Source organism: Squalius cephalus (assembly GCF_949319135.1).
Source record: "Squalius cephalus genome assembly, chromosome: 16".
NCBI classification, from domain to species: Eukaryota; Metazoa; Chordata; class Actinopteri; order Cypriniformes; family Leuciscidae; genus Squalius; species Squalius cephalus.
Window position 1 is genome coordinate 23,473,505 of NC_137137.1, and position 231,166 is coordinate 23,704,670.

At 38.0% G+C, this 231,166-nt stretch overlaps 7 protein-coding genes across 28 annotated transcripts in view; 4 read left to right on the forward strand and 3 right to left on the reverse strand.

Moving 5' to 3' along the window:
• The window catches only part of csf1b (colony stimulating factor 1b (macrophage)), a 19,718-nt gene extending 10,679 nt beyond the window's left edge, over positions 1–9,039 (forward strand). For 3 of the 4 annotated variants that reach the window (XM_079896357.1, XM_079896358.1, XM_079896356.1), the window contains 5 exons: positions 4,344–4,530; positions 4,673–4,809; positions 6,880–6,926; positions 7,074–7,114; positions 8,244–9,039. In XM_079896357.1, coding sequence (XP_079752483.1) covers positions 4,344–4,530; positions 4,673–4,809; positions 6,880–6,926; positions 7,074–7,114; positions 8,244–8,296 — 465 coding nt within the window. In that variant the 3' untranslated portion in view covers positions 8,297–9,039. The remainder of the gene's footprint in view (positions 1–4,343; positions 4,531–4,672; positions 4,810–6,879; positions 6,927–7,073; positions 7,115–8,243) is intronic. The other variant, XM_079896359.1, reaches the window with a different exon arrangement.
• Positions 9,040–30,973: 21,934 nt separating this feature from the next.
• rbm39b (RNA binding motif protein 39b) lies at positions 30,974–50,828 on the reverse strand. 16 transcript variants are annotated; one of them, XM_079897049.1, is made up of 18 exons: positions 50,570–50,806; positions 50,337–50,413; positions 50,182–50,238; positions 48,035–48,105; positions 45,327–45,379; positions 45,029–45,223; positions 40,608–40,673; positions 40,329–40,493; positions 38,080–38,197; positions 37,809–37,961; positions 37,583–37,720; positions 37,410–37,475; positions 36,418–36,622; positions 36,205–36,285; positions 33,078–33,192; positions 32,865–32,970; positions 31,828–31,906; positions 30,974–31,724 (listed from the first exon to the last, which is right to left on the reverse strand). In XM_079897049.1, the coding sequence occupies exons 7-18, from the start codon at positions 40,670–40,672 to the stop codon at positions 31,624–31,626; spliced, it is 1,392 nt and encodes a 463-aa protein (XP_079753175.1). In that variant the 5' UTR covers position 40,673; positions 45,029–45,223; positions 45,327–45,379; positions 48,035–48,105; positions 50,182–50,238; positions 50,337–50,413; positions 50,570–50,806; the 3' UTR covers positions 30,974–31,623. The 16 variants fall into 16 exon arrangements, with proteins under 16 accessions (XP_079753175.1, XP_079753181.1, XP_079753178.1 ...); XM_079897055.1 differs by lacking the exon at positions 48,035–48,105 and having other exon boundaries at positions 50,356–50,413; positions 50,570–50,818; XM_079897052.1 differs by lacking the exon at positions 48,035–48,105 and having other exon boundaries at positions 40,329–40,471; positions 50,570–50,811.
• Positions 50,829–53,902: 3,074 nt separating this feature from the next.
• LOC307174178 (solute carrier family 12 member 5-like) lies at positions 53,903–134,501 on the reverse strand. 3 transcript variants are annotated; one of them, XM_079897894.1, is made up of 27 exons: positions 134,224–134,501; positions 92,783–92,883; positions 92,563–92,694; positions 91,539–91,685; positions 89,617–89,671; positions 88,467–88,597; positions 86,887–87,134; positions 86,595–86,806; positions 84,984–85,151; positions 83,832–83,930; positions 83,547–83,604; positions 82,296–82,470; positions 82,091–82,209; positions 76,497–76,595; positions 76,053–76,172; positions 74,620–74,724; positions 74,307–74,475; positions 74,013–74,208; positions 73,037–73,206; positions 69,677–69,808; positions 69,486–69,593; positions 67,854–67,979; positions 67,274–67,461; positions 65,875–65,889; positions 65,589–65,706; positions 56,018–56,338; positions 53,903–54,902 (listed from the first exon to the last, which is right to left on the reverse strand). In XM_079897894.1, exons 1-27 carry the CDS (start codon positions 134,276–134,278, stop codon positions 53,907–53,909), a joined length of 4,563 nt encoding a protein of 1,520 aa, XP_079754020.1. In that variant the 5' UTR covers positions 134,279–134,501; the 3' UTR covers positions 53,903–53,906. The 3 variants fall into 3 exon arrangements, with proteins under 3 accessions (XP_079754020.1, XP_079754019.1, XP_079754018.1); XM_079897893.1 differs by lacking the exons at positions 53,903–54,902; positions 56,018–56,338 and adding an exon at positions 58,652–65,430 and having other exon boundaries at positions 65,573–65,706; positions 134,224–134,496; XM_079897892.1 differs by lacking the exons at positions 53,903–54,902; positions 56,018–56,338 and adding an exon at positions 58,652–65,430 and having other exon boundaries at positions 65,573–65,706; positions 67,274–67,488; positions 134,224–134,496.
• Positions 134,502–179,924: 45,423 nt separating this feature from the next.
• On the reverse strand, positions 179,925–198,693 carry eif2d (eukaryotic translation initiation factor 2D). Its single transcript, XM_079897690.1, has 15 exons — positions 198,442–198,693; positions 197,600–197,790; positions 197,439–197,522; positions 197,278–197,368; positions 195,327–195,434; positions 190,002–190,261; positions 189,802–189,919; positions 188,923–188,968; positions 188,722–188,828; positions 188,364–188,519; positions 188,181–188,270; positions 187,147–187,242; positions 182,608–182,728; positions 180,565–180,739; positions 179,925–180,473 (listed from the first exon to the last, which is right to left on the reverse strand). The coding sequence occupies exons 1-15, from the start codon at positions 198,495–198,497 to the stop codon at positions 180,403–180,405; spliced, it is 1,770 nt and encodes a 589-aa protein (XP_079753816.1). The 5' UTR covers positions 198,498–198,693; the 3' UTR covers positions 179,925–180,402.
• Positions 198,694–199,200: 507 nt separating this feature from the next.
• mapkapk2b (MAPK activated protein kinase 2b) lies at positions 199,201–207,580 on the forward strand. Its single transcript, XM_079897142.1, has 10 exons — positions 199,201–199,458; positions 201,737–201,876; positions 202,772–202,836; positions 202,933–203,012; positions 204,022–204,148; positions 204,225–204,300; positions 206,214–206,338; positions 206,425–206,510; positions 206,713–206,793; positions 207,190–207,580. The coding sequence occupies exons 1-10, from the start codon at positions 199,234–199,236 to the stop codon at positions 207,331–207,333; spliced, it is 1,149 nt and encodes a 382-aa protein (XP_079753268.1). The 5' UTR covers positions 199,201–199,233; the 3' UTR covers positions 207,334–207,580.
• A 2,995-nt stretch (positions 207,581–210,575) lies between these two features.
• On the forward strand, positions 210,576–215,522 carry fmodb (fibromodulin b). Of its 2 annotated transcripts, none has more exons than XM_079897730.1 (4): positions 210,576–211,047; positions 211,232–211,290; positions 213,022–213,996; positions 215,105–215,522. In XM_079897730.1, exons 3-4 carry the CDS (start codon positions 213,060–213,062, stop codon positions 215,254–215,256), a joined length of 1,089 nt encoding a protein of 362 aa, XP_079753856.1. In that variant the 5' UTR covers positions 210,576–211,047; positions 211,232–211,290; positions 213,022–213,059; the 3' UTR covers positions 215,257–215,522. The 2 variants fall into 2 exon arrangements, with proteins under 2 accessions (XP_079753856.1, XP_079753855.1); XM_079897729.1 differs by having other exon boundaries at positions 210,577–211,047; positions 213,044–213,996; positions 215,105–215,521.
• A 5,087-nt stretch (positions 215,523–220,609) lies between these two features.
• Positions 220,610–221,539, forward strand: or90j1 (odorant receptor, family 90, subfamily J, member 1; the record flags this gene model as incomplete). Its single annotated transcript, XM_079897555.1, has 1 exon — positions 220,610–221,539. The coding sequence occupies one exon, from the start codon at positions 220,610–220,612 to the stop codon at positions 221,537–221,539; it is 930 nt and encodes a 309-aa protein (XP_079753681.1).
• Between the last annotated feature and the right edge of the window lie 9,627 nt (positions 221,540–231,166).

The following is a 231,166-nucleotide window of genomic DNA, read 5'->3' on the forward strand; positions in this document are numbered from 1 at the left end:
CTCTTAAAAATAAAGGTTCTTTATTGGCATTGATTGTTCCATTAAGAACCTTTAACATGGAATCTTCCACTGCACAAAAGGTTTATGATAGTGGTAAAAGGTTCTTTGGATTATTAAAATGTTCTTTACAGTACATAAAGTACATCACTGCAAAAAACCCTTTTAGAACCTTTATTTTTATGATGTAGTTAACATATTACACAGCTCTCTGGAATACTCCATTCTGATTGGTTCATCGCTGCATTCAGAGGTCTGATATTTTCTACTACTCGCCATACATCAGTCACCCATCTGGTAACTGAAACCGGCGCTACTTTAAACTGGCATCTCTCACTTCATACAAATGCAACTGGCAGCATCTTGAGTCTCTTATTGATTGGCGTGTAAATTACTCTTTTTTATATATTACTGCGCTACTTAGTTGCTGTTTTCATCTTGCTATGCAAATATCAGCATGGTTGCAAATTTGATATGAAATAGTTATTGAACTGTTGTCTAAAAATCAATAAGTAACTTACAATTTAGGTTCAGATGAAAATAGTTCAAAGCAAAGCCACATTACTTTTTGAAGGAATCAGATGAGTCAATGATTCTATGACCCATTTGTTCCTAAATGAATTAACTGTTTTGAAAGAATCCATTGAATGATTGATTCAATGACTCACTTATTAAGACAGTGACTTGCCACCAACTTGGTTACATGTACAGTATATAAGTAAAATTGTATATTTAAAACAATCTCATAACATTATGTATGCAATTATAATTGCAGTGTAGATACATACATGCCACCTCTGAGTTGCATTAAAGGGTTAGTTCACAAAAAAATGAAAATTCCGTAATTTCCGTCACCCTCATGTCGTTCCAAACCTGTAAGACCTTCGTTCATCTTCGGAACACAAATTAAGATATTTTTGATTAAATCCAAGAGCTTTCTGATCCCTCCATAGACAGCAATGTCCATGTGACTCCAGTGCTTCAAATGTAATGTTATAAAGCTACGAGAATACTTTTTTTGCGAAAAAACAAACAAACAAAAATAACGACTTTATTCAACAATTTCTTCTCTTCTGTGTCAGATCTCCTACTCCATTCCCGTAGTAAACACAGTACAGTACTTCCATTTTCTACGCCAGAATGCCGCTTCACTATTGGCCAATGCTGGTCACGTGAGCACCACGACACACGAGTGTGATGCTGACCCATGAGCCGGCCAATAGTGAGGCGGCGTTCTGACGTAGAACCCGGAAGCACTGCACTGTGTACACTATGTCAACAGCGTAGGAGAATGACGTGGAAGAGATTGTTGAATAAAGCCGTTATTTTGGGGGGGGGGGGGGGGGGGTTTGCGCACAAAAAGTATTCTCGTTGCTTCATAACATTACATTTGAACCACTGGAGTCACATGGACTATTTTATGATGTCTTTACTACCTTTCTGGGCCTTGAAAGTTGCAATGACGTTGCTGTCTATGGAGGGATCAGAAAGCTCTCGGATTTCATAAAAAATATCTTAATTTGTGTTCCGCAGATGAACTAAGGTCTTGCAGGTTTGGAACAACATGAGGGTTAGTAATTAATGACAGAATTTTCATTTTTGGGTGAACTAACCCTTTAATCACTGTCTATTTTCCTTTACTTAACAAATGCTATAAAATAATGATATTGTTCATTGCATTAACAATTGTTAACGTATATAATCTTTGTGTAAAGTGTTATCCACTTTTCACAGCATTTAAAAAGTATGGTTACTGTGCAACTTTTTAACACATGGAATCCAACATTAAAAATCTATTGGTAGGCTGTAGAAATGAACATTTACCAAGCAAGATTAATTAATGATAAAAAAAATTGGGGTTACGCTTTATTTTAAGGTATCCGTGTAACATAGGGTTAGGATTGGGGTTTGGTTTAGGGTTAGTTGCATGTAATTATGCATAATTCATAATTATTACTACTTTAACTACATGTAACGTGTAACAAGGACACTGTGAAAAAAGTATTGTTCACTGGTGGTTCATTTTGCCCATTGCATTAACTAATTTTTCACCATCTTAATGTAAAGTGTTAGACTGCAAGACAGAGAATCTTGAAGGCCTACATTTCAATGGCAGGTTTGCTTGACTTTGGTCTGAACAAATTGGAATTACATAAATCGCAGAAGCATTTCAAGAGTGTTTGTATGTATATGTGAGTTTAGTCTTTTGTGAAACCACAAACAGATTTTAAATACTCAGGGGTCACATTTCAGAAGTAGCAGTCTGGAGTTGGCTATGTTTTCTATATAATGTTGCGATATGAAAGGCTAAAACTGATCCACTCTTTCATGAAATGTATTCAGAGACATCACTCAAGCACAAATTTTGGTCCATATCTTTGATCAAATCTGCACTCCTCATATGTTCTTGTCGTGAGAGCCACAGATCTCCAGTAAAACCCTTAGAAGTCCTATAGTAATGTAAAGATGTCTGAGGATATATTTGTTTCTTCTTATAGAAAGCTAGTTGAGCATTGTTAATTGGTTTACTTACAACCCTGTCACATTTGTAGTCATTTTCATTTATTTAAAAAAATATTTCTTCAAATCCAGCTTGAGAAGTTTTCCATCTGGCAGCTGGTGTCGTATATCATCAGTGCGTGGGAAATGTGGTTTCAAGTACAAAAAGTAAAAAGAAGTCATGCTGTCACTTTGTTATAGTTGTAATGTGAAAAAGGCATCGTTACAGCCTCTGTACCTGCTTTCAACCGATTTTTTTCTTTTATTCCCAATAAGAAGCTTTTAGTGATTTATTGACAATGTCATTACTAACTGAAATTACATGCACACTTGTGTGGCATGAGGCAAAAACTTTTTCAGCACCCTCTTCATCAAAATATAATCTCTCATGGCATGACGCAAAGCATGTGGATTATGGGATCCATTCAAACTACACTTAAGGAAACATTTATCTCTAGCTTTGCTGATGATAAAACTGAAAAACAATTTGAAAAATTTTAAACTTGCGTGAGCTTCTGAGATGCATTTCCAACATTTTATCATAGGGATTCCCACATTCAGATCAAAGGAGGAAAAATATTGAGGCCAATTTATAAACCTGCTACGCACTTTGACAAATTGAACTTCAAACGTTTTTTTTTTTTCATGTTTAAATTCAGTTTTGGTGATCATAAGAGACTTCAAAAAAATTAAAAATAAAAAATCTTTAAAAACAACAACTTTTGAATGGTTGTGTATAATACACACTATATATATATATATATATATATATATATATATATATATATATATATATATATATATATCTTTTTTTTTAGATATTTGTAATAAATATATTATTAATTTAAACTATAATATATATATATATATATATATATATAATTTCTGCTCCTCAAACGAGTCATATCCCTCATGAAAAGGAAGTACAAATTAGCATAGTTTTAAAAAGAGTACTTGTTAGGCTATATTTTAAATAATAAAGTATATACTTATGTGCAAACTGAATGTAATATTTTTAGACACTTAAATGCATGTTAATAGCAATTCAATACAAATGTATTAGTTTCAATCATATTAAAATCAGTTAGCTGAACTTCAGAGTGATTTTTTTGAAACACTTAAGTCTTAAGAACATCTTTATTTGTAATCGCATAATTACTCCTATTGACTGAAATATTTGACTTTGAAATTTTACTGCTGAATGTGCTAAAATATACTTTAATGTAATTTATATTGAAACTATTGTCAAGTATTTCAATAATTGCACATTTGTTAGGATAATGTTTATTTAAACTTTACAGGTAATATGAAATGTCACTTTACATGTGTTTAATTCGGTAGTCAACATATCAAAATAAGAGTGTACCTTAAAGTAGGACAAAAAAATATTTAAACAATGATTTTAATTTGACATGAAGAGTACTTAAGTGTGTTAAAAAACTGTCATGAAAGTGAATACTCTTTATAAGTACACTTAAGTTGCCTTTTTTCATTAATATAATCTGCAAGTATAGTTTTTTTTTAAAGTACATACTTAAGATTTGAAGTTCACTACAAGTGCACGTTCAATTCAAGTAAACACACTTCTTTTTCACAAGGGATGGTCCACATTTATGATACTTTGATGTTACTGTTGTGTTCTTTTTTAAGCTTGAGAGCTTTATGTCCGGCTGAAAAAAAGAGAAAGTCGTGGTTTCAGAACAACATGAGGTTGAGCAGAGTAGATGATGACAGAATTGACATTTTTACGTGAACTATCCCTTTAAGATCCACAATGTTAAATTACACTTGAACCTGATCTCTCAGTATTTATATTTGTTTTTTTCTTTCACTCTGACTCTCTGCAGGAGGACCCTGTAGCATTCGAGAGGCAGTACAATGAGACTCCAGTCCAGGCACTTCAAAGAGTCGAGGAGGTTCTGTCCCTCTACTTGCATCTCATCACATCCACTAACACTCCTGTTAACTGGACCTGCGAGCAAGAGTACAACATCAATGTATCTCCTACTGAGACACCGCTAACCACTAGCACAGGTGATTGCACACACACATACATTTGTCTACATGAAAAAACAAAACAGGTACAGTTCACAAGCTGAAGCTGTTGGCAAGACACACACACACACACACACATCCCTCCAGCAATGATTAAGACCACATGTTTGTCCTTTGAAAGAGTTTGCGGTGGGATTATTCGGGCAAGCTCCTCAGGGGTCCTCCAGTGATAATTTCTACAGACTGGGCTTCATTGTGGTCTCCATCTGTGGAGGATTTCTTTTCCTTCTCACTGCCTACTGCCTTCTAGAGAGAAAGGTATGTCATTTCTTCATAAATGCCATAAGAGCATTTTTATTTGCGTCCAAAGCTTTTATGCACACAATTTGTTATAATATTATAAGTTTCCAAAAGGTCAGACAGGCAAAGTATTGTCCTTCATGATTGTCAGCAGCATTTTATATGGATAAAGTCACTTGTTCTGGTGCTTTTGTTGACGTATTTTGATGACAGGTAGTGACAAACACATTTTCGAGTTATTTCAAAGACTTGGCAAGATTCTGATAGTGCTTCACGATGAAATACCTCCAGCCAGAACAATGTGCTTCACTTCAATCTGGTATTGTTCTGGTATTGTATCGTATATTCTATATAGTATGAATGTCTGTAGGATCATGAATGTAATCCGGATGTACTACATTGGCCATGTTGCCATCATGTGACCAGTGTTGGGTTTAATGCATTGCTAAATAATTAATGAATGTAATTTAATTAATTTTCCCTTGAAAAAGTAAGGTATATCTCTTATTTTTCTGTAATTTAATTACAGTTACTTCTGATGTAATTGTATTAAATACTGTATAAGACTACAGACCAATTCTATGTAAAACAATAGTGGATTAAACATCGAAATAAAGTTTAATGTTAAAATGTATGTTCTGCCTTTAAATACTTTGGTCTTTTATGCAATTTTATATTATTTATTTGAAAGAGCAAAGAGCAGTTTTAAAAGTATTAAAAGAGCAGTTTCTTTTATTGTTCAACTGGTCAAGTTTGATATGGAATTAAGAATGTAATTAGTAATGCCATACTTTTTAGAGAGAGTGATTAATCTAATTATTAGTAATTAGTAGATAGTAATGAATTACTTTTTTACAGTAACTTACCCAGCACTAAATGTTGAGTTGCTTCACTGCCATTAATAAATCCTCTCCCGTGGCCTCATAGGATAGTAAAGTGTCCATCGTATGCGCACTTTCAGTATCTTGCCAGAAGTAGTATGTCATCCGGGTACATTTTGCTTACTCTTTTATGAGTACTGTGATTTTGGACATACTTCTTTACATACTGTTTTTCGCATACTAAAAGTATGTGATTTCAGACACAGCCATAAGTCAGTTATTTAGCATGCTAGAAGGTACTCTAGCAATATATGCTAGTTCTTGCTGTTGAAAAGCAGCACCACATGATGCTATTATCACCTTACTGAAGTTCTCTATAGATTATAGAGGTGTTGCGCCTCAAGTCTGACTGTGAATTATGACTTAAAAGATTTGTATCCTTATCTAAACAAACAATCTTTTCCCACTTTGGAATAGGATCCCTTGTGAAAAAGAAGTGCACTTAATTCTATAGAATGCGTTCTTGTTGTGTACTTCAAATCCTAAAAGTGTATAGGCATATATATATAGGCTATTTAAACTTTGTACTGTATAGATAATGTTAATGAAATAAAAGGCCACTTATGCGTACATAGAAAGTACACTTTAATGACTATGTTTTGTGACAAGTTTTACTTTAAAGTACATTTTAAATCATTATGTTTTAATAATATTTTGTCATGTTGTAATGCACACCAAGTATACACACACTGACTTGTCTGTTAAACATGGTCCCATTAGCCCCAGCTGGTAGATATTGTAACTACACCATCTGGCAGAAAAAGCATTATTCTCCACTGACAGCCATTAAAATGTTACATTGTAATAATAAATAATAATAATATATATATATATTTTTTATTATTATTATATTAGTAGGCTAGATCTTTTGCCAGTGGCCAGTGTTTTGTAGGCATCTTAATAGCATGAAATGGATTTGGAATGGATATTTATCCATGTCAGCTGTCATGCTAAAAATTAAAACTGGAGCCAGAAATAACTTGAAAAAAAAAAAAAAAAAAAAAAACAAGACTGTGAAGGATTTTTCTCACATCTTACATTCATCATCATTAGGTCAGCTAGTAGTACATCGAACCTCACACTTAAACTGTATCTGTTTTTAAAAAGAGTAACAAAAAGCGAGAAGTAAAAAATGAAAAGAGTATTTGTTGAATGTGTAACATCATTCATGCATGTAATTTCATTTGTAATTCTGTTTCCACAACAGAAGCTGCAACGCCAGCTTCACAGAACAAGAATGTCATCGGACTGGGGGTAACTTTGTGTTTTATCTCACCGATTTTTGCTGTACAATGTTTTGATGTTGTCATACACACCGTATATATTTGAATGCTTTGACCTATGACATAATATGTCAAAACTATGCATATAGCAAAGGAATATCAAAATTTCTCTTTACAGATTACAAGTTGTCGAAAACTTTGAAATCCAAGAGGAAGTATGTAAGTATTTGTTTTTTAAGTCCTTGCTTGATTTTGCATCAACGTCAAAATTGACAATAAAAATAAATGAATACCTATATACATCCCCCAATACCTAGAATAGAAATATGATACTTGGTTTGGTATTTGACAAAAGTAATGGACTTTGGGTAATGCTAATGGAATAGTTCACTTAAAAAAAATGAAAATTCTGTCATCATTTACTCACCCTCACATTGTTTCAAACCTGTATGCATTTCTTTCCTCTGCTGAACACAAAAAAATATATTTTGAAGAATGTCGGTAACCAAACAGTTGATGGTCCTTATATACTTCCATAGTATTTTTTGTATATTCAACGGGGCCCATCCACTGTCTGGTTACGAACATTCTTTAAAATATCTTCTTTTGTGTTCAGCAGAAGAAATAAATTCATACAGGTTTTGGAACAACTTGAGGGTGAGTAAATGTTGACAGAATGTTCATACTATTACTTAAATGTACATCATTTCAGATATTATCTTCAGCACACAATCAATTGAGATCAGTAGAGGTCAGATGGCCTTGGAAGGACATAAAACATGTTGAATATGGCATGCAAGTGATAAAAAAGGTCCAAAAAAGAAAAAGAAAATCCTTAGTTGAACATTTTGACATAAACTGGGGAACTGCAGGACGTTCATGAGTGAATGTTCTTGATGAAAAGCTAATAATTAACTAAGTTATTAAAATGTAAAATAAATATAAATAATTTTTAAATGAAAATAATCAACATAAAACACAAAAAGTATTAAATTAAATGTAATTATTGAAGGCGGTACTTGAAATAAATCTTATTGGCTGACAAAAAATAAATAAAAATAAAACGACAAACAAACTTCTAGTCTAGAGAATGAATTATTATAAGAATGATAAACTGATAGACCTACACACACACACACACACACACACACACACACACACACACACACACACACACACACACACACACACACACACACACACACACACACACACACTCATATAAACTGTATACTCAACACTTGTCAAACTACTCAGAACTCTCAGCATTCAGATCGTTAACATTCTGAAAAATAACTATAGTGCAGATGTGCTCATATACTTCCTTCTCCTTTGTCATCTTTTGTAGACCAGACTGACCGACGGAAAGCGCTTGGCTCACACCTCTCCACTGCATTCTAACTGATTCTCGAACGACAGCAACTCTCAGACTCTGAGAAGACAGCAAACAGTACATCACCAGACGGTGTTTCCAACAGCAGCGGAAACAGACTTAAGATATACTTCTGATTAACATTACTAATACATCTTGGGCCTTGTACATATGTAAATGTGCATATTATTACAAACATCTATTTCTGGACTACTGGAAAAGTCAAAGTATTGCATGCTCAGTAATTCTACAGTTACATCAATCCACAAAGCACCTGTAACAACTAGAAAAATCAGTCAATCATAGTTTGTTTCAGTTGTCAGTCTACTATAATGCTGTTATTGTTCATATGTGGGCAGTATCTTACAGTAAAGTTTTCCTTTGTTAATACAGAACTTTTTTTTCATTTCTTTCCATTTCCAGGTTTAAGGGTTGAGCTAAACTTGTGTGCAAACAATTAATAGGCAAAATACTCCAGATAACACTCGCATATCTAACATATTTTCCAAAAAGAGGTCAAAAGGCTATCTCCCCCAGTGACATACTGATATGAAAATGCTGTTTGAGTTGACAACAGCACATTTTACAAAACAGATTTATTTTAAGAGAGCAGTTTTGCTCGTTCATATTTAGATATGCATACTTTTAAAAATAAAAGTTCTTTATTGGAAGGTTCCATTAAGAACCTTTAACATCCATGGAACCTTACCAATTCACAAAAGGTTCTTTATAGTGGAAAAAGGTTCTTTAGATTATTAAAATGTTCTTCACTAAGAAAAAAAAATGGTTCTTTTAAGAGCTGATCACTGAAAAGTTCTTTGGGGGAACCAAAAATAGTTCCTCGCTGCGAACCTTGCTTTTGCAATCTTTATATTATAAGTGCAGCATATGGGAACTTTAATGTGGTTTAGGACAAAGCCACAGAAAGCCAAAATCAATGCAGGATGGCATAATATACTATAAAGGAACAGAAGAAAACATTTCCAGACATGAATGTTTCCGGTCGACCCACTTGAGTGTTTTCATTTGCATTTTGTTTCTGTCTGGAGTGTGTGTCACTGTTTGGCTTAGCATTAAACACTCAAAGGCTTCTTGCGGAATCAAAAACAAGGAAATGTGGTAGAGTTTTTCGGACGTCTGATAATGATTACAACAAGCCAGTCATCCAAGGGAAAAAGGAAGAGCTTTTGTTAAGCAGAAAAACAGGATGTAGCTTCTTGTGAATGAGATTTGAAGGTCTACTCTAAAAATGCTGAGTGGGCATATTCACAGTGTAATGCAGTAGTCCAACACGCTTTACACAGAAAGATTCAAATAAATCGAAACATTCAGGAACATTCAGGAGCTGGAGTAAGTTAACATGCACTGCACTTAAAGGGATGGTTCGGAGTAAAATCAACCTAGGGTCCTTTGCACCATGATCTCGAGCCAAACACCCTACATACACAACATCTTTATGCATCGCTTTCTGCCAGGACTTTTACGTGCTTTTCCCAAACCCCTGAAAGTGACGTCGACGTCCGGGTTAGCAGCAGCATGAGCCGCCAGGCAAGTGTTATTTAAATAAACTCCTGATGTACTTACAAACTTTCCAATGCCTTGTCTTATGATTACAGAACCTATTTGTACTACTGTAGAAGTTTGGTACCATTCTGGGCATTATTAATGGGGTAATTTACGAGATACAGCACAGGATCCATTAGCGCCTGCACTAAGCCGGCTGATTTCTCTAAATAAGCTCTAACTTTAATAATGTTCAACCAAGGGAAAAAAGGCTTCTGGGGGGTGTTTGGCTCGAGGTCATGGTGCAAAGGACCCTAGGTTGATTTTACTCCGAACCATCCCTTTAAGTAAAGATGACAGCGAACAATGAACAGAAAGAGCTGAGGGCTTAAATACACACTAATAATTAACTGAACAAGAAACAGGAGCACACCTCAGGGTACATTTACACGATCCCCGTTCACACGGGTCCGCGAAAACGACTAAAAACGCTGTATTATTCATGCCAGGCCAGTAGTTGGCGATGCCACTTTGTAAAGAAACACTACGCTCTTAGTGTGATTCTGGAGTCAGACCTTAGTTTCAGTGGTAATGTCAAAGCAATAACTAAATCAGCATACTATCATTTCAAAAATATTTAGATGCTTTGTTTCCATACAAGACTTAGAGAAACTTGTTCATGCTTTCATCACCAGCAGGGTGAACTATTGTAATGGACTCCTCTCTGGCCTTCCCAAAAAGACCATAAGACAGTTGCAGCTCATACAGAACGCTGCCGCCAGGATTCTGAGCAGAACCAGAAAATATGAACATATCACACCAGTCCTCAAGTCCTTACACTGGCTCCCAGTTACATTTAGGATTGATTTTAAAGTATTATTACTGGTATATAAATCACTCAATGGCCTAGGACCTCAATACATTGCAGATATGCTCACTGAATATAAACCCAACAGATCACTCAGATCATTAGGATCACATCAGCTAGAAATACCAAGGGTTCACTCAAAGCATGGTGAGTCTGCTATTAGCTATTATGCTGGAACCAGCTTCCAGAAGAGATCAGATGCGCTCCTCCAGTAGTCACATTCAAATCCAGACTCAAAACACATCTGTTTAACTGTGCATTTACTGAATGAGCACTGTGCAACTGTGCGTCTGACTGATCACACTGTATTTTATTTCTGCATCCTCCTTTTGATTCTAAACTCAAATGGCACTGAAAATGAGATAAGAGACAAACATAAATTACTTAATTGGAGAAATTGAGAGATGAAACCATGCTGATGAGCTGGGTCTGTGGTGGAGTAGTGAGTTTGATGTGTCAATTAAACTCGAGGTTCTGTGGGGTGCAGACTGGATCGACTACATTCCTAGAGCTTCCGGACAAATGGGTTTTTTGGGGTGCGGACTGATGGGGCAGTGAACCCAAGGAGTCAGTCCTAGAGCTCCTCCTGTCTGATTTTAGGGAAAAATTAGGTTTATTTGAGACATCAAATAGCTATTTTAGGTGCGTCGAAAGATCACCACAGACACAGTACAATACACATGGGATAATCTCACAGTATAACAAGTAGCTGTATAAAATATGATACACCAGTGTTTTGCCAGTTTATCTCTTTGAATTATTTTTATAACTGTATCCACTGTATGTCCGACTGACTGCACTGTATGCTTCATTTTGATTCTAAACTGAAATCAAATGGCACTGAGAACTGGGTAAGAGAGAAACATAAAGCACTTAATTGAAAGATGCAAAAGAAGATACACCGGTGTTTTGCCAGATGAGAAGTTTATTCTATGTTCTATTCTATGTTATTCTATAAAGAGCAGTGTTGCGGACACCACCTTTTTTTCACTTCATTAGTTTCTTTTGTCCTGCACCTGCCAGAAGGTGGGATGTGCACACAATTACTTTTTTAATTAACTTTATTCTATGTCTCATCTTTTTACTACTTTAATTCATTTTACTCTAATTCATTTTATAACTATGATTTATCTCTTTTAATTCCTTTTATAATAACTGTTTTAATTTCCCTTACTTTTATTTTGTGCTTAATTTCTATGCAAAGTACTTCGAATTGCCAGTGTGTGATATTTTAATTCCTTTCTATATAAAGCATTTTGAATAACTGTTTTAATTTTCCTTGCTTTTATTTTGTGATTATTTTTTTTCCTTTCTATGTAAAACACTTTGAATTGCCATAATGTATGAAATGTGCTGTATAAATAAACTTGCCTTGCCTTAGTTACGTGCATCCTGTCACCATTTAAACTGCCTTGTCAATCATCGTCAGTTAAAATCCTCCACAATCACTTTAATTTAAAGGTGCGTTCACACCATGTCGTAATTACCGTAATTACCAGATTTCAACTTGTTAAAATTTATTAAAATCATGTCAACTTATTAAAATCATGTCGTAATTACAACTTACAAACTTGTTAAAAGCGTTGAGGTCATAATTACAACTTGCAAACTGGGAATTTTCTGAGAGCTCCTACTTGTACCACCTGACACTGTTGCCATAAAAACACAGCAATTCCAGCTCAGAGTAGAATATAATGTATTGTCATCTTGAAATTACAGTAATTACGACATGGCGTGAACGCACCATGGTGCATTCACACCATGTTGAAATTACTGTAATTACGAGATTTGTTTCAGAATATGCAGATTAAATATAATGTGGATAACACTCCACACAGCGACATAGTGTCTGCCCAGATCCAGCCCACATCTGGTACGTGTGGATTTCACATGTACCATATGTGGGCCGGATCTGGGCAGACACTATGTTGCTGTCTGGGACTGAATAAATACCCTTTCGTCAGGTTAGATACTGATTATTAATCACTCAGACCCATTTTTCCTTTTTAAAACTCCTTTGGATTGTCCATTTCAACATAGGCTACTACAATTTGGGACACAATTACTATCTGGGATGGATTTACTAATTGGGATGCAGAATTAAATGATCAGAACAGGAAAAGGGAACACAGGAAAACAATGACAAACAGTCAATGAAAATAAAATTACACTTGACAATTACACAATCACAAAAGTATTGCATTCTCTCGCAAAAGGTTCGCTCACAAAGAACTCAAAAGTTTCGCAGGCGAACAGGGGTATGCAAACATGTTTGCAAGGAAACACAAAGTTTCTCGGAGGAACGCAAACAAATGTGAAAAGCATTGACATACTACCGGTCTCTCATTTCGAAGGCTGCGTCCTGCGGAGGTCGCATTTGTTGGCCACATGCATCGAGGCTGCTTTCAGTAAACTGACCACTACACTCCAAACACAAACAAATTACAGCAATTTATGCTTAGGAACAAGGGTCAATTTTGGTTTATGGTTACTTTTCTGAAATAGGCCTAATCATCTTTTATGACTTATGCGGCCGACAAATGCGACCTCCAGAGGACAGGACAGCCTTTGAAATGATACAGCAGCTTTTGTCCTCCCACCCTTCTCATACTTTTTCTTTTTTTTTTTCTATGATAAAATGTGACAGTAGGCCTATATACTTTAATGTTACAAAAGTCATTGGGGAAAAAAAAAGAACACTGAGAAAAAAGCAGGCAATCATGGTTTATCAACTGTTTTCAATATTTATAATAAGAAACATTGTTTGAAAGGTAGTGTAATTTAAATTTTGAATTTTGTATAACTTAGTTATAATTTAATAATTGAAGGAACTGTAGGGTGATGAATGGTTCAGGTGGAGTGAGGGTTTGGTGAGCAAACAGTCTTGCTCAGAAGACGTCAGATGATATGGAGTGATGAATGAAGCAGGGAGAAGGCAAGGTTTGTTGCAACACCAATGGTATTTTATTTTATCATTCAGGTTGACTTTGGTTCAATGCATTGTCTGTGTGCTACAGAAAGGGATAATGAGATAATACAATTAGTGACAATGGTCAATCAACACAAACTGAACAATTATACAAATGAACAAAGGTGATGTGAGTTTACGAACCACAACTGAACAGTCTTTAAAAAAATTCAAACAAACAATAGGGCATTGGCATTCTTAACTGATCTGATTTCACGCTCCCAGAAGCCACCGAAGTGTGGAGCCCCTGGTGGATTGAATTTAAATGAAACCTGCTGATTGGCCAAGTGTTCCTGAAGCTTGGGTTCCATTGCCTGGAAGCATTTACTCAGTTCTCTGTCCCCAGCATGGAAGTTTGTTCCTTTGTGTTCCACGACGTGATATGAAGCGACGGAGAGCTAGGAGAAAGGCATCAACATCCAAACTTCAGAGCAAGTCAAGATGTAAGCAACGAGTGGTTAAGCACTTAAAGATGATTCCCCTTTGCTTTTCTGTTCTACGGCCCTGGTGGATGACAAAGGGTCCAAAGCAGTCTACACCGGTGGACCAGAATAGTGGTTTGAAAAGACGCAGCCTCGCCGGGGGCAGATCAGCCATCTTCGGCACTTCAGGAGAGGATTTCCATCTGACACTCACTGCAGCTGTGCTGATGTTTACGGATGGCTGGTCTTCCTCCTACGATCCAATACTTGCGTCTCAATTCTCCAAAGACCCTCTCTGGGCCCGGATGCAGCAGGGACTAATCATAGTCTTTAATGATGAGCTGCGTAGTAGGATGCTTCGGGTCTAGAATGCTTCTAGGTCCAGGTCCTGGGATCGATGTAGTCTTCCTCCTACCCTCATCAGCCCCACATCTGGATCCAGTTCAGGAGACGGCTTTGCCTATGGAGAGGTTTCCCTTTCTGCAGAGCGTCAAGTTCTTCAGGGAAACATGACGACTGGGCTTGCTGTAAGATTAAGGTTTCGGCTGCTGCCCCTGTGGAGACTTTGTCGGACTGAGTTCGTGTCTGCTCAGTGGCGGCGAAGAAGTACTCCAGTTTTGATACTGGGAGACGTCTGGCAATGTACTGGTAGCAGCAGAAACATTCAGACACAGAACAGCTTTCTTCAATTCAGTGCTGTCTGCGAGTGGTGATGGGTGGGCAACAGGCCAGCAATTTTCAGGCTTTTGCAGGAAGAGTGGCCCGGTCGTCCAGCAGTTGGGTCGAGCCAAGTCACATAGTTTCTTTCCACGGGTCAGGGCATCCGCTGGGTTGTTTGGACTGTCAACATATCTCCAGTCATCAGTGTCTGTGAGTTCCTGGATTTCTGCGATCCGGGTGCCGACAAAGACCTTGTAGTGGCACTACTCAGATTTCAACCAGGTCAGCACCGTTGTGGAGTGACTCCAAAGGATGGTTTGAGCCAATGACAAGGTAAGTTCAGACCTCAAGGTGGTGGCTAACTAATAGAATAATAGAATAGAACTGGTAAGTCCCGCCCATCCGTAAAACCCCAAGTGGACCTCTAGGTTGAAAAATCGTCAATGCAAGTGAATGTGAGAAAATAATTATTTTCTGGTCCCGTTTGAATTGTGCCATGAATGTGAATATATGTTGTCTGTGAATTTTTTATATAATTTTTCATGTTACGGGTTTGACAGTATATTGTATGATTCTTTGGCTAGCAGTTGTGGAAAAGACATAACGAGAAAGACTACATGTCGCCTATGTGACGTCACCCCATTTTCCCTCCATTTGTCAAATCACGGTGCTAATGCTGCGATAATCTATGGAGACAGATCGAGATGCCTGTGTGTTTTGTACCCAAAATGTCACCATTCAAACCAAATGGGCTGTTCTTTCTTCAGATTCCCGTCTGAAAACAGCGAAGAGTTGTAGTCCACAAAGTGCTCTCACACAAAGTCTAACCGTATCAAACTTCTACCCGCTAAATTGTAGCATTCTTCACACGAAAAATTATATTAAAAATTCACAGAAAACATATGTTCACATTCATGGCAAAATTCAAACGGGACCAGAAAATAATTATTTTCTCACATTCACTTGCATTGATGATTTTTCAACCTAGAGGTCCAGTGGGGTTAGCGGAAGGGGCGGGACTTACCAGCTCTATAAGGCAGCACTCAGCTCGAGTCGGGGTATTGACAATTGTTTCTTCGGTGACACTCTAGAACGGGCCATGATGAAGGCCACATGAATGTGATTTTGGTTGTCATGGACACGCAAGTAAGCCACAGCGCCATAGGCCCGTTCCGCGGCATCACAAGACATGAAGCTCTTGGTATATACCCGACTGGTCCGCACAAGGGGGCACATAACAGCGGGGCAGTCTGATGCTGGGAAGGTCAGACAGTTCATGTTCCCACTTCAGCCACTGATCAGCCAGTTCGGACGGAGTGATGGGGTCATCCCAGCCTTGTTTGGTTTTCCACAAGTCCTGTACCAGTACTTTGACCCGGGTGGTATAAAGTAAGATGTACCCTAATGGGTCATATTGACTGGCAAGAGTGCGGTAGATGAGGCAGAGTGTGGGAATCCTAATAGGAGTCATCTGGTGATTGTATCCCAGGCTATCAGGAAGGCAGCTCCAACGCAAGCCTAAGGTGGATTCTTGAGGATCAACACCCACTTGAGAGAGCCACAAGTCAGTGCTCACAGATCTTGCCTCAGAGGGGAGGTGTTCTACCACACTAGAGTCATTACTCGCCCACTGACGGATTTCGAATCTCCCTTGGGGAAGTGTGGCACGAAGTTTGTCCAGCAGGGCTTTGGCTGTGGCTGAGGTGTTGAAGCTTTGCAGGCAATTGTCAACATAGAAAGCTGAGCACTGAGTTCAACACTTCATGGTCACTCTCTGGGTACTCCATCGCATGACGCTGCAAGGCGTAAATGGCGCAACAAGGACTACAAGTTGTGCCAAAAGGTAACACTTGCCACTCGTAAGTCTTTGGATGAGTTGCCTGAGCCATAGCTCGCCAGAGAAACCAGAGTAATGGCCGGTCAGAAGGGAGTAGGTGAACTTGGTGGAACATAGATTTTATGTCACCACTGATGGCCACACTATGCTCACGAAAACGGAGGAGCACACCAAGAAAAGAGGGACCGAGAAATGGACCAGGAAGAAGGCTACAATTCAAGCTGAGACCATGAAGCTGGAAAGAGCAGTTGAACACCAGTCGTGTTTCCCACTGGCTTGTTTGATAACATGTGGGACTAGCCAAGATTCTAACCCTGGCTGGTTATCTTTGGGATCCACCTCCTTCAAATACTCCATATCAACGAGCTTCTGGATATCCTGGTTGTAGATCGCAATTAGCTCTTGGTCCTTCAGTCTGCGCTCGGTTCCCCGGAGCCATGGCAACAAGGTATGGACTGAGGAGAATAACCTAGGACTGTTGGGTGCTCTGAGCAGTGGGGTAGCATACCGCAAGACCTAACCTACTCCTTTGACGGCAGTCTTAGTCTCAAGCAGTTCCAGGCAATAATGATTCTGTTTAGATCGGGTTAAATCTCCTTACGGTGTGGGAAGGAATCTAGTCTCCACAGTCTCTCCACATTCTCCATCAACTCCGCAGTAGCTGGGCAGGATACACGATCACAAAGAGTGAACAAGGCTTGTGCATCCGAAGGAGATCGAGGTAAGGCATTGGATGGGCCTTGGACAGCCCATCCCAGGGCAGTATGAATGCCAATGGGTCCCCCATAAGGTCCAATGCGGACAGGCTCTGTGGGCACCAACAAGTGGGAATGATCTGAGCCTATTAGGATTAATGGCCGAGCATGGACAAAGTCCGGTAAGGGTAAGCCTCGCAAGTGGGAATATTCCCTCTGCAGGTCATAGGCATGACAATTATGCTCAGCCAAGTTGAGGACTGGGGCAGTAAAGGCATTGGCTATAGGAAACCTAGTCTTCTTCTGGATCACAGGGGAGATATGACATGAGATGTTCTCAGCACTCATGGGAATTACTTCATGACGCATGGTTCTGAGATTGAGGATCTCTTTTGGTCCTTTAAGTTGTAGCTGGGACGCTGCCGAGGTCAGAATGATTGTTCTTTCTGAGCCATCGTCGAGTATGGCATACGTCTGCAGCCTCTGCCGGCCGTTGATTAGTAAGACCTGAACTACCTTCAACATCACACGAGGAGATCGGTTTGGCTGATCGATGTACAGTGTGTCTTCAATGCAGGGTGCACGGACGAGCACATTGATAATGTCTACCGTAGCCGAGTTCTCTGGGCTTTGTGGGTGTGTGGACAGTCGACGTGCAATGCTATACTGCCCTACAAAGGCAAAATGCCGTAACATCATGTTTGGTCAAAAATGAGTTAGTGTAATTTTTGTGGTATTTGAGACCTCCTTTATCATGTGAATAAATATCGTGAGTCAATTTGATTGTTTTAGCGAGTAAATAAAGGGCTATGACAACCGTAACTTCCAAAACCATACGAGAAACCACAGCAGAACGCCGTAACAGCTGTTCCAGCACGCTGAAGTTCAGTTAAGGAGTTCTGACTTTGTTTAGCCTGGCATCAAGAGAGATGTTACGGTGCCGCTGTGATGTTACTGTACTTTGGCTTTGTAATACTATCAAAGTTTGCCGCTCTGTCACCAAACCACGTAACATACACACGACACATCTTTGAAATAAAGTGTAGACTGCCGAGTGCTTGTTTGTATTATTACAGAAACAAAGCAAGGTGAACAAGCCATACTTAGATGGTATGCAAGCTAATAGGTTGTCATAAATGTTATTTTCGTTCAGGGCGATGGTTCAGATCTGTCAATGTCAGTGACAGCCCGGAGCTAGCTAAATTTAATCTTTGTCACGCAAGTTAGCGCTAACGTTGACACTGACACTCGCCTCACAGACGCCGAAAACCAATTATTAAATACACAGGCATCCTACCTTTCCATGCAATCGATATAATCCATAGCAATGCACGTCATCTGCTGTATCCACAACAATCCATACGTGATTGAGCTATATTTCTTGCAGGTGTTCATGTCAGATCTTACACAAATCCATATAGCACTAAGCTAGTGTCACAGGCCGGGGTGGCCTCCCCCACCATGTCTCGCACCACCCCTATTAAGCGTACCACCTTGAGGAGTTACCCAAAGACACCATGAGACCAGACAAGGTAATCAGTATTAAACGTTGTATTTTATTGAATTAAAATAGGCTAAATCCTAAACTAAAAAACACGGGCTGATCCGACTCTCTGCTTCGTCAGGCTGCGTAGGAGGTTCACACAGCGGTTCCTCTTCAGGGAGCCAGAGGTGAGTAATGGAACAGACACTGGTACGGGGTTCACACAGCGATTCCTCTTCGGACAGCCAGAGGTAAGTAATGGAGCAAACACTGGTAAGGAATTCACACAGCGGTTCCTCTTCGGGCAGCCAGAGGTAAGTAATGGAGCAGACACTGGAAAGGGATTCACAAAGCGGTTCCTCTTCGGACAGCCAGATGTAAGTAATGGAACAGACACTGGTAAGGAATTCACACAGCAGTTCCTCTTCGGACAGCCAGAGGCGAGTAGTGGAGCAAACACTGGTACAGGGTTCACACAGCGGTTCCTCTTCGGACAGCCAGAGGTGAGTGATGGAACAGACACTGATACGGGGTTCACACAGCGATTCCTCTTCGGACAGCCAGAGGTAAGTAATGGGGCAGACACTGGTAAGGAATTCACACAGCGGTTCCTCTTTGGGCAGACAGAGGTAAGTAATGGAACAGACACTGGTAAGGAATTCACACAGCAGTTCCTCTTCGGACAGCCGAGGGTAGATAGTCGAGCGAAAGGGCCCTTTCCAACAGGAACAGCTCAGTAGCCTGGTAGCAAATCTTGCCAGGGAATCAAACAACGGTGCATGAGTGCGCAACAAATCCTCTTCACGTCAGACAGTAATCAGGTACTCACGCCAGGGATCCTCTTCAGTGTGAACAGTTCAATAGACAGATAATGCTTCCTCTTCGAGTCAAGGAGTCAAACAGCAATGCATGAATATTCAACAAATCCTCTTCAAATCAAACAGTAATCAGGTACTCACACCAGGGATCCTCTTCAGTGTGAACAGCTCAATAGACAGATGATGCTTCCTCTTCGAGTCAGGAAGTCAAACAGTAAGGCATGAACATTCAACAAATCCTCTTCAACTCGGACAGGATGGAGCTGCAATCCTGTACAGCATACACTCAACACACGCAGTTAAGTTAGTTTCAATTCGGCACTCGAGACCGAGTATGCCAACTGGGGACACGGGCAGACACAAAATTACAATGTCCACACACGTGCATCAATCACTTCAAATGGTCACACGTGTTCACTTCACACTAAGCACTACAACTCACAGTGAATAAGGTCTCCACTCGCGGTCCCAGCCGACTCCCTCCTCTCAATTGACGAAACTGTACATCCAAAACTGTGTGGGAAGTGTACTATGAACAAACAACTGGCATTAGAGACTTCAAACCAGAGTTCAATAAACTCCGGGGCAGTTTCACCAAACTGTTATATACAGCAGGTACTGAAGGCATTAGGTTTCCTATTAAGAATTACAGATGACACTTAACTGCTTGACGAAGTAACATAGATCCACTGCCTCTCCTCCTCTGTTAGTATTATCTCCCTTTATGGATCCGGATCCAGATCCATCAAACCGCTGATTTTAGGCTCCTTCTTCCTAATGTGCAGTCTCTCCCCGCTCTGCGTCTCTCTCTCTCCACACAAACATGTCCTTTTATAATCCCCCTCGCGAATACGCGTCTCTCTTGCGGCTCAATCTCCGCTCGTTACACAGCTGACGCTCATTTCCCCGTTTACTAAGCCCGGCCGGACTGTTTACACAAATCGCTCCCACAGGGAAACAACACTGGGCAAAAATAGTTCCGCTCCACGTCACCCCGTGACACTTGTTATCGCTTAACGTACAAAGTAGGCTAACCTAAATGGTAAAAGTAATTCCAACTTTTTTTCGGTTGATTATCTCAGAATTAAAAAGCAGTAACGTTAATCCAAGTCGAGTTTGTTGACTGCATCTTGAGCAGTTTGGTGGCCCTTAACCCTTTAACTGTCACCACCCCTTTAATTTTTCCATAATTCCATAATTATTTCCATAATTTTCATACAATTTATCAAGTAGACATCCTATTCAGAAGTAGTATGGGTGGATTGGCAGTATTTGATTTGAATTCAACCTCTAATAAACGCATAAAAAGAGCATATATGTGCGTTATAGCTGGCAGCCGCATCACAAATCGAGAATCCATAATATTTTTGTTTATATATATATAAAAAATTCACTTTTTTAAAAAAAATTTTTTGAATTGGTGTTAATTTTTGAACTCTTGGTATGAAAACAAACTGAGCTTTCCACCAATCTTTCATGATTTTTCATGTTTATTGCCATTTCAAAATAAAGGCCTAAACACACCTAATGAATATGAAATATTCTTGTTGCAAATTGATAAATTACTGCTCCTCTGTAATTTATTTTAAAAACATTTGTATTCAATTATAATTAAATTATCTTTATTGTGAAAATATTTATTGTATTTATTCATACTATACATACTGTACTGCAAAGTAACTTATCTGTCATACTGTTTAACTTTGTTAGTGTTGCCGCACTATCCTGATCATTATAGCACTAAATAGGAACAACCAAAGGTCTTCTATATAATTTAAAACACATACCATGATGACTAGACCTTGGTTAGGTGTTCTTACAATGGATGTAAGTATGGGGGACAGCAAGCAAATATTGATTATATGTCAGTTACTGCCTTTTGCCTTTGCACGATTCCTTATTTTTGGCACATGATACAAAGGCAGAGTACAGTAACTGCCAAACAAGGGTCAAAGGTCAATTTTGAGCTCAAGATTTTTTGCATACAAACCTTTCTTCATTATAGCAACTAGTTGTCAAATTTTGGGAGTCCTACCTATAATACTTTTGTCTGGACAAAACAGAAACTTTAAAGTCATTTTTCTCAGTTTCACACTCTAGCGAGTTAAGGTCTTTTGCCTTTGCAGGGCAGTATACAGGATGGTAAGATGCAGCTCGTTGCAGGTGTTGCAAGGCTTTTTGAGGGTGCATTTATCCGGCTTATGGCAGCGGGCACATCTGTAGCAACGATCATTCTTCTCTATCCAAGTTCTCAGTTCTGATGGGCTAAACTCCTTTACTTTTGGACAGGTTCCCAGGAAGTGGTCGTTGTTGTTACAGTATGGACAGAAAGGTTGGAACTTGGGTTTACCAAGGATGGTCATACTTTTTCCACGGCCTCCTTGGACACTAGGCTGGCTTTCCACAGTGGCTGTGTTGCTTCGGTACATAGTGGTAGGCGTCACCTTTCTCCCTTGGCTCTTCTGGACTGGCTTTCGTCTCCATTGAAGCAGGGACTGAGACTTGTTGGGCAATACTCTTGGCCCAGGCTTTCACCTGGAGCCAGGCAGAGAAGTCTTCCAAGGTATATGTTTGTTCTACGCCATCTTTCAGGATGCCATGATTCAAACAGTGCTCAACAAAACTGTCCCGGTAGTGAAGGGGGAGTTTGGTTAGTAGCTTGTCGACATGAGAGCCACACCGCATCTCACTTCCACCTGCACCGTTCACTGATCGCAGCATGCTGATCAATGACTGCACAGAAAGAGTGAAGTCCTGGAATGCATCGCTATCTCCGAATCTGACAGATGGTGAATGAAAGATGCTGGCTATTTCACTTTGAACCAACTGCCGTGGCTGGCCATACTTTGCCTTAAGGGCAGCAAGAGCAGATGTGTAGGGAGTTGAGGCATGCATATAAGACTTTGCTAGCTTGTACACAGTGGGCAGCCTCAAGTGGTCCATTAGAACCTGAAACTTGTATTGTTCAGAGAGGTGAGCATGGATATCTAACAAGTTCTCCAACGCCATATTAAGCAGAACAAAGTCACTTTTCTCTTCCACTCTCAAAATACGGCAGTCTTGGCTTGGGGATGCCAAAAGCAGTGGCTACTAACAGCTCCATGATACTGGCTCCCTCTGATGTCCTTTCAATGGGCTTGAGCAAGGAAAGAGGTGCGGGTATTTTAGGAACTGGATCTGAGGGTCTTTGACTCTTGGCAGGACGAGGTGCAGTCTGCACTAAATGGAGGAACGAAGGAGGTGAGGGAGTTGCCTGCTCTGGACTGGACATCTGAACTGCTGGGTGGCTCCCTTGAACAGGATGGAGAGTCTCAGACTGACTCACAGCATTGACAGGCTGAGGTAAGGATAGGAACAAAGAAGTGGTTGGCTGATTCACTGGAACGGGATCGGAGACAGATGTTTGAGGACCAACAGAGGGAGCTTGCTGCTCTGAGAACAGGTCGACAGGTTCACCTGAATCCAAAACTCTGGAGCTCATTGAAAAAGGAGCCAGCTCCTGAGGTGACAGAGCAGGTGGATGTTCTGTGGTCACTTCTCCAGTGAATGAGATTATTAGCTGAGCCTCTTCCAATTCTTGTTGAACTCTCCGTAGCCGGCGCTGTAGAGTCAGAGATCAGGACATCCTCTCTCGCTCTGTCAAAGCTGCTTGGGCTTGCCTGTCCAACCTCTCTCGCTCTGTCAAAGCTGCTTGTGCTTGCCTGTCCAGTTCTCGAGCCCGGCCATCTAGGGCTTGTTCCTCCTGGATTTGACTTTGGATCTCTTGCAGTTCTCCAAGTTTCCTCCTCTCCTCAATCATGGCTGACTGTAGAGGGGTGAGCTCCACCTGGTGGCTCTTGCGCAAGCTTCGGGAACTTCCACTGCCATAAGTGTAAGTATAAGAGGTGGCCTTCTTCGACTTTGGTAATGACTCCTGCTTAACCCTCTTGCCTCTAGATCTATTAGTTCTCCCCTCTCCCTGTGAGGGTGGAGCTGGTTGTGGAACTGAATGCTCCTCCACCGATTTGGGCTGGACATAATTGTGGGTGATTTCTTCTTCCTCCACTTCTCCCTCCTTGGCTGCGGTCTCCTCTTCCTCCACGTCTCTCTCCTCGACTGCTGTCATGTTATGAGATGGCTTGGCTGTGATGAGGGAGGCTCTTGGGCTTACTAGAGGCTTTCCCCTCAGGAGCCGGGAAGCCATAACAGTCAAGTTGGTGCCTCTCTCGCCTGGATAAGGTGCTACGGGGTTTGACTGGGAGAGCCCATCTTTTCTATCCATACCAATGCCTGCCATGGTATCCCTCACTCACGCTCCGGCTCGAAGGACCATTGAAGGAACTGCAGGGTGATGGGAATGGTTCAGGAGGAGTGAGGGTTTGGTGAGCAAACAGAGTCTCGGTCAGAAGACATCAGATGATATGGAGTGATGAATGAAGCAGGGAGAAGGCAAGGTTTGTTGCAACACCAATGGTATTTTATTTTATCATTCAGGTTGACTTTGGATCAATGCATTGTCTGTGTGCTACAGAAAGGGATAACAGAGAGAATACAATTAGTGACAATGGTCACTCAACACAAACTGAACAATTATACAAATGAACAAAGGAGAGGTGAGTTTACTAATCACAGCTTATTTATTGGCTTTAAAACATAATTCAAACAAACAATCTTCCCACATGGCTCCCACATGACAGAGTGACAGTAAATCATGAAAAAAAGCATACAAATGATAGATTGACTCACGTTAATTCATAAAGACGCACACAGGATGCATCGGAGTGCCGGTAGAGAGGAAGAATGAGCCAAAGTGTTCACAATCAATTTATAGGCAACAGGTGAGGCGGGCGTGGTCAGGTGGCAGATGGCAAAAGTATCCTTGAAAGAACGAAATAGAGTGGAAAGGGAATGGAATGGCAGGAGTCTTTTCAATAATGTTAGTCAAAAGTAATGAAAACCATTTCTATTTTGAAAATATAATAAAAATATAAATATTTTGAAGCTGTATTAAGTGTAAGTGGCATTTGTTTACACATGCAGAATAAAATAGAAATTCTTATCTCCACATGAAGATGATTGGCATTAATGAAAAACACTCTTTTGCCACAAATAAATTAACAAATACAATTTTTTTACAACTTAAGTTTGCATTGTTGGCTTATATTAGCCAACATGTTTCTTGCACCAAAGACAAGAATGAAAAAAATTTGAATTGTTCCAACCAACCTAGTTCTGCAATGCATTCTTTCTTTCCCACACTTTCCTTTTTGTCACTCTTGCCAAGGTCAGCCTTCATCACAGATGTCTGTGAACATCAAAGTCCTTTTTTTTTGATAACCACTTGTGTTTTCCACATTGATTTTTCCTGGAGGAGAGCATTCCTGTTCTGCTAGTCAGTTGCCTTTTCATAAGGGAAAACAGTGTTTGGCTCTCCATTCATGGCTCTCCATTAGGATACTCTGTTATTGACCACTTCTTTAAGCTCCTAGTTTCAAACATGGTATGCCTAATATTTTGGATTTGTTTCCCAAACTGCTCAAGAACAAGCACAGAATGAATGACAAACAGCCAAAATATTCCGTATGCATGCACTTATGCAAATCAGCACAAATGACTAGAAAGAAACTTAGGATGAGTGTCTTTAATGTTATTTCAAAACATTTTTCAGCCAGACAAATATGGTTTTAAATTTTTCAAACACTTACTACTACGCACTTGACCAGCCTAAATCAGACTCACAGCTCCCTCTAAAGGTCTTAAATACGTCAACTCTATAACATTGTTAAACACAAGCTGTTTACACAGCGGTTGAACACAATGCTGTGGACATCTTTTAGTTTGCTCATTAGATTTTTAAACCTAACACCAACGGATTTTGGGGATTTAGGCATTTCCACATTATTTTTTAACGTTAAATGTGCAAGGCTTCTCATCAGCCTGTCACTTGCAATTACTTTAGCTGTAGTAGGCTACAAAAACAGTCAGTTATACTGTTTGATGTTGCTGGTATTGTTATCATATTATTTTAATATTTTAATATCGTAATCATAAACACGCTGGTTTGTAGAGCAAACTTTTGTTATTATTCTAGTTATACCTAATTCAGAAGTCTCGCACATTCTGTTCAAATAGCTTATAAGATGAAGAATTTAATACAATATTTTGTACTAATACCCTTGTGAACTATCTTTTTTAAAAACTGTGCTTGCAGATATATGTTACTGAAATAAAAGGCCACTGAAGTGAGCTTAAAAAGAGTAGCCCATGACTGTTTCTTAAGTAGGCTACTTTTTTAAGGGATATAATAAAAGTTTTATCTTAAAATACATTTTAAAGTCCCCCGGTACTCAATAATTGTATCCCTTAAAACTCATCTTTGATCACCAAAATTACATAGCCTACTTAAACGTTTTTTTCCCCCTTGAAAAACACTTCTTCATGCCTTAAATAGCTTAAATGTAATTTGAATGCACCCTTGCCTCATTTAGTATACGCAGTTATATGAATATGCAAATGAGCCCCGCCTCCACTCACTCACACCAGCTCAGAGATCCACTCGTTGACGATCACACTTTGACCTGATTGGTTACAAGGTAGTTTGTGATGTCAGAAACACCAGCGATTTCAAACAGGTTTTTGAGACTGTCATTGGTTCACTGCAGTTTTAAGGAGAAAATACTCAGCAATGGTGTTGATATATATATATATGTTTTGTTGAGCTTTAAAGAGATACACTTGATGTTGACTAAAGCATCATGTAAAATACTTTATTATAATTTTTAACTGTAGTTTTATTTGATATTGCATTTAAAGTTAATACATTTCAAATGTGCTACTTTGCAACTTCATTATTACAAATGTGTAATTAGAAATTTGGCCTACATTAAATTGACCATGAATGCTTGTTGGCAGAACACAATTTAACCAAATTTTATAAGATAATAGAATTATTAAATTGCATATAAAGATGTACTTAAGTCCTACTTAAGTGGGTCAAAAAGCACTGTAGGTTCAGCTAATTGCACTTAATATAAATTTAAACTAATAAAACATTTTCACTTAACAAACTGATTTAAATGTTTTCGGACACTTAATTGCATGTTATTTGCAATTAAGTATATTCTTTTAAATTGTACTATTTCTGTAATAAGTAGGCCTATTCTTTTTATATGGTAAAGTACTTCTTTTTCATAAGGATATTCACAGGTTTCAATTGAATTGGTTATCTTTTCTTTATTACAGGTCAATGATTTTCTATGAATATCAACAAACTAACAGAATCCACATTCAAGTAACTTAATTAATGTAACTTTTTAAATAAATGCTATTCAAGTGATTTTAAAAGTTAGCCTACAACAAAAATTTAAATCAAATTGTACATTGTAAAACAACTGAATATAACTGGAATATTAACAATTATAATAATAATAATAATACAATTAATACATATAATGTATTATTAGCAATAGTAGTAGCAGTAGTAATAATCTAATTAAAAAAATCATCACATGGATGGAAACCATTTAAGCAAGAAGATTTAGCAATTTCATCAGATTTGGAAAATGAAGTTGCCTCTACTCTCAACAAAAAACTACACAAATAGTTTTTCAGACTGAGATGACGCAGATTGAATGGCAGATCATAAGGTGTGGTCGGAGTTTGATTTACTATCACAGATGGGGAGCGGGATTCCTCAAAGGCAGATACACTGTTCCAAAAACAACCTGGCTGTTTTGTCATGGTCTGCAGGGGTCCTGGACACGTAACAGAAGTCTCACAGAACTCCAGTCTGCTGGTCCACTGAGGGCTGATGTAAAAGCTGAACATTTTGAAGAACATTGTGTCTTCTTTCACTGGATGTTTCTGTAATCTGCATTCAACTCATACTAGGTTATTTTTTTGGGGGGACATCTGAACCTTTTCCTTTGTTGTTTTAGATACTCGCATGACGTTTCTGAATGTTTCTGGTTCAAAAAGAACATATTTTGAGAAATATCTCAATGTTTTTTTTTTTTTTTTTGCTTTGGTTTGGTTACCAACATTTTTCAAAATGTCTTCTTTTATGTTCCACTGAAGAATTAAGAAAGTCATACATGTTTGGATTGGAATGTCTTGAGGGTGTGCAAATTATGACAGCGTTTTAATTTTTGGGTGGACAATCCCTTTAACTTTATAGGAATTATACACCATTATGCATGGTCTGTCTCAATTCTTGATTCTGATTGGCTGAAAGGTTTAAAGCACAGGCATGGCAGCATATTCACACATATACAATATCTGGCTCACACAGAAAAAACAAACAAACAAAAAAACATCGCTACAACTTTTGTTCAGCCAGGACACTTGATATCCCATTTGATATTATGTTGTCTGGGAAAGTTGGAATAATGCCAATGGCTGAGCTGGTTCATCCTGGGATTGGGCAGAAGAGTAGGTTTGGCTTTAACAGCTCAGATTTGTCAGATTTTAACAACCACCTGAGGCAAATTCCCAAGGTTTCAGTGCACCTCAAATAAATCAAATTAACCAGCTTTAAGATATGCAATATTTCATTAAGCCTCAAAGCTCCATTATTGGATTCTGGAATTGATTGACTCATGAGTTGTTGATAGAGGGCTACATTTCTATAATGTTTATATCTGTTGAGATAAGTTGAGATCTAGCAGTTTTATATTAAACTGTTTTCTCTGATTAAGGTTAATATTAAGTTCAAGATGCAATATAAGATAGTAACTCACTGCACCTTCGAAATGACTAAAGGAGTGCGAGTTCATTCAAGAGTATGCAGAGCTCTCATCTAGATTCTAGATAAAGCGTGGCTTCTTTAAAGAAGATAATAGAAAATATTGCATATTTGCTATATAACCTATACTGGAAAAATTTTGATATTAATTTTTGATAGTTTTTAATATCAATGTTTGGAAAAACTATCAATGTTTGATCTTAATATTTAAAAATGTTGAAAATACTAATAGAATAATTTTTTATTTTATTTTTGTCATATAATTTTACACTTCATACGCAATAAATTAATAAATGAACGACAATACCCAGACAGCAACATAGTGTCGGCCCAGATCCAGCCCACGTCTGGTTCGTTTGGATTCCATGTGTACCAGATGTAGGCCGGATCTGGGCCGACACTATGCTGCTGTCTGGGTAGTGCTTTAAAGTTGGTATGATACAGAAGTTATGATAGTCTTTTCTTCCTTATTGTGACGTTTATAGAAGTGAAACTTGTCCATAATTTGGAAATTGATTGGATCATTGTTGTTTGCTATTGCTGTGATGTCATGTGAGTGACAGGTTGTCCCGCCCTCGAGCCAGTGAACACATCATCAGAAAAGAGAAGTCACTTAAAGAGAGAGGGGACTGAGGGGTCTAGGTCTGAGGACAGTTATTTTGATTAAAGATTACGAGGGCACATGAAAAAAACAAAGTAAAAACAAAACAAAAAAAACATAATAATAATAATATGTATTATATATATAATATATATATATATATATATATATAGTAATATGTGCATTGATAAATCGTTTATAATAAATACTGCACTATTACAATAAAAAAGAAAAAGAAAAAAGAAGTGTTGATCTCCTGGTGACTTTAAAAGGATAGCTCACCCAAAACTGAAAATAATGCCATATACCCTCATGTCATTCCAAACCCATATGACTTAGTTTCTTGTTTAGCTTTTCTACAGAAGATGATTTTTTTTATATATATTATGTTGGTAACAAAACAGCTTTGGTGACTACTAATTTCCATTGTATGGAAGAAGAAAAAACAAACAAAAAATATTCCACAGAAGAAAGTAAGTCACATCAGTAAGTTTGGAACATGGGGGTCATTAAAGGTAGGGTAGGCAATTTCAAATGCCTTTGAATGCATTAGATCCCACCCTCCCTTCAGAGCATCTACAAAGCCACTCCTCCTCCAAAACACATGAACACACAGGTCATGCACAGCAGTCTGCAAAGCGTCATTAGAGACAGCGTTATTACCTTATGATTTAAAGCACATAACATAATAATGAATGTAAACAACTTTACAGAGCTCTTACTTGTACCACCTGTACAAGTCTGTTCCATAAAGTGTGCTAAGAAAAGTGGGGATTACAGTCCAAAACCTGACTTGAATTAACCTAACAAATCAGTTGGGGCTGAAGCGGTTCCATAAAGGACAATTTAGGTTTATGCAATCCCACTAGTTTTATTTTTTTTTACCCAGGTTAAATGAGTCAAGATCATTTGATGTGAGTAATTACTGACAGAATTTTCATTTTTGGGTGAACTAACCCTTTAAGCAGCTCTAAAGGTCTTTCATGGATCAAATCGATTCATCATGGCAAACAGCATATACGTTTTGTGCGGTTTAATGCGTTTGAAACATGGTGTGTTCCTCACTGCATAACTTACATTTCACAGGTATCTATAAATGTTAGAAATTTATGCAAAAATATCCATTTTACTGCTAAACTTCACAGTGAACGAGTGCCGGTGCGCGCCAAACGGAGTGCAATAATTCTGACTAAAATATACATTTTGCTAAAATATTTGTTGTTGAACATTAAATGTACCTTATGTAGAATTTTTAACCTTCAAATAAGTATTTTTATGGTAGCAGTAACTGTACTATTGTAATGAGGTAAATCATGTGTATGCTGATATAGGCTAATTACTGAGCTCAGATGAACTTCTGCTTTTAAAATCTTCTTGAGGTGTTAAATTTGCTTTATGGAACCAAATCAACTGACAATGAGTCAGACTAACTGAGAAAAGCCTGGCCTAACTTGTTTAATGGAACAGGCCTCTGACTGCTGCATTTCGATGTTGATAGTGTTGACATAGGACTGCATAAATCTAAGTCTGAGGACAGCTCCGGGTAAAACGTCACTGGTTCCCATCTCTCAATGGGTTACAACATGGCGTGAACGCAGCATAAGCTCATTGTTTTGGTTCAGGAGGAACTGTAAATGTTGCCTGCTGTTTGGCACTATGTGCCTTCAACTCTGGATAACCTCATGGAACACGCTGATGACGTGTGATGTCTACGTGAGCAGGGTGCGAAGAGGTATGGAAATTCATACGTTGGTTGGTAGGAAGGACATCGTGTCATTGCATTCGGACCGGATGCAATGATTGGACAAACATTTTTTTTGGTCCTGAGACTTCTACAGATGTATGTACTTCTATTATTGACTGCTATCAGGATGTGAAGAGAGTTTCAACCAGTATAACAAAGTGTTTATGAAAAAAAAATTGCCTACCCTACCTTTAAGTGATGAGAATTTTATTTTTTTGGTTAACTATCCCTTCTATACTTACTAAAACTTCATTATTCAATTAACCAGATTGTAAAACAACCTAACAGCTCCCTCCAGAGGTGTTCTGCTCTTAATAAAACTGGATCTGGTCTACCAACACATCATAACATCATGAATACAAAGACAAAACTCATTTTTACACAGTGTTGTGAAAGTCATTTAATCGTAGAAGATTTTTAGAAAAATCGATTCTTGATTATGAAAAGTTATAAATTCAACGTCGTTTTAGAAAGCTAAACAGCTTGAGTAGACTCTCTCCAGAAAGAAGAAACAAAAACAATTCAAATTTTTTTGGTAGTCTTTTGTTGCTTAAAAGTGAAACAGAATGAAAAAATGTACTAATAGTTCACAACACAATGTCTGTCTTGAAAAGATGAAGACCAATGAAAACTTTCTTGACTTGACGACCAAACAGCAGAAGAAACCTTCTTTCTATCCTTACAAAAACAAACAAAGAAGGTAAAACACCTTTTAAAAAAAACCCAGAATCTTCAAAACTGGTTTCCAAGAGTCAGGAACTCATCTAGAGAGGGTGACGGTGTTACAGGTTTTCACTTATCAATATACCACTGTACATAAAGCTGAGAGCTGGTCTGAAGTTTGCTTTTGCAATAACAAGACTGAAAATGCAGTCCAACTGTAAAATCTAACTTCATACATTAAGAGGCCCTCAATGACAGGACTGTCTCAGGCCCACAAGCAGTTCATTTGGGAAGGGGTACAGATGCACTGGGGGATCCAGATGAAGCAGGGTCAGTAGGTGGCAGGGGTCCGAGCCGAAGCGACGGGCTGGATCACCGGTTCATGGGCCTCAGGAGCTCTGTGGCTGTGGCGGCATCTGGAAACAGGTTATGGTATGTAGGGAGGGGCACATAGGCAGCTGTGATCATTTTACCTGTAAAAAGGAAAGAGATTGCGATTAATGTCACACACAGCCCATGCAAGCAGTCCTATAAAGAAAAAAACTTGGTAGATGGGAGAAAATGGGATAGGCTTACCTGCAAACCACCGCCCGTGCAGAGCGCTGACAACAGACATTGCGACTGGGATGGTTGGACATTTTACATAAACATTTCCCTGCAAAAGCAAAAGTGAGGATTTGTCATATTGGGAGAATAAAAAAAAATAAAAAAAAGGCTTTGATAATCTTAAACGTAGACCTAAAATGTAAGGGTGTAAACACTTCTGGTTCGCTATCTTTGTGGGGACTCACCATAGACGTAATGGTTTTTATACTGTCCAAACTGTATATTCTGTCCCCTTACACTCAGACTCAGACTTCAAGACTCACCATTGGTAAATATGATCAAAGATGGCTGATTATTTATAGATAAATTGCATTGTTAATCCAAAAATGTGCAAAAATCTAACCTTTCACTGAAGTCAAATAATTGAAATTGGGGAAAAAAAAAATCACAATGAAATGTGCTTTTGTTTTCACATTTTCAATTCTTTTAATTCTTAGATTTTTGGTCTAAGAACTTCTGATTTATAAAGATACATTTATTTAACTTGTCATTTTATTTTAATTTCAGAATTATTATGTGTGTGTGCGCGCATGCGCAAGCATGTTTATAAGCAAAATGCAGTCCCCGTGGGAAGGAAAAAATTTGTAGGACAGAGCCTAAAAGTATTTATACTTTACAATAAAACTAAAGTTTACATTATACAAATCTAATTGATAGATAAAAAAGAAAAGAAAAAAAAGAAACATGATTTCATATGTAAAGCCATAGTTCACTTTCGGGTCAAAACGGACCCGAACGCAAAAGGTGTAGCAATAAAAAAAAAAAAAAAAAAAGTTTAAATTGATAGGTAAATTATCTCTTACATTTTTTATAAAAAAAAAAAAAAAAGAAAGAAAGAAAGCAGTAAGTCTTAACCATCCAGAGTTTAAATTTTGTACTAAAAACAATGGATTTGTATGTACGTCTTCTGGGACAAAATGGACCTGAGTGCATTAAGAGGGTTAAAGCTGCAATTTTAACAGGGGTGTGTAGACTTCTATAGCCACTGTATAAAGGTGATCACTTACTTCAGCTGAGTTCTTGTCGACGTATATGTGAACAACTCCTCCATGTTTTTTGCACTCTTCGATGACATCATCCTGTATCTCCATGTCCCAGCCAGGTTCGTTTTCCCTACAAAGCAACACATCAAGAAGTTTCTTTTAACCATGACTTATCTTATTTGACATCACATACACCAAGGAAAAGGAAGGAACGTTTTAATAATTAGTGCAACTCACATCTGTGGACTGAACATGTTGGAGAGCTGTAAACAATGTGTGGCCAGAGGCTGGGTTGGAAGGTTCATAGCTTGGTTCATCCCGTGATTGGGAAGAAGAGGGGGTGCGGATGAGGCTGTAAGCGGCACAAAAACACAAATAACTGTCACTATCACAGGTAAGCATCATATTGTGGGTGTATATTTTATGCGATTTGTGAAACAGGGCTCTTGAAATAACTGTTACTATCACAAAATTGTACTGTTAGCCTTCTGAAGAACAAATAATTGGTAGGAACAGGACAGCAGGTCAACAAGCTCTGTTCGGATTTGTCAAATCTCCTCCGGAGGCAAATTCTCAAGACCTCAGTGCACTTCAAATTAATCACATCAGACACGTAGGATCATAGGATATGTGACTCAGATCAGATTTTTTTTTTAACAGTGTGAACAGCACAAACCACATGGAATCTGATCTTTTGGATTCTGATTTGGGCCACTTCCAAATGTGGTCCTGAATCAGATACAGGTCTGATGTTTTGCAATGTGACTTCAGTTCGATACTATCTCACAATACGATACTATCGAGATATTGTAAGCCAAAATAAAAAAATATATTTTTATTATTATTAAAATAATATTATAATTTCATCATTATGCAATATACATATAATCCTAAACCATCTAGAACAATTGGAATAATCATACTACTAAAACAATGTGATATGGCAATTTAAAGGGGTCCTATTATGCCCTTTTATGGAGTCTTGATTTTGTTTTTAGGGTGTACTATATGTTTTCATGCTTGATTTTTCAAAAAATGCATTATTTTTCACATAATTACAGCTCTTCTCTCCCCGGTCTGTCTCTTTTCGATGAAGCCCCTCCTTCCGAAATATGAAATGTGCTGTGATTGGTTAGCTGGCCCAGTGTGTTGTGATTGGTACCGCTTAGCACGTGTTCAGGAAAAGATCTGCCCCTTTATCACCACAAGCTCTACTCGGATGTAAATATTATTAACGATGTCAATTTCAAACCAATTTGAGTCTGATTCAAACTGACAATGTTAACAAACAAGAGGATCATGCCGAACGGATTTCATGTATGGACTTTGCAAGCACGGATTTCACAGGACGTTTCAGAGTGGTATGTGTTTTTTTGTTTTGTTTCTGATAGATTATAGATATTATGTTATCCATCATTTATCATATTTGTTGGAAAACTAAGGTAACACGAACAGTAATAAATCACAAAATCATGGATAATTTTCCGAAGGTGTGGTGAACAGTCTTACAAAAGCAAGAGCTTACAAAAGCAACAGTAAACACTACATCAATACTGTAATGTTGGCAACTACTTAAAACTTATAATAATAAGACAAACTTACAAGTTGTGATCCATAAACAACAGATTGTTCCGACAAAATGGGAACGGCTAAGTTTTTCAGGAGAAGCTTTTGTGCGTATAGCGTGTATTGCACTTTGTTCGTCTGCTGTTCTCCGTAAAATGTGCAGCACACAGACAAACTTTGAGTTTATAATGTTCAGGAACAGTGTTTCAAATAAATTAACCCCAAGTTCGTCAGCCTTAGGGCAAACTTTTTTTCCGTGGTAGAAAAAAAGAGACAACACTCTTCATCTTCTCTAATGCATCTCAACCAGGCCTCGCCAACAGTTTTGCTTATTCCGTGGGCAGATATTATTTAAATAAGGAACATTATGACTTCATAAGATCTGGAAAAACGAAAAAAGTTGTAGTCCAAATTGTGTTAAATAAAATCTCCCCCTTTGGAGTGGAGTGCAGACTTTTTTTATGCTCAAACAGCAACATTTCACACTAACTATAGTTGAAAAAGTGAAAAAGCATAATAGGACCCCATTAAATGATGTTTGCACTTTCACTTTGAGTGCCGTTCCAGTACGTGTGCTTCAGATGATCAATGCAATCAATCACAGTGCTAATCGCAAGAAAGCATGTCAAAATGACTATTTCCTAAACTGTAAATGGTTAGTTCATCCAAAAATTTTAATTCTGCATTTTCTCACTTTCATGTAGTTTTCACAAATCACGCTCTCATTTGAACATCCATGTTTACTACAGCATGCACGCTGTTGCAAATCTGCTCATCATATAAAATCATCGTGTCTCTTCAGAAGACTTGGACTTAGATTAGACCACTCAATTGATTAATATTTATGATGCCTTTATGACATTTTATTTTAGATCTTTTAAGTTTTAGAGGAATAGACTTTAAATGGAGGAACAGAAATCTCTCAGGTTTCATAAAACATTTCTTCATTTGTGTTCGGAAGTTAAACGAAAGTTTTGAGTGAATTATGTTATAAATACAATAATAATAATAACTAACTCTATTTCGCGAATCATATGGTTTACATCAATGATATATATCGTCGCATTTCACGTCACTCTACATCGACATTCGTCACAAATCTGCGCTGACTGCAGTCATTTAAAAGATTTTACATACTGATAGTTCTTTGGTCAGTTCAGTGGAGGGACAGTGAAGTGTTCAAACTCATTAGTATTACAGGAACAGCTCTATACAAGCAAAACTATATGAGAAAAGCACTGCTTTCTCTCTCTCTCCTCATTGGCTCCTGCGCACAAATCACCTTATAATTGAACGAATTATAAGGTGATGCTGACTTCACTAACCTCAGTGTTTATTTGCGTATGACAGTGTGCTGCATGCTGTCTTTGTTTTTGTTACTTTTGCTCATGTAGGTCAGATTCACACTCAGAACTGTTTTACTGTATTTCAAAAATGTGAACTACCAAACAAAAACATTGGATCTGAGTAATAAATCAGAATTGAGCACTAAGGCTTGCAGTGTGAAAGTATCCATTATGCAATATTTTAAGTCGCAAAGCCTCATTATGGGATTTTGGAATCTGTCCTGTCTTATATGAATGAGATATAAGTACAATGAGGTTGATGAAGATCTGTGTATCTGTTTTCTCTGATGAAGGTTTATATTAAAGCAAAAGATGCAAAATGACATGGATACACGCTGGTATCGGTCATATAGACCAAATATTGTTTTAGTTTAGATCAAGACATTTACATCAAGATACACAGCCCATTCACTGGATTCTAATATAGGATTATGAAAAAGATTTAAACACACCATTTGCCAGATTTCCAAATGTCACAGAGCCGCTCATCTGTAAGGCATGCTTGGCAGCGGCTGGAATCTGCAGTCCTGTGCCTAAAAACATCCCAGACACATTTCAATGAGTTCACAACAATGCAATATCACTTGGAATAATGAAATGCAAAGTACGCTGAAACAGTCATTGGCACATCTGGGTGACAGTAACACGTAGGGTTCAACCTGTACCTTCTGCGAGTCTTGCCATCAGCTGAAGACGACCCGTCGTGCCCAGGTCAATGCCAGTTCTCTCCAGTTCATCATTGTCCAAGAAAGAGCTGGCCGAGGACGCATCCGAACGCTCTGTAACATGACCCACCTTCATTGGCCGCCCCGCAAGCTCAAAACCATTTAGCTGCTCCAGGGCTTTTTTTGCACATTCTGCATCTGCAAACTGCACAAAAAGACAGCCAATCAGCATGGGAATGGTGAAATAGAACTGTCCTTGTCTTTTTGAAATGAAAGTCAGAACATTTATTAAAATACATTTAAAAAAGCTACAGAAATTGGTCATTCAGAAATGGCCTCACAACTAGGGCTAAACAATTAATTAAAATAACTCCAAAATCTCAATATGATGGTGCAATTGTTAAATCACAAAGGTTGGGATTTAATTAAACAAATATATGCGCTACATATTCATATGCACTGTCTTGGTACATATGCACTGTCTTGCAAAAAGAGAAGAGTTAAGGACCCCCTGAGGTTTTGCAGCCAAAATAAAAGCTTGAACAATTATAGTTTGAAAATAAGGAAATTATAATAGTATTGAAGACACAGTATTGTAATTTACTGTAAAATAAAAATTATATATTATTTTCTCTCAAATTTCTTAAATTTTACAATAGTAATATTTCTTATTTAATAATAATAATAATAATAATAATCATTAAAAAATTGTGCAGCTCACAAACAAGTACAGCAAATCTGGAGATATTTTTTTGCAAACCACTGCAATCATAATTTTATTTAGAAAATTAGAAAAACTGCAATTATATTTTTATATTTATATTTATACTGCTTTCCCCAAATCATGCAGACCTTCTCACAATCATGAAAGACCAATAGGGAAGGACCAGAATTTTCGACTAGTCATCCACTGACTGACTAGTAAGTTAGATAAATAAAATGTAGCATATGGCCCCTTTATCATTAGTAAATTTGTATTTTGATAAACTCACTGATATGAAGCCGTATCCTTTCGACCTGCCCGTCTCACTGTCCATCATTAGCTGGATGCCTTCAATCTGAAATGAAACAAATAACTCAGACTGATTAGCAGATTCACTTACTTTTAGTTTTATCCTAGTTTAACTGCTTATGCATGCAAAACCATTTCAAACGCCAACCACACCTTTCCGAACGGCTCAAAGATGCCCCTGAGCATGTCCTCAGTAATATTGAAGTGCAGGGAGCCCACGTACAGCCGCATGGGCCCTGCACCACCTCTCTGGAGCATGCTGGCCATGGCTGCGGCCCTGTTCTTCTCAGCCTGAAATATGCAAACAATTCAACAAAATGATTCACATGCATTGGATTAGTAATCAGACCGTGGATTTGCATTGTGTTGATGCTCTGACCTGCGAAGCCTGGACTATGATAGGCACTCCCAGAACTCTCTGCCCCGTCAGGCCGATTGCCAGCGGTACTGATGTGGCCTCCACAAACTCAATATAGGCAATGCCCTTTGACCTCCGAGAGTTTCTATCCGAGATCATCCTTACGTCACGGACCTTAAAAGATGGATATAAAAGCTGTCAGGTGTTGTATCTGTCATTTAATATCAGTAAATGGGGAGAGAAATGAACAAAAAAATAGGAACCAAGTGTGCTTTAATATGTGGCATCATACTTTTCCCACTGCAGAGAAGAATTCTTCCAGATCTCTGGGTCTAATTCTGGCAGCGAGCTGCATGCAGAACACTGTACGGGCGTCTCTCTCCTCTGGGCTCAGATTATCTATTGGTTGCCTGTTTAAAGAAACACACAGGTCATCAACCACTGAAACGCAAGTCATTCCCTCTGGAAATAAAGCTTATGACTGCAAATTAATCTCTCATGGATATTCCCATGACACAAGCCATTCTGTAATCATAAATAAAGATCATGGCCATTTGATACAGTTTTTTATGTGCAATATAAACTACTAGGTTTGAATTCATATCTCTTGGCCACAAGATACTGCATAGACATAAAATCATGTTCTGAGTTCTGCATAATTCAACACACAGTTAACCTTATTTTTTGTAATGTCTCTCAATCATCTCTCTTTCTACAGTCTTTCTTCAAATCTCCCTCTTGTTCACTCTCTCTCCTCCACCATCACTGCTGATTGGCTACATGCGTGTTGTGGTGCTCGGTCTGATCCGCTTTCAACAGCGTCTCAGAAATGGCTTATTGCACCTTTAATAAAGATTATTATATTATACTTTTTTCATGTCAGGCCAAATGGACCTTAACATTCTCTATTAAAATAATACTTTGTGTATTTGTGTACTTTTTGACAATTGTGAACAACATTAATGAATTGAATCAATGACACATTTATATAGATCTATATAGCCCTTAATTTTGATATCAAATCAGATTTTATAGTAAATATGATACAAAACTGAGATCAACTCTTTGTGAGTGAATCAAGTTAATAAAGTTAACATAGTATACTATAACGTAATTTAATTATTTTTCTGTCTATGATTTTGAACAGGACAAAAACCTTTTAAAACTTTTTCATGTCAGGCCAAATGGCCTGTAATATACTCTTTTAAAAATATTTTGTTTTGTTCTTTTTATTGATTAGCCTATTTTGAACAACATTAATGCATTTAATCAATGAAACATTAATCTAGAGCTTATAGCAAGATTACAGAGAGCTGTCAACTTGACGTAAAGTATTACTGTGAGACAGAAGGTGAAAGATTAACCTCTAAAACCTTTTAATGTTGAATGTCAGCTCTGTCTGGAGGCTTCCTAAACCTCAGAGATTGTAAACACTGTAAAGACCGTAACGCTGACAGTAACGATTTTACCATATCAATTTGAGCACAAGTCCGATGAGGAAACATCGGAAGAACTATTTATTCAACCCGAACCTCCATCGCAAGGACGACTTGAGCAGGACGTTCCCCAGTGATTCACTACTCAGTTTGACGTACATTATGAGATGTTGCAACTGTAATCCCTCACCATCAGCATTAAGAGTATGTCCATCAACAAATCGATGTGTATATTTTTAATTTATTGCAGTGCACATGCGGGATCAATAAACGGTGCATGTTGGCCCAGCACTAATGTGAATTACTTATTTAACAAACATTTGTAAAACAAATCTTGCTCCATCCTTTATCTTTACTCAAAATTAGTAAGAATGACAGACAATTTGCATTAATAGACATACTTTTAGGTAATAGTGGCACAGAGCTGCTTAGCAGAAGTATTTCAGTAACACCGTAACAACGATTAGCCGGAAACTTACACATTATAAAACACAAAACTATTAGTATTTTGAACACCCGGTAGAAAATATATACATCAATAATTATTCATACTTACAGGTTGTGATTCTGAGGAGCAAGTTAGTCCAAATAAATTGGGTACAGACCCATCTTTCAAGGGCAAGCGTTTTGCGAATCCCACGTTGAACTCAGAGATTTGAGAAGCAGTCTTCAGTGAAATGACATTTGAGGGTGGGTCTAGTTGTTCGCGGGCATTATGCAAATGTATCTTCTAGTGACATAGAACCGTAAAGCAGTAGCATTCTAATGAAAAACGACTCATAAAAGGCGGTTCAGAGTCAATTCTTTCTTTTGGGAGACAATAACTTTGTTTATCATGCACTTTCGACTTAACAACTTTGCAGAACATTTACATTCTCAAACTGCTATATTAGACACTGCATGAAAAGGAATATTTGAAAAACCATAATAGGGACACTTTAAAAATAACTGTTATACCAGTTCAGTTATTCTCATTTTAAGTACACCAAGATGGCTGATTTCACTCTGCCTTATCTAGTGTCATTTAAAATAGCATGGCTATGGAATAACTTGTGGAAATACTTCAATACTTCAGTACTACAGCAGACAGTGATGAGCGTCTCACCTGACGGGGCTTTTGTCCTTCTTAAAAGGGCTTCTGTCCTTCTTAAACGGGCTTCTGTCCTTCTTAAACGGGCTTCTGTCCTTCTTAAACGGGCTTCTGTCCTTCTTAAACGGGCTTCTGTCCTTCTTAAATGGGCTTCTGTCCTTCTTAAATGGGCTTCTGCGACTAGAATCAGAATACTCCATCAGTCTGTGTTTATTACGCATCTGTGTATGATTACTCAAGACATACACAAACATTCAGCACACAACAGCCAACCAGAGTCACAGATGAGATCACCTGTGTTTGGTGAAATGTTGTGGGCCGGTCTTCCCTCCGGGACCACCATTTAATTTCGGCCCCATACTATGACATATAAAACAAGGGTTTTTCTCAGTGTTAAACTAGTCAACTTTCAGCCACTGTGGCCATGCGAGGGCTACTACATACTGGTGCAAGGGGGCAAGTATACATTGAAAACCAAATGCTGTTTTAGCCAAGGAAAAACTATTGGTTAGAGGTAAAAAGTCATTTCACAAAAGAATTTCTTTATAATGATAACCCAAATCAGACCTAACATGAGCTATAAGGCTAATATGTGATTATATTGGTTTTGGTAGAAGACAAGTGTGAGACAAGTTTTATATTCTTTAGAAATCATTTCAAATTCAAATTCAAGGGGGAGAACTACACTATCCACAATCCTGAAAGGAGATCCTCCTTAAATCCACCAATCAGAAGGTGTTTCTCAATGTCAAGGATACTTCCTTGGCAGGACTGGTCCTTCCAAGTCACTTCCTTCAGAGGCTAGGCGAGGCTCCTCTTCAGCATTCTACTGTCTATGGTTTTTCAACGGCTCTGGAACAGGCTAGCAAGTGCACGTCAGTGCGTCATTACGTCGGTGAAAATGAAAAACAGAGCGTTGCTATGAACGCAGTTCTGTTCACTCAGGCATTGCAGGCAATATAATCGTTTTTAAATCAATAAACTAATTTTTAATCATATTGATTATTTGACTGTCAAGTGTGTTTAAACAGTGCAGGTCAATTTGATCCATAACATAATGGATGCAATTATTTTTTTAAAACAAATGTTTGGTAACGTAAATATATTTACATTTGAAAGCATATTGACCCGTTAACGCTCCGACTCCGTTAGTCCGTTAACGTCCAACATTTTGAATTTTTTGAACAAGATAGCAAAGCTGCGCGCATAGGATTGTGGGTGATTTGAGAGCGTGAAGAGCGCGAAGGCTACACATATGCATCCTTTCCTGTATATGGGATATTTTTCGAACGAAGGACTCAGTCCTTGGTGGAATTTCCGAGGATCCTCGACATTGGAACAGTCCTTCGACGGATGTCGATGACGTAGCAACCTCGAAATTCTGGCTTCCGAGGATCCTTCCTTGACATTGAGAAACGCCTAGGGATGACATTGCTGTTACCATGAAAACAGGAACCATGCCATCAGACCAGAGCGATCAGTAAAATTACCATATTTAAAATTGTATATATATGTAGCCTATTTGTTAATATTTTAATATTACCCCCATATACTTTAGAAAATATATGTGGGGAAACATACTTCAGGAACCATGTACACTGAAGAAGTGGGCAATTACTGTTTGCTATTTAAAAGTGTCATGAAACTCCCCGTTTTAGTCTAGTCGTTCACACCTCGGAGTTGAAAAAGTCTCAAAAATGGGCGTGTAAAGCTGTGGAAAAGTGGGAGAGTAGAAGGTGGGAAAAGGGGACACAATCAGATAAAACAACACACCTGCAACACACTTATTATAACACACTTATTATAAAGACACAAAATATAACAAAAAAAAAAATTTAAAAGCGGAGGAACATTTAAAAGGTCTAATAATATTTCTATAACATTTACGAGCACTACAGTCTCTGAACAAACGAGACACGTCAGTTTAACACAGATAGAATAAAGGCATAGTTACTTTTTCGTCCATTCTTCTTTGAATAGAATGGAAATAATTTTCTTATGTGTATTAGAATAATCCATCGTGTTCATGATCAGACGTACGGCTGTATCAGTGTCCTTTTTTGCACATATATTTTATTTGAAGATGGCGTGATTAAATATATGCGCAAAAACGGTGCAGGTTCATGTTTCAAGAACTAGAGTATATGAAATGTGTCCATAAAAACTTGAAGCATGCTTACTCCTGTTCATATGATCTTTGATCCGCATTGCGAGCGTTGTTAAACTCATCGCGGCGTTCCGCGCAGAAACCGCTCTTATGCATGTTGTTTGAATTCTCCGCTGTAATGCGATCTCATGCGTAATACAGTGCGGTGATTGGGTTAAAACAGTTCATTATAGAGATGCACCGATTGATCGGCTGGTGACAGGAATTGGCCGATTTTCACGTGATCGGCCGTGACCGGCGACCGGCCGGTCAGTCTGACAAATGCCGATTTTATGCCGGTCAAATGCACTCGGGCGCCGCATGATTAACATCGCGCAACATCACCATCACACGTGCACACGGAACTCACATGTAGGAAACCTCGTGAATTACACCCGTTCAGAACGAAAGCGTGTATTTTTTTTCGGCGTGCATGTTAATCAATGAGTGCATTCACAACGGGAGCAGGAGCAGCGCGTGAGCGTCAAGCAGGAGCGTCGCGAGCAGTGAAGCGTGTGTTTTGGCGCCGAGTCTATAGAGCTGGTAAGTCTCGCTCCTTCCGCTAACTCCACTGGACCTCTAGGTTGAAAAATCGTCAATGCAAGTGAATGGGAGAAAATAATTATTTTCTGGTCCCGTTTGAATTTTGCCATGAATGTGAAAATATGTTGTCTGTGAATTTTTAATATATTTTTTTGTGTAAAGAATGCTACAATTTAGCTGGTAGAAGTTTGATACGGTTAGACTTTGTGTGAGAGCACTTTGTGGACTACAACTCTTCGCTGCTTTCGACGCGAATCTGAAGAAAGAACAGCCGATTTGGTTTGAATGTTGACATTTGGGTACAAAACACACAGGCATCTCGATCTGTCTCCATAGATTATCGCAGCATTAGCACCGTGATTTGACAAGTGGAGGGAAATGTGTTATGGGGTGACGTCACATAGGCGACATGTAGTCTTTCTCGTCATGTCTTTTCCACAACTGCTAGCCAAAGAATCATACAATATACTGTCAAACTCGTAACATGAAAAATTATATTAAAAATTTACAGACAACATATGTTCACATTCATGGCACAATTCAAACGGGATCAGAAAATAATTATTTTCTCCCATTCACTTGCATTGACGATTTTTCAACCTAGAGGTCCACTTGGGGTTTTACGGATGGGCGGGACTTACCAGCTCTATTTGCTGCACTGCTCACGCTCAATTAAAGGGAAAGCACACTTTTGATGCACAAAATAGCCTAAATAGGATTTCACAAAAAAAAGTGCCCAAAATGCACAGAATTTGCGTGTTTTAACAAGAACTGGAGTAGGCTATGTCAGAAAATTAAACGAAGACTAATATTTATAGAAAATGTACCCATTTAAACTTGTTTTTTTATTATTCAGTTTGTACAAGTGATTGCAATAGGCCTGTGTGTGTGTGCTTTGAGAAATATCTTTATACTGCAAGGCTATATTTATTTAATTTTTTATTTATATATTATTTTATTGCCATTCCCTGTTTTCATACAGACGTTTAGTTTGCTAAATACATATATAAAAAAATGATTGGATATTGAATGTGAAAAGGAAATGGTTCTTCCATAACACTGCACTTTAGATGTGTGTGAATTACCCACACCTGGAGGGAATTTATATAGTTCTATTTTATAGCGTTTATCTGTTCAAAAAAAATATGTACTATGCAAATTGTAAAATGTTCTATATTACAAAAAAGATATAAAATAAATATTTGTGTGTGCTGTAAAGTGGTTAGAAAAAATGAAATCGGAATCGGCTAAAATCGGTATCGGCAGGTCAAACTCAATGAAAAATCGGAATCGGCCCAGAAAATTGCAATTGGTGCATCTCTAGTTCATTATCATGAATAAATGCAGAGAAGCGCTCAGAAACAGTTGACATCAGCTTGTTCGTCCAGCCCCTACTGGAGCCCCGGCAGACAATTCGAACCAGAGTTCAATTGCTCCCTGCCCTTCCCCCACTGGTCTCTGTTCGCATTATTTGGGCCCCAACTACGGACCTGGTACACTTGCATCATGAATCTACAGCCGCTTACCCATGTTACTAGGTAACAGCTATGAAGGAGAAGGTGCCAAAATGGATAGAGTTGCTTGTATGACTTTTGTTATTCTTTTTTTTTTTTAACCTTTGCTTTTGTTTCCAAAGAGTCAACACATAATGACATCTATCTGCCATGAATGTACTGAAAATGTTCAAAAAGAATGCGGGAGACCATTTCTGCTCAAGGCAGGGAGAAATAAGATATACATTCTCTCTGCTTGAAGTGCGTCAGACCCGCTTGTCAGAAACGTGAGTGGTGAGAACACACACAAACACACAGTTATATACATACTTCATTAATAGTGGTTCACTTCCGTGATTTAATACGATTGCAGCCCCTATGATTGCATTCATAGCAGCAGCGAGACCTCCCTTTTTAGGCAGACCCAAGTACGGTTCATGTGTGCGAACCCGAGTTCACATCTTTAAGCATTCACATCCTAAAGAAAAATAAGATAAAGCCTCTTAAATGAAGGAATCAGGGGCTGAACTCACAAGGGGCTTTTGCGTCCACGAAAACGTCCACCACGTTCCTTGCTGCGGGATCGTGAACGCTTGCGCTCTTTGCTCCGTGAACGTCTTCGCTCGCGGCTGCGGCTCTTGCGTTGTTCTCGGCTCTTCTTGCGCCCCCCGCTTCTACTCCTCCGCCGGCCTGGACTCGGACTACGACTGTTGCTGCGTCTTTTCCTACTGGGGAAAAAAACCCCACAATTTCATTAATTCTCATTGTATGTTTTAGATGAAAAGCTTAAAATCAAGAAGAATGAACAGACTACAGAGGGTTTTTGCTTACTTTTTGCCGCGTTCCTCATTATGACCATTGGCGCTAGAGGACTTGCTTTCACCCTGAACAGGATTGATAAAAGAACAACATGAGGATGGAGAGGAAACACTGGAAGTGGAGAGGGGAGGGGGATAAGAGAGAAGACAGGAATGCTACTATTGTTGGCTCCTTCATGATAAATTGCTTGATTTTCCTCATTTTATAACTTTGGAGAAAAGCGTGTGCAAACTGAATATAATCAAATGGTCAGTTCTTAATAATAAGATGTTGGCGGGGATAGTCTTCAACTTTTGAAAACTATCAGTTTAAGTTCAAGGTCTTGACATGTTAGGCTATGTTTTTTTATGGGACCCTTCAGGGCCGTAATATAGGTACCCTGCAATTTTAAGCCTAAGTCTTGCTGTTGTCAAGCTATAGAGATGCTAAAGGGCATTCCAGAGTCGAGGCTGTCAGTCCATGTGATCTTCCCCAGTTAGCGCTGTTGGACTGTGAGAGCTCGATGCCATCTCTGTCTCACAGCTTGTCCTGAAGCAGACAGGGATTTACACGGCTTAGTCATATCGCCTTCCAAAAGACACCGCATCAAAGTCATCCAAAAAGATACAACTTAAAACCCTCATCAAAAGACTTTCAGGGATTTTTCCTGCAATTTGACAGCTATGACAGGCACTTGTTTTTTGTTAATTAGAAAAAAATAAAATATATAAATTATGTTTCTATTTATTTTTAATGATAAATAGAATTTCAGTTTTAAAGGGGTCATGAATTGAGAAATCAAATTTTCCTTGACCTTTTGATATGCAAGATGTCATCGTACTATTAAAACATCCTGTAAGTTTCAGAGCTCAAAACTTCCTCATTAGTCCTTCCTCATTCAGTACAGCTTTGCAAACAGACTTTTATTGTAAGATATGGACCCGACAATAGCCGCGTTTCCATTACAGATTTGCGCAAAACTTTTGCGATATTTTCTAAATGTCAGTAAAAAACTATTGTGAAATGACGCCGTTTCCATTAACCATTGTAATCTCGCGATAAGTCATTCCAAAAATCATGGCAATGGATGTTGGTAGGTTTACGTATATCTCAGCCACCACACCAGCCATTATTTTTAATGGAAGGAGACGTATGCGTATTATCCAAGCATTAATGGCAAGGAACGGCCACGTATGAGGTGTTTCTGGGTGTTTCTCCCTCATATCTGCTTCAAGGTCTTGATGAGTTTTTGTCATTTATGAGTTTAATGAGGAACTCTGTCTCATCTTCTGTCCAAACATAACCGCGCCATCTACGTCAGGTGACCATTTCTATTGCAATTTTGCGAAAAATTCCTTTTTCAAATTGCCTGAAAAAACACCTCATGCGAGTGTAAAAACTCCCATATATCGCAAAATTTACGTGTTTTAATTGGGCGCATTTTCAATTAGTGCACTTTGAAGGCTAATGGAAACGCGGCTAGTAATGCCACAACATGTACAGTAAGTAACTGTTAATTCTAAGTTCTGTTAATAATCTGTTCAGGACTCTTATTTACATCATGTTTGAACTGTTAGTTATGATAAAAGCATTCGTGAGATTGCAGAAATTGAGCTGCAATGACAAGATCACAGCATTCATGCACTCAACAGACATGTCGGCTACAATGCTTATCGCTGCACCCTTTCATGCGACGGGAATAGATCTAAATTTAATGCTAATCAAGTTTACTTTTCATATGCAAAGATGTTAGCCAATCACAGCAGTGGGCATTTACACAGCAGACACGCCCCTTAAAACAGAGCGTTCAAATCAGAGGACTAAAATAAGGGTAGAAAATGGCCTTTTATTTCTAAATTATTAAATTTTTTAAGGTAAAAATCACAGTTATAAAATAATTTTTAAAAATGCAGTTCATGACCCCTTTAAGATAAAGAGATAACTAAAAAGGGCATGCACAAACCAACGATTTTAGAGACCATCACAGGACTGGGCAGAGAGACAGTATTCATATCTATAAACTTCAAGTTCCTTTATAGGAGAATTGGGGTCAGAAATTAGTCCTTTTATTCAGCAAAGATCCATTAAAATGTTCAAAAGTGACAGTAAAGACATTTAGGCTATAATGTTACAAACCATATTTCAAATATTTTTTTAAACATTCTTTTCATTAAAGAATGCTGGAAAAAAGTATTACGTTTCCTGAAAAATATTAAACAGCAAAACTGTTTTTAAAATTGATTACGAATTTAGCATATTTTAATGATTTCTGAAGGATCATGTGACACTGAAGAATAGAGTAACAGCTGCTGTAATTTCAGTTTTGCTGTCGCAGGAATAAATTACGCTTTAAAATATATTAAAATAGAAAACAGTTCATTTGAATGTAATAATATCTCACAATATTACTATTTTTACCGTATTTTTTAATCAAACAATTGCAGCCTTAGTGAGTATAAGGCACTTCTTTCAAAACCTTTTTTTAAATTTAACTTTTAAACGATAGTGTGCATTTTTATGCCACTCCACTAGTTTCACCTTCAACAGATTTTTACTCATAGTGACATTATTGAAAGGTGAATACTGTCTCTGTTCCATGTCACATTATATTTCATCTATTGCCATTCAATCGCCGTTCTGAAACCGAATAGATTTGATGGTGTAAGGTGGCGGTCTATTTGTTTTATTTTTTTACCTAAGGGATCAAAGTACATTTATACATTGCGCAATTACTACCTTACTTTTTTTCACAGTTCACACTGGAATCAAAGATGTATTCAGGGGAGCAGAGGTGAGATATCATTAGGCAAGTCTATAAAGAGAGATAGATGGGCATTTATTTGTAATTCAAGATATGCAACTATACAACATAACTCTTTCTCATACACATTACACAATTTTACACTTCAGTCAGGCACAGACAACACATGTAGGGTTTTCTGAGCAGCCATATGACAACACAAGGAGTTCAGTTCACAGTTTTCACATAAAAATTTTAATTCTGTCATCCACCCATGTTGTTCCAAACCTGAATTACTTTCTTCTGAGACACATAAGACTTTTAAGCTAAAAAATAAATAATGAAAACTCAACATAAAAGGTAACATAAGTAGCTAATAAGACTAGCAAAGGGTTAAAAACTTTGTAAAAATAAATAAAAAAGGTACTTAACTGCTTTAATGAGGTAAAGAACTACACTTCAATGAAGCATTTGTGATGGAGATATAAAACTATATTAAAGATGTTGACGACTAATATATATATATATATATATATATATATATATATATATATATATATATATATATGCATACACAAGCATATCTAGAAAAATATTTAAGTAGTTTTAAGCCATCATTCGCAGTGCTTCATGCTACAGAGCTCTTTTTGGTGTAATTCTATGAATGGAGATTTTTTCAGAATCATGGGAAATGTAGTTTTTCACCAAGAATTCCACATTTCACAATTATTAAAAAAATAATGCAGGCTTATGGTATTAATAAAAGCATATACCACAGAGTGACAAGCTCATAGCAGATCTGTCTTTAATATCAATTTCCCAACGATGATAATAAATAGGATTTTGACTTTCAGAACCCAACTCTTGTACACTATGGGCCTGCTTACACCTGGTCACTTCATGCATTTTCTGATTCTATCAGATCGTGAAAAGACAAGGTGTAAATGCCCTCTGAAACACTTGAGACAGATTTAAATTCGATCACTCAAACCACATCAGGAGGTGGTTTGAGACGCATTCCTAAACAAAACTGGACAAGTGTAAATGCATCTGGTTGTTGGAGTGAAGTGTGTAAATTTTACTCCTCCCAAAATGTCAAAAAAATAAAAGTGTGAGAGCATGTTAGTCACATATGAAAGCACTACAGCAAAATGCATCGCCGCAGATGAGTAGCTGAGTATCTCTTCAGCAAGACAACGCGCAAACTACAGCAAATTAAACATAGTCGTCGCAGATGCTCAACACACAATCTTCATTAAAAGTAGTGAGACTAATTGATCTTACCAGTTCTAATGCTGCTCTCTCTCCTATTGTGGTTTTTGATCTTGCAGATGATAAACAAATAAAAACTTATATCCGTTTCTTGCGTTGACATGAACTCTGTTAAATTTGCATAGAGTGAGGGAATTGAAGATCGTATATATTCGTTTTGCGGAGACACATTTATGTGGCCAAGTGTAATGGTAAAACAGTTTTAACAAATCAGATAGCTATCCGATCAATAAAAATACATGAAGTGACCAGGTGTAAACAGGCCCTATATACTTATTTTTATGCTGTTTTTCATCCTTTTTGAAGCTTGAAAGCTCAGTCCTCTTCCATCGCTCTTAAAGGGATAGTTCAAACTAAAATTAAAATTCTGTCATCATTTACTCACCCTCAATTTGTTACAAACCTGTATGAATTTCGTTCTTCTGTGGGACTCATTTCCAGCCTAGCAGGAATCTGCGCCATCCTGGTGGCGACTGAGGAAATGTTTTTTTTTTCCCAAAAGAAGATATTTTGGGGAAAAAATACTATGGAAGTCATTGGGGTCCTGGGCCTGTTTGGTTACCCATATTCTTCAAAATATCTTCTTTTGTGTTCAGCAATAGAAAGAAATTCATACAGGTCTGGAACAACTTGAGGGTGAGTAAATGATAACAGAATTTTCATTTTTGAGTGAACTATCCTAACCAGAGAAATATTCTTAATTTGTCATTTTGAGTTCCTCATAAGAATGGAATTCATACGGACTGGAACAGCGTGAGGGTGAGTAAAGTATTACAGATTTATTTTTAATATTTTCATTTGGGGTGAATTAATCATTTAAATCCTACAAAAAAAAACAAAAAATATCCGGTAACTTCCGGTCGTCTATCAACCCACCTTCTTATAAGGAGCTTCCAGCATGGCCTCAACATCGAAGTCATCCGCCATTCTGACCTGCCGTAAATGGAAAAAGCAAAATACGTTTACAAACATAACCAACCTCACGAGTCATAGTTTATGTTTCTATTTTAGTACTCTTCGACAAAACAAACCTAAAGAAAACCATCTTACAGTCGAGCTGTGGTGCTGCTGTTCTTTAAATAACACGCTCGATTCTGCAGCAAACGTTCTCGAGACACAACAACAACATTACATAAGCAGCTAATTTAGACGTCACATTCATATCCCGACAGACAGCATACTGTAAATTATGAAATATTTACATTTATATCTGAGCCAAACTCCTAATTAGACCACGTACTGCTTTTTTTGGGCAAAAAATTACCTGGTTTTATTTAGCACTCCGGTTATCGTCGCGACCTCTGCTACGCGCGTGTGAAGTTTGCCACTCAACGCAACTGCAAAACAAACGGTCAGATCCGCCTATAAACAAGCAACACATACACCGAACAATCATTCAAACAAAAAGAAATAACGATGTTTATATCTGTGGATATTTAAGAAGCTCAGTTCTGTTTGTCATGAGGTTTCCCCCCCAACAAGACAACTTCCTGCTTTCCCCAAAATGGACGCTGATAGGGGGCAGGGTTTCCTACCGTTTCGTAATGTAGATAAAAGTCAGGGAAAGGAGAATTTTGAGTTTCTTCTTTTTTGGGTGTAGTTATCGGCCTACTTGCAGAATTTGCGGTGCTTCCGTTTCTTTGAATGCCCTCGTTGATTGATCTGCTCTGTTATTGTACAATTTCCGTGACATGCATTGCAGAAACTAGCGTTTTGTTTATTTAATTATTTTTTAATATTAATTTGATTTTATTATTTAATTTTATTTTTTCATTTGTAATATAAATCAAATATAATATATAAATTAATATTAATGTAAATAGAAATGTAATTATTATTATTATTATTAAATGTCGAAACTGCAACTACCAGTCTGACTCAAACTGCCACGACTGCCCCATATATATATATATATATATATTTACATTTTTCTATTTTTAAAGATATCTATAAAAATAAATATATATTTTAAATTAGTTTAATCCTTATTGGCCAGTTGAAGTTGGGATAAAATATATAATGTACCTTTAAATAATGTTCATTAAATGTTTTTGTTATGTACAGTAGTGACTAAAGCACGCGGAAGAATGCGTGTGCGCGGGTGTGTCTGTGTGTGGGGTTAGTCTGTTTTTATGTTTCAGATTCCATTGGACGAACAGCCTGTCACTCTTCATTATGAAAGATGACAAGCACGGCACATTCTGCAAGTAGCCTATATTATCTATGTATATTATAACTACTAGCCTACACCCGAAAAAATAAGCTCAAAACTCTCCTTTCCTTGACTTTGTGCCATTCCTGTTTAAATACGACCTGGTCGACAGGTTTTTGCTGTTTGATTTTGCGTGCCCATACACCTTGTTAGCTTGAGTTTGTGTTCTTGTTTATTGATTTTGCTAGAGTTATTGTAGGCTATGTGCTGTACTTGACCGAAGCGTTCTTAGTATTGTGGATGTAGAGTGTACAGTTTTGACCAACCTGCGTTTGTGCTGTCTCTCTTCTCAAGTCTCGTCGCATTGTATATTATGTGTAAGACTAGGAAGCAATTAGAGTAGTTTAGTTTGGGGCGTTTTTACGCTGAAGAACTTTTGGGTAACACTTTATTTTACCAGTGTCCTTGTTACATGTTACATGTAGGCTAGTTTCTATAGTAGGCTAATTAGGCATAGCCTACTATAAAATATGCATTATTACATGCAACTAACCCTAAACCAAACCTAATCCTAACCTAAATCTATATTAAGTATGCTACTTGTAGTTAATTGATATTACTCAGTTCCTAAATGTATAATTAGCCTACACTGCAAGGACAAAATAATGTGTAACCGACTCTCCTTTTCTACATTTTCTTTTGATAATTTAGATTAGTTTGATAAAACTAGAGGTGTTTTGTTCGATTTATTCCTTTTGTTTGGTGCCTCTCAGGCTCACCTTCCCACCTTAGTTTGTTGTTGTATTGCTGTCAGTCACAATCAGATAGATAGAAGGGATGACCCCAAGAAATATAATCAACCTGTTAATTTATAACTTTTCATCAAGATAACATTTATCACTTGTAAATGTAATGTACTTCATATTTCACAGTTTTGACCTGTTAACTGTTTAAAGGGTTAGTTCACCCAAAAATGAAAATTCTGTCAGTAATTACTCACACTCATGTTGTTCCAACCCCGTAAGACTTTCGTTCATCTTCGGAACACTAATTAAGATATTTTTGATGAAATCTGAGAGCTGTCTCACTCCTCCATATAGGCTTCTATGTAATTGAAACTTGCTGGCCCAGAAAGTTAGTAAAGACAATGTTTAAAATAGTCCAAGTGACTACACAGCCTCAACCATAAGTTTATCAAGCGATGGGAATACTTTTTGTGCGCAAAAACAACAACAAAAATAACGACTTTATTCAACTATTCATTCTCTTCTGTGTGGGCCTGAGTTCACTTATAGTGCAGCGCAGCGCTTCTGGGTTGTACGTCAGAACATAGGCTCACTATTGGCTGACACTGGTCATGTGTGTGATGCTGGCCAATAGTGAGCCTACGTTCTGACGTACAACCCAGAAGCTCTACGCTGTTACACAATGAGCGAGGTGTTGCTAAATGAGAAATACAGATTCCTAAAGCTGTGCTCATACAAAATACAAAAAAAGCTTGCTAATATAATATTAATGAAGTAAAAGGCCTCTTAAGTGAACTTAAATAGAGTATAAATCCATGACTTTCATTTTCAATTTTCAACACTTAAGTACACTTTTAAAAAGAAAACATAATATTGTCAAATTAAACGTTTGACTTTGAAATACATTTTAAATCATTGATTTAATAATGTTTTGTCATGCTCTGAAGAAGTACACTTATTTTGATGTGTTGACTAACATACAAAAGCACATGTCAAGTTAATATTGTTTTCCATGTACCAACTTGCAATTTGCAAATGTGTAATTAAAAATGTCTAAATACATGACATACAATTTTCAATAGAAATTACATTAAAGTATATTTTCGTTACTGCCCATATGCTTGTCAGTACATTCAGCAATAAACTTAACCATAAACCATATTTAATAGAAGTAATTATGAAATTACAAATAAAAAAATGTGGACCAAAAAGCACTCTAAAGTTAAGCTAACTTTAAACATTAATTTAATTGCACATAACATGCAATTAGGTATCCAACAACATTACATTCAGTTTGCAGTATTTTATTTTAAAGTATATTATTTCCAAAATCAGTACTCTTTTTAAAAGTTATTCAAAGTTTACCTCTTTTTTACAAGGGTAATTTAAAATGTATTAATGGAAAATTAGAAAATGGTATATAGAAATATTTATGATTCATATATATATATATATATATATATATATTATTATTTTATTTTTTTTACAAATACATACATTTAATCAACATTAGGCATAGATTTTGATACACACAGTATATGAACCATATCCCGTCAAATATTAAAATAAGATATTTTAAAAATAAGCTACACAGTACTCGATACTAAAGTCCATAATGTTTTATGGTCTAGTCCAACATTGAGATTAATTCCTCTTATTTAATGGTCTTGTCAAACATCAGTCATTTTCAAGTGCTGCTTTTTTCAGTCAACATCAGCTTTGTTCGCGTCTCTGAGAACACAAGACCATGCATCCTGCGGCCTGTTGACAGAGTTGTAATCTGGAGGAACGTCAAAGAAGAGCTCATCATCAAAACAATTCTCATCACTGGGGGAAGCCAGATACGGTAGTTTGAGAACAACCCCAGTCAGCAAACCGCCCACAGCGGAAACAGCAATGGTCCCGAACAAGGCAGCCACCTGAAAGAGCGCCTGTTCCTGAGCGCTCCGACCCAATCCCGCTTCCAGGTCCGGGATAAACACCCGCAACTCCGCTAGCAGAGGGTCTCCCTCTGGAGGAGCCCGATGAGAGAAGGTTTGGTAGAGACTGGGGCCGTACGTTTCCTTGGTCGCCACCAGGATGCCGCAGATTCCTGCTAGACTGGAAATGAGTCCTGTTAGACCGTGCAGGTTGTGTATGCCACACTGATCCTGCAACCGCAGCCGACGCGCCAGGAACGGGCTTAGGTATTTGTACCCCAGCATGCACGCAATGCATCCCAGGATCCCCAGTACAAAAGCAGCGGCCGGTGAAATCATCATGTCCACCGAGGCCCCAACCGTTACACCACCGGCCAAGGTTACGTTCTGCACGTCGGCCATGCTGATCTTGCCATTCTTGCTGAGCATGCTGGACAGGGCGAAGGCGGTGATTGTGGAGGCACTGAGACCTATGAACGTGTGCAGAACGGCTCGGTGTTGGTCGTCACCCTTGAAGGTCAGCGCTGAGTTGAAAGAGGGCCAGAACACCCAGAGGAACAGGGTTCCCATAACAGATAGCAGATCCGACTGGTAACTCGTCTTCTCTTTTGGGTGTCCCTCGTTTATGCTGGGTCTGTAGAGGACAAAGGTGACACCTAGTCCAAAGTAGCATGCGAAAATGTGGATGAGGATGGAGCCACCAGCGTCGTTGATCTTCAAGTATTTCAGGACGGCCCATTCTGTGACACCAAACACAGGGATCTCGAGCAAGGCCATCACCTATAAACAATACACAGTATGTAGTTTGAAGATGTAAAATATGTAAAAATGACTCATCTTGCTGACATAAATGTACTAACAAAAGTTTGACACAATTGAGCCATCCCAAAACCTAGTGTGCTGCCTACATAGACGGCATTTTAAGGCTTCATGTAGGTTCAATACAAAAAGTTATCATCTTTTAATACAATTTTTTAATAGGATGCATCATTTAAGCAAATTCTAAGGCAGCATCACATGTATCTATTGCGGTGAACGCAATCCCAGAATGCATTGCGCCAAGCTGTGCTGTATATTAGTTTGTATAAAGCACATATTAATGCCTTAATCTGTATGACCTTATTCTACATTCCTAATCCACCCAATACCTAAACATAGCAACTACCTTACTAACTATTAATAAGCCGTAATTAGGAGTTTATTGAGTCATAGTTAATAGTTAGTTAATAGTGAGAATCGGACCCTAATCTAAAGTGTGACCACAAGTCCCAGTAGAATATTTTAGTTTACAATTACTACATTCAGAAATATGTCAAAGACGAATATAAAATGACATAGAGATATACTGTACTTAAGTTGATCAAAACACTAAAGTTAATTGCATTTAATATGATTTTAAAATGCTCCTTTATTTTTTAACATTCAACTAATATAAATTAATCACATTCTGTTCATACATACGTTTATATTTTAAAGTATATTGTTTCCACAATAAGTAGCCTACTTTTTAATAAAGTCTTATAGTGTTCTTCTTTTTCACAAGTGTTGCAACATGTTAACAGTTTATCTCACACAGAGATGCTGCCTATGTAGGGAACTCCCAAAGGATGCTGCTTTAGAAGGAAGATGATTTGGGCAGTAGACAGTGAACTTTGTATAGAAACGATTTAAAGAGTTTTTGATGCATGGCAGATCTTTATCACACACATACAACAGGTGAACGTCTCCTTTTACTTTTTGTGAATGAATATATATATTATAATATAATGAATGTGAATGTTCACCAAATCTTTCCACTGTCTCTTTTTAGTGAAATCAAGTAGTGTTGCAATGGACAATGGAAAATGTTGCAATATCTAATATCAAACCACCTGCTGCAAAAATGATAAACTTACCAGGAGTTGCACAGGGCTCGTCTTTCCCAGCACTGCTCCAAAAGAAATCAGCACAACAGCACAGGCGAACTCAGCATTGATCAGATTCAGCACACCAAGATGAATCTTCCCATCATAGTAAAACTGAAAGAAGCCCTGGACCAGAATGGCCCACTGAATGGTAAATGTGGCGATTAGGAAGTTAAACACCATTCCACCAAAACCATAGCGCCGGAAAAAGGCCAGAAGGCAGCCGAATCCAAGAAATATCATCACCTGAATGTCAGCAAAAAATGGATAGTTCTGATACAATGAATTCTCCATGGGCCGTGTCTGGTTGTTCTGTAAAAGTGCATTAGCTTGATCGTCGTACGTCACAAAGAAAGCATAGAGGACCACAATCAGGACCTCCAATGCAAAAATTAGCACAGGGAGCCGCACACGCAAATTTGTAGACTTATTCTTCATTTTGACTGTAACTGAGCACAGAGCAAGCAGTCCTGCCTCCGTTCTCTTCCAGTGACACTTATTTATTTTATCTACTGTAACTTGATAAGCAGAGTGCTTTCCATTGGTTAAAACATGAAGTTACATCATCCACATGCTGCTTAGGCAAAGGGAAATCCAGCTGCACTTTGTCCTAAGTAATAACCATTATCAGGATTTAATTACTCAGCAGTTTTTAAACTTAAACAAAGGGTATGGTAATTTAAACCATCATATCATAAAAGAGTGAGAGATAGGATGAGAAAGGAAAAAAGAAACTCATTAACATGTTTATTGCAAAGATCAATGGCACAATCAGTGACAAAGCCATGAACCTCACTGCTGAGACTCGGAGTAATGCACTTTCAACAGGGTTTCACATTATTGTTTCCTAATAGTGTTGATAACACAGTACAGAAAGATAAGCTCATTTGCAAAAGTGCCTAATTTGGAAAGCCAGTTTGATGATGAAGTCACAAGAGTGAACGGAAAATGTAATCAGTGTATAAGTGTTTATTTTAAATCTTGTTAAACTTCAAGGAACGTATTGTAGAAGCTTTCGATAGATAGATAGATAGAATTATGCTCTATTTTTGCTGTTGTTCACTGACATTTTCTTCAGCTGTATTTTTTTTATGTGACCTCTATTAGAACAAACAGCACCTCTATGTCTGTATTATTCTGAAGAGTATTATATTCTGTTTATATTATATTCTGATTATATTCTGTGAATGTAAGATGCAAGAAGTCCTTGAGACTATTTATGGGACACACTGATCTAAACATCTTGATCAACGATGGACCCTTTTCAGACTGTGATTACGTGTTTCCATAAGTATTAACGTCATGAATCTAGCAAAGTTTTTTAAATATATTTTCTACTAGGATGACTTCCGCTTCTGGGAAACCAGGAAATCTAAAAAGCATCCGTACATTTCAGCCTTGTTTTGACATTTAGCAGATGCCAACAACTTAGATTGCTTTCAAGGTAAATCCTGCATTCTTTTTCTTTCTTAGAAATTAGTTAATGCATTCCCTGGGAATCGAACCCATGACCTTGGCGAATGCCAAGCTCCAGTGCTTACAGGAACACTCTGAAATTTAGACGAAAGAACTGCAAACACCACAACTGATAAAACTGAACAAAAGTATGTTTTTATTATAGCCGTGCTGCTATGTTTAAGGGGGGAAATGTGTGAAACTGCACATACCTGCCTTTGCTAACAGTTTCAGGCAAACATATTAAATATGTTTTTATCTGGACTTTTTCTATTTGTCTCAACAACATTGTAAAATGTCAAATGAACAAGCACATTGAGGTTACATTTGTTTAACACTTTGCATTCAGGCAGTATCTGTTTATACAGAGTGCAAATAGCCAACCCTGTTGGCAAAGGCTTAGTTTCACTATCATTGATCATATATTTTAACTTTAACACATACTTTACATTTTGTGTGAGTAACACCTATTACAATAACAGCAGATAGAACCCACAGGCCGTTATACAGTCATTTTACCCTTTTATGGCATTCATTTTATTTGAGCAGGTCTTAAAAGAAAGTCAATAAAAGCCTTAAATTTGAAAACTAAATAACTAATGTAAACTAGAAAACTAATGTAAATAACTGTTGTCTTTATTAAAGATGAAAGAGGCTGTCTAATTCATTTAAGAGAAGGTAGAGAAATTTCTCTTTTAATGTCATGACAATGTGGATATTTGCAGCTGAATTGAACTTCCTAATGCTGCGGTATCTTTTATTATTCAACAACACACATACAAAAAATATATTGTGTATTAGGACGTCCTTGAAAATGAGATGATGCATCTCAAGGGGTTTAATGAGATTAATCAGAAAGAATAAAATTTGTTACAAATTTGTTATAAATTGCAACACTGTGACAGAAACGTGATGATAGTAGAAAGGGCCAGTTATTTATATCAAGTCAGTGTCATTTTCATGTTCTTGTATTTGACTATGAAACAGAATAAAGCAAATATTAAAAAATAGAGGAAAAGACACCAAGTGACATTTCATTATTTATTTAAAGTTGAGGACAGTCCCTGTGTTATCCTGAATATTCTGATTTAAATATGTTCATAAATAAAAACATTACATTTCTGTGAAGAAAGTTCTCACTCAAGACTCCACATCACACTGTATAATAGAAGAAACGACCACTGATTTATTTTTTCTCACAAATGAAAACACAATAAATAGTTGTAATAAACGACTTGAACTTTATTGCATTTTGTGCAGACAAGTCTATAAAATGGTCCAGAGAAACCATTATTCATAGAACATAGAAGCTTTTGACAAGATAAAACAATAATTTAAGATATAGTTTAAATATATTTTCATATAACACAATTGAGACACAATGTTCTATTTATTTTTAAAATATTAAACTTGCATGGACACACAAATTAAACAGCTAGGCTAAGATAACTATAATGTGTCATATATTTACAAAAGCAACTGCCACGGTTTAACCTCTCTTTTTCCAATAAAGTGATATGTCACAGAGTCATATACGTAAAGAAACAGAAACACTTCACCCTTTTCCCCGTTACAGTCACGCTCTCCAAACATGCACCGTTTTGACTCCTCGTGAGAACCGAAGCAGAAAACAGAAAACACATCACTAATCAAGATCACTGTCTTTGGATCTACACTGACTACCATACAAAAAAAAAAAAAAAAAAGAAAAGAAAAAAAAACCCCATCAAACTGCCCTCCTATGGAGAAATTCGAAATGTCGGCTGTGTAGAAATGCTCTTGCACACACTGTTGGGAAAGTTTCAGAAGTATCAGAGGATGTACGGTGCCATTAGAAAATCAGAATCAGTGCTTAAAAAATTGGAGGTGAGGTCTGGAGATTTTTCGGTTAAAACACCAACATGCTGAAACGGGTATCAGGAGCACTGAATGAATGATGAAGAACTTCTGCCAATCTAACTGTGCAAATCCCCTTCTGTCTGGTATATCCCAACATGACAGGATATCTCTTTGCATTGATTAACTTGATCAAGTCTGGCTAAATAGCCCATTCTATATGAGTCAGCATTCTCAATATTGCATTTGAACACATTTTCAAACACGCCGCTTCAGCAATCACTCGGAAATAATCATTAGCACCTTCTGAAACACCTGCGATTTCAAATTCAATTCGCTGGTTATCTTATAAGCCCTGTTAATCGACTAGTAAACTGCGTAATAGTATAGATTGCAACAGTGCCCGTCCACTTTTTCAGCGGCGTTGGTTCCAGAAGAATTTTTTTCCCATTCATTTCTCCCATAGGGATTTCAAAAAAAGTCTTCATTAAAACGTTATAAGCCACAAACCAAGCCAACCAGCTATGAGGTGAATCATAATAGTACAAACTTTGATTTGAAGCAAAAAAGTATTTGAAAATTGGACAAAAAAACAAGAATGTGCACTTAACGGCTTCAGTGAGGGAAAGAACTACAATCCCATGAAGCATTGCGAACAGTATAATCAAATAAAAAATGATGGAGAAATTTAAACATTATTAAAAATTTAGATTTTTTTTATATAAACACTATATTTTAAGTTTATTGCAAAATATGCATATATTGAAATACGTGAATATTTTTTTGTGTAGTGAGACGACTCGATTACGTCATTCGTCATTACTTAATCTCTGATTGGTGAAATTTTCTGCACAGGATCATGGGTAATGTAGTTTTTCACCGCGAATTCCGCTGTTAAACATGATTATTTTTAAACTAAGTTGAAATAAAGCGGGCTGATGGCTTCAACAGATATACATGCTATCAATTATCAACCTCGTAGCTCTCAGAAAGGCTGTCTTTAAAAGTTTATCATTAAAAATCTATTTCCCTATGGATAAAATGAATGGAGTTTTTACTTCTGGAACCAGACTGTTGCAATCTATACCATTGTTGCAGGTTAGTTACACGTCAACATTGCATAAAAAACATCATGATTCTTCTATATGCATTCTAAGGGCACATTCACACAGAGCGCTATTTTTCAATGTAAACACGTACTAGACAAACGTCTTGAACCATTGCGCTTGTGTCTCGCGTGTTGTGTCTTGCGCATGAAATGGCATTCTAATAATCATCTCTAGACCTTCCACTTTTTTTGTTCTATTGCCCGGCGTCTTGCGTTTTTATAAAAGAACTCTAAGGGGCCACTCAAACAGAACGAGTTTTTCCATTTCACACCTCTACTTTTCCATTGTTTTTCAACGTAAAGACGGATGTGTTTGACCGTTGCGCTCGTGTCTTTTGCACCATCTCTTGAATGACGCGGCTTTTAAAAAAACAAGTTAAACTTTTCAAAAAACGTGTCTCTAGAACTTGCGTCTTTTTCTGCTCCACTGACCCGCTTCTCGTGTTTTTAACAGCAAAAACGAGTTCTGTGTGAACCGGCCCTAAAGGTGTTTACTTCAGGTTCCCTTCAAAAGTGCTCCAAAGCGAGGACATGAAATAAGAATAAAAATACCAACAAATGAGATTGAATGTAGATATGTGAGAAAGAAACACTAACTTTGAATTTTCACAGTGCTTATTTCTAGTTATGCTTTGGCCAATTTGGGGTGACTTTAGAGTTTACCGTTCCTTTCAAGGGAAGATAAGGAACGATATGCGACACAGAGTTTATGACACTTCTTTATTGTCTTCAGCCTTGGAGAAGGATTAGACGAATCTGATAAAATGATATCGAAAAGCCCTTTGCATCGATGTGAATTCAATTCAGATAGCCTATACTCCATGATGAACGGGACTTCAGACATCATTGTCATCCGCAGAGAAAAACCTCTGTTATCCGACAGCCAATATGGCTTAACCACGACATTGTCCCGGTATGTTTTTCTTTGCATGACTTTAAATAATGTGGAAAGTTCTCATAAAACTGCAAGTCACCCTGGCAGATACGGAAGCTCTGATTTCAATCTATAATACCTATACCGCTATAAACAATTCAGTAGAAAGTCATTTTAGATCCTCAAAGAACTTACTAAACTGTAATTGCATAGGACTCCAAAGAAGCCAAACTCGTCTTGTGTTGTAAATTCTAACGTACGGTACAGCAATGCAAAAGTTGCTTCAGATAAGATTATCATTTTAGAACAGAAGCAATAAACTTGGAAGAATTACGATAGGTATAGCACTTATTACGTACTTTGCAATTTCTGTTTCGGATAAAAAAAAGATCAGTTGAGCATAACTAGAATACTGATAAAGAAAATGTACTTAGCTATAATTCAAATTCTTTTTGCAAACAAGTTAAAGATCACTTCTATGAACTTATAGACCACAATCTTTACACACTACCTTTCTACTACAAGTGTGAACTTTGACATGACAACATGAGGAAAGATGAGGTATGTTTGAATAGTATAAGGACAGACTGGCGGTGACATTGAGTCGTTTTGCCTGTCTTTGAGTTGTAACCCTGTAAAACATTTTTCTTTTATGTCATTAAATTCTTTAACTAATTTTGGGTGTCTGAATGTAAATACACTTTCAATTTAAATGCAAAAAAACATCTATAAATATTGCATTTTTTTCTTTCGTTTTTTTCCCCCCCCTCAGTCTTATGTTTTGGGGGAGCGCAATATATATTTACATTTTAATGAAGGTAGCAGCTGTCACGTTTCTGTTTGTCTTTGGACTTCCTCTATGTTCATTGTGTTCACTCCTCCTTCATTAGTTCATCCCAAGCCTATTTGTTACCATGGTTTCTCTCATTGAGTTCATTTGTCCCAGCTGTGTCTCATTTCCCTCATCTGCTCTGTGTATTTAAGCCCTGTGTTTTGTCCTGTTCAGCGTCTGTCGTCGTTAATGTTAAGCTGGTCGTTCTGTCCTGGTTCTTAATCTCCCGAGCGTTTCTGTAAATTTATTATTAATAAAGTCTGCTGCACAGAAATCCTGTTTCCTCGCTGTTGCAACCAGAAACCTAACAGCAGCAAACTCAGCACAATTTGATTTTAAAGTTTAAAACATACATTTAGTTATTTTCCTTTTTAGGTCTCACAGTTACACAAGACGATAGTTTACTAGTCTATTCAGTAATCGAATATATTTTTTTTCATCATTGCAATTTTACAAAAAAATAAAATAGTTCTTTAGATAAATGTTTTTAATATCTTCTATTACTACCACACATGAACTAAATAATGTGCTCGTGCTCGTGAATTGAACAGTACGCATCAGTCGCTCACAGATGCTGCTTAAATGTAGCAAATTAGTGTCGTCTTTACAAATGTAAAAATAAAGGAAAATGTCAGACATTCATGACAAACATTAGACATGAGTTTAAAATACTATGCAGTTAAAATATGCTTTTGTTCACAAATTTGATTGGGTGAAAAAGGATGATTTCATTAGAATAAAACTGCATCTGGTTTACAAAGTAACTGGTAATGTCAGACACATGATACTGTATGTTATGATGCCGTGACCCAGCACTGTCCTTTTCTATATGAAAATGCAAAGATTGGTTCGTTTTTTGATAAAAATGTTTTTCCTCTCATATGGCACGATTTATATTTTGTGATTTGGCAAGAGATGTACATATACCATGTTTTCCCATGATTACAATCAATCAAAAATTGCTGAATGAATAAATAATTTTCTTTGTAAATAAATATTTGAAATATAAATACTAATCCTTTTCTATTTACATTCCCTTAAGATATATGTAATTCTACTATTAAATGCGATTATTCAGGATTATATCTTTATGGAATATTTGAACTGTATATGGGTTTTCAATTCTGTTTAGACTCTCTCCACAGTATGTACACGTGTGTAACTGAGTAATATATAATTCATGTCTGCTGATGATAATTTTTCATTTCATGGATCAAGTGAACATTTTTGGGAAAGGAACATATCCATCAACCCTCCAATATTATAAAATCTACTCCAGTACAAACACACACACACACACACACACACACACACACACACACACACGCACGCATGGTCCAGCCCTCTCATATCGTACAGTATATGACTCTTAAAAGGCTGATGTAGTCAGAGGACATGCAGATGGTCAAGGGCAAAGCTGATAGTCATTGATCCAGTAGTGCTTACATTAAACACTGGCTCACATTAAACCCTGGTCAAGTCTGTCCTTGGTGTAAAATCACACCTCGGACAATTACGTGGTACACTGGAAGACTTGTTTTCAACAAAGAAAGATTCCACTCTATTTACCCTATGATGAACAATAAAACAATGGGGTGATAGTAAAGGAACAAAAGCCTAAAGGGGCAATCACAATAGATTTTGAGATTCATTCACTTTCATTCATATGCAAACAAACATGAAAGAATGATGATATGTGTATTTTCATCTTTTTTGGTAGTCTTTGAGCTGCCTATTCAAATAGCTATACAATGTTTGACCAATAGAGGTTTTAAAGGGGTCATGACATGATAAATCAAATTTGCCTTGATCTTTGGACATGTAAGAGGTCTTTATTACCATTAAAAGATCCTGCAAATTTCATAGATTAAAATGTCCTCCTCATTATACAAAAAAATAAATAAATAAAACATTTATTTAATTAAGCTCCAAAAACAGCTTGTTCTGATATTGGGATATGTGATGTATTGAATCTGATAGCAGCTGTATCACAAACCGTAAATCAATGAATTCATAACGATTTGTCTATAAATGACGGTTTCAAAACACTAACCTATGTGCAATAGCGAGTGGGAGTTAATACCGTTTCCTATGCAATGACGTGAGCCAATCATAACAGAGTGGTCGTTTACTGACAAGCTTTAAAGGAGCCGCCCCTTAAAAACTGATCATTTCAGACAGAGGGTCAGAATGAGGGTTGAAAATAATAATATATATGTGCAAATATAACTTTATTAACATTATAAGTGAACCTCAAGGAACATATTAAAATAAAATATTTAAAAAATCCATGTCATGACCTCTTTAAATGTAATATTGTGGAGGAATATTTTAGTTCGGGAATCATCTATATAAACTACCATTCAAAAGTTTGGGGTTGGTAATTTTTTTTTTTTTTTAAAGAAATTAATACTTTTATTCAGCAAGGACACCTAAAAGTGAACAAAAGTGACCTTTACATTGATACAAAAATAAATGCTGTTATTTTGAACTATTCATCAAAGAATCCTTTAAGCAGTACAGCTGTTTTCAACATCGATAATAATAAGCAGCAAATCAGCATATTTTTGTTTTGATCAAATAAATGAAGCCTTGGTGAGCACAAGATACTTCTTGCAAAAACATTAAGAAACCTTATCGACCCCAAACTTCTGAATGGAAGTCTAATACAAGTTTAGATGAAAGACACACTTTAAAAGGAGCTGGATGGTTTGTAACGGTCACTGAAAACCTTTCAACATTTAAAATTGACAGTTTTTTTAGGTCCACCCAAAATTTCGCATGCTTAAAATCTAGTGTGACTGTCCCTTAAAATAGTTTTGTAAAGACATATAATATTAAATAAAGTCTAGATGGATCAGAGTATTTGGTTGGGTGTCACTGGAGAACATGGGCTTTTGGAAATGAGTCAGAATATAGTAACAAAGACCAACTCAATAATTTACTGATCTGTGTGTGATGTACTCTGTTGACTTTATGAGGTGAGAATGAAGCCAATAAGAGGAAGATAGAGTGATTGATTGAAGGATAAAACTTAATAACGTGGAAGAAGTGACATCTACTAAGCTGGTGTCTTTTTAGACTATGTAGTGCAAAGTCATCTGATATGTGCTGGGGCGTTATTGCTCATGGTGTAGGTAGGGGTTACTGGGACGTTTCGTTTATGCAGTGAGGGATGAGGAATATTTGGTGGTTGAGCTGAGCCCCTCAAGAGTAGATGGTAATGACCTCACGTCCACCTCCACGCACGAGCAGGACTCTGTTGAGACCTTCAGTCAAGACCTCGAGGAACTCCATGTCTGTGTGTCTGAAGTCAAGCGGCAAACTTTGACATTTACACGAGAGCAGTCCCTGTCATACACAAGCAGGAAGTAACTTCACTGTAAAACAGTTTAAAGTCAGATAGACAGATGATTTTTTTTTTCAAGGAAAAAAGGATACAGTTCTCTTCTCCGGTGCGGTTCCTCGGTGGTCCAGGCATGTTTAGCAGGACTAGTTTAGCTTCTTGCGACTTCTTCACAATGACCTCGTTGAGCCTCTGCGCGTGGTGCATGCGCCTGACATTCGACTGATTCCTGTATAAAACATCACATGAAGAGCATTGCAAAGACTTTTTTGTGCATGTGAGGTTGATACGACTACATTTTTAGTATATGTCTGCTTATCAGAGAGATATGAAGCATACAAGAAATGTGAAGGAATCAAATGAAGTAGCATTAGTGTTATCTTGAAAGTGTACTCACAGGCTCTCCCATTCCCTGAGGCATGAGCAAAGGGAAACAACAGTGAACAACCCAGTGAACAGAGAAATACAGGACCACAGCACAAATTCAACCGCATTGAGAACGTAATTGAACAACCTCAATGACCTTTTTAACCGTAACTACAAAGGTAAGGATGCACCATGATATTCATCGGGCAATAATTGATCAAAAACCATCGGCATGTCGAGTGTCAGCTTGAAAAAGTCAGGTGGAAGCATGTTGGAAGGTTGTTGTATGTGTTAGGTATAAACCATAGTGTTGTGTCTCACTGATTTTTTTTTTTAGCATCAGGCATCAAGAACGACAGTCTAACCATCACTGTTTTTGAAATCTGAAGTGACAAGAGCGAAGCAAATCAAATGCATGCAAATTCTCAAATAATGATGGAAGTGTTTGTGTTTCAAAGTAGAGTTTAACATATTGCTGATGTTTATGGAAGCTTCCCAGCAAGCAAAAGCTGCCATTGCACCGTCTCGGTTAACTATAGACCCAATATAGTCCGGCTATGAGTAAACAACTTCTAGCCAAAATAACCTTGAATTCAGTTACATGTCATTTTTGCCAAAATAACTTGTATGTTCCATCATGTAAGCAAAGTCAACTGCGATTACAAGGTGTGAGGTTTCATTTCTTTGACATGTTCTATGTAACGTCTTTTAAAAGCAAAATTGCTTGCTGGGTTGTTTCCACCACAAAATAAAACATTTTAAAAGATTATTGCAACTTTTTATCTCACAATTGCATCTGTTTACATCTGAATTGAGAAATGAACTTGCAATTACTTGAAATGAATAGCATTGCGAGATATAAACTCACAATTATGACTTTTTTTTTCTCAAAATTGTGAGATATAAAGAGGCAAGTACAAGTTCTAAAGTTCAATTCAGAGGAAAAACTTTTTTTTTTCTCAGAATTGCAAGTTTATATCTTACAATTGTGACTTTATAACTCGCAATTGTGACTTTATAACACACAATTCTGAAAAATAAATAAAAAGTCAGAATTGTGAGATTAAAGGTCACAATTACTTTTTTTTTTTTTTTACTTTTGTAACTCTTTGTGGAGGTTTAAACTGAGTTTTGTCAAATTAAAGTGTCAAAACAATGATCATAGACACATGTTCCAAAAGAAATATCTCAAGTAGCATGGGTCTATAGTTATTATTATTATTAATGAAATCAGAGAAAACCCCAAATCTCTATGCAAAGGTTTGACTAACATCTCACTCTAGTGAGTTCTAGTAACTAATATAATTGTACAATGATTGACTAAATATTTCCTTTTTTATTAAAAACTTTTGATTTGATTTTCGTTTTGATTGATTTATTATAGCTGACACAATATATACTTAGTAGAGACCGTCATTCTCTTGACTCACGGTTTCATGTTGAACATATCCTTTATGCTTTCAGGGTTGGCCACTGCTGGGTTTTTGGCCTTCTCTGTTTCGTCCGTCCAGGTCATCTGCACCTCCTCTCCGGGGCTAATGGCCGCTGGTGTGGGAGCGGTAGGGGAGGTGGGGCTAGTGGGGGTGGGGGTGGCATTTTTGCCCTGAATGAGTTGAACCTGTCGAGGACGGGAGAGACGGACAGACTAAGAGAAAGGTAAAAAGAGTGAGAGGGTAGGCAGGGATAAAACAAAAAGTAAGAAGTGAGAATTGTCGCTTTTCCGGTAACCTTTTTTTCAGAAGGATAAAGAAAAAAGAGAGAGGGGGCGAGAGATGCACTGCCAGGGTGTTAACAGAAGAGAACGATTTTCTAGTAGATAATGACTGAGAGAAGAGGGAGAATGGCAAAAATAGAAAGTGATGAAGAGATGCTATCTTCATGGCTGATAGGTCCGTGTTATCATCTAATCGGCCTGAAGGAAAGGTGTGATTAGCTCAACTGGAAAACAAGCACAAAGTCACACACTTGATGGATAAATGCACAGAGACAAAACTGAGAGACAGCAGCTACCTCCTCCTCGGGTTTCTCTTCGCCACCTCCTGTCACGGACTCCTCAGCGATGCTCCTCTGGGGGTGCAGGTTTGAAGGGTTCTTTCGCCGTATGGAGCCACGGGACACATCTGTGATGCTCTGAATCTGAAGAGACAACAGACAGCGCTGTTAGACCGATTCAAACGGCTAAATATTGATGTCTGTTAGAATAAACCATGTGAAAATTGTAAAACTGTATTGAATGTGCACTTGTAGTGTAATTCAATTCTTAAAAGTGTATTTTTACTTGCAGATATTATATTAATGAAATAAAGGGAGTTTAAGTGTACTTAAAGAGAGTACATTTTTAGTACTGTTTGGTAACACTTTATTTTACATTGTCCTTATTATACGTTACATGTAGTTAACTATAAATTCTGTGTTACATGCAACTAACCCTAAACCAAAACCTCATCCTAATCTAACCCTATAGTAAGTACATGTAGTTAATTATTATTAATCTGTACTTAGGTGTATAATTACACTGTAACGCAGACACCTTAAAATAAAGTGTAACCCTATGTTTTAACAGTTACACTTTTAAAAAGTGCAATGCAATAATGTAATTAAATGTCAAATGTAATAATGCCAAATTAAAAGTTTTACTTTAAAGTACATTTTAAATCATTGTTTTAATAATCTTTTGTCATGCTTTAAAGTACACTTATTGTGATGAGTAAATAAGCAAAAAATGTCACTGTAGACCCCAAAAAAGTGTTTAATTGTATTGAATGTGCACTACTGTACTTCAATTCTTAATTTATTGAAGTATTGTACATCAAATCTTAAAAGTATATTTAATTATATGATATGTATAAACACGGTTTGAAATGAACTTTTTCACCCGCCGGCCAATTTGGCAACTAAATTTTTAAGTTACCGTCCATTCAGGACTTCTACAAGCCAACAAATTTACCAGATTTACTACGTCACATCTTATATATATATATATATATATATATATATATATATGATCCTTTGATCCCTTTCACCAAAAATGTGTTTTAGGTGGACAGATCAATACAGTACAAAGAACATGTAGGAAATAACAAAGCCTTTTTTGATTCTGTTAACCAAATGTTTTTTAATCTTTGCTATTGCGCGCCGTTATTTGTTTGCGCAGTGACAAGTGTGTTCAAGTAAGCCAGATATGTGCAGATTTTGCGCAATACGCTGTATATAATAGATCACGATGACTCACGAGTTGAGTATTTGCGCTAAATTCGCACAGATTTGTCTTACACAAGCTTCCACAGCAAAGTGAGTAAACAGTAACACGTCAAATTGGCTAGTGATTTGACAGCATTACCCACCACAGTTGATTTTTACCTGCGGGTTGGCGGGCGTTAATTTCAAACCCTGTATATATATGTATATACAGTATATATATATATATATATATGTGTGTGTGTGTATATATATGTGTGTGTGTGTGTGTGTGTGTGTGTGTGTGTGTGTAGTACTCTGAAGCTCAGCAAATTTTTTATATCAATTTAAACTATAACATTTTAATTTAATTGCAAGTATGCTAAAGTGTATACTAAATTGCAAGTATGCAAAATTTTTTACTTCTTTTTCACAAGGCTTTAACTTTTGCTTTGACTTGGATACCTCTCTCTCACGCTCGTTCTTGGTAAGATGCATCTCCTTGAGGATTTGCGATCGCTGCTCCATCACCAGGGTCTTTTCGTAAGTGTAGGCAGAAATGTCGCTGTCATGCTTGAATTAAATGAAACAAAAGGTTAGAATGATGGTTTCCAGTATAAACTCATGTGTGTGAAGGAAGCGTGCTTGTTCCTCACCATTTCAACCACCTCAACCTCAGCATCAAAGCGCAGGTGATAGAGGAATGTCATCAGGTCTTTCTTCATCTGAATGCTGTTGTCGTCCATCTGAGCCACAGTGAAGATACGCATCTTGCACTTCCTCCAAACCTACAGTTGAACCACAGTTATTGTCCAGGGGCCGTATTCACAAAGAATTTTAAGGCTAAAAGTAGCTCCTAACTGGCGAATTTAAGAGCAACTCCTAAAAATAATGGGCGTGTCACTCGTAACTTTAGGACTCCTAATTTTTTTGACTAAGAGTAATTCACGAAGCATTTTAGCCCTAAAAGTAGCACCTAAGCCTGGGACAGCTTAAAAGAAGTCGAGAGGACTCCTAACTCACTAAGACCTATTCACAAACCACTTTTTGTGGCATTTCACGTTGCGATGTTTTGAAATGCGTATGCGGCGGCTACAGGAGCTTCCAATCGCGAGGGAACAATTTGGCATTGTAGGCATAACTAGGGATGCAATAACGCCACCAACAACAACCAAAACTAGGCTACTCATTGCATGTAAACTAATTGTAACGTTTCAAATTAAATGTTCTTCTCTTTGCAAATGTAGGCAGAGGCATATAGTGACAGATTAATTCAATAATGTTGCAAAGATATTGCATCAATCCATATGTTTCATTAGGCTACTAGGCTATTTGTTTTGCCTTACTCTTTATTCATTTAGGCTATTTATTCAGTTATTCATCATCTTCCGTCCTTCGCACTACTTGTGTAGCGCACGCATTCTCAGACCTGTCACCTGTCACTCATCATCGTAGGGGAGGTGTTAGGAATCATTCCCGCGTTACAATCATCAGCCAATCAAGGTGGTCACTTCAGTCAAGCTCGTGCATGAGTAATGGCGTCATCCATAGCAACGAAGACTCACTCTTAGTTTAGGAGTTGTCATTTTTCTTTACTAAGAGTAGGTCTGAAAGGCGTTGTGAATAACTTCTAAGAGAAAACTCCTAGCTAAAATCTTTTAGTGCGATTTAGGAGTACTCCTAGTGGTAAGATAAAATGCTTTGTGAATACGGCCCCAGGGCTGTGTTTATCAAAAGCATTTTGAGCTAAGTTGATCGTAGAGACCATTGGTGCTAATGGTTTTACGATTTACGATTACGACGCTTTTGACAAACGCAGCCCAGTATAACAATCGAGTCAATATTTCTCATTCAAAGACATGAACTGAATGTGTTCTCAGTTTCAATCCCTAGTGAGTGGCCTCATAGGCAGCAATTGATTTAACATACTGAAATGAAACCTTAACTGCAACACTTTACATAACTCCATTAATGCCCAACCACTCCACATAAATATAGCACATTATGAGAGACTTGACACAATTCACACAGTGATTTCTATAGTGTTTGACATTGACATATTAAGCTAATAGTTAGAAACTTTGACAAGCACAACAAATATTGTGTGAAATAGTTTGTCTATTAAGATGGAACTGTTTTTATTAATATCCAGGGTGCCCAAGGAGTTCAAAATAATTGTTTTTATTAATAATTTGAATAAAATATAGTGTAACATATTTAAACATTTTTAATTATTTAAATTTAAAAACGTCAATGCCATCTCCATTTTAAATAAAATAAATATGTTGTTAACTAATTTTAATAACTCTGCCCACCATTGCTCATACAATTTATCCTTTAGTGCAAGCATATTATTTCTATTTACACTACCTTTCAAAAGTTTGCGGTCCGTGACATTTTTTAAAGAAAGTTATACTTTAATTCAGCAAGGATACATCAAATTGATCAAAAGTGACAGTAAAGACAAAAAAATTATTAAAATTTATGTTAAAAATGTATGTAAAAAAATCCTAAAAAAATGTTAAGCAGCACAACTGCTTTCAACATTGATAATAAATGTTTCTTGAGCACCAACTCATCATATTAGAATGATTTCTGAAGGATCATGTGACACTGAAGACGGGTTTAATGATGCTTTAAATTCAGCTTTGCCATCACAGAAATAAATTACATTTTAAAAAATATTAAAATATGGACAATTAAAATTTTGATATTTTTGTTAAATATTATGTATAATATTATGTTATTTTAAAATTGTAATAATATTTCACAAAATCCTGTTTTTACTGTATTTTTGATCTAATAAATACAAGAGACTTCTTTTAAAAACATTTAAAAATCTTACCGATCCCAAACTTTTGAATGGTAGTGTATACATTTTGACTGATATTTTTGCAGCACATACAATTTACACTCATGTAAATATCAACTGCCATTAAAAACTGTAATTGTGCTTGTCGAATGGCATTGTGGGATTGCTGTCGGTGTGAAGGATGCATGTAATGCGGCTTTAGATTCTCTCCAACAGATCTTAAAGGTGACCTATTACGTCCTTTTTTACAATATGTAATATAAGTTTCTGGTGTCCCCAGAATATGTCTGTGAAGTTTCAGCTCAAAATACCGCACAGATCATTCATTATAGCATGTCCAATTTGCCCCTACTTGGGTGTGAGTAAAAACACGTCGTCTTGTGTGTACCTTTAAATGCAAATGTTCTGCTGCTCCCCTCCCCCTCTCCAGAAGAGGGTGGAGCCTTTACAGCTGCTGCTTCGAATACTCCAGCAACTACAAAACTGGAGAATCTCACACAGCCAAAATGTCAGAAACTGTCAGTAGCCTTACAGTATATGTTCGAACAGGAGTTGGACACAAATGGAGAGACTCAGGAATAAGTTTAGAATGATGAATTTATGTAGCTGTTGTGGAGTTAACTTTATTTAACTTATCGATTAGCATGTTTCATCATGATCATCTGTAAATTGTTGTACAGGCGCTCATGTGGGAACTTCAGTAGGATGTTGGTATCGACCCATCTTTCAAAATCAACTTTTGTGCAAATCCAGCGCAGCCTTGCTTTCATTCCAGTTAAAAATCTAAGATGGCGCTGCTTTGAATAAGGTCTATAGGGCAGATCGTCACCAGTCATAGGCGGAGCTTGCACCCATTTATGAGGATTATGTGGAGTGGATGGATTTTTACAATTACAAGCTGGTTGTTTACACACACTGTGGACACGTATCAGTGTTCAAACACCATGCAAAAGTGAATTTTGCATAATAGGTCCCGTTTAAATGCAGTATACTGTAATTGCTGCCTTCAATTTCGAAAAGCCTTGGAGTTGGTTGCACGCCTCGGATGCCTAAAATGCTGTTTAGCTAAGCAGAGTTTAGACCAGAGCTGTACGGTTCTTGTCCACAATCAAGCTACTATTATCTACAAACAATAATAAAACATTTGTTCCATCATTGTTCTGAACACTCTGCCAAAATGATCTATGTATGTGTGTTTGTGTACCTTGTGCTGGCGCAGAAGAAAGGGAAGGAGCATGAGCATGCCTCCGTCATGGACAATCCACCACACGTCAATGTAGCCCTCGGTGAAACGCTCTCCATTTGACGGATATGCAGAGATGTTCTTCGGCACCAGCAAAGCCAACTGAGCTGCGGTGGTCTCCCTAACAACCTCTGTGGGGACAAAACAGCAATATAGTCAAACACACTTTTTTGTGTGGTCATACAAACGGCTGCATAAAAAAAAAAAAAAAAAAAAAATTCAAAGGGTGATTTTTCTGATAAAAATTGCAATTGCGATGAAAAATGTGATTTAAAAAAGTTCCAGGTTTGCATCTCTTATTCGTAAGGCAGCACAATTTGACCTTAAATATTTTTAATTCATGAACGTTTTGGAATACAGACCTTAGTTGGTCTCTTTTTAAAGAAAGTTAAACTTTTTAAAGAAACTCTTTTCCTCAGAAGTTAAAGTTCGCCGTCCCAGTGAGGCAGCTCTCTCTTCTGTTTGCTTCGGGTTACTGTTCGACTGGAGACATCCAGTTTGACCTAAGGACCTTTCTCCCAGTGAGCAGCCGAAGGGGCCATTTTACCCATGATTTGCGTGTATGTGTTTGTTTAGATCATTTATGTGTTTGTGATTTAGTTCAATAAAAAATATGTGCACATTCATGTGAGTTTGATTCTGGCCCCTGTTTGTAAATCAACCCCACTTTAACGATGCGATCACAGCTACATGCTAAGAAAAATGGATTTTTTGGTCACGAAAAATCTCCTTTCTGAGAGTTAATAGACAATCAATACCGAGTGTTCGCTGGATGATCAGATTAATTGATTGTGATATTCAGCTATATCAAGTTAATTTTATTAACTGATAAATTATAACAAGTTATTCATATTTCCCTATTGAGCTAATTTGTAACACCACACTGTCCAAACTAACCCACCATATATGACAATCCATGTCTAGACTTTTGTCATACCAATGAAGTTCCTGCAACGGTAGTGCTCTTCAGCTTGTTTCCAGTTCTTGGGGAAGCTGACCAGAACCGCATTGTGGCGGAGGCCACCTAGACCTCCAGCTTGGATCAGATGTGAGGTGGCGTCCCGCAGGTTAGAGGAGATCACTACCTGACTGAATCCCTTCACCTTCTCAATCTCCATCAGCTTCCTTAGGGACTGAGACAAATGGAGGTTATTATATTAGTGCCACGTACGAATTGCTCATTGCCTCGTGTGTGGCTTCAGGAGCCATGTGTGTGAGTGTGATTGCGTACTTGGTCTGCTTTCTGTGCCTGTGGTTGGTTGTTTAAGTAGGTGCCCTCCACACACGCTCCTACGATGGTCAAGCCTTTGCCTGCTTTCAGCTGATTGGTCAGCGACAACAGTCGAGGTTGCTCCACGTTCTGCTCTCCATCCAAACCCATAAGAACAAGAATCTGGGGCCTGGAATATTGATAACATTTTGAATTTTGATGAACATTTTAATTCATTCTCAATATTTTGGAAGAATGCAGTTTGACGTGATATACTGCATGCCATATACTGCATTTGTTGTGTTCACAGGCATATTACTGATCCGCAACTAACCTCCAGTTTTTAGTGTGAGGAGGACCTTGCTCCAGCCTCATCAGAGCATAGCGGGCGGCACTCAGAGATATGCCACGTATCCCATCGCCCCACTCTTTCTCTGCCCTACAAAGACGGAACACACAGTCAATAGGCAATTTAGCGCTTTACAATTTAACCAAATTTAGCCAAAAACAAGGTGGGATTTAGTGTTGGAACTTGAACATTTTATTGTGTTCTATCGATCAGTTCCAAATATTTAAATTTAAATACAAGCACAACATTTGATAAAACATTTTTGTGTGGATCAGGGGCTTTAAACTAGGTACTTAATTTATAACTTTGTAAAATTAGTTAAACATAATATGTTTAACACAACAATTTGATTTTTTTTTTTTATTCTTTTTCTGAGATTACTTCACTTTTTTTTATTATATTGACATCAGTTCTTAAAAAGAAATAAATTAAGGTGGATACATTTAATATTATGAATACATTTTGCTGTCAGCCTAATCAAATTACAGTATTGTTAGTTTAAGGGTCAATATGATTTTTTTTTTTAAATAAATCAATTTTATTTAGCAAGGACACATTAAATTTATCTAAAGTGACAGTAAAGCCATTTATAATATTACAAATTGTTACACTTTCTATTTATCGATTCATCCTAAAATAAATATTTTCACAAATATATTAAGCTGCTTTCAACATTGAAAATAATAAGAAATGTTTATTGAGCATCAAATCAGCATATTAGGATAATTTCTGAAGGATCATGTGACACCAAAGACTGGAGTAATGATGCTGACAATTTAGCTTTGCTATCATAGGATTAAATTACATTTTAAATACAGAAAACAGTAATAATTGCAATAATATTTCATAACATTACTGTTTTACTGTATTTAACATAATCATTAGTTTCTAAAAACAATAATAAATCTTACCAAGCCCAAACTTATAAATGTTAGTGTAAATACTAGATCATATTTTAATAATTCACTTTGGCTTTAGTAAATTATAACAGACAATATAAAATCAAATATCTGAATTCTGGAAACATGTTATCCTTATAATACCATGCTTAATATTTATCTCAAACTGTACTAAAGGGTCTTTATACAATACATGAAAATAAAATTCAAACATTACATGGTAGAACTGATCTTATTTGGAAGGCCAAAGGTTAAAAACACCTGGATTAGGTAAAAATCATTAATCCGTGTCTTCCACTAATAATCATCTAAAACTACAGTATACGTTTACTGTGAATAATTACTCAGCCACATTCGTCAGGCCTTTAAATAAATCCTCTAGCAAAAAGAAAAAAACTGTACAGACAATAATGCATTTTCTGCCAAGAAAGAGATTGATTTAGGTTGTGTAAAAATCATTAGTTTTTTTTCCTTTTTTGTCGAGTCGCTTCCCCCTGAGGCTCATTTAGGTTCGCTTACCCGCAGAATTCGATGTACTTATAGATGCAGCCGGCGATCACCATGGCAATGATGGCGTAGTACCAGGAGCAGAGGAACATCAGGGTAAGACACAAGCTCATGCCCAAGAGTGACAAAGCCCTGGAGAAAGATCATAGTCTATCTCATGCTCATTTGTCCAGTTTGCAATTGCTCAACGTTACATAATTTTGGTGTCAGCTGTGTTTACACTAATTACGATAACTGCCACAGGTGATTATATTCTTAGAGGTGGAAGGACTTAATTATGTGGTGTGATGTCTGTAGCCTTCACTTTAACATTTAACATAAAAGATTACAAAAGACTAGACTTTTAACATTCATCCACTCAAACCAATCATTTTGTATACAAACATACTTTCCGTCACTGATGCAAACCTAAGGGAGCAGGAGTTTGTGTGTGTTTGTACATGTGTAATTATGTACCAGTGGTAGAATTTAAAGCGTGGTCTCCAGTTCGGGGTCCTGAGGAGAGTCTGCAGTGCACAGGCCAGGTTTACAAACATGTAGCACATGAGAAAGAACCTGTGGGGGGAAACAGGGCAAAACTCTATGTACAGTAATATTGAGAAAATACTTCCCCTTGGAAGTTTTTATGCTTTGTTTTGCAGCAAATGAACCACTATTAATTTACTAACGTACTTAAAATATATTTCTGTTTATCAATGGCAAGTAATTTTGTCAAACTGAACATGAACATAAGTTGCGTTGTTTCTGCACCATGCGCAAGTATCTGTTAGTTGTGACTGTTAGTGAGAGCTCTCAGTACTCTTTATAAGAGAGCCCAGTCATTCCATGGATATAATTTGAACAATTTCCATGTGCCAGTGTCTCACAGTAGGAGGCTTGGTCTTGATCCACTGGAGTAAAACACATCTTCTTGCAACTGAAAGAAGATTATGTAATAGTTTTTGCCATGTGTTTGTTAGTGGCATTCCATCTGAGATACCCCCCCCCCCCCCCCCCCCAAATAAAAAATCTATTAATAAAGGGGCACTGCCACACACAATGAGAGTAAGATTCCACCTTTTTACATCAAACATATCGAGTAGAGATTGTAGAGTTTACATGATTTAAAAATTGAGGCCTGTTAAAGATCCTGTATTGATATTTTGTAAATCTGTTGTTACATAAGAACATTTTTTCCAAGAGACTCAGATAATATTTAAAAATAATAATAATTCATTGTTTTCCAATTAAAAATAATATATTTAAAAATATTTAAAAATAACATAATTTTAAAATATGATATACATATTTATTTATCATATTAAATTTAAATATATATTAAAATACTTATATAAAATAATATAATTAAAGATAAGAAAAGAAATGTAATATTTTTAAATAATATACAATATAATAAGTAAAATAAGGTCTGTGGTAAAAAAACCCGTCTCGGTTACATATGGTAACCCTCGCTCCCTGAAGGAGGGAACAGAGACGCCATGCACGTCGAGACCAACGAATAGGAATCTCGCGAGAGACGCCAATCTACTTCGAGTGAAACTAAACGAGTCAATGCATATTGGCGTGCAATCATTTGCAACAGCTGCTCTGCCATGCAGCGCAGGTATTTAATGAGCAGCAGGTGCGATTGTTCTTCAGTAAATGGCCGCAGCAAATGTGGCGACGGGACGTTCCTCTTCAGTCGGTCAGTCGATGCCACGCCGAGACCGACAAATAGGAATCCCTACCAAGGGGCCATAGCTGCTAACCCCATCCAGCACCCTGTGCAAACCTCTTGCCCCTTCTTGCCCGAAAGGATGAAAGGAGAGGGCTTACACAGAGTATACCTGTCACTGTTGTTCCATATTAACCCATACAGTGAGATTATTGGATAACACTGGGAAGCGTGCCCTTTCTGTAAGGAAGGAGAACGCTGCGGAACCCACATTCTTCAGGAGTTATGTGGAGATATACATATGGACTATCCCGAAGGTTGTACTGCATATGAAATACTAGGTGACTTGGCCCAAGTGAAAGACACGGACTTCCGTTTAGGAGCAGCTGTGGAAGAATACACATATGGGATCCCCGCAGGGTCACACATATGGGACCCAGCCTAGACCCGATTCTCAAGGATTCAACGGATAAAGTCCTGGCACCAGACGCTCCGCCACGTCTAGGCCGAGGGTGTTGGAGGACTCAACAGGTTTTTCATACTGGAGTAATAAGGGTGCACAGTAGGGTGCAGCAAGCCAACAGAGTCGGGCCTCTCAGTGCTTCTACCAGTTTAGGGTGAGAACACGGGAGTAGACCGGCTCTACACTAGGCTATATAATCTAGCTAATGTGTTAGCTGTCGCCCAACCCGCAGCTCTACAGATATCTCTTAGAGAGGAGCCACGTTCCAGCGCCCAGGAGGATGCAACGCCTCTCGTGGAGTGAGCATGCAACCTGAGCGGGCAGGTGTGCCTGGTAAGCCAAGGTGATGGTATCCACTATCCAGTGGGCCATCCTCTGCTTGGAGACAGCCTTTCCCTTCTGTTGGCCTTCTGTCGCGAGGAGCATGAGCTCTGGGAACCGGGTCTGGGTGGGCCAATAGGGAGCCACCAGAAGGACCTGCTCCTCGTCCTCCCTGACTTTGCACAAGTCTGTGCAAGTAGGCTCACTGGGGGAAACGCATATTTGCGAGGGCCCCGGGGCCAGCTGTGTGCCAGTGCGTCCGTGCCGAGTGTTCCCTCGGACAGGGAGTAAAACATCTGGCAGTGGGAGGTCTCTGAGGAGGCAAACAGGTCAACCTGAGCCTCCCAAAACTCTCTCCATATCAGTTAAACCACCTGGGGGTGGAGTCGCCATACTCCCTGGAGCACAGCTTGTGAAAGCTCGTCGGCCACATGGTTGAGCACACCAGGGACATACATGGCCCGAAGCGACCTCAGATGCTTCTGACTCCAGAGGAGGAGATGGCGGGCGAGTTGCGACATGCGACGGGAGCGTAGACCACCTTGTCGGTTGATGTATGCAACGGCCGCAGTGTTGTCTGAACGGACCAGCATGTCCCTGCCCTGTAGCGGCCTCTTTAAGTGGCTCAGAGTGAGACGTACTGCTAGCAACTTGAGGCAGTTGATGTGCCAATGCAGTTGGGGCCCGTCCACACCCCTGACACTGCAGGCCCGTTGTACGTGGCACCCCAGCCGGTGGCAGAGGTATCTGTGAACAACACAGCATGCCTGGACACCTGTTCCAAGGACACTCCTGCCTGGTCTCATATGGAGCAGCCCGAGCGGAGTTCTGCTGCCGCTGCCATATGCCCCAGGAGCCTCTGAAAAAATTTCAGTGGGACCGTCGTCCTGCCTTTGAACGTGTTCAAGCAGTTCAGCACCGACTGAGCACGTTCCTCTGTGAGGCGCGCTGTCTGTGCGACCGAATCCAACTCCATACAGAGAAAAGAGATCCTCTTAACATGGGAGAGTTTGCTCTTTTCCCAGTTGACCTGAAGACCCAACAGGCTGAGGTGCCTGAGCACAAGGTCCCTGTGTTCGCATAACTGATCTCTAAAGTGTGCTGGTATGAGCCAGTCGTCAAGATAGTTGAGGATGCAAACGCCCTGTTCTTTCATTGGAACAAGGGCCCCCTCCGTGACTTTCATGAAGACATAGGGAGACAAGGACAGCCCGAAGGGCAGGACCTTGTACTGATATGCTCGACCCTCGAACACAAAGCACAGAAATGACCTGTGTCAAGGAAGAATCGAGACATGAAAGTACACGTCCTTCAGGTCGATCGCTGCAAACCAATCTCGGGGACGGATGCATTCGAAAATGCATTTCTGCATTTGAAAGCATTTTGAACGGTAGCTTGTGAAGGCTCCAATTCATCCGTCCTCTTGGCCGGGACCGGGACGGACGGGGTGGCCTGCCTTGGACTGGCTCCTTGGTGCCGCTTAGGTGGAGGCTGCTGCTGCGAAGCGGGAGCGAGGGCAGTCACAGGAGGACACCCGGTGATGAGTAGACTGAGCAGGATGTGCTTAATCGCCTCAGTCTGCTTCTGTACAGCTGAAAACAACTGGGCGAAGTTCTTGACCGCGTCGCTGAAGAGGCCGGTCTGGGACATGGGGGAGTTAAGGAACCTGACTTTGTCGGTCTCCCTCATGTCGGCCAGACACAGCCTGAGATGACGTTCTTGGACCATCATAGTGGACGATCGCAGTATGTCGGCCACCTTCGAGTTGCCAGCAGTATGTCGCGAACCGCAAGGTCTGAAGTTCTTGGAGAACTTGGGGATCATGACCACCCTCGTGCAGGTCCTTCAGTGCCTTGGCCTGATGAACCTGCAACAATGCCATGGCGTGTATGGCAGAAGCGGCTTCCCCACAGACCTTGTAAGCCTTGCCGGTTAAGTACGACGAGTGCTTACAGGCCCGGGAAGGGAGACGCAGCTCTCCGCGCCAGGTGGAGTTAGGGCACAGTTGCATAGCAACAGCCCGCTCCACTGGAGGGATGTGCTAGTAACCCTTAGCCCGTCTGCCATCAAGGGTGGTGAGGGAGGAGCAGCCACCAGGATGGTTTCTGGCAGTGAAAGGTGCCGTCTATGACCCATTGAGCTCCTCATGCACCTCCGGGAAGAAAGGAACTGGGGTGGGTTGCTGAGAGCCAGCATGGCCCACCCCAAGAAACCAATCATCCAGCCTCGAGGGCTCGAGACACGGTGGAGGGTTCCACACGAGCCCGATCCTGTTGGCGGCCTGGGAAAGCATGGCCATCATCTCATGGTCTGACTTGGGGACTGAATCATCATCCCTGGAGAAGTCTGACCCACCCTCCGATGCAGCGATCGACATCTGATCATCTTGGGGAGCGCCAAAGGATACGGCTGGTATACACCTCGTGGATGGTCCCGCGCGTTCCCTCGGTGGCTCTACAGGTTGCGGAGCGTGGGAGGGATGCGGGTTCCTAGGGGGTTGGTTCCCCGAAGGAAGCGCGCTCACTGTGATCCTCAGGTCACCCGCACTACTGCCCTGAAGTAACCCTCTGAGGAGGGTTAGATTGCGGCAGAGGCGTGGGGACTTTGCAGGAACAAGAGTCTCGACCGTAGCTCCGAGATGGTCATCTTCCCACAATGGGTACACAATCCCGCAATCCCAGGTAACGAACGCATCCAGAAACACACAGGTAGAGTGACATATTTAAAAAGACACGCTCCACCCGTGTAAGCTCTTTCAGGGGACTGCTCTCCTTGGTGCTGAAGCATGCAGGGGAACGGTCGCAGCGAACACAGACAGGGAAGTGTGCAGCCTGTCGTGCGCTGTCTCTCCCTCACGGCGATCTTACCACTGGTAAGAATGGCTTTTCAGCGCTCTTGGCGCACCGTACCAGCTGTAAGAACAGCCTTTTTGTTTTGCTCAGTGACAATCAACACAAACACAAAAAGGCAAAAAAGAGAGAGAGAGAAAAAAGTTGACCCCGCTGCCGCTCTGTATGCCCGTACCAAACGTGAGAGATTCTCCTGGAGAGCTCGCTCGTTTAATATAAACACTCACTGAAGAGAACAGGATCGAAACGCTTGGCTCCGAAGCAAAAAGCTGAAGTGCAATCGCACCTTCTACTCATTATATACCCGCGCTGCATGGCAGAGCAGCTGTTGCAAATTACTGCATGCCAATGTGCATTGGCTCGTTTAGTTTCATTCGAAGTAGATTGACCTCTCTAGCGAGATTCCTATTCGTCGGTCTCGACGTGCCGTCGACTGACCGACTGAAGAGGAACTTGGCGATACTTGAACGTTTTGTTCAACAATGTAAACTGTACACAACATCACGTCATGTTCACCACAGACCGTACTTAAAAACCCTATAATAAAAACCCATAGGAAAATCTCAAGGGAACCACTTCCGGGTTTTGATGTCATCCCTGCAGCACTTTATTGAAGAACAGGCTTTTGGAAAATAGGCTATTCAGCATAGTGAAGAAGTTTTATTACAGCAGTAAATGAGTGGAAACTGTTTATTGCTGTTGTTTCTCTGGGAATCATAAAGAATGAGGAGCACTGTGTGCATTTGGGTAGTTGCTTGCTTACATTGACAGAATGGGTGCAACCGAATCCAGGGAGGCGATGATAATGCCAATCTCACAGATGCAGCCCGTCAGGAGGAGAGCCCATGTAGGTTCACCGTTAGCTTTGCCATGGCCAAACACCTGTAAAATGAAGAAATGCCACTTATGATCAAGTATGGAAGCATCAACAGAGAGATAATCAGAGATTGGCAAACATATACATGTACCCTGAGGAAAGGAATGATGCCATCGCGGGAGATAGCTTGAAGGAGGCGGGGCGCTCCTGTCAAACTCTGAAGCCCCGCCCCACAGGTGGAGAAGAAGGAGCCAAACACAATGACCCAGGGCGAGGGCCATGCCAGGGTGCCAATAACCAAGTTACCGTCCACGCCTTCCCCAAATCTGCGTTTAGAACAGTGTTGATATTGTTAACTAATAGCGTTCAATAAATTCTCGTTAATTGAAATAAGGCTTCAGCCTTTTCACTATGCTGAATAGCCTATAATATACAAAGATTAGATTAAAAACTTAAAAAGCCTAAAAAAAAATGTATTAGAAATGCAACCTTGGCAATTAACTAAAATAAAATAAAGTTTAAGTTGAAATACTAAAATTGATGAAACTAAAAATGAAATTAAATACATTAAAGCTAAACAGAAATATTTAAACAAATGACTAATGAACATGGCAAAAGCACATAACAAAATTCAAAAGTGTTTAAATCCAAAATTGTAATAAATACTAGAGTAGTATAAAAACAATAAAATAAAATAAAATAACACTAGTTTATAAATGAAATGCGTTTTATTTTTATGTGGAAGTTATTTTAATTAAATTGATCTGAACTGCACTGACTGAAATCAAAGTTTTAATAAAATTGGAGGCTATACTGAATCTAAAGTAAATCAAAAGTAGAACCAGGTAGTTTTTTATAACTAAAAGTAATATCTTAAAAAAATAACACTTAAAATGAAATATAAAACATTTTAAACTTATTTTACTTCAGCTAGTTTTTTCAGCATGGACCCTTTTCACAGACTGATGATGCGTTTTAATAGCTATCAACATCGCAAATCCTGCAAAGTGTATATATATATATATATATATATATATATATATATATATATATATATATATAAATATAAATATATATATATATATATATATATTTATTTATTTATTTATTTATTTATTTTTTAATGTATGTACATTTATAACACTATACTTTGAATTATATTACCTTTGCATCAAATTACAAGAAACTAGTTCTTATTATTAACTAGTCTGAGAAACCTGGAAATGCAAAAAGGGTCAATTATGTTTAGTTGTCTTTTGTCTTTCCCATGTGTTTGTTTCTTGTGTCTCAAGAAATTAAAATTAAAACGAAGACAGAAAAAAATCTAATTTAAAAATTAACAAAACTATAATAGTATGTGTCAGTGATAATAAAATAACACTGACTAGAACTACAGACTCACTTGTCCCTCAAAACGACTCCATCAACACAGGCTCCGAACAGAATCACACTAGACATGTCTGCGAGAGCAAAAATTCAGGAGTATGACACAAAGCAGCAAAAAGGCGTTCATACTATATTAGCTATTTTACCACAGATGAAAAATATCAAGTCTTTTCATTTTATTATTGTCGTTTCCTGGATATCAAATTACACTGTATTTTGTATATTTCAAGATGTGCAGTTCTGCACTGTGTCATTTATTTAAGCAAAGCTGGAGCGGTTTTGCCTTTGGAGTAAAGGATACAGATGATGGAGGTGGTTGTGATGGCCAGGATGGTCCCAACAGGGATGGACTTCTGAGCATCCTGCAGGTCACCAGAACGGTTGGAACCAGCCATGATGCCTGTGACATACACACAAACATTATGTCAGAAAACACTGGGTCTGTTTGTGGATCAGGTTTTGCCTAGACTGAAAAGAACAAATGTCATAAGAACAAAAACGCAGCAAATTTGCTTTCACTGTTTTACTGAATAAAAAAAATCTTGTTTTTAATTGTTAGTCATTTAATTTGAATTAATTTTTAATTTAATCTTTCTTTATCCACTGAAAACTGATTTTAAGTAATAATCAAAAATAAAAATAAATCATAAGTCAGATTAAAATTGATGTGTCTATACATGTATGTAAAGTATACACAGAAAAAAAAGTAAACTAGACATTTCTATTACAGTTTTTTTCAACTGCTTACACACATTTTCAAAACTTTGCATCTTTTTTTTTTTTTTTTCAAAACTTTACACACAAATCCAAGAATTGCACACACAAAATGCAAAATGCCTCACATCTTACGTTGCAAACACCTTTGCCATAATATTATATTTTTGGATATATCATATACACAGTTATTCAAAACCTAAAGCTCTTCTTTCATGAGCTCCTATGTACATTTCCGTACAAGATTGAAAGTAATTGGCAGAGAGATGTTGAAAATTTCTCGGTAAACAGGGAAGCAATATTGAAACCTAACTATTTATTTTTTTACTGTAAGCATTTGTGGTTGTGAATACAGTTTTACACAGTCTGAAAAACCTATAACTTGACCGTTGTCCTATTTATAAGCCTATTTTAAAGCCATGATTGGTTGGTGTTAAGCAAAACAATGAGTGTTTGTACATGTGAGGAATTAGTGTGAAGCACTGATGAATTAAAGTCAATATACTTCCTGTTAGATTTTTGTGTTACATAGAGTTGAGGTTTGCAAAAAGTGTTTTATGAAATTGAAAACTGAGTCGAAGGCCAATAATTAGTGTATGGTTTTGCAGATTTGGTGTGTGGTTCTGATGTTTGAGTTCAGGTTTCAGAAATTGTGTGACAAGTAAGGATTTTTTGTGTAAGCAGTTGAAAAAAACTGTAATAATAATTCCCCTAGTAGTTATGGAACTGTTGTACTGACCTGTGACAGAGGGGAAGTAGATGCCGACCAGCAGGGTGAAGAAGCTGGTGATGTCAGCGAGGACATATCGGTTAGTGTTGGTTAGTGGGGCCTCAGGGTCGAGTACGGCAGCTATACCCCGTTTCTCTATAAATGTATTTTTCTCAGCAAATATGCTGAAAAGGTTTTCTGTGAAGAAGAATTTTAAAAACAAAATTACATTAAATACAGAATCAGTACATTTTTTGAACATTAAAGCTCAACAATAACATTACTAGTATACTCAAGCATTTCAAATATTCAAATGGAGTTCGAAATTTGTAAAATAGTATGGACATTTTTTCAACATCATTATTTTAAGTTCATTTTATATATGCAAATGTTTATGTCAAGAGTTTATGATTGGATAATTATTGCCATGATTACTATGTTTCTAGCATGTTATGTTTGGAAACAGTTCTTTTAATCCTAATTGATGGAGTGTGTAGCTTTTCATTTCTTAAACAATCATGTAGGAAGACAAGATCTTGATGCGCCTCTTGATGGAAGTAAATGTTGTGATGTTATTTCCATCAAGAGGTGCATCAAGTTTTGTTCAAGCTCTTGTTTTACAATACAAGTCAAGCACTCTGTAAAGTCTCCTCCAGGACATCCCAAAGACTTTCAATGAATTTCAGGTCTGGACTCAAAGGTGCCAATTCATGTGTGAAAATGATTCTTCATGCTCCCTCACAACCATTCTTTCACAGTTTGAGCCTGATGAATCTTGACATTGTCATAATGGAATATGGTCATGATGTGTCTTCCTACATGGTTGTTTAAGAACTGAAAAGCTACACACATCAATTAGGGTTAGAAGAACTCTTCACAAACATTTAACATGCTAGAAACATATAATAACTGCAATAATGAAACTCCAATCATAGACTCATTTGCATTTGCCTATTTAAATATTTTGGCCGGGCAGTGTGTTTGTGTATTTAATTTGCTTCTATGTTGAAACAATTTTGATTAAACCTTCAAAGTATGAGGAAAATATTTAAATTTTTAAATATGAGGGAAGAACAAAACACTATATAGAGTGTTATTTATATAATAATAATATATAATATTATATAATATAATATAATATAATAATAATACAAAATTATTTGCCAAAAAAAGGCCAACTACAGCTGCAGGTTTTATTTTACTATGCAAAAAAGAAAAATGCATAGAAAAACAAAAAGCTCACAGGAAAATTGACTCCAAGCGGAACAACTACACAATATGCTTACATAATCTTTTAAAATCTTTTGTCAAAATGCTAACAAAGACAATAATTATACACTGTTGTCTCTACACTACAAAAATACACTATTGTTCAAAATTTTGTCTCGTATGCTAACCAAGGCCGCATTTATTCAATCAAAAATACTATAAATAGAGTACAGTAAATAATACATTAAGATTGTGAAATATTACAATTTAAAATTATTGTCATGCTTAATATTTTTTTTTGTGGAAACCTTTAAATAAAAGAAAGTTCAAAAGAACATAATTTAATTGAAAAAGTATTAAAGTATTATTTATTTGAAATAGTAAAAGTACAGTGATGAATATATAAGTATCAATGTCTGTAAGTCTCCTAACCTGCCAGGATGCCACTGGTGACTCCAGGGATTCCCTGGATCTGGCTAACGTTGTTGTTGGTGAAGTAATCATCGCAGGTGGCGTTCAGGAACTCTGAGTCACAGAAGGCTCTCCAAAGCTTGGTGGTGACCGTGGCATTTCCCTGCTCTATGGTCTTGGCACAAATGTCAAAGCTCTTCGACACAAGAGTTCGGTTCCCGAGCACACACACCCTATACAGGATAAGGTCTGTATGATTATGGACGCTCTGTGCCCTAAAGGAACATTCTGAATCCCAAAAAGTTCTACTTACGGAAAGTCAGGTGGATCAAAAGATGTCTTGATGACCCCGGCGTAGACAGCGAGAATGGAGAGAATGACGCAGGCGAGGAACACAAGGGCCAACTTGTTGACGTACTTCACACCAACAAAGACAACTAAAGACATCAAGGAGAGCACGATGGTACCGTACACACGCATGTTATTCAACAACGCTGCCTCGGCCTCTGCTCCCTCCAGACCCTCCATCTTGAAAATGGCAGCTGCTGGCACAATGTAGATCTACAAAAAAATCAATAATATTTTTAAGATTTTATAATAATATTTTTAAGATATTTTTATTTAGTACTGCCCTTCAGTAGCCAAATATGATATTTACATGTTTCACAGAAGACAAAAGTTTAAATTTACCCCAGTCATCAAAATCGAAAAGTTTTTGCTGTTAACTCCCCAGCTGTTAATGCATGCGTCCCTTAAATGGTTAGTTCACCCAAAAATGAAAATGATCCCATATCCCCTCAATCCATCCTAGGTGTATTTGACTTTCTTCTTTCAGCCAAACACAATCAGAGTTTTGTTAAAAAAATATCCTGGCTCTTCCAAGCTTTACAATGGGAGTGAATAGTAACTGAAGTAATGCGTTTTTGTAAGAAAAATTTCCATCGATTTTTACTTCATAAACTATAATCACTGGCTTCCGGTAACGGCCGTACGCAAGTCTAGTTCCAGCAGAAGAGTGACCTCTGACCTAACGCATGACGTAGGAAGTAGGAGTAACGTAAGCTTAGGTGAGAGTACATGCATCTCGCGGTTCAAACAAACAGGACTGGGCAACAAACTCAAGCTCCTTCGACATTTCTCTTTAAAAATTCTCGTTTTAGACCTCTAATTCATGACCGGTGTTTTGTTTTGCTCTGCGCTTCTGAGTTCATAAATACATTATGCGTCAGGTCAGAGGTCAAAAGTCACTCTAGACTGGTGTACGGCAGTTACAGGAAGCCAGTGATTATAGTCTATAAAGTTATAAATATTAATATTTTTCTTACGAAAACGCATCGTTTCGGTTCAGAAGACCTTTATTAACCCACTGGAGCCGTATGAATTACTTTTATGATGGATGGATGCACTTTTTGGGCTTCAAAAACTCAGGCTTTCAAACTCTGATTGTGTTTGGCTGAAAGAAGAAAGTCATATACACCTAGGATGGCTTGAAGGTGAGTACATTATGGGATAACTTTCATTTTTGGGTGAACTCACCCTTTAATTATCCTCAGTGCAGTGTATGAATCTTAAAAAAATAAAGTCACTGTTTGCAATGGTTCAAATATGCAGAAGATTCTAGAAAAACAAAGAATGTGCAGAGTAGGACCTGGAAGATTCTTTCAGTGGACATATTATATTCAGTATAAATTAAAATACATTTTGTAAAAATCATCATAAATCTAAGAAAATAGATGCTCAATAATGTAATTATTCCTACAGTTTGGACCCTTGCCTGCTGAGCTTGTCAGCTATGCTTGCAATGTTTGTATCGATAAATTTTGCTTGAATTAGTTTGAATTGAATTAGTTTGACACTGAATGTCAGATTAAGCGAAAACCAATGAAATTGTACCAGTAGGATTTCGATGCATCCCAGGATGTACATGGCTCCTGCAAAAGTGGTCCCCAGGTAGAAACATATACCAACGGCCCCGCCAAACTCCGGCCCCAGTGAACGAGAAATCATGTAGTATGAACCTCCAGCTACAAGCACACAAACAAACGTACCATTAAGCATATACATCTAAAGAGTTAAATAGAACAGCATTTCACACTAATAGCTAATAGTAGCTTTCTTTCCATCCAATGTTGTGAATTTTACTTTGTTTTGTTGTTACTTTTAATTGTAATATTGCATAAAACATTTGCGAATCCAGCACCGTTTCCATCCCATGTATCCAAGAGAACACAATCGTCACTTCCTGGGAAACCGGCGCCAAATATCTGTACTAAAAATGGAAGTTGCTGCAATCAGGAAAGGGACTGTGCCTCTTTTTTCGTACATCATAAATGACTTGCGCCTCAGAGTGTGCAGACGAACACTGTATAAACACTGTAAAGTTATCTTGCATTCGGAGGCAGATGCCTGGTGTTTGGGAAAGCAATTGTGTGAGACAGTTCTGGGATGTAATCAAGTCATTTTGATGATAGACTTTAGCTCAGGCTTTTCAGAATGACCAAACCAATATTTGAGATGCTGTGCTATGAAATTGGTCCACTGGTTAGTCCAGTTATCCAATCACATTCTCAGTTGGGGCGAAGTCATCTGAGTATTTTGTTGTGCATGGAGTGATTTATTCGGAAAATGTGTTTCCATCTTCTTATTGGATAAAAAAATGAGCAACTTCAATTGAGCACACATGCTTTTTATGCACATTTTGTATTAGTTATGTGGATTTTGGAATTTCCATTCAACTTTTTTTTTTTTTGTGATATCCCAAAATTCACATAACAATAAGTGGATTGAGACATAGCTACTATTATCATACTTTTTTCTTCTTGAAATGACATTCAAGAATTCCATGACACAGGCTACTGTTATTTCAAATAAATAGAGACATACAAGCATCCACACAAACGAACACACAGTTATGAGCCTGGAGCTGATCTCAGCACAGTTGGGAGCTGTACTGTGCACTGTAGCTAACTGCCCATGAAGAACAACAGGACAGCCGTCCTCTGGGCATCTGCACGCATACACAAACACTGTGAATTCTGCTCACCTGGCACAACTCCATTGGTGGCAATAGCACTCATTGAGATCGCAGTCAGCATAGTCTGTAAATAAAGTAAATAAAGATCAATACAATGGGGACAATGAGTGACAGAGACAAGAGGCCCCCACTAAGTCCCCCAGTGACTTGTGAAAGAAAAATTTATTTATTAGAAAATAAACATTGGGAGGTTATGCAGTTGAGTGGGATTTTTACTGGTTTAGCAAATTCATCGGTTGTAGGGGAAAAGAGGGAAAATTATTTTGCCCCTGGCCCCATGAATTGAAGTAACACCCCTGCATAAAGACATGAATTCTGTAATTATGTTATACCATTAACAATACACCATTTTTGGGATGGTAATTAAAAACTTAACAATGAGGTTTCATTGTTAACATTAGTTAACTACATTATTTAACACGAGCTAACAATGAACATTGAACAATACTTCTACAGCATTTAATAATCTTTGTTTTTACATGTCTCTCTGAACTGCTTGATTCTGATTGGTCATTTGTAACATTCCAAGGTCAGTTATTTCCCAATAATGACCGTCGTCAATCGCAATCGACCAATAATGACCACTTATCCGGTAATTTGAGGTCGGCACTTCTTTCATGTCTCTGGTTTCATACCACGGACATGCTGTCTGTCTCATTTCATTCAAACATTCAATAAAAACTGAAGACTTCAGAATTAATAGCAGGCCTACAAAAATATATTGTTGAAGTGTTTGTCTTGCTGCTAGAGCGATTGTTTTGTACACAGTAATAGACTATAATATAATAAACAGGTATGATTTTAAAACAGTTAATTATCAAATCAATTTTTAATGTCCCCTTCATTATTTATGGGTTGGAAAGCTGTGTAACAAGTGATTTGACTGTACATTATGCTATCTTGTTTGAACTTGTTCGTTCATTGAAATAGAAAACTTTTTTAACAATGTAAATATCTTTACTGTCACTTTCGATCAATTTAATGCATCCTTGCTGAATAAAAGCATTAATTTCTTTCAAACTTTTAAACAGAAATGTGCTTGAGCACATTTTACACTCATGTAACCTGCATGATATTTGATGCACTCAAATTCTAAAATAGGAAGCTAGAGTATTATTTATTTGAAAGCACTCAGTATTCATATACTGCCAGCGTAGCCAAGACTGAAACAATCCTTGTGAATTTGACTAGTGAGTGTAGGTTGACAGAATTTATTCTGCGAGTTTGAGTGTATCTGGGGTTTGGCAGGGTCAAAAGGGTCATTTAGGGGATTTATGGTGGTAGAATCTGAAGAGACAGCTTTCAGCTTTTTTATATCAAACAATATTAAAGCAGATATGACAGGAGGGGAAAGAGCTCAGAGTGGGACAGCACTGCACATTCACTTACATAATACTGCACAAACTCACTCTGAAAGAAAATACCGCAGCAAATATTCACCAATATGTGACACGAGCATGCACAGAACACATGCAAACACGCAGGCCACCAGAATCACCAGCAGCTTGTGCTTAACTGGCAGCTCTGAAATCAAACACCACATGTAAGCATTTACATTTATGTTCTTGGCAGAAATTCCATCTGACGCTCCCGTACCGACTTACCAAAGTGACTTACAACAAAGTGATTGTATAACTGTAAGCAATCTTCAGTTAAAGATGCAGAGGGGTAAAAGGAAACCTTAAGCTCTCGAGGGGGAGTCTCTGGGGGGTCATGCTGCATAATGGTGATAAAAAATTCTTCTTTCGAGGTTTGAAGAGACCTTTCTGTTGGTGTAAATGCTATAAAGTGCATTCAGATATGAATGATGGAAAGGCTATTTGTGTAGTATTAGTGTTGGAGCTTGTGTAACTGGTGTAACAGACCCCCCCCCCCCCCACACACACACACACGGCCCCTGCAGTGTCTGTGTATGTGCGTCTGAGACTGACCGTGGAGCAACACATGAAGACGATGACGAAGGTTCCCAGGACGCCTCCAACGCCCACCAGCCAGGTCATCCTGAGGAAAAGGATCACCCCCAGGATGTTCTGCATACATGGCAGGTAAACGCCCATTATCGTGCCCATACGTGGAGCCTGTCAATCAAACAATAAAAAAAAATCATTAATCAGGACACCATGTAAATCTATTAACTGGTACATGATGCTCAGTATAATTCACAGATGGCATAATTAAAAGGCCATTTTATCTGCTTGTCAATCAACATCCACCAAATCAATGGTTAAGTACCGTCCATTAACATACACAAGAAGTCTTATGCCATGGTCCTTGAGTGTGAATTACCTGCTTCTGTGCAGCATCTGTCTACAAACAGTGAAGCTGCAAGTTTCAAAAACGGTGCTGAGAAATTGAATGTAGAGATTCTGTAGGGAAGCTATTTTGCAGGGCAGCGTTGATAAGTTTCTGTTCTCCTGGATGGTTCTCTCTCTCTCTGTGTGTGTGTGTGTGTGTGTGTGTGTGTGTGTGCTTCAACGAAAGCAGGGCATTAATATAGATCAGTGATTAAACTTACTGGAACTAACTGTGCATTAAACGATTTTAATGCACATCTTCCAGCGAATCAGAATCAAGTATTCAGACAGACCATGGTATAAAGGGCTTTGTACAATACAGATTGTTTCAAAGCTGCTTTAAAGCATTAAACAGAAAAATAACAGAATCATTGATGCAACTTTCATCAAATATTAACAAATTATGCCGCAAAGCAGCTCTAAAAAGACAATATTGTCATTATTCAGCTCAGGTCTGTTCAGTGTTGATTCAGTTCAGTTTAATAACAGTGTTGATGTTGCAAAGTCAATTATGAAACAAATTCGATTCAGTGATAAAGCAGCTCTACAGAAGACACTAGTGTTATCATCCAGCTCAATTCAGTTCAAGTTTGTACTCATCCAAAAGAAGGTTCGGTAGTGATTTGGCAGTGTGTAGAGATAATGGAAGAGTTTTTGTCACCTGCACAGTTTTCTTGCGCGCCTCCTCATTGTTTTCTGCCTCCTCATGCTCTTTACTGCCCTGTGTCAGGTTTGAGTAGTTGGCAAGGCTGCTCAGCACAGAAGATACTATAGGACTAGTGTCCATCTCCTCCTACAAAACACACACATACAAACAAGGGTAAGCCTACATTCATACTGTATGTAACCCTTTGAAACACTCATTAGCAGTGCTGCACTACCTCAAACAGAGCCATGTTTTTCCCATCATACTGCTGGCTTTTCTCTACGTCACTGGTGCTGCTGTTGATAAAGGGGCTGCTCTCCTTGGATGTTGCATCTCCTGTGAACATACATGAATTAAACATTGCTGTTTATCTGAGATAGAGTATATTAACAGAGGGCCCAAAAAGTATTGGACACTTAAAAATATAAAAAAATATATATAAAATTGTACGCAACCAATCAAAATTTTGGAGTTAGTAAGAATTTGTTTTGTTTTTTTAAGAAATTAATACTTTTATTCAGCAAGGATGCATTAATTTGGTCAAAAGTGACATTAAAGACATTTAAAATGTTACAAATGTTTGAAATTTCTGTCCACCAAGAATCCTGAAAAAAAAAACCTTATCATGGTTTCCACAAAAATATTAAGCAACACAACTGTTTACAACATTGATAATAATAATAAATTATTGTTGAGCACCAAATTAGCATATTATAATTATTTGTGACACTGAAGACTGGAGTAATTCAGCTTTTCTAAAAATTCAGCTTTTCCGTCACAGGAAAATGTTAAAATGTTAAACATGTTAAAATATATCTTACAATAAATAACTAGTTAGACTAGTTATTTTAGATTTTTACAATATTTCACAATATTAATGTTTTTACTGTATTTTAATCAAATAAATGCAGCCTTGGTGAGCACAAGAGACATTTAAAAAAATCTTACAGACCCCAAACTTATGAACAGTAGTATACATCAGATAACAAAATACTAAACAAATTGCATTTATTTTAAAATATTTTTTTAAGCAAAAAAAAAAAAAAAAAAGTTTGTTAGGTTTCAAATAAATATAAAAATGTTATTTATATGTATAAAATTACAGTATGCATTGTATTCATCAAAATCAACATCAAGTAAAAACAACCCATTTGCAATATGTCAGCATTGCTCCCATATAAGATCAACGTCATCGCATTAGCATATAATACTAAAGAACGATGTTGTACTGGTATTATCAGATTTAAAACATAAGCATATTCAGTTAAAAATGTTCATTTCTCTGTAAGAGTGCTTTGTCTCACAGAATTTGCAGAATGCTTTTTCACATCTCACACAAACTAAGTGCTGTGTACAGTACAATCATTCCAGTCGTTACAACTTCATGTCCATCTGAGAGAAAAGAACAGGAATGGGGTGGATTGATACAACTGTTAAGAAAAACAGCAGCGCATCAACATGCAGCACTCCTTGAGTATCAGTGTGTGTGTGTGTGTGTGTGTATGTGTGGGTGAGGAATTCCAGGATTTCTACATACTCTTCCATAGCAACAACCCGGTTCTGAGCCTATTTTTACACTACCGCTTTCAGCCGCACATCCTTTATCACAGGAACCCTTGATCGGTTTATTCTGAAGTAGCGCAACATACACCCTCACAGGTTCAGAACGATGCTCTTGTGTCCTATAAATACGTCACGGTTTTTAATTGTGTGAATTTCTAAATTGTAGTGCGTATTGTAATGTCACCTTCCCTGCCTTCTCTAACATAATTATATGTGGGAGAATGTTCATTAAATGGCCAAGGGAATCCTGCCTCTTAGCTTGCCCGGTTTAATCTGATGTATTAGTTTAATTAATCATGCTTCCTGCTTCATACATTTTAATTTTCACAGCATTTGCCTGCTTATTGACCTGCGACCCTATGACCTTTAAACACACAATTCATCACCTTGTAATTTCATCTGTCACTGCTGAATCAATACGCCACCAAGCCTTATGCTTTGACAGAATGCCAGGTTTATATAGTATATACAGATATATAGCACTTTAATCTGAAGCCAAAATAAAAGTTAATTATTTCATTTAAGGATCCTTGGGTCTCACAACGCTTTAATCATCGTACTTTTTGGTTTATCAGTTGGTTACTTGTGCATTTGTTCCTATGTGACTGTAGTGTGTTTTCTCTCTAATCTTGGCTGAAACTCCTACTTCTGGCTCTCTTGACACACACCATCCCACAACCCCAGCAGACTCACACTGTAATAAGGAATAATGAGAAAAAGATTGGGTTTACAGATTGAGATAGATCCTAATCATTGACATCTCGTGTGCTGTGTGGTAAAATTTATAACAGAAGCACTTGGTTCATTGTTACAATCCCCAGAAGAGACCCTGAGCATCTCTGTGCCTATTACAGATATCAAAGAGGGGATTGTATACTGAGGGGGTCTGCTGATTCTGCCCTGCTGTCTATTTGAATGGCTCCGGTTTTGCAATGTTGCAGAACCAAGAGTAGGACAAAAGACAGTAGCCGATGCTTGTACTTTTCTTATAGCTATTCTTTCCACTGCCTTCTTTATTCTTGAGCTCTGTCCACTTAAATACACACCAGCTCTCTTTTCTGAGACATGGGCTATTCTAGAGAAACACAATTTACTTATATTCCAATATCATATGTAATTTGATTATATTTCAGCAATAACACACGCTATATCTACCCCCAAATAACAGCCGCAGTGATTTTCAGACCAAGATCATGATTACGATACAGCTTTGATACAACAGTTCAATTAACAATAAGTTAATATTGTACATTGTGTATATATTGCCATATATATTGTCTTACTTTGTCTATATCTTTGCTCGTGCAGCGAAAATATTTGCAAACAAATGTACAGCGGAACCGCAAAATGTCTGTATATTTCCTGAATGAATTTTAAACAAAAAAATTGAGTGAATGATTCAATGACTCCCTCATAAATGGTTTTGTTCAGTGTTATTTTACGAAACGCTTAAGCAAATTATTCAAATGACTTACCCATAAAGACAGTCATTTGTCATCACCTATTGGCGTAACTTACAAAGTCACTGAAAAATCCCCTTCACTACAAAGAGTCTGTCTGGAAGGTGTTTAAAGATCAGGGCTATAGGGGTGTGCGATATATAGCGTCTACTATATCATAATTATTGTTTTAACGATGTGCAAGCTGACATTAACGAGTATCAAAAGTGCTGTTTCCCCCCAAATATCATTGAGCATGTTTACATGCACGTTCTCAACCCGATTATTCTTAATAAGCCGACAATGCATGGTGTCATATAAACGCGTTAACCTGTTTTCCTGTAATCGGAATAAGGTCATAAACGGCTTAAACATAAATTGACTGGCACAGCTAAAATTTTGTCCTTCACCCTAATTTTACCTGGCATGTAACGTCTCTAAGCTGCTTTCTGTCGGCTTATTGAACTGCGCATGTGAGATATGTGAAAGAAAAGCGTCCTTAATTGTCGGTTTAAGCGCATGCAGAAAGAGTTAGTGTTTCGCGGCAAGCTAGAAATATTTTGCAAACTGACAATTTCTTGACCCAAGAAATTATAAAAATGTGTTCTTATCAAAATACTGCATCTGTGACTGCAAGAGTGGATAATATATGAGTCTATAAGTTTCCCGCTGAGATGTAGCAAAACTCTTTGGTTTTTAATGCTTTATTTAACATCATTACCGACATAACAAAGGGAATAAATCAGATACATGAATGAATTTTCTGGTTCTGCTCAGAATCCTGGCAGCAGCGTTCTGTATGAGCTGCAACTGTCTTATGGTCTTTTTGGGAAGGCCAGTGAGGAGTCCATTACAGTAATCCACCATGCTGGTGATGAAAGCATGAACAAGTTTCTCTAAGTCTTGACTGGAAACAAAGCATCTAATTCTTGCAATATTGCTGATTTAGTTATTGCTTTGACATGACTACTGAAACTAAGGTCTGACTGCAGAATCACACCGAGATTCCTGACTTGATTTTTAGTTGTTTGACCCAAGGTATGCGTTCACCTTGAGAACTTCATCTTTGTTTCCAAACGCAATGACTTCAGTTTTGTCTTTGTTTAACTGAAGAAAGTTTTGGCACATCCAACTGTTGACTTCATCAATGCATTGGCACAGGGAGTCAATGGGGCTGTAATCGTTAGGTGAAAGGGCTAAGTAGAGCTGTGTGTCGTCTGCATAGCTGTGGTAAGCAATTTGGTTCTTTTTCATTATTTGCCTCATTGGGAGCATATACAGGTTGAACAGGAGTGGCGTGAGAATTGAGCCTTGAGGGACTCCGCATGTCATGGATGTTCACTCAAACTTATGGTCTCCTATACTCACATAATAACCTCTCCCTCCTAAGTATGACCTGGACCATTTTAGGACTATCCCAGAAAGCCCAACCCAGTTTTACAGCCTGTCAAGAAGTATGTTGTTGACAGGCTGGAAACACAATGCGTTAACACTTTGAGTTTCAATTTAGACACAATATTGTCTATTTTTGCTTTATTTTGTCCACGAAAATCAGCAGAACTGTTTTTCAGAACTACATTTTAAACGAATAAGTTTAATGAATGTCTGAATGAATCAGCTGTTTAAATGAATTGTTTGAATTAATGACTCAAATGATTAAGCTTCTTTTTTACTTCTTTTTTAGTTACATGGCATTATTTGTGTAAATGATGTGTAATTACATTCAATGTTCCTTTAAAGGTGTCATCAATATCAAAATTGTGCCCCATAACGCCATGTTGCTGCAGGCAATCTGTTCCTAGATAAGTCAACTTTTAGGAAAAAAGCATCAATTAAATGATAAATTAGTAAAAGTGTAAAAGTGATATTGTTAATAGCAAATCTAGGTTAAATTATTAGTGCCACAGTCATGCTTCAAACCAAACAGTCACACTTACATATCAGCATGATGATTAGCATGTGAGTCAGTAAAAGCATAAAGCAGATCAAGGAAAGAAAATCATGTCAACGCTATGCATATTATATATAGATAGGCCATCAAAGACTATAAATGCAAATTAATGGTGAGCAAAATGTGTAGGCTGAGTAAAGCTTTTCTGAATGCAACATGAGCCTGATGTTCTTATCTCATGCAGTTTAGCTTAGCACCCCTTGTGAAAAAATATTTAGCATTGTTTTAAAAAAAGAGTACATAATATACTTTTAAAATATAAAATACATATATTTACTTTTATTACATAACATATATTTTTCAAATTATATTTGACTTTATATTACCTTTCCAAAAGTAGGCCTATTTAAGTACTTAAATGTGTTAAGAATCAGTCGTAACAGAGTACACCATTTAATGGGCTTTTATATCATTAATATCATCTGAAAATGATAGTTTTAAAAAAATATACTTTTAAGAATTGAAGTACACATTCAGTACTTCTTTTTTCATAGGGACTAGTTACTGACTAGTTGTTTGCTGCATTTACAATGCTAGCAATTAGACTTTTTACAAGTTTATCAAAATACACTGTCTATTTTAAATTTCCTGATCATAATGTCTGACTTCCACAGTTTGGCTCTTGTTCAGTGAAATCAAAACAGCACTGCACTCGTTCCCTCTAAGCACCTTTGCCTTTCTATAATCCACAGTTTTAAAATCTGCTTTTCAAAGCCCATTTCAGCCCATGACATGAAAATAATCTGCTTTTTAATTTTTAATGTTTTGCCTTTCCCTTTCTCTTTTCATTTTCATTTGTGTGGCCAGGTTGCATCACATTTAGTATTTTCCATGTCAGAACCACAATTCATGACTGATTTATGGTGTGTATCCACGTGCTGACAACGTACACTTTAGCATACTTTTTTTAAAAAGTACTTCAAAAGATGAATGTAATAACCTTTATGTTTTCTAACATTGTATGCTATTTACAATTAAATGATAATGTTTTATAATGTTTTTATTTATATATTTATATATTTATTTATATATAATGTTTCATTTAAATGTATATTAAATGCAAACTTAAGTGTGCTTTTTGGCCCACTTAAGTAGGACTTAAGTACATCTTTAATTTGATAATTTCTTCTATTGTCTTTGCAATGTGATTAAAGCGCACTTTTAAAAAGTACTGACAAGCCTTTACAGAATGTTAAACTTATATATACTTTGTAATTTCATTTGAAACTTGTTTCATGCATTTGTAAATATATTTGTATACATTTGTATTGATGAAGTTGCAATATTTCAAATATTAATGTAATATTGAATAACACACTACAGTTAAAATAAGTACTTTAAATCTGCTTTAGTATGTTAATCAACAAACCAAAATAAGTGTACTTTTTTAAAGCATGACAAAGGATTAAAACAATGATTTAAAAATCACTTTAAAGTAAAACAATTTGACATTATTATTAAATGCTTTTTTAATTGTGTAATTTTAATTTAATTTTGTTCTTAAGTGTGTTAAGAAACAGTCATGAAAGTGTACTCTCTACACCTAGATGGCCTTTTATTTCAGTAATATTATATTATCTGCAAGTAAAGGTTTTTGAAATATACGTCTAAGATTTTAAGTACACTACAAGTGCACAATCAATACAATTAAGCAGACTTCTTTTCACCAGGGAGTGTTATCCCAATTGTGGAAACATGCAGAATTCCAGAAATTCTGATAAACCCATGTCTAGAAGTGGGCAAAATGTGGGTCTATGTGGAGCATACACACCAGACCATTAAGCTGAAATGAGTTTAGCCGACGACTAGTGATTCAAGACATTTCAGGTCCAGCCCTTCAAAGGTCTTTATGATCTGAAAGCATATATTTTACCAGGGTCCTGGTGCATGTCATCTTTGTCAGTTCCAGAACTGAAGCACCTTTATCTAACTGAAGGAGAGAGAGCAGGTGTTTGAGAACCCGCAGAACTGGTTAGCTCGTGTCCCGTGTTCCCTGAGGCTGATTATATCAGGCTCTGCCACTGTGTGGAGCTTCCTCAATTCCCTGCACAACTGATCAGTAGAGATAGCAAGCCTGAGACTGAGGAAGTGGGATGGAGGCTTCAGTGTCCTAAATGCATAGAAGGTTTGTGGTGGGCTGAGTAAGGGGCAACCAAAAAACAAATTTGACAAAAAATAAATGCTTTCCTTTAATACTGTACATGGCTGCTGGCCAGTGTGCAGTCGGTCATGGTTTTCATCCCACTCCACACCTCCTTCATGTTGTTCTGACTAAGTTTTCAATCACGCTTTACTGTTATCATTTCTTCCCTTCCTCAAGTACCATTTTCATGTCTTGCTGCATCCTCTTTGTTCCCTTTTTGTCATCAGACCTTCTTTATGCTCACCGGGTCCTTCATATCTTAAGTGATTCATGTTTTGTTGTGGGGGAAACAGCACTATACACACACAAGTACCTCAGTGTCACTCACTTATGACTCACAGAACATGTCTTATTTGGTTTACTTCAAGTACTCCTGTAAAGCTTCCTCTATTTCTGCTTTGGCCAGGTGGTAAAAGAAACCTGTTATATGGTCAATTTGCATTATGCTCCACCCAGAGGTCCTATAAAAGTGTTCTAGAACTACCATTGTCAACTATAATAATGAGATGTGTTTTATGTGTTTGGTTGATTAGAATTAATCATTGAATATGATGATTCCTTCTTCTACTGTGTCTGTTCTACATTCACATTTACAGTCCAATTCCAAATCAGTGTTATTAACATTAACAACTCAAATGAAGTAAATGGAAACATTTTTTTGATACATGGAATATTATAAAACTTTTGAAAACTTGCCAAAAAGAGAATTTGAGGGGATTTTATTTATATAAATATTAAACTGAAATTAGAGCTCTCTGAAAAAAACAAACAAAACAAAACAAAAAAACCCCCCTAAACTAAATTTGAACTACTAGTTACTACACTGAGGAAAACTAAACTTTATAACCTTTAGTTCTTTTGGGTGTCCGGTGTTGTCTTTGAGTTAAAGAGTTACATTTGAGTTTTTCTTTGTTTTTTGTTCTTGGATTATCTTTTTCTTGGTTATTTAAATAAAATTGCTTCAACTCATCCTTGACTAACCCGTTACAGAAGTACAACTCATTCTCCTCACCCAGAATAAACGCTCCCTCGAGGACCACATCAGCGTGTTTATCAGCCTAGCAAACCAGGTACATTTTCCAGGTGATTCCCTAAAATCTTTCATTGTCACTGGACTGAATGAACCACTGAATTCCCAGGCTCCGCCTCCCTCACTGGTTCTGCCCCCTCGCTGGTTCTGCCCAGTTTCCTTTCCTTGGCCCTCTGGCACAACCACAGCCTCCTGGCCAGTCAGTTCAACTGTAGTCATCTGAATGGAAACTTTACAATCCTGACCCTCTGGCTCCACATCAGCTCTTTGAGGCCATGACTCTGTCTCGTCCCTTCGACCCATTGACTCCGCTGTGGCTCCCTCCGGCATCGCTGGGGTCTTTACATCTGTCAGCTGCTGGCGCCTTATGTATCAGTAGAAGGCAGCCTCTTCCCTCACTGTCACCATTAACTCTGTTACTCACAGACTTCATTTCCCAGTACTCTCAGCTTATTATTAGTTTATCTGTTGCAGCTGTGTCTTGTTTCATCTGATCATTACCCCTGTCTATTTCTATGCCATTTGCCTTGCATTCGTTATGAAGTCTTGTTTGTTTTGGTTTGCGTTCTCTTTCAGAATTCCTGAGCAGGTCCTATGTTCCTTATGTTTATCTCTGCCTGAGTCTTGGATTCATTGTACCTGTTAGCCCTCCGTGGATTGTATGTGTGTTCGTACTGATTACATGTGCTTGAGCCTCTGCCTGGTATGAACTATGACTTTGGATTACATTTGTCATTAAACTGCATTTGGATGCTGTCTTACCACCAAATGATAACAGGCCCCTTGTCCTTTTGAGTCTGCCTTGATGTCACCCTGGCTACACCACAGACTTCCAGTCGTGCCGCTATACCTGGACCCTCTAATCCTTCGGCTCCACCGGGATTCTCAATCCCTCCATTTCTGCCATCAACCTTCATCCCTCCGGCCCAGCCTTGGTCTTCCAAGCTCCCAGCTCCACATCGGTCCTCAGTTCCTCTGGTTCATATTGACTCACCGGTCCAGCGGTGGCAACCTGGTTCTCCAGCCTTTCAGCTCGACCTTAGTTTCCACCCTCCCTGCCTCTTTCTCCCTGGCTTTCCCATGATTGCATCGCCTAAGGCTCCATCGTGGGTCTCCATCTCTCTGGCTCTGTCAGGGCTTTCCACCCCACAAGTTCCGCCGTGGACTGTGAACTGGCTGTTCCTCCTCTTGGGGGTCCTAGTCCTCTTTCCTATCCCCTGATATCCATCGCCACCTCCTCCCTCCACTTTGTTGTTTTGTTCTTGCACCACGTGGGAGAGGGCTTATATTGAAATGTAGCTTGTTGTGTTGTCTCTGGTTTCTCTTTTCTCTGTTTTTCTCCATTTCCTGATTTGTTTCTATAGTTATGGATAAGTTGTGTCTTGTTTAGTTTGTCATTTTGGGTGTTGTCTTTGTGCTAAAGAGCCATTACATTTCTATTTCTCCTTGTTGGATTGATATTTTGTTCTTGGATTATCTTATTGGTTATTTAAATAAAATGGCTGCAGGTTTGATCCACACTTCAACTCTTTCTTCACTGCAACGTTACAAATTGAGCTATTGAACACCAAAATTAATATAAAAAATATGACCCAGAATCACCAGATAAATCTTACTAGCTGAACATAAAAACAAAACAAAAAACAATCAGCTCCTTAGAGGTCATTTTCATTACTACCTTTCTTATACATTCTCTATTTTCCATAATGCCAACCTTATCCAGTCTCTTGAAAATAAATCAATTACATTGTATCCCTTTTGGGTCATGGCCAAATAATGAACTGATATTTGTCTACTGAAAGAGGGATTGTATTTCAGAAACCTATTTATTATGTTTTATAAACAACACTCTACTCTTTCTGTATTTTATGCCAGCAGTGTTAAATTATATCCCTTTTTAATCATGATGGCACTCAGTGCAAATCAGCTTTCCCACAGGACAGAAGCCTTAGTCTAGTATATGCAGAGAGTGAAACAGCAAGTACTGCTTGCCCTGATAACCCAGAATTTGCTGTGTCTCTCAAATTATCCTCCACTTTCAATCCGAAGAGCCAATCATCAAATCACTGGGTGTCAGATGTATTAGAATCAAGATTTCTTTAAACCTCTGGCAAAGCATTTTTGACAAGCATATTCTACTGTGGTACATCATCATATTGTATGATTTGTATTCTCAAAGCACAAAAACAACTATCAAACCTTTGATACAACTCATATCAAGGGTTTGATCACCGTTTTTAATTTGAGAAGTCAATAGAAGCTATTTATCTTATCTGAGAATTTTCGAAGAACTCTCCAAAGCGGGAAGAACAATGATTAAAGACACACATTTCCTTGGCCAATGCATTCCCTTTGAATCGAACCCATGTCCTTTTGATTATCAGCACTGCGCTCTACTAGTTGTGCTATACAGGAACAAGTGATTTAGCCTGAGTTTTATCAGATCTAGACATAAAGTGGGGGTAGAACATAGGGACAGCATCAGGGTCAATCCTGAAACAGACAGAGTCAAAGAGAATAACCCAAAAAGGATTAAGCCCCAGATTTCCTGTTTGTTATGCGAATGTCTTTTCACTGAAATATTAGGTCACATCCACTGAGTCTTGCGTAAAGACAGAACAAAGAGAAAAGGATAAGGAGAAAAGAAACCAACGACTGGTACAAAAGATATTGCTGTTAATTAAATACCTGCTGATCCTCAGATTCAGAAGCTCTGATGATAAAAGACAGTTAAGTCCTGATATATTAAAAGTGGAATCACATGATGTCTGCTCATAAGCTGCAATGAGACCTGAAAACTTGGCTTCATTTTAGAGAAAACTGACAAGAGAAGGAATGAAGGAAGACAGAGAAATAGAGACATTATAAGAGAAAACCTTGAGGCATGTCACCTCTCCTTCACAGTTCTCAAGTGTATTTAATACAGCAGAAATTAACCTAGACTTGGAAAAGTTACGTTTCTGTTTTGGTGTGCATCTTTCAAATGCATTTTCTCTCGGTAGTTGGACTGAAGCATTTATCCTCAAGCCAAAAGTGCTGATTCACTAAGCTGCCATTGGTGACAAAGAAAGTAATACCATGCCAACTGGCTTAATCTAAACAAACTTTATGGCAGAAGGCTTCAGTGTTGACAAACCATAACGGTCTGAATTCACGACCACAGAATTTGACATATGGTGGAAATTTGATTGAGAAGCTCTTCTGAGTGAGCAGACCAGCAGCCATTTATCTATTGTCATAAGCTCTTCTGTATATGCTGTGAATGTCTTGACGTAGCTCTACATTAGTGTTTCAGAGCCAAGACCTGAGTCTCACATAGCCAGACATTTTACTAGTGTGGTGGCTCTCAAACCACCTCAAAAACAAATTTTTGTTTTAAAAACAAAACAAAAATGATGTAAAACCTGGGGGAATCTGGGGCAATCATTTGCCAGACTAATTTGCCAATTGTTCTAACGTTGCACAATTAATCATACTGCGTTTATTTTGGCTAACAAGTGGCTAAATGGGACTAGAGAGATTGTTGGGGATATTAAATGGCACCAGCTGAACAGGTAAATTCATCAACTCACTAGTCCACTTTCACAGCGTCTTTGTGTTTATAATCACGCTCTTGCAAACTATTACAGCTCAAACTTTTAGGGAATTTTTTTTTTTTTTAACAAAGACAGAAATAGTTGTCGGAAGTTTACAGAATTTACAAAATTACAGACAAACACAACCTGACTAAACTCATAACATATAAAAACAGTTGTACTTTTCACAATTTATTGAAGACATTGGGTCAGTGGCTCGATTTCGCCCCAGCCCCCACAGAGGTCTGTGCATGCCACTGCATTGGGTGATCATTGGCAGGGCAGGCTGAAATAAGGTTTTCCTGTTATAAAGCCAAATCAGATGCTGTGGCATAACCTAAAGAGGACTGTGCTATCAAGACAACCCAAAAATATTGATAAACCAAAACAAGTTTGTGTGGAGGGATGTCCATATTTACGAGTCTTATAAGAAGCTACAGGAAACATTTGGCGGAGATTTTGTTGCTAAAGGAGGATCTGCAATTCAAGGGTTTACTTACTTTCTCCACCCTACACAGATAAATACGCAACTTGAAAAGTACAATTGTTTGTGTTAGTTTAGTCATAATTATGCTTGTCTATTGTGAGTTCAAGTAAGGTTTAAGAAATCAATACAAAAAAAATATATTTATATATGCTCTTTTATTCTATTATACTTGTCTGCTTGCAGCGTGCTATTAAACTCAGGGTCAAAAGGCTCTGCGCAATAAAGGCAAGCACTGTTCTGTGTCTAAATCTCTAGCCATTCACAGTCTTTGCCCTCAAATCCTTTGTGTGGTGAGTGTGAACATTACTGACATAAACCTTCATGTTCCCCAGGAGAGCGCACCACCAATTCAGTGACTCACGGCTTACATGACTGTCCAGACCACAAGTCAGTAGAGCAGAGAGGACCACAGTTGTGTGTCTGAGTCTGTAGATAGACCATAGCCAAAGGCAGTGCTGCAGATGCAGCGTGTGTGGCGTTCTGCAGATATCCTTCAGCAGTGCCATTATAATGAATGTGATTGCTAAACAGTGTTTATCTTTTGTATATTCTTTGACTCTACTGTTAGAATCTGTCTCTCTGTCTCTCCTCGGTCTTATATGCGCCCCGTCAAGCGCAGCAGTCATTCTGTTCTACATCACTCACCGATCAAATAAGGCTTTGGCAGGACAAAAATTTGCTTTGGCGGCCGCCAAAAAATAATTCAATGCAGGAAAACCCCTGCATAATTGACTGTGTTTATGAGGATATTCACCGAGACGGGCATTCTGACTTAATTTTGAATTCTTGTGTCCGCTCAAGCTCAGAAATAAGAGAAAGAGCACTGGACTTTGTGTCTGCCCGGCTCTGTGTGCGCACACAGAAAACAGTGCGCATGTTCCAGTCTTCTTGCACTTGATGTTTAAACTGACAGGACTTAAAAACAAAGGTGCAAATGATAAACTTTCACTCTATGATGGTTAAACTTTGCAATTAATCCGCAAATCACAAGCGTTATGGGCCGGGGAGCAGCTGGCCTGTACGGATCATGAATATGGATCAACTACGATATCTATTCTTGATGTGACTATCGTGGATGCGCACATCACGATAGCAATGCTAAAACGATACATTGTGCAGCCCTACTACACATACATACATACATCACTGTAATAAACTAGAGAATATTGCAGACACAGCAGAATCATTGAAAAAATCTGAAATGTATTGATGAAATAATCAAATCAGTTGAAGGAAATTTTTAGCTACAAGAAAGAAAGAAAGAAAGAAAGAAAGAAAGAAAGAAAGAAAGAAAGAAAAAGAAAGACTACAGTAAATGTAAAATGTCAGCTGGAGTGTTCCTCACTGCACTTCTGTTTCCATCAACTCTATCTTCTGGATTTGACCACAGGTTCTCATCCACATCATGATGAATGTTTTCATTAGCTAAACATCTTGGAGAGAATCTTTTGGCCTGACCCCGTGATGCCATATCATGCGTTATCCATGGCCTGGAGAAGAGTGACTCTTTCGTGAGGGTGCCTATCATTCACCTTCCACCTCCATCCGGAGAAAAATTCCTGAATCGGATTTAGGAAAGGGGAGTATGGGGGTAAATATAGGGTGGCAAATTGAGGATGGGCCCAAAACCATGCTTGCGCCATTGAGCATGGTGAAGTTGAAGATTATCCCAGACCATTACATAGGTCACACCATCAGCTCTACAGATCTGATTGGTCTGGTTCTTTCTGCCTCTTTTCTGATTGGACTGGTTACAAGGAGAGCTGCATTATATGACTCAAACGAGGTCTGCGTCCTTCCACACCATCTTCCGGTATAGCCATGCTCATGGTGATACTGGCTCCACGTTGTCCAGGTACTCGGATGGTCACTCCTCCTTGCCTTGGCCAGCTTTGACCACTCCTTGTCCTCCACCTCCCACTGCTGGCTCCATGTTATTGGTATGTTGAGTGGGATAACACTCATCCAACTATATACGTGTACCACAATGTGAAATCAATCACCAGTAATGAACTGGCAGTAACTTGTTAAAACCAGCAAAGCAATTATAAAAGCATTCTTGCATACAGCAATGTCAAATCTGAAAATGTGGTTTGTGAAAGTGGTTAATGGGACCATTGAAACTGTGTCTGATAAAGAATGATGAGTACAGTAAGTATTACATCCATAGATAATGTAGTCCAACTGGTCATGTTTTGTGGTAATTGGTGTCATTTGATCTCGTTATCCAGAAACTCATGATCTAAACATGGAATATTGTTCATCAGTTTCTATTAAAAAAATATCTATGCATCAAGAGTAATGCAACAGTTATTTATCATTTTGAGCAGTTGTATCAGATGATAGTTAGATCAATGTAATTAAATTAATATTTGTAATTACACATTTATAATGATGAAGTTGCAATATAGTACTTTTAAAATATATTTACTTTAAATGATACATCAAATAACACACTACAGTTAAAATTATAATCAAGTACTTTGCATCTGCTTTAGTATGTTATCACTCATCAAACTCTTCACTCATGCTCTACTGGGTGGTTGCCCTGCATCCTAATAAACAAACTCCAGCTGGTCCAAAATGCAGCAGCTAGAGTTCTTACTAGAACCAGGAAGTATGACAACATTAGCCTGGTTCTGTCAATACTGCATTGGCTCCCTATTAAATATTGCACAGCCTGTAGTGAATGTAAAAGACATAATTCACCTTTGTTATTAAGTGTAGTTCTGTACACTGTTTTTCTGCATAACTGTTCAGGGATCGCGGTCCCTTTAAGATGTTGGGAAGGCGTGATGACGTAGGACGCGCGGCAGCGCTTTTCTTCCGTGGTTTTGTTTACCTTGAAAAATAAACGACACACGCATTCGTGTGCTCAAAGTGAGAAGTTGTCTCTTGCAAATTACTGCAATTTCCACACTGGTGACCCCGACATTAGTCTGCTGGACGTATCCAGAGACACGACGCGATCATGACCGCGAACGCTGTCACCCTCAAACTCCCCGAATTCTGGGAATCGTCAGCATCTGCATGGTTCGCCCAGACTGAAGCGCAGTTCGCGCTGCGTGAGATCACCGCGGATACGACTAAATATTACTACGTTGTGTCTGCTCTCGGAAATTCAACAGCATCCAGGGTGGTTAGCCTTCTTACAAATCCTCCCGAAAATGAGAAGTATACAGCACTTAAAACCCACCTGTTGAAAACGTTTGAACTGTCGGACACTGAGAGAGCCAGCAGGCTTTTCTCACTTCAAGGACTGGGTGACAGCAAACCGTCCGAGCTCATGGACCGTATGCTGGATCTTTTGGGCGAACACAGACCTGACTTTCTTTTCATCCAGCTTTTCCTGCGTCAGCTGCCTTCCCAAGTGAGAGCTGCATTAGCCAACACCACAATCACTGACTGTCGTAAACTAGCTGAAGAGGCTGATAAATTTTTCCTGGCGAGTCAGGGACATTGTGCGGCCGCGTTTTCCCCTGCACATATCTCTTCAGTGACACAGGACGACTCCACTGTTATTGCTGCGACTACTTCTCGTCGGCAGCAGTTTTCTGGCACCCAACAGCTCTCTGGATTGTGTTTCTATCATGCAAAGTTTGGAACCAAGGCCAACAAATGCCGTCCACCATGCAGTTTCAGTGTTTCGGGAAATGCCAGGGCCGGCGCTCAGTAGTGGCCATGAGTGTCGGCCGAGTAGGCAGGCTGCTTTTCATCCACGATAGCATCTCCGGTCGCCGTTTTCTGTGCGACACGGGAGCACAAAGGAGCGTTCTGCCTGCATCCCGTTTGGACATGGTGACCGACAGCCACGGCCCCCCTATGGAAGCTGCCAACGGTAGCCCCATCCGCACATATGGAACAAGGTATGTCGAACTGTGCTTCGGAGGACAGCAGTTCGGTTGGGACTTTGTTACTGCAAAGGTTGCCGTTCCCCTCCTCGGCGCCGATTTTTTGTGTGCACATGGACTGTTGGTAGATGTTAAGAACCGCCGTCTGATTGATGCTGTCACGTTTTGTTCTTATACGTGCACGCTCAGTGAGGCTGACCCCATCCGACTGTCTAACATGCTCTCAGCTTCCGATGACTTCCACCGTCTACTGGCCAGTTTCCCAGCCCTCACTCAGCCCACTTTCTCTGCATCTACTGTGAAGCATGGTGTGGAGCACCATCTTGCCACTGCTGGTCCACCCGTTTACGCCCGCGCTCGGCGCCTCGACCCGACCAAGCTTGCCGTTGCAAAGGCTGAGTTTGCAAACATGGAACGCCTGGGCATAATACGCCGATCCGACAGCCCATGGGCATCACCCCTCCACATTGTCCCCAAACCTGGCGGCGGCTGGCGCCCGTGTGGCGACTACCGGCGGCTTAATGAGGCAACGGCACCTGATCGATACCCAGTCCCGAACATACAAGATTTTTCAGCACACCTGGCTGGCAAGGTAATTTTTTCCAAGGTGGACCTCGTCCGGGGATATCATCAGGTGCCGGTACACCCACGGGACATTCCCAAAACAGCAGTAATCACGCCGTTTGGTCTGTTTGAGTTCCTACGCATGCCGTTCGGCCTTAAAAACGCCGCCCAGTCTTTCCAGCGCCTCATGGACTCTGTTTTGCGGGACCTGCCTTTCCTTTTTGTGTACTTGGATGACATCCTGGTAGCAAGCACGTCCAAGTCTCAGCACCTGGTGCACCTCCAAACCCTTTTTGAGCGGCTTAGCCACCATGGACTAATTGTCAACCCCGCCAAGTGCCAGTTTGGTCTCTCCACCATCGACTTCCTAGGACACAGAGTCACTAAGGACGGGGCAGTTCCTCTCCCATCAAAGGTGGAGGCAGTCATGCAGTTCCCACGCCCACCCACTGTCAAATCCCTGCAGGAGTTCCTCGGCATGGTAAATTTTTATCACCGCTTCATCCCTCGAGCCGCTCAGCTCATGGGGCCTTTGCACGAGGCCCTGAAGGGTAAACCCAAACACGCTGTGGACTGGACTGAGAGCAGAGTCAAGGCTTTTGATGCCACTAAAACAGCACTAGCGAACGCCACCATGCTGGCGCATCCTTCTGCGACAGCCCCCATTGCCATCACCTCGGACGCCTCGGATTACGCTGTCGGCGCTGTTTACGAGCAGTGGGTGGGCGGGGCCTGGCAGCCGCTGGCTTTCTTTAGCCGTCAGCTGCGCCCTTGTGAGCGGAAGTACAGCACTTTCGACCGGGAGCTGCTGGGTCTCTACCTCGCCATTAGACACTTTCGTTCCCTGCTAGAAGGCCGACACTTCACTGCTTTTGTGGACCACAAGCCGCTGACTTTTGCCATGGCCAAGGTGGCTGAGCCGTGGTCTGCCCGCCAGCAACGGCATCTGTCTTACATTTCCGAGTTCACCACGGACTTGCAGCACGTTGCCGGTAAGAGCAACCACGTGGCGGACTGCCTATCACGGGCCGTGGCAGGGGCAGTCCATCTTGGTTTAGATTACAACCACATGGCCGCGACTCAGACCACAGACCCAGACGTGCAACATCTGAAAAACTCTACCACTGGACTGCAGATTGAGAACGTGGTTTTTGCCGATGCCGGCACAACACTCCTGTGTGACATCTCCACAGGTAGTCCTCGGCCAATCGTTCCCTCAGGGTTGAGACGACAAGTGTTTGATGCCATCCACGGTCTCTCCCACCCAGGTGCGAAAGCTTCACAGAGACTTGTTGCAGCTAAATTTGTTTGGCACGGCCTCAAGAAGGACGTTAGGGACTGGGCTAACACCTGTGTTGAGTGCCAACGGGCCAAAGTACACCGCCACACTAAAGCCCCATTAGAATCATTCCCGGTTCCTGAGAGGCGTTTTGACCACGTAAACGTGGACCTGGTTGGTCCTCTGCCCTGCTCTCAAGGTTTCACATATTTGTTAACCATGGTTGACAGGACCACCCGCTGGCCTGAGGCTGTGCCACTGACATCTGTGACGTCTGTCGAGATGACACGGGCATTTATTGGCACCTGGATTGCCCGTTTTGGTACCCCTTCGGACATTTCCTCTGACCGAGGTGCGCAATTCACGTCTGAGCTTTGGGACGCTGTCGCACAGAGCCTCAGAGTGAAACTCCACCGCACGACTGCATATCACCCGCAGGCTAACGGACTCTGTGAACGTTTTCATAGGTCGATGAAGGCTTCCCTGCGTGCCAGCCTCAAAGACAGCAACTGGGTCGACAAGCTCCCGTGGGTGATGCTGGGCATCAGGACTGCACCAAAGGAGGACCTTCAGTCCTCATCCGCGGAACTTGTTTACGGACAGCCGCTGCGAGTGCCAGGGGATTTTGTCCCTAACACCACCGTTCCCTGGTCTGCTTCTCTCCAGCGGTCTACTCTACTGGATAATGCAAGGCTTTTTGCACCCATCCCCACTTCCCGTCACAGCCTCCCTCAGTCACATATCCCCGCAGGACTTCAAACAGCCGACTATGTTTTCATTCGCCACGATGCCCACAGGGGACCACTACGCCCACCCTACGAGGGCCCATTCCGGGTTCTGGAGGCAGGGGACAAACACTTTGTGGTGGACAGGGGTGGCAAACCGGAGCGACTCTCCATCGACCGCCTTAAACCGGCTCATTTGGACGTGGCTAGGCCCATTGACCTGGCCCAGCCCCCACGACGCGGACGGCCTCCTGCTCTGCCCCCACCCTGTGCTCCCATCCCACTCAAGCCTCCCACACTCCATGCCCCTCACCCGCGTAATGACGTTACACCGGCTGCATTGGGGTCTCCTCGACCTTCGGTAAAGCGCAGTCGTTGTGGCCGGTTGATACGCCCACCTCCACGTTGACTGTTTGGTTTTTCTGTTATGGTGAATTCTGGGGGGACGTGTGTAGTGAATGTAAAAGACATAATTCACCTTTGTTATTAAGTGTAGTTCTGTACACTGTTTTTCTGCATAACTGTTCAGGGATCGCGGTCCCTTTAAGATGTTGGGAAGGCGTGATGACGTAGGACGCGCGGCAGCGCTTTTCTTCCGTGGTTTTGTTTACCTTGAAAAATAAACGACACACGCATTCGTGTGCTCAAAGTGAGAAGTTGTCTCTTGCAAATTACTGCAATTTCCACAAGCCTACATTTTAAAATATCGCTAATTACTTATAAAGTACTTAATGGTTTAGCTCCTCAGTACCTGAGCGAGCTTTCAACGCATTATATTCCTTCACGTCTATTGCGGTCTCAAAATTCTGGCCAGTTGATAATATCTAGAATATCAAAATCGACTGCAGGCGGTAGATCCTTTTCCTGTTTAGCACCCAAACTCTGGAACAGTCTTCCAAGCGTTGTTCGGGAGGCAGACACACTCTGTCAGTTTAAATCTAGATTAAAAACATCTCTTTAACCTAGCATACACTTAACACACTATCACATTTCTTTGACTAAGTCCCCCTGTAGTTAATAACTGTATCCCTTAAAACTCATATTTGATCACCAAAATTACAAAAGTAATCACAAAATCACAAAAGTGTTTTCCTTGGAAAAAAAATAATTCATGCCTTAAAATAGCTTGAATGTAACTCTACACACTTGCCTTATTTAGTATATTAATATGAATATGCAAATTAGCCCTGCCTCTACTCACTCACGCCAGCTCAGAGATCCACTCGTTGACTATCACACGCTGATGTGATTGATTACAAGGTAGTTTGTGACATCAGAAACACCAGCGATTTCAAATACCGTTTTTGAGACTGTCTTTGGTTCACTGCAGTTTTAAGGACAAAATACTCAGCAATGTTGTTCACATGAATAATTTGTCTTAAACCATATTAAAAACACGACATAGACATATAAACAACATTAAAAACTTGATTTTCACCACAGGGGGACTTTAAATTAAAATCTGCTAAAGGATTGTAAGGCTGCATAAAGTAGGTCAACCATGCAGAACTGGGAATCTGATGTATTTTTTACATCGTTAGAATGGCATCTACGCTAATACCTGTACCTAGACATGACCACAGCACAGCTCTGAATATCAGCAGAGACCATGTCAACTAGACAATCCCTTGTGAATACCTTGTCAACACGACAGCCATCGACACAGATCCTCAGCAAAGACCACGAGAACCAGACAAGAGCTCTGCACAGACCCTGATGGCCAGCTTTGTCTCCACACAGATGAATCCGATTTTCAAGCAAAAGTAACTGGATGAAATATTTTGAATGATACTAGTCCACAATCTGTTTTCTGACTTGTGATGCAGACCTGAATAAACCACAGCATTGTCCGTTTCATTGGCCAGAGGAGAACTGACCCCTCGACTGAGCCTGGTTTTTTTCTCCATTCTGTCAACTGATGGAGTTTGGGTTTCTTGCCACTGTCACCTCTGACTTGCTTAGTTGTTACACTTAATATTCAACAATATTATTGATCTGAATGAACTGACACTATAGTATGAGAACTGAACTGAGCTGGACGATGACATCCCTGTTTTCTGCAGAGCTGCTTTATAGCCAAATTGAACTAATTTAATAATTGATGATGATCTTTATAACTGAATCAACACTGAACTGACTTCAGCTGAACAATGACACTTTTTTTCTTTTTAAAGCTGCGTTACAGCCAAACTGAACTGTTTGCAACACTGAATCATTATTTTCCTCTTGATCACTGTAAAGCTGCTTTGAAACAATCTGTATTGTATAAACGCTATAATAAGATAAAGGCAAAAAAGAGCACTTTAATCACAAGGATACGGCTCACTGCAGATTTACAGTATTTACAGCACAATGTTCCTGTCTGACTATAGTTCTATAAGACTCACTACAAATAAAATGAAGTTTCAGATATGGTACAGCAATAGCACAATTCGATGTGATAATTAAATGACACTAAGTAAGTAGCAGATTGCTTAAAACACCAGCAAAGGGATAGATAAGCACAGGTTGTGTCTCTCACATGGTAGATTTATCACAAAATGGACAGTTTACACTAGCTTTCAAAGGCTTTACTACAGGTGTGGCTCACTAGGATAATCCCACATGCAGCCACATACAGAGTGGGTGACCATGGCATGCCAGATATTGCATTAATTTCAGGAAATAGGCCACCTGAACGTACGCACACATGCACAAAGGCACGCTCAGAAACAGCCACAGCTGTCAGATTAATTTCTGCAGATATTTTCCGCCCAGGGTACTGACACACAAAGTGGCGCATAGCTGCAAAGGTGCTGCTGTTGGCCTGAGTAACATCTCCCTCCCTCCTTTTCTCTGTCTTCATCTTCCTCCCACTCTTGCTCCCTGTCGCATGCTCTTTGATGAAATCCCCCAGCTGTCTCGCTCCTCTCACACTGCAGTCTGCCAGCCACGTATCCTCTTCAGTTGTTGAAACGCACCTTTCATAGACACTCCTTATCTGAACAGATTCATGGCCTTATAAAAAGTCCCTGCTGTACTGAAGTGATGTGAATACTGTAAGACATCAGTGCTGTGACGCAGCAATTTTTTAACACTAACAGCAGAGAATGGTTCAATGTCGAATCTGGATGCTGAACATTCTTTAATGTCTTGGTTCATCGGTCCCAAGACTTGCATGGACTTAGAGATGACACAGCATGGGAGTAAAGGGGGAACAGTCATTCTGAATTAAATCAACGGTTGCCAAAGGACAAGTAAAGCGTTGCCAGGGAACAGGTTGCTTAGTAACAACAAAGAGTTGACTGGTATTCAGCGTCTTAATCACAACATACCTCCACTAGCCTGTCAAACCGCGTCCTTTAGCACAGGAAGGTTAAACATGAGAACATTTATTTGCAATAAATTACCGCTTAAAGGGGTTGTATGATATTGCTTTTGTCGCATTAGATTTCGTATTTCGTATGGTGGCTTGCACATTAAAGTCATTGAAGACATAGAAGTAGAAACAGAGCCTAAAGGTAAAATATGAAATATTATCAGTTTTATCAATACTCTATGTTTAAGGCTTCTATATGTACACTTTTACTGTTCAAAAGTTTGTGGTCGGTATGGTTTTTAAATGTCTTTTTTGCTCACCAAGGCTGCATTTATACAGCAAAAACAGTAATATTGTGAAATATTATATTCATTTTAAATAACTGTTTCCTATTTTAATGTATTATTAAAATGTATTTATTCCGGTGATAACAAACTTGATTTTTCAGCATCATTATTCCAGTCTTCAGTGAAACACGATCAGGGCCGGAGTGGGGCCACTTTTCAGCCCGGGAGTTTCAGTCCCAAGACCCGCCCACTTTTTCCATGGTGGAATTCCAAATTAGCACTTTTTCCAAATTGGATAAATGAAGCAACAGTTCAGCTCTTACTATTGTGTAGTTTGTATTAATACCATGGTTCAACAAATAATGTAAAGGTTAAATAATAATTCACTTAGACTTTATAAGAAGCAATTGCGACTTTATTTCACATAATTCTGACTTTATATCTTGCAATTCTGACTTTATAACACGCAATTGCGACTTTATTTCACGCAATTGCGACTTTATTTCACGCAATTGCGACTTTATTTCACGCAATTCTGACTTTATATCTCGCAATTCTGACTTTATTTCTCGCAATTCTGACTTTATAACACGCAATTGCGACTTTATTTCACGCAATTCTGACTTTATATCTCGCAATTCTGACTTTATTTCTCAGAATTGGGAGATATAAAGTCAGAATTGCGTGTAAACTGGCAATTGTGAGATAAAAAGTCGCAATTATCTTTTAAAATGCTTTATTCTGTGGCGGAAACAAGCTTCCATACCTCCTGGCCTCTTCCTCCCATCCATCCTCCCTGACGCGTACCGTTACGGTAGGGCCGGCCCAGCTATCGGTAGGCGCCGGCGGTGCCGCGGCCGCGGTATACCTGAGAAAACGTTTTGGAAAAGACGGGCTATGGACCCAACCAACTCTATGGGAGGGGAAGGGAGAACTCCCTCACATGGTACAACCCATGCAGAGGCTGCGCGCTGCGGTGTCAGAATGCGGAACGTGTGTAGCCTACTGTAACTAACGTGACAAATGTGAAAAAACAAAAAAACAAAACAAATCCTCGACCGGCCCAAAAGTGAAGCGGCCCACCGGGAATTCTCCCGATTACCCACCCCGGGCCTGAACACGATCCTTCAGAAATCATTCTAATATGCTAATTTGCTCCTCAAGAAACATTTCTTATTATTATCAATGTTGAAAACAGTTGTCCTCCTTAATATTTTTGAGGAAACCGAGATACATTTCTTCAGGATAAATCTCTTTCTTTGATCCTCCCCCACTGCGATGGTCGAACCTCCCATAAATATCTAGAAATTAACTGGTATTTTATTCTTCTGGTGTCTCTGAATAATCTATCCTACATATTATTACTTCATCGTGACTAGGTGGGCCAAGTTGCTGAATACTGAATGGAATTGATATGCAGATGTGGGCAGTCAAAAGTTAAAGAAAGATCCTGTGCTCCACAGCTCCATTTAAACTTAAAATGTCATATGATTGTGCATTTGGAGATACTCAAGGAAAGCCATCCTAGTGCTGGGTATCTCAAGGGCAGGGACTGATATTGTACAAGCAAACTTTAAATCAAATCAAAGTCTCTACAGATCTGATATACAGCTATTGACACCCACGGACAGCTATTAATACAATAAGCCAGGCTGAGAGTCTCTCTCCCTCTCTCTCTCTCCACAGGGTCACTCTTAGTGTGGATCAGATTTAATCTCCCATAATGGCTCGTCTGGCACTGACATCTCATTCTCTTGCAGTCCATTCCACCACCTCTCATATCCTACACACTGTACATTCCATTCTATTCTATTCTATTCTATTCTATTCTATTCTATTCTATTCTATTCTATTCTATTCTATTCTATTCTATTCTATTCTATTTTCCAAATGACAAATTACACCACACCACAGAGGTAGCATAAAAGGTAGTTCATACAGCATCAGTTCTATAAATTGTAATAATTTAGTCAACAGCTTTATGTGAAGAATAGACTGAAATTCAAGAGTCAGATCTTTTCAAATAATCATTTGATCCAGTTCATAAAACCGAGCAGAATGATTCATTGATCAATCAAATTTATTCTGAGTTAGGTTCAGCTCATTGATTCAATGATCTGACCCAAAACGTTCTTTAGAGTCATATCTTTTCAATTAATCATTTGATCCAGTTTGTAAAACCGAGCTGAATGATTCATTGATGAATCCATTTGATTCTGGGTTGGGTTCAGCTCATTGATTCAATGGTCTGAATAAAAACATTCTTTTGAGTCAGATCTTTTCAATTAATCATTTGATACAGTTCGTAAAACCGAACTGAATGACTTATTGATGAATCTCTCTGATTCTGAGTTGGGTTCAGCTCACTGACTCAATGATCCAGTCACAATGGTTAGCTGCCCAGCTGAGAACATTATCAGCAGCTTAGCATCACACAGAATTTCATTTGTTGTAATTTTTCTAAATGTTTTTAGAATGTTCACGTTATTAACCATTTTGTGAACAATTTAACAGACATATCTATCAATTTTTTTCTCAAAGCTGTATTTATTAAGCTTTCATGAACACTTTCACAACTAACGATGGGTGCCGTCTCAATCAGCTCCCAAGTTCAGTAGTCAGGTCACTGATAAGTGAGTCGGCCATTTTAAGGCCTGTCTCAATCGCAAAATCCTTCCAGTGCACTGGAATTTTTGCTCCCTAAAAGAAATCCCACAATGCACCTGATAGAGATAAATCAAACAGTACTGCAAAAACTATGGGAGCATCGATGCTAACTTTGCTTCCTTACCGGAAATTTCGTCACTTTTCTGAAGCGCAAAGAATAAAAAAAACAATTCAATAAATATAATGACATGTGATAGAAGATTTAAAAAGACAAACCTTTTTTTTTATATGTCAGCATAAACACATCGCTAGACAGGTAGTGAACACGTCTAGGTAACATTTCTAATTATTATTCGTCTGAAATGTTGTAAGGATATGTAACAGAACAATGTATTTAAACAGAATACAAAATAATATCAAAAAGATATAGGTCCTGCCTGTTGTTGATTAATACCAGCCGTGACGTTCTACAATGTTGTACGTTGACATTGTACGTATTCATGTCGCCGGAAATTGAGTGATCGCTGTCCCAATTTGTGTCGTGAGCCAGGGTCCTTACCAGCGCCGGATTCGTGTACACGAGCTCGGGAGCAAGGGAGCTGATTGAGACGCACCCGATGTATGTCACTTGTCTATAACAACATACTTAATGCACAAAAACAGAAGCAAAACAAAAGGGTCGATATGACATTTAGTGTAATAACACAAACCAACATTGAGTTAATACAATGTACTATGGGAGTACAAGTTAGCAATACAACACAATCAATATTAACAATACATATGTGCAGTAAAGTAGGGTTAGCATAGTGCATATTAAAATATACCCAGATCAAGCATTTTGATCTTCCTCTATTATACTGTCAACATCCCCATGTTCAATAAATAAACAGAAGGAGCGATAGACTCTCTTAAATTTGACTTTTTTACCCTTAAAAATGGGCTATCTTTTCCATTGCAATACATGAAGATGTTGCTCTTAACCATCAAGTTATATTAAGCCTTTCTGTCTTATTTCCAATAGATAGCAATGAGCCTTCGGAGTGTAAAATCCACATGACTATAAATACTTAAATATTCCATTCGTGGTGAACAGCATTTTCCAGGGCTCATTATGGTCGGGTCCCTCTCTGTCCATAAAAGTGGACAAAGGTTTACTACATTTTGATTGGATCTTGGTGGACTAAAACAAACAAACTGCCCAACACCATCAGAAAAAGATGGACACCTCTTAGAGGGCAAGAAGAAGACCTCTAGTACCAAGCCCAGGAAGGACAGAACTTCTCATTGATCCACATGCAGTTTCTGCCCTTCACCCATCTAGAGACTAATTCCTAAGGTTTTGGCCTGTGACTGCCATACAAGTTCCTCAGGGCCTCCCAGATACAGCCTTAGTGGGTGAAACAAAGAGAGATCACAATGATCCATCCAAATCTATTCATAATGTTTGCAACTTTAAAACCGATGTAAACTACAGATATCCATTTCATACTTATTCAGAAAAACAAGCATTCTCAGTGAAAGCTATTTGTAGTGCAACATCTTACACAAAATTCAGCTGTTAATGTACAAATGAATGAATGCATGACAGTTCAATCTTTTCCTGTCTTGTTTGGACTTTGGACTCTATTTTTTTTTTAGAATATTGCCAAAGGTATTCTGGTGGTGGGCTGCGCTTGAACACACAGCACAGACTACATCCGACTGCAAACTAGCATGTACGTTCAGCGCCTGCCTGTAAGGAATTAACTGTCTATATCAGCAGGTATCAAGTCTACATTCGTCATTCAAAGGGAGAAACCGAAACAAGAATATACACAGATATACAAAATGTGTACAAAGCAGCGCTTGCTTACCATTTTGAATATTTATAGTTTTCATAGTTATGAAAATATTATTCTTTTTTCGCTTTAATTCTCGTGCACTGACTCGTTCGCTAAACTGAACATCCAATCAGAGTTGCCACTCTCATCAACGGCCATGATGCTAATTCAACATGCTGAATCGTGTGGAACATACCGCAAAAACTAGCCTGGCAGATGCTCGCCGACAGCCCAACGTTAAGTAACTTCTGCACTTCAGGGCCTCATCTGTGTGTTTCAGATTTTAGGACCCTTTTGGTGCTCCAGGAGATCAGCATCCAACAGAGCTTCTTGTTCAAGACTGTTGAAATGGATTCCGGCTCCCCACTGCACTGTTACCCAGCACAACCAGTGGAAAACGTCTCCGCCATTGCTCATGCTCACTCAACCACGTGGAATGTAAATATCACTTAACCAAACCTCTTTCCAGAGACCTTGGCACTGTTGTATATTATCAGTGTATGATTTTCTAATTTACATTAGATTACATTTATACATTTACATTTATAGCAATCATTTAGAAGTTGTGTTTGTTATTCTTGTTTATCTTTTAATAAAATGTATTTTATTACACTTGTGTCTTCCTTGTGATGATAACACAGTAAGAGGCTAGTAAACACCAATCGCACCAATCTTTCAGATAAATCAGCTGAGCAACTCCAGTTTACATTAATTCTAAATGATTGAACAGCCCCGCCTGGGAGTGTTCTCATACTGCCAAGGTGAAAGTCATTGACTGGTGCCCAGAATTAAGAAGGGGGGAAGTGGTCATCTGATGTACTGTACTCATAATCATACGTTAAGTGACGTGTGTCCAAAAATTACAACGTCAGCGGTGACGTGAGTACCAATCACTACATAAATGGCATTCCTGCGTGGCCAAATTAAAATAATTTAATTTTTAAACATTTTTTTATTTAAAACTCAGGATAGTGGTAAACTCACCGAGACCAAGTGCCATATCATATTACTGATTTCTTTCCAAAACTCTTTTATTTTCTCACACTCCCACATATATAAATTAATGTATCTTTTGCACTGTTATGTATCTGGTATGCTGCTATTAATTCTATTTCATTTTACTGGAGTTACATAAGTACACAAAAGCCAAAAGTACTGTAACAGTTTTAGTCTACTGTTAACTGTCTGTGTTTGGGCCTTTGCATATATTTTCTCCCATATTTCCTTCTCTATCTCCGATCCCAGGTCTTGTTTTCACATGGCTAATCTGAATGTACAGGACTCCTAAGAACCTAATAATAGCATGAATGTGGCAAGATATGTGACCTTCATCTTGACTTCATTTAGACATTTCTCCAGATTAGTTGGTTCTGGCTCTGTCAGTCCTCGTCCCCGAGCATATCTATCATTTTTGAAGTTTTTGACCTTGTAATTTTTTTAAATAAAAAATGTCACAATCTTTCATTGAAATGACATTGCTCTAGTATTCTTCTCCAATCATTTTGACTGCATAAACCCTACCCTATTCTTACAATATAAAAGCATTCAAATCTTCCTCCATCCAAGTCTACATCCTTCTTTTCACTTCTGTTTCGCTCGGATGTATGTCACAATAAGAAATAAAGGATCTGACGCTTCTTCCATTACATTACAAATTTAGATGTAACTTAAAAATTGGAATTTGCAATGCAAGTGTGCAAAAGTCATATGAACAACTTATGGTATTTTTATGATACATTATGTGATTTTTATGTCCATGTTGAACGTACTCGGTTACTAACGTAACCCTGAGAGTAACGGTTCCCTGAGAGTAAGGGAACGAGTATTGCGTAGCTATGGAATGGGTGTGGCTTCTGGCTATATAAGCGGGCCATTTCGCCATAGGAATCAGGTTTAAATCGACTGAAGCGACAGCACCTGTACCAACCCTAATAGCACGGCAGGGTACGCATTACTCGTTCCCTTACTCTCAGGTAACCAAGGTTACGTTAGTAACCGAGTACGTTCTCTTTCAAGAACGGTCTCTCGTATTGCGTAGCTATACGCTATGGGAACCCATTTAAAAAAGCCGTGCTATCAGCTTAACACTTCGCCCTTAACTATAGCTTGGAACACCTGGAGGACCGGACGTGGCCGACGTGGGTTCGCTCGTCTCAGTTCGCTCAGGCATCCTCTGGCCCCGCCGTTTCTTCCTCCGTGGTTCGAGGAGGGCGGGAAATGGAAGAGCGAGCGCAGCATGGAGATCGACATACTCTCACAGTGAGAGCAGCCGCCTTTGCCGTGTGCAGCATCCGCTGAGCTGCTTGCTGCAGGTCGCTCATTCCACTGCTGGGGCTCATTGACGGCAAAAGCTTCTTAGCAGGAGAAAACAGAGAAGTGAAGAGTTCGCTGAAGGAGATTAAATCTGATTCCTATGGAGGAATGGGCCGCTTATATAGCCAGAGGCCACACCCATTCTGGCAGGCTTCGGCACGCGCAAGGCGCGAAGCACCATGATTGGTACACGCGCGTCAGCCACTTCACCATAAGTTCGTGCAGTTCCCGCAGCACAGCCAATGAGCGCGCTAGTCAGCTCTGCTCTGTGCTCGCTGTGCAGCTGCACTGCGTTTTAAAATAAAGGCTTCAGTATTCTCGAGAAAAAGAGTTTTCCCATAGCGAATAGCTACGAAATACGAGAGACCGTTCTCGAAAGGGAACTATCCCTTTATATAAGCTTATATTAAAAATTAAATCATAGACAAGTTCCTCATTCATTAAAATTGCAGATTAAATCTGCATTATGTTAAAATCCAAATGCAAAAGTGAATATGTAATCTCATGCCTATGGTAAAACTAACATTTCTGATGATTAATTGATGTACAGCATAGTATAATGTAATTCCAGCAGTGAGCTGGAGTTGGCCTACCTATCTCTATAGGCCTATTGTTGAGGGGTTCTTTCGGGAAGGCATCTCTGACCTCTACCATCCATACACCTGCACACATGCACACATCTATCTAGAGAGTTCCCTAAAGTTTAAGCTCCCTGTATAAACCCCCAGGAGAGTCACTCTTATAGTAAGATTTTTTTTGTTTCTTAAGATCCTTAATTGCACATACAAGCAATCTACGTACACATTATCAAAACTTATCTAAGCTTTTTTTTGTTGTTGTTGTTGTTAAATTGGACACATGACTGCATGAAACGGTTGGAATGAAATTAACTCTTGGTTCCAATTCAATAAATAAGCAAACAGTCACAGTGTTGATGCCATTCAGCTCTGCAAACAGATCTCTATCTTTCTCTCTACAGTACATGCAGTCTGACCTACATAGTGGAGAACTACTGCCTGATGGTGCATGCAGCTGCCACAAGAATCCACACACACACACACACACACACACACACACACACACACACACACACACACACACACACACACACACACACACACACACACACACACACACACACACACACACACACAATCAGATATGCATGTAATGCACCAGACATAATGTGTATTCATGCTTAAAATCCACATGATTCATTCAACTTTTTCATCACTACTGTGATTCCTTCAAACATAAAATAATTCGCATGGAGTCACCTGATATATAGAGGCTGTATGACAGGTGACTCCATGCAGAATGCAACTGTTTTCAGCATTGATAATAATATTAATAATAATATTAAATGTTACCAAATCCGCATATTATAATGATTTCTGAAGGATCATGTGACACTGAAGACTGGAGTAATGACGCTGAAAATTCAGCTTTGCCATCACAGGAATAAATTACATTTTAAAATATATTACAATAGGAATAGTTATTTTAAATCGCTAATGTTTTTTTTTTACTGTATTTTTGATCTAATAAATGTAGTCTTGGGAAGCATAGAATACTTTTGAAAAATCTTAGCGACCCCAAACTTTACAGTTATAACCAGAATACTTGAAGAATGTTCCTAAAAAATGTCAACTTAAGTAATAGGGCTGAGAGAAGTCCAAAGAGACGAACTGCATGAGAACCCATGTGCAGCTTTGTTCAAAAACGTGAACAAAATAAACAAGGACTTGGCTTGACATGACGACTTGACTTAAACATGAACATAAAACAATAACACCAATGGCGGTTACAGGGAACAAAGCATGGACTACATATGGACTAATGACTAACAAGAAACACCTGTGAACTATTAAACAATGAACCAATGAAAATGTTACACATATAACGAGGGAAACAATCAGAACATTACACAAGAGACTGAAGCACAAGACATAGGCTGAATCCCATAGGCCCCCCTATACCCTCAAATAGGGCGCTATTTGAGGGGACAGCCATTTGTAGTGGTGTCCGAAACGATAGTGGACGTTATTGAGTGCACTCATTCAATCCCACATTGCACTGTCCGAATTCACTCACTCCTTTTTATTAACTCCTTCAAGTGAACAGTATTAGTGATTAACGTAGGGAACAGTGAATAAGGGTTTAGGGGGCGATTTCGGATTCAGACATAATCACATGAGGGCGAGGAAGTCACATGACAAGAAACCGGAAACAAAACTTTCAAAATAAAAGACATGAAACATGAACATAAAACAAACCCAAAACTAAACGTGACACAACCATACAGACACAAATAAATTTCAATCATCTTGGCGGCCGAAAAAACGAAAAAGAGGCATCACACGCACATCTGAGAGCTTTGTGCCAATAGATGAACTTTTTTCCCTTTAAATCTTTGTATATAATTTATTTAATCAAGAGGTCACAAGTCAACCAACCCACTAAGAAAAGTCCCTGTGTTCCCTACAGCCAGTTCATCCCTGCATGCTACACAAATGACCCTTTTTTAAGAGATGGTTGTACTGACATTAAAGCGTTCTAAGGTCAGACTGGTCTAAGACAGACCTGCATACTGCTACTTAAAAGGCCAGCTTACAGAGATCAGCGCCCATTCACGGAATTCCAGTCAGCAGCGCGGCTATTAAAGGTTCGTCCCACAGAGTAGGAGAGTAGGACAAAGTGTTAAGAGCCAATACTGGCAGACTTTACCAGACTTCAAGGGCACATGGTGTGAAGACAGTCCTGTAGAAAGAGGGTCATGCTTTTGGACAAAACACATACAGAGCTTCTTTTCACACATGGGATGGGACATCATATGTCACTATGTTGCGGATTAACATGTCGACTGCCTCGAACCCCGCAGGCAAAGCTCTGCTTCGAAATCTGTTGTGTCTGTGAACACGTGCCATGTCATAAATCATCTTGCCCTTGGAGGTCATGTTGTCTCTATCAATACAGCCATTTATATGCAACACGCAAAGCTGTGGAAAAGGTCACTAAAGATGACTGAAGATAAAACTTCCATGCAATGTTAATGCTGACTGCAAAAATTAAGTACTAATTACATTTTTATTGTGTGAAATCTAGCATGATTTTTGCTGATTAGAGCAATATAAATGGCAAGGTAAAAAAAAAAACAAAAAAAACAATGACAGTGCAACGATTTTACTGTTAGCTAAATGGGAATAAATGAAACGTTTGAATAAAAATCATTACCTAAACATGCCCATATACAAACACCCATACAAGACAATATTGAGAAATAATTGGCAAAAATGTGCAATACTCCATTGCATGGATAAGCATGCACCTACATACCCACATACATGCAGAAAAAATCACTGAAATGTGTGTAAGGTGTCAGACTATCATTTTCTCATACACCAAATCTATGAAATTCATAAAATTGTTTCACAAAGGAATGAAACATGGAAATCCATCAATTCTACAGCAACAAAAGACCTGCTCAGCTAACTCCCTTATTTAAAGAGGATAAGAGAGTACAGGGCAATGTGGACCAATGCAAATGGAGAACAGAAATGAGAGAGACATGCATAAAACCAGCTGAGGGATTTAGTACAGTTCCAGATGAGAGAAGGAGATCCTCATCCTACTGTGAAAGGAGAGCAAAAGGGAGGAAAAGAATTGGCGATTAAGAAAAAGAAATGGAGAAAGCACACTGTGCACTCGGGGTGAAACTGACTCATCCAGCACTCACAGGGACAGCATGTACAATTTCTTCATTTCCATCTCTACTCTTGTTCTCAGCAGTGTATGGACAAATGTGTCGCTTCCATAGATGTGTAGAACTACACTGAATATCAGAAGTTTTAATGCCCAAAAGTTGCTGTATAGTCCTGATCTAAGGTGCGATCACATTTGCAACATTTCTAGAGAAATGTTGCATGCAAAAAGGTCAATTTTCAATGGTGTAGTGATTTATGAAACACTGCACACAGAAGTCACTTTCAAACCAAGCAGTTTTCTGTTGATCAACGCAGCGGATTCATCTGACCAACTTGAACCCGATGTGAAATTTGCATTGGGAAATCTTTCGCACTTACACATAATTCCCATTCACAAGGATCCCTATTGAAATGACTGGATTTTGCCTGCAACGATTCGGCGAACAAATGCAAGACATGTAAAATATGTAAAAACAATTAATAGTTTATACAACAGTTCAATATGGAAAGAAGTTAATATTGAGTGACGTGCATTTTAGACACAATATTTAGTTACTTATTTGCTCTGCAAACCTAAATAGCTCTAAACAAAACCACTGCTGGAACTTTAGTTTTAATGAATGATTCAACGACTCATTAAAACCTGTTTAATTCCTGAATGAACCAGCATTTTTTATGAATCACTTTAGACAGTTATTCAATGACTCGCTCATTTCGTTCATGAAAGCATAAGTGTTTCTGAACGAATCAGTTGAGTGAATGATAGTTTCTGAATGCATCAGCGTTTGTGAATGAATAGGTTGAAATAATGACTCACTCATAAAGGCAATCGCTTGTCGCCACCTATTGGCCTAACAATGTAACCTGCAGAAAGTGTCACTGGAAACAGTGAAACACACTTAATGGATGAAAGGGTCCATTGCAGGGTTCACAGAAAAATCTGCATCACTAATGCACAAACTGAAAGTCTGTCTGGAATGAGCAAAAACAGACAAACAGATGATACAAACAGTGAAAAGTCCCAGTGCTGTTGGGCTGTTACATCAGCACTCTTGGAACGCTGCTCAATCAGATTCAAGGACCAGAACTGCAGACCTATGTATCTGAGTAACCAGAAAACAGAAAAGACAGAACAGAACTAAGAATTCAAAGAACCATCATCACCTTTATGAGCAACACAATGTGCCCCACAATGTGCACCTCTCTCTCTCTTTAATATTCATTGCAGTTATGCAAGACTAATTTCATTATTTTTTCAATGCCACTGCGTTCTCTGATTTGGCACTTCAGACTGAAACTTAATCAATTCTTAACTCACCGCAGGAAGGTGACAATAAACAGAGCAAACACGCAAACCTCACTGGAGCCGAGACATTTCCTCCAACCGTCAGAAGTCCCAGACAGACTTCATTCTTCTCAATTCAGTGGACACAAACAAAGAGACTGAGGGTATAGTTGTGCATGTTTGCTTGTCTTCATGAGCTTAAAAACATTCTACAACCTGCAGTCACACAATGCAGAGATGTGCATGTCAGTGTCACAAACTATTGGGCATCACTGTAGTGAGTGTTCATGCGTAACCAGCAAGTCAAATAGGGAGAGTATGTGCTGCCAACTCTCTATGATATGTTCACAACTTCACACAGTCAGTGTTTGGGAATGACAAACATATTTAGAAATAGGTGTGACTCTTCAGAAATGTAAATATGCTGCTGCTACCTGAATCGGCATACAAAAAAACCTGTAGCAGATCTAGACAGGTGGAGCTAGTGGAGGGTTTCTGAGGAACTACAGGACCAACTTAAAAATATTATATCACTATATGAGTACATTTATTTCACACAAACGATACGTATCACAATATTTTTATTTTTGGTTTAAATAAGGTTTGTATGAAATCAAAATTGTTTATACCAATTTCAATATCACAATAAAAAATCTCAAGCTTACTGAAGACAAGTAAACAGTCAGTGATAAAATAAGAGCAATTAAACTAATTTTAAGCAATATGACAAAAAACTATTATAGAACAATGACAAATTAAATTGACCTACCTGTAAAAATTAAAGCAAAAGAGATAAGAAACACTACATAAACTGTATAAAGTAATCAAATGTACAAAAAACAAAACAATGCATAGTCTTCACTGTGTAAATTAAAGGTGAACTAAGTAACTTTTTTTACCTTAACTGAACAGCTTCGGAGTCATTGGAATGGTTATATTACTTATTTCGGGTTGAATGGTGGTCGTTTCGCACCCCCCTGGTGCCCGTGAGCGGAAAATACGCACTTGCAACTTTGAACCGGCGAGCCGCCGGCCGCCGCGTCAGGAAGTCTCGCGTGATATCAGGTCTCGCGATGTAAACAATTGCTTTACGGCCAAAAGAAATCTGCTAAAATGCTGTCATTATTGCGCTCCCTCACGCTGTCCGAACCCGAATGAAGAAGACGTTTTAAAGACTATCCCATCTGCTTTGATGTCGTTGATCTATAGCCTCTGGTGTCTGAGAATCACCAACGAGTTTTTACAACAGTGTTGTCAAATATCTATTCCGAAGCTGTGGGGGGAGCTCTAGAGAGAAACCTGCGAGCAAAAAGCGAGAATACAGCGAAGAAATCCCGAAGCTACTGAGTGCTGCTTTAAATAAACATTTATTCTAATTAAAGTTACAAAGGTGATTCAGTCAAGAGCAGATAGAGATTTTCTTTCTTTTGTTGTTTGATTAACATTACTGACAAAGACTGCAGAAGGTATATTAGGCTGCTGTCACTTTCAAGGCCGAATGCACGGATCCAATATACTAATACACGTGTTTTCTTTCTCAACTACTTAGACTCACTTATGACACAACCGACTGTGTTTATGAGGATACTCGCAAAGACGGCTATTTTGACACACAAGTGTGCTTATTTGACCGTTCAAACGCAATAAGGCGCAAAAAAACTTGAGTAGCTGCTTCATGTGCATGAGCTTCAGGTGTGTTCAGGTGCGCTCATAAACAGTCTCTTAAACAGTGTACATATACCAAAATTAGTTCCCTTCCACAGCTTCTTGCACTTAAACGGTTTAAAATGACTTGTTTTTAAACCGCAAGGCTTAAAAATTTATTCAAATGATAAGCTTTTGTGACAGCACAGCTTGGCAATGTCATAACCATCATAGAGATGATAATCCAAAATCTACCGGTTGACACATTTCTATTGGTTTATTGTGGGTACCGGTATATTGCCCACCCCTAACTGAACCTGACTATTTCAATGTTGAGCAAGCAATCTCATTGGCTGCGCAATCAGCAGAGGCCAATCAGTGTGTGTCATGTAGGAAATAATGTGATTGTTAGCAGACTTCATGGTGACTTTTGTATACAGTATGTTAAAAATCATAATTTGAGCCCAGCTCCCTTTGCATACTGAACAAAAATTACTATAATTTAACTATAAACTATAATTTGATACTATAATATAATAAACTATAATTCGATATACTGTAACTACCACTGCTGGTGCCCCTCTTTATAACCAAACAGTGTAAACACTGTTTAACCAACATGTGATTATCCTTCTGACAACTTGTGCATCGCATGAAGTCTCAATAGTTTCTCATCTCTCTTCAGACTGTTATCCTTGCTCTTTTCTTATGTCTCACCTAACAACCTCTGCCCTCCCCTCTGTTCTCACCATAAAATGGCTTCCCAGGCACCTGCCAGAGACAGCTGGCCATGACAACTTAACAAAACCATCCATCAAGGGCAAACACATCAGCAGGATTACAGGAGGGCATATGAAAATCCTTTATGTGGCATTAGGGAAATATTCTTATATAATGCATGGTCTTTTGCAGTGACATAATACTCACTACACTGCCACAATTACATAAGAAATACATCCCCCTGACCCTAAAACACATGAAATACACACCTACCCCAGGAATTATTTTTGCAATGGATTACTAGCTGACTACCTATGCTGCCTATGTGAAGTATTATTACACAAATTATATACTGTATGGACTCACAGTAACACTTCATTTTACAGTGTCCGTGTTACATATGTTACATGTACTTGCCATAGTAATAACAATAAATGATGCATAATTACATGCAACTAACCCTCAAGCAAATCCTAATCCTACCCTAACCCTATTGTAAGTACATGTAGTTGCTTAATATTACTCAGTATTTAAATTATATTAAATTTAGTATAATTCAATTTAAATATAATTACACTGTAACAATGACACCTTAAAATAAAGTGTAACCTAAATATTCTATATATTAGTTCTAAATATAAAAAACAGCAGAGCCCACATCACAACTATAACAATAACGGCACACTGGCACAGAGAAATATTATCGTTAAAGGCCTGTTCACACCAACAATGATAACTATAAAGATAACTATAACGATAACTATATTAGTGGTCACACCAGCGGAATATATTGTTCTTTTTATTCTAAGCATGCTTGTCTGTTGCTTTAAATGCTCAAGCTCATGATAGCAGGATGGATTCTGATTGGCTGTCATTGTTTTAATCATTCATTACCTGAATAAAATCGCTTTGAAAGTAACTCCAACTATATCGTTTCTCTGTGCCGTTATCATTATAGCTGAAAAATGCATAAAAAATGCAAACGAGTTACAATAAGCTGCTATAATAGACAGTAGTCACTATAAATACAACTGAAACTTTCAAATGACATATACATAACCTGATGTTCTTAAAAGATAAACTGCAACCAATAATCACAACAGTCTACTTGTCCAGGAACGCTATAGCTCAGAGCTAAGCCAGATATTTTTGTTAATAATCATCCGACACAGTCTCGGCATGGATCCTGTCCAAGCAATAAGCTGACAAGAAATACATTTTTGTTGCTTGTCTTTTTGTTTCTTGTCATGATTGTGGCAGCTTGTGTATCAGGCATACTCACACTACACGTTTAAGATGCTGTGAGTTGATTGGCTGAGAGGTGTTGCTGTTGTTGACACATGACGTATTGATTAAAACATTACATCAAACAGATCCTCTAACCGTGCGTTCTACTGTATCTTTATCCAAGCAATGCTGCAGTTATGATTAACCAGCAGTAAAGTGTAAAAATATTTATTAGCCTCTGTGTCTTACGAAGGAGAGTCATAAATATATCTGAGATTTGACATGCCTGTTGACAATCCTGAATATACTTTATGAGGTAACATTGAATGGTGCACTTTATAATATGGTTTATGTAAAAGAGGAGGATTACGACTTTATGAGTACTGTATGTTTTGACATAACTTACAGCTTCTGGCAGCTCCTTTTTTTTTCAAAGAAAGAGTGTGTCATGGTATTATTATTGTGATGGCTGTGTATGCCTGCACAGAAGTGTTTTGTAAGGTAACCTAAAAATGCATTTAAATTGGTTTAATTCAAGTCAAAATACATTCTACATGACTGAATCAACCTGAATGCATACTGTAGGTTACACCAAGGTTAGTTTTTCTCTATGAATCCCCTCCATTCGAAAAGCACAATGTGCTCTGATTGGTCAACCACTTTAAGCATGTTTCGGAAATGTCACGCCCCCTACCATAAATGCGAGTTTCAGCACACTACTAACACAACTTTCCCAGGTATTTCCCCTTCTTTTCCAGTGTATGCCTTGTGTTGGAATTCTTTAAATGGGGGATTTTGTGTATGTACATTCCCGGAAGAAAACTCAAGACTGCAATCGAGGCATTTTAGAGAGGTCAGAAACAGTGCTTACTGATATAGAGAATGACTCCATTTTTCATCCTTTAAACAGCAACATTACACAAGTTGAAAATTTTTAAAAAGCAGAATAGGTCCTCTTTAAGAACAAATAGTTCCCTCTTGTTCTGTTAGTGTGTGGCTGGTTTTTGAGGACAGCTAGTCCTCTAGATGTTACTAATTTAGGGTAGCCCTGTTATGTTTTAATGTCTTCATGTGTCTGCAGCTGTTAAAACAGGTCTGAGCCATCTGGCCTGATGTTCACTTGACCTGAGACTTCACCACAAGGACAAGCAGCCATCACTGTACTCTTTTTTTGCATATTGTTTCCATCTTTCTGTGCTCTACTTTTTACATTGCTCATGATAACCAACATGCAGTATATAAAATTAAGCCGCCCATCTTTAATTAATAACAGTGATATTTTTTGTGTAATAACACCTCTTGGACCATAATCTTTAACGCTGTTCATAATCATAGATTTGAGCTGTGAGGTGTTTGGGTCTTCATGTAGTGCCACTGAAGACAATCAACAATCAATTTCCTTCTGCCTTGAATCCAATTTCTTAACTAATCTAGTCCAGCCTTCTTCCTTGCTAACAAATGCCAAAGATCAGCAGTGTCATAATGCAATTAGAAATCTCAAACCGCATTATCCACTGAGTGAAAACACCTAGGGTCCGGTGTGTCAGGCTACTCTATGAGTGATGTAACTGCACTGTCATTATAATGCACATTATTCAGCAAGAGAAGTCAGCATGGGTGTTAACTGACACATCATTACACAAAAAATGACATTCCCTCCACTGAAAGTTCAGCTGACAAGTCTTTGAATTTTAAGATTTGAGATGCTGTCAAATAATGATAGTATAGAGAAAATAACATATTTACAGCCAACCATTTTCTATGTCTATATAATTGCAAAAAATGACTTCAAAGTCGATCTTTGTTGCTTTCTGATGTATAGCTTTTCAAAGAAAAATATATTCTCCAATATTTTAAGTGGTTTAAAGATAATTAAACTAATAAAAAAAAAAATTCTGGGTAGAAAACTGTTTGACTGATTGGAATCAGATAAGATGATTAGACAGGATAATTATAAGTAACATGATTGAGAAATTGCATGCAAAGCATGTGTAAACAGTATAATACATACTATTTTTGCATACTCTTGGAAATATTGTGATTTTGTTTTATGAAACTTATAACATTAAAATAAAACATTTAGGCTGTAAAAAGGTTGAATAATTGTTATTTCTTTCTTTCTTTCTTACGCATGCTAATATAGTGAATTCCATTTTAAACAACAATGTGTCAATTAAGTGGTACTTGGGCCTCACAGATGGGGATGTAGGGGTACTTAAGACAAATTTGGGAAACATTGTTCTAATATGTTTTATATTAATTTATTTTAATGTAACGATTTTAATTTAATCATTTAAAAATATTTAATTTTTTTTTTTTGGGGGGGGGGGGGGGTAAATATAAGAGAGTTGTCTCTGCTTTGTATTCCCCCAAAATGAGAATGATAGAACAAGACTGTTTTAGCTGGTGAGCTACCAAGCATGAATTTTATGACCAAATAGGCATTAGCACCACTGCAGTACTGTCCCTACCCCCTGATGGGAGGAAGAGAGAGAGAAAATTCAGGGCAGCATTGGACTTTGAAGGAAGCGAGGCAGAGAGAGAGAGAGAGAGAGAGAGAGAGAGAGAGAGAGAGAGAGAGAGAGAGAGAGAGACCCTTTGAAAAGAAGCAAAAGCTATAATGCAGCAGTCTGCAGCCAGTTCCACTCATGTCTACACAAAACAGATCAGTCCGTCATCGACAGAGGGCCCAGAATGAGTGTGCATTCACAATGCATGCAATCACAGACTGTTTCAGAACCACGGAGAGCTCCACTTATTCTACCAGCTCAATCAGAATCAATCTCAGCACCACGGACAGCGTCTCTGCTAGAACCACTGCAATCCGATCATGACACTTGTACTACAGTGCATTTAATAAGGGAGCTGTTCACTTAATTGCCTCAAAAGATTCAATTTGTAACATTTCAGTGCATAACACATGCACAAAATGTTTCGTCACTCATAATGAGTGCAGCTTCTGCTGTACTGCAGGGGGTTGATAAGAACGCATGCGAGAGGAGGTCAGGTACAAGCTAATTTAATTCCTCTCTCACAGGCTGCAGCTCTACCTGTCGGTACGAAGCTCTTTTAGAAACTGAGAAATCTTGCATCTCAGACCCTCTTTCACTTTTTAAGAGGTTAACGACATGAAATGCACCAAAGGTCTGCTTTTGTTAAGACGCTACAATCATTTCAATTATTCTCGAGGATCTAAGACACAGGGATCCAAATTCACTGCCTGTTGAAATGAAATAAGATTAAGCAACAGACAAAGAAGACAGACACTGCAAAAAAAAAAAAAAAAAAAAAAAACCTGGAATGGAATTGAGGTAGAAATGGAAAAAAGGTTCTGGTAAATTTCTGCCAGGACCATTTGTTAAAATGCAATGTAACATTCAAAATAGACACCTGTTAAAACAAAATTCTTCATATTAACACAGTAGATTAGGCCTATTTCTACAGACTTTTTTTAAGAGTGCAAGGAGGTGACAACACTAGACCATACACACACACACATACACACACACACACAAAACACATACACACACACACACACACACACACACAAACACTGCACAAACACTCTGTACTACCTCAGACAGACACAGAAAGCATTATCATTCTCCTCACAGCAACCTTGCAGCACGAGCCTTTGCCAAAGCTGCATACACACCAACAGACACACACACGCATGCACACACACACACACACACACACACACACACACACACACACACACACACACACACACACACACACACACACACACACACACACACACACACACACACACACACACACACACAAGAATTCCCAACCATATCGTTCCTTTAAAGCTTTCCTCTCTTCTTTTTCTTTACACACACACACACACACACACACACACACACACACACACACACACACACACACACACACACACACACACATACACACCACACAAGCAACATTGATTATGATAGTACAAAAATATTTGCACTCCTATACTGACATCTTGTTTCTCCCACACACACTCACAAGCAGCTGTCATTGGTGCATGATTGGTCTATATTACACACACACACACAAATACTACAGCTTGAACTGGTACCATAACCAGTGACCGGTAAAAAGGCACATTTGCTCATCATCTGCACACAGACGCACACACGCTCCCAATTGCAGGATCAGACCACTCACCCTGACTGTTGGGTCCCCCATCGCCCTCTTCGCATTCAGTGAGGTTGTTGAGCATTTTGGAAGATCGAGCACAGATCCCCTGCTAATGCTAACACTGCTGCTGTGTCCACCAGCCTCTCTCACACACACACACACACGGATGGAGGAGAAGGCTAGTGGTTCTCTGCCTCTCTCCTCTCAAGAAAGCAAGCAGTGCTGTGCTTCAGCAGACTGGAGTCCTCTCTTGCTGTTTGCTGCCTTGCGTATTACCTCTCTCTCTCTCTCTCTCTCTCTCTCTCTCTCTCTCTCTCTAGGAGGAGGGGTTGGGGGACAGAGCTGCAGGGACGTAAATGATGGAATGCTTAAGAGCAATTTTTTTTCTCTCAAACACTCACACACACACACACTGCATGTCGTCTCTCTGCTTTTCTCTCCGCTATACATCCACAGGCTGCCTTTGCCTCACCATTATAACAATGCAGTGATCAGGATTTGCCTTTGTTTACCTTTACCATGCTTTCTTTTTCAATTTCTATGACATCACCATGTCAAACTGTTATGAACAAATGTTCATATCAGAAATACTGTAAGTGAAATCAAAAAAGGTTGCATGTGGTCTACTAGCTTTAAAGCTCAGGTGTTTTTTTCCCTTGGGAATTCACTACCCAAAAGATCTGTAATAAATCTGCATTTTAACCATTTATAGGAAAATTTTAACTTTTTTTTTTAGGAAAATGTAAGTAGTGTTTGTCTGTTGTGTAATGGCTGGTTGCTAGGTCATTGCTAATGTGCAGAGTGAGTTTAAACATGTTGATGTGTGGTTGCTAGGATGTTTTGAGTGGTTGTAAAGGTGTCACTATACAGTTGATAGTCTTGGTTGCTAATTTGCAAGTCCACTGCAAGTCCAGTTTGCAAGTCTGAAAACTACAGATATTTCTATTGTTGCCCTTCCTTGCTGTAACACAGCTTGTTGCTAGCATATGATTTGTTTTAGATGGTGTTCTGTAGCAAGCAAATAAGCTAGAAAATAAATAAATAAATAAATAAATAAATTTGGTAACCAGCTACACCAGCTGCAAACCAACACTAACAAGTATGAAGCCTGTGTCACAGGTTGTGCTGTGTAAATGTACATGAACACGAAGATGAAGATAGTAGGCAGTCTTTTAATAAATCCACAGGTAAATCCATATACGGAGAACAGCAAAGCAACACAACAATACAATAGATGACAACTGAACTGAAACAGAACCAAACTTATAAACAGGTAATAATGGTAGTGATTGATGAGTGAACGAGATGATGATGAAACACAAAGAGTCCAAACAAACGTGATTGTGACAGCCTGGAAGTACAAGTCTAAGTATAAGTCTGATAACAATTTACAAAAAGGTTTCTGAACATTGGGTAGTGCTGACATGAAATAGTTACATTTAAATATATATATATATATATATATATATATATATATATATAATTTAAAATGTTTATAATTATAATAAATTATTTAAAACATGTTGAGGTTTATGCTAATTTCCACATACACTAATCATATTTAAAAATTTTCAGTTGTATAAATTATGTTATTGTACAATGATAGGAATGAGCATGACTCAACTATTGTAACAGTTATGTTCTATGTCTGGACTCTTATGTTGTTTTTCTTTTGGTTCCCATGTTTCCTTCCTGTGTTTAGTTCCTGTTCCATTTGTTCCCATTGCTAGTTAGTTTGGTTACGGATTGGTTGCCTTCTTGATTGCCTTATTTTACCTTCGTCTTTGAAACTGCTGCAATTTAGATCCTCTGCTCCTCTTCCCTTACCTGCACTGTGACAGAATACAGGACCACGCATGGATCTAGCAGCAGCCTTCATAGCCCTCGCCCGAGAACGCCCGCCACAGACCCAGAGCTAATGTCTATGCCTGGCTAGGACCCAGAGCGACAGCCCACTGCAGACCCAAAGAAAGCCAAGTCTGACCAGGTGTGTGAGCCAGTATGTTCAACCCTGAGGGAGTGCTGGTGGAGTTGGACATCGTGGAGCAGAGTTCCATTCATCCTCCTAGCCCTGAAATTAATTTCTAACCATGTAAACTCCTGGATTCCCTGATCCTAGTGTTCATGCCCTGTCTCCGCTGCTGGTCCCGCCCACCCCCAAGTCTCCTTTGTCACCGCTGGTCCTGCCAAGCCTCCCATTCCCTCCTCCTCTGCAGATTCCATCCAGTTCCTTGGTTCCACTGGCTCCCTTTAGCCCCTCAACTCCTCCTTTGGTGGCCCCAGCCAACTATTCGGATCTGCCTTGGGCTTCCATTCTCCAGCTCCACATTGGTGTGAGGATCCACCTCAGGCCTCCAAGCCCTGGACTCCACCTTGGCTCCACGCTCCCTCGGCTTCACCATGGTTCATCATCTCTCAGGCTCTGCCGGGATCCCTCATCCCTCCGGCTCTGCCTTGGTCAGTCATCACCCTGGTTGTGCCACAGACTAGCAGGCCTCCAGATACACCTCGTCGCTCCACCGGGCTCCTCATTCCCTCTGGCTCCACCACGGTCTGCAAAGCCCCTGTCTGCGTGCAGTTCCGCTGTGGCCCTCCAGTCTATTGGTGTCACCTTCTGTCTTTGTCTCCTCGGCTCTGCCTGGGTCTCCACCTCTCATGGCTCCACCTCTATCCGAAGTCCCCTTGGTTCCACCTGGACTCACCGCCGAGGCTCAACCCTGGCTCCTTCCTCCCGCTGTGGACCTTCATTTGGACACTGTTCTAGGTCGCTCCCTGGCTCCTCCTTCTATCATTTCCTCTTTGGTCTCCTCTTTGCCGGCTGCTTCAGGTCCCTGTCCACCACCAAAACCTCCGCCCTCCCTTCACTGTTCGACTTTCTGTTAGGATCTGTTGGTTCTTTTCTTTGTCCTGTATTGTCTTTCCATGTGTGAAGCTGTTATGTGGATTTAGATCCTCTGCTCTACTTCCCTTGCCTGCACCGTGCCAGCTATGAACAATACTATATCAATAAATTATGTAAAAACTGGTGTAGGGTTTTATTTTCTGGTAAAACTTTACAAAAACGTCAATAGCTTACATGAAATAATTAAATTATTTTTTAAATATTTTAAAAGATTCTTAAATGTAAAAGATTTATAATAAACACATAATTGTAAAAAAAAAGAAAAAAAAAGTAATACTTATGTTCAGTTCCACATACACTAATACATTATAACATTTGTTTATTTAAAATTGTTTATTGTTCATTCAGGATACCAAATGAATTAACTAATGTTAATAAATTTAACTATGTGAACCAAGAGTTGCCTGTTTTCTTTTCTAGAAAACTGGGTTTGATATTAAATCACATAGGGGCATCGAAATTTGAACTCTGCCATTTCACGAGACACATGAATCAAACACCTCGACGTTCTCCCTTAATGTTTCTATATGTGATGAAATACTTATGAGGCATAAGCTATGTAAGGAATGATTGCCAAAGGCTTTTACAGGCTCTATGTCATGCTACAGGTTGTGGAATGGTTGTGAGATTAGGTGATGTAGAAATCTTGCTTTCTGCTATCTTTTATACACACTTTTCTTCTGACCTCAGAGGTAAACTCCGCTGAGTCTTCCTTTCTGAGAGCTTTCTATAAATACTGAGAATAAATTAAGGGAATAGGAGACTTTAAAGGTTTTTATTTTCCCAAAGTGCAGGATGGTGAGAAAGGGCACACAGGAACGAGGAACACACAAATGGTTGGACACATAAATGATAGAATGCACTTACGGATCAGCTCAAAGTCAGAGAGGGGGAAAAGAGAGAACCATTTATGGATAAAAGCCACTGTGAAGCTGGAAAGGACAAGTATGTATAGAAATACGGGGCTTTGGAACAGACATTAAATGTTTATAAACATTTATAATATATCATATGTGCATGTACAGTAGAGTTCAAAGGTATAAAATCACATTGAATTCAAAATATGATTTAAAGCTAGAAATAAAAAGAAAGGGTGTTTAAACCACCCTTTAAACAAAGAATATATCATATCTATATGGATAACATGATTATCAGATTAAGGAGCTCAATGTCACTGAAGCAAAAGGGGGAATGTGCACTGAAATGTTCTTAATTTTTTTGCATTACAAATTGATAAAAGTTCTACCAAATAAATCTGTTATGTAAATTGAATCAGAGAGGAAAAAATGGACCAATTAACCTTCTGTAGATATGTGGTACCAAGTTCCAGAGCGAAGAAATGGAGATAAGGTTTTGAGAAGTATCAGAACATGCTGGCCTGGCTGTATTCATGTTGTGAATCTCCACTGAGACTGCCACTATTTCTCCTAAAAGCATTTAAGTGCGGCATCTCTGCTATTTTTAGCATCAGTAGTCCCAGGAGCTGAAAATGTTTCTGAACTCTGAATATTTATCTGTGATTAAAGAATCTGTTCTCATATCTGTCTATAGTTTTGAAGTGTAAAGACTTCATGAAGAATTCATAAATTAAAGCACCTTCACAGATGTTTTACTTTACTGTCAATAGTGTTTGCCCAATTACATTGTCAAAAAGGTATGTTTGTTTGCATGTTCATAGTCTGAAAAAAAAAAAAAAAAAGTGGAATTTCTCTCTCTATAGTCCAAAATGTAGATATATTCCACAGTCACTGCACCATTTTATTAGTCTGGCTATCACCAGCAGGTTGTGCAAAAAAAAAAAAAACACATGAAAGTGAGTGGTATTTACAACCACTCGAGCGATTTGTTTGCTAAAGATTTGTTTTGCTAAACTAAAGAAACCATTGAGCATTGTCGAGAGGTTAAAAGGAATTGGATTGGATTAAACCCGCCAATAGCGCCAGGTGGATAAGCCAGTTTGTGACTGGTCTCCGCAAATTTGTAACGGAAGCAGGATAGAAGAATGTACAGGTTTCCAGTCTGAGCTGCAGGGCGAAATCAAATCGCTGGCAGATCGGGCTGGGTTTACCCAGTCTACCATTTTATCCAATTAGGCATCAAATACCTCAAATAAAATTATTCTCTAATGATATAACACAATTTAGGGGTCATTAAAGGCCTACTGAAATGCCTTGAAACGCGATACATTATTCAATGTTGGCGTAATTTCCACTGTAATAGGAAGAAAGGGCGGGACATATCGAACAGCTCCTCCCCTTTTTTAAAATAGCCAATAGCGTTGTTTATATAGTATATATCAACCAGAGCAGTTGAGCTCGGTAAAGCCACAGTTTCTTCCTAATCTTTAACCGTTTCTCCTCCTAATCTCCTCCATATCACTTTAAAATGATTTTGATATGATTTTTTGAAAATCATTTGCTGTAGATTCACAGTGCTGCTGTAATCAACAAGGTAGACATAACTCCCTAAATGAGATTTGCGATTCAGGTCAAATTATGATTATGTCAAAACATAACCAACACCACCTAATCAACTGTTCTCTTTGTTTATCTGAGAACAGTGACCACAGACCTGCATTATATGACTGACAGACAAGAACGGTTTGACCTAAAAATATCAAAATTGAAACTACTGCGGAAAAAAAGACACCTACATCTTGAATGCCCTTGAGGTAAGCTAAAACATACCAAAATTTAATTTCAAAGTGAACTATCCCTTTAAGTTAATTGAAATAAATAATGTTACATAAATCCAACGTAACCTAGTTACGTGGAACCTGTTGACATAAAAAAAGTTCATTAAAGCCAACATAGCATTTTTTAGAGTGTATGATCCGCTCTGTGCTATCGTGTCACTGGACCGGAGCAGACTGAGTGTGCGCTGCGGGGGTTCACGTGACACTGACATGAAACCAGACTTCCTTCGCCCCAATGGAAAGCATATTTACACTGTCTAAATCGTTCCCTATCCCCAATATATTGCACTATGTACCATTCACCATGTAGAAAATAGTAAATGTGTGAACAAATGAAAGATTTTAGTCGCAGCTTCAGGGTCTAGATTCTAGAGAGCATTTGATTGGACAGAAAATCTGATAAGAAGCTGGGCTGCGTTCAGCGCCGACAAAACGTTGCACAACGTTTTTTAAACAGAAACGGTGATGCGTTGAACACACTGTTCTGATGACGCAAGAGTTGCAACTATGGCAGCTGAGAAGGCCATTCTTTGTGTTCTTTGTGAAGAATTTTCGGAGCCTGATGAAGTCGGTATAAATATGTGTTTAATACTGCAAAATAGGTATAAATATGTGTTTAATACTGCAAAATATGCCCGATGTTACAGTTACTGCACTTGCCGCCCAGAACAAAAGAGAACATCCCAATCGAGTGAAGGGATTTGTGGAAACTGAAATAGAAGCACACATCTTACCTAATTCAGACTAAAACACATCTATTTAGCCTCACATACTGACTTTATTTGTAGTTCATACTGTTTTAATACCCTGTATTTTCTTTCTCATTTTTAGGAAAAGCACTTAATTACCATTGTTTATTTCTATACCAACACTGTAAAAAATTTCTAACCCTTCCAAATCAAAAATTTCAAGTGACCGATAACATCTAAATTTTTCAATTGGCCCAAGTGAAATTCTGTAAATTATAAAATTAAATTTACAGATTTTCACTTGGGCCAATTGAAATTTACAGAATTTCACTTGGGCCAATTGAAAAATTTAGATGTTATCGGCCACTTGAAATTTTTGATTTGGGAGGGTTAGAAATTTTTTACAGTGAAATGTCATACACTTGCAGTGAAGCTAAAAATATAAACAACTACATCATTATGTTGATATCCTATATTTTTACAATAAAACTTACGACAAACATGTCTTCTAATATCCTCAGTTGTTACCTATACCGAGCTGCATTGAACACATTTGTAAATTGCTTTCCTTGAACCCATTGTGCGAGTTCACTTTAATACCGCGTGCTTTATATACATGTTGCTGCTGATTGGACTGCAGTTCTGACACACCCACCAAACAAGAGAAAATGTATCTCAAACCCCGTTGCACACCGGTGCACGCCGTTTCCAGGAAACATGACGTTCAACCCGGAAACCGTAGCAAAACGTTGCGCACCATTTTGAACTTGAACGTGCCCGTGAAGTGCAGAGTGATGTCATCAAAATCATTGATCCATATTGGTGGAAGTGAGAGACTATGTTTTGAATACTTATCTTCTAAATGCGAATTTTGTCATTGTTTTGGAGCACACTGACAACACAGTTGTAACACTGTTACCTTACTGGTAACAGTAAGGCTAACATATTTATAATAAAAGCCAAAAAACTTCAATTTTGATTTCTTGCGGACTTTAATAGTATTTGGCAAATGCTCTGGTAATTATGTGAAGATGTTTAGTGTTAGGAAATAATATACGCAAAATAATATTTAAGTATGAACTGAATGTATTGCAATTGCATATTAATTGCAATTAAATTAAAATTTACTGTCCTATTGTTTAAATTCATATTTAATACAATTAGTTGAACTAAAGAGTACTTTTTTTTACCATTTATGTAATTTTATAATTACTTCTATTGTCTTTGAAATATGAAGTGTACTGCTGAATGCACTAACAAGCATTTATGGTTAACTAAAATATATGTCTACTGAAACGTGTAGGCTGTAAGATCTGACAAAAGATTGTTAAAACATAATGATTTAAAATGTACTATAAAGTAATATTTTAATTTGACATTAATGCAAAGTACACTTTTTAAAAGTATTCTTGAGTGTGTTAAGACACATGAAAGTGATCTCTCTTTTAGTATACTTAAGTGGATTTTTATTTCATTAACAAAATACTCCAAGTTTTTTTTTAAATATATACTTTTAAAATTCAAAGTACACTACAAGTGCACATTCAATACAAAAAGCACAGCTCTTTTTCACAAGGCCAGTAAACATTATTTATGGACAATTTATCAGAAACCTTTAAATAATACCAGAAGCTGAAATCTTCTAAGTCACAGAAAGCAAGGCTGACAAAAAAAAAAAAAAAAAACGACAACTGCTGCTTTCTGCAAAGATCTTCTGTGCTGAGCACCTGAAAGGTGTGGTCCAGATGTGGACCGACCTCCTCATGTTTGCTGGAATCTGACATTCCTGCCATGATTAGCATCCATTCTGAATACCATTTTCATCTGGGCCAAGCGGCTTTAGCGCTTAACCCAGGGGGCACCTCCCATCTTTACGCATACGCATATACACACACCACCCTCACAGACTGCAAAAGCTGACCTAATCCACAGATTAAGGCCATAGGGAAATGTTGCAATTTGCTTTTTCATTTCAGCTAAAAATGAAACAAGAATGTAAGAGTCATCTCACTAGATTTTACAGCACAAGACATGGATATGACGTCCTAATAAGCTATGACTATCCTTCTTTGTAACATTTGCTTTGTGCTTACCAGTTTTGGGATTCTCATTTTTATTAAGGCTTGCCAGAGTTTTAATGGAATTTAATTGAACTGTCCATTTAGCCTCAGGACAACCAAGGACATTTCCTGTGTACTGGGATTATAGAAAGCACTAGGTTCACCAGAAGCTGTACTGGGGTGAAGATTAAAATCAAGGGCAGAAAATGACCTTTTCAGTGACGATCATTCACAAAGTGTTCTCTGATTATCATTAACTGATATTGCATAAGGTGAAATGCAAAAGGACAAGATGGACTTCCAAGAAAAGTTTGAATCTCATGATGCCATGATTTGGCTGCAAAGCCTTTTAGAGGTTTAGAGGTTTACATGGAACGTTATTATATTAAGTTTAAAAAAATAATAAATAAATAAATAAATAAATGTTTAAGTAAAGGACTCATAATCAGACATAGAGACATTTGACATAAATATGGTGTCATTATAGAATTATTGATATTATATACACACTATTGTTAAAGTGTTCATTCATTTCAAGGGTGTTCAAAAAGTTCATTTTTATTTTTTGTTTGTTTGTATTTTAAACAAATGATTACTTTTATTCAGTAAAGATGCATTAAATTGATCAAAAGTTTCAGTAAAGAGGTTTACATTGTTACAAAAGATTTATATTTGAAATAGATGCTTTCTATTTCTATTCAACATTGATAATAAGACATTTTTATTGAGCACCAAAAAAAAAAAAAAAAAAAAAAAAATTCCGTCATATCACAGGACAAAAGTACACACACCTCTTAAATATTGAATTCAGGAGTTTCTATCAGACCCATTACCACAGGTGTAATAAATCAAGAATTTAGGAGTGGCTTTGTGGAATGGGTTTCTATTGCCGACCAGCTGCATGCAAACCTCACATCACAAGTACAACGTCAAGCGTCGGATGAAGTGGTGTAAAGCACGGCACCACTGGACTCTGGAGCTGTGGAAACATGTTCTGTGGAGTGACGAATCACTCTTCTCTGTTTGGCAGTCTTGCAGGAGAACATTATCGATCTTGACTGCATTGTGCCAACTGTAAAGTTTGGTGGAGGAGGGATAATGTTATGATATATTTTTTAAGGGGTTGAACTAAGCCCCTTACTTACGGTGAAGGAAAATATTAATGCTTCAACCAGGGCCGGAGTGGGGCCACTTTTCAGCCCGGGAGTTTCAGGCCCAAGACCGGCCCACTTTTTCCATGGTGGAATTCCAAATTAGCACTTTTTCCAAATTGGATAAATGAAGCAACAGTTCAGCTCTTTCTATTGTGTAGTTTGTATTAATACCATGGTTCAACAAATAATGTAAAGGTTAAATAATAATTCACTTAGACTTTATAAGAAGCAATTGCAACTTTATTTCACGCAATTCTGACTTTATAACACGCAATTGCGACTTTATTTTTTGCGACTTTATTTCACGCAATTCTGACTTTATAACACACAATTGCGACATTATTTCACACAATTCTGACTTTATATCCCGCAATTCTGACTTTATAACACGCAATTGCGACATTATTTCACACAATTCTGACTTTATATCTCGCAATTCTGAGACATAAAGTCAGAATTGCGAGATGTAAACTCGCAATTATGAGATAAAAAGTCGCAATTATCTTTTAAAATGTTTTATTCTGTGGCGGAAACAAGCTTCCATACCTCCTGGCCTCTTCCTCCCATCCATCCTCCCTGACGCGTACCGTTACGGTAGGGCCGGCCCAGCTATCAGTAGGCGCCGGCGGTGCCGCGGCCGCGGTATACCTGAGAAAACGTTTTGGAAAAGACGGACTATGGACCCAACCAACTCTATAGGAGGGGAGGGGAGAACTCCCTCACATTGTACAACCCATGCAGAGGCTGCGCGCTCAGAATGCGGAACATCTGTAGCCTAATGTAACAAACGAGACAAATGTGAAAAAAATTAAATTAAATCCTCGACCGGCCCAAAAGTGAAGCGGCCCACCGGGAATTCTCCCGATTCTCCCGATTACCCACCCCGGGCCTGGCTTCAACATACCAAGACATTTTGGACAATGCTATGCTTCCAACTTTGTGGGAACAGTTTGGGGAAGGCTCTTTTCTATTCCAGCATGACTACGCCCCAGAGCACAAAGCAAGCTCCATAAAGACATGGTTGGATGAGTTTGATGTTGAAGAACTTGACTTGACTGTAACCTCACAAATACTCTCCTGGAAGAATGGGCAAAAGTTTCCACAGAAACACTCAACAATCTTGTTGAAAGCCTTCCCAGAAGAGTGGAAGTTGTTATAGCTGCAAAGGGGGGACCAAATCCTTATTTCTGTCATATCTTCTTATTAACTTAAACATGAATTACAAACACTCTAAAATATTTACTTTTTTTTTTTTAATGGCAGTTATTATATTAATGCTAAAATCCAAATACATTTAAGCACATTGTGTGAGTTTGGGTTTGCATATGAGTTTGTTGTTATGTCTATGTTACAATAAAGTCTGTACAGGTCTTCACAATACAGGTATGATAGTCACTGCAGAACAAATTGACTTTACCTTTTGCTATAACCTCAGTCTGCAACCCTGTTATTGGCAATGCAGCGAGAACCTCTGAGATTTATGAGCAGCCAGGGAGGAAGAGGAGCAACTATTTAAAAGAAAAGACAGAGAGAGAAATTGAGCCTGTCCTGAATGCACCCCTGGAGGATGTCAAGGGCATATTGAATCTTTCATTCCACGCTTGCAGGTACCCTGACCTTAAATTATGTGTTATCTGTTGCTAAGGAAAAAAAAACCCTGCTAAGTGTGCTGTTTAGTTATTGGCAAGGATTTGTGCATGTGTATTTGGAAGATCAGTTCGAAATGTGATGTTCACTCACTGATGCCTGAATCAACATGGAATCAGCATGTCTTACCCTGACACTTAATTCAATATGATCCATCAATAATTAAACTCATCAATGTGAGCTCATACAATTTTCCTGTTTTATTGATTCCGTAGGCCAGCAACAGCAAGGTCATAGGTTGAGATTCCAAGGAACATATAAAAACGCTGATATAAAAAACTATACCTTAAATTTGTTTAAACATCTTCCAAATCAATTTGGAAGATTTATCTATTGAAGTTTGATCTATCTAATGCATATAAAACACTTCTAAACTAGATAAAAAGCTTTGGGATAGGGTCATCTATACTACACTCTTAAAAATATTAGTTCCCAAAGGGGGTTTTCATAGCAATGCAATAGAAGAACTAGGCTACTTTTGGTTCGCCAAGGAACCTTTATTAACAGGTCTTAAAAGAACCATTTTATTTCTTAGTGTGACAAATTTATTTATTTTTTCATTAAAAAACTCTATTTTTAAGAATGTATGTGTTCAGGTGGGGTCTACAGAAATATTTGACCTCTGTAAATGACGTTTTGCCACAAGCTATTTACATAATTTTCCAAATCAATGGATGGTCTCAGTCTTGTGAGCCATACAAGCCATACAAAATATAATCTGATATAATTTGTTTGCATTAGCATTTTGATAATACAGGCATTTATTGTGATGCATATTTTGTATATTGTGCATCGTGTTTATAACATTGACTTTTTCTAAATCTAGAAGGCTGGTCACAAATGCTTGCACAATCCAATGTGTCCCATTTTCTCAGCTACTGTATCTTAGTCACACTTTGTTTGAAGAGGTGCCACTGTTGGCACTACACCAACGTTTATTTGGGCTCTGAAAGCATGAAGACCATTGTTTGTTGAATGATGTGATCGGAATTCTGAGGAAGCTTGTTTCCACCGTGGAATAAAAAATGTTAAAAGGTAATTGCGACTTTCTATCTCACATTTTTTTTAAACTTTTTTCTGTAATTGCGATCTCACAATTATAAAAAAGTCAGAATTGTGAGATATAAACTCAAAATTGCAAGAAAAAAAGGCTTTCGGTTTCCCCGAGAGTTATATCACCCCTCATCAGAAGACCTCTGTATATTTTAACTGTAGTGGAGGATAGACAGAGTGCAGGCTTAAATCATTAACAATGCATGTATAAATCATAAACAGAGAAATGAATATTCACACAAAACCTACAAACAGAGGGGGGAAAAAAAGATAAAGCACAGAGGCAGATTGAAAGTTACAGTAAGAAAAAACCATGCATGCATATAATCTAGCAGCAATGAACCGGCATACATAAACCAAAATATTACACATTATGTCACTGACTCATAGTGGGGTTTTAAAAAGCTGTTTTGGGAAATGTGGCTCTAACTGTATAACTTGCTTATAGGATTGATGCGATTGCCAGTTCATTCAGTTGCCAGATTATTCTATGATGCTATAGCATAATTTTATAATTATAATATAAAAAAATATATTTCATAAGTGTAATCTGGACAATATATCCAAGTCTACATTTGTCTAAAGTTGAGTTTGCCTTATTATTTATGGTGTAATCAAGGATGTAACTAAAAGTTAAAAAGGAGGCCGAATGTAAACATTTAAAGACGTACAGTACTATTATACCCTTTTACGAAGTCTTGATTTTGTTTTTGAGTTGTACTAGAATATGCATTAATGCTTGATTGTTCAAAAACAAAATTTTGCACCTATTTTACATTATTACAAAACCTCTTTCCCCTGTCTGGTCCAAGCATGTATTTCCTGTTTAGATTAAGTCCCTCCTTCCGAAATACGAAATGTGCTGTGATTGGTTAGCTGGCCCAGTGTTTTGAGATTGGCACCGCTTAGTGCGCTCGGGAAATGTATACTATAAGACACTGACTACCTTACTATAAACGCAAGCTCTAGTACTCAGATCTAAATATTAAGGATGGCGTAAATTTCAAACCACTTCAATCCTGATTCAGACTTAAAGTCCCCATGAATTCAAAATTTAAGTTTTTGGCTTTTAGTATGAGAATTTAGTATGAAATGAGTCTCTTTGACATAACGACAACACTGTCTTCTCTAATGCAGCTCAACCAGGCCTCGTCTCCTTTTTTCGCGTATTCCGTGGGCGGGGATTATTTAAATTTGTAATATTCTGACTTCATGAGATACGGAAAAGACGTGTTGTAGTCCAAAACTAAATGTTCGTTCTAGTTCCTGAAAAGTGGATTCTGTTAAATAAAATATCACTCTTTTGAGTGTACTTTGAGTTCTGTAACCTTGCAGATCTTTTTTATGCTTAAACAGCAACATTACAGACTAACTAAAGTTTAAAAAAGTGAAAAAGCATAATAGGACCCCTTTAAGAATCTGTTGTTTAATAACCATTATAATAATAGACAGTTAACTCCTGGTGAAAAACTACGGTACTTTATTTTAAGGTGTCAATGTTACAGTGTAATACGTACTTAATAATAATTAACTACATGTACTTACTAGGTTAATATTAGGAATAGGGCTTGGTTTAGGGTTAGTTGCATGTACAGTAATTATGCATAATTTATAGTTATTATTACAGTAACTATACGTGTAACAAGGACACTGTAAAATAAAGTGATACCAAAGCCACATTACCCATGATTCTGCAAAGATATGTACCACCAATCACGATATGCAAATCATGCCGAAAAAAAGAGCTCGGTAGAGCCTGTCCACTCCAATAAAGCACTGCGGATAACGCCTTGAGACTACTTAAATATGCTGAAATGCTTTAAATGCTACCGATCCACAATCTGACTTCTGTGATGCAGCCTGAATCATAATGACACCGTGTTCATTCGTCGGCCATTTCCATTTCCATTCTCCATTTCTGTCACTTGATTAAGTTTGGGTTCCTTGCCACTGTTGCCTCCCTGGCTTGCTTAGTATTCAGCAATATTATTCATTTGACTGCACTGACACTATTGGATGAGAACTCAACTGAGCTGAATGATGACATCACTGTTTTCTGCAGAGCTGCTTTATCGCTGAATTGAACTCATTTTTACTTACATTACATTTACATTTTTATTTACATAATTGTACTTCACACAGTTATTGAACCAAAATGTATTCACAATGAACTGATTTCAGCTGAATAATGACTGTTTACTATTGTCTTTTTAGAGCTGCTTTACAGAAGAGTTGAATTCTGTTTGAATCATTGAATCATTATTTTCCTGTTTATCACTTTAAAGCTGCTTTGAAACAAACTGTATTCTATGAAGCGCTATATAAATAAAGATGACTTGACTTGAAATATGTGTACATTTACACACACACACACACACACACACACACACACACACACACACACACACACACACCGTTAAAGGGGTGGTTGATTATGATTTCACTTTTCTAACTTTAGTTAGTGTGTAATGTTGCTGTTTGAGCATAAACAACATCTGCAAAGTTACAATGCTCAAAGTTCAAAGCAAAGGAAGAAATTTACTTTTAAAGAAATCTGCGTAGTCCATGTTGAGAAGTGGAAATGTTGTTGTAGTTGAGCACATTTGTGAATCTGCTCAAGCTGTCGCATCCGTCTTTCACATGCAATACAGTACATAAGTACAGTACAATACAGTACGTAACACAAATGCAATAGCATGTCACTCAGAAGGCATCTTACAACAGTTCCCACACGAGCGATATTATGCTAAATATGCAATATGCAGAACATGCTAATCAAAATCTTGAAGATAGTTAACTCCCCATCAGCAACATAAATTCATCAACTAACCATTCAGAAACATCCTGTTGCATTCTACATGTTGTCACTTCTTCTTGAGTCTCTCCATCATTGTCCGACTCCAGTTTAAACATAAAAGGCAGAATATTTTAGTGCTTGTCTGCCTGAGGTAATCGGAGCTGCTAACACACACAAGCTCTTGAAGCTCCGCCTTCTGTGCCGGGAGCAGCAGCTTATTTGCATTTAAAGGGACACACACAAAATGACACATTTTTGCTCACCCTCAAAAGGGACAATTTTAACATGCTGTAAAAAATTATCTGTTGGGTATTTTGAGCTAAAACGTCACATACACACTCTGGGCACATCAGAGACTTATTTTACATCTTGTGAAACGTGGCATTATACCACCCCTTTAAATGTGTTGTTTTTATATAAACAAAATCAACATCTTTAAATCAATGCTTTTATTTGTATCTGTCATTTTTTATCTGATTATGTCATTCACAATGCCTTATGGCAGTGGTTCCCAACCCTGTCCTGAAGGCCCCCCAACACTACACATTTTCTTTGTCTCCCTAATCAAACACACCTGATTCAACTCATCAGCTCAATTAACCCATGTGATAATGAGCTGATGAGTTGCATCAGGTGTGTTTGATTAGGGAGACAAAGAAAACGTGCAGTGTTGGGGGGCCTTCAGGACAGGGTTGGGAACCACTGCCTTATGGGATTGTAGTTTGTTCCCTCATTACTGTAAAATCTTTAAGTACACAGTCCTGAACCTTTGTCTGATTTTCAAATACTTTTTGCTTCAAATCAAATTGTGTGGCTTATAATCTTTTAATTAAGACTTTTAAAAAATACCTATGGGAAAAATGAATGGGAACCAAGGCCCCTGAAAAAGTGGGCGGGCACTGTTGCGCTCTAGTGATTACAGGTAATTACAGCCTGTGATTTTTAAAGAAAGAAAGAAAGAAAGGTTGGATGTCTTAGAGAAAGACAATGTGTGTGTGTGTGTGTGTGTGTGTGTGTGTGTGTGTGTGTGTGTGTGTGTGTGTGTGTGTGTGTGTGTGTGTGTGTGTGTGTGTGTGTGTGTGCGTGTGTGTGCGTGTGTGTGTGTGTGTGTGTGTGTGTGTGTGTGTGTGTGTGTGCGTGTGTGTGCGTGTGTGTGTGCACAAGAGAGTTGAGTAATGAACAAAGACTGGTGTTTATAAATAGATCAAGGAAGGAAGGAGTCCTGGCAAATAAATTATGCAGTAGGGAGCTGAGGCATATTCAGGATGACAATTATGTCCACATCCAACAAACACCCTAAATGTGTCTCTATGAGATTTAAAATACTTTTTTGTAGGAACCGAAGTTCTGAAGTCAAAGGCCATTCCTTATAACAGCAACTAGAAATAATGAAAATTAAGGGACCAATTAAGAACAGTTCCTGTGCAGAAATGCATCCAGGTTCTTCCTCAGTCATAATGTATACAGTATATAGATAACATACAGCAGTTCAGAATAGGCATGAAATACTAAATCATGCACTGATCAGGGAGTCAGCCAGCTGTCTCAATTGCAAAACTATTCCAGTGCACGGAAACATTAGCTCCCTAAAAAGTCCCACAATACACTGTGAAAACCAGGGTGTCCCCTTAATGGAAGTTCTGCAGCACGAAACATAAATCATGTGAGCCAACTCACCACACATAATGACACGCAATATATGTGTTTTTTTTTTTTTTATATATATACAGTATATATGTCATTATTTAATTATATTTCAGCATAAACATACATCACTAGACATGTAATAAACAATCTAGCTTACATTAATAATTTGTTAATGACTGAAATGCTGCATGTATATGTAACAAGCAAAGTAGTTATCATAATGCACTTTAAATAACATTAAAAAATAAGGTTAAACTTTATTTTAAGATGTCCTTGTTTCACTGTAATTATACATTTACGTACTGTGTAATATTAATTAACTACATGTACTTAGGGTTTGGTTTAGGGTTAATTGCATGTAATTGTGCATAATTTAGTTGTCTGTTCGTTTCTGTGTTTCAGTTTCTTGTGCTTCATTGCAGTTTAGTCCCTCGGTTACTTATTAGGTCCTTGTTTGTTACTGTGGTTATCTATGATTAAACCTGTGTTTGTCTTGGTATAACCCTGTGTTCGGTTGTCTTTGTCGGTTATCATCTTTATCTTGTGCGTGTTACTGCTTGTTTATACTCCTGTGTATTCTCCTGCAATCTCATGCATTTTGGTTTATTTATTAAAGTCTTTGAACTAGTTATTGTGCATGTTGACTAACACACCAGCAAGTGTGACATCTCACATTTAAATGGGCATTTGACCGGAACTACTTTTGGGAAGCAAACATCCATTCTGAAAAAAGTACACTTTATTATACTTTTATATTATAGTATAAAAGAGTTTATAATACAGTTCAAAATAATATGCTTAAGTGTGAACTGGATGTAATGCTTTCAGGACACTTATTTGCATGTTAACTGTAATTAAATTAGAATGTATTATAGTATTATTATTTTTTATGCCTTTTTGACCCACTTACTTGGGGCTTTAGTACATCATTATACTAATTTCTTAATAACTTCTATTGTGAAATATGGTTTAAGTTTACTGCCAAATATACTGACTGTCACAGTTCTATTGTGCTTGGACTTTGTTTTGTTTTTGCTTTCTATTTTCACAGTTCGTGATGGAACTACAGGCATTTGTGAGTTTAATGAAAAGCAATTAAGTATAAAAATACTTTTTTATTAAAATATATATTATCAAAATAAACATTTACTAAATTTTTTTTTTTTTTTAATGCATGTCATGTTACCATTAACCGACTTCAGAGAACCGTGAACTTCATTTTATTGTATTATTATTTATTATTGTTGACTTAATTTAAAATCTAATGGCTTACTTTAAGTAAATATATTAGGGCAAAGAGCAGAGGTGGACAAAGTACACAACTTCCCTACTTGAGTGAAAGTACAGATACTACTGGTCAAATATTACTCCGTTACAAGTAAAAGTTGTAAAGACCTATTTTTACTTAAGTAAAAGTACAGAAGTACTCGTTTTTAAAAGTACTTAAGTATCAAAAGTAAAAAGTAAATGTCAATGCATTGTTTTGTTATTGTTGCATTGTTGTATGTAATACTTACAGTACCTTATGCCTCTGAATCTATGCCTGCATACCCTCATATTAATATCACATTTATTTCTAGAACACAGTTCCAGTAGTGGGATTGAATGTGAGACTGAATAAGTCACTCAATAATGTCCACAATGGTTTCGGACACCCAAATGGCTGTTCCCTCAAATACTGCCATATTTAAAGTTGTTTGGCTTTTAGTATGAATATGTTAGCCTTACTGTTATCTATAAGCTAGTGTGCTCAAAACAATGACAAAATTTGAATTTAGAAGACCAAACCCAATGTTGAAAATGAAAATCAGGTTGATGTCAGAATCCAACATCAGATTGACACTCCAATGTTGGACACCAAAATCCAACGTCGGGTTCAGACATCAAACTGACGTCAACCCGACTTTCATTTCCAACCAAAATGCAACCTAATGTTACTAATTTCTACTCAAGGACCTTGACAGAAATGTAGTGGAGTAAAAAGTATGATATTTGTCTTTCAAATGTAGTGAAGTTAAAGTAACAAGTTTCCAGAAAAAATAATACTCAAGTAAAGTACAGATACTCAAAAAGTGTACTTAAGTACAGTACTCAAGTAAATGTACTTTGTTACTGTCCACCTCTGGCAAAGAGGTTCAGCTGACAAAAAAAAGTGGGGAATCCCTGATGACGTGAATTTGTACATTTTAAAGTGTACATTTTAAGTTTAATGTGTAAAAGACAAAAGCCTTCCAAAGACAGTAATGCATGGTTAAACGACTCACTGAGTGATAATTCAAATAATAATTGTGGTTAGGAGTTGATTAGATATGCAATGTTGCAATATTGAGAAAACACTTCTTAAAGTGAAATGATAAATCCAGTGATCCAATGCTGTGTGTCTTAGTTTTCAGTGATGGTCTTATGACTAATGACTGGTGTCTGTGCGTGCAATTCCACAAACAAGACCTTCTGAATGTATACAAGCAGTAGAAATATATAGAAAGGAACATTTAAAATATTATGAATTATTTACTGCCATTGTGAGAATACATATGTAATCAATAGAAAAGTAACTGTAGTCAGATTACGAGTATTTTAAAGATGTAATGTAATCTAATTACAAGAATTTAATTTTTGAAATCTGATTACATAATCCAGATTATATGTACCCAGCACTGTTCGTAATGATAAGGTTGCAATTGAGTACATTTAAAATATATAAAGTTTAAATGTAATATTGAATAACATGCTACAGTACAAATTATAATCAAGTACTCTACATGTGCTTTTCTATGTTAGTCAAAAACACATTCAGATAAGTGCACTCCTCAAGCATGATTTAGAACAGGGGTGCCAAATCCTGTTCCTGGAGATCCATCTACCTGATTCAACACACCTGTCTGTGATTATCAAATGCTCCTGAAGATCTTAAAGCTACAATATGTATTTTATTTAGGGGTCGCTAAGGTCGCTAACCTCTTACAATAACAAAGGCGTAGGTTGATGACGCATAAGCGGAATTATGGAACTTGTCATCATGCGGATGGATCAATAAATAGAGTGAATACATTCATGTTTTTGTCACATGACTGTGGTATGAAGCAGGTCACGATTGCTAATGAGAGACAGATATCAGCGCCACACGTGAGTCCCACGGATATAAAGGAATGAGGACATTTCATTTTACCGAACTACCCGCAAGTGCTGAATTAATACTCAAACTGGTCAGTTTATGTAACAAATTAAAATTGTGAGGTAACGCAGCGCTGTTTCACTTGGTCTACACTATCATACTAAACTGCATTTGAGTGTGTTGAAAGTTATAATGTTATTCTATGTGTTAGTTTGTTTGCTGTATGAGACAATCAGTATAAGCTAGATCAACATTAGAATAACATACTGATCATATTCTAACATTTCATCCGTTGAGCTATATAACATTGATTCGTTTTATGTACATTTACTCAGTCCTGTCTAATAAAGTACATGCAAGAGCGTGAAGTCGTGAAGCTCTGTCAAGTCGAAGTTTGTCGCGAACGCGGAGCTCTCGGCATCTCGAAAACGCCACACTGATATTGATCCTCGTTTTATTTTTCCTTTTGTCCCAAAGTCTGCTTGCCATGGTCCATAATGTTTGAACAAGACTACAACAGCGTGAGCGTGCCGCTAGACGTTACGCAGTTGTCCACGTCTGTCGCCATGGTTACTATGGCAGTACAAGCGGAAACCATGTATAACGCGGATATTACGTCATTTACAGGCGACAAGTGACAAGGGATTTTTTTTAAATTGTGAATTTCTCTGAATTTACAAATTCTTGGAAACATTTAGGATAATATAAGTACACAATTGAAAGAAATATATAACACTGTGCAAGTGTTTTTTGGATATTTTGATACAAAATTTTGATGGTTTTAATTAGATGGTTCAGTTGTGTTTATCAGGGTTGAACTTTACAGGAAGGTAGATCTCCAGGAACAGGATTGGGCACCCCTGATTTAGAATGTTCTTTAAAGTAAAACTTTTAATTTGACATTGCAAAGAACAATTTTTAAAAGTGTACTTAAGTGTGTTAAGAAACAGTCATGAAAGTGTACTTCAAGCACACTTAAGTGGCCTTTTATCATTAACTTTATATTATCTGAAAGTAGTTTATTTTTAAAATATACTTTTAAGACTTTCAAGTACACTACAAGTGAACACTCTATTCTATTAAGATAACTTCTTTTTCACAAGGCATGTCCTGCAGTGTGCACTGTAACAATGTTATCATGTAACCTAAAACAATGTGCTTCATGTGGTCAAATTTAAAAAATAACTTATTGCATTCAAGTCAGAAATATCATTAATATAACTGAAACAACCTGAATACTGTATATTGGATTACACACACACACACACACACACACACACACACACACACACACACACACACACACACACAAAGTAATTTAGTTAGGTCAGGCATAAATAATGTTTTGAAGGTACTGCACATATTTTTATATAATTGTGATGCATGCAGTTTTATAATCTCAATAAAATGAGAGACAATATAGAATATAGAATATATATATATATATATATATATATATATATATAAATTTAAATCAAGTTGCCAGCTTGCAGGTTTAGTTAATTTGAAATAAACTAGTGAAGGCAAAAAAGTCATTGAAATGTTAAAAAAGAAGAAGAAAATATATTTCTCTTACACTCTTTCTTTCTCTTTATCTAGTAATTCTAAGGGTCAGATCCTGAATTAGGATAAGGACCACTTTTTTTCTTCCTCTCTACTGCAGTCACGTTGAGCATGAATATTGCATGTGAATGTTGCATGCCTCATTTGTGAATTTTTATGTCATTACCAGGAAGGCTGGTAGTCTTTACGGATCCTGTAATTCATATGAATTGCACATATGTCCATGTATATCATGCAACCTTAAAATGATCCTGTAAAGATTATACCCATTGCATCACTGCAGAAAATCCCACTGACTCTGTGTGTGCACGTGTGTGTGTGTGTGTGTGTGTGAGTCTGTGAGAATAGTCGCAACAGCAAAACAATGCTTGCTCACTCTCGTCAGGTGAATCAGCTCCTAGCAAATTCTCATTATTCAGTATAATAAATAAAAAAAGATTCATTAACAACCTTTTAAATTACCATTTATAAAACAAAACATCACTACAGCTAGTTAATGTATGTTGTGATTCAGATGTGTTCAGACTGGCATAATCACACAGATAAATTAACACCCTTAATCGCAATGGGTGGCAAGTACTCATAAATAAAGCAAGTAAAATCTATAGGAACACACTTTAATTAATGGCCATATATATTCACTCTACAAGCTACAAAACATGAGGGCTGAGGGCAAAGCATTCACACTGACCATGATCTGCAGCTGAACGGACATTCTTCTTGCCAAAATCTGGTTAAAAAAACAATTTGGTGTGCCCTTTGATTTGAGTGCATCCATTGGCTCGAATATCTTGGGGTACAATATTCAGAGCCTGATTAAATCATAATTCCTCTATGATGCATGTGGTTTGAACCATGTTAAACAATCATGTCTATGAAATTATGTTAATAGTATTTCTAAAGCTACAGATCAGGAAAGTAAACATTTCTCATTGTTTATGTTTTTTTTTTTAGCTTGTGTTTTGCAAGCTAGCTACTCCACGTACTAGCATACTGATAGCATAGTATGCTAGCTTAATCTACCCTTTAAAAAAAGAACTACACTTCAGCATACTTTGAAATGTAATTTCAAATAGCTTTCTACAGTTATAATGAAGTTTTTTTTTACATCTATTTGATTAAAGAGAGAGGCGCGTATGTGTGTATGCACTAAAAAAGAATGACAAAGACTTGATTTAAATACTGTGATGTGCTATTTAGCAGGATTTTGAGCTTAAATACTACGTGTTGCAAAACGCGATGCAATTGAATTCACCTCATAGTAGTGGGAAGACTGTTGATGCAGCATTCATTCAAAAGCCCTCCATCTCTGTCAGATTCCCCTCACTCAGTAAGAATGAGCTGACAGGTCCAGGCACATGTGTATAAAGGTGAACTGCATCCATCATCTGGAACTGCTGCAGTGCAAGAACACACATTAGTTACTGTGGCTGTCACAGGGTCTTATGCCTGCAAAATTATACCATCCACATCACTGATGAACACATGGCAGAACAGTTACTATAAGGCATTCGGTAACAGAGCATGGGCTTCACTTTGAATGGGTGGGGAGGCATTTCAAAAGGTAGCACCGCAGCCTCAGGGCCGACACGGGCGAGTTGAGGAGGACTGACTTCCCCTCAAGCCATGCAGATCTTTATGGAGGACACTGCCAGGGGCCTTTTAAATGAATCATTCATGACCCATGAACACTGCACCACGACTTCACACCTCTCCACATGCACAAACACACACTTCTGCATTTGAAGTTCCCCTGTAGTCAATAATTGTATCCCTTAAAACTCATCTTTGATCAAAATGACATATTTAAAAGATTTTTCCTTGAAGCCTTAAAATAGCTTGAATGGAACTGTACACACTTGCCTCATTCAGTATACGAGGTTCTATGAATATGCAAATTATCCCCGCCTCTACTCACTCACACCAGCTCAGAGATCCACTCGTTGACTATCACACGTTGACGTGATTGGTTACAAGGTAGTTTGTGACGTCAGAAACACCAGCGGTTTCAAAGTTTTTGAGACTGCAGTTTTAGGGAGAAAATATTCAGCAATGGAGTTGACTCATGAATTTGTACATGGTTTGTCTTATAGCACATTAAAAACACCACAGAGACATATAAACAAAATCAAAAGCTCTTTCACTTTCACTACCCACCCACATGAGCTTGACATCAGCTGAACTTTAAAAACTCTAAAACAAGAATGTACTAGATGTTTTGGAGAATTTGACTGGATTTAGCTTTTTTATTATTACAAATTATACATTTAGAAAGTATACTCTACCATTCAAAAGTTTGGAGTCTTGTAAGATTTATTATGTTTTTAAAATAGGCTAAGTGTCGTGCTCACCGAATAAAATAGTTTATTTGGTCAAGATACAGTAAAAACAATAATATAATATTGTAAAATATGATTACAATTTCAATTAACTGTTTTCTATTTTAACAGGCTTATATTTTTAAAAAAAAAATTGATTCATGTAATGGCAAAGCTGAATCTTCAGCAGTATTTTGGTGTCTTCAGAAATCATTCTAATGATTTGCTGCTAAAAACTCAAAACAGTTTGTGCTGCTTAATATCTTATATACACTTTTTCAGGATTATTTGATGTATAGAAAGTTCAAAATAACAGCATTTATTTGAAATATAAATATTTGTGACATTAAACATGTCTTTACTGTGACTTTTGACCAGTCAGCATGAAGGTCCGGAACTAGCCTGATCTGTTTTAAAATAATTTCAGACCATTAAATAAATAAATAAATAAAACATTTAATTCAAAATGAATAAAACTGGCTTAAATAATACAGTGCAGTGGGTGAGACAGGTTTACAGTAACTGCTTTTAAAATGTTGTACTCATACCAGATAAAGGTGAAAAAGTATGTTTTAAAAGTATCAGACTTTCAGATTCATTTCATGCACTGAAACTTCCAGCATTGCATTGGGAATTCAAGATTTCTGTCAGGCAAAATGAGGAAAATTAAAGGAGGATATGATTAAAAGCTAAAGAGGATATGATTGAAAGCTCAAGGCAACTATTTTAAATATCACTGATCTTTATGTCTGGAGTTAAAAAAAAAAAGCTACATAATAACAGTGTTGTCACACTATCCCTCACGCACATCTGGTATGGATGGCTGTCCAGCCGACATGAATTATTTGTGACTCAAGAGCACAAATCCAAACACCACAGGGGCCCAAAACCTGATCTCTTCTTTGCTTTAGCCATTTGATTTGACTCTCTCTCTCTCTCCCTCCCTTTTTAACAAAATCATTTAAGCAGTTTTGGGAAACAGAGAAAAAAAAACAAGGGGAAAAACATAAATGTTGTAATCCATTCTGTCTAGCAATCCTCTCAGCACCACAAGCATAATCTGCTGGATGGATGAGAGTTTGTGTGCATATCTCTTTACCTCACTGTGACTCTCTTATTCCAGTTGAAAACGTCGGCATTGCTAGTCACCAACATGTTTTGGATGTGTATGTGCTGGTACGAGAATCCTAAAAGTATATATTTTTTTAAAAACTGTACTTGCAGATACTATGAAAATAATGAAATAAAAGGCCACTTAAGTTAACTTAAAAGAGCACTGTTTCATGACTATTTTTCTTAACACACTTAAGAACACTTTTTAAAAATGCACTTTGCACGTAGGCTATGTCAAATTAAAAGTTTTACTTTAAAGTGCATTTTAGGCTAAATCATAATTTCAAATCTTTATGCTTTATGCTGTCATGCTTTAAGTAGGCGTATTATGTTGACTAACAAAGCACATGTAAAGTGCTTGATTATAACTTGATGTTCTATTTGAAGTAACTATATTTTAAATGTACTAAATGGCAGATTCATCATTACAAATGTGCAATTACAGTACAAATATCTTGGCATCATACATGCTTCAATAGAAATGGCAAAAAAAGTATATTTAGTTTAGCCTGCCATAAATACTTGTCAATCAGGGGCAGATCTAGAAAATTATTTATAGGGTGTGTGGCAAGTATTCTGCATAGCAACACCCTAGCAACCATCCAAAATACCCTAGCAACCGCTTATCAATTAGCATCTAGCCTATATATCTTTTACATTTTGAGAAGACTATTTCAAGCCAACATAAAAGGTTTTAGATGTTTGTTTTAATAATGAAAGATAGATTCTTACCAAACTCTGCCATTAGTTTTCCGTTATTGGGATCTTCTTATTGATTTCATTCTATTTATTTTTTTCGTCAGATGCAATAAGGTCTGTTTATCCATGATGAAAGAATCCGAGGGCCACAAGAACATGGTGACGTACTCGACAAATATCAAAATAAAACGAGGAAAAACGTTGTGGGAAAAATAATACCGAAATCCCAAACATACTATCCGGTTAGATTTCTCAGAGGACTTCTGAGTCAGCCGAATTCCGAAAAGCAGTAGCTATTTTCAGATTCACGAACCAACAGAAGAACAATTCATTGTTTGTGAATTGGTGTGCACTGTGTTTGTGTGAGTCAAATCAGAGTCATTTGTTAACGAAGCCGACTACATTGGGCTCCATTGTGAAAAGGAAGAACATCTTTAAAAAAGAGTTAGTCTAATTCTTTGTTGGCAGATGTGGTGGCAATCGTTTTAGTGCGCATGCTGTCACTCAGGTAGGCTAGATCCGCCAGTACATTTGGCAGCACTTTAAACATAAATTTCAAAGAAGAGCGTAAATTATGAAATGATATAGCATAAAAAAATAGCTTATCTAAGTTCTAAGTAGGTTTAAAAAAAAAAAAAAAAAAAAAACATTAAATGCATATTAGCCTGGCTAGCCTAATACATTTTCATTAAGCTAATTGAATATGGTAACATGCAATGAAGTTTCCGAAAATTCTAATCTATTCTATTCGAATGATATTTGCCATAAAGTAGGCCTATTCTTTTAGTCTACTCTTGCATGCTATTTCTTTTTCTTTTCTTTTTTGGCCAGCCTTCACTGCCCCACAGATTATTTTAAGATTCAAGCAGCATGATTTTACGCATTTTACGCGAATATAGAGCTATATTAGCTCCTATGGATGGGTTGTAGTGAGGTAGCTAGATAAAGGGTAACAAATAACCATGATAGAATTTTAGAATAAAAATATAAGAAGCATATTTTTGTAGTAGTAAGTGTGTATGTGGGCAGGTCTATTGTAAGTGCGTATGCCATGTGGCTATGCAGCAGCAGTAGCACCATCCACGAGGACAGCGAGTGTCCCAGAGGTACTATCACTGAATGGAATTCCCTCGCGCACAAACCCCATATTAGCGCGCGCATGGGGTCATTTAGCGCATCAGCTGACCGACGGAGTGCTGCTCGAGCTGAGGAAAACTGCAGCGCATCCGCACGCGCACAGAATACCAATCAGCTCCAGTTAACCAGCCCCCCCCCCCCCCTCCTCCTCCTCCTCCTCCTCCTCCTCCTCCTCCTCCTCCTCCTCTTCTCTCTCTCTCTCTCTCTGTAGTTATTGGTGAAAGTGACTCCAGAGAATATCACAGTGCCACACAATAAATTGCATAACTATAGGCCTATTATTACATATAGTAGTATTATAGTATTTCATATTAACATTGGAATCCTTGGCTCAAGACGAAAAATTACATACAGTAGGCCTAGCCTATATAATGATTGGTGACAACTTACCGCATTTCATTCACTATTGGTCAATGAAATGGATCTTTTTCTTGGGAAATAACGTCTGCAAAAAGTAGCCTATAATATAGGTATTTCTTTGACAATTATTTTACAGGATGCATCAAAGCATTGAACTCAGTTATGAGATCAACTCACAGCCTTGCAGTTGATATCTGATCCCTTTACTTGTTGATATGACATTTTGTGTACTGGGCCTCAATGTCTGTGAACATTCAAATCCTCCCCTGCCTGGTTGTCTGTTCCATTATCCTCTTTGTGTGCTGAGTCCTTTGATCACCCTCTAGCCAAAATCATATAATACTTTCAAAGAGCGCCACCTGCTGGTTAATGTTCTGAATGATGATCTGTTGCAATTCATATAATTCAGAAAATCTCAACTCATTAATTGATCAAAATCATGCGGATTCAATTAAATCAAATGCTGTGACAGATATGCAAATATCTGTATGCAAATAGTTTTTGCTAATACATTCAATGGACTGTTTTGCAGAGATAGTGTGTAGTTCTCAGATTTAAAGAAATAGCTCGACTGGATTTCATTTCACCTGCTGGCTTGATTTTAGCCAAGCATTGGTTTTTATCCCACAGGCAAAACAAAACCTTGATCTTTTTTCACGGTCAGGAATATCTGATGACGCGGATTACAAGCGAAACCATTCCAAGAGTCAATGTTTCAGGCTAAGCTTCTTAGGGAGACACAGAGGGCCGGTGCCAGAAATGATCTTTTCTGATAGATTAGTGCCTGTGGCAAAACTGGACTTGATAGTCTTGATAACAGATGCACACATGTGGCTGTTGCAGGATGGGTGTCTTTTCCTTGAACCCAGAATATAGTCAAGTCAAGTCACCTTCATTTTTTATAGTGCTTTTAACAATTGTTTCAAAGCAGCTTTACAGTGATAATAGTAAATAAAAGTAACAGAGTTTGTTGACCTAAACAAATTACTTATCTGGCCTTAAAAATTTATAATAGGCCTACAGAATTATTTATCGCTTCCGAGTAGCCATGTTAACCGGAACTATTTTGACAACGTTTTATCTGTACAGAGGTAAAGGGAAGGAGAAGGGGCCTTCACAGGGGAGAGACTAGTTGACACTTCAGGACTGCGTTGTCGTCGCGTCCAGGCGCCGGTCCTTCATCAGATCTGGATACGGCCTGGATCCGGCAGACTGCGGTTAACCTCGGGATAAACAGAGAGACTAATATTAACATAGACGCCATTCTTCTTATGATGTAACGAGTACATCAGGATTTATGGGAAGTCTGTTAATTTCAGTGCTCGAATTGAGGGGGGGCTGGGGGGATCCGGGACCCCCCATAAGGTATTACTAAAATAAAAATATCTGAGGGACCCCCCAAGTCTATTTTTTACTCAGATATTTTATTTTAGTAGAAATAATAATGACAAATCTGATTAAATGCATGCAATGGATACGGTAAATTTCGTGAATTAATTATTTACAATAATTTATATTAAGTTTGTTCATAGGCTAGTTGCCATGTCTCTTTAAAATGTAAACGCCCCGCCTCACATCTAAAGAGCGCTGTGCGCATGACATCGTTGACACAATGGCCACGTACACGCTGCAAAGTTTTGGGAATTACATCCGCATTTATGCGGGATTCACTCTTGAAATAGCAATGATTGACATTGATAGCCATAGCATTGTTTGTTCCTTTTTCCTCCAGCCTTTTTCACTGAAATGGTTGAATAGTCTGCTGACTGATTTACTCACTCATAACAGTCCTTTGCCGCCACCTACTGGACGTAACTATGTAAATATCGTATGTACTGAAATCGTTGAAAAATCCTCACCAACACACAGACTGACAGCCTGTTTTGTCACAATTTATATGTTTAATATCTAATAAACTAGTTTCATGCATTTAATCAAGTCTTTTGGAACAAACAGTATTATCACAGTGTCATCAATCATCCAGTAGTTTTTAGGGTAAATACTACATTGGTAAATAAAGCTAGAATCATTCTGTTGGATGTATACTAAAGTTCAAAAGTATCTTCTGCTCACCAAGCCTGCATTGATTTGATCCAAAATACAGTAAAAACAGTAATATTATGAAATATTATAACAATTTAAAATAATAATACAGTTTGTGCTCTCTTGGTTGAAAGACGGCCATCGGCTGTCAACTGCAACCAAGACAGGAAGGCAAGCACAGACAAAAACAGACAGACCACTGTGGTCTGTTCTAGGTGGAAAAGTTATAGATTAACATTTATTCTTTCACCGACATTGCCTGTCACATGTGCACTCAGGACTTTGCTCTGCCATCTACCTTGTTTGCTTGCTTGCGCTTCCCAGAGCATTAAAGAGCAACACATGATGCTTGTTAGTGGAGCATTTGGTGTGCTTTAAAAAATACTTCAGTGACATTCAGTCTTTGTCTGGCTTGAATGTTTTAAATACTTACTCTCTGTGCACTCATGGAAGGACTCTTCGTCTTGTGTTTTCCTGGATGTTATTTGTGTCTAAGATTGGACTTCAGATACGTGTTTTCTATGTTACACATTATATATAGTTATGTTCAGTTCTCCATTTAAGTTGTACTGAATATACTGAGTATGCATATCTGTTTGAGTTTAATTTCTCATTTGAGATTTTCATTATCCCTGCTTGTGAAGGAATTTGATGCTTACCAGTGAATACTTACCTGTCCTGAGTTTTGGTTTATGTCTTCACCCACTGGTTCCTGAAATTACCTTGATGGCTGTTATGGATGAATGCTGAGTTGACTTTTGAGAATCTCCTGGACATGCCTATGTTAAACTTATGAACTATTCCAAAGACTGTATCCTGTTTGCCCAGTTGACCTGCACTCTTTGAGTAAAGCTCCCGCACCTGGGTTCATAACTAATCTCATCTCTACAGTATAATTACAGCCTAATAGCATTTTTCCATCCTTTTGCTACTGTTTAAGTAATAAAATACTTTTGAAGATAGATATCCTTTTGAAGTTACTGACTGTTCCTTTGTCACTGTTTTCTGAGACATTATTAAATAATTATTCCTGTGCCACTGTTGAATCTGACAGTGATACCATCCAGTGAGTCTGGAAGCCATCTGATTATTTTCTACTGTTTTTGAGACATTTCAGTGTATTTTGAAGTCACATGCTTTTACGGGTCTTCAGGTGCCTTATATGTAGTGCCCTGGTATATTTGTCATAGTTGCCCTTTTGGGTCGGCTGCTTTGTCACCCTCTAAATCCAGTATTACTTTAGTAAGTAATTTAAAAGAAGAATAGTAGTTTATCTCTCTTTGTTATATAACATTGTACTGAAAATGTAGGCCTATGTATATATATATATATGTATTATTCTTTATCAACAGTTTTTAATAAATAGTAAATATTTATGCATATTATGATCAAATATATTGTATATTTTGTATAAATTGTATATTGCGAGACTAACCAACTAAACAACCCCCCGCCCAAAAAATCTTTTTATGGTGAAATTCTTTTTTTTTTTTATGGTGGGGACCCCCCATAAGACTTGATTCAATTCAAGCAATGGTTAATTTTGTGAAATGGTAAGTTTCGTCAGGGTGTGAAGAAATATAGGGCTGAGTATCATCAGCATAACAGTGAAAACTAATGCCATGCTTCCTAATGATATCTCCCAAGGGTAGCATGTACAGAGTGAACAGCAGCGGTCCTAGTACTGAGCCTTGTGGTACTCCATACTTAACTTGTGATTGATAAGACATCTCTTCATTTACTGCTACAAACTGATAATGGTCAGATAAGCATGATTTAAACCATGCTAATGCAATTCCACTTATGCCAACATAATGTTTGAGTCTATTTAAAAGAATTTTGTGGTCAATAGTATCAAATGCAGCACTAAGATCAAGTAACACTAATAGAGAGATACAACCACGATCGGATGATAAGTGCAAATCATTTGTGACTCTTATGAGAGCTGTCTCAGTACTATGGTACGGTCTAAATCCAGCCTGGAAATCCTCGCAGATCCAATTTCTTTCAAAAAAGGAACATAGTTGCGAGGATACTGTTTTTTCTAGTATTTTGACAGAAACGGTAGATTCGAGATCGGCCTGTAATTGACTAATTCTGTACGATCAAGTTGCATTTTTTTAACAAGCGGTTTAATCATAGCCAGTTTAAAAGTTTTTGGTTTTTGACAAAGATGAATTAATGATATTAAGAACAGGATCTATGGCATCTCTTTTAGTAGCTTAGACGGTACAGTGTCTAACATACTTGTTGTCGATTTAGCTGATCTAACGAGTTTAGAAAATTCTTCCTCTCCTATAGCAATGAATGAATGGATTTTTTCCTCAAGGAGACTACAATGCACTGCCTGATGTGATACTGTAGTAGACAGTTGCATAGTTATAATTTTCTCCCTGATATTATCAATCTTGTAATTTAAGAAGTTCATAAAGTCATTACTGCTGTGCTGCTTGGAAATGTCTGGGCTTGAAGCTTTATTTTTCATTAATTTAGCCACTGTTTCAAATAAATACCTAGGTTTTTTTTTATTGTAATAGGGTTGAAAAATAAGCAGAAATTAAGGCCTCTCTGTACGCAATTGTGCTCTCTTTCCATGAAATGCGAAATACCTCTAGTTTTGTTTTCTTCCAGCTGCGCTCCATTTTTCTGGCTGCTCACTTAAGGGCCTGAGTGTACTCGTTGTACCACGGCGTTTGACTATTTTCTTTAATTTTCTTTAAGCTCAAAGGAGCAACTGTGTCTAAAGTGCTGGAAAAGAGAGAGTCAAAAGTTTATGTTGCAATATCGAGTTCTTCTAAGCTATCTGGGATGCTGAGGAGATGAAACTGATCAGGAATGTTATTAATAAAGCAATCTTTAGTGGCAGAAGTGATAGTTCTAACATATTTGAAACACGGAGTCGGCTTTGCAGCCTTGGCTAAATGTAATTTACATGAGACTAGATAATGATCTGAGATGTCATCACTCTGCTGCAGAATTTCAACGGCATCAACATTGATTCCATGTGATAATATTAGATCTAGAGTATGATTATGAGAATGAGTAGGTCCTGACATGTGTTGTCTAACTCCGAGAGAGTTCACAATGTCTTTAAATCCCAATACCAATGTGTATTTTTCATTATCTACATGTATATTAAAATCACTAACAATTAGGACTTTATCTGCAGCCAGTACTAACTCTGATAGAAAATTAGCTAATTCTTTGATAAAGTCTGTATGGTGCCCTGGTGGCCTATACACAGTAGCCAGCACAAAATTTCAAATGTGATTTATCATTTACATTAGATAGTGTTACATTAAGCGCCAACACTTCAAAATAATTATATTTGAAACAAGACTTCTCAGTAATTCTGAAGATATTACTATAAATTACAGCAACACCTCGCCCTTTGCCTTTGAGGCTCATGTTAAGTAAGGCCTAATATGCATTTAGATAAGATAAGAGATCTTGTAGATTCTTTTATAGTCCTGCCCCAGAACTTTTTTTTTTTACATTCAATATTGAAATGCAGCAATGGTCAAAAATGCAGCAATGTTTTGAGAACGCCAACAAATTGTTTGTCTCCGCATATTAAGTGGCAACTTTAGTGACCAGGAGTTGCCATATTTTACATTTCTTCTGTTTGAAGGGGTTTTATAGTATTTAATTTCTATTTACAAAAACTAAGGTACTAGTCTATAAGTCTAATTAAATTTTACCATATCAATTCGAGCGCAGACACACACACACACACACACACACACACATGCACACACACACGCACGCACACACGCACACACACACACACACACACACACGCGCGCGCACACGTTGTGTTTTTATGTTTTATGGGGACATTCCATACAGACATAATGGTTTTTATATTGTACAAACTGCATATTCTACCCCCTAACCATAAGCTACCCATCACAGAAAAATTTCTGCACTTTTTCATTTTCAAAAAGCATCACTTAGTATGATTTATAAGCTGAGTTTTCCTCATGGGACCAAAAAAATTTCCACACAAGGTCAAGGATTTAACATATTGCCATCTTTGTGTGGGTATTTTATCCCCATAACCTCAGGTTTACCTGAACCACACACACACACACACACACACACACACACACACACACACACACATTATCAGAATATGTATATATCTTCAAAATATTAAAGCATTTTGGAATGAAAGATTCAAAGAGAAAATTATTTAGGGTAAAGTCAAATAATAATTAATATTATTAATTTATTTATTTTTTTATTTTTTTTGATAAATCCAAAATTACAATTATGACATAGATAAAAGTTAAGAAGATATTGGAATATAAACATTTATTGTGGAATATAAGCAAAGGTTTAATCCAAACATTCTGTAAAAATACCATTGATAGCTGACTATTTTTGATCTTCTTCTTCAATACTCCAAAAAGGGCTTTTCATCAATATCTTTTACTATTAATCTGAACTGTCAGTTTCAGTTGCTTCCTTTAATGAGGAAAAATTTTCCAGCAGCGACTCCCTGCAGTCCAAGAGTCAGACCCACTCCACAGAACAATGCTGGACCAACACTTGGCACGGCAACATGCACTTCTGAAACACACAGGAACGGGTTCATCACATTTTGAATGCATGTCAGCAGTATGTCAAAGAATATAAATCTTAAATCCATCGAATCTGCACGAAAACAGTGCCTCACCCCATGTTTCAGTTGTTCTTGAGAGCTTTGTGGTACACAGTGCAGCTGTAAATGTCTCCCTCTGCAGGCGTGAACTTTTAAAGATTTGAAGATTTTAAAGGTACTGTCACTCTTAAAAAAACTATAGATAATATCAATGAAATACATTTAAGCACACTTAAGTACACTTTTAAAAAGTGCACTTGTCAAATGTCAAATGAAAAGGTGGTCACACTTTAGATTAAGGTCCGATTCTCTCTATTAACTAACTATTAACTACGACTTTTGCCTCAGTAAACTCCTAATTACTGAGTATTAATAGTTAGTAAGGTAGTTGTTAAGTAGGTACTGGGATTAAGGGATGTAGAATATCATGCAGAATAAGGCATTAATATGTGCTTTATAAGTACTAATATAAAGCCAATATCCTAGTAATATACATGCTAATCAGCAACTAGTTCGATTACCTTTTACCTTTTTGTTACCGAAAAGTTTTACCTTTAAAGTGCCCCTATTATGCTATTTTAAAGGCTCCTAATTTGGGTTTGGAGGTCTCCGACAACAGGTTTACATGCATCAAAGGTCAAAAAACACTTTTATTTTCACTTTTTCTAGCTAAAACACTAAACCCCATTCTCTGAACCAAATTCTCAATAGCCTAAACCAATTTGTCGAATAAATCACTCTTTCTGAAAAACATTAAACAAGTTCAGGTAGTTAAGACACTGTTTGCAAATATTATGCACTCCTTTTGCAAAACTCTAAACACATTCTCACTCATTAACACAAATTTCGCACTGTGATGCAGTTATGTTTCAAAATTCTAAACACAGGCAGGCAAAAGTTAAACAGAACTAAAACACAATTGTCATTGTTTACACACAAAGACTCAAAATTGTTCACACTTATTTCTAATGATGTGACCAAACCAACTGTACATATTACAAGTAAGTTCAGAGTCCCAAAATTGACTCAATATGTTGCACTGAATATTGATACCAACAATGGATGGAAACAATATAAGAAGGAGAGGAGGAAGAGTATGAGTTAGATGTGGTGAACAAGGAGGAAGAGGATGAGGACGAGGAAGAGCAAGGTGTGGAGAATGTTGTCAAGGCTGGATCTGACTTTAGGGTTTTTCCCTTTGTCTGCAGAGATGACATTGTCTGAGGTGTGGAGAAAGTCCTCAGGCCGGACCAACATGAAGACATGATGCTGAAGCAGAATCAATCTCTCTCACTCTTATGAGTGACTGTAACGCTTTTCATTTCGAGTTTTTTACTGTAACCTTTTTGGCTTTTGCAGTTGGGTCACTGTATTTTCACAGTATCAAGTGCTGAATATACAGACATTAGTTAGGCCTACTATACAATATTCAGTACAATACTATACTGGCAGTGCATACAGTATACAATTTATTCACCTTACTACTGTAAGTTGTCATTACTATACTTTTTTCTGTAATTGCAAAATGTATTATGTATCCCTGTTACTGCATGCTTTGGATTCTGTGTTCTCCATTTTTTGATGTAGTGTCTAATGAATGATCTGTGGTGTTTATAACATTGACTCGCTGTGTGTATGATCATTGTTTCAAGCATTGTTTTATTTTGAGCACAGATAAAATGGTTTTGAGGAAATTGTTTGATTTTGCCAGAAGAGTCAGAGGTTTGAAAATTTGGTATTGTGTTTAAGATTTTGAGAAAGTAAGTTATGGGTTCAAGAAATGTGTTTTAGAAATTCAGAAAACTGTAATATTGCACATCACCACAATTTTCAATGATTCTCAAACGACTCCAATGATTCAGTCTCTCTAAATCCCTCCTTTCCGCGAGCTACTCTCCTCTGATTGGTCAGATGGCCCAGTCTGTTGTGATTGGTCTGACAGTGCATGTCCATTACATGCTACATTACACATTGCATGAAATTTAATATTCGAAAAGCATAATAGGGGCACTTTAAAGGAGTGCACTTATTCTGATGTGTTGACAACATACTAAAGCACATGTAAAATACCCGATTGTGTTATTTGATGTTACATTTAAATGTATTAAATTGCAACTCCACCATTTCAAACGTGCAATTACAAATATTTGTAAATACATTTTCAATTGAAATTATATGTCTAATTCTATATGAATTATATACACCAACCACATTTCAAAGACAATAAAATTTGGCTAATTATGAAATCCCAGATAGCAAAATTTGCCTGGCCCACCTCTGGGCCTCATCCTTGCTTCAATTCTGGCCCGGTTCTGGTTGGGTCCCCGGCCCAAAACTGGCCCAACACACTGAAAACGGACTCAAACAACTTCCTTTGGCCCAGATGTGGCCCACATCCTGTAAAAAGACTGTAAAATATTATTTATTGATATGGCCCAGGTCTGGCCCAGGCACTGTAAGACAGATCTGGCTGAGAGTCGGCTGGGTCCCCGGACCAGATGTGGCCCAGAAACGGGGGTGGGCAGTTCTCCTCTGGCCAAACAACGAACATGTTGTGTGTTAGGATTCAGGCTGCTTCACAAGTCATTGTGGATTGATATCATTCAGAGTATTTTATTCAGCTCCTTTTGCTTGAAGATTGGAAAAGATTACAGCAAGTTAAAAAAGTAGCAAATCTCGAGAGCATGTAGATGTGAATTTGAGAACTTGTACAATAAATATTTGTACTTGTACAATAAAATGTACACTCACAGCTCCAATGTGAAAACCTCAGTTAGGCATTTGCAACTTCTTAAATCTGCCATTGCAATTTTTTAATTGCCCCGTCTTTCTCTCTCACCGCCACTCAGTTTGCAAGTGCACAAGTTAGTTATGCATCTAATATATCGCGAAAATAGTTGCAAAGTCAATGCTTGAAGATTTGAAATAGCAATGGCAGATTTGAGAAGTTGCAAATGCCTAATTGAGGTTGTACTGCGAATGTGAATGAAAGAATACAAGTTTGTGTATGTCATTGTATTTCTGTGAATGGCATTTTACACATTTGTGACTACTTGCCTGCAGCTTCAAATTCAGAATACAGGTTTGTGACTGTTGTCTTCGAGTGAAAATCTCAACATTCAACAGGTTTTCAAGTACAAATATTTATTGTACAAGTTCTCAAATTCACATCTACATGCTCTGGAGTTTTGCTACTCTTTTACCTTCATAAGATCATGCTGGTGTTGGTGGGAGGGGAGTTGAAGCTGGCCGTTGGGTCTGTGCGGAGGACTGGTCTGGTTCTCGAGGATCTGATCTGATGACTGTGCCGATGACTGTTGTGTCAACAAGGTCTTTACTTTGTTTGTTTCTAGGTCTCGTCTAGTTGTGATGTTCTCGTCTGGCATTCAGAACTGTTGTGGTCATCTTAGGGTGCAGGTCCACCTGGTCTGGATATGGACTAGATCTGGCTGACTACAGTAACCTTGGGATAAGAATGGGACAGAGAGACTAACATTAGCGTATATGCCATTCTTCTTTGATGTAACAAGTACATTCGGTGTTATGGGAAGTGTTTCCGGTTCTGGTTGACCTAATTTATGCAGCCTAACAATAATGGATGTGAATTATAGAAATGTGAGAGTGTGTTATGTTTATGCTAGGTTAAAGAGGTGTGTTTTTAATATAGATTTAAATGTATCTTGTGTCTGCCCCTCGATCTTCTGCCAGTTGGAGGCTGGAGCCACCAGTTCCTCGATCTCCATTTCAGCAGCATTAGCCGTGAGGGTTTCTCTGAACTGCATCTTTTAAATAAAGGAATAGATATTGTGAGGTCAATATTAAATCTTAAGCATTAGTTTTTTAAGCACATAGGTTTGACAAATGTTGTTGCCAGAGTTCACACAGCAGTTTAAAATATCGGTAACACTTTACAATAAGGTCTCATTTGTTAAAATTAGGCTAGTTAATGTGTTAACTAACATTAACAATGAACAATACATTTGTTACAGTATTTATTCATCTTTGTTAACATTAGTTAATAAAAATACAACTGTTTGTTCTTGTTAGTTCAGTGCATTAACTAATGTTAACAAATACAACTTTTGATTTTAATAATGTATTAGTAAATGTCAAAATGAAAATGAACTAAGATTAATAAATGCTTGTGCATTCTTAGTCCATGTTAACTAATGTAGTTAACTTATATTAACGAATGAAACCTTATTGTAGTGTTACCAAAATATCTGTAAAAAGTGTCAGATTCCAAACAGTGCGTTCAGATGAAACTTCAGTTTGTGTTCGCTCATAATCATAGTAACATCCCCACTGCAGTAAAATGTTAAGTACTACCATTTTAACAACATTATACAGTGATATTTACGCTTTAATGTTTTTCTTTCACTCTAAAGTGCATCTGCTCTAAAGCAGATTACACTACATTCAATAACACACTTATTTTGCGGTCAGACCTCATTTAATCCGGAATGGACAAAAGAGCACGAATTTGGCCATGATGACCCTAGAGGTGCTGTTGTCGCCTGCGCTGCTGCAGAGGGTGAACTTCTTTGTTAAGAACTGAAATGTGTATTTATTTATATTTTTTCGCATTTATTATTTGTTTATTTATTTATTTCTGTTATTTCCAGAAGTCCAGAAATGTTATGTTTTCTGGCACTGTGCCAGATTATTTGTTTGTATTTCTTTTATTTCCAGAAGTCCAGAAATGTTATGTTTTCAGGCACTGATGTGCACTTTTGCAAGACAGGTTCATCTCAGTGGTCAGTTTTTGAAACAGACATCACAATGTCAAAATACAAAATACAAATACTGTGAACAAACACTTTTTTGCCTCTTCTGTTACACTATAGGTCTACATCAAGATATATCGTAGATGAAATGTATAGGTCTACATCAAGATATATCGTAGATGAAATAAGATATATCGTAATGATCGATGGTATCATTAGAAAATCTAATGATACCATCGATAGGATGGACAAAATTGTATTGTATTTGCGAGTACACCAGAGTCCTATGCAATTCTTGCCTCACTAAATGCCACAAAGTGTCCTCCTTTTTGGTGTTAAGGAAATGGCCACCCTAGAGCCAACAGTGACGCATTTCAGTCGGAATCGGCCCAACTGTGCTTGCTATCTGGGATTACAAATAAATATGTTCATAAGACATCATAAATTTAGCTAATTTAATTTAATATAAATGTAAAAATAGCCTAGGCTTCATTTTTACTTGTGTCTGAAAACATAACATCAAGTTTGCACTTAAGTATATTCTTTTAAAGTTGGCCTAAATTATTTCCATATAATAAGTGTAGGCTTCTTACATTAGCCTATTACTGTCGCTATTTCAGAACATTTAAGTCATTCAGTCTTCGAGTGTTTCTTTCTTTTTCTTTTTTTCAATGTATAGCCTAGCCTATTTATTTTCGTTTCTGGAAAAATTTCTTTAATTTTATTGGCATAGGCTAAATCTTATTCCAAACCCTTTAGCAGCTCTTTATTAGTTTTGTTGTTAATTCACATCTTGTCATTTGTCTATTTCCTACTTTCTTCAATAGTAGGCCTAGGCCTATACTGTAAGTTTCATAAGGTTTGGTTCAGTCAAAAGGTAATAAAACCTTATTCTTTCTCTCACGTTCTCGCTAGACTTAAAAGGCCCTTGCACACTGAGTCCGAAATTCGCGTCGGAAATTTTCGCACGTTAAAAAATAAATAGGCTACGACCTCACGTTATGTCAATCACGCTTGTACACTGCCTCCGAAACTTTCGTCCTTCAAAAAAAATCGAATCAAGTTCGATTTTCTGCGTTTTTCGCATTCGTAGCAAGCATTTTGAATGCTGTTTTGACAATTCAGAGCCACCGAATCACGAAAGCGAAAAAACGCATGCGATAGTTTCGGACTCAGTGTGCAAGGGCCTGTGACTAATCAAAGCTCGAGGCATGCACGTTCACAAACACAAGCGCGTTCATGTAGGCTACTGTACTAAAGCGCTCTCATAGTAAGGACCCCGGTATAAGGACGGAGTGGTTTGTTCTTTTAACTCGCAACCACATATTTACTACAGATTAATGTCACATTTATGTCTTGTTTTAAATAGAGTTTATCTTTTTTCAGACTTGTAGAGGGATTTAATCTCAAACTATTGAAGAAAATGATTCAGTGTTTGTTTTGTTCTTTTGCTCCTTGTGTCTGGTTGGTGAGTTATGTGTTTTATGACTTCAGTTTTAGTACATACTAATAATGAACTGTTTTTTTTTTTTTGTTTTTTTTTTTTTCAATTAGAGGATTCACATGAACTAATTTAATCTTGTTCTCCAGAACGAGTGGAGGTTTGGAGATAAAGGTATTCGCATATCTGGAGAGTGATCAGTGTCTTGCCAACATGGTCTTGATGAGAGATTCAGAGACAGACTGCAGCTGGATCATCAGACTGGATCTCTCACCATCACAAACACCAGCACTGAACACACTGGACTTTATAAACTTAGTGTCATGCTGGGTGATAAGGAGACAAGCAAGATATTCAATGTTACTGTTCATGGTTAGTTGTGTGTTAAAGTGAAATTCCTCCTTTCCTTTAAGTATTAATTCTGTTAAATTTTATTTGTTTACTATTTTTTTTCCAGCTCCTCTTCCGATTCCTGTCATCACCAGTGACTCTCCACAATGTTCTTCATCATCTGAAAGCTCCAGATGTGTGTTACTGTGTTCAGTGCTGAATGTGACACATATGACTCTCTCTTGGTACAAAGGAAACAGTTTACTCTCCTTCATCAGTGTCTCTGATCTCATCACCCTCTCTCTACCTCTGGAGGTGAAATATCAGGATAACAACCCCTACAGCTGTGTGGTGAACAATCCCATCAGAAACCAGACTAAACATCTCATCCTTGCTGATCTATGTCAGCCGTTTTCAGGTACGATTTTATCATGTTAAATTGTTTAATGTACATCCCTATTTTGTGTCATTTTATGTGATATTAAAATCAGACCTGTGCTCACATTGTAAAAAACCCAGGGCTTTCCCAACAACCTCATTATCTTAAAAGCACACAGACACACAGACTGAAAAAGCCATGTCCTATGAATTCTTGAACCTTTATTAGACCTCTTGAAAAACCAGAGGCTCTCACATCTGGAACCCACCCCACTGAATCCCTCATGCCCAACACACATTACAACACACTTGAGGAATGTTACATAAGGAACTGGTCTGTTTGTGTTTCTACAAAGTATCTACAGAGCTCGCATCTCACTCCCAGTATTTAAATGCATTTTCCTCATCCATGAATCTGTCTCAGAGAAAGGAAATTAAAAGCATCAGATGAGAATATCTGTACAGAGAGAAACAGCTCTTATGAAAAAGAAGTATACTTCAAGTTCATAGTTTGAATATGTTGAATATATCACACTTTTAAGTATCACAATACACTAAACATAAAGAATCTATATAATATCGTAGCTTGACCCAGATATCAATATAATATTGTATCCCCAGCTTGATTCCCAGCATGATTCCCATCATTAGCTTTTAATGAATTTAATGTTACTTTAATGTCCTAAATACTTAAGTACTGTTAAAATAGATACTTTAAGACATTAAGTGGTATTGGAATTGGTGACTTATTATTTTCGCAGCAAAGTATCTCTACTTTCAGTCAAGTGGTGTGGTGTGGCGCAATGGATAAGACACATGCCTTTGGTGTGAGAGACCCGGGTTTGAATCCACTGTGAGACACCAATGTGTCCCTGAGCAAGACACTTAACCCCTAGTTGCTCCAGAGGCGTGCGACCTCTGACATATATAGCAATTGTAAGTCGCTTTGGATAAAAGCGTCAGCTAAATGAATAAATGTAAATGTAATGTAAGTATGGTGTTCAGGTACTCTTTTCACCTCTGGAAGAGGAGTGTATTAAGTTGCAGTGCGTATGTGGCCATTTGTAAACTTTGCGTTATGTTTAAATGGGAGCAATATAACACCATTGCCCAAACTACATAAAAATGGAAAAATCCATTCTGAGAAACATTTTTGGATATATGAAGCTTAGAAGGTTAAAGGGATAGTTCACCCAAAAATGAAAAGTCTGTCATCATTTACTCACCCTCAAGTTGTTCCAAACCTGTGTGACTTTTTTTCTTCTGCTGAACACAGAAGAAGATATTTTAAAGAAGGTTGGTAATTAAACAGTTGCTGGTCCCCATTGACTTCCATAGTATTTTTTTTTTTCCTATACTACGGAAGTCAATGGGGTCCATCAGTCGTTTGGTTACCGACTTTCTTCAAAATATATTCTTTTGTGTTCAGGAGAAGAAAGAAAGTCATACAGGTTTGGAACAACTTGAGGGAGAGTAAATGATGACAGAATTTTCATTTTTGGGTGAACTATCCCTTTAATCATTTAAATGCTAATTTGTGCCTAACCTGCAAACACATTTATAGCTTATAAAGTCTTTAGTAAATGCGTGTGAAACTTCGCACAATGGTTTCCAAATTTTCTAAATCAATCAGAAATTAATATAAATTTTTAGTGTAGTGGCTATTAAGATGATTTTTTTTTTTTTGTCTTTTTAAACACCATTTTTTATTTGATTTCCAGTGATATAGTGATATTACAGTTAACACATATAACATATAAATTTGGGTTCATGATATTGCGTGGACAGCAACTGTAACTATGCCAGTAAAGGTAGTTGTTTCTGTAAATGCCAAACTGTAATTAAATTCCAATGCGACTTTCACCAGAGTTGGTGAAGAAGATATTGTAGAAATGAAACTTTGACAGTATGAAGACATTATTTATTAGACAAGCATCAGTCACCTCAATCAGATCTGTTTCTGATCTCCAGATGGGTTTGGTGAGACAGATGAAGTGATCACACTGTCACTGTTTGAGTGAGATTCAGTCACTCTACAAACTACTAATGCTGAAATACAGAGACATGATGAGATCCAGTGGAGGTTTGGAGCTGAAGGCATCATCATAGCTCAGCTCAACAGAGCAGGCAGAGTCGTCACATATTATGACGGTCCTGATGGGAGATTCAGAGACAGACTGCAGCTGAACTGTCACTCTGGAGAACTGACCATCCCACAAACCAGAACCACAGACACTGGACTTTATGTACTAAAGGTCATCAGTAATGAGACCTCACACACAAGATTCAGAATGTTTGTCAGCGGTGAGTAGCTAAAGCCCTTCAGTGTATCATGATTTTATTTACATCTACTTCTTACATAGTTACAACTATAGTATCATGAAGTCTATATTGTGAATGTGACTGTATCTAATCACGAAAGATATATATATATATATATATATATATATATTATTATTATTATTATTATTATTATTATCTGCAGCTGTTTAAAATCAAGTTTAGCAGGTTTTAGGATTTTAAATTTATTTTTACAGAAACCTCAAGAAATAGATTAAATAAATAAGTTTCAATTAGTAAGTGTATACAAATTATGTAATTATTATTAAAGTGTAGTTCAAATTCAATTAAAGTCTCTGTAAAGGCAATTCTAAAAAAAAATTATAAACACATTATAAATGTATTGCTAAAACATATTACAAAGTCTATGAACTGTGGAGTTAGACCGTTAAACAGCTTTTCACCATTGCTGTGTTTTTTGGGCGGGGCTTAAACGGGGGCTCGATGACGTACTGGAGCCCCTGAGCTCCTGGCCCCGCCCCTACTTGATGACGCACTGGAGCCACTGAGCTGGCCCCTCCCCTATCAGTTCACCGCTCAATCGCGAGTTACTGTGTCAGTATTATTTACTACAGTTTGCTAGCTACTATGCCTTTGTCACGGAAATGCTTATTACCTGGATGCGATCACTTACAAAACAGATCGGTGTTCTTTTTTAAATTTCCGAACAACGATCATATCAACCAATCAATGTTTATATACTGTCTATGATATCAACAAGAGGTGGATTCATTTTGTGAAGAGCCACCATCATCGGCATTGCGTTCCCGCGAGTGGGCGTGGTTTCAGCGCAGCCAGCGCACACGCCCCCAGTGTTTGAGAGCAGAGACCACTGCTAATTTTTTCAAGATTTTGATAGCTTATTTTATTTACTTGGCTGCTTTTTTTCATTCAAATTTGGCTGGGTGGCTAATAACACATTCTGGTGTGACAAACTCAGAACACATACTTAATTTTGACTTTACTGGGACTTTAAGGTTTTTAGGCTGAAGATTCATTAAAGTGACTGAGATCATAATTTAAGGCAGTAAGTTCATGTTTGAACTATAATGTTTTCATTAGTAAGAAGTTTAACAAAAAAAATCTCTAGATAGTGATATTGCAAAGAAGCACATTGTACAGCACCTGAGCATATACCTAACCTCCGGTATATTTGTGTTTGTGTAGACGAAACATTGTTACCACCATCAACAGCTCTTTTTCTCTTTTTACGTTCTGGGATTCATCTGGTTTCTTACTGATTTCACAGGTAAAAACTAAATCGGATCCAGGGAATGAAGAGGCTGCCGGCAGCATTAGTGTCTTGACAGAATAACAAGGATCAGCACAAACACAGTTTTACTCAAATAAATAAAGATTAACTGAATGAAGTGCTTTCACAGTTCACATTGATTTTTTTTGCTACTACACTACATTTTATACCTTATATGTGTGTGTAGACCCAGATTCACATCATACATACATGTAATATGACACGTCTGTAATATTATAACATTATCTTACATATTTTCTGTTTTGTCTTTCTGTCCCCTGATCAGACCTGAATGTGAATCTGAAAGAATTACTGTCAGTCTCTGTTCATGAGGACCCAATACAGATATGCTGCTCTTCTACAATGGCCTGTATATCAGAAATGATAAGAATTTTTTTATGATTCGACTTTAATTAAATATTAGACTTTTGTGAATGTTTTGAATGAACTACTAAGAGGAGTAATTGTAAATACAAAATTGCACAGTCAGTTTGCTCATATTTACCAAGGGTGCCAATATTTGTGTTGTGTGTTCTTATTATCTGATCATTTCTGCCCTTTCATGGCAGTGTTTAAAATTTAGATTCTTTAATCATAATATTCTAATCAATATTAATTCCAGCCTTTCTAATTAAATGTATTACACTGTATATGAATGAGCATTATGAAATGAATAAAAGTTTTCATTATGAAAATATTTGCACTTTTATCATGTCAATTTATATGTACAGACTGACTAAAGTATATACAAACAATAATTAGGATAAATACCAAGAATCAATCCAATAAAAAGAGTCCAAACCTCACAGATGTCAAGATGAACACTGGTTAGCGTGAACATCCCAGTCACTGGTTATATGTTATTAAAGACGCCACAATATATCTATATCCTGATTTATATCACTAAAAGTTGAACATCACATACTTAATGTGTAATTACAAAGACTTTTCAGTATATAAAATCAGCAATCGGGAGAGTGGATTTGAATACATTGCATGTGTTTTAAAATGAGATATGAAGGAGATCGATATAATGATATGACAATGTTATATACAGTATCAAATAACACTGAAAAATCTAAATTAATAATTGTTGTTAAGAGCAATTTGAGTTAGTTCCACACAATACCAGGCCTAAAAATAGTCTCAGTGCAAGAGAAAAAAAGTAATTTTGAGAAAACCGCTTAATTGTCCTTTGAAATCTACAGATGCAAACAGATAAAGTGTAATAAATGAAACACTTAAAAGTGTACTTTGGATGTTTTCTTTCCAATAGTCTGAAAAAACATTATGAGAAGCCAGATAACCAAATCTCAAAATTGACCAGTGCATAAAAACACACACACACAAACTGTTTTTGCCTGTAGTGTCTCCTCTAATTCATATTAAGAGATAAAAAAAAAGATCGTTCACTGAGCTAAATAAGGTTAGGAAAGAGACTGATCTAGTCTGTATGTCACTGTTTCAGATATTAAATAGAGATTATAAGCAGCACTGTATGTTTACCATGTTTTTAAATGAATACTCAATTACTTTAAATTACTCACAGACAGTAAACGCTGAATCTCTTGTATATGGTCACTCTTTTGGTGATAATTTTAACTTGATAATGTCCAGAGTGTTCGCATCTCATGTTTCTGAAGGTGGCACATAGAGTGGGCTCCAATTTCTAATGGGTTTTATTAGAATGAATAAATAACAGTCCTACCTCAAATTTTTTAAACCATTGTGTGCTTTAAAAATTTAAGTCAACAAGTTGACTTCTGGTCATCATTCCTTAAAGTTCAGCTACAACTCACTGCCTGAGACGTAGTATCCTTTTCTTCTACAGATATTTGGCAATAGAAAATTATAAAGATGACAATCAAGAGAGGGAGGTGTGGTTACTTCCATCTGTTACATGCAAATCAGTTTGGCAAACTAGTGCTTCAGGGACTGTCGACATGTCAAGCTCTGAATGAACCTGTGCATTACAGGGGCTTTATTGAGGCAACATTATGCAGAGTATGAGATTCATTTAAGAGATCATTCACAATGAAATCAGATGTGTTTTATTTCAGAGATGATGTTATGTTAAGTTGGACTAGTTATTTAAAATGTCGCAGCAACATATGGCTCTTCTGAGGAGATCTGTCATCTGTTATTTCTTCTTGCCTGGTTTGGGAGCTTTATCAAGACCTTGTACATATTTCCGTGGGATCTGATAACGATCTGTAATAAAAGGGAAAAACTGCACTCACACAAAAGCAAAAGATGGCAGGTACAGATATAAGCTGTTATATTACACTGTACTATACTGTACCTAGCAGCAGTTTGCCAACATGTTGGACCTGGTTTCCCTGGATCTGCACCAGGACTCTGTTTTTGGCCCCAGGAGAATCCAGGAGGACACAGCTGGCCTGAACCTGATGCTGCAGAGAGTCTGCTACCACAGCTGGGTCTAAACCAAACGCCTCCAGATTCTTAATTACTGTAACCTTAATAAACGGGAGAATGAGAGACAAAACTGTATTTTACATTAGACACAAAATACAGTCTGTTTTAGAGTTGTCCAAAAGTACCGACCTCTGTACTGAAATTGTCAGTACTCAGCGCTGTTGATCGGAAAAGTAAACACCTCTGATTGGTCATTGTGTTCATGCACTCATCGGATGTGTCTGTGATTGGCTAGAATGATCAACACACGGGGGCGTTTGAGAGCACACGGAAGTGTTTGAAAGTAATTAAAAAAACGGGAGCGGGAGCGTTTGAAAGCGCAAACAGGCGTCTATCAGCGGGCCGGTCCATCTTCCAAACGTTCCCGTCTGTATCTGTGCAAGTGCTCGGTGAAGAGCGTCATTGATGTATATTTACAACATGTTTTTGAAGCACTGATCATTGTAGACAATCACAGACATATCCGATGAGCGCTTGAGTACAATGGGCAATCGTGTTTACGATTCCGGCCAACAGCCAAGTGTCACATTTTTAAAATTCCAGTACCGACTTGGTACTGAATTCGGTACTTTTTGACAAGTCTGTTTCTAATAATATTGAAAATAAAAAGGGCTGTTTCCAGTGGCCACAAGATGTATTTTCACATTTAAAAAAGTGTGACGGTCATTACATTTCTCTTAAGGACAAAAATTGCGATTAATAGCACCCTTGTGCGAGATTAATAATGATTAATTGCACACTTATAACATGAAACGTACACCATTTATCTTGTTTAACACGTTAATTTTGTCATCATTTGCTATATCCAGCAAAGTAAACCTTCAGATTGAAGTGGGATTCTCACAAATGTTTCATTTTCTGAAAAAAAAAAAAAAATATATATATCAGAAAGCGATGCATAAGGATGTAGTGTAACGACGCCCAGTTCCAGGAATGCACTAATATTTTGTTTGTAGTGCCAGTTTGCAACAATTATTAGTTAACACTAAGTTGTCAACACTTCGGAAAAAAAAGAATAACATTTTTTGGATATACTGGCTTTCTGCCAGGACTTTTACATGCTTTTCCCTAATCACTAAAGTGACCTTGACGTCCGGCTTAGCGGTAGCATTAGCCATCAGGCAAGTGTTATTTAAATAAACTCCTGATGTACTTACAAACTTTCCAATGCCTCGTTTTATGAGTGCAGAACCTATTTGTACTACTGTAGAAGTTTGGTACCATTCTGGGCATTATTATTGGGGTAATTTACAAGATACATCCTTGGATCCATTAGCACCTGCACTAAGCCATCCGGCTGAATTCTCTAAATAAGCTCTAACTTTAATAATGTTCAACCAAGGGAAAAAAGGCTTCTGGGGGGTGTTTGGCTCGAGGTCATGGTGCAAAGGACCCTAGGTTGATTTTACTCCGAACCATCCCTTTAAGATCATCTTACTGCGTGATGTAAATAACATTAATGACGCAATTTCACATGCTTCAGAAAGGTATTTGCATAAAATTATTTTAACACGTTAAGAAATGTAAATTAATCGCATACATTAACATTGAAAGCCCTCATTAAAAGCCATTAAGATTTAAAAACAACAGATACACTAACAAAAAAAAGAAAGAAAAAAATTAATACTTTGTTCCTTTTAAAACTACACGTGGTTACACTGATAGGACACTTCAGAAAACTGACTTCATATATCCACTAAAAACACCTTGACACCAGTTGGTTAAAAGTCAAACTGGCTGAGAAAAGTGAAGTTAGTTCTGAGAAAACCTTGCCAAGAATTTGTTTGCAGATAATATCAAATACAATATTATGTTATGTAATAAATCATAACCATAGATATGTGGCTTAAGCATCCAAATACTTTTTGGGGCCACTATTTATAGACAAGTTTTTATAATGGCTTCATACCTTCTTGTTGGATCCCCTGGAGGCTACAGTAATATCTATGCACTCCATCTGTCCTTTCTTAACCACAGGAGGCTGACCTGGAAACAGCACCTCATGGCACGCCTGCATTCTGATGAGAGTCCTGCAGGATCATATGGTCATTCAGCGAAATTTGGCAATTCACATTGCATAACAAAACGTTTTCAGCAGCCTTTAACTCACAGGAATGTTGTTTGCAAATCGCCTTTCTGAATGTGCTTGTTAGCACGCTGTACAGCTAATGTGGATAAAGTTACCATTGTCCTGACTGTATTCACAGAGTCCAGAGCTATGACGTTAGTTTTATTTTTAAGAAGAAGTTGCGACTTGTTTTGCAAATACGCTGTACTAGTTTTCCCCCTACTGTGACATCACATTAGGGACAAGCCCCGCCCACGGGTGACGATCTTAGCCCTATTAGCATAGACCCCGCCCTGAGTGAGCCGCACACAGTCCACCACACCCTCGCTAGAGCAGCTAGTCATAAAATGTCTCGAATACGTAAACATTATGACTGTTCTGTAGTTGGCCGTAATAATGAACATAAGACCATAAACATAAGATCTTCAAAAACTCCTGCCATTGAGGATGCAGTGGATTCATTTCATTTATGAAGGGAATGTGTCCAAGAAAATAGCTAAATTTGTATGTTTGTGTGAATCATTTCACACTGGAGTGCTTTGCAAATGAGGGTCAGTAAAATGCATTTTCAGACACTTTCAGACATCATTTTGAGATGATTTTCCATCATCTCATCCACAAGCCTCAACAGCGCGACCTTGTTATCAGGAATACACTATCCATCATCAATCGCTGTTTACACTGAATGTAATAAAATCTGAATCATTCTCGCATCTCAATGCTTCTCCAAGTAATTTTTTTGGCACTAAAGTTTTAACAAGACTATAATTTGGTCGGGTAAGTAAAATTCTCTTTCACTTGTCCCTTCATAAAATACAATATAACATAAAATATTGTACCGGAGAGGCTTTAATGTTGAGCCCTGTAGTTACTTCCTTTCTAAACAATATGTTAGTGATAGTTGGGAGGGTTACTTTAAAAATATTATCCTTTACAGTTACAAATTACTGAATACTTTTTTTATGAAGTAATTTGTAATTGTAACAGAATACATTTTTCAAGTAACCCTACCAACTATCACTAACATATGGTTTAAAAAGGAAGTAACTACAGGGCTCAACATTAACGTTTTTTTGGGACAAGTGTATTTTATGAAGGGGAAAGTGAAAGAGAATTTTACTTACCCGATTATATAGCCTTGTTAAAACTTTAGTGACAAAAAAATTACTTGGGGAAGCATCGAAAAGCGCTAATGATTCTGATGATTCTGAAAAGCCTGTGAATTTCCCAAATAGACTAAACACAGGCTTAACTCCCTTCAAACATATATTGTCACACAAGATATTAAATACGTTCAGGCAGGATAGACTTTAGAAATGTATTATCATTTAGATACAGCCCTTCACAGCAGTTACATATCACATACCCATCATTTGAAATCTTCCTGGTTAACTATTTACAGTGCATGATGAAAAATTAAGCTTTAAGCACATTAATATTTCCATCATGTTGGAAAACATACTTACCAGAATAATTTCTGTTAAGCTTGTGTATATTTTAAGCAATAATGTAGGTTTTTTCGTTTGTGTATATTATATATTGACAACTAGGAGGTGCTCAAAGCATATGTTTTCCTTGAAGAGATATACACTCACCTAAAGGATTAATAGGAACACCTGTTCAATTTCTCATTAATGCAATTATCTAATCAACCAATCACATGGCAGTTGCTTCAATGCATTTAGGGGTGTGGTCCTGGTCAAGACAATCTCCTGAACTCCAAACTGAATGTCAGAATGGGAAAGAAAGGTGATTTAAGCAATTTTGAGCGTGGCATGGTTGTTGGTGCCAGACGGGCCGGTCTGAGTTAGGCCTGTCGCGATAGTTGATAAGTCAATTAATCGCACGATAAAAAAAAATGAGCTCGATAATTTTTCCGGCCGCGATAATTCCATTTGCATGCTTGTTTGTTTTCCTCGTCTCTCTCGTCTCTCTCTCTCTACCAAAGAGACTGGATGACCACTCTCGGTTCTTTAGCGTATAGGAGGAGTGAACTCTCTTCGTCTCTTGTCAGTTGCATGGTCTTTGTGTGGGGAGGCGGCGCGCGGCGCTTGTCAGTCACGTATGGGAAAGCGCCGGCGGGACTGTTTGCGGCTACTGCCGGGAGAGAGAGAAGACGCTAGTTGTGAGTTGCCCGATCACATGAAAATGCGTATCTATACCACGAATGTTATTTCTCGTGCCATTTATACGCCAAAAATAGTTTTTGCGTGCATATGATACGCTCTTTATGGCGTGTAATACGCACGCACTCCTCACCCCTAATCCTAACCAAGTATTTTCAGTGCGTAGCATACACGCAATAAAGTGCGTCTTCGTCTTCCCGACAGTACACAATCACTTGACAAAGTAACAGGAGGACAGTGCAGAATGGTGTGATATGGCTTGTTGAGGCTTTTTTTTATTTGTTTACAAAGGTCCTAACCGGCAGTTTTGCCTGTTATGGAATGTATCACTATTTATGCCTAATTCTAAAGCCTAATGTTTAATATTTTTTGAAGTGCAATTTTGTTTACATCCATTTTATTTATTAACAGACATTTATTTTGTTAACAGACTCTAAGAGTCCATTGCTTTTATTGTTTTTGGTTGTTTTGTTCATTTTTTTGGATATTTAAAATGTTTTCCGTTTTCAATGTTTAATATTCTTTAGAAATAAAAGTTTATAGATCGTTGAAAAGGTGTACCTGCATTATTATGCCATTATAATTATATTAAATGAAAATGGTCTCAGAACGACAATATTATCGTTTATCGCGATAATTTCTTGGACAATTTATCGTCCAGCAAAATTTGTTATCGTGACAGGCCTAGTCTGAGTACTTCACAATCTGCTCAGTTACTGGGATTTTCACGCACAACCATTTCTAGGGTTTACAAAGAATGGTGTGAAAAGGGAAAAACATCCAGTATGCGGCAGTCCTGTGGGCGAAAATGCCTTGTTGATGCTAGAGGTCAGAGGAGAATGGGCCGACTGATTCAAGCTGATAGAAGAGCAACTTTGACTGAAATAACCACTCGTTACAACCGAGGTATGCAGCAAAGCATTTGTGAAGCCACAACACGCACAACCTTGAGGCGGATGGGCTACAACAGCAGAAGACCCCACCGGGTACCACTCATCTCCACTACAAATAGGAAAAAGAGGCTACAATTTGCACGAGCTCACCAAAATTGGACAGTTGAAGACTGGAAAAATGTTGCCTGGTCTGATGAGTCTCGATTTCTGTTGAGACATTCAGATGGTAGAGTCAGAATTTGGCGTAAACAGAATGAGAACATGGATCCATCATGCCTTGTTACCACTGTGCAGGCTGGTGGTGGTGGTGTAATGGTGTGGGGGATGTTTTCTTGGCACACTTTAGGCCCCTTAGTGCCAATTGGGCATCGTTTAAATGCCACAGCCTACCTGAGCATTGTTTCTGACCATGTCCATCCCTTTATGACCACCATGTACCCATCCTCTGATGGCTACTTCCAGCAGGATAATGCACCATGTCACAAAGCTCGAATCATTTCAAATTGGTTTCTTGAACATGACAATGAGTTCACTGTACTAAAATGGCCCCCACAGTCACCAGATCTCAACCCAATAGAGCATCTTTGGGATGTGGTGGAACGGGAGCTTCGTGCCCTGGATGTGCATCCCACAAATCTCCATCAACTGCAAGATGCTATCCTTCAATATGGGCCAACATTTCTAAAGAATGCTTTCAGCACCTTGTTGAATCAATGCCACGTAGAATTAAGGCAGTTCTGAAGGCGAAAGGGGGTCAAACACAGTATTAGTATGGTGTTCCTAATAATCCTTTAGGTGAGTGTACATTGTTCTTTAAAAAGGAAAGTAACAGAGTGAAACACGTTTGTTGCATTTTACCATGAAATTAGAGTTCCGTCTTTATTAAAATCAACAGATTAATAATTTATCTCTTATCGTCCCGCCAGCAATGAATTGGAATGTTTTTTTTTTATTACTTGGCCCGCGGATTATCCTCAGTCTCCACGGATATAACCGCGATCCGCACATACTGTCAATATAGCGCTATTATGTCAAAATACTCATTTTTATTTTAAGTGAAACCATTGTAATCCTGATAGTATTTCCATGTTTTACTAAATTTACCTGTAATCTGATTACTGATTATTTTTGTATCTTGATTATGAAACGCTGTTACATGTATTCCGTTACTCCCCAACCACGGTGATTACACAAAGCAGGATTGTAAAATGACAATATAAGCAGCTGCCATTAAATACAACTGAGAAATTGACATTATTTTTCTTAATACTGCACCTGTTAAGACAATAAGACAATTATGTGCTTCTTGTGAAACCCCCCCCCCACAATTTAATAATATATATTATTTTATGCATTTTTACCTGCTAAAGAGGTCATCCCATTTCAGTGTCTCCACTTCATGGTACTCGGACTTCTCCAGCAAACAGTCACAAAGTGTTGGGTTAATGTTAACATAACTGATGAACGAGAAGAGAGGAAGTCACTTTAATCCAAACCTTGTCAAATCTGCACTAGTACAGTACTTAAACCATGCAGTAGTTTGCATAGATCCATAAAGACATAGACTACTGTTCAAAGGTTTGGGGTGAGTAAGATTACTGTTACACTGTATTTTTGATCAAATAAATGCAGCCTTGGTGAGCATAAGTGTGCGTTTACACCGCCAGTCATTACTTTTCAATGTCGAGCTCCGGCGAGGGCGGCGCGGTGCTTCTTGGACGATGTGGGCGTTGAGGAGAGTTAAAGTCAGGCCAGCTTTATGGTAATGAGCTATGATGGGGTTCAGCGGCAACCAATCGGAATTGGAAAAAGTCCTCTGCTTGAGAGGATTCCAGAGAACGCAGTCCTGTAAACTTTGGTTCCGACCACATAAGTTCCCATGCAAAATGGAGGAGATGCTGATCATGTGAATTTGATAAGGCGGCGCGCAACACTATTTATAGGCAACATTTTCATGCAAGAACGCTTTTTTTTCAGCGGGAATGCAAATTAGACTAGCACTTAACCATGAACACAAAAGCCACACCACACAAATGGCTTTTAATTGGTTTATTCCGTTAGCAAACATGTCACTATAATTGTTAAGTTCTTTCCATCGATCAATTTCTTACTTTCACATTTAAAAGATTTCATGAGTTTAACTTATACCCTACTTGTGGTCAGTCTGCACAAATAACGATCAACATGCTTGTTCAATTTGCGGCCCCTTTAAATAAAGTTTAAAAAAAGACCAAGCATTCGATCATAGTGTCAACAAATCTTTCTACGGCGTAATTCGCTCTCGCCAGCAGCAGTGTGAACGCACAGTAAGGGACTAAAGAAAAAAAAAATAACTTACAGGAACTTATGAACAGTGGTGTACATTTGACTTAGAAGAAAAAGTACATAAGCTCACTTTTTGTTGGTTTCATGGATGAGTTCATTTTTCTTCACATAATCCGTGATGACATTCCTTACTTCACTAGCCTTTAGAGGCGTCCCCTTTCTGAAACACAGTCACATGCTCAAAACCTCAGCACTCACACTAACACACTTAAAAAAAAAAAATTCACACAACAAAATGTTTCCACTCGTTAACCTTTTCCTGGCGTCCTGAAAAAGAGGCTCGAGGCGTGCGGTAACCCCATAGAGTTGTGTGATTTCAGGGGTCTGGTATGGGACCTCACAAGCCCCGCCCCCCTCCACAGACTCTTTCTCCGGCCCACAGTCCTTTGGTGCCCTGAAAGAACACAACCTGAAAAAAGTAGAGCAAGTTGTTCAAGAAAAGAGCTACTTCCCTCAAAACCAAGAACACTTGCTGTACATCAACAAACAAAACATCAACAAATATTTTATATTTTTTTTTTTAGATTATGCGTTTTGACTATTTAAATTGTATTAAAATAATTTTTACGTTTATGAACAAGATATTAATAGTAAATGGTTTGACTGCATACTCAGGGTTCCTCCAGTCAACTTCCACAATGCTCTCCACACCTTTACTCAGTTCCTTCACCTGAACCAGACTGTGATCTTTCTGCATGCACAATAGAAACTTAGACAGCTGGAAAAGAAGAGAGAAAAGTTGTGATCTACTAAAGCAAAGATATGGCTACACTTGATATTTACTAAAACCTCCCAATCTGTGAACCGTGTACCTTTTTGTAACTTGATTTCTTGATATCTAGTTGCTTTCCTCTAGGACTGTGGGGACAAAAAAAAAAAAAAAAAAAAAAAAAAATCACATTTCAAACTTGACCAAGCTACAATAACAATGTATCCAGGATAATTTCAGAAACCCCCAGAAACCCCCAAAACAATTTGACCAAATTAAATCAGAAATTAAGCTTCTTTAGTGCAAATCAGCCTTAAAATAAAATAATATAAATACAAAAATTAAATATAAAAATATGTTATACAAATATAAATGTTTCAAGTAATTGTTAAAAAATAATATTGTAAAATATTATTACAACTTAATATAACTATGTCTCTTTTAATATATTTTAAAATGTACTTTATTCTTGTGATGCAAAGCTGAATTTTCAGCATAATTTCTCAAGTCTTCAGTGTCTCAATTTCTCAATTTGCTGCTCAAGAAACATTTATTATTATTTTTTATAAATGTTGAAAAGAGTTGTGCTGCTTAATATTTCTTTGTGGAAACCGTAATACATTTTCATCAGGATCCTTTGATGAATAGCATTTTTTTTTTTTATAAATAGAAATCATTTGTAACCTGATAAATGTCTCTACTGTAATTTCTGATCAATTTAATTTGTCCTTGCAGAATAAATGTATCAATATAATAGTGACCCAAAACTTTTGAATGGTACTGTATACAAACTTTGGGCCATTGGGTAATCCAGTTAATGTGCATTCTTGCTAAAACCATTTCTATTAAATGCATTTATTTGTCAAACGTCTCTGATGTCTCACAGTGTTTGACTGAGTTATACATTTCAAAAATGATAATAGACCAAAGCTTAGGAAATAAAGGTAAAACATCAGAAGATTAATAACAGAGGCTAAATTACCAGCAGGACACCATGTGCTTGCTCAGGAAGGTGCTGGTCAGTAGTGGGAGGTCAGACTTTTTGACTTTAGTCTTGAGTGCATGGAGAAAACTTTGCAGCAATAACTCATCCATCTGCTCTGTAATAAAATAGACATGAACGTCAAGATACAATAAACACCTACAAAATGGATACATGACAGGAAGTCAAAGACATTTCACCCTGTGGAGATCTAGAATCATCCTCTTCTCCATCAGTGTCTTTTCCCTCTTTATCCTCATCCAGTTGTTCTTCCTTCAACACCTCGTGCTCATCCAGCCTCAGCTCCTGCATGCTCCGACAGGATGTTTCCACTGCAGCTGGTGTAGAGCTGTCCCTTCCCTCTTTTTCCTCACATTCCTCTCCATCTGTTTCTCCGTCCTCCGGTGCTGGACAGTTAGTGACCGGTATAACCGGAGGATGAGTCTTATCACCAAACGCCCTGCAGAGAATTTGAGGAAGATGTCTGTAGAAAGTGAATCACCAAACATTATTTGTAGCGGGGCAATTCCGCGCAAAACTGTCACATCCATAACACCAACACAATGCAATGGTATTTAGTTGGCGTTATGGATGTGACATTTTTGCGTGGAATTGCCCAGCGTGCCTTCCATTCAATAAATAATGTTTTGTGCTTTGTTACTTTTGATATGAAACAAAGTTTACACTTTTTTTCCCCGATGGTCCACTTTAGACTACTAACTATAAGCACCTTTGCAACTACATGCCAACAAACTGTGATAAGAGTATTAGTAGACTTGGGTTACTTGCTCAAATAAGTACTGAGTAGTATTAATTAACTACATGTGTAAGGGTTCTTCCACAAAATTTTCAGGAGACATGCATGGAGTCAACAAAGTGTACTTTTATTGACTGCAACACTTACTTAACAACACTTTGTGCAGGGAGAAAAAACAAAAAACAAAAAAAAACACTGATTCATAAATTGTGCATCAGCACACACAGTACTCAGGGATCCCTCACCCGAACTAACTCAGCCACAGAAAATGAAGCCCTTTTAACAAGCTGGACCAAACCATTCTTATGATTACAGGGGTCTCACAAGTTCTCAATTACATCAGACTTAAAAGGGTGAAAGAAAGAAATACTTCTATACACAAACTCAAATAAACAAAATAAAAATCACATTTATCATAAAGTCATAATGAAAATACACTTAAACATACACACACAAAACATCTTTTAAACATTCAAATTAACACACAACCCCCCTAGAGCATTATCCCAAAAACTACATTTCCCATAATTCCCAACTGAATATATAAAGGACACCAGGAAACGCCGCGCCCTTTTAAAGGGTTAGTTCACCCAAAAATGAAAATTCTGTCAGTAATTACTCACCCTCATGTTGTTCCAACCCCGTAAGACCTTCGTTCATCTTCGGAACACAAATTAAGATATTTTTGATTAAATCTGAGAGCTGATCACTTCTCCATAGGCTGCTAGGTGACCGAAACTTGCTGGCCCAGAAAAGTTATTAAAGAGATCGTTAATATAGTCCAAGTGACTACAGTGGCTTAATCTTAAGTATATCAAGCGACGAGAATACTTTTTGTGCGCAAAAACAAACAAAAATAACGACTTTATTCGACTATTCATTTCCTTCTCTCTGGGCCTCGTAGTGTTTTTGCGCAGCGCGTCTGTGTTGCACGTCAACACGCATCACACACATGACCAGCTTCGGCCAATTGTGAGCCTACGTGGTGACGTGTAACACAGACGCGCGACGCAAAAACACTACGTGAACCAACTAGAGGCCCAGAGAGAAGGAAATGAATAGTGGAATAAAGTCGTTATTTTTGTTTGTTTTTGCGCACAAAAAGTATTCTCGTCGCTTGATAAACTTAAGATTAAGCCACTGTAGTCACTTGGACTATATTAACGATCTCTTTAATAACTTTTCTGGGCCAGCAAGTTTCGGTCACCTAGAAGCCTATGGAGGAGTGATCAGCTCTCAGATTTAATCAAAAATATCTTAATTTGTGTTCCGAAGATGAACGGAGGTCTTACGGGGTTGGAACAACATGAGGGTGAGTAATTACTGACAGAATTTTCATTTTTGGGTGAACTAACCCTTTAATTCCAAGCCTTTGTTCCATGCTGCAGTCATGGAGCCCGGCAGAACCACGGGTAAGATGTACACATTTAAACAGACTTAAATAAAATGTTAAACCCATAGCTTGGTTGTGGTCTCATTTACTCACTAGCGTGCACTCTAGAAATAAATGATTATTGACTTTGTTGCTCATTGGGATTTACAGCACCAAAGAGACATGTGTTTGGGTCAGGCTTGTGCACAATTCAGAATTGAATTGAGAATGACTCCTTAATTCCAATTAAATTCTTGAATTTGAATTGAATTTGAATTGATGTCAAAAACAGGATCTAGAATTACAATTCGAATTTGAATTAAAGGAAGCAGAATTGCAATTCAATACAAATTCAAAGAAATTCATATACATATTTTAAGTGAAGTGTTTAACAATGAAATATGATTGCATTATAATATGCGGGGCGGCAGTGGCTCAGTGGTTCATGTAGGTTGTCTACAAACCGAAAGGTTGGTGGTTCAATCCCCGATTCCACTTGACCAAGTGTCGAGGTTTTCCATGAGCAAGATACGTAACCCCAGCTGCTCCTGACAAGCTGGTTGGCGCCTTGCATGGCTGACACTGCTGTTGGTGTGTGAATGGGTGAATGTGAGGCTATGTAAAGCACTTTGGTGGCCATAGGTCTGTGAAAGCGCTATATAAATGCAGTCTATTTACCATTTAGTCACAGAACATTAAGTTTATTTAAGTTTGATTTATTGTAATTGTAATTTTGTGGAACATGATGGAACATGACTCCATTTCCTAGAATGCTTTACAACAAGTAGAATTCAACAAGTTACTAATAAACTTAAAACGAAAATGCTTTGCATTGATAAAGTTATCCAAATTAAGTATTTAAAATGGTTGCTAAACAATTTGAGGTGGACATTTGTTTGAAAGCACAATTTAATGGGCAACACTGGACATTTTAAGTTTCAGAAGTCCCTTACAACTTCACTCTGCACCAGTTGAGAGAATCTTTAGTGTTGCAGGAAAGATATTCAGACCAGGGGTGCGTTTCCCGAAAGCATCGTTGGCCAACTATGGTCGCAAGTTCATCGCAATGTCCATTGAACTCTATTGGTAACGACGGAACTTGCGACCATAGTTGAATTTGATCAATATCTATTTTAGAACAAAATGTATGCAGGGTTGAGGAGTAAATAGTTACGTGAAATGAAATTTCTGTTATTAAATTACAAAATTAAAGTAATTGTATTTAGTTGTATTACTGAGGTAAAATGTTTAATTCAACAAGTTACTAATAAACTTAAAACGAAAATGCTTTGCATTGATAAAGTTATCCAAACCAAGTATTTAAAATGGTTGCTAAACAATTTGAGGTGGACATTTGTTTGAAAGCACAATTTAATGGGCAACACTGGACATTTTAAGTTTCAGAAGTCCCTTACAACTTCACTCTGCACCAGTTGAGAGAATCTTTAGTGTTGCAGGAAAGATATTCAGACCAGGGGTGCGTTTCCCGAAAGCATCGTTGGCCAACTATGGTCGCAAGTTCATCGCAATGTCCATTGAACTCTATTGGTAACGACGGAACTTGCGACCATAGTTGGCCAACGATGCTTTCGGGAAACGCAACCCAGAACGGTGCAGACTCAATGAAAAAACATTTGAGGAGCTATTGAGAATTAGATGCAACAGTGTTGCTCAGTAATTTTTTGCATTGGAATAAATGATAACTGCATTAAACAACTTTGTGTTTGTGTGATTACTTTGAAATAAAAATTACATTGGAACAAAACTAATTAAACAACACTGAGGGGGTAATTTATTTCAAGAATTTGATCAATATCTATTTTAGAACAAAATGTATGCAGGGTTGAGGAGTAAATAGTTACATGAAATGAAATTTCTGTTATTAAATTACAAAATTAAAGTAATTGTATTTAGTTGTATTACTGAGGTAAAATGTTTAATTCAACAAGTTACTAATAAACTTAAAACGAAAATGCTTTGCATTGATAAAGTTATCCAAATTAAGTAATCCAAACCACATTTATAATGGGTAACTAATAACAGTAAGCAATAACATTTACAAAGTAATCTTCCTAACACTGAATGCATGCGAGACTAAACACATTCTTTCTGTTGTGTGACTGTGTGGAATTTCTTTGAATTGCCATGAATTTAATTCCACTTCCTGTCATTCCAATTCAAATTCAATTCAATGTCTTGTGGGGCAGAGTAAATTCAATTCAAATTCCAATTCATGAATTGAATGGAGGCCAATTCGGAAATTCTGAATTTTGCACAAGCCTGGTTTGGGTAGATAACATTTAAAGAAACAAAATAATTAATAAATAAACAGACAAAAACATTAATTCTCTAAAACAAACAAAATATCACTTCATATTCAAAGTAAACTAAGTGCTCATTCAGTGTGGCCTTAGCCATCACAACATGTATTTACTATAGAGTTATGGTTAGGGTTGTAATTATGCATAATTTACTGTTGTTACTATAGTAAGTGCAAGTAGTAAAGTGTAACTACACCCCCTTAAAATAAAGTGTTACCGTAGATTGTGGTGCACTATTAGGTTAGGTGTTAGGGTTTGGGTTAATAGAATAAGTTGACATGTACTTAAAGTTACTTATAGTCAGTAGAATGTCTGTTTTGGAGCACTTTTTATTTTACTATATCTCTTTACATAAATATTTTTTTCTACTTAAAAACTATCATTTCGTTATTTTACTAACCCAACTAATTACTCATCAGGGCTTTCCAATAGGTTGCACGTAAGGGGGAAAAAAAGTAACACGATTCATTCTGCCAGTCGGCTGCAGCAGAGAAGCTGTATACAGCTTTGCAAGAATCGCCGAAAATTCCGTGATGAGCCCAAGGAAGAATTCCGTGAAATGAACATGGTCCCTAAAGTTAAGGAAAAGGTTGTGGGTGGGCTTACGTTTCCATGACACGGGGGACAACAACGGGATGGTTGGGTTTAGGAAAAGAAGAACAGGACGGTTGGGTTTAGTAAAATAACAACGGGACGGTTGGGTTTAGGAAAAGAAGAACAGGACGGTTGGGTTTAGTAAAATAACAACGGGACGGTTGGGTTTAGGAAAAAAAGAACGGGACGGTTGGGTTTAGGAAACTTGACACGCGGGACACGATCCCCGGTCTCCTGGGTGAAAGTCCTGTGTTGTTTGACCCATCCACCACCCCAACCAACCGGATTTTCAGCCTTTCATACTACTCGCTACCTAGTCGCTCTTAATGCTATGGAATCGTGTTGACCATCACGAAAAAAACCCCCAGATGATATCGTCCGTCGGCACAACCCGTGAACAGTGCTATACAAACAAATTTGACATGACAAAGTGGTCGGAAATGAATGTAAAGACAAAATAATGCTGTAATGCAAAGCTCACCACAGCTGGTCCATATATGCGTGTAAAATATTCACTCCTTTCCCCTTCATTCCACCGTCCCTCATCTTAGCGCTCGACACAGCTGCTGTCCCAACAGCCACTGGTGCACTTAAAAACCAAAAAGCCACAAAATAACCATGTTTTCATGCATGTTACTGATAAGAGACCATTATTTACAAGCATTTTTAATAATGAAGGCTCCACATCTCAGCATCATTCAAAATGCTACAGACGCTGCAGATGCTGATGAGTTTTGCCAAATCCAGTGTATAATCGCTATAACAAAAATTTGCAAATCTTTACCCAGTGGTGGTATCTTCCACATGATTCAAGATTTTAAGTCCAATATGAATCATCTGTTAGGCCCTGTTTACACCTGGTATTAAGTAGTGGTGCAACGGATCATCATTGATCCGTGATCCGTTCGGATCAATATCTTCGGTTCGGCACACACGTGATCCGCGGATTGATTTATGGGGGAAAAAAAAGCACTCAACATTTGCTTATATTTGTTGTTCATTTAAACCGTTATGAACCGCAGCGAGCGTGACACCTCATTCGCGCCGCAAGACCTCCAGACGCGCGTAAACGCGTATTTACATTGACTTAACATTGAAATCACTCGCGCCAGACGCTCTATTCGCGTTTGGTGTGTGAATGTAGCACGAGGGTGAGGGCGGGCGAGAGAGAGAAAGAGTGCCTGCGAGTGCGAGTGAGTGAGCGAGAGTGAGGTCTGCGGTCTTCGCCATTAGTTGATTTACTTGTTTTTGTGTAGGTAATACGTTGTCAAATATGTTTAAACTTAACAAATAAACTAAATAAACAAATAAACTACCTATACAAGTAGTTATGTCTCTTTGTATTAATGTGTCCTGTTATTGACATAATGCGCGTCATTGACAAAATGCGCAACCAGATGTTCGAATAGTTCGAATGTGTTTTTTTAGAGGGAATATTCGAACGTCATTTTTGAGCAATTTTGACAGCCCTATATGACAGTGGAAACACATCAAGCATTGGTCCATGTTTAAAGGAAGGAGATATGCCTTTTTATGTTGCACTTTAAGTTGTTTTTCATTAATTATGTTAAAAAGAAGATATTATGCCTTGTGCACTTTCAGTTGATTTTATATATTTTAATTTAATAATTTAAAAGTGTTAATAAACAAAAAAAAAAAAAAGTTTTTTTTGCTGATCCGAAAAATGATCCGATCCGTGACTCTGATCCGAGAAACGATCCGAACCGTGAGTTTTTTGATCCGTTGCACCCCTAGTATTAAGATGCGTTTTGGTCGGATGTGGACGACGCTAAATGCGGGTCTAAAAAGTTTTGAGCTTGTCCACTTTCGACCACTTCAGAGGTAGTTGAAAACGCATTCGAATTGATTACTTTCGTAGTGTAGACACTCATGTGGTCGAAAATGTTCAAACAGCCTCAAAAGACACCTACTCTCTGCCTACTGACCTAACGTGTAAACATTATGAGAAGCTCGCTAGCCAGACGGGATTTAAACTTTGTCATCTAAAGACCCAAGTTTGGTTTGAAGACGAAAAAAGTACCAAGCACAATTTCCTCTCACCATTCCTGATTTCTAACACGAACTCACAGTGTTCGCCGCGGTCTTGTGGCTATCAGAGCAGAAACAAAAGCTGCTGCTCTCCACATTTTTTTATCGTCTCTGGGCGCGCTCATATGTAAATTGTGCAAGCTAATTTCGTCCATTAGACTGAAATATCTGGGGGGAAAAACAACAACACATAGACCCTCCCCTCATAGAAATCAAGAGAGAAGTGGTTGAAAGTGGACAAAAGAGACGGATTAAAACACCAGGTGTAAACGGGTATGTGTCTCCCTCATCGACTACTAGTTATCCGATCGACCAAAGCGCATCTTAATACCAGGTGTAAACAGGGCCTAAGAGTGAAATGTGGTGGGCACGGGCAGCGTTACCTGTTCATCACTAGAGTGACCGCACAGCAATCGCCTTGGTCTACCTCAGGAAGGCCACTAGCGGATACCACTACACCAGGCAACATGAGATCTGCAGGAGAGAAATCAGTCAGAAGCGTTCTCTGGGAAACACAGACGCACACTAGCAAACAGGTGCTGACCTGCTCCACCAGATAACTTCTGCAGAACAGGCGGCCACGTGGCGAATGCTGGTACCATGGTGGGACATCTCCACATCGTGTACACTGAGAACAACAGGCCAAAATGAGCAGAAACTTCATCAGCATTCTCAACAAAGACTGATGGTGACCTGCAGACTCACCTGTTGGAAACACCTGTTTCTCCAGCTGAAAGAATATAGGATTTTTATGGAGGACGTACAGAGTAACTGCATCTCCTTTATGTGCGTAAATCTTCACAATATTCAGCTCTTCTTTGTTTGGGATGAGTTCATTTAGTTCCTCCACTGACAGAGAAGGGAAAGCAGCAGCAATATCTGCTCTTAGCTTCCTCCTGTATGGGCAGAGAGGATCACAATGATAAGGCATAAACAAAACAAAAAAATGTAAAAAAGTAAGTAAAAAAGATTTTAATATTCTGAATAATCAGAGGGAAGTGCTATATGCACATTTAACATCTTGAAATTTACATAATTATCTAAAAATTATGTGAGAGATACTGCTTTTAATTGTTATTGACCTTTTATTAAGTTGTCTCTTTTAACAACTAACTACACAAATTTATCTTGAGTTTAAAACTTTCAATATTCCTATGTATTAACAGATATTACAAAGGGAAAACAATCACAGGGTTTTACCAAGAAATTATGATGTACAGAAAGTAAACAATGCAGTATCAAGAGTGACACAACAATTATAAAAGGGTATGAAATCACTCAGAAACATAATATCTCAGTAAGGCACTTTATGTAAAGATACAGTAGATGATCTTGAAAAAGTAAAAAGAAAACATACAATACAGTTATAACAATCACGCCATATAAGCCACACATTATTCAATATTAAATCTGACATTGATTCCTAAAAAATAATGTGCACGAAACGGAGTTCAATGAAACTGAATTTGTCTACACAGTTGATGACAGATTTACCAAGCAAGAGTATTTCTTTCAACTTATCTTTAAAAATGTAACTGTTTGAATACCTGTCAGATCCCTTGATAACGGTGTTTGATTTCACACGAAATGCTTTTGCAAACATCTCGGTTTTCTAAAGAAGTACTTGCAAGAAGCCCCTTAAAATCACCTAACGATCAACACTTCTCTACTTCCACATAATATAAAAGCGAGATTATTAGAGTAATCATCTGCTGTGCTTTGAGCACAGTGAGCGGCATGCGCGTGCAGCGCCGAAACATGTCCGACTGGAAATGATCGGTGTATGTTAAAGTGGCCTCCAGACCAGTGACTTCTGAAAGTAATATCATATCATTCAAACTTTTAGCTGATTGTTGGTATATTTTTGAAAGAAAATACAAACGCGATGTGATTTGTACATTTTGATTATGATTTTTTTCTAAAATAATAATAATAATAATAATCAACATAATTTTTTTTACAAACCTCGATCCGTAGACTATAACATAAAAAGACGATAGATTGCTAGTTATCTCTCAATTCGGACTTTGTAACTTTTTGAGATAAAAAAAAAAAAAAAAAAAATCCCAATTCTGAGGGGAAAAGTCAGAATAGCGTGATACAGCCATGATACAGCCGCCTGAGAGAAAGAAGTCATAACAGTGAGATAAAATTACATTTATTTATTTATTGTTTGTTTGTAGTTTGTTGATTTAGATATGTTTGTGTCTGCGTGAAGACTCGTTCCATTCAGATAAAGATATTCAAACCAGCACTGTTAATCGGATCCTTTTAAAATCCTTTAAGCTGCTAAAGTCTTCACTGCGGCACAGACAGAGAACACAGTCTACTCTACCACTATGTTAGATAATACAGAAAATAAAAATGATTCAGTGCTTTCCGGTGAGCTGCAAGAGGGTCAGCATCAGATTGGCACTGTGCCTGCACTGAAATCCATACTGAAGATAAAGAAGAAAGTAATAACTGAGGAGTATAAGCTTGCAGGACAAGTGCTCGGGATAGGCATCAATGGCAAGGTCTGGGAAATTTTCCAGAAGAAAAACGGCAAACACTATGCCTTAAAGGTAGCTATCTATTTTGTTCATGTATATATTTGACAGCTTCATACCTAAACTAATACATATTGAAGCGAATGAGGTAAAAAGGGTGAATGTTTCTTCACCAGTGTCAATAATGTTTGTTAAAGTCTTGGTTGTTACTGTATTTGTTACTGTGGATTGATAAAACCAGTCCAAGTGAGTCCAAGTCAGTAAATATTGACTTGGCCCTTTTGAGTCCAAGTCAGTAGCCTAATATTGAAGTGTTTAACGGTAGACTAGGCTATGTTTCTACAAGGCTTTTGGTAAAGGGGATGGTATTCCTAAAACAACAACAACAACAAATTTTCACACAGTAAAAACTAAAGGTACCTCAGATATCTTATCGTGTACTCAAGGAACTTTGAATATTTCAGGTGCCTCAAAACATTTTCCATTAGTTACTGGAGAAGCTTGTATTTTCAGTTCTCCCAAACACATGGGATCCAATTAAGCACTTAAGCTCAACTTTGTAAGTTCCTCTGAAAAATGGCAAGACATTCTCCAGAGGCTCGGCCTGTGTGGTAATTTGAGGAACCCCATATAGGCTCAATTATCTTTTTAATTTTTTACCCAGATTAAATCTTACACTCTTAAAAATAAAGGACCCAAAATCATTTTTTTTCTCACAACAATGCCATAGAAGAACCAGTTTGGCATCCTCAAAAAAAGAACCATAATTTTCTGTGTACAGAATATTTTTAATAATCTATAGAACTTTTTTCTTCTATAAAGAACCTATTATGCAATGGAAAGTTTCCATTGAGGTTCTTCATGGAACCATGATGCCACTAGAGAACCTTTGTTTTTAAAAGTGTCAAGCCTTTTTTATACCATGGTATTAAGATGCATTTGGTTGATCGGATCACAAAGCTAAATACAGGTGTAAACAGGGTCTAAAAGATTTTGAGCTTGTCAATTTACAACCATCTCCAGAGGTAGTCGAACATGCATTGTGAATATGCTTTCGAAGTGTAAATAGTCCAGTTGGGTAGTGCACATATTAAATGATACCGTTACCGAGGTGATAAAAGCACCAAATTTTACACGAAGCTTCTTTAGGACCTCCTAAATGATTTCAGCCTAGGAGCCATGACACTTCCAGAAGTCCCCACAGCCTGCAGAGAAATGATCAAATGTTGCTGTGAGGGGGATTGTTCCACATGCAAATGTGGCAAAGCAAGTTTAGACTGCTCACCTCTTTGCAAATGCAACTGTAACGACTCATAATTATCAATTACAGGGCCAATAAAGACCATATTGCTAATACTTTAACATGTATTGAAGCTTTAGTTATGTAAAAGTTCATAAACATAAATAAACATATCAAAATGTTAACTTTGGGATTCATTTGAATACTTTATCTTGTGCAGGAACTTGAAAATCTCAGTGTTTTTAAGCATATTTCATTGATAATGATATACTTCTAATATGACATGTTACAACATTTATTTCCGAGGGCTCCTAGGCCAAAATTACACTATAGACCCTAAGGAAACACCATGCAAAATTTGGTGCTTTTATCACCTCGGTAACAGTATTTTCATTACGCCACCGGACTAAAATGGTCATGTGGTCGAATGGTTTCAAAAAGCCACAAGATTCTCCGCCTACTGGCCTAATGCGTGAACGTTTTGAGAAGCATGCTAGCCAGACGGGTTTGAAACTTTTGTCGGCTGAAGACCCAAGTTTGGTTTGAAGACAAAAATCGTACCAAGCGAAAGCTGCTGCTCTCCGTATGTTTTTCCGTTGTTTCCGGTCGCATTCATTTGTAGGCTAAATTGCGCAAGCTTATTTTGTCAATTAGATGGAAAGATCTGAAAAAGCCCATACATTTGCACACCCATAGACCCTCCCCTCGAAAACATCAGGACAGAAGTGGTTGCAAGTGGACAAAAGAGAAGAATAAAAACACCAGGTGTAAATGGGAATCTGTCTCCCTCTTCTACTTGTGATGCGATCGACCAAAACGCATCTTAACACCAGGTGTAAACAGGGTGTAAACTGTATTTTGAGAGAATACAGAATCATTTATATGTGCTGAGTAACATTCATTGCTGAGAGTATAAGTTTATCCACAGACAGAATTCTAGTGACTCTCTGAGGTTGAGATATCAGGACAAACTGCAGGCCCTCCAATTTACCTACAGTAATATGGGTTAAGGATGCTCCAATAAATTCAGTGGAGGCAAATGAGCAAAAATAATCCCATTAGTAATTTAGACTGTGAAGTCGGCTGTTCTTAATGCTCTTCGCTCACTTTCAGATATTGCGGGACACCCCTAAGGCTCGACAGGAAGTGGAGCTTCACTGCAGGGCATCAAGCTGCCCACATATCGTTGGAGCTGAAGATGTCTTTGAGAATTACTACCAAGGCAAAAAGTGTTTGCTTCTCGTCATGGAGTGGTAGGGCTTGTTAACACACTTAAATCAAATTGTTATAAATAGTATACTGGTATTATAACAGGCCAGATGAAAGTGCCTTCAGAAATTATTTTTAGAAAGTATTTTTTCGAAATGTTTTGTTTTTCATTTTTTTGTTTTTTTCTCAACAAAAAAAATCTGAAAATGTATTATTGGACACTAATTGATATTATTGTCACTCTGAAATATTGTTTTTAATTTAATTTTATTTATCCATTTCTAATGCTAGTCTATAACATAAATATTAATGAGATTAATGAGTCTTATACCATGGTCTGGGTGAATACTCGATTCTGATTGGCTGCAGGGTGTCCATTAAAAAGTGATAGAGGACACCTAGTAAATAAACTGTCAGGCGTAACCAGGGAAAGTTATTGTTTGTAAAAACTTTAGATTTTGATTGTAAAACTAATTAAAATATAAACTAATGTTTTAAAAATATGTTATTTGGCAACTGACCATGGTATAAGCGGGTTAATGCCCTTCGAGGTGTCCATTGTCAGGTATTAATGGACTTCGGCTGAGGCATCCGCTGCGCGTCGGACGGTTCACGCCTCGTCCATTAATACCTCGTCGGGCATTAACCCTTACATAATTAACAGTTATATCAAAATGTTATAATACCAATATACTATTTATAATAAACAAGATTAAAGTATTATAAGAATTTTTTTTTTCCAAAGAGCCTTAGATTTTTTTGCAAACAATTTGCAACAAAAAAACAGAAAATATATAATTATACATTAATTATTATTGCCACTATGAGATATTGTATTTAATTTTTTAGTCTGGTATATAAAATATTTTAGGTCTGTAACAAAAAAAGTGAGATTAATGAAGCATGATACTGCATTCCCACTATGTGTTCCTTAAACAGTATGGAGGGGGGAGAACTCTTTCGCCACATTCAGGAACGTGGGGATCAAGCTTTCACTGAAAGAGGTACAGATCCTTTCTTCAAACACATATGCACATTTAACATAACCAGTTATTAATTCTGTTTTTCTTTTTCCCCCTTTCACTCCACACAATGAGTAGAAGCCTCAGAAATAATGAGAAGCATAGGAGAAGCTGTCGAGTTTCTGCATGGTATTAACATTGCTCACAGAGACCTCAAGGTGAGCTGTAGCCATTATTATGCATCAGTAGAGTGCATTATATTATATTACTGTGCAAAAGTTATTACAGTTTTATTGTGTTTTAGGTTGTTTGATCAAGACAGTTTTTATATCTGGTTTACCAAAGTTATTCTTTGAATTTAAAACCTTTTTGATAAATGACAGAAAGACGACACATAAACATTGCTGAATGGCTAGTGTTTAAACTCTGGCTGAGGTTCGTTATGAAGTATAATTAAGGCATAAATTCAAATTTATGCATTTGGCAGACGCTTTTATCCAAAGCGACTTACATTGCATTTCAAGGTACACATTTACATTCTTATCAGTTCTTGCTTTCCCTGGGAATCAAACCCATGACCTTGACGTTGCAAGCGCCAACACTCTACTGTTAGAGCTACAGGAAACCTTAATTATACCCTTTATTATATAACTTTATACTGCCCACTGCATAGTTAACTGCATAACTTTATTATACCCACTTTGTAAATTCCTGTGGACATTTGGCCTACCCTATGTGTTATCCTGCAGTGGATTCAAATTTAAAATGTAATCAGTTAGATTTCTTTGACTTTAATTGAACATGGCAATTTAATCACTGCAATAAACCTTGCAAATAATGTACATTTTATGAAGAACAGTCATTCTGCAATCTTATACTTGCTCACTGCTGTAAGCCAAGATTTTAAATCAAGTTTAAATTAATTATGCATAATTTAAACTCAACATGATCATATAAAAGTGGAACAGTATTTGATTTTGAGACCATTTAAAAACCCTCCTGAAGATTTCCTCATTTATTACTTGTTGAGTTCTATAGTGTTAAATTATCAAAGTAGAAATTAGAAATTATGTGAGAAATGAGTTTATTGGTTCTAGAACCTAATATACGTATATTAAAAGTTAACAGTGTAGGGCTTACAGTTACAACACATCATAAAGCTAAATTCCCACACATATAAACAAATATCTTTTTATATTTCATTTTCAATCATCTCCTAATTGGCAGCCAGAGAATTTACTATACACGTCAAAACGGCCGGATGCCCAGCTCAAGCTTACAGACTTCGGATTCGCCAAAGAGACCACATCCAGCAACTGCTTGGCCACCCCGTGCTATACACCTTATTATGTGGGTAAGCAGACAAGTCCGTTTTGAGTTTCATTTGGTATCATAATACAATGAAATTAAAGCGAATCCTTCTCTTTCAGCCCCAGAGGTGCTTGGTCCAGAGACATATGATAAGTCATGTGACATGTGGTCATTAGGAGTCATCATGTACATCCTGTGAGTGGTAACATTCTGATGGCTATAAAATATCACATCGGTTCTATTATGACAACCATCTGAAGATTTTTAGCATGGTAATGGATATGACAATGTTAATGTATTTGGTCTTGGTTGAATAGATCTGCTACACTGCTGCTGTTGATTACTGCTGTTGTTGTAGATTATTGCTGCTGCTGCTGCTGCTGCTGCGGAGCAAGTACAGGAACTTGCTATTGCCAATACATACGCTGATACGCTGCTGTGAGTATGTAAGACATACTGCTGCTGCATAAATAGCATATATATAAATTACCCATAGCAGATCTATCTAAACAGGTGGAGCAGGGGAAGGTGGAGGGTTTCGGCAGCAAACTGCTATAGTGAATGCTAACCAGCCTTTTAAATGTTGTAAGCAGCAAGCTCATTGGCTGCAAATACAACATAAACCTAAGCTTGTGCCAAGTAGGTAATGCTGTGAACATCATCAGTTTGCATTAAGAACTTATCAGCCTCCGACATTCATGACAGAACTAGTCATTGCTTTATACACTCTTAGGCCCCATCCACACTACTGCGTTTTAGTTTAGAAACGGAGAATTAAAACGAATACGATCTCCGTCCACACCAGCGTTTTAGCTGCGTATTAGAATTGATCTCCGTCCACATTAAAACGACTGAAAACGCGGATCACGTGACCATTCACCAACACTGGGCATGCGCGTGCCGGTGTAAACCTAAAGACTTTCAAACATAGACTGTAAAAAAATGCTTTTAAACATCAAAATGTCATTTATTAATATGTATTTGTGTCAAAATGACATATAAAAATCTTTTCCTATTCTATTTTGCCTGGAAACGCTTCCAATACACTTGCGTGTCGCATGAAAAATAGGCGTCGGTTCTATTTCTAGCATGCACGCGTTTACCGCGCGAGCCGCGCCTGAGACGCGACAGTTTCTTACTGTAAGAAACTGTTCCAGCGGGTGAAGTTTACTGGTACTGAATATTACCTGTGTATACTCCATGACTGATGACACCCAATCATAGAGCCAAGCGTGAGCCTCTGCGTCATCGTTTCTAAAGTCCTCTGTTTTGACCCGTCCACACTAAAACGCCCGGAGATTCAAAACGAAAAACGGGTCGGCAGCGTTTCTAAACTTCTCCGTTTTGGGTCTCCGTTTTTGCCGTTTTAGTGTGGACGGGAGGTGCAAACGTAGCAAAAGGTGTCCGTTTTTAAACGAAAACGCAGTAGTGTGGACGGGGCCTTAAAAATAAAGGTTCTTTATTGCTATTTATGGTTCCATAAAGAACCTTTAACATCCATGGAACTTTTCCATTAAAAAAAAGTTTCTTTTTAGTGGAAAAAGGTTGTTAATATTATAAAAAATATTTTCACGTGAAGAAAAAATGTTTTTTTTAAGAACTGTTAACTAAAAGGTTCTTTGGGGAAGCCAAATTCAAAGTTCTGTCATGAAACTCTAGATGGTGCAAGCTGAGAGGTCCTTAACTCAATTTGCTAGAAATCACATCATTCTCTACAGAACTGATTGGTTCCTGTTGCATTAGCAGCCAGTGAGTTGCAGTGCACTTTCAGCTCCACCTGTGTAGATCAGCTATGGGTAATTCATGTACACTAAATTGTGCAGAAAGCAGCATGTTTAACATTCTCACAGAAGCGTGTATGTGGATGTATTGGCAGTAGCAATTCCTGTAATTTCTCTGCAGGAGCAGCAATAACAGCAGCAGCGTAGCAGATCTAGACCAAACATTTTAACATTGTCATATCCATTACCATCCCAAACACTCTGAGAGCCGTCATGAAAGAACATTCTTTTATTTGGCATTGCTGCGAAAACCCCGCTTTTGGAAACTTTATTTCTTAGAGTGTATGTTACTGATCTTTAATTCACAACCAACACGTATGCTCTTAGGTTGTGTGGATATCCACCTTTCTACTCAAACCATGGCTTAAAACTCTCACCAGGAATGAGAAAACGGATACGGAATGGCCAGTATGAATTTCCAAACAATGAATGGTCACAGGTGTCAGAGGAAGGTAATTTTATAACACGTATTATGCTGCATTTTGTTCAACATCACAAACATACATTATGCGATAAGACATTTTTCTTCATTCTGCAGCAAAGCAGCTCATTTGCCAACTGCTGAAGACAGATCCTACAGAGAGAATGACCATCACAGAATTCATGAACCATTCTTGGATCAATGTGAGCATTAGCATTTGATTTTTAATCTTTGATTATGCAAAGATCTTGCAGATCAAGAACACATTTAAATAAATGGCAATGATTGATAAATGATAAATTATGCTCTTATATAAGTTATTTCTACATTTAAAGTTTAGTAAGAGTACGTCTAGTACGTTTAGTAATTTGTAAGTCTCTCTCTTTCTTTCTCTCTTCTATGCAGAAGTCAATGAAGATTCCTCCGACACATCTGCACACGAGTCGGGTTCTTAAGGAAGAGAGCGATGTCTGGGATAAAGTCAAGGTCTGTTTTCTGTATCATATATTCAAATATGAAAAAAGTTCAAAAGTTTGGGTTTAGTATGAGCTTCAGCAATGATGCTTTAAATTGGTTGAAATAGGCAGTAAAGAAATTACTAATTTTGCATAAGATGTTTATATATATATATATATATATATATATATATACATACATACATATATATAAATGCTGTTCCTTTGAATCCTGAAAAATTGTATCATTTAAATTGTAATGTTTCACAATATTACTGAATTCTATATCAAATACTGTAAATACTGAATTGCTGATCAAACCCCAAACCCCAACCCCAAACTATTGAACTCTATAGAGCATCAGAATCAATGATCATACTTTTCTGTAAGTAATTTTGGTAAGTCTATTGTGTGTGTAAATGCACAGGAAGAGATGACTAACGCCTTAGCAACAATAAGAGTGGACTACGAACAAATAAAGATCAAAGCGATCGAGGACTCGTCCAATCCTCTTCTTATGAAGAGAAGAAAGAAAATGGCAGCTACAATGAAAGAAGCATCAGGACTGTGACAAACAAATACACAAGTGGACACATGCGTAGGTCTTGAACAGTAACAATCTGAAAGATCACTTTATTATAATTGAAGAATGAGGGAAAAAAATGGACCCTTTAATTTATCCTCCATTTATCATTCAATGTTTGCAGTTATAGCCTGAATAATATCTGTGTTAATGTCTGGAAGGATGTTTGAGGTGTTGCAGTAGTTCTTATGATTATTTTATGTATATTTTATATGTATTATATGTGTTTTCAGTCAGATTCTCTAAGTTTTGGTTCTTGGATCCCTTTTAATGTCTTTTGTGCACACACAAGTTTGGGATCAGTAAGATTTAAGTTCCTTATGCTCACCAAGGCAAAATATAGTAAAAACCGTAATACTGTGAAATATCATATTTTAAAATAATTGTTTTCTATTTTAACTTATTGTCAAATTGAATGTGTTCCTATGATGGCAAAAAGACAGTCTTCCTTGTCACATGATCATTCAGAAATGCTGATTTGGTGCGCAAGAAACATTTATTATTAGTATCAAGGTTGAAAAAAGTTGAAAAACTGTTACGCACACAAATATACATATAATATAATATAATATAATATAAAATATATTAAGATTCTTTGATGAATTGAAATTTGGGTTACACTTTATTTTAAGGTGTACGTGTTACAGTGTAATTACACATTTAGCCTAAGTACTGAGTAATAATAATTAACTACATGTATAGGGTTAGGATAAGGGTTTGGTTTGGTTTAGGATTAATTGCATGTAATTATGCATAATTTATAGTTATTATAGTAACTAGGCCTACATGTAAAACATTTAACAAGGACACTGTAAAATAAAGTGTTCCCGAAATTTCCAAAGAACAGCATTTATTTGAAAAAGAAATATGTTGTATCAATACACTCACCTAAAGGATTATTAGGAACACCATACTAATACTGTGTTTGACCCCCTTTCGCCTTCAGAACTGCCTTAATTCTACGTGGCATTGATTCAACAAGGTGCTGAAAGCATTCTTTAGAAATGTTGGCCCATATTGATAGGATAGCATCTTGCAGTTGATGGAGATTTGTGGGATGCACATCCAGGGCACGAAGCTCCCGTTCCACCACATCCCAAAGATGCTCTATTGGGTTGAGATCTGGTGACTGTGGGGGCCATTTTAGTACAGTGAACTCATTGTCATGTTCAAGAAACCAATTTGAAATGATTCAAGCTTTGTGACATGGTGCATTATCCTGCTGGAAGTAGCCATCAGAGGATGGGTACATGGTGGTCATAAAGGGATGGACATGGTCAGAAACAATGCTCAGTTAGGCCGTGGCATTTAAACGATGCCCAATTGGCACTAAGGGGCCTAAAGTGTGCCAAGAAAACATCCCCCACACCATTACACCACCACCACCAGCCTGCACAGTGGTAACAAGGCATGATGGATCCATGTTCTCATTCTGTTTACGCCAAATTCTGACTCTACCATCTGAATGTCTCAACAGAAATCGAGACTCATCAGACCAGGCAACATTTTTCCAGTCTTCAACTGTCCAATTTTGGTGAGCTCGTGCAAATTGTAGCCTCTTTTTCCTATTTGTAGTGGAGATGAGTGGTACCCGGTGGGGTCTTCTGCTGTTGTAGCCCATCCGCCTCAAGGTTGTGCGTGTTGTGGCTTCACAAATGCTTTGCTGCATACCTCGGTTGTAACGAGTGGTTATTTCAGTCAAAGTTGCTCTTCTATCAGCTTGAATCAGTCGGCCCATTCTCCTCTGACCTCTAGCATCAACAAGGCATTTTCGCCCACAGGACTGCCACATACTGGATGTTTTTCCCTTTTCACACCATTCTTTGTAAACCCTAGAAATGGTTGTGCGTGAAAATCCCAGTAACTGAGCAGATTGTGAAATACTCAGACCGGCCCGTCTGGCACCAACAACCATGCCACGCTCAAAATTGCTTAAATCACCTTTCTTTCCCATTCTGACATTCAGTTTGGAGTTCAGGAGTTTGTCTTGACCAGGACCACACCCCTAAATGCATTGAAGCAACTGCCATGTGATTGGTTGATTAGATAATTGCATTAATGAGAAATTGAACAGGTGTTTCTATTAATCCTTTAGGTGAGTGTATAAATGCCTTTCCTTTCACATTTGATCAAATTAATGTTGCTGAAAAAAGTATTTTTTTCTTACTGACTAACTTTTGACGTGTACTGTATAATCACTGTATTGGTTTATTTCATTGTTGCAGAAAGTCGGCTAAGTATCACTTTTCCTTTTACACTGTAGCAAGTCAATACAGTTTTTTTAAAAAAAAATGTTGTTTGAAAGTAGTTTCCAGTTTATCATTTCTTCACTTTTTTATCATTCACTTTAACCAAGCATTAATGTTTGTTTTGTAATGCTTGCTGTGCTTGATACTCAGGGGAGTGTGTTATGTTATACCCTGCTAACTAATAAACAGCAGCCTAAACCATTACATCACAATGTTATATAATACACATTGGTATGCATTATTTAAAGGGATACTTCACTTTAAAATTAAAATTCTGTCATCATTTACTCACCCTCAAGTTGTTTCAAACATGTATGAATTTCTTTCTTCTGCTGAACACATAGGAAGATATTTTGAAGAATGTCAGTAACCAAACAGTTAACTGGAACCATTGACTTCCATAGTACTTTTTTTTCCTACTATGGAAGTCAATGGTTCCAGTTAACTGTTTGGTTACTGACATTCTTCAAAATATCTATCTTTCTGTGCAACAGAAGAAAGAAATTCATACAGGTTTGAAACAACATGAGGGTGAGTAAATGATGACAGAATTTTCATTTTAAAGTGAAGTATCCCTTTAAATAAAGTATGAATTCATCTGCATTAAGCTCAAGAAGTGATTGCTGGTTAAACATTCCCTTGTGACAAATGAATGAATGACTAATTGTCTCCATATGAGTACTTTCCTCATTATGTTTGTTCAGCCATCATGATTTAATCAAATGCACCATGGTGTTTTATAAACATAAAAAAAATAAAAATATGGTTATATAAATATTTCCAAGTATTCTGCATTTCTTCATTTGATGGAAATAGTTTGCACATAAAACAACACTTTCCATTCATTAAGACCATTTAAAACACTTGCAGTGGTCCATAATGGGTTCTTAATTTGAACCTTTTGATATTTATGGATTGCCTGTTCTGTTTTTGTAATTCATATAACAATGTTTTAGCTTTTACTATTGCTAGCCAGATGTTAACTGCAAGAGATCCGGTTGGGCTACGTCGACATGTCCAGTTTTATTTGTTTCACTCAAATCTGTCATGTTTTAACTACAAGGTATTTGAATAGAGTTCACATAGTTTAATGTTAAGTAACCCTGTAAAACCACTGTAATTTAAACCAAAGATAAAGCATGCCTGATCATATTAAGTCAAATACCCGAAATGCACGCACACAAAGGCTCATCCTGTGCAAGGATAATTATAAGGCAGAGGTCCCGTCCTGACAGAATCTATGAAGCCAGGCAGTTAAAATGCAGATGTTTTGCCTTCTTATACTTGGCACTCATATTCACAAAGCCTCAGGCACAAAACACAGCATAACATGTTTGTGAGGCATTAGACAAATGTTCACTGTAAAGGCTTTGCATTGAAGGCTCTGGGTTGTGCAACTGTATCTGTTTATTGGAATGTGGTCTACTGTATAAAGCGAGGTACATAATACAAGGTACAGTTAATGTTTTTTTCTTCTGCATGTCTAAATGTATTTCACAATTAGAGTGTGTGTGTGTAATACAAACATTAATTATGTGCTAGAATAACATTTTCATTATTTTAACATTTGCATGGAGCATGATGTTTTTTTATTTACCCTCTCTCCACCTCTTTTCTACACTTTTCTCATTCCAAAGCGACTGAAGCACACACAAAATACCAAAAGACTGAAAAACCACAAAGTCTACAAACATAGGTATGTGTTTAATCTTTATTTTTTGCAGATATGTTGGATGAAAGCCTATGCATTATGATAAAAAACTGTTTTTTTTACTGAAGAAGAGAATTGTTTTTTGTTTGTCCATGCAGTTTATATATAACTTGACTTTAATGGGAATTTATTATTTTTCCTCTCTGAACTTTCTCTCATTTTAATTAAGTAAATTTAGTATGCTCTATTAAACTTAAAGGCTAATAATGTTACATGATTATTGCCATTTTCCTCAAGGAAGTTTACTTCTTAAACCAAAAACCTGAACTGTAATTTAAAAAAACACACACACACACAAATATGATGGAAGAGAAAGTTGTTCTTTCTCATCAACATAAATGTCTTTATGATTTTGATAATATTCATGGGTTTTGAAGAAAGACATGTATTGGTCTCACTCTATCTTAAGTGTCTCTTTAACTACTAACATCAAAAAGAATCATTTGATACAATGCACTTATTTTGTACATACACATTTTTTTATGGTACTTATATTTAAAAAATATCTCATAATAACTTCACCCGTACCCGTAACAGCAAGTGTTTTGCAATACAACATGAACATAAGTACATTGTACCGAACAATTTTTTTGATGTACATAATAGTTAAAGACACCTAATATAAAGTATGAATTAGTAAGTCAATTAGACACATCCATAAAAACACGTTACACAACACCCCCTCATTGAACCAAATGAATAACACAATACCTGGATTTATCCATCATCATGTCTGTAAACAGTACAGAAGCTTCCCTTAGGCAAAACTCCCCAAAACATTGTGCTTTCTTACAAAGGAAAAAATGAGATCACTTGTGGCATACTTGCCCAGACCTGAGAGAATGTTCATGATGTCTGTTTTAACCAGAACTCTGCTTTAACCAGAACTCTGAGATATACTGTTAAACATACCACATGCATATAATGATGATGATTTCTTGTAATGATAGTTTACTTTCAGGAAGATTTAAGATGCATGTCTGCTCCTTGAGGCTTGTGAGCAGTAATAATGTTCTTTGAAGGAAAATATGGGAGGAAATATGGGATTTTATACTTCTGAGCATTTGTAGAATAAATAAATATTATGACATAAAATGAAAATGAAATTTCAGGGTCACTAATCACAATAAGTAAATCAAATGTGTGACATTGATCATGTGATTGTTTGTACAGACAGTCAAATGTTCTTTCTTCATTGATGCACAATATGCTCTTTAACAAGATCATCATCATGACATCGTCATAATAATAATAATAATGTGAATAATAATTTAAATTATTTGTAATGAACAATTATGAATCATTTATAATGAAACAATACTTATTTAATTATAAAAATGGTAAAACAATAATGATAGTAATAATAATAATAATAATAATATTAATAATGCTATTTGATAATTTGATAACAATTTAAAGAATTTGTATATATAAAAAAAAGAATTGATTATGAATAATTTCTAATGGTAAAGATAAAGTATTTACATATGTATTTGCAACCCAAACTCATGAAATACGTCTCTATAGCACACCTATTATTTATTGTGCAATTTAAATGCAAAAATTAGTGTTTACGTGCATATGCACTGTAAACCCCTTGGGGGTACGTGTGTATTACACGTCATAAAATGCGTATCATATGCATGTAAAATCTCACGTTTTCGCATATTGCACGATAAATACAATGCGTGCTAGAGACACATTTCATGAGATCAGACTGGTATTTGTGTCTTGACAGGCAACTCGTAGTGACAATGAGAGGCTGGATTTTTCTGCTTTTGCTGGCAAGTCTTGTCGATTTTTCCATGACACAACAGACCAACACTTTGACCTGGCTAAGTTATCTGCGCAACCGAGCCTACAGTCATGGTTATGGCCGTAGCCACAATAACAATCTCGCCTCTCTAAGTACAGAGGATGAGCCTTCTGTCCTGGACTGCCCTTTGGAGTGCGACTGTCCTTCTACCTACCCCAAAGCAATGTACTGCAACACCCGCAGGCTACAGCACGTGCCGTTCGTACCATCTCATATTAAGTATGTATACTTGCAAAATAACCAGATCACAGGAATCTCAAATGGCATCTTTGATAATGCTCCAAATTTATCTTGGATCTGCATGCACACAAATAAACTGAGTTCTGACAAGATTGCTGACAAAGTCTTCGATAAACTACCAAACCTTGAGCGCCTCTTTTTACACAACAACAACCTGAGCCGTGTTCCACAGGGTTTACCACGTTCCCTACGAGATCTACACATGAACCACAACAATATTTCGGTAGTCCCGGGTGACTCTTTCCGTGGAATGAGCAACCTGACGGCCCTGCATCTCCAAATGAACGCCATTGAAGACCTCGGTAACGCACTTGAGGGTCTGCTGTCCTTGACCCTGTTAGACTTGCGAGGGAACCGACTAAAGAAGATTCCAGGAAGTCTGCCGCCAAAGTTGAGCCAACTCTACCTTGAGTACAACCATATATCCAGCATTCCTGCTGACTTCCTGAGCCAACAGCCTGAGCTGCGCTTCGTACGGCTGTCCCACAACCAGCTCACCAATGGAGGAATCCCACCCAACGCTTTCAATGTCAGCACACTTGTGGAACTCGATCTGGCCTTCAACAAGCTGGAGAGGATTCCCACTATCAGCACCAGTCTGGAGAATCTATATCTCCAGGCCAACAAGATCAAAGGTACAGAAAAAAAACACCTGAAAATGTTACACATAACACTTCCATATCTTCTCCTGAAAGTATGAGCCTGTTCTAATGGCATGCTTCAAAACAGCCATTTATTAGAAATGTGTATTGCTTATGTGCTTCCATATACAAAAAAGAGAAATGGTGCAATTCAATTCCCAGAATCCAGAATTTCAATTCACCATCCCGCTAGAGGGACGCTTGGCGCTCTTTTTTTATTGCCCTTTTTTAGTCATCATAAATTAAGCCTAGGTATCATTCGAAAGCTTACACTTACATCATTGCGTTACCATGGAAACAGTACTTAAATTCCTCTCAGCGGGCTCCTCCCCCTAGTGGGCAGCGTCATGTTTCATATTACAAAATTTACAAAACTATTTTATAATCAAAACCTTTTCTAATCTTGACAAAAGTATCAGTAAAAAAAAAAAAAAACAATCATCAAATATAGAACCTTGAGTCTCAGACCTTTCCAATCATGTGCCTAAACAAAATCTCATAGGGACTAACATTTTTTGTGATATTACTTCACATTTGGAATACAACTTAGTTAGACATGACTTTGATTTTATAGCATTTTTAGATTAAAAATGATTTTGTAAAATATATATTTTGTATAAAATAAAAAATGTTTAGTACAATTTTTACTCTTTTAAGTGCTTTCACTTTCACAGCAATAAAGTGAAATAAAAATGTAAATAAAATATGGATTATTGTGTGAAAATTTCATCAAATTAATTGTCTCTTGTGATATCAAAGTCGAAGCCAACCTCATTGTAATCCTTCTAGCACATCACATGACAACAGATAAAAACAAAAACAAGTTCCTTCAGGAAACAACAATGACACATGTAGTAGACAGTGACACACCGTGTCTACACCGGATGCGACAAAGCAACCATTGCAAATCCATTTGCTCTTCGTGTTTGAAGTAGCACGAGCGATTGGAGTACGTCATAAACAAAACAGTATCAGTTTACTGTCAGGGATTTGTAGACATTTGTACATATGATAAGTCTAATGCAAATCATTCATGTCCCTATTTAGGCTTTGTTTGTGCTTGGATAAGACAATAACTCACTGCTTTCCCTACATTTCTCAGAATTTTCAGTGAGCAGTTTTTGCAGAGTTGTGGACACAAACAATTACTCTAATCTGCGTGTACTGCGCCTGGATGCCAATGAAATCAGTGCCCAAGACATACCCACTGAAGCTGTACTCTGTCTGCGTCTGGCAACCAACATCGACCTGTAGGCCTGGGAACAAGCCAAAGTAACCTCTTCTCATATGACCATTGACAACATCTTACAAATAAGAGTTTAGTTATCATTTGTGTTATCTATTTGATAGTTGTGATTTTGGGGTGTTTTAATAAAGAAATCAGCCTACCAATATCAACAGAACATGTTAGGATAACGATTATGAAACCATTTGATTTATTTAGGCGTGAACAAGCCTTTATAATGTGAATTTCTGTTTGCATCCATGTTACTTCTGAATCAGGACAGGAATGTTAAACAACGTTATGAGCAAACATTCTTATAATAATGTTAATAGATTTGTTCAGTTATCTGTTTAATAATGTTATCAAGATGTTAGCACAAAAACTTTATTTATGCATTACAAAATGATAAAAATGGATTGTTTCCTTACCGTTCGGATAACCCTAAAAAAACGAAACATTTAGAGAACTTTAATAGATAACTTTTTCATAACTTAATGGCAGCGTTAGCAAAATGATCTTACAGAGTTCTCAAACCGGTTCCACGGAGGGCCTAGTGTATGCAGGTTTTTGGTCTTTCCCTTCAATTAGTGCCCAATTAAGACCTAGACTACCAGATGAGAGGAGATCTTAACCAATTAGTGACCTACTCAATCAGTTTGGTTCAAGGTAAAAGAGAAAACCTGCATACACTAGGCCCTCCGTGGAACCGGTAGAACATATTTTTTTGTTAGCTGGTTAGTTGCATGAAGTCAGTGTACTTGGCTACTGGGTGCAAGAGATATATGACTTTTTTTTATTATTATTTTAAAATATACTTGATAGTTAACAGTGTGTATCTTTTAGTAAATGCATTATACAACTAATGGTGTTCGTTGGGAAACTCTGGGTCTTTGCTTTGTAATTATACGTCACGATTTCTGGCAGTGGAACAATAAAGTATGCCTGAAAGTTAATTGCATTGAGATCAACATTTGAGAAGTTAATGAGGATGACCAAAACATACAAATGTGTGAAAACTGAGGAAAGTTAAACATCTAGAAGTTCATTAGAATGTTATGAAGACCATGAGAAGCTCTTTACATACCATCTGGATCCACAACAGTTTACACTGTACAACCTGATCAAAGCTTGCATCACTGCCATTGTCATTTATCTAATAACAATAAAAACCATTCCATTTAAAAGAACCAAATACTGTATTGTAAAAACCTTGTCTTGTCACTGTACATCTATATTTATAGTGATGCATTGTTGCTTGGGAATTTTTTGAGCCATCTTTAATCAGATGAACTTTAACGTTTCCCCCTGAGAACATGCAAATCCCAGTCATATTCATTAGGCTTAATAAACAGCCTTGACCTTCAGAGAGAGCTAAAGGGAGCTAGATCCGCAAGGACAGTGTTTACATTAATTACTGGAGATGAGTTTGTCACACACTGCCCAAAGGAGCTGATGAAATGTCAACATAACCTGGCAAAACATGAACATTCAGTTTAAGTCTTGCACTGGGGTCTCTGAGCAGTCACTCCAATGAGAGCTACTTCACCCAACCATTCAGTTCCAATACCTATAAACCTTTTGAATTTGATTTGAAGACAACATTTAAAGTCAGTGTAACTGAAAATCTGTGTATGACATTAAAACTGCAGTCCAACATTACTAAACATCTGACAGAAACAGAGCAATTGTGCATTAAATAAATATCAAAAATCTAAAAGTGCAGAGATTGTATACACATAACCAAAAGAAATAAATATAGTTGAATAAAAATACTTATTGGTGTGTGTTTGTTTAGCTATCAAGGAAGTGCAAAAATGTGAATAATTCTTGAATACATTCGCTTGTGCCTCAGAGAAAAACAAAACTAAAAGGTAATTCTGATTTTTTTTTTTTTATACGTCACAAGAGCATATACATATTTATGCAATATATATCTAACCACTGGAGATTCTTAACTCGGTAAAGCCTGCCATTAAATAATATTTTTTATTTTATTTTATTGAACCATTAGACAAAATGTTTCAAATAAGAAATAAACGTTTGCATTTGTGTTTATGTTGCATATCATATTTGATACATCAGGCATTTATGGCTCGTACAGTATGATATAGGAGAATATGGAGCTCATATTTGAGGAGGGATTTATTTAGAGGCCCAAACTGAGCATAAATATAACATTTTCTATTGTAGGGGGCAAAACATGTAATGCAATGCAATACAATGATTGTTGAGAGATGTACTATAAACATTCTGTCAGGTTTTTATAGACAGAACCCAAACACAGAACAGCCAGGGAAGCTCAAAAAAATTTACAAAAATGTAAAAGCAACACAAAAAAACAAAAAATGATAAAACATAACAGGGAAAAATGGGTAGAAGAATCCAAAGTCAAGACTTGGGAAGCAACCAGCAATGGGAGTACGAGTATAGAGAAACAAAACAAACCAGCACAGGACAGAAAACACAAAAGGAATAAATAGGGAAGGAAATGAGGAGGTAACAAGGGAGGACAGGTGGTAAATGAACCAATAAACAGGTAACAAGAAGGGCAGGGTAAAGACAATAGAAAGCGGAGCACATGGCACATAGAAACAACAAAAAAACAAAGTCATGCGCTCACACAAACATGCAGCCAATAAGAGCTCCGACTGCATGTCCACACAAAACATAAAAACATATGGCCGATTGTCGGGATGCTTTTACAAACTCCACCACCTGATGTAGAAAACCACAATGGCTAGTTGTCAGAGGGCTGGTTGTATTCTGAGTTGAAATATAAATTTGTTTGCCGATAGGCCCGGGAAAAGATGGAATGAGTACAACGAAAGTGATCATTAACGTCCAAGTGACCTTGGCTCAACTCTCTCTGGCTCAACTAACCTCACACATTTGCATGATATCTTCCCGCCAAACACTAGCGGATCATACCAACAATAGGGGTCGGTTAATTCCCATTACAACAGAAACACATTCAATGTCAGTGCTTTTACATATGCATTTAAACAGATAACATAATCACAAATAATACAATTAATCAAAAGTAAACAATATGAAAACAATCATAACATTAAACAATAAATCAATGTACCCAATAACACTGTGCACTGATGTTCACATGGTGATAACCCACAGGTTCATAATAACAGATGAAAAACATGAGCCGCATGCTACACAGAACACAACACAAGAATGCCTGACCAATGAACACAAAAATCAGGTGATCGACAAAAACACACGAGACAAGAGCACACGGCAGGTGAACGAAAATTCAACTTGTGCACTCACAACAAAAGACAAAATCTGGAGCATGAATTTCCGAAACCTTACACTGAACCAAAACCGAACTCGACAGGAGTGTTGGGATCCAAACACCACGTTCCACACAAAATGCAAGAATAGAGAGTGTTCATCTTGAAATATTACTAACAAAATAAAAGTTATTCTTTTATATAAAAATAAGTACGGAAGATTTAGCCATCTAGCGGTTTAGGTGAAAAATTGCAGGTCACTTGCGGAGGAACATTGTTTTTGGTAATTACTTGAATTGGGCATCGGCTCTAGCCTGACTACGTCAGACTTCCTACTTCCGCTAATTTCATTTTGCTCCTGTAGTCAGTCTGAGATAGCAGCGTATCTTTCAGTTTTCCACCGGCCTGAAAACAGCCGGGCCAATCAACGAACAGAGGGCGGGCTGAGAGCCGTGACGTAGACGCTGATTGTACCGTGGTGGATGCGTACTTGCATAGATTTACTTCACATAATCTGCAAAAGTCGTTCACAGCCATGTTCACTCCGGTATTTCGCTCGATGGTTTTGTTTTCGCATCATACATGTGTTTACAGTGGAAGTTAGATGCGGCTGAGCATGCGCATAACACACGCCATAACCAAACGTTATGTGATTGGCTTACGGGTAACCAATGATTTTAAACTTCAGACAAGCGCCCCCCCGCGAGAGAGAAACCACTTCTCTATTATGCTATTCCAGACTCTCTCTACGAAGCAAAGTGAAGTAGCAGAGTCTGGTATTACCAGGCTACATCGGCTCAGCTCTACAGCTCGGATGAATGTGATGGGTTGAGGTGTACCATTTGGGTTTAAAATGGTTTGAAATCTCAAGAATTATCACCTTCTCTCAAAAGCCAGTCCAATACTTTCCCTTTTTGCTTTGCTTAAGCTGCCCTTTGTGAATCAGAGTAAGACAGAGTTTATATATATACAGTACTGTGCAAAAGTCTTAGGCATGTTAATATCCCCACCCCAAAAATGTCCCCAAAAACGGTTTTAAGTCAATTATTTATATCTTTTGCTGTAGTGTGTCAGTAGGAAATATCAGTTTACTTTCCAAACATTCTTTTTGCCATTAATTGTAATAATCCAGTGGGATTTTTGTATGCACAAGGAGTCTGACAACAGCCGGTATGATCTGATCTCACCATCATCGAGTCCGTCCGTTCTCGCAGTTCTTCTGGATTTAGTCTGTCTCAGTTTCTTCCATTTCTTCATGTAATCACAGACGGACTCGATGATGGTGAGATCAGATCATACCGGCTGTTGTCAGACTCCTTGTGCATACACAAATCTCACTGGATTATTACAATTAATGGCAAAAAGAACGTTTGGAAATGTAAACTGATATTTCCTACTGACACACTACAGCAAAAGATATAAATAACTGACTTACAACCATTTTTGGGGACATTTTTGGGGTGGGGATATTAACATGCCTAAGACTTTTGCACAGTACTGTATATTTTATGTATTGCTCAACAAAAATAAATATTTTTTTGTAAATTTGTTTAACCAAAAAATCTGTACTGAAGCTTTATGTTCTTTTGAGGGGGGGGGGGAAATACACATGACTGATACTTACAGTATCTTACGATATCTTACAGTAGCCTTCTCAGGTTAACATATCCCATTAGATATGAACAAACCTTTTTTTCATTATCATCCTCCCAGTATCACCTGATTAAGATTAAAAATAACCAAAAGGTTAATTTGTTTTTAACTTGAGTGTTGTTTGCTTCAACTTCCCTGTTTTTCCTGACTTGAGGGACTCACCCTCATGTGATGACATTTCAGTAAAGCACATGAGAATATGGCAACCCTCAAATTGCATATTCAACAATACTATAAGACCAAATTTCATTTAAGGGCATCTAGAGGAACTATAGAGAGATTCCAGATAAACACATTTGATATCTTTGATGTGCAGATTTTAGGATCTCACACCAATCTTTTGAATTATTTAATGTCATCTTAGCATCATACTGCAGTGTGCAAGGCCTAAATTTCCCAATTATAGCTTAAATCATACTGAATTGTTACATTATAGCAATATGACATTTAATTATATTTAAGTAAAAAAAATCTTTGTGAAATGAACAGTTCAGAATTTAACAAACGCAAAGATTCTTTTGATGAAGCAGTTCTCAAAAACCTCACTGTGATTGTATTTGCTGTCATTATCAATTCTATCAATAGCTTGCTGCTTTATACTGCCTTCAAGAATCCAGTCTTCACTCAGGAGCCCCGCTATATCCTCTACATGCAGCTGATCATCAATGACATCATTACACTGACTGTATGTGTGTCTTTGTTTGTGTTTACGTACTTAGTGCCAAACTTCAATGTTGCTATCTGCTGTATTTTAATCCTCATTGCAAGCAGTGTTTACAAGAACACAGCACTAAACCTGGCTGGCATGGCTATTGAGCGATATGTGGCCATCTGCTACCCTCTACATCATGCACGAATATGCACTGTCCAGAACACCAAAATCCTGATCGGCATCATCTGGCTGGTGGGAGCTCTGCCTGGCATAGTGGACCTTTTTGTCGTTTTGGCTCTTCGTCCACTCTCCTTCTTTACCACTAGTCGCATGTGCTACCAGCAAAATGTGTTAAATTTTGAGTACCATATAATAAGCTATGCTGTTTTTAACATTGGCTACATGTGCTCAGTGTGGGTGCTGCTCTTCTACACTTACTTCAAAGTGCTGTTCTCTGCTAAAGCAGCTGCTTCAGGACCAGCTCAAGCCCAGAAGGCGAGGAGAACCATTTTACTGCATGGGGTCCAGTTACTGCTCTGTACATTGTCTCTGTTTACAACGGTCCTGGATGGGGCCTTAACGGCTCTCTTTCCGAACAATCAGTCAGCCATTTACTTCACCACCTTCACGCTCACCAGCATTTTACCACGTCTGCTGAGTCCTCTCATATATGGCATGAGGGATCAAACGTTTAAGAAGTACATGAAGAGTTCACTGATGTGTGGCTCCAACAAGAGAGCCATAGATCCTTCTGACTAACAAAATATGAATTTTCTGACTGCAGTTGCAGAAAAAAAAAAAAAAATTCTGTAAATAATGTTTATTTCAATGTAGACATGGAGTAGATTATATAGTGAGTGACGTTTAACCAGTGTTACTTTGTATAAAATCCACAAATCATCAACATTTTAAATTGTATTCATTTGTAATATTTTGTAATGTGATTTTACTGGATGAACTATATATAGTCTTCTCTGTTCAAGCAGGTAACCAAAGATGTAGTTTATCATGTTAACTATGAGCATGTCCTTTTATTGTTTTCAATTACTTTTTGTTGTAATTTTGAAGAGTATATCTATATTGTTCTATCAGTTAAAACAAACTTATTTTTGTTAAATGTTTTGCTTGGAAAGAGTGACTGTAGTGCCTTATATCAAATAAATGCAATTTGCTTGGATATTTAGTATTTATTGCAATCACTTTCTAAATTTTAGGATAAATGCTTTTTAATGACACTATTTATAGATTTATCTATATAGATGAAGCCAAAAGGTATTTGGATGGCTCCGTAATATAATTTTTTTCACCACTATAGGCTCTCAAGTAGGTTCTGTCTACCAGCAGAGGCTTTCGTTACATTTGATTACAAAATTGAAACCTTATAAAAAAGGTATTTGAATAATTTAGCCACATACAAACCACTAAAACAAGTGGCATAGTGTACAAAGCTAGTAATGCTAGACTTTTTTTCAGAGCTTCACTTTCTGCAATGACTTCTAAGCAACTCAAGATGGCAAATAGTAAAGTAACAGCAAGGTGTAGCTCATCACATTAACTATGAATGTATTGCACAATACTGTTTTTGGCCTATCTAAAATGACAAATGGGACACCCTACAACTATGTGGACTTCAAAAGCATGAACACAGCGGCCATCACAAGAAGGCAAGTGCACATTAAACGGTTAGATCACCCAAAAATGTGTCATCATTTACACAACCTCATGTCACTCCAAACCAGTAGCCTACGACTTTCATTCATCTTTGAAACACAAATTAAGATATTTCAATGAAATCTGAAAGTGGTCTGTCCCTCCATTGGTGGTAGTGGTAGTTGCCCCACAGTCCAAGCAACTACCACTTTGACGCTTCAAAAAGCTCATAAAGAGATTGTAAAACAAATCCACATGAATTGAGCGGTTTAGTCCAAATTTTCTAGAGACACGATCACTTTATTTGATAAACAGATTGAATTTAGGCTTTTATTCACATATAAACGTTCATCAACTCACACATCAGCTATGGTAAAAGGAAGCTCAAGCATGCTTGCTTGACGTGCGAGAACCAATGAGGTTCATTCTCGTGTGTAACGCTGTTTGAGCTTCTGCAAGAACCAATGAGGTTTGTTCACGTGCAACAAGCAACTGTTTGCAGCTTCTGTTCATGTTCGCTAATCAATGTTTTTATGTAAATAAAAGTCTAAATTCAATCTGTTCATCAAAAACGATCTCTCATATTGAACTTACTGTAAAATACCTTTATTTGTGTTCCTAAGATAAACGATAGTCTTACGGATTTGGAACAACACGAGGGTGAGTAATTGATGATAATTGTTTCATTTTTTGGTGAACTAACCCTTTAAGGTTGCCATTTAGGACAGGACTGTCCTAGACTGTTTTAAGTGGTTAAGTGGTTGGTTGAAATGCATGTGCTTACAAGGCAAGTCAAGTTACTGTAATAATATCAGAGCCATGAAATCAGACTACGAGTAAAAATAAAGCATGTCCAAATTACAAACAAAAATTTATGTTTTGTAATAAGTAAAAATATCGATTATTCTATTGAGTTCTGTAAATGGTTTTTATTTCAGCATAGACAGAGTAAGCAACATTCAACCAGTGTCTCCTGACAAGATGGTCGCCGCTGAAGGAAGGGTCCTTGATAGGACCATGGAGGCCGCGCCGCCATGGCCCCCTGGACTGTCTGGTCCACCTTGGCCACCCGAACTGTCTGGTCCACCATGGCCACCTGAACTGTCTGGTCCACCCTGGCCGCCTGCACAGCCTGCTCCACCCTGGCCGCCGGATCCGCCCTGGCTTCCTGCACTGCCGGATCCGCCCACGCCATACCATGGCCCAAGTCCGCCCACACCATGCCACGGCCCAGGTCCGCCCACGCCATGCCACGGCCAAGGTCCGCCCACGCCATGCCACAACCCAGATCCGCCCAACGCCAGACCACGACCCAGGCCCGTCCACGCCATGCCACGTCCCATGTCCTGTCTCCCTGCACGGGCCTGGCCCACCATCCCTCCCCCATCACCTCCTCCACTCCACCACCCTCCTGGTATTATGTTGTGTTTTGGTTTTGTTGGGCGTCGGGAGACGCCCTTAGAGGGGGGGTTTCTGTCACGATTTTGGGTTTGTTCTTGTCATGTTTCCTGTAGTCTGCTGTCGTGCAAGTTCATGTTCATGCTTTGGTTTTTGTTTTCATGCCACGCCATGTTTTTGTTTCATGTTTTGTTTTAGTTATAATAAACTGCACTTGGGTTCTAATTTACAACTTGCCTTCAGTGGACCCCTTATTACAGTAAAGCAGGCCACACTGTTGCTGTTTTGTACTGATTGTGCTTTGGAAACACTGAAGACTCTGCAATTATTTTGTTTAGCAAACTAGATAAAAAAGTTTGCAGTAAGCTTTAGGTGACAAGTTTGACGTTGTTTGGATTAGAAATGCAAAAGATATCGTTAAATATATCGGTAAAAGAAGCACTTAGAAGGTTGTGGTTTAAAAATAATCATTCTGACATTAGAGGGTTATGGTTTAAAAATAAACATTCTGACATAAACACTCAGTCAGCTAAACATTAAGTCAGCTACACTGTTTACTTCTGAATATTATGTTTTATTCACGGCCATCATTTGCAGTAGCCTATTCACAAACTGTTTGCTCAAGCGTAGCGTTTTTTCATTGTTCACTGTGTAGCCTGCTCCCTGAATCGTTGCGCTTATTCATTTGTGGATGTTAACTGAATCTGTAAGTCAGCTATGCTGTTTCCTTCTGAATATTATATTTATCTATAAATTACAGGAACGTCTTTCTGTCTGTGTGTGTGTGTGTGTGTGTGTCTGTTATTCGCATATCTCTCGAACCGTTAGTGGATTTCAAACTTGACAGGTGTCTTACTACGGGCACGAGTAAGTGCAGTACCAAGTTTGGCATTGTTTGGATTAGAAATGCAAAATACATTGTTAAATATATCGGTAAAAGAGGCACACATTGGCTTTTGTCGCTCTAGCCGCTGGCCACCCCCCCTCTCACACTGCACACTGAGTGAGCACAGCGCAGGACCAGAGGCCACTCCCCCTCTCACACTGACACTGAGTGAGCACAGCTGACCACTCCCCCTCTCACACTGCACACTGAGGCCACTCCCCCTCTCACCCTGACACTGAGTGAGTACAGCGCTGGCCATTCCCCCTCTCACACTGCACACTGAGTGAGCACAGCGCATGACCAGAGGCCACTCCCCCTCTCACAATGACACTGAGTGAGCACAGCTGGCCACTCCCCCTCTCACACTGACACTGAGTGAGCACAGCGCAGACCACTCCCCCTCTCACACTGCACATTGAGGCCACTCCCCCTCTCACCCTGACACTGAGTGAGCACAGCGCTGGCCATTCCCCCTCTCACACTGACACTGAGTGAGCACAGCTGGCCACTCCCCCTCTCACACTGCACACTGAGTGAGCACAGCTGGCCCCTCCCCCTCTCACACTGCACACTGAGTGAGCATAGCGCAGGCCACTCCCCCTCTCACCCTGACACTGAGCGAGCACAGCGCTGGCCATTCCCCCTCTCACACTGACACTGAGTGAGCACAGCTGGCCACTCCCCCTCTCACACTGCACACTGAGTGAGCACTGCTGGCCCCTCCCCCTCTCTCACTGCACACTGAGTGAGCACAGCGCAGGCCACTCCCCCTTTCACACTGCACACTGAAGCCACTCCCCCTCTCACCCTGACACTGAGTGAGCACAGCGCTGGCCACTCCCCCTCTCACACTGCACACTGTTCAACATCGGCTGTGGCTGGATGTAACCGATCGGAGAGAGTTGTCGCGTGTCCAACGTGAAGTCGGACACTTTCTGGTTCCCGTAGTGACCATTCACGTGGTGTTTGCATACTTTACCACAGCTGAAGTGAAATAAATGCAATATTTGTCAAATACATGTTTCAAATACGTTTCCATTTAATACTTTATGTCTGCAACAGCGTCTGTTTGTACAAGAATAAAGTTCAACATAAGCCTATACTATTTAAATACCAATGTAGTGGGGTCTATATTTTTTTTTATCAGTTTTATTTTCATAAACATGACACAATATAACATTGTGACTACATGAAAAGAGAATTTACTGTTATGAAAAACAGATTTGTGAGCATTAGTGGAACTGAAGGTGTTCGAGTAAACACGAAACACACGTGATTGTTGTCATGAGGTGGATTCGGCCAATCGTGGAACAGCTGTGTTGTCATCAGAGATTGTGCAGCCGCTCTTGAGAAGCTGCGCTGGCTGAGTTCTCCGACTACTCTCGAATCGCTCTTGCGGTACTTTGATGGCATACGTCACAGTCACGTGGCGTCGGTGCTGTATCAAGTCGGACAAAATTTCTAACCGGCATGCACTGCTTCAAATCAGCCACTGATCGGTCTGCGCAGAGCTGCATGAAGTCGAACAAGCCTTGAGTGAGCACAGAGCGCAAGCCACTCCCCCTCTCACACTGCACACCTAGTGAGCACAGCGCAGGACCAGAGACAGAGAGGGTCAAAGAAAGCAGCGGAGCTTAAGTAGCATTTTCTCAGAGTTCACCGTGTAGCTACTCCCTGAATCGTCGCGCTTATTTATTTGTGGATGTTAACCGAATCTGTAAGTCAGCTACACTGTTTATTTCTGAATATTATATTTTATTCTGGTGCGCTTAACATTATCGCAACTGTGTAATAGCCTATGCTATTCACCAACTAAACATATCCTATTCAGTGTGTTCACAGTCTCTTTCACGGCCATCATTTGTAGTAGCCTATACACAAACTGTTTGCTCAAGCGTAGCGTTTTCTCAGAGTTCACTGTGTAGCCTGCTCCCTCAATCGTGTAGTTCAATTTTCCATATTTATTGTATGCCATAATGTCAGTATCAGTATTTGCTTTCTACCATGCACAAATAAAAATGTCACTGAACTTTTGCTGTGTAATTGTAACAATGAGCACTCAAATACACCGAGCCAACAATTACTAAAAACACACAAAAACTGATTTTGCACGGGCACTTTACACTAGTATATATATATGCACAAGAATGAATTAAAACTACAGAATTCAGAAAGGCAACGTAATGGAACATGTAGGGGCCTCAGGCATGTGTAACTTTAAATTGATACTCAAAAACAATTCTCATGGTGCAAGTTGTTGAGAAAACACTATTAAACATTGCCATAACTAAGGCATATGTGCACACTGACTGACAGCTGGAAAATTGGAAAGAAAGGATGTGTCCTGAGAGAATGCCCCTACAAAGTCACTTCATAATTTAGCGCAATCTTAGCTGCAGTAATATGAGTATTAATATGTTGATGTCATTACCCACTTTAGATCAGACTTCTCAGCATATCACCTGTTACCCAGAATTCCCTCCTACTGAAGAAGAACCCACCAGTCCCTCTAAAATTGATGACGATGGCGCCTTTTACGATTTAGTTGGTGATGCATCTGAATGTTGTGCTAAGGGCCTCCATGCTATCAACAGTGTCATATGTGAGTTTAATATCAAATCACTCAACATTCCCCAAATTCCAGTCTCTGCTGAGTCAGAATGTATAGTCGACATTCCCCAAGCTTCAGAAAATCCAACAGAGGACACTGGCACCTCAGTCAAGCCAGCTGAAGCATAATGAGAAAACAATAATGGGTCAGTTTGCTATAGCCACCCTAACATAACCCTACTATTGGTCACCCTTTACGTCTCTCTGTGGGTTTTTGCACATTTTTAACCAATGAAAAACTCCACCCTGCCTCTATCGTGAATGAAGTGCGTGCTGCACACAGTTTGCACTGTCTCTGGTTGTTTGCAGTGGATGGGTATCCTGGAAATCCAGAGTTCTCGCGAGAGCACAAGATGAATTTGCTCTGCGAGTTTACTTTGACATCGAGTAATGATGCTCATTAAATATGCCCTTGTATCCGAGCTGCACCAATGACATCGGGTTATCTGATAGGCACTGTGACGTCAAAGTCATTAGTAAACATTGCAAGATGGCTATGGATGAACACCAGTTGTTTGAAACGGCTTTGGCCACTACAATGAACGAGTTAGACTTGGCTTTTTATCTAAAAGAGAAATTTATCTAGAAAATGTGTATAGTAAACTATTTTGCCCTGTCTTATATTTGTATATTCTTATATGTGACCCTGGACCACAAAACCAGTCACATGGGTACATTTTTTGAAATTGAGATTTATACATCATCTGGAAGCTAAAATAACTAAAAATAAATAAGCTTTCCATCAATGTATGATTTGGTAGGATAGAACAATTTTTGGCCGAGATACAACTATTTGAAGATCTGGAATCTGAGGGTGCAAAAATAATCTAAATATTGAGAAAATTGCCTTTAAAGTTGTCCATTTATGTTCGCAATATTGCTGCATTGCTTAATTATTATTATTGCTTAATTTTTTTGATGATTTGACCCATACAATATATTGTTGGCTATTGCCACAAATATACCCGTGCGACTTGTGACTATTTTTGTGATCCAGGGTCACATATGTATGTAACAATTTTAGATCACTTGACCTGTCGTACTCTTTAAACTGTCAGACATGCTCTACATCAGGGGTGTTCATTAGCTCCTGGAGGAAAAACCCTATCGAGCAGAGCACTAGCCCCATTTAGACACACCCAAACCAGCTAATAAAGATATATAGGATCACTATAGAAACTTCCAGGCAGGAGTATTAGAGTGGCATTCCAGGAGAAGGATTGGACACCCCTGCTCTACATTCTTAGAATTTAATTCATGAAAATGTACATGTCTGTCTCCATCTAACCATCATTAGAATTGTCTTTCTTCTAGGAGGGTTATTCTGAACCCCTTCAGTTAGAGCTGCAACATAAGGACTCAGAGGATAAGGAGAGAGATGGAGCCTCGGACAATGAGACTAAATCAGATTCTGGGGTTCCTGAAGTTCCCATTCCTGCCAATGACACACCGGAGGTTCTCAACAAAGTCCTCTCAGGCCTTTCCTCACGATTGAAGATCTGGTGGGATAGATACTCATGGGAGATTCTCACTCCGGCTATGATTTCCTTTTTCTTCTTCATCATCATTGTAAATCTGGGTCTGATGGCGCTGATGATGATGACAATGCTGTGCTTTCAGATCAAGTGCTTCCATCAGATCATCACAACCGGTTACTGAGTGTAATTATTTGAAACAGTGGCTAAACTAACGAAAAATAAAGCTTCAAGCCTAGAAGTTTCCAAGCAGCACAGCAGTAATGACTTTATGAACTTCTTCACTTATAAGATTGATAACATCAGGGAGAAAATTATTACTATGCAACCGTCTACTTCAGTATTGCATCAGGCAGTGCATTGTAGTCTCCCTAAGGAAAAATTTGATTCATTCATAGAAGAGGAAGAATTCGTTAAACTTGTTAAATCATCTAAATCGACAACATGTATGTTAGACCCTATACCGACTAAGCTACTGAAAGAGATGCTTCCAGAGGTCATGGATCCTCTTCTTAATATCATTAATTCATCTTTGTCATTAGGATACGTTCCAAAAACTTTTAAGCTGGCTATGATTAAACTGCTTGTTAAAAAAACGCAACTTGATCGTACAGAATTAGTCAATTACAGGCCGATCTCGAATCTACCTTTTCTGTCAAAGATTTAAGGCGTTATCCTCACAACTATGTTCCTTTTTAGAAATAAATGATATCTGCGAGGATTTTCAGTCAGGATTTAGACCATATCATAGTACTAAGACTGCTCTCATTAGAGTTACAAATGATTTGCTCTTATCATCCGATCGTGGTTGTATCTCTTGACACTATTAATGTTACTCGATCTTGGTGCTGCATTTGATACTATTGACCACAACATTCTTTTAAATAGACTCGAAAATTATGTTGGCATTAGTGGAATTGCATTGGCATGATTCAAATCATACTTATCTGACTGTTATGTTTGTAGTAGCAAACAAAGAGATTTCATCGATCACAAGTTCAGTATTGGGCACCACAAGGCTCAGTACTAGGACCGTTGCTGTTCACTCTGTACATGCTAACCTTGGGAGATGTAATTAGGAAGCATGGCATTAGTTTTCACTGTTATGCTGATGATACTTAGCTGCATATTTCTTCGCACCATGATGAAACTTCCCAATTCACAAAATTACCGGAATGCATAGCTAATATAAAAAAACTGGATGACTAGTAATTTCCTACTACTTAATTCTGAAAACACAGATATTCAGTTGCCTTCAAATTACTGACAATTTTTTTGTTGTTGCTTTTTTATAGAAACATCTCCTCACTATCCGCTAGCTGCCTGTCCCAAGAACACACTGTAAAAAAGCGCGATCTCTGTAGACAGCCCAGGCTCCACAAACGGCAAGAAAAACAAACTGGCCCAGCCTGGACCACGAAACATAACAAACAGTCTTCCAGCCAATAACCGACAAGAATGATTTGGGGATGGGGCTTGGGGGGTTAGTGCGCGTGCACATGAAGGGGGGTGTGGGGAGTGGAGGAGAGAGAAGCATGAAGAGGGAAGTTAGCTAGAGGAGAGATGTCCTAGACAACGACTAACGTTAAATTATATTCTTTGATATGGCCGACACACGACTAAAGAGATGACGTTCTGATGAACAAATAACAAAGAAGAGGGAAAAAGAGAGGGAACGTGCGAAATCCCGAATTTACATCAGAAAAGCGTTCAAAAGGTGGCGAGAACTCCGCCGGCAGAAGGGCATCCAATCCGAAATTCAGGTGGCTCTGTTTTTGCTGGACAGGTGGGTAAATCCAGTTTGGTTGTCCTAAATGGTTCATGACTTTCAGGAAGCACGGAAGGGAGGGGGAGGGAGGGGACAGGATGAGGAGGAGGGAGTGTCGAGCTAGCCTCCGTTTTGTTTGACAATACTTTGAATATGGGATGAATATAGTATCAAAATGATTAACACGTGCAAGCACTATAATCCATGAACTTGATAAATGTTGCAGATATGTTTTACTGTCTACAACCAAATGCCATTCGACTTGCGTGTGCAAAATTCTAAATTGAATGAATGTGTAGCAATTTGTACAAATAGAGACATTTTTGTGAATACACAGTTATGGTTTAGCCCTGCACGATCCACACACAGCTGTCTGAGAAAACCTGCTACCACTAGATGGCAGTAGTCTGCTAAAACAGACAACGGCACCGTAATCAAGCGTTCTTTTCTCATATAATACGCATAATGTGGCTTAAGAAAGTGATATTGAAGCACCAAATTTAGTACACAATATAGGCCTACCTTATTAATAAAGCATACTTTGTAGATGCAAACAGATTATGAACAACACCAATAGAACCACAAAGAAAACTGGAAGT

What these genes read in the sequence shown, in the direction of transcription:
- eif2d (XM_079897690.1), bottom strand. Translation starts at nt 198,497, where the DNA reads ATGTTTGCAAAAGCATTTCGTGTGAAATCAAACACCGTTATCAAGGGA. An exon ending in GAAACAGGTGTTTCCAACAG is followed by an intron (nt 197,523 to 197,599) that starts GTGAGTCTGCAG and finishes TGTTGTTCTCAG; the next exon opens with TGTACACGATGTGGAGATGT. An exon ending in GCATATATGGACCAGCTGTG is followed by an intron (nt 190,262 to 195,326) that starts GTGAGCTTTGCA and finishes AATTCTCTGCAG; the next exon opens with GGCGTTTGGTGATAAGACTC.
- rbm39b (XM_079897047.1), bottom strand. Translation starts at nt 50,232, where the DNA reads ATGGCGGATGACTTCGATGTTGAGGCCATGCTGGAAGCTCCTTATAAG. An exon ending in CAACATTTCACCAAACACAG is followed by an intron (nt 40,494 to 40,607) that starts GTGATCTCATCT and finishes TTCTGATTCTAG; the next exon opens with TCGCAGAAGCCCATTTAAGA. An exon ending in AAGGACAAAAGCCCCGTCAG is followed by an intron (nt 38,198 to 40,328) that starts GTGAGACGCTCA and finishes TTCTTTAAACAG; the next exon opens with GCAACCAATAGATAATCTGA.
- mapkapk2b (XM_079897142.1), top strand. Translation starts at nt 199,234, where the DNA reads ATGTTAGATAATACAGAAAATAAAAATGATTCAGTGCTTTCCGGTGAG. An exon ending in CTATACACCTTATTATGTGG is followed by an intron (nt 204,149 to 204,224) that starts GTAAGCAGACAA and finishes CTTCTCTTTCAG; the next exon opens with CCCCAGAGGTGCTTGGTCCA. An exon ending in TGAACCATTCTTGGATCAAT is followed by an intron (nt 206,511 to 206,712) that starts GTGAGCATTAGC and finishes TCTTCTATGCAG; the next exon opens with AAGTCAATGAAGATTCCTCC.
- LOC307174178 (XM_079897894.1), bottom strand. Translation starts at nt 134,278, where the DNA reads ATGCTCAACAACCTCACTGAATGCGAAGAGGGCGATGGGGGACCCAAC. An exon ending in CCGTTGCAGGAACTTCATTG is followed by an intron (nt 73,207 to 74,012) that starts GTATGACAAAAG and finishes TTGTCCCCACAG; the next exon opens with AGGTTGTTAGGGAGACCACC. An exon ending in CTGGACCACCGAGGAACCGC is followed by an intron (nt 56,339 to 65,588) that starts ACCGGAGAAGAG and finishes GCACTTTTACAG; the next exon opens with AACAACCAGACACGGCCCAT.
- fmodb (XM_079897730.1), top strand. Translation starts at nt 213,060, where the DNA reads ATGAGAGGCTGGATTTTTCTGCTTTTGCTGGCAAGTCTTGTCGATTTT. An exon ending in CCAGGCCAACAAGATCAAAG is followed by an intron (nt 213,997 to 215,104) that starts GTACAGAAAAAA and finishes TACATTTCTCAG; the next exon opens with AATTTTCAGTGAGCAGTTTT.